The sequence below is a fragment of the Alligator mississippiensis genome, chromosome 4 (genome assembly GCF_030867095.1).
Source record: "Alligator mississippiensis isolate rAllMis1 chromosome 4, rAllMis1, whole genome shotgun sequence".
Lineage (NCBI taxonomy): Eukaryota > Metazoa > Chordata > Crocodylia > Alligatoridae > Alligator > Alligator mississippiensis.
Window position 1 is genome coordinate 71,309,535 of NC_081827.1, and position 288,358 is coordinate 71,597,892.

A 288,358-nucleotide genomic window follows, 5' to 3' on the forward strand; every position below is an offset into this window, starting at 1 on the left:
AGCACAAGAGAACCAAACAGATTTTCACTGTTGGTAGTGTGGGGCAGGGCAGATGGGTGGGCTTGGAGACTGCCCACACAGGCCACTATGCACCTTTAAGGAGGCCTCAGAAGTAGCCCCTCTCCCCAACCCAGCCCCCTCTGCAGGCTGGCAACCGTCAGCAGCAGCTGTGGGGAGAGGGAAGAGACTCTGGACCCCTTCCCCAACTGTCCCTCCTAGTCAGGCAGCCACTCTTCACAGGGAAGGGGTTTGTGTGGGGAGAGAGACACTGGGCCTCTCCCCCGCAACAACCCCTGGCTGGTCCCCTGGGCAGCCCTCCCCACCAGGGGACCAGCCAGGGGACCAGCCAGGCAGTGGCATGCTGCAGGGCCAGGACTGCTACAGGGACAAAGAGCCTAGATCCCTCTCCCTACAGCACCACCCTGCTGCCCAGGCAGCAATACACCACAGGGAGAGAAACTCCAGACCTCTTTCCCTGCAGCCAGCTGCAGTTCACAGTTGGTCAGAGAGAGAAGGCAGAACTAGGATCAGAAGCTGTCACTGACTCAGGTCAGTGAGAGCCAAGGGAGTAGGGCCAGCCTGGCACTCGGGCAGAGAAAATAATCTGTACTCAAGGCTAGAGCACAGCCCCACACAACACCAGCTGGGATGGTGTAATCACACTCCAAGTTACCTCTTGTTGGGATCTGGCACAGACATTCAATAAAGTACTCTAACAGAAAGTGCTTTAGTCTAATACCTCATCCATCAAAGCTTAACTTACAGCATGATCTGCCATTTTTAAAGTGCTCTAAAAGTAATTAACATCTATTGAATTATGACTTTAGAGCACATTCTTTGTGCTTAAAATGTGATAGGTAGATTGGAAATTTAGGCTAGGTACAAACATTATACCTTTCTGTCTGTCAATGCATTTGTATCACATACCTATTGTTCTCTGGTTTATTTTTTATTTTTGTTTTTTTATGACTGATCATATGCTATGCCTACTATTTACTAACCAGCAGCATGTACTTTTTTGTTGTTAAGGGACAAGATACAAGAACCTAATATTAAATGCTTACAACCAAAGGAAAATACCTTCCTATTTTTTTTTTAATTTTTCACAGAAGACCTACTAAAGAGATCACTGGTTGTGTGGCAGGGCACTGGTGGTGCCTGCCACTTTAAGGGCTGGAGCAGGCAGCAGTCAGGTGCTTGATTCTGGTGGCCATTTTGAGGCCACGCTATATAGGGTGAAGCAGCAGTTTGCTGCTGGCCCTGCCGGGAAAGATATCAGTCAGTTGAGCTGAGGCTCAGGAACATCTTGGAATTATGAGCTGAGGCTATGGGGATGGAGGAGGCCCCAGGTTCTGGGCATGACCTAAAACTGCACCGTGCCAGGGTAGAGAGGCCTAGTGGGACTGCTGGTGGTGTGGCAGCCCCAGGAAATGCCAAGGCCATGAAAGTCCCTGGTGAAAGGAGGGTAGGGGGCACCTAATAACCTCCAGACCCTGCTGGAGAAAGCCCAGACTGGTGAGATCCTGGAAAGGCCTGAGGCTCATTTGATCTGATGGACTTGTGAGGGTTAAAAGAAGGCATGCAGCTTAGACTGGGCCTGAGGGATCTCAACCATGCTGGGGCCAGGATCCAGAGGAGGGTCAAAGGGCCAAAGGGCCCACTGCAAGGGATGCCCAGAGAGCAAAAGGCTCAGGATCCCAACTGGCCTGAGACAGGGCCAAGGCCTAAGGGGGAACCAAAGTTCTCAGAGAGAGGACCACAGCTAATGTGGCGAAGTGTACGGCTGAGTTTAGTTGCTTGGAATGCCATCTGCAAGGCTTGGGCCACAGTTTAGGGGTGGAACAGAGCTGTGGATATTCCCCTTATCATTGGGATTAAAAATGGGCAGCCTCCTTCCTGATTAACATCTTAATACTATTACATCAAGGTGTGGCAGGAGAGTGAGGGGGATGGCTGGCCCATAGACAGGAAGCAGTCCAGTGCTTGCACTGGGCATGAAAGTTTGCCCCTGTCACAGGTTGATTCACTGTTGATTGCTTCATGCAGGGGTGCTCAATCCCCATCCAGGCTAGATCCACCTGTGGGGCTCCTCAGGGGCCCAGAAATTTGGCAGCAAGGGAGTAGTGAAAATTAATGCTGCCACCACTTCCCTGCCACCAAACTTCCAAGCCTCACATGGCTGGATCAGCCCCGGCCCCATGCAGCAGAACCAGGCCCTGGCCAAGGCATAGCACTGGGCCCTGGCTGGGCCAGCACCATGTGCTGGATGAGGCCTACAAACCAATCTGGGACTACTCATCCAGCCTGTGGGCCAAAAGGTTGGGCAACACTGGCTTAATGCTTTAAAAAAAAAATCAAGCAAGAGTTTGCATATAATACCTGACAGCTTAACTTTAGGCTTTTGGTTTTAAGATATCATTATGAGATGTATAACAATTTTTAAAAGGGAGTATAGTATTTAAGTTGCTGAATGTGTCTCAATTTTCCCCTGTTTGTATGGGTGTTGAAAAGTAATCCTATTAGATATTGAATAGTAATTGCATCACTAGTACCATGAGTTTCCACTAAAAAAAAAAAGTACCATTTGCATTATAGGGCTCTTTTTTCTTCGTGGAAAACATTCTGCAAAAGGGAGCTATCCATTTCTTTCTATTTCCCCTGCTCTTTCTCTTTGGAGCACTTTCAGTAGTCTTAAACTAATATGTGCTAAAAATCAGGTATTTGAACGTAGTGTTTCTTATTACAGATTAATTAGCTTGCAGAAAGCTAAAGATTTTTCACATATTAAAATCTATGTATTGGTTCTACCTCAACAGAGTTATAAATGACAGCATGCATACAAATAAAACAAACCAAGTTTAGCTTTGACAAAGCTAACAGTAGAGAGAGCAGGAGACAGCACATTCTTTTACATTTGTGACCTCTAGAGGCCATCCTGAGTCTGATTCACATAATTCATTCAGATGTCAAAAAAAAGTGTGTGTTCAACGTTAGACTTCAAGAATGAGATGGGCCTGGGATTGTTTTCTTTCCCCTTATTGATCCATACAGAAGCAAGCCAGAGCCCCAACACCTGCATTTCCAAAGCCTTATATCTAATGAAGACTTCTGCAGAATTGAGGAACCTAAATCCAATATTGCAAATAAGTAAGTTCTGCACAGCTGCTGCCTCCTCGAAGTTCTGTAGGCTCCATGAATTCTGTTTCTGTGCATGTCCAGTTCTGGCATAATGCCTAACTAATAATAAGCAATGGTGGGGAAGGGGGCAAGGTGCACACAGGGGAGCATGCAAGATTAAAGGAGCCACCGTGTACTCTACTTCCACCATGATTTTGGTAGTTCCCTAAACATAAGCCCAACCCTTAAGCCAGAGAAGGGCATTCTGGCTATGGAACCCACTGAGGACAAAACCTGCTCTGGGAGGCACAAGGACAGAAATACAGACTATGGCAGGGGGAACTTAGAAAGAAGCCTAAGTGCAGAGAGGCTGTTGACCTGCATGGAATGCAAGCTAAGTACCCTGCACATTTTTCTGTTTTATTTTCTTTCTACTTGGAGCTTGCCATACAGGGGTGAGGTTAACCCCTGCAGGAGATTGTGGTGCCTGGGGAAGGGCATTGGCATTTTGGTACTTTTTATTTTGTTCCCTGAAGGACCAGGTTGTAGCTGAAGGGGAGGTGGAGGCCACTGAAAGGGGTGACTGGGGACACCCCAAACTCAAAGCTCATCCTAGCAGGCAGAGTATAAGGATTGGGGTATGATCTGGGGCCACTAGTGTACGATGTAGTGGATATCACAAGTTTTGGAACCTGGGGTCACAAAGCATAACCAAAGCTGAATAAGGAGCTGGCAGCCCTGAACAGTAGGCCTCCAAGCTAGAAGGCTCAGATTGGTGGCCCTTTCCTGACTAGAGAGCTCTGGACAAGACAAGAGCCCTTTTCTTTAAAGTGTGCCTTATTCTCTGGACAGCCTCCACTACTAAATCTAAATGTGGCAGGGGAGAATACTAAAAGGGAGGAGAGGACAGAGGGTACAGACACTGGGAAGCCTCTAAAGGCAGGAACCCTGTAGTGACACCCATGGAGTGCCTAGACTCCCTCATAAACCTGACTTGAATCCAGAAACCAGCTGTTCCTCTACCTCTACCTACACCACACTCAGGGCTCAGTCAATCAAGTAGACATTTTCAGAGAACAGCTAAAATATACCCACCCACAGGATCAGGTGCCCAGCAATATGGGATCTCCACTTTCTTTAAAACCACAACTGGAAGAGGAGTGTCCCATCTTTTCTATGATAGTCTTATGTGGAACACCCACCAAGACGTGGAAGATCAAGGTCCACCCCTGATGGGAAACTGGGTTCACTTCCCTGATGAAGCTGTCTCTGCTTAAAAGAAGTCAAGATTCACTGGGTCAAAGAGAAGAAAAAAAAGGAAGCATCATTCAGTGGCTCCATGGTTGGGAACTTACCTGGTAGGTGAAGAGTCCTGGTTCTGGTCTCTTTGCAGGCTTTTTACATTCGACAGACACTGGATAAAAATGCATGAATAGTCCTGGGACCAGAGACTATAACCTAGGACTCACCCATTCTAGACGAGTATCCTAACTACTAGTCCACAGCAGAAAGTAATTCCTTTTTGGTCCAATGAATCTTGCATTCTTTTCCACAAACATGCACAGGTTCATCAGGAGGAGTAGTGTGCCTGTATAAAAGGACCGTGCCCCCGGGGGCAGCTGTTAAGTCCCTTGGTGGCTGTATGACTCCTGCCCAACTCTGACCGTTTATTCCTTTCCTGCCATGCCTTGTTCCTTTTAAGATATTTAAGGAAGCAAGGCTGCCCATGGGTCTTAAACTAAGCCCTTGTCACTTCTAGTCACCAGCAGATCCATCCTGAATCCTGTTGGTCTCAGTTTAGCTCTTAAACAAGCTGGGTCCTTTCAGCCTGTCTGCGCCCCCAAGGCACCTGCAGCCTAAGGGCTACTTGTGTGACTCCAAAACTTCCCTACACTATGTCCCATGCCTCACAGGTGGTTTAAATGTCCAGTCAAGTGGGACTCTTGTCCCTAAGTCCCCAGGCCACCTCAGGCCTTCCTTCCCATGTTGGGGTTTCCGCCTTCCTGGCTTTCTTTACTTTGGCTACTCCCTTTGGTGCCCCTTTACTTTGGCTACTCCCTTAGCCAAGACCCACTGTATTAGGTCTGACTTCTGAGCCCCAGACCTATTAGTGTTTGGCAGTAGCTCCTCTTGTTCTTTTGGCCCTTCCTGGGCCCTGGATCCTGGGCCATTTGGGATCACCAGGCTCCCTAGCCCTAGCAGTCCCTGGCTGTGGTGCTCTCTGAGCCCTGGACCCTTGAGGTCTCCCCAGGCAGCTCCCTTCTGAGATCCTGGGCTACTGATTCCCTGAAGATGCCTTGATCCTGCCCTCAGCAGGGCCCAGGGCTAAACCACCAGTGCAACTTAAATAAAAAGCATCTCTGCCCTCTGACAGGCACTCCCAACCCTCTGGATTTAACATAAAACCAAGACCACTTGCGTGCATCAACAAGCTTTCCTCTGCCAAGGCAACTTCCCCTGTTACCAGACCTGCAGAGTTTCTTACCCTGTTTTACTTTCTGCTCAGGAGCCCTACTGCTCGGCTTCCAGGAGCTCCTACCTTCATGGCTCCCAGGGCTGGACTGCCTGACCACCTCAGGCTCTGGGCTTATATGTCTCAAGCCCAGCTCCCTTTTGGTCAGATAAGCCTCTAATCAGCCCCCGCCTGTCAGGCTGCTTGCCTTCTTAAAGGGACAGGTGCCCTGTCACCGTATCCTATCAAGTTAGCTTAAACACTACTTGATTAAGGCACTACTGGAAGATGTGAGATGTGAATTTGAACCCCTCAGGCTGAGAGAGGAATTATACCTAGCTCTTTTGCAGAAGAGAAGAGTGAGGGGGGATTTTATAGCAACGTTTAACTACCTGAAGGAAAGTTACAAAGTGGATGAAGCTAGATTGCTCTTAGCGGTGGCAGATGACAGAACAAGAAACAATGGTCTCAAGTTGCAGCAAAATCGAGTGTGACAAGGGTGACTTGCAGGCCTGGTGATAGCATGGGCCCACCCCTGTCTCTGGGCAAAATGCCCACCTGGTTCGTCTGCCATGCCTTGTTGGTAGATGATTGGGATGTTAAATAACTAGGAGGCTGCCTTTAGAGTGCCCAGCTATAACCGGGCAGTGCATACACACTCTGCCCTCCCCTTATACCTGTCACATGCCTTGCAGATGTCACTCTGTGTGATGATACTCCGGCTCAAGGCCAGGCCGAACTGGGCATACGGTTGGGTCTTTATCATACGGCCCCCTTCGGGGCAACGCACACACCACCCCCCTCTCACCAGGGTCTCTTGCACTCCACTGGCTCTCACCTGGTCTCTTGCATACTGCCTATCCTGGTCACACTCACTCCGCCCTACTCATACAGATCCTTGGGCTTTCTTCTCCACCCCTCAGTCAGACCTGGCATGGTCTTTCGGGCTTTCCCATTGCCCTCACCCATTTGGGACTGAGCAATTGCTCAACTATAAGCCTACTTCACCCCTGGCCCTTCACCAGATCAGTATGCCCCTCTCTCAGGCCACAACTCCACCCCTACTTTCTGGGGCCTGGAGTCTTCCATCCCAACAGGTTCAGGTGCTTTTCTCCCTTAACCTTCACTCCACCCTCTCCCAGGGCCAGGGTCTTACACCTCTAGGGCTCAGATACTACTTGTTCAGTGTGCCTGGCCCCCTTTTAACACCCCCAGTAACCCACCTGAAGGTTGGTGCTGGGGCTTAGGCACACCGACCTGCTTTACACTGGAGAGGTAATTGGTTCTGGTATTTAAGTCTGGCTGCCACACCACCAGCAGTCCTACCAGGCCTCCCTATCCTGGCAGGGTGCATTTTTAGCTCATGCCCAGGACCAATTAGGTCTCCTTCTTCCCCATTGCCTCTTCTGCACCTCCAAGTTGTTCCTGGAGCAGGAGCTCAGCAGGGAGATGTCTCTTCCCTGCTGGCTGATCTCAAACTGCTTGCTACCCTCTTATAGCAAAACCCCCAGTTTTTTCTTTTGTTGTTGTATTTATTTTAAAATGCATTCCCTCCCCTTCCCCAACTATTTCTGACCTTTTCTCTCCCTCTCTTTTCCCTATAGGTAAGTATAAGTAAGCTAAGATGTAGGATAAGCTTTAAACATTTTTATTTTGGTAGCAAGTTTTTGGTTTTGGATATCCACTGTTTTATATTGTATAATTATTAGGTTTGTGTTGATTCTTACTGTTGTATATTGTATTATTATCATTTTCGTATTGATTTTTATTGTTTCATATGGATATTGTTTGGTTTAGGCCTGTGTTTGTAAGTGAACCAAAGTCATGTCAAGTTTCCATTTTTTTTATGTCAAACCTCCATCTTCTGTCCTTTGCCTGGCATACCATGTTGTAACCATATGAGTCACGTACCCCTCCCATGTAAATTGGTTCCCCGATGAATGAGTGTGATTGGAAATGATTGAAATACAATGATAGCAGGCCTCTACTAAATGGCCTGTAATGACTAGGCCATCACCTCGCATTGATTCACCCAGGAACCACAGACCTCACCCAGGAACAAAAATAAGACCAGCATTTGAAAGACAAAGGACCCTGCAAAACCAGCAACTCTCACCATTACAGACACCCGAAACTGCACATCCCTGCATGGAGCACACATGCTCAGTACGCCAGGGGCTGACCCTTGCCTGGGCATGCCTCCTGTCAGTAGGGTCACACAAGGTCTGCCCCTATAAAAAGAGGCAGTGAAGACAGACCCAGTGGGAACGCCATTTCCATCTGCACTAGCACCATGCCACACCACCTATCCACCCAGAGGCCCTGCCAGTGACCCCCCTCTGGACAATACCTACTGGACAAGGACGCCTTCCAGCCTGGATAGGTAGATATTACCTGCACACCTCCTCCTACAATTTGGACTCTCTGTCTCTGTCTCTCTCTCTCTCTCTCTCTCTTTCTCTCCTTCTGGACTTCAGTGGACTTCAGTCCCTGCACCAAGCCTTTCTAACCCCTGCTGCCATTGTGTGTGTGTGTGTGTGTGTGTGTGTGTGTGTGTGTGTGTGTGTGTGTGCGCGCGCATGCGCGAGCATGTGCACACGGGTGCAAGGGAACCAATTTGACATTGTGTCACCATCTCCCCTGTTCAATAAAACCACTGTCATTTGTAATCCTGGGTTGGGTCATGTTTTACTAAACCCCAGTCCCTTCCCTATCTTAAATTCCTCATTCTCTCTCTCAGCTCCAGTCCCCACCTTCTCTGCTAGTTTCCCGATCTCCTCCCAATTCCATCTCTGCTTTTCTGCCACCTCTCAACCTCCCCTGCTCCTACTGCCTTTTCCCTGTGACTTTCTGCTGTCTTTCTCTGCTTTTCTGCTGCCCTGCCACCTGCTGCTTTTCCTGTGATTTTCTGGTGTCGGTCTCTCTGTTTTCAGGCTTCCCCTGCACCTTCTATAATCCTCCTCCCCACCCCCCTGCAGCTTCCCAGCTCCTATTAGCCAGCAGCTAGAGCCTTGCTCCAGCTTCCAGCACCTACTGCTGTTCCCTGCTGTTCTTTAGATGCCCTGGAGCCATCCTCTGGCTCCCCACACCCAAAGCCCCTCTTTAACACCCATACTTTCCCTTAGTCCCATTTTCCACTCTCCCCACCTACCTTTTCAGCTCCTCCTTAACTCTGACTCCAGTCCTAGCTTCTGTGCTGGCATACTTCCCTGTTCTGCAGGCTTTGGGCATTGTCTTGTAATCAATTAAGATCAACTAACCTAAAGTTACCCCCGAGCCTCAGTTCTTCATCCCAGGCCCCTCTAGTCTACTGGTTCTAATCCCGGTCCTGGTAACTTTAACTCCTTACACTTCTACTTTCTTACCTCAACCTTTCCCCAGGTATCCCATGTACACCAAGCATATACATACATACACATCACAACACCCAACTTAGGAACTCACCTGTGTGTATGTGTAGGTGGGTGGTATGTGTGTAAATTAGTGAATACACACATAGATAGATAGATAGATAGATAGATATCAGTATGTGTGTGTGGTATATAAATTAGTAATCCACATATGTGTATTGAATGTGCAGTTGTTGATAACTTGTAACTGAGTCTGTCTAAATTTGGTGTGTGTAGCATGTATGGGCTTAAACTGGTAATAGGTGTGCATAAACCTAAACTAGTTATTTGGAACGTGTGTGTATCTGAGTTGCGTGTGTGTGTGTGTGTGTGTGTATGCATTGCGTGCATGATATGCAAATTAGTGATCTGTGTCTAACTTTTGGGGTGTATACTGTATGTGCTTGAATTGGTAATAGGTATGCATGTGCCTAGGCTGGTTTAAATGTGTATGTGCCTGAGCTGGCAGTGTGCATGTGTATGCACCTAGTTGATCTGTGTGTCTGTGTCTGTGCAATTGTGTTACACCCTCCTGTCAGCGCAATATTGAGATCCTGAGAGTTGGCTTGACCCCCCAGGCCAACACTCTCAGAGCTGAGCCCTATAATGGCCGCCTCATAAGTCACCTGACAGCTCCCTGCTCTAGGCCTTAAAGTGACAACACCCAAAAGGGTATTTTGTTACAGTTGGATATTAGGAAAAACTTTCTCACTAGGAGTGTGGTGAAGCACTGGAGCGGGTTACCTAGAGAGGTGGTGGAATCTCTATCCTTGGAGGTTTTAAGGCCCACCTTAACAAAGCCCTGGCTGGAATGATGTAGTTGGGGATGGTCTTGCTTTGACTGGGGGGGGGGGGGGGGGTTGGACTAGATGACCTCCCATGGTCCCTTCCAACTCTAATTTTCTGATTTTAATGTATACCATTAGAGCTGTGATATGCAAGGAGGGAAGGAGAGTGACTTTTACATGATGCCACACACACTTGCAACAAGCCTAGTCACAGTTCAGTTCTCTATTATTATTTGAATGTTAATCTATATTTTCATTTAATGAATGGATGCATCATTTCAATCCAATACATTTTTATTTACAAACATAAGCAATGCTTACCCACTTGAGCAGTTCATGTTCTCAGGCTTTAGGTGGAGATGGTTATTTTTCACCTATTATGTAGAAGTTCCTAATAGCTCTTCTTAATGGCAGAAGTTCCTAATGGCTCCAGAAGAACAGTAATAAACCCATTTTGTGAAGCTATGAAATATTGCTGTTTTGGTATTTGCCCTGTCTCAGAGAATACTATGTACAGTTTAAATACAGTGCATGCCAGAAAACTTTAGCAAAATTGATAATCTTTGCATAGTAGCAATGCTGAAACCAACCAGCAGAGTTGTGGCATTTAAGCATAGATTAACAGAGATATGGAAAGATGATAGCATATCTGCCTATATTCCTGCTCATAATACCAGCTACCAGCACTGTAACAAGCTGAATCCCAGATTTTAAGAAAGACAAATATTTAAGGATGAAAAAAATCGGGTGACTCTCTGACAAAAAGTTAATTTATGTTTTGTGTGTGGAGTTAGGAGACTTTTATAAAACCTCTTGTCTGGCCTTGGATGACTCTGAGATATTTTTGTGGGGCCCAAAATTCTATAAACTAGCTACCACTAACAGTTTCCTTCTGTGAAAGGCTCTGTTTCAGGCTTCAGCAAAGCTCATAGTTTAAGTCCAAAGTAAACATTCCCTATAAAAGTAAATTGATAAATAGCTACCCTGTAATCACATAATTAGTGGTACAATGTGTTAACCACTTTTGTAAAAGCAATTTAAATACTCACCATTCACATTGTCTAAAATGTCATTGAGCCAGTTGCTCAAAAACTATTGATGAAATATATGCTGTTCTACACAGAAGTTATCGACATTGGGGCAAATCTTGCCCTCTTTCTGCAGACATGGGAACCTTCATAGGAAACACGTAGCTTCATGACACTGGCTCACTCTAGTCTGAAAAGGTTTGGAGGATGGGGCCAAAAAGGGGCGTGGTGATGTGGAAAGGATCCAAGTCTGGTCTCCAAGCCTCCCTGTGTGCTGAATCCATCAATCAAACCTCCCACATACTGAGCTGTAGCAGCTTTGGGAAAGGTTGAAATAAGGGCCATAGACAAAGGCTTGGATAGGAAGAATCTTTTGCCCATGACTCCTAAATATGGTCCATTTGCTTAGACTGAGCTAGAGTATAAGATTTAGTCTATTATTAGTTGCTTATCAGACAAGTGTAATTTTACAAAGATAAGTAAAGCAGTGGAAAGACATTGCGTACTGTATTGCCATACGTAATATCCATTTAGTGAGGAGGCAATTCACAACCGCGGTGAGGTGCCCCATATCTATATACAGATGTGCTGAATATCTTTGGCCACTGTTCCAAAGGGATAAACCAGGATATTATTCACCAAGACATTATTTGCCCTGCAATTCCTATCTTTATGTCATTATGAAAAGATCAGAGTCTCCTGATGCCTCAAATACGTAATGGTTTTCATCCTAACCATTAAAAATATGACCAGAAGAGATCTCTAAAAAGTCATCCAGTTCATCTCCTGGCAATAGAAATCCTATATACAAAATGAAAACAGATAAAATGTTTAACACCTAAAGCTATAGAAGTAATCTTACTGCTTAGTACAATAAAACTACATGTACTGTAATGTGCGGTGCTGTAGAATTATCCACCTTACAAATCAGAAAGCATCTAAAGTTTTTAGGGCCACATTCCAGTCACTGTTATGTTAATAAAATACAGGATAACAAAAACTGGTTTAGTTGAGTTACTCCTCATTTAGAAGCAGGGTAACAGACAACAAAATATGTCTCATCACGATTAAATATAAATTAATGTTTCATTTCAGTCACTAGAAACAAGTGCCCCCTCTTTAATTTAGTCTGACTTCTTTTATGTGGTTTACTGGTTCTCTATTTTAAATTTCTGGATACTTGTTGCAAATCTTCAACACTGGTCTTTATTCCAACTGCAAAGTATTTGTTTCAGTATAAAAAGGAACAAAAGCAAAACTGATATAAATGTTATATGAAAAGCACTTTCTACTTCTGCCTTAGCGCAGACTGTTTCCTTTGAAGGGGATATGAAGGACAGACTTCATTATAGCATCAGAACTTTAATTAATAAACAAGTACGGCTAAGCTTGCTATGGCTACAGAGAAAGACTTCCAAACATGACACGGGTGTAACTGATGCAGAGATTTCTGTTTAAGTTCACAAAAAGCCAGAAACTATAGCTCTGAAGAATAAATTCCCTTTTTCATTTTAATGACTGTTAACCATAACACTTTAAATGGCAACACCTCTATCTGCTTCTGTTCTTGTCTATATGTATGAAACATGAAACATCTTATGAGAAAGACCTAAGGTCGGGGCAAGGACAATGATGCAGCAATAGTGGGACAAAAGTAGACAAGATGTATAAAATAAAATGTATGCCTTTAAAATAAATAAAGGAGCTGAAAGGCAGGAATGAAGGGAAGAATTGGTTTAATTTCTGAAAGAGACTCAGCTTTCAAAAGTTTGAAAAACACTGCAGATATAATGATTCTTCTTTCTATAGCCAGACCTAAACTATGGAATTTATTTCTACAGGAGATAAGAATACCACAAACATCACAACTTTCAGCATTAAATGAAAAATGTGTCTGCTCGATCTTGCTTTGCCTTCCCTATAAATGCTTCATGAAGATGCACATTTTTCCCATTCCTTCACATTATCAAATAGACTATAAACTATTTGAGCTAATTTTTAATAGTGGCTGAAAGGAAGAAAGAGAAATCTCTAGCATTATTGCCATTTTTGTTTTTAAATACTCAGGAGGCACTCAGATAGTTCAATAATAGGGTCATATATGTTCCTAAAAAGACTGTATACCCATTAGTACAAAGAATGATATTCAGGACAACAGCTGCAGGAACTGATGTGTACATAAAAAAAATTTTCTGGCTCACACAGCTCTAATGGTGGATTTGGAGTCATTCAGATCAATTTCCAAGCAAATGACAAGCCAAACCTATTTAATAATAAAGACATCTTGTTGAGGCCAGTCATTCAGTCTCCAACAGTTTAAATGTTCTTCCATCTTGAAATGAATTTAATCTACCTTGGAACCCAAATCAAATTGAATATAATTTGGCTTCAGAGATTAATATGAAAATAAAATACAGCATCTAAAAGAGCTAATGGAAATACGTGATGTAGCATAAGTGATGCCATGTGTTGTTTATTGAGAAAGATAACCAGAAGACTAACTTAGTCTATGAAATGGACATACACCCTATCCATAGAAAGACCTTGTTGAACAGGAGAGCTTTGGAGCAACCGGATTCATAAAGGAGGTTGCAATTTAAACTGGAATTCTTCTCCTAGATATTTTCTCCTGCTATCTACTTGTTAAATAAGAAAAGCCCTTTTTTTTCTACAACTGCCTACTGCTAATATGGCTAATCTCTATATGAGGTCATCAACTGGTTGCCAGTTGATAGCTCTCCCTTTGGATTTTCTTACATGGTACAATAATTCACCCAATAAAGATGCTGCTGAACACAGTTCTGAAACAAATATAAAAGGTAAAACCAATGAATGCTCCAGTCAAAATGTTTTTTCCCCATGCCAGCACACCTTGCTCTGCATACTCTTTCGCTTTTAACTGGCTTTCTTGCTAGCATAGCAATTTTGAACTCCTACCTTCTTTTACAAAAGTAGAATCAGGAGTCATTTAATGCTCCTATTTGGTACTTTTAGAATAAGATAAAAGTTAAATCCTGCCATAGCAGCTGTGGAAAAGAAAAGAAAAACCTGGAGGCTGTTGGGGAGGGATCACAAGCTTTCACTCTTTCTCTGAAGACATGCATGAAGACAGAGAAGATGGAAGGGATGCAGTTTACTTAGGTTCCAACTTTATTAACTTATTTTGGAACAACTGTCAATAACTTGTATAGTCTCCACTTTTCTTCCTTAAATATTTCCATGTGGTGGAGGGCGGCTGTCATTCTCCAAGCCTCCACAGCTGTTCACCAGACTTTGCTTTCCATTCTACCTCTTGAGTGAGGGTTAAAGTACTGAGAGAGAGGGTTGTCTCATTGCTGTACTAGATTTTTGGAATCTCCAACCCCCAATTCTCAGGTTCCTTTAGGAACAGACTTCTCCTAAGACCACTTTCAGTTCTGGTTTAGCAGCCAGCTGGAGACCCTATGGAACAAATACTTAGCATCTGCCACACGGAAGTAAAATCAATGAGCTTGGTTGCCTTCCCTGAACTTCTCATTCTGTTCTAAAAGAGTTAATAATTTATAGTGGTTGATGTTGTCATTACACATAAACTCACAAGTACCAAATTTACTATTAATTTCAGAAATATGCCATAAAATGAAATAGGTGCAAAACAAGCTTAATTTATCCAATACTCTTTTTATCAGAATGTTTCAGACTGAGGTTTATCTCTATAAAAAATGTACAAAGCCATTTCAGTAAAGCAAAAACCATTATATTGTTTTCCTCCCTGTCTCCTTTTAAGAAAAATCTGATTTGTATAACAATTAAATATTTGCTTCTTTTAAGATGGAAACTTCAAAACAACATCAGTAAAGGGAGCTAACTAGCCAGTAAATTCTTAGGCCAGGTGAGAATATGCACATCTATCTGAATATATCATCTGCTAATCTGTTCATCAAAATATTATGTATGCATGCAACAGCATGTGCACTTACATGTCCCCGCTCACAGCTTTCACTCTTGGAAAAATTGACTCCTAACATTCATATCATATTAAAATGGAAAATTCGAACCATACAGAAAGAGAAGAAAAAATCAGGAGGATTTGTTCTTCCATTAGAAATCTGTCTTTTGACAAAATAAAATCACAAAAACACAATCCTTCAAGCAGGAGGGACTATGAAATATTACTTCCCTCCTACTCATCTACCAGGTAGTAAGGCTCTCCCTGGAAAAGGAAAGCCTAAATTCATTTGGTACAGAAAAGGTAGGACCACTAAATCTTGGAAATTGCTCAATCATGTTTTTAAATTTCTTTTTCCATGTGAAGCTTTATGTGATTTTGCAATACACATTTTCTTTGAACCATGGCTGAATTTTAGAAAAGGTTTCCAGGGTCTTTAGTACAGCATATTGGACTATGAATTTTATTAAAAACATATTCCTTAAATATTAAAATGTCATATTATGAAGTCGCTATATTATCTCTGTCATGTAGTTTTGAACAGGTATCCCTCTTAAATACTAAAATTCCCCCTACTGCAGATATCTATCAGGTTTAATGATCACACACAATGGGTCTGATTCTCTTCTCTCATTAGCACTATAACTCTATTGGAGTTCCTCTACTGTACATATAGTGTAAGTGAGATCAGAAATATGTTTCTTCCTATTTACCTCAGAAGAAATGGGATAAAATTATACACAGGACTGGTGCCAGCTGGTGCCAACATCTATTCCAGAAAAATATTGTTTTCTTTGTTCATGTGTTTAATAGGTAGAAAATCAGCTGAACAAAAGAGAAAAAAAAGTATATAAAAATAGAACATATTTTATCTGGATCTTTACATTTTCTGAATGAAATATCTTAAAACAAAGTATAAAATTGAATCAGACATGTATTTATTGTTCATAAAAATCTATCATGCCCATGATTTCAATGGTGTACTACTTGGAGAAAGAGTATTTCTTCACATTTTCCACAAGAAGTCCTGCTAAGTTAAACTAATTGATCTTTTCTGGAGATAAGGACATTTGTCTCCGTTTCTGAACAAAGAGCAATGGAAACATGGCATTCTATCATTCTGCTACACTTAGTCCAGATCTAATAGATATTTTTCCCTAACATTTTAGAAATATACATATATAAAAACCAATGTCTGCATGGCCCAGCAGGAGACAGTAAAATACTTCACAAATACCATATGGAAGTTTAACAATGTTTGTAAAATATATAAAATGCTCCAAGCAATCTTTGCAAACCTAGAACTGTTTCATCTCATTATAAGCCCTTTATTTTCACCTAGTGAAATTTAATAGATTTCCTCTTATAGGATCTGTCAATGCAATAGACCTCTGATGTTTTAAAAATGCCCCAAAATACTGATATCCATATGTGGACATGATTCAACACATACATAATAACATTCATTTTGATCATATATAATTATAATGATATTTCTGCATAGTGTATACAGCATTTGGGAAATATTCGTGTTACAGCTTTATTTCACTCTGATGATAAGTAAGGTATTTAAATTTAAGGACTGACTTTGTATTTATACATTTAAACATCTATATAAACACACACACAAGCAAAGCAGAATGTTTATCCACTGTTATATTGAAGAAATAGTATTAATCTTACATAGGACATATAAATGGAGCAGATTAGCACATTTTGACAAAATAGTGCTTAGTCAGACAATGCTAAGTCACTAAAACTGAAAACAAATGTGGGAAAGGGTCAGTTTTGAGAAATTTCTCATTTATAAATTTTAGAAAATGTTTTAAATTGTTGAAATGAAATATTTGGATATTTTCTAAATGAAAAATTCCTATTTATTATCCCAGGTTGAAACAATGTTGATTTTTTTTTTTTTTTTTTTTTTACTTTGTCTTAGTTTAGGATTCAGAAAACTGTGGGGGCTGAGGGGGATCCGGGAAAGGGTCGACTGGGTTGTGGCCACAAACCCAGCACATACAGATGGGTACTTTCAACCGCTGGAGTAGAATTAGGCACAAAAGCATACTGGTTCAAACAAAGATGGCTTTACTTACATTGTCGAGATGTAGAGGGTAGGAAGAAAGTTAACTTCAAACGTCAAACTTCAGTTACTTCAAACTTCAGTTTCAGTTTAACCGAGGAGCTCTGATAAGACGAGATATCTTTCTAACGGGTCTGAACACGAGCATGCAGGACACGGGGTACGTCGGGACGGTAAGCGACGGGGAGTCGTTGGCAGTTGATCAGTCCTCCACGTTCACTCCGAGATGGGCATGGAGTTCTCCAACTTGGGCGGAAACTGCTCCAACCTTTTATACGGCTAGCGAGCCAATTGCTAGTCGCCACGTAGGAATAATTTAGAACCGGCCAATAGTAGTGTGTGAATTTGCATATGAGTGGCGGGAACCTTTCCATGCCGGGGTTCTCCACCGTGCCGAGAAATTCCCTCGTACAAAATCTCACTGTGCCTTGTGCTAGAAAGTTCCACTGTGCCGAGGCGCACAACCACTAGGCTCTGACAAAAACATTTTTTTTGAAGTGAAATTTTCCCAAGACAGAAAAAACACTTCCCAGCCCAGGCTTTAGCTATGAATTCAATTTAAGTCTAACATAATTCTTTGCAAGGAATCCTTTCCTATATAAAAATAAGATAATGTCCTTGTACCTTACTTACTACTTGAAATCTAAAATGGCATTTCATTTCATGGACATTTTAAAATATGCAAAATGCTTATGTTATTCACATTAAGGTTTCTACTGGTAGGACAGCAATTCTTTCCTGAATATTTTGTAAAAGCTACATCGCTTGCATATAATTTAATTATCATCTACCTTTGTCAACCAAAATAATAATTCCATGTGGCAAAATAAAACATTCAGGGTGAAATCCTAAGGGTTAGATACTCAGGTATTATTAACTGGAAAACACCTATTGATTTAACAGAGCTAGGAATTCAAACACTGACTTCAATAGCTTGCCTTAGTTAAACTAACCAGGAATCTGGCTCTTAGTGCTTAAATAAAGAACTGTTTATATATGCAATACGAAGTAGTTCAGAAAAAATTAATTCAGTTTATAGAAATGTGACTGTCAAGTATTGCCATCATAAGGTACATTGTGAACTGAAAAAGTCTAGATATAGATGTACTAGCTTACCAAGTTTTTTTCAGATGATATTTACATTTAGTATTTATTTTTAAAGAGGCATCAAAAGAATTGTGGCTACACATACTTATTTGGTATGTTTTTTGGATGACTAGATACGTAAAACCATAGGGTACAGTATAAAACACATAACAAATACATATTATATGTTCACCTCCTAATCATGAAGATAAAAAGGGCCTTCTAATGTCCTTAATACTATACAGTGTAGGCTAGGCTTTCAAAAGGTAAAGCCTGACATCTACACATATTTTTATTATCCTAACTTTTGCACTTTTGAATATTTAGACAATTTTGAGCCTAACCAAAGTTTACTGTAACCTTTCCACTGAGTTCAAAAGGCTTTGTATCAGATCCTTAATACCTATTTGCATACAAAATATTGAGTTTGTGTAGGTAGATTCAGAAAAAAAGGCATGAAAAGTAAATGAACAAATGTTTTGACTTCTGTTCTCTTTTTTGGTATTCCTAGATTTAAGATAAACTAAGAGGGGAGGTGTCTGTAATTGGTGCTGGTAAATTTCTTGTTATGCTTTCCGTAAAATGGCTTGTTCTATTAATTAAGTGGGAAACAGGTTCTGAAATTATATATATTATTAATTGACTAGTTTTATTCCCCTCTCCTGTGGTATTTTATTGAACTTACAGTTCTTTTTGTATGATCTGCATATTGTGCTTTTTGGTTAAATATTTTTAAAGCAGTCATACTGTCCAGATAAATAAAAGCCAAAATAAATTCTGCTCATGAAAATTTTATTTTGGTTAAGTAAAATATATATGCATCGCCTACACATTTGGCTGCATCCATTTACAGACAAAACCTGCCTTCCTAAAAATTTATGTTAAAAAACAAGGGACAAAGTTAAAAGCTGGAACACTTAAGCAGAGATCTTTTTACAAGTGTTCTATAATCTGAGTTCATCAATTCCACATGTGGCACTCCCTCCTTGAAATCATTGGGAGAACTGAGTGGAGATTGACAGCAAAATCAGGCCTTATATGTTTCTTAGTGAGAAAGAGGCTTAGGCAAGATAGAATACATGGAGTAGGACATACCTTATCATGAAACTGTATCCTAGAATGCACCACTGCACAATTTTAGCCTTTCATGTTTATTGTCTCTCAGTGACTTCATGCATTCTGTATCAAAAATGCTTATTTTACAAAGCATAATGTGTTTTTTTTCCTTTCTAAATGCCAGCCACATGAAACCAGCCTGGAACAAAAAAGTCAAGAGAGTGAATCTCAAGTTGATATTCATCATCATTACCCATAAATAAAGATCTGTAGCTGGACCTCAGTTAACAACTATGCTGTACGAGGCAGATAATAACACAGATCAATCTCTGCTAGGTATACTGGCTCTACTGAATTAAGAAAAACAGACAAAACTTATTAGCAAAGTAAGTAGCTATAACTTGGGGTTCAGTATGGGAGTAGATCTGTTCGGTGAGTAGGTACAACTTTCATTTTACATAATTATTTTTCTGACACTGACTATCCATTTAAGGCTTAGATTTTCAAGGATACCTATGGTAGTTAGGTGCCCAATGTATTCCCAATTTCAGGTGAATATAGGAAATCCTACCTCTCCTTAGGTCTTTTGAAAATTCAGACCTAGCGCTCTAAGGACCTGATATCAAACCAACTGTAGACTGAAAGTGAAATAACTTTGTTAGTGTCAGCCTTCTCTCTTTCATTGGATTATATAGTTTAAATCTTCTCCATTTAAAGTCAATAATGGTACCTTGCTATTTACATCAATATAATCAGGATTATGTCTGTATGTTCTTCACAAAACAACAGTTCATTTGACATGACTGGTATTCTTTCTCAGGAGAAAATTAAATCTCTAGTATTTTTTTAATCATATTGCACTCAAGAAGATAATTTATTTTCAGGGAAACATTAACTCAAAGTGCAATTTGGAGTCAGGGAAAGCTATGTACAAATTCAGGTTGAATTTGGTGAATAGTTTGAAATGAAAAAATTGAAAACCAAAAACAAAAGTATTAGAATGGTTCATTCTGGCATTTATGGGAAAAATGTTTCAAATTAGGGAGATAGATGCATAAGGAGCCTTAAGTGCCTCTTGCAAACTGAGACGGTGGTTCTCTACTGACTGGGGGTTGAGTTGGAAGAGGGGAGATCTAAATTTAAATTTTCATTCCAACACAAGCATCCTCCATACTAAATGAGAGCTGTAACCTATAACTGTAAGTTATAGGGGCAGGGCCACCACAACCACTTGTTCTTCCTTATTCTGAATGGCATTGAACTCCCATTGTATATCTAATTTTCCTAAATTTCTTTCACTTATTTTTTTAAAAGCAGTTAAAAATGCCAACAATCAAAAGAAGCTATTAATTTTGGATCAAACAAAACATGATATTTGGTCCATTCTTTTATCTTATCCCCCTCCCCCCTTCCTCCCCCCCTCTGCCCCCCGCACCCAATACCCAATGCTTAAAAAAGAAGTTTCAGGTGTACTCAGAACAATTTATTCACCCTTTTTTATTTTTTGGTTTTGCCACTGAACGAAAATCAGTTATTCATAAAGCTCTATGGGTCCAATTGCAATTATTTTGCTAATCATCCTGTTCACATTCTACAATATGGCTCTGTCCACACACAGTGCCGAGTCCGTGACTCTTTTTACCCTTTGTATGCACTTAAAATTCCAATTGTACAATGTTATTGTCTCATTTGAATGAGACCTACAAAGTGAGCAAGTCTTGAAGTATCTTCTCTCTAATGGGTCTAAACACAAGCTTGACATTTCTGTGTTTTGTAACATACATCTGGAAACAATAACAAAGTCACTTTGCCCGTAAGTAACTTTATCCATACTACTTACAGCTTAAAGAACATTTTTTTTTTATATTGCTATTTAAATAATTTGATCAAGAGGTCTCTCTGATGCTGGCTGGCTCTTCTTGGTCTTGGCTAAAGAGTGACGTGTACCCTTTCAGCCTCCAAATGTGATCTTTCCATCTTTTTTGCACCCCCAAAAAAGTCTCTCTTAGAAGTTACCTAACAGAGCCAATGCTGCTGGTCTGTCTGCTAGATTCCAGAAAGCTTATAATTCATAAACTGCAAAATCTATATGATGAATGTAAAGGCACAAAATACAGACTCAGATACCATCTTTAACTAAACTCTCTCCCATAGTATTGGGAGAGCTTTGCAAGCATGTTTGGCAAAATAAATAAAAACCAGAATTAATAGCTGTAAAAAAGCAGATATACTGAAAGAAAATGAAATTAGAAAAGTATAGCTTTCATAATATACCCATATTTTTAAAAAATAGAATAAAAGTCTCCCAAGATTTTCAGAAGGTATATGAAAGGCTTTATTTTTATATATTCTGATAGTATCAAATTAACTAATAGACAGCACTGAAAGCAGTGAAATCAGGCACTTATGTTTATTTTCACTTGTATAAAATGCATTCACTGACAATAAAATAATTTGCTGTACAGCAGACTGTAGCTGTGCGAAGAAATAAAACAGTGTATACCCCCAATCCTGTGTTTTTTTGCTTAGGCTCTGATTTTGCAAACCATCCTATGCATCAAGCATGTTAGTATGTGCTTAAATACTTTCCTAAATTGAGACCTCTATCAGGCAAAACTCCCATTGACTTCAATGAATCTGTTGCCTGAGAAGGTCAGAGTAAGAACTGTAAGATCAGACCCTAAAGCAAAGAAATTAAGTTTACTCTTTATGGGCACCTATACATGTGCAGGACATGTGCTCCACTGCATGCTAATTAGCATACATTGGAGCAGACTTGATTAATTGCATCTGCTGGAGCATGTTAATTAACACGCTCCAGCAGCCTCCGTGTCACATCTATTCACCATCCCTGTGCTTCAAAATGGTGGTGGGGGTGCTTTAATTACAGTTCATAAAACAAGCTTTAGTTCATGTGCCCCCACTGCATTTTTGAAGTGAGGGATGCTGAATACACATGACCCTTTGGGCACTTTAATTAGAGTGTCTCTTGGAGCCACTCTAATTAAAGTACCTTCCCCTCCTCCGACACGGAGCACGTGTATAGATGTCCAATGACAGTAAGATTTTGACCCTGCAATGCACTTCACATGAGCAGATCCCTGCACCGGTATAGAAATCCATACAAACCCAATTAAATTAAAGGAACCAGCTGGACAAAGTGGGAGCCAAATAACCCTGTTCAGTAAAAATATGATATGAGGTCAAGGTATGGATGCACCCTGCTGCCCTAGCAAGAGTCTAGTGATTTCTGAAACACAAGACAATGAGCACCACTAGATGGCTAAAAGACTGCTTAAAAGAGTACTATCCTACAGCAGAGTTAATTTACTGCACCCTAATACAGGCACACATGCAGACAGTGACAATTTACTGTGGAGCTAATTAGTCAGCTCCACAGTAAAGTTCACATGTAGATGCACCCTGTGGCATTAGTCAACTGTGGAAAGGAGAGGAGGTCTACAAGTCACTGACGCTGCATTATAAAGTAAGCATTTTCAAAGGACAGCATTGCCATGGAACATCCTGCACAACTGAACTTAAAATCATGAACTATGTAATATCACTCCTAAATGACAAGACAGAAGACCTACCTGTAACAAAATCAGTCATGGCTTCCACAGATTATTTCAAGAGTCTCTCATTAAAACTTTCCCCCAGGAAAACTGCACAGCCAAGCGTGACTTCAGTGATTTTCTCACTCTACTTCTTAAGAATGTCACATTGTTTCTTAATGTCCCTCTGTAGATTGGATTTAAACAAATCCAGATGAGATCTTAAACTATGTTGCTGTTGTTACATTTCCAGTAGCATACGCTGCTAAGGCCACTAGAAAATTCAAAGACTTATTTTGCAAGCTAACTTATTTCTGTGAACATAGCACAAGTTGCTTGCTTGCATGTTCTGGATAAAGCTTTCTACTGATCCACTTGTGGCAGGGTGATAAGGTGTTAATATGACATGACTGATACCATTTCTGTCCACAAACAATTGAAACTCTTCAGATGTAAACTGAGACCCTTTATCACCTATAATGTGATGAACTGAGAATCACACTTTGTTCTTTGTTTTACCTTTGGCATAGCTTCTCCTTTCAACCTGGCCATTTAGGTTAGTGTTCTGAGAATGGAAAGTCAAATCTCTAGCTGCTTGCTTTCTGTGTCTCAGCCATTCACTGCAGATCATATTGCATCCTAGGAAGAGTAGTGGCCCCATGCTGGCTGTTGCCCAAGATGGGGGTGGCCTTTATGTAGCCTCTCTCTCTACTACACAGGCAGGTAGGCTAGGGGCAGAAATTACACATAAGCCAATGTAAGCAATCAGAAACCAGTTCAAATCTGTAACACAACAAAAGTTCAGTGTACATAAACTGCTTTCAAAATGGCCACAACTGATTTAAGATAAACCTGGATGGATGTAGTATCACATTTAACTGATTTAATTTAAATCACTTTATTCAACTTCTGTTCCACATCCCCTCCAGATTCAAGTTAACTCACAGTCCCCCCAGCATCCCAAGATGCTTTGTACATCCCCACAACCGTCCCCATCCACACACAGGATAGGTGGGCTAGCCTTGGCCCAAGCTGTCTACTCCAGCCAAGCAGGGAGGCGTGCTTTAGTACCCCCCAGGTTCTGGGCTGGGCCACAGCTGCATGTGGCTGCATTTCTGGAATCAAAAGTGAAAGTCTGTTCACTTGTTTATTGGTTCAATCTACTGAGTTTAGACTAATGTGTGAAGATTGAATCAATTCAGCCTCAGGCTTTTTGACTGTCTGTACTTAGCAGTAAAGTACAATTGAACTTAATACTGCTACCAGGTGCAGGGAACTGGGTATCTGGCTTTTCCCTTAAAGGCCATGAGACTGGTTGCCCCACAGCCTTGTATCTGAGGTAAATTCTGTGTTGTTCTCATTGCAAAAGTCTGCAGGTAAGGAGAAGGAAGAAATAGTTATATACCCCTTCTTCCACAAACCTCAATTACAATTTACCATTGCACATTACCAGTATCTCAGGGAATAAGTGGGAGTAGATCTTGAATTAAATTAAATGTAAATGATAGAAATTTGAACTATCACATTTGATATCTTGAAAAATCTCTGGAATACTTCCCAGAGCCTTCTTCCTAAAAACTACAGGTATGGCCAGAAAAAAAAAAAAGATAGAGGGTTACTTTACCCTTGAGCTGTTAGTAGAAATTATGCATTGAGATCAGGTGTTAATATCCTACTCTATTGCTTTTTGGAAATTGCAATGGATTGAAACTTTGAGCATGAACAAGGGTTCACGACTGTCCTGCTAGAAACTGCAAGGTTAGGTACAGACATTCAAAAGCCTGAGGTGGAATCAACCCAAGTTACTGTAAGTGGAGCAATTTAGATCAGTGGTGAACAGAATACACATCTGCCCTTTGATTGGGGGCAAATCTTAGACCAGGTTCTGCCATTTTTAAACCAGTGCGTGTGCGCCAAACTTCTGTTCCGGGTATAGACCAGTTTCCAATCACTTATACCTGTACAAGTGTAATGTCTGCACCTGAACCAAGTATATAAGCATTCCCTGTACTTCCCAGGGAAGCACACCTCCTCCAGGAGAAAGATCTTCCAGGTTGATATCTGGAAGATCTCCCCTGCAAGAGAAACTCTTTTGCAAGAATAACTCCTGTACACTCCCCTCCCACGCTGGTCCAGGAAGGGAGTGGAGCAACATGGAAATTCCTCCCCCCCCCCCCCGCCCCCCACCTTTCCTGGGACCTTGGTCTGAGGAGCAGAGGGGTTACCTTGTTGCTTCAGTCCCCACTCAGACTGTGACTCCAGTCTGGAGAATGGGTGATGGGTTTGCCCTGCTGCTCCAATCTCCCTGCAACTGAGAGGAGTGGAGCTGCTGCTGCTACCCATGTCTTCACCAGACCAGGATCTGTGGAAGGCACAGAGACCAGTCTGGGGAAGGCACAGAGAACAGATGAGAGGAAACAGCTGCAGGTCAAATGCCTGTAGTGTTCCCTCTCTCATAAAAATTTCTAGTCATAGAAATAACTCACCACTAGAAATAATGTTTGTTCGAGGTCTCTGTCCTATTTGGCATCCTCTTTCCCTGTCTGCTGTTCCTCAACAACCTACTACATCCTTTCTGTATATTTCAAAAGTAAAACTATGTGTACTGACAGTAATATGTTAAAAGCTAGCGTAATCCAATTTTCAACAGCCACATTATGTTTTGTTTTGGGTTATGACTGTTAAAAGCAAACTGCAGATCCATTTTCTCAATGTCATACAGTGTGAAGTCCCTGATACTTTCATTTGACAAAGATGCAAAACAATATCAGCAGCCAGCAGAGGGAGCCAATGATTTTTTTAGCTGCTTTACCATCCTAATTAAATCAATGAGACAAAGATGAAAAAGGCAATGTAAAAAAGGAATGTTAAAAATTACAATTTTACTATGAATGTATGCAAGACATAATAGTCAAAGTATTGTTTTTTAACTACTCCCATATATTTATAACTTTATAGCTAGAACTCTCTAACTATAATCTCTTGCCTTTTTGTTTCTATAACTGCTCTAGTAGAAGTCAAAATATTGCCTTCACTTGAGTCTTTAATCTCCAGTGCAAATACTTATGCATGTGCTTAACTTTGCTTAGTCCCAGGAAAGTTATCAAAATAATATAAGGAAAAATATGTAGATTATTTTCTAGAGCAGTGATTTTTAACTAGGGTTCCATGGCACATAAGCACAGGCTCAGCCTTGTCCCTGTCTGGATGATCCTCCACCCAATTGCCTAGCCCCCCTGCAAGGATTGCAATGCATGAATTAGTTTTTTGAAATTGGGTGCAGTTCAATTCACAGAAGTTATGACGGGATGCTCTGGGCACGTCTACACATTTATTAATGAGCTGTAGTTACTGTGCATTAAGTTTAGTACTTGGTTAACCAAATACTAAATCAACTCACAATAACTTGTGTTACTGTGCAGTTTTACTGGCATACAGGTTTTTAGCAACACTTATTGTGTAGTAACCTAATACTACTGCATGTATTAGTGCAATAGCACAGTTTTGCTTGGCATACTACTGCACAGTGTTATTAGACTACTGTGCAGTTAGCATCTCATGTAGACGCGTCCTCTGAGTTCAAAAAAGGTTGACATCCACTTCTATAGTGTCACTACACTGGGTGACAAGGCTCCTGGGGATCCCAGGTGCAGGGGGATTCCCTCCTGACACTCCCAAATGATGGAGGAACAAAGCCCAGAATAGGCTGAAGGGCTGCTCACCTTCCCTGCAGCGACCTGGGCCCGAGGAATGGAGATGTATGCAGTGTCTCTCCCACGCTTTAGAAGCACGCTCTCCCTGTGTGTGGGAGAGTGTGCAGCTGATGACATCATAAAAGAGTGCCCTGGGCATCGGCAAGCCCTGGGAAGCAGCATGGGAGCAAAGGCAGCATGGGCTGAAAGGCGTGCCCTTGCAGACCCAGCAGAAGCTGGATAGGATGCTGGCATGGGGGACAGCTGGGAGCATCTCAACCCCTGAAGACTGGCAGTGGAACCCCAGAGAGTGACTGGTGGGACCCACCACAAGAGTGAACCCACCAGACAGAGCTTCCAACACACGAGTCCCATTCCCCGGGTGGCACCACACTAGATGCTGGGGTACTTCTTAAATTTTGGTTTCTTTTATTTTTGAAGCTTCGTTGCCACAGAAGCAGGGTCATCCCAGGAAAGAGTACCCTGGCAGGACCCCAGGGGGACCCAGCAGGGAGAGCCGGTGGCCACAGACTTTTCCTCTTTAGAGGGGATGGCCAAAACAGGGCAGCTTCTACCAGTTACCCCAGAATTTGAACTGAACAAGGGAAAGAGTTAACTCAAGTGCAGGAGGAGTGCAACAGATTAAGATAAGTGTGCAGCAGCTGAGTCCCTGTTGCTGTCATGACTTTATTTCAGTTGGTGAGTGGACAAGGTGTAGGGAAGGCAGAGTTCCAACCTAAGGGTGGAGGGGCACTCCATCTCCAGAGGAACCTCCCAATTTTCTTATACCATCAAGACGTGGCACGTGAGTGTGGCAAAGCATTTGCAGTGCCTGCCACTTTAAAAGCTGGGTCAGGCATCCAGCAGGTGCCTGATGGTGGCAGTCATTTTGAGAACCTAGTATAGAAAGGCTGCAGTGTGTTGCTGCCAGCTGAGGCAGAAACATTACCTAGCTGAGCTGCAGCAAGAACCAGGAGGTAAGGGCAAGAGCTTATGGGGATGGCTAGGAAGCTCTTGGTCCTGGGCATGACCTAAAACTGCACCCTGCTGGGGATGGGCAGCCTGGTGGGGCTCATGGTGGCACAAGAGTCCCCAGAAAATGTCAGGCCAGTTACCACCCCGGTGAAAGGCAGGTCTGGGTGCCTTAACCCTGAGCCTCCACAATACTGTGGGTACAAGGGGGCCAGGCATGGCTACAGCCACCTGAGCGCAAAGAGGGTATAAGACCCAGGCAGGGTTAGGCACAGCTGCAGCCACCTGAGCCTCCACAGGGGAGGGAAACCCCGGAGCTCCAAAGGAGAGAGACATCAGCGGGCAGAGCTGAGGCTCAGGAACAACTTGCAGGTTTATGGGCTGGGGCTATGGGAATGGAGGAGGCTTCTGGTCCTGGGCATGACCTAATACTGCACCCTGCCAGGGATGGGTGGCCTGGTGGGGCTCCTGGTGGTGCGGGAGTCCGCAGGAAATGACAAATCAGTTACCAACTCGGTGAAAGGCAGGTCGGGGTGCCTTAATAACCTCAGCTCCCACAACTGGGTGAGTAAGAATAAGGGTGGAGTAGGTTGCCTGATGAGAAGGGGTCTAGTTGGGGTCCAGACCAGAGTGTTATGGGGCCCAGTATGGGGCCGGAGATGTTAAGAACTTAGATCCTATCTGCGAGGCATGGGCTGCAGGGTATGGGAGATTTGGAGCTGCAGATAGCGTCTCCTGGCATCAAGGCATGTAATGGGCAGTCTCCCACATTTTTCCACCCGTTTTGAGAACAGCAAAGTTGTGGCAGACAAGACTGGGAGGACTGCTCCATAGACAGGTGGGTGGGCTGATGTGAGACCCAACCTCGAGAGCAGCCCCCTGTCACAGTGAGCAAGAGGAAGATCCACCCCAGGTAGGGAGGCTCTAAGTGCCCAGCTCTCCCTTGCCGGGCATATAAAGATGTAAGGAATATTTTGGGTGATAACTTGTACTGGATGAACTATATAGTTGGGAGAAATCTTAGACAAACTTTCAGGCATGATGTACCCTTCCTCGGGTCTAGCTACATTATTTAGATTGCTTCTAGTCATTCCCATATATAATACAATCAGTTTCAGAAATCCTTTATCCGTTTAATCTATAGCAGCTATATAATGACAGTTATTTGTTTTCAAATGGTTCAAAAGTAAATAAAATCCAACAAAACATCAAGAAAAACAACTGTTTAAGTATACTGTGTGCTTAATATTTTAAAAGTGTTATATTTAGGTTATAAACAGAATGATTTATACATAATTGTAATTTACTTGGCCCAAATTCCAAATGTGTTAGCTAGCAGACTTGCCAGATACAAGAAAAAATTATCATTAATGGTCAAGTACAATACATGTAAATGAAACCACTGCCAAAGCCTCTACTTATATGAGTAGGTCAATTTAAATACTAAAATGTGCTTCAGCAAAATCTGTTTATAACGTATCCAGTATCAAGTCCTCTGATATTGCTTCAGACAGCAATGATATTGTTGGAAAAATCCAACAGAAGGAGCAGCCGTATTTTAAAATGCCCAAAACTTTTAGGTCTAAAAGAATGTTATAAAAAATTAACATCCATAACGCTGCCTCTCAAATGCACATTCTCAATAAATAAGCATTGAGAATTTCAACTGCATAGAGTATGTCTTTCTAATGAAACTTAGTGAAAAGAAATTTGCCTTAGCTTTCTACAATATACTTATATATAGCTGTGATTTAAAGCTATAAAACCTAAGTATTAAATCTGGGGAACAAAATATACCATATCAAATCTATTAACATGGCATCCAATCACCAATGGTGATTTACCACTAAAGGCAACACTTTCAAAAGTAAATTTGGGTGCGCACTTCAAAGGTGTCTCAACTTGGAATCTCAAGAATTGAGGATTCCTGCCCTCCCCCTCCCAAAACAATGGCCACTTTTGAAAAATTGACTGCAAATGAAGTGAAATACTCTGTTGCAAGGATTTTTTTTTAAAAAAATAACTTTATTACAGAAGACACTTTAATTTTTATTTCATGGAAAGTATTCAGACCTGGGTGGTTTTTTATCACTGAAATGCTGAACCCGTCATCCGAATATACAGCCTAAGATTCATGGCCTAACAAAGGGGTGGCCAGGTCAGATATCCTGGGTGCCAACTTGAGGGGGAGGGGGCAGAAAAAAATGGCTACCACCAGGGCTACATGGTCAGGCCCACAGTGCAGTTACCCGAAACTGTCCCTTCCTTTGTGTTTGGCAGCTGCCCCAGGTGCCTTGCTGCATTGTTACACCTCTGACTGGTGTAACAACACTACTAAGAGATACAGACATTTTACTGAGTTATAAAAGTGCACTAAACTGAAGCTTGCTAAGAGGAGACAGAATCTGAAGCAAACCTGAACTACTGAATAATCTGAATTTCATACTGCAAGAATTTTAACAGCATCAGGCATGAAATCTTCCCATCCACCTAGAATTAGTCTTATTCATGTTGAATTTACTGCCCAAAGGCCAGGTGCCATTTGTAGAATATTCCCAAAAATCATTATCTAAAAGATGCAGCATATTTAACTTATTTCCACAATAGTAATGAATCATGAAGTGTTGTCATTATCACCTCCAACACTGTAAGACTATAATACAGATAAAAATAAATAGCTTACCCATAAAAAGAAGAACTTAGATTTTATCTTATGGTGAAAAGGAAAAAATAAACTGCTGCTCACTTAGGTTGGATGGTAAGCAGAGAATTTACCCCTAACTGGTTGGATTTAGCATGACTTTAGTTAATTTCTCAATAAAAATATCACTTTCCCCTTCCAGCACCTTCTAATCCCCATCTGTTTTTAGCCTAATTCACATAACTATTTCATAGAAAAATTCAGCTTGGCCAAATGCTCCTTCCAACATCACCACTGCCGACTAAATGACCTCTTAAGGTCCCTTCCAGCCTTACTTCTGTGAGATAATGAAGCTTCTGGCAGATTCCAAGTGGCCGCAGATTGGTATGATAATGTTGATTTACTGATGGCCTTCTTTTTCACCTAACTCAGGAGCTCATATAAACTTTTTAAACAAGATGAGCCAAATGCATACCAAATACGTACATAAGCAGTAAAATAGACTCATAACTTTTGTATTAGCCTTTGTTTGCCAATTTTTTTATCTCTTGAAAATAAGTTTCTGGAGCTTTTAAACAGTAGCCTTAGTCAAACATCAGTGCAAAGATACTTTGTGTTCTAACTCCCCATAAATAAATACAATGATTAATGTGGCTATACATAGTTATATATTACTGTGCTTCCAAAAGCAAAGTAGCCAGCTTTTTGAAGTAGTTTAATTCCACTGACTTCAACGAAGCTATAGAGATCTATACCAGTTGAGAATCTGGTCTTCTAAACTGTCACACCCATATTAATATACATTAACTCTATTCTGGATTTATAATGATTTAACTGACACCAGAATCTAACCTGCAATCTATGTCTAAACATCTTTCAGATTGTTTAAAACAAAAAAATATGGCTGTTACCTTTTTGAAATATTTTTATACTAATGACTATGGCCTTTTGTCATGCTACAAAGTATTATAAATTATAAAATATTTTTAAAAAGTTAGTTTAATGTGGTTAATAACTATAAAACTTCAAATAAATTGCTGGCATTGGCAGCAGATCCTCCCTACAATGGTCCTGTCTGCTTTCAAATAAGGTAGTCAAATCTCTGAAGGGAATTAGATACCTCCTTCCATTGTAATCATGCAGTGAAAGTAACTTTATTATTTTCGGAGATTAGTTTTACAGCCTGATTCTAATCTAAGACCTGGGTGCAACTTCATACATTCAAGGACCATTCAAAAACCTATCAGCATACTGGATATCAGTAGTATGCCCTAAGGGTGCACTCTCTGTGCACGGTTAGACATATAAATGAGGGGGGGTGTACACTTTATGTAAGCCAACCCCGTCGTGTACACTGGAGGTTCCTTTAGTGACTCCACTCCCAGAAACCCCTTGCAAGCCATCTCCCTGTATTTCAGGTACTCCAAGCATTCCCCTTCTTTGTATGCAAGAGTGCCACATTTTCTCCCTATCCAAGTAGCTTTGCATCCTCCCCCTAACCTAAGGGGTTCTTTGTTCAATCTCATTCTTCTCCTAACCCTTCCCCTCCATTTCCTCCTTCCCCTATATCAAAGTCCCCCAATTTCCTACATATCAGCAGCTCTGTGTGCCCCACTCTTTTTTTCTCATTCCCACCTTTCCCTCAATATCTTCTTTATTCTCTTACACTGCTCCAGTGTTCCATATTCCCCCACCCCACGTCAGAGGCTCTATATACTTCCTATCAATGCAGGAAAAGCATGCTTGCTTCTGTATCTGCTCAGAGGATGCTCCACATTCTTCCTGTGTGCCTGGTCAGCTCCAATGGTCAGTGTATGTGTAAGGTATGCAGACTGCGCTCCCCACCCATATCCATTGACTTGCAGAAGCCTGCTTGGAGTTGATTCAGGTTAAGAGGCAGTAGAAGTGGGGGGTGTTTGCTACAAGCATACAATGATTGGGACACAGGCTGTATCTACACATGCAGTTACAGTGCCTGAATAAACTTCGGAGCTTATTGCTCTGGAGTTAATTGCTCCTAGGTGTGCCATTTGAACGTGTGCCCTGGAGCAATTAATTCTGGAGCAATAAGCTCTGCAGTTGATTCAGGCACAGCATGTGGAGCCTGGGTGGAGCAGCCCCAGCTGGCATGGGGGCCCTGAGGGGGGTCAGCCTGCCAACTGAGGGCTGCTCGGTATGCTGTGGAAGGGCTGGTTGGGGCACAAGGGAGCTTCAGCACAGAGCTAGCTGACAGGAACCCCCCTGCACTGAAGCACCCTCATGCCCTAGCCAGCTAGGCAGTGTCTACATGTGTGCTACTGCACAGTTTTTTACTCCAAAGGAGGATAGTACTTGTATTTACAAATATGATCAAGCTGGAGATTTCAAATTCATTTACTCCAGCCTAATAGGGGCACATGTATAGATGCCAAGACATTTACTGCACAACTAATTAGTCAACTGCACAGTAAACATCTCATGTAGATGCACCCACAAAACAGAACCATAGGGAAGTTTAGGTTAGATATAAAAAAAAACCAAACTCTCTCACTAGGTGGGTAGAAATGCACTGAAACAGACTACCCAGAGAAGTTGTAGAATCTCCATCCTTGGAGTTTTTTAAGACCTGGGTGGATGGAGCCTTGACTGAGATGATCTAGTTGGGGAAGGTCCTGCTTTGAGCAGGGGGTTGGACTAGATGACCTCCTGAGGTCCCTTCCAACCTTAATTTTGTGTAATTCTATGATCCAAAAATAGCTAAAACTAGATCTCTGGGGAAAAGAGGCATCGCTGAAACTCCCTTATAAACCCCTTGTTTCTACAAAACTATAAAGACACAAGCAAATATATACCATAAGCTGCAGGAAAACAAATGTGTTTCTCATACAAAATAAGTAAGAGCAGCCAAGAGGAAAAAATAAGATGGAATTCCTAAATAAACTGCTAGAAGTAGAAATGAATTTATTCATACATGCAAAATCCTCTCCTCACCTGTATGAATATGAAAATCACCATGGCATGCAGAAAACCCTTACAAAGAAGTAGTATTCAAGACCTTACTGGATGTGTCTGCTTGAGATGCTGACTGTGCAGAGCCTGATACGACTGCGCAGTAGCGTCATGTGGCAAAAAGCATGATATGATGCTACTGCACAGTAGTATAAGGCTACTGAGCAGCAGCATTGCAAAAAAGGCACTCACAGGTGATACTGCACAGTAACTTGGGTTACCGAGCATTTATTTAGTACTTGTTTATTCACACCTTTCCCAAGTCTAAAGACTTGCAACTTTGTAGAATGGTGACCCCAGCAGTGGAAAGGGATGAAGGCTGTGTATGCTGTAGGTCAGGAAATAATTCCAGAACTTTCCCACTGTACAGACCTCCAAAATTCATACTGTTCATAGATCTATTTTTTCCAGTCTCATTTAATCAGAATTTGAACCCCATAGCATTTAAACACAAGTTAAATGATCAAACCCATGATGTAAGTGCACATTTAAAAGCTGGCAAAATTAGCTCAGTTAGTTCTAATTTCTGTTACCAGGGTTCTATTTGGGTACCAGAAGGAACAGTTCGATATAAACACTTAGAAAAAAAAGGACTTATAAATCAACTAGTGATGTTTCTTCCCTGTCTCATTGTTTTTCATTAACTTCTGCACACTGCTTACCCACGCGTCTGGTCCTGTGTGATGTATAGATATAATTCTAAGATGAATGACAGAAGAGTAAATGTTAGAAAACATGGAATAAATCATGTAGTCTAGCCTTCTGCTTTTCAATGCACATTACTATACAGCGCTTTGTGATATACAGTGTACATTTTACACTTACTAATACTTTGACCACAGTTGTTTTCATGTTCTAAATGATGTCATACCCAGCTCAACTCACTATTTCTGCATATAGCTAGTTTCTAAATCTTCATACTTAAATAGATAGAAATCACTCTAATTCATGGGCTATATAAACTAGACAGACCAGTTACTGTAATGACCTGCTCTCACATTCTCTCCAAATAAACAGGCAGTAAATCCACATTCTATGCATCTTGAATGTGGTAGAAGATCTAGAATCCCAAGTTCAAATCTATTTAAATATGCATCAGAAAATCTGGCCTTTTAAAGAAAATATCACTACTTCACCTGGATATTTTTTCAATGGAGTCAATGTTAGTGTCAGGACATCATTGTCTGCTGGACAAGAATTTTTGCTGTATTAATAAAAAGGAAGAATTTTCTTCATTTGGTCTTGTTTACGTATGCTAAGTAACTATCTGATTGCTGTGGAATATACCAAGTAAATCAGGCAGAACTCATCTGCTGAATATTTCAGCTGTGTCTTAACATCATGCTGATTACAAGAGACTGGGAAGATCGCAGCTAACTGATGATCCAGCAGCACTAAATGGATTAATAGAAAAGATACATAACTTATGAGAAAAGTTACTTCCTCTTCATATAGCACAAAATCCTTGGCAAAGTTATTGTAATATCATCTGACTCATAATATTATTGCAGTAGGTAGAATAGGCACACCTCCCACATTTATTCCTGTTATCAGTTACTGTAACTGAGCCACCCAACATTTTTGTACCTGTGCGTGTGGCTGGGTGGGTGGGTGGGTGCACACACATATAATGGGGACGTTGTTACTTACATAGTTCATAAGAATGTTGTATGCCTTAATAAGTTGATGTTTTTGAAGCAGTTTGAGATCTTTTGGTAAAAAATATTATTTTCATGGAGTGGATGACTGACTGAATGAAAAGGAAGAGAAACAGATAGGAGTTACATGTATATTATCCTCTGATGTATACACAGAAAACTGACTTAAATATAAACATGAAAAAGTAAACGCAGTTTGTCAGGTCATGTCAGAGTATGTGGGTAAGGTAGAGGTGTTCTGCATGTCTCAGACGGCCGGAGCCGACTTGAGGTGATTTCGAAATTACTCGGTCGTTGGGCGGGCTGGTGAATGGAGAGGTAGACAAAGCGTATTGGTTGCAAAAAACTTTACTTATGCCGCTAGTAGTCACGACGCAGGTGGTCCAGTCGCTTAAACAACTACACGAGTTGCTCCAGCTGCCAAGGCTCAGGCCAGCGAATCCATACACGAGTCAGGCCGGCAGGGAAAAGGGTACGTCGAAGGATTGCGCTCGGCGACGGGGAGAAGAATCAATAGGTGATCAGGCTATCAATCAGCTCAGCCGCAAGTCAGGAATCTTCAAAGGCACTCTGAAGCGTGCTCAAAGTTCTCCAACTTGGGCGGAAGTCGCACAGAATTTTATACGGCTAGCAAGCCAATCAGTAGCCCCCACGTAGGAATAATTTAGAACTGGCCAATAGCGGGACACAAATTTGCATGCGAATGGCGGGAACTCTTTTGCACCGGGGTTTTCTGTTGCAGTAGAAAACTTTTGCTGTGCACAGAGACTCTCATGTGGCGGGAAAATTCCATCGTGCTGAGGCACTAAAATCATTGGGTTGTGACATGCCCCCTTGCCGACGGCACAACTGGAATTTTAGACACATGAGCACGTTATAAGAAATTTTCGTTTTAGGATTCACTGGCCTTACGGAGCTTAAGCAACCAACAAATATATATATATATATATATATATATATATATACACACACACAAATAAACAATTTTTACAGACCGGTCTTTTTAACAAACTACAAAATACAATAACTTAAACATATAACAACAACTATTGGTCATCTTCTGACTGGAGAACATCTGTTTGGGACTCCCCTCGTTTATTAGTCAGTGGAATATGGTTCATAATGAAATAGTCATCGCGAGACGTCCATCTTCTCCCATAACAGACAGTGCCAATTAAAATACTTCCAAGTATTAGAAAGAGAGTTCCACCTACTGCACTACCAATGATGGTACCCCAATTGCGTCCCTGCATCATTGTTAGGGTGAATGCTGACGCCAAACCCGTAATGCTATTAGTTGAAGGATACCATGGAACCATAGGCGATCGTGTGGTAGAGAAATCTAATATGTAAATGGTCCTCTGATCGCTTCCTTGATCAAGGGAATTTGTCACCCTACAAATGTAAGTCCCACCATGATTGTGGGTTAATGGGCTATTGAAATGTAGAGTATCGTTTATAGACAGTAAGCCTTTAGGCCATTGTCCATCTAGTCTGGCCCAGGTAAACTTTATAGGCGGCGGGTTAGAATTAGCATTGCACTTAAGTTGAACATTTCTTTGTCCAACAAGCCAATTCCTATTGTAGCCAGTTATTGACACTTCAGGAACATATTGGATGTCCAGTACGTGAGAATACCTTATTTCCTTGTCCAAAGCTGGGTGTTTTACAATACAAGTTATATGCCTTCCCCTCGCAAATTTAGTGGGAATGATTTTATATTGGCTTATAACTGTTACCGTTCTATTTGGGAAGGAAATTAAACTATTCTCTATTTTACCAAAGTCTCTTTCCCAACTTATATTTGCAGCGGGTTTTCCAGTGGCTGCTGTACAGATAGCTGCCACTGTCCAATTTTTACCATCTATTAAGGGAGTTGGTTCCTCTGTAAAGCTCACAGTGGGTTCGACAATTACAGTTATAGTTGTTAATGACTCTGCATTTCCTAATGGGAATGTAACTGCTTTGCATTTATATATTCCTTCATCATAGAAACTCACATTATTTAGGTTGATTGTTATATCACTGAACGAAGAGGTTTTAAATGACACTCTTCCAGGGTACTCTCTTTGAACAGAAAACCCATATTCAGGATGATGCACAACAATAGTTTGCGCACTTTTACCATGCAGTTTTTCCCATGAAACTTGTATTATGGTTTCATCCATGTCAATCATACATTTTAATGTGACATTCTTTCCCCAAACCGCTGTTACATGTGGATCAACAACAGGTCTAACTAACACACTGTAGAAGAAATGAGAGAGGAGCAGCATCAGAGCAAGTTTTGACCCAATGGACATTTGCTGCCTCGGTGTCTCCTTCATAGCCGTCACTCCATTGACTCGAAGGAACCGTAGTTTGGTGCTCGACGGATCTCACAATCGAGCGACTGTAGATTACTGCTTTGTTGAAGTTGGGCCTGTAAAGAAAGAAAACAACAACAGAACAAAACAAAAGAGAATCGTAATTGAATTTACTATAACGATACTAGGTGAACGTCGGAACGACGAGTCATCCAGTTGTGATGAACGATAATAGGGGGACGATCGGGCTTTTCCTCTAATTGGACAGAATAGGTATTAGGATACTGTCCCGACTATTGAACTGTTTCCTTGTGAACTTGCGGATGAGACTGGTGGGGGTGCGGTATTGAGATCCACACTAACTCATCTGGCTGGAACTTAGGTTCCCAAGGTAGAGGTTTCTTGACATTAGCTTCGTCCCATAATGGTTTTGCGGTGTTCAGTGAGATGAGAACATCATGATTGAATTTAGTCCAGTTTTTAAACGTCCCTCCTCCTCTGAGACGAAGTTGTTCTTTGTACAGGCCTATATGTCTTTCTACAACACCATTGGACTGCGGGTGGTACGGCAGGTGGAGATGCCATGCTACATTGTGAAGACAAGCAAATTTGTCTAGAGCGTTAGAGTTAAAACGGGGTCCCCCATCAGACTGAATCTCATGAGGAGGTTGCCAGGTGGCAAATACAGCAGTTAAAGCGGAAATAACAGCAGTGGCATTGCTTTTCCGTAAGGGAATGACTTGTAACTGTCTCGTTCCCAAATCGACAACAACTAATCCTTTATTTGGCAGCTTAGACCCTGGGAGGGGTCCTAGCAGATCTACCTGCCAGACTTTTCCTGCCTGGAACTGTGAAGAGTTGAAAGCTCTGAGTTGATGCTTAGTTCTATGAGACTTCTCCTGAGCACATATTTCACAGACCTGAGCTACCTTTTCCCAATCACGCCGAACTCCGTATGAGGCCGGCTCTGTAATGGTTCGGCACCAACGTTGATGGCAAGCTCGTGGTCCCGGGTGACCCCAATTTTCATGAAGCCACGCGAGGAACGGATTTACTTCAGGACCGGAGGTAGATGTGATAGGCAAGACTATGTCGGTCCGGAGTGGGTCTTCTAAGAGCTTATCGATGACCTCATGTACTGGATCACTATCCGGACAGTGTGACTTAGTATGCCTAACCAACGGGAGCCGTGCAAATTTAGTTAACGTTTTCCAGATGTCTTGCCAATCATTCAAATTTTTGGTAGGAAGGGCTGTACCAGTAAGAATTTTGTAAATATACTGCGAGTCGATTGCGATGATCGGAACAGGGAGCGTATCGTCATGATGTATCAGACAATGTTCCAGTACCTTGAGGAATCCTAACAACTCACATTTTTGGGTCGAACTGTTGTCTGGGTAGGCTTGAAATATTTTTTTATCATGACAAGCCTTGCAATAGTACCCATAGCCTCCGCCATTTCGGGAGGTTCCATCTGACACCATCCATGCTAGGGCAGAGGTTCCATACAGTGTAGGGACCTTTTCCTCATCTTCTGGGCTAGGATTAGGTGTCGTATCTTCAAACTTCCAACAGTGCCAGTTGTAATGGTGAGTAAGCACCAACATATTCCACATTTTAGGCTCCCCCTGAAAATGCGGGTCGACTTTTTCCGCATCCAGCAAGGGTAACAATGTGGCACTGGGAGCGCGTAGTGTCCCATGCCCCCTTGCTAATGGCTCCACTAGTTGTCTGGCTAGGAGGATTTTCCCTATAGCTCCATATCGATGTTGTGCTGCTTGAAGCGACTTATGGGCAGCGTATACTAGCTCATTGCGAGGATTGTGCGCCATAGCCCACACGTGGTTTGTGGTGAACCAAGGGTTACGGTCAATGGCTCACTTAGATCGATGGCATGGAGCTGTGTGTTTTTAACCGTGGCTAGAAGGCGAAGCAAGTTCCGCTGATCTCCCTTCGTCCAGGGCGTGGATTTTCGAGATTTGTCACGGATCTGTCATTGTAACTTAGTGAGGAGCGCCAAATCACTGGGTTCAACATAATGCCGGTACCAGTTTAAATGACCTAAAAGCTGTTGGAAATGTCTCTTAGTAACAGGGAGGAATGTTTTTAATGGATCAATGTTAGGACCATCATGTGAGATTCCATGGTGGATGGAACCGATGTATCGGGTGCCGAGGAACGTGATGTCATCTACAGGATGTAGGCATGACTTTTCCTCGTTGATCATCCATCCCTCACTTTGAAGGTGAGCGACTAGTTGGTTGACTATACTAGTAACTATGGAACTATCACGACCCATGATGGCAATGTCGTCGACATAACTCCAGATTCTTAATTCCTCCTCTGGGGGAAGAGAGTGCAAGGCTTGAAAATTCTTCAGGGTATTGTTCATGGCACCAGTAGCCAGCGACGGAGTGTTGCGATATCCCTGTGGGCAAACTGTCCACCTGTACATAGTGCCATCAATGCACATATTTAGTATTCCTTCAGGGTCAGTTATTGGAATGGAAAAGAACATGGTTTTCAAATCCAGTGTGACCCCGACCCACTTATTTTGCTGGAATTGAGCCATCTCAAACATACATTGTGGTAGAGTAGAAGGGTTAGGTTGTTGAAGTACTTGATATCTTTTGTTGACCTCTCTATAATCGACAACTAGCCGGGCTTCGTTAGGCTTTCCAGGTTTCGCAACCCCCCATTCTGATGACAGGTAGGTGCTAGCAGTTACGGTTTTAATACAACCTCATTGCTCAAGTCGCCGTAGGAGGTCAGTAAGGGACTTTTTTAGGGGACCCTTGGTTGGGATTGGTCGATATCGCCAGGTAGAGGTGTTACAAAGCGTTGGTCGATGCCAATCCTGTTCTGGGATAATAACGGGTAATGCTTGTAGCACTTGTCCTTTAAGGTCAAGCGCCTTAATCCCCGGGATTCCTAGAATGTTGATGCCCCCTAACACGGCCTCTAGAGTGTATCGATAACCTTGGACTAAGAATTTTACCTTTGTGGTGACTGCAATAGAGTTAAGCCCTTGTACCTTGATCATTTTGGTGGTCTTTTGGTGAGGTATCGTTGAGGTAATCACATTGACTTGAGCTCCAGTATCGAGAAAGAAGAATACTTGTTGTTGGTCATCTGGATCAGTAGGGTTGTAAACAGTGAGTTCGGCATAAGGACGAGGGTCAGTTGGGTCAGGTTCGAGTTGGAGAAGGCCACCGGCAGAGCCAACGGCCATTACTCGTTTTTTGGTGGGTCTTCGAATTTGAATCCTAATGCTTCGGCTAGGCGACGTTGGGTCCTTTCTCCCAAAATACGCAACTGATACTTTGTAAGTCCGGAGTGGGCGAGAAGAAATCCGAACATATTTCTTTCCTTCAAGGTTCTTGGAGGTGACCACCCTGGCTCTCACCGGGGGGTAAATTCTTGACGTCTTGGTCTCGGTGTTTCGACTGGGTATGCCGAAGATCGGTCTTTTATATCATCAGAAGTTTCTTCACTCTGTTTCATGAGCGCCTGCAGTCGTGGGAGATGGCCTAAGAGATTTCCCACTGGCTGACCCGCCATCGGGTTCAAAAAGAGTCGGGGAGTAACAGCACTTGCTCCTCCATATACCTCTACACAGGCGTCTATAGCTTCCAGGGGCGTTGGAATTGCCACAGGGTCCGATAGGTGGTGATGAGCCTATCTTTCCTTGCGTTGGGCTGCTGTTAGCCCCATTGGATTCGCTCTTGGGCTCCATGAAAGATATAATACTCCGATTATGGCTAGGAGGAGTTGCTCCGCAGTGGCCTTCTGCGGGCGACCCTCATGCCAGGTGTGGAATTTGTGGGTTACCTGTCCCACTACAAGTGCTGGGAGTGGGATGGGCCAGTGGGCAATGTCCGTGACCACACTCAAATCAGTAGCGCGCCTTCCGCTCCACGCCGCTTGTCGGGTCAGGGCACTCGCTTCTTCCCTGTCTAAAATGTCAGATCCAAACTCTACTATTAATTGTCCCAACCACATGGCCAAAGTTTCTTCTGGTTTTATTTTAGATTCTCTGCAAAGTTCCTGAATTTCTGGTCGGGTGCGTGTGCGAGAGGTAACAGTGGTACATGTGGTACCTTCTTCATCCGCAACACGCTTCATCATGGCTATCGGATGAGCTGCGGCAGAGAGAGAGTTAAATTCTTCAGGTGGGAGCGTTGGGTACATCCCTCCTCCCACTGCCCCCTCCCTGTGACAAGGAGGTGGGGCCTTTGGGAACGACGTCACCTCAGGGGGCGGAGTCACTAGGCAGATCCCCGCTGGGTCTTCTGAAGCTCCGCCCCTCTTTTCGGGGTTCTCCGGATAGCTCGCGTTTCTTTCAGCGCCATTTTCTATCAGCGGCATCATGCGGCTGGCACTATTGATAAGCGTCATTCGGGAGCCCTTTACCGTCCGCTCCAGCGACTCCTTACCCGCCGTATGCAGCTGAACCTCCAAATTTGCATATTCCCTTAGTAGACCCGCTACTGTACGGAACAACACATTCATCATTTTTCCCTTCTTTCATTTAGTTAAACCCCATTTGGGCACGTGACGGCCCTTGGTTTCCAGGTCCTCCCAGAGCTAAACGAGAAACTCATGACCCCGCAATCCAGGCACCAAATCCGGACAGTTGAACTAGTCCGTTGGGGTGGGTTCCCCTCCTTCCCTTAGGTATCGGGTGCATTGAGCAAACTCCTGAGCGGGGGTCAGCTTTTCTGCCTTCCACGCCTTCACCCCGGCTAGGGATATGGTCGATGTTTCTTCCGGGGGTCGATAATAGACCCGATCACTCCCCATTATACACCCGAACTCCCCAAGGGATAGCTTAGTTCTCCACTCTTTTATGACCGCTTCTTCTTTCTTTACGGAGAAGTAGCCATCAATATTTCGTTCATCCCCTTCTACCTCCTGGTGGTAGGCGATATGTGCGCATAGATCGTTTGCATTCTCTACGCGGCGAATCCCGGTGCGCCAAGGGCAGCACCCAATTAGGTTCATCTCCATCACCGTGCCCTTAGATCCCATCCTCGTCACCATGTCTCAGACGGCCGGAGCCGACTTGAGGTGATTTCGAAATTACTCGGTCGTTGGGCGGGCTGGTGAATGGAGAGGCAGACGAAGCGTATTGGTTGCAAAAAACTTTACTTATGCCGCTAGTAGTCACGACGCAGGTGGTCCGGTCGCTTAAACAACTACACGAGTTGCTCCAGCTGCCAAGGCTCAGGCCAGCGAATCCATACACGAGTCAGGCCGGCAGGGAAAAGGGTATGTCGAAGGATTGCGCTCGGTGACGGGCAGAAGAATCGATAGGTGATCAGGCTATCGATCAGCTCAGCCGCAAGTCAGGAATCTTCAAAGGCACTCTGCAGCATGCTCAAAGTTCTCCGACTTGGGCAGAAGTCGCACAGAATTTTATACAGCTAGCAAGCCAATCAGTAGCCCCCACGTAGGAATAATTTAGAACTGGCCAATAGTGGGACACAAATTTGCACGCGAATGGCGGGAACTCTCTTGCACCGGGTTTTCTGTTGCAGCAGAAAACTTTTGCTGTGCACAGAGACTCTCATGTGGCAGGAAAATTCCATCGTGCCGAGGCACTAAAATCATTGGGTTGTGACACTGCAGAGATCAGAGGGACTAAGATCTTGTTTAGGTCACAAGACATGCAATAGCACTCTGCAGCCTAAGGGAGGCTGGGTCTGCACAGTCACAAATCCTCTTGCTCCATGGGGTAACTTGAACAGATTCAAGGCAGAGCTTAGCTCCACAATGGACAAAGAATTCAAACCCCTCTTTTTGTCCATTTTAACCAAAGAATTCTAATGTATTAAACAGCATCAGTATAAGGGGAGAACAGGACTTTTCTTTACATTAAACTGTACACCAAGCACTATAAAATTCTACCTCCTCTTTTGCCATCATATATTTTCAGTTTGGCATCATATTGTAAATTCCTTATTTTTAAGTATTAGCCACTAATCCTGATAGTGTAGTAGAGTCTGTTAAACATTTGTTTTAAAACCAGCTTTGGCTATGGACATTTTATTAGGCAGTAGTGTTATAATTCTGTTATAGAATTCACTTCAGGCAGAAACTTAGCACATAAATTCTCATCCCGAGGTGTGTTAGCAACACTTAAAATCAGCTTATGCATTTTAAGTTGTAGAACAGAAATAATAATAGGCAATTTGTGGTTCTTCATGTTACTTGTATTTAAAAGTAGCTTTTATATAAAAGCTAAATTTTTTGCAGGCTGTGATCCAGGTGCCTGGCAGATCATGGCTTAACAAATGACTACTCTGCACGTTAAATTGCTGCTCTTCAGAACTGCTATATGATTGGCTTGTGCTCCATAAGTACATATGTACTCTAGCATTTTGCTTAATGAATACACAAAATTCCATTTAACATGGGATATTATATCAATAAACAACAGACATGTCATATTATGTATCTCTTTTAAACCAGAACATAGTATTTTATGACTGAAGATAACATTAAAAGCTCTCTTTGGTATGAAGAGACACAACAGACAGCTCTGATTAAAACATTATCAGTTATGTTTATCATCTGTGGATCAAGGGTGAAATCTGAGCTCCAATGGAATCAATGGGGATTTTGCCATTCACTTCAATGGGGCCTGGATTTCACTCCAATTAACTAGTACAACATGCTCAGTTGTTTGAACATATCTGCTCCAACAGATCATTCCTTAAGAAACTAATCTCATCTAAGCTTATCAGTGATAGCCTTTTAGAACAATAATAGCACCCCATACATTACTGCGGTGACCTAGTTTTTCTTTTTACCTTCTGCAAAAACAAGGAGTTGTATTTATGAAAAATATTAAAATAAAAAACTGTAATAACTGATTTGCACAAAAGTCAGTAGTTACAGCATGTCCCAAACCTACCACAGACTGCTTTTAATTGGTTCTTAAAACTAGTTTTTAAAAGTTAATATTTATATTAGGTAAAATTAAATAAAGGTATGTTTAGTAGTTCAAATGAATTTACTACCTGTACAAACAAATATTTGTGAAAAATAAATAATTCCCAAACAAATACCTTTATAGCTAAATATGTCTATACCCCTCTTAATTAATTAAATTAGGTTTATCTGTTGGAAGTGAAGATATCAACCCTAACACTGATTATATCCTTAACATGGATTGAGCAGGGTAAACAATGTACTCTATACCTTTTAGAACAAATTTGATATGTCTATAATAGTCACCTCATTGTGTAAATACTATTTCATCCTACTTATGAAAAATATTTACTTGCCTGTTAACTAAAAATTATTCTGATATCTTCTGGCAAAGTGTAGAAATGATTCTAGTATTGTGAAATGCTTATTTCTATAAATAAACTGTTAACATAGAGGAAAATAGTGTTCAAATAACTTAGATTTGACAAGCCCATAGACCAGTACATATTCAATTGCACTCAGTGAGAGAACTCTCAGAAACCACGTAATTCAGCAACAGCCATACATAGGGTGGATGAATAGGGAAATTACTCTTCAGTACAAGTACCAAGATACACAAAATAAACTCTACATCTTGCAGCTTTTCTCCCTATCCATTTGTGCCTCCGTCTCCTGTGCTTTCAGACAATTGTATCCTAAACCAGGGGTTTTCAAACTTTTTTGGTCAGGGTACCCCCGGTGGCTGGTTGAGAAGCAGGGAGTTCCCCCCTCCCCCCCCCCGTGGCCAGTTGATAGGTGGGTGGGTGGGGTCCCCCAGTGGCCAGTCAATGAGCGAGGGGAGGGGAGGGGGACCCCCGTACAGAGCATGACAGCAAAATCAGAAGTGCTGCCGGTGAAACCAAACTGGAAGTGCCACCGGCTTCTCTGAACCTCCATGGTGTATTCCCTGAGGCCTTCCAAAGTACCCCCAGTTGAAACCCCTATCCTAAGCAAATAATGAAATGGTGGGGGGGGGTCTTGGACTTACCCAATTTTGTGGCCTGCACAACCAGAAAAGCAGAAGTCGGGAACCAGCAGCGGGAAGGAGAGGAGGCAGCACACGTGTGTCCCGCACGCACGTGTGCCCTTCTTACCAACCAACTGACCGGAGGCGGCGGCGGCAGCAGCAACAACAGAGGAATCAGCAGCGGGGGCAGCAGCAGCTGATCCCCCGAAGGTAAGTGGGGCGGAGGGACCCGGCGCAGCTGAGCCGGATCTGGAGGGGAAGCCCCCTGGGTCCCATATAGCTGAGCCGGTAGGGAGCCGCGCTCCCGAGCCGCGCAGCGCGAACAGAGTGCGCAAACAGGCGCACTCTGTAAGAGCACGCCGGCGTTTGCGCGGGCGTTCGCGCCGGAGGGCGGGCCAGGAGGGCCAGGAGTGGGACTCCTGTAGGGGTAGGGCGTAGACACCGCGCAGGTCTACAAACAGCAGCTTGTAGAATGGTGTCTACGAGGAGTACTGCTAGGGCCTCTGCCCAGGGGGACAAGGCTACCCGGGGCAGGTCTGAGGCCTCCACCCAGACCGAGCCCATGGGGGAGCCGGTGTCCCCCTACCTCCTGGCCTGTGGGGGATCCCCAGCAGGGCCGGGGGGAGCAGAGATTGGGGGCCCCCACACCTGTCCAGCAGGTGCCCGTCTTAGGGCCCTGGAGGCGCAGGTGAGGGAGCTCCGGGAGGAGGTTAGCAGGCTGAGGGGGATCAGGGAGGCGGAGGATGAAATTGACAGTTATTTCCTTTCCCTGCAGGCCCAGGCACCCAAGGAAGAAGCACCCCGGGGAATACCCTCCACAGCAGAGTGGCAGACGGTCACAGCCAGGACCGGAGCGGCACGCAGAGAACCGGTACCAGCTTCTCCAGTCCGACTGGTGAACAGGTACGAGGCCCTGGCGACCCTGCAGGAGATGGAAGGGGAGGAGGACACCCTTGGGCAAGAAGAAACACCACGTTCTTCACACCCCAAACAGATCAAGAGATCCACGATGACCCAGAGGAAGAGGCGACGAGTGCTCGTCATAGGAGACTCCATCCTGAGAGGTACGGAAGGACCCATCTGTCGCCAGGACCCCTCGGCACGAGAGGTATGCTGCCTCCCTGGAGCAAAGATTCGGGATGTGACGGAGGTAATCCAGGCCAGGATCAAGCCCACCGATTATTACCCCATGGTCCTAGTCCATGTGGGTACTAATGATGCAGCCAGGAGAACCCCCGATCACTTGATGGCGGACTACTGTGCTCTGGGCGGCGTGCTGAAGGAGTTCGGTGCCCAGGTGGTTTTCTCTTCCATCCTACCAGTGACCGGACGAGGAAGACGGCAGGAGAACTGCATCAGAGAGACCAACTGGCGGCTTCAGCAGTGGTGTCTCGAGGCAGGCTTCGGCTTCCTGGACCATGACCTGCACATCACGACGAGGGACATGCTCAGCTGGGATGGGCTTCACCTGTCCCCCAAAGGTAAGCGTGTGTTTTCTTCTAGGTTGGCGGATCTCCTCCGGCGGGCTTTAAACTAGGCTCGTCGGGGGGAGGGGAGTACGAGGGCAGGGGAAGCTGTGGACCACCAAACCATGTGGCACCCACAAGGACAGCCCAGCCTGAAGAAGGAGAACATTGGGAACCTGAAAGCCATGGGGAGGCCAGCACAACAGAACAGGTAAGGAACAAGAAGGTAAGAAACAATGGGCCCCATGGGACTGGGAGCAGGGGGGCAGCAAAGGCGCCAGTCGCAGGGCTCAAGTGCCTATATACTAATGCTAGGAGCATGGGGAACAAGCAGGATGAACTAGTGCTCCTGCTTGCACTAAACACCTATGACTTAGTGGGGCTAACAGAGACCTGGTGGGATTCATCCCATGACTGGGTGGTACATATTGAGGGCTATAGATTGTACAGAAAGGACAGGTCGGGGAAGAAAGGGGGGGGGGGTTGCACTTTATGTCAGTGAGCAATATACATCAACCCTCATCAAGACAGAATCCGAGGCTGAGGAAGTAGAAGGATTGTGGGTTAGGCTACATGGGGGGCAAGGAGAAAGGGATTTGGTGGTAGGGGTCTGTTACAGACCCCCACACCAAGGGGAAGAAATAGATGCGGGGCTCCTGAGGCAACTCTCGGAGACCATAAAAGCTAAAGAGGCGGAAGTCATGGGGGACCTAAACTACCCGGACATCTGCTGGGAGACACAGACAGCAAGGTCCCATCGCTCACGCAGGTTTCTAACTTGTGTACAGGACCTCCACCTGACACAGGAGGTGCATGGTCCCACTAGAGGGAATGCCATACTGGATCTGGTATTGGCAACGGGAGATGACATGATAGGGGACCTCCAAATCGGTAGCTATCTGGGAGACAGTGATCACCTTATGATAGAATTCAACATAAGACGGCGAGTGGGAAAGGTAACTAGTAGGGTGAAAGTGCTAGACTTTAGGAAAGCTGATCTCATTGCACTCAGGCGATTAGTCAAGGAAGCACTGCAGAGTAGGAGTTTTGATGGGATGGGTGCCCAAGAAGGGTGGCTGTGCCTAAAGGAAACGATCCTTTGGGCACAAAGCAAGACGATCCCCGAGCGAGGCAAAAGAGGGAAAGGGGCCAGGAGGCTTCCATGGCTGACCAGAGAAATCCAGGGCAGCCTAAGGGCCAAAAGGGGAGCACATAAAAAGTGGAAACAGGGTGAGATCACTAAAGATGAATATACCTCCTCTGCTCGTGCTTGTAGGGAGGCAGTTAGGCGGGCCAAAGCTACCATGGAGCTGAGGATGGCAACCCAAGTAAAGGACAACAAGAAATTGTTTTTTAGATACATAGGGAGTAAAAGGAAGGCCCAGGGAGGAATAGGACCCCTGCTAAATGGGCAGAAGCAATTGGTGACAGATAGGGGGGACAAGGCTGAACTCCTCAACAAGTTCTTTGCCTCAGTGTTCCTAAGCGAGGGGCACGACAAGTCTCTCACTGGGGTTGTAGAGAGGCAGCAGCAAGGCGCCAGACTTCCATGCGTAGATCCTGAGGTGGTGCAGAGTCACTTGGAAGAACTGGATGCCTTTAAGTCGGCAGGCCCGGATGGGCTCCATCCCAGGGTGCTGAAGGCACTGGCCGACGTCATTGCAGAGCCACTGGCGGGAATATTCGAATGCTCGTGGCGCACAGGCCAAGTCCTGGAGGACTGGAAAAGGGCTAACGTGGTCCCCATTTTCAAAAAGGGGAGGAAGGAGGACCCGGGCAACTATAGGCCGGTCAGTCTCACCTCCATCCTTGGTAAAGTCTTTGAAAAAATTATCAAGGCTCACATTTGTGAGAGCCCGGCAGGCCAAATTATGCTGAGGGGAAACCAGCATGGGTTTGTGGTGGGCAGATCGTGCCTGACCAACCTAGTCTCCTTCTATGACCAGGTTACGAAACGCCTGGACACAGGAGGAGGGGTGGATGTCGTATACCTGGACTTCAGGAAGGCCTTCGATACAGTATCCCACCCCATACTGGTGAACAAATTAAGAGGCTGTGATATGGATGACTGCACAGTCCGGTGGGTGGCGAATTGGCTAGAGGGTCGCACCCAAAGAGTCGTGGTAGATGGGTCGGTCTTGACCTGGAAGGGTGTGGGCAGTGGGGTCCCGCAGGGTTCGGTCCTTGGACCGATACTCTTTAATGTCTTCATCAGCGACTTGGACGTGGGAGTGAAATGTACTCTGTCCAAGTTTGCAGATGACACAAAGCTATGGGGAGAAGTGGACACGCCGGAGGGCAGGGAACAGCTGCAGGCAGACCTGGATAGGCTGGACAAGTGGGCAGAAAACAACAGGATGCAGTTCAACAAGGAGAAATGCAAAGTGCTGCACCTAGGGAGGAAAAATGTCCAGCACACCTACAGCCTAGGGAATGACCTGCTGGGTGGCACGGAGGTGGAAAGGGATCTTGGAGTCCTAGTGGACTCCAAGTTGAACATGAGCCGGCAGTGTGACGAAGCCATCAGAAAAGCCAATGGCACTTTATCGTGCATCAGCAGATGCATGACAAATAGGTCCAGGGAGGTGATACTTCCCCTCCATAGGGCGTTGGTCAGACCGCAGTTGGAGTACTGCGTGCAATTCTGGGCGCCACACTTCAAGAAGGATGCGGATAACCTGGAGAGGGTACAGCGAAGGGCAACTCGTATGGTCAAGGGCCTGCAGACCAAGCCCTACGAGGAGAGACTAGAGAAACTGGACCTTTTCAGCCTCCGCAAGAGAAGGTTGAGAGGCGACCTTGTGGCTGCCTATAAGTTCATCACGGGGGCGCAGAAGGGAAATGGTGAGGATTTATTCACCAAGGCGCCCCCGGGGGTTACAAGAAACAATGGCCACAAGCTAGCAGAGAGCAGATTTAGACTGGACCTTAGGAAGAACTTCTTCACAGTTCGAGTGGCCAAGGTCTGGAACGGGCTCCCAAGGGAGGTGGTGCTCTCCCCTACCCTGGGGGTCTTCAAGAGGAGGTTAGACGAGTATCTAGCTGGGGTCATTTAGACCCAGCACTCTTTCCTGCTTATGCAGGGGGTCGGACTTGATGATCTATTGAGGTCCCTTCCGACCCTAACATCTAACATCTATGAAGTCACTTTTATTACTGTTAAGTAAAGCATTTATGCTCTAGCGTAAGCCCTTTTGCAGCTCACATTACATCAAATGATGGCTCAAAGGTGAGGGATGAGGATTACAAATGATAGTATATGTTAATAGATATATCTTGCTGGTTTTTTCATTGGTCCCTCATTTTGGACTTTATGGGCGTGTCCAGACAAGCTCGCACGTGCCTCTTGCCATGTCTCAAAACAGTTCGAGACATGGCAAGAGGCATGCTAGGAATAAAAACCCATTCCCCATGCTGGATATTTGCCGCGCAGGCTCAAAATTTGATACCTGCATCCAGGTATCAAATTTTGAGCCTGCGCGGCAAATATCCAGCACGGAGAATTGTTTTTGTTTCCAGCATGACTCTTGCTGCGTCTCAAACTGGGGATATGCAGGTATCAAAAAAAAAAACCTCAGAAAAATAGCAGGGCAGGGCACAGTCCAGGACCATGCCCTGAGGCAACTGGAGGCTCAGGTCCTCAAAAGAGATGCTCTGGTAGCCAGCCACAGTGTCTCTATGGCTGCCCGTTGCTCTGGTGCTGCAGCATGCTGCAGCACATTCGAAGCAGGGTACAGTGCAGGCTGCAGTGACCTGGACCCGGGCTCCATCCCCGGGTAAGTAAGGACTGAGGGTAGGGGGACTGAAGCCAGGGCTGTGTGGGTGTAGGGGACTGGCGGGAGGGGACTGTGAGGGGGTGCTGCTTGGGAGGGGTGGGTCCCCTGCCTGCTGCCCACAAGGCCCACAGCCCCCCGCAGCAGCAGCAGCAGTAGCCATTGGGGCACTCAGGGACCTCCTGGCACCGTGCCCCATCCCCGTGGTGTGGGGCAGCGTAGTGCAGCCCCAGCCTCCTGGCACCCGGTGCTGCCTGTGCCACAATGCGTGGACCTGGCCTGGCTCGGGGCGGGGCCATGCACCTCCAGGCAGCTCCGGACTGCTCAGGCTATCACCCAGGGGCCGGTGCCACTCGCAGGGACTATGTGTTATGCCAGGTCAGGTTCTGTCACACAGGCAGTGCCAGGGGCTAGGTGGCCAGGGCTGCGCCACACTGCTCCTCACCACAGGGGGCTGTGTCAGGAGGGAACTGAGCACCCCAATGGCCACTGCTGCTGCGGAGGTGAGCTATGGGCCCAGCAGGGGGGCTTTGGTCCCTGTGGGGCGTGTGTAGGCCCTGTTGGGGGGCTGTGGCCCTGTGGGGAGGAGCTGTGGCCCCTGTGAGGGGGAGCTGTGGCCCTGTGGGGCAGAGCTGTGGTCCCTTTTGGGGGGGCTGTGGCCCTGTGGGCAGGAGCTGTGGCCCCTGTTGGGGGGCTGTGGCCCTGTGGGGGGGGGCAATCCGTGAGCTGTCCAGGGGGGCTGCGCCCTATGGGGTGCAGGGTACCCACACCTCCTGAGAAGCGCCCCCCTCACACCCACAGTCCCCCCACAATCCACCCACAAACCCCACACCCCCAAGCTACCCCCACAAACCCCTTCACCCACATACCTGGCCCTGTGAGTGAGGAGTTAGGGGACTGGGGTGGAGGGCAGGCTGTAAGTTGAAAGTGAAGAGCAAGGGCAGGGCATTGGCATATCAGTGCTGCTCATCCTAATGAGCAAAAGCAGATAAGGGCAGCTCTGATTTTTCTATGACAAAAATGCCAAAACGAAATGCCAAAGTGTATAGATATTTAGAATGGTATAGATATTTAGAATGTATTATGATGATAGAGGCACTGGTAGGCTTTCAAATTGCTTTAAACTTGTAAATATATCAATAAAACATTGCTCAACTGATCTTTCTATATACAGGAAACCCTCAGTATTTGCGGGTTCACCATTCATGGTCTCAAATATTCACAAATGCTGAACCTGCATTTTAAATACACTTTAAACACTTATCGGAGCTCCACAGGAGCTCTGAGCTTGCTGCTGCCAGGCTCCCATGCCACCATCAGGTTCCCACTGTTGATGCCACACTCCCGCCATCCACACCATGCTCCCACTGTCAACACTGGAACCATGTCCCCCCCTCAGCTGCCGGGGGCACTGCATTAATGAACGCAGACTACATTCATGAACGCAGCGCCCTATTCATGGATTTTGCCATTCACAGGGATCACAGGAACATATCCCCCACTAATGGCAAGGATCTCCTGTATAGTGGCATTTCATTTTAATAGTGAAAGAACACTATTTGGGGTATTTTAATGAGAGAATTTAGGTTTCTTATTACAGAATTTGCATTTTTTAAACAAGGAACACCTGGATCTCTGCTGGTGAGACAAGTGGTGAGACCTGGGCAAAGGAGCCTGTCCAGGGCCAGCACTGGGGACCCAGCTGGAGGGCAGATGAGGTGGCTGACCTCTTGGCCATTTGGGGCCAAGAGAACACACTTGAACAATTGAAAGCAGGCCACGGCAAAGAGTGCATCTTCTGGGCGACAGTTGCCCAGATCATGGGCGACTGGTGCCTCTTGAGTCAGTGACTGGGAGAGGGGGGCGGGGGTCCGCCGCAGTCGATCTCACTGACCAAAAGCTTGTCTACCATCCCTCCTAAGTACACAGTTGGTCTATTAAAGACATCACCAAAAACTCCCTTCCTTTGCACATATTTCCTGGACCATCATGGCTACAGCATTCCAACATTAGTACAAGAATAAAGGGACAGATTCAAAGGTGATGCAAACTGGTGTTGTTTCAGTTAAATCAAGGGAACTATGCCAATTTACAATACCTGGGAACCTAGCCATTACTGACTGAGGGAAAGGTTTTTTAGAGAGAAAATGAGAAGTTAGGCCCCCAACCCTTGAAAGAAATTGATGGGAGCTCATGCTTAAACCCCTAGGCTTCTGAAGTATATTTTAAAAGGTAATTAAAATGATCTTTCTTAATAAAATGACACAGAATAGCTGAAAGATCAGTACAGCTTCTTGATGCAAATGAAGTTAGATCTTGTTTTGCATAATGTAAAAGTAACACATATTCCAGGATTTTTCTACAGTTGCAGAGAAGCAGCTTTGCTGTTGCATTTTACTGAACCACAGGTAATCCTGATTTTTACGTTGATGCCACAAGTTTCCTGTCCCCATAACAGCTAGAAAATGTATGTCCCTTACAGCCTGGAGCCACTCACACAATAACCGGCTACTAAAGTGGAGCAGACAACTGTCTAGTCTGCAAGTAATTATAGTGTTATTTTAACTGGTCTGATCAGATCAAACATGCCACTAAACAGTCCCTCAGAAAAGAAATATATTCATTTTGAAAACAAAATGTATCTTTTCTTTTTCTCCACAAACCAGTCACTATTTCATTTTTATATTCAGAGCTTATTTAGCTCAGAAGTGCTATATCATAGAAGAGAACTGTAATGATGATAATTCAAGGAACATGCTATTAAAGCTACCTGTCCCATATTCGGTAAGATTGTCTGCTTTCTTTAGCCAGGCATTTTACTTACTTGGAATAATTCCATCACACCAAAGGCCACAACTGAACTCCTTCTGTGATCTGAGCAAACTAAATGCATTATAGGAATTAAGGTAAAACCTTCAAAGGGGACTGAGCCAGTGGTTCTCTCTCTGCTTTGTTAAACTCAGGACATCCCTCCTTAGATTCAAGGCACCCACAGATAGATCTAGAATTTTGAAAAGGGGGGTGCAGATGGTGAGGTGCATTGTCACATATTTTTCTCCAGTTAAAAATAACCCAGAAGCTTTACTAATATGCTAGGGGCCCCAGGCTGTATTCTTCAGGTTTAGATTGAAGCAAAAAACAAATATCCCTTCCTTGGAATGAATGAAAAAACAATCTGCAGGGGTGCAAACCAGTAGCTTCATGACCAGGAGCAACTAAAGGACAGCAGAATGGCAGAACAAAGGCTGGCTTCATTGGTGGGACATCAAGACCATCAAAAAGAAGAGAAGGTGGTTCTCATACCCAAGGAATGAAGAGCGGACTGTTTTGCTACTATTTAGTTGGCTTAAAAAAGATATCGCTTCTACCCCAAGAGTTTTGTCTGTTCACGAAGTCAATGCACTCCTTCAGCACTGCCTGAGGAGAAAACACTCCTGCCACCGCCACCCACCTGGTCTGAAATGTTGGGCGGAGCAGGCATGAAAGGGAGGGGTGCAAGCACACCAGTGCAACCCCCTCCTCCCCACCAGGCACCTGTCAGTCAAGGCCAGCTCTAAGCTTTCCTTTCTTCTTCTTTTTACTGTGGACACTTCTAGAGCAATTCTGCTGCCAAAAGCTGAGGGGGACCAGGGCGGGCCAGCTTGCTTGTGACACTGCGGATCCTACAAAGTGATAACTAAAGCCAACTGTACTCTTTCATGCATTAGAAGGTGCATCGCGAAAAGGTCCAAGGAGGTGATACTTCCCCTCTATGCGCCTTTGGTGAATGCGCAGATTTAGATTAGACATCAGGAAAAATTTCTTTACCTGAGGGTTGCCAAAATCTGGAAGAGGTTTCCAAGGGAGATGGTGCTTTCCCCTACCCTGGGGGTCTTCAAGAGGAGACTGGGCAAGCACCTAGAAGACCCCAGCGCTCTTTTCTACCCAGGGCAGGGGGTCGGACTTGATGATCTACCAAAGTCCCTTCCAACCCTAAAAATCGGTGACAAACGAGGGGTTGCGATTTGGGGCAGGTGCCTCCGGCCCTCACAGCACTGCCAGGGGCTTTCCATGTGAGGTGCCCTGCTCCGCCACTAGCGCAGGAAGCGCCAGCCCTGGGCTGCCCCGGGAGCTGCAGGGCATTGGCACTGGGGTGCCTCAGGCTTCCCTCTGAGGGAAGGGAAGGGAAAGGAAGGGGAGCGGGAGGGCGGGGGAATAAAGCAGGTCCCGGCCACCGCTGCTCCTCAGCTGGGTGTGACCCGAGCGGAGCCCCCCTGAGCGGCGCGGGGCCGGCCCGCGCGAGGCGCCAGCGCCCCTCCCTGCTCCCCGCCTCCGCCTCCCTCCCCCGGCCGGCGGCGCTGGCAGGGCCCCGGCAGCGGGCAAGGCTGAGGGCGGCGTCAGCGGGCGCGCGGGTCGGGGCAGCGGCGGCGCCTTAAAGCGGCGCGAGCTGGGATGCGGCGGCAGAGAGCGGCGCGCGGGCGGGCGGGCGCTGCACCACTCGCCCCGGCAGCCCCCGAGCCCGAGCCCGAGCCCGGCCCGCGCGTAGCCGGGGGATGCGAAGGGCGCCCGGCGCTTGCAGCACCGCACCCGCCCGGCACCATGGACACCTCCCCGGCGGCCGGCGGCGCGCGGCTCCCGCTGCTGCTGCTGCTGCTGCTGCTGCTGGCGCTGGCGGGGGGCCGGCGGCCGCGGGGCTGCCCCGCGCCGTGTCGCTGCGAGGCGGACGGGGCGCTGCTGCGGGCGGACTGCTCGGACCGCGGCCTCACGGCGGTGCCCGCCAACCTCAGCGCCTTCACCTCCTACCTGTGAGTGAGCCTCGGCCCCCTCCCCGCCCCTCCCGTCCGAGGAGCATCCGAGCTGCCCCGGGCCGGCTCCGTCCTGCCCGCGGGGGATAACGCGGGCTGGAGGCAGGAGGAGCCCGTCCCGCCGCAGGTGCTTGGGAGACCGCCCGCGCCAGGTCCCCTCGCCTGGGCTTGCTTTGGCCTGATTTGACCCGCTCCGTCTTCCTTTTCCAGCGTGCCCTTGGCTGCGGCTGGGGCTTTTGCTTTCCAGTTCTCGAGTTGGGCTGGGTGTGGAGAAGGGCGAAATCAGAGTGAGAAGCCTTTCCCCTTTTTTGATTTTTTTTTTAAGCATTAATTTGTTGTGTGCGTGGTTTTTTTCAATGATTGCTGCAGTAGAGTAGATGTTGCTGAGGGTGTTGTCAGGGGTGTTGTCAGGGGTCTTTTCTGCTCAGCTTTTGACAGTTGTATGCAGCAGAATTCTTCTCCACTTCTTGTTCATTCTCAGCATCTAGCCTGTCATCGCTGGTTCTCAACGTGAGCTTTTCACTCTAGCCCCCCCGCTTGACATGCATGCTGCAACGGTTGCAGGAGAGGCGCTCTCACTGGATTACAAAAACAGAATTCAAAGTAATTCAGAGGCTTATTTTTCCTAGCTTCCCCCCCTCCCCCCTCCTCGCCCCCGCACGCACACACCTTGACATGCTTGCTGCAGCGTTTGCAGGTAAGGCGGTCTTACTGGGGTACAAAACAAAATTCAAAGTGATAAACTATTCTGAGGTTTATTTTCCCCTAGCTTCCTCCTCTCCACCTTGACATGCTTGCTGCAATGGTTGCAGGTGAGGCGGTTTTACTGGATTACAAAACTGAATTCAAAGTGATAAACTATTCTGAGGTTTCTGTTCCCCTGCATAAAGTACATACTGTCTTAAAAGAAGAAGAGAAGGGGATACATTCTGTTGTGTGTCCACACATTTAGCACCTAAGCAAAATAGACATGGCTTTCTTTTTTTGACAGATCAAAAAAAAAAACAAAGCAAAACTTGGAAGCACAAATAAGGTAGAACACCTAAGTAGTCACGCTGCAGGGTTACGTCTGAGTACTAAAGGTGTATTGACAGAACTTAAGTTAGTGAGAATAGTTCTGGCAAAAGAAACAATAGGTAACGAGTACACGTGAAATGCATGTCTGAGTATTGTTACATAATGTCCTTATTAAGAGGAAGAATTTTGTTTTAGGCTATTTTACTATTTAGAGTCAAGTTAGATATTTTTTGTAGTTAGATGTATTTTGAGAGGCACAAATATGCGTGTGTGCGAGTGTACGTATGTGTGTGTGATATCTATATATCCATCTCTCTCTCACACACACTTATGTAACTGACAGTTTATGATAGAACAGAATTTTTCACGTTTAATGCTGAATAAAGATACAGGCTGGAAGCCATGTAGGAATTTTGCCATAGATTTTTAAAAGCAGCCCGCTACGGCTTCTAATACAAGAGAAACTTTTTTTTTTTTAATGCCAACCCTGTGCTTTAAAGCATCTTAGCTGAACTAAGTATTATGAATGAAAACCAGAAATAAAATAGATGGATAACTTACAATTGTAAAGCATTTAATTTTTTAAGGACCTACTGTTTCTTATTAACTAAAAAGGAGAGACTAACCGAGCCTGATGATACTTAGGCTGGTGCTGTGGACTGCTGCTGTCTTAAAAAAATATTCTTCCAGTAAGCTCTACCTCTAAATTATGAAGAACAATGCTACCCCAGTGCAGCTTTGGCACTTTAAAATTCCTCTTGTCCTGAAGGAAGGGCGTGTCCCTTCTTTTCAAGAATTCACTGTTATTCAATGGAAGACAGCCTGAAGGGTGGGAAATCCTTTGCAAGACCAGATGAATTTTAAAGGACCAGGATTACATGTATGTATTAGTTAAGCTTTCTTGTAGAAGTCACTGATGAGAGAGGTTTAAGAACTGCTTAAAAGATTGATACGTGCTCTTAGTTACACTGTCCTTTACCATTTGCACTAGGCTCTTGTAATTTGCTTACTAAAAAAATATGTAACTATGCAGTGGAGCAGCTTCTACCTTCCCTAAATAAATGTCACATCTCATTTTCTTTAGCTGGATAAGCAATTGCAAATTTTAAAACAGGCACATTAGCTATAAAGGTGTTTTCTATCCTGCATTTTGTAATCACCAGTTAAATGTTTGGTGTCTCTTTTGCAGAACTTTCACTAATTACAACAACAAAAAATAATTTAAAAAGGCCAAAGAGTCCAGATCCTCACACTGACTCCTTCTCTAGTGAAACTTGTGTCACTATTGCATCCTCTTTCAGAGCTGACATTAAGCATAATAAGCATTACTGTCTTCTGTAAGGTACAGGGTTTGTTTTGCGGGGTGTTTTTGGTCACATTTATCTCTTCAAATCTTATCAGAACAGATCATTTAATGGGAGGAGGACAGTAGATTCTTGATTTGAATCAGAAATTGTGTCAAAATTGAAATGACAAAGGTATCAAGGTTTTTCAAGCTTTGTTGATATTTGATATGCAAGAGTCACGTTAATTTATAATGACATATTTTAGTGAGGGAAAACCCATGCACACTATGCCACGGTGCTATTGTAGCATAGAGAAATAACATCTTCTAATGGACCAGCCCCAAAATTCAACATTCCTGTTAACATTCCAAAACAAGGCAATTTCCCTCCCTTAAAAAAAGAAGTACGTTTTGTTCATAATTATGTGTTGGTTACTGTGAGCTCTCTGATTTTTAACAAAATGCACAATATTTTTCTCGTTTACTTCAGGCAAAATAATGTACTAAACGTATGTACACAATTCCTGTTGACGCTAATGTGAATTCCATGTGTTGATGGAGGGCAGCACAGGGCCTCTGTTTCAAGTTAAGAACATGTAACTTCACTATCAGTGGACTGCAGCATAAACTAAGAGTAGGATCTGAAAGTCCTTCACACATGGAACTCCCATTAAGTCTCATACCAATCCTGTGAGCTAGTGAAGCGTGATTCCCATTTTATAATGAAATGGAAAACTGAGGCAGAAAGGCCTTGCCCAAGGTTACTGTGAAGATTTTGACTGAGCCAATAATTAACACCACAACTCCTGATTCCTAATCCTATATCTTTAACTGCATGGCCACCCCTCTGTCTCCTAAATTATGGACAATTTAAACAAAACCTGTCCAACTTCAAAAGTTTTACAATATTTAATGTTTTTTAATGTAACAAAAGAGCATGCTTTAATAACTTATATGATAATTTTAAAGATAACTACCATACAGAGTTATAGGAGCACTGCATTACCCATCTCTTTGATAAGAAAAGTAACATTATTAGAAGAGCAATCCTACCTAAGAGTCCAAATCTTGCATTGCTTGCAAACCAAAACTGGCAGTGGATTCAACAATGACATCAAAGCACATCAGGGATGCAGATACAGGCTTCTTGTTTTCATAAATGTTACTATTATTAGACAAAATAGATATACCCATAAATATTGGTAATATCAGTATCTTTCTTGTCACCTTCTCATTTGATTCACACAACTCTGTTAAAACCTATTTTAAATTTTACCTTGTATTCTGAGTAAATTCTAAGTATGCATAAGCCTGTATACTCTAGGATTTTGATCCTTGTATTTCTTCTCTGAAATGTCTGTTCATGTGAAAATCATTTTGAAATAAGAGAAAAAAATGAAAACGTGTTGCAGGTTCTTTTTGACATATTTTAGCAGAAAAAAATAATATCAATGTTTACAGCATCTTTGAGTTTTATTTTGGGGTTGTTTTTTTTTTTTTTTTTGGGTGGGGGGGGAGGGTTATAAATTCTAATCTTCTGGTGCTTCTTTCCTTGTGATATGGTACTATAGTCCACTGCATTTCTGCGAAACACAGCAAACTTCTTTAGGAGTACCATAAAAAAATAAGAATGTAATGATTAAAGTTTGTGAGGTGTTTTTTTTACTATTCCCAGAACCAATTTGAACTGCAAGATTTATATTAAATATTGGTTAGTTGCGTGTTCCTGTAATAACATGTAACAAAAAAAAATACTAAAAAGAAATACTTTCCCAAAATTTGGTCAGTATTTGCAAATGCAATCTTGTATGCCTCAGAGTTTGAAAGACCCTGTAAGCAATTTCAGTTTATCAAACAGAGCAAATAGTGAAGTAGCCTCTTAGGAGGCTTCTTGTCACTTCCAGATCCATTGGTAGTGTGCAGTGGCCTGTGGCTATTAAAATACTTCTTAGAAAATATTTGTTTCCAAATGTACAAACTTTCTAAATCATTCTTGCTCCACATTATTCAAGATTAAATCACATAGCATCTGTGTAATTCAATTTATAATTGAATAGTTGACCCTCTCCTCAGTGACGGTGGCCTTTATAACAGAGGACCAGATTTTAGATTTAAATTAAGTAAACCAAGATTAGCCTAACTACCTTTTCTGAAAAGAATATGATTCACATTCTTTTCCTTCACGTAACATTTGCTCACAACATTGAGATATACAAGTGTAAACTAAAAAGGCATATAAATTTAGCATTTTAAAGTACAAATAATGTATCCCTAAAAGACATTTTTAGTTTTAAAATATCTATCACATCAAAATTGATCTCATCATTCTTCAAAATGAGGACAAAAATTGATAGAATTGATAGCATTCAAATTACTGCTACGTTTTAAAAGTGACTGACTGTCACTCTTCCTTATTGAGTACAAAGTGCTAAAGAATAAATCTTTACACTGCTTTCTAAAGAACCTTGTGCTATTCAAGAAAAAGGCACTCACTTCTTTGTAGTGTTTGCTGTGTGGAAATGATACATAAGTTGACAGGAAAAAGGAAACTCTTTAAGCTGACAGAATATAAATTGCTGGCAGGGTGAAGGCACCTTCAATTTGGTCTGGTATCTGAAGTGCAGAGGACAATTGACCTGGCAGAGGGAGCCCAACTCCAGCTGAGAACGCGTGCACTAGGCTGACCTTCCCAGTCAGCATGCCAGCTGAGATTAGACTTTCCTCAAGTGCTCCCTTGTTAATGCAGTCTTTTCTCCAATGTCATTTGTCTTTCAAATGTTTAAAACTGCTACCAATTTTGCAGCCAAAAGATTTATACTTTCTTTTTTTTATCTGCTGGCCAAATCATTCTTTATTTGCATGCACTGTTTTCTAAATCCTTTACAGGTCATTTATGTGCTGCTGTTAATACAATTTAAGGGTTTGGGGTTTTTTTTCCTTTTCTTTGTTTTTTCAGTCCAGCAGCATTTCATTCTAATCTACAGCAGATCAAATTTTTGCAGTAACATTATTGTAAATAAGGAGTAGCTCTTTGGATCTAAGTACTACGAAGTAGAATTTGGTGTGATATCTTTTACACTGTTGAAAATTTAATAAATCATTTTCTGCCATAGAAAAAGTACTACAGCCCTTTCAAACAGAATGACAGCCTCACAACATGCTTACTTCTGTGAGAATTAACACCTCTCTTGCCAAATCCTTAAATTAAGTTTTATATGCTGTTTACAGATAATGCAGGGCTAAACTCAGAGCAGGTCTCCTGGGCAGGTGGAAGGAGTTCTGAGCCTTTAGGATTAGAAGAGAATTAAATAGGACCTTTTCATTGGAAAGGGACTAACATTATTAATAAAAGACTTACAAACAGACAGAAAGTTGTTTTCCACCCGCTAGTTTCTCTTCACAATATAAGCTGTATAAGCCAATACATGCACAAGCAAAGACAGAATATTCAGCAACTTCCACGTGTAGTTTGGAGAACTAATTAACTATAACCGCACTTTTTCCTTTAGCAACAACTGAGAAATGATCCTGAGCCATGAAATCAACTGACTGTCTTGCATCTGCCTGAATAGAGATGTCGTTGCCCCTCCCAGGCATTTGGTTTTAAAGTTTGGATGGAACAGGAATAAAAGGGGGATGCCCCTAAAACGACATTACCCCCCCCCCCAGATTCACACCCTGAATGGATATAACTCTCTCTATTGTTCAGTTGCTTCCCCCCAAATACCTCCGTCTCACCTTCATCTCATGTTAGGTGGGAAGCCAACTCCTGGGATTCAGGCAAACAACAGTAAATATGACAATTACATAATAAAAATGAAGTAAATAAAAACTACTTTATTAGAAAAGCAGAGCAGACACGTGACACGAACAATTCTACTAACTACATAATAATTCAAATTCTGGGTAAAGTTACTCCTTGAAAAGCACGTAATAATTTTACTGCATTGGAAAATTTCTATCTGGAAAGGGTTGTATGTCTACTCACCTAATCAGCTTCATCCTTAGTAGCTATTTGCTCAAGGTAAAACTGATCGTCTTGCCACCTGCTGGTTGGGTGCCACAAAAGCATCTACTAAAGGGGCTAGTTTAGGGGAACTAGTTGTGTCGGCTCATTCTCGGGAAGTAAATTTACTATTAGTAAAATCCAGGGCAAACTCCTACGTGGGTACACCCTAAGTTCTGCTTTGGAGGAGTTAAAACCAAGATATCCTTCTTGTCCTGTGCAACATTAATGTCTGTTGGAGAAAGAGTGGCACACACTGACAGGGAAATGGAGGAGAAGGTTGTAAGGGAAAGCCATCTCCTGATGTCACTCCAGGGCCCTGGATTGCTCCATTTATATTCACTAGAAAACCACCACAAAAAGGAAACCTTCTTCATCAGGATTTTTGGTAGCAGAGAACAAAGGAGCCATGAAACTCTTGATGATTCTGTTTTATTTAGGAATCTAGATTTAAACATTTGTCCCTAATATTTTGACTGTTCCTATGTCATTGCACTGTCCAGAAACCCACACTTAAATCAGACGTATTTGAAAGTGCTGAGCTTTCAAGGAGTCTTTGCTTTACATCTGCTATTATGGCAGTGCGAAATCACTCGCTAGCCTCCAGTGAATCTAGATAGGGACCTACTTAAATCACAGTTTCACAATTTTTGCACAAAACATGAAAAATGGCAGTTGCTGCAATCACTGCAAAAAAAAGGTGTTTCCCATGATTTTGTGCAAATCATCCCAAAAAATACAATTTTACCAGAATACAAAGAAAGAGTAGCAATCCCTGCAGCCATAGAGCACATGATTCGAGAGAGAGCAACTAAGGGGCTGAGCTAGTGATATAGATTCAGTGAAGATGTCAGTTAAGAAAGCGAAAGGTTTTCAGTGCCATCTTCTAAGACGGCGTTTCCCAACCAGTGTGCTGTGGCACAAAAGTGTGCCATCAGAAATGAATAGATGTGCCACGGAATTTTGCCGTGGCAATGAGCTACGAACTACGATAGATATGAGGATGGGGAATGCCTTAACAGGTGTGCCGCAGAAAATGTTTATTAATGTAAGTGTAACCTTGGGCTTCGAAAGTTTGGGAAACACTGTTCTAAGAAGCCTGGTGCATGCTGCAGTCTGAAGATGGGTGAATGCTGCAGTCAATCAGTGGTAGGTTAAGGGGGGGGGGGGGGTGCTTGCCATGTAAAAACCGTGAAATCAGCTCTGTGTGCTGCAAGAGATCTGCGAAAATCCCTTTGTCTTGCTGTGATTTATGTATGATCCCTAGATATAAAATAAGTATAGTTACCTCCTGTACCTCCTTGTCTGCAGTTTTGGTAAAGGAAGTGTATCAGAGGTTGGAAGGACCATAAAGGGGGAAGAGAACAGAGTGTACTGCATTCCTATTCTGAGTTGCTCAACTCTGTTTTGATGATGATGACCAGCTGCTGCTAATTAAATCAGTCCCCAGGCAGAGAATATGGCCCAGAAGGTTCAGAATATGGCATGATTTTTTTCTCAAGAACCCGTCTCTTTAGAATACTCTTCGTGGCATCTTTCTGGGCAAGACTATATATTTCAGTTAGTTTGAGCTGTTCTACACCCTTCCTTGTATATGCTTATTTAGTTTTTTTGCTTTAATATTTGTACATTTAGCTCTTAGAGTATGTCCACACTGCAGTCACTACAGGGGCTACAGCTCCCATAGATACACCTAAGCTAGATCAGGTACTGATAGAGAGCATAGAGCTCAACACAGGCTAATCAGATGAGTGTTTACTCAGCTTTTTGGGCGGCTACACCGCTAATGGTACCTGGTATGTACCACTGGCTGTTTATACACCTGTATTACATCTAGATCAGGTATGCCTATACAAGCTGGAGTGGCTACAGTTACAGCAGTGTAGACATATCCTTTAATATACTGTACTAAGCAATGCGGAGTGTAAGTTCCTGCAAAATTTTAAATACACGAATGTAGTTACTTGACCCTCTTTAAGTAAGACAAGAGTATTGGTCTGTATGAAAAATGAGATAACAAAACATATGTACTGTTTACAGCGTCACCCATAAAAGCATAGTACTGCCATGCGATAAGGTAATTATTTTAACGGCTTTTTCTTTACTGTATCTTTTGATTTTCCATTCTGGCTGTTAAATGATTGCATAATTTGATCCCAGCACTGCAAACATTTATACACATGCTTAAATTTACTACCAGGGGTTGTTCCATCAAAATCACATATGTAAGTGTTTGTAGATCAGGGTTGTGTACTATTTTTAAAACTTAAATGATGAACTACGATCCTATGACCCCAGCTGACTTCCTGCCCTTTGGGCGGGGGGCTGGACTCGATGATCTTCCGAGGTCCCTTCCAGCCCTAATGTCTATGAAATCTATGAAACTCAGCTGGGTGACTGGAATGGTTTCATTTAAATTATCCTGGACCCATTGTATCATTACCCAGTTTGACGAAATACTGCACGTCATAAATCTTTTCAAAACATTTAAAAAAATACACTGAAATCTGATGTACCATTTGTATTTAGTTTAAACTGAAGGCTTTTTAAAAAATGGAAAATGCAAATCAACAATTTTGTGGACTAATTGGTTTAAAAGGATTTGACAGCATCTGCTGAACGTTTATAACTGAAAAAAAAATGTACATATGTTGGATTCTTATATCTTAAGACAAAATATCATATTATAATTATCCTTTATTTCAAAATAACTCAAAGTATGCTGGCTGCTTTGCAGTACAAGGTGAAATATAGATGGCAAATGACACCATTCTTGTATTTTTGGCATGATATTGGGTTACTGTTTTCTTTACCAAATAACTGAGTCCCTCCTACTTTGTTTACTGGAGAAAAGGTTATCTCTTGATGTCACTTTAGTTGCTTTTTAAGTATTATTGATGTCTTCACCTAAGCCTTGCACTTACAGGGACACTCGGCTAAGTGGTGGCATAAGTGAATCCAAAAACAAATCATAAGACATAAAGGGCTGTACATGAGGAAGCATAACTTGCACTGATTTAGTATTCAGTGGGCTAGCAGAATAAGCGCATCTATACAATGAGCAGAAGAATAAGACTTCATAGAAAAAAGCAGTAGTAAGATAAGAGTCTTCTCTTGCCTAATCATTAATAAGCTTTTCTGAACCTATATACCTTTGGTTAGCTGGATGAGTCTTACATCATTAATAAATATGGCTGACATGCTATCATGGGAGCTGCAGCCTTTTTACTGGAGGTCTTAGTATGGCCCAGTGAGGTTCTACAAATTGAGCTCAGAATAATGTCCCCTGTTCACATAAACAGAATTCATTTTCATATAATCTTAGGAGGCCAAAGCCTATTTCCCTCCCTCACAAATGTAAGCCTGTTGAAAGTACAGGGCAGGATTTGGTTCCATATCTCCACAAGTTTGTAAATAAACTACAGAATACAATGCATTCTGTCTTTGAAAGACAGAAAAAGGGAGTGTGATCTGGTGGTTACAGGGCAGAGCTTAGAATTGGGACCTCGGTCCTGGAACTGATAGCAACAGGCTTTATAGACAGGGAAAGTCACTTAATCATGCTTTGTTCTGACTTCACGTATCTTTAAACAGGTCATAATGGTTCTCTGTTCCACAAGTGTGTGGTGAATAAGGATATGGCAGTCATAATATCAAAAATATTTGTTCAAGTGCAGGTAGTAGTATTATATAATACAGGAACAAAGCTTGAATCCAAGGGAGTTTCTCTCATTTCCAAGGTACAGAACTTTTCATTATATTAACAAGAGGTGCCTGCAAGGATTAAGTAGGATTCTGTCTTCAGATGTGCTATGTTCTCATGGAAACAAGAAATTCATATATGTCTCTGAAATTAATGTTTGGGCTGTTGAGAGGAAAACATAGGAGGGGTTCCATGCTCCTGGTACATCCAAGAGGTATTTACTGCACTGGCACTGAAACAGTTTCTCCAGAAAGGGAATTTGGGAATGGGCCAAGGGAGGGGTGTAGATTCCTCTATGACCTGCCAAGGGGCTTCCAGAGTGAATTTCAATCCCTTATGGTCCCCACATAAAGCCCAAGTCATATGGGCTATTCAACAGAAGGGAAAAAAGTGCACTATGGGAAGAGAAAAATGTGACTTGGGAATTGATCTGCTTCATACTAAACTGGAATAAACTGGGATTGTTCCATGGTAGTTTCATCTGGATTCTGATCTTTAGAAGAAGTGGTGCTAATGCTAATCATGGTATACATTGACACCTTTAGTCTACAAGAGGTTGGCTTATGGGACCAGTTATATTAGTATACATCAAAACTCTCAGTGTAGGTTCTGTGGGCAGATGTAAGATTTTGAATTAGGGGGTGCAGGTGTTAAAATATACCATTGCATATAACACAATGTGTATTTTTCTCTGGTAAAAAGTAACTTGAGGCTTGACAAATATACTAGGGGCCTAAGACTATAGTTTTCAGTTTAAGATCAAACTAAAAACAAATATATCATACATTTTCTATTGAAAAACAGAATAAACTAGGCAAAAATGTTTCTTTAGTCTTGTAGTCATTAAAATTAAATATACATCTCTGTCAGATTAATAAAACAAAATCAAGCCTTTTGAGCATCTTGACAGTGCATCCAGCACTTACTTAATTGAAAGTTATTTCCACACCTGAGTTAATGTTTCCACACTTAAGTTCTTACCTAGGGGTAAAAATAGTCTGCAGGGCTGTGAAATAGAAGCTATATTACCTGGAAGAACTAAGAGACAGCAGAATTGTAGAAGAAAGAACAGCTTGATTAGTGGAATGTTAATACCATTTAAAAGGTAAGAGGGTCATTAACACTTGTTGTGGAAAGAAGAGTTTAGAAGGAATTGGGTAGATTATAGTGAACCATAAAGCCAAATGACTCCTTCACTGCTACCTGAATAGAAATGCTACCACCACTGCCAGGCAGCTGGTTTTAAACTTTGGATGGACCAGAAATCAAATGGTGGGGGATTCCTGGTCCATCCTGGATCTGCACCTAGTAGTTACTATGATGACTGGTAAATAGGGGTGTGCAAAACAGGCCATATTGGATTTGAGTTCTGATTCGGCCCCAATCGGGGACAGTGATTCAATTCGTTGATTCAGATCACTGTCCCAATTCGATTCGACCAAATATGAAGATTCGATGCTGGTTCAGAGAATCAGTGACTCAGCCATAGACACAGCTTTAAATGTTTTTTCTACATACCTCAAGGTACCAGGTGTGGCTCCTGAATGCTGTGATGGTGGGGCAGATGGAGTATCCTACAGGAGTGGAAGGGGGCCCCCCCACATGCTTGGCAGCGAACCCAGAAGTGGACCAGAAGTACTTCTGGTCCACTTCCAGTTCTGCTGCTGAGCCTGTGGGGGATCGCCCCCACCCCCCCAGCTCGGCGATTGGCCATGGGGGGATCCCGGGTGCCCCCTAGACCCAGAAGGCACTAGTCACCGTGCCGGGGGGCAGGGGGGCCCTCCTGCACTCCCCGGTGGACCTAGATGTGGATCAGAAGTGCTCAACACTGATAAGTGCAAGGCGCTACACCTGGGGAGGAAGAACCAGTAGCATACCTACAGGCTGGGGAACTCCCTTCTCATCAGTGCAGAGGCAGAAAAGGATCTTGGAATCATTATTGATCCCAAAATGAACATGGGCTGGCAGTGTGGGGACGTGGTTAGGAAGGCCAACCACACCTTGTCATGCATCAACAGATGCATCTCAAGCAGATCCAAGGAGGTGATCTTCCCCCTCTATGCAGCACTGGTCAGGCCATAGTTGGAGTACTGCATCCAGTTCTGGGCGCCACACTTCAGGAGGGATGTGGACAACATCAAGAGGGTCCGGAGGAGGGCCACTCGCGTGATCAGGGGTCAGCAGGGCAGGCCCTATGAAGAGAGGCTACGAGACCTGAACCTGTTCAGCCTCCACAAGAGAAAGCTGAGAGGGGATCTAGTGGCCTGTTACAAACTAGTCAGAGGGGACCAGCAGGCATTGGGAGAGTCCCTGTTCCCCTGAGCACTGCCAGGAGTGACAAGAAATAATGGTCACAAGCTGGCAAAGGGTAGATTCAGACTAGACATCAGGAAGCGCTACTTCACAGTCAGGGCAGCTAGGATCTGGAACCAACTTCCAAGCGAAGTGGTACTGGCTCCTACCCTGGGGGTCTTTAAGAGGAGGTTAGACGAACACCTTGCTGGGGTCATTTGACCCCAGTACTTTTTCCTGCCATGGCAGGGGGTCAGACTTGATGATGTGCTCAGGTCCCTTCCGACCCTACCAACTATGAAACACTGACTAGTACGCTGGGGACCACCTCTGCACTCCCATGGGACACTCCAGCCATCCTACCATCTCACCGTTCACGAGCCACCTGGTACCTTGAGGAATGGAAGGCTCCTAGTACCTTCCAATCCATTTGAGGGCCAGAAATGGTTATAAAGCACAACAGATTAACTTCTTCAAGAAGTATAAACTATTTTTGGTAGGCAAGATCAGGGGAATGTTTTTAGATGAGAAAATAAATTTACGTCTTAGGTAGAGAATGCTAGGTAAGGAATATGTGTATGTTGGAGGCTTATAACTGGAAATATTTATTAGATTATCTGGGTGGAATATTTAAAATAAATCTTTAGAGGAGTGGTAAGAAAGACCTGAAGCAGTGGTTCTCAATGTTTTTTGTAAACATGGATGGCCAGTCACTGGCTCCTCACTCCTGACCCTCTGACCCCCCAGTGTGTGGGGTAGGAAGGGCCCAAGCAGCCCCTTGTAGGCTGGAACTCTGACAGCCTGCAAGAAAAAGCCATGGTTTCCCATGTTTTTCTCTTTTAAAGGAGAATCCATTTTTAAAGTTTTTTTGTGACCCTTACATGCCACCCACTTTTGGGTCACAACCCATGGGTTGAGAAACGCTGACCTAGAGCCAGATTAATTTCTATGTATAACTCCATGGAATTCAGTGGAGAAATGCCAGGACAGACTTTGTTCTTTTTGTGGCTTTCTTTATCCTAAAGGAACTAACTTTGTTCCGTGGAACTAGCATTGCTAAAAATACAGTAACTCAGGGATAGGCAACCTCTGGCATGCGTGCCAATTAACGGCACATGGAGACATTTTCCTCAGCATGCCAGGAGGTGTGCCAAAATGTTTTAAAAAAATTTTTTTAAGTTGCTGCTCCAGGCTCTCCAGAGCACCGACAGTTCCCAGCACCATGGCAGGCACCGTGGGCAGGGTCAGGAGAACACGGCATGGATTCAGAGACACTCCCTGTGTTCTGCTGCTCCTGCCCCCCAATATCTATGGTGACACTCAAGGGAACCTGCAAAATCAAAGAAGCTGGTGTGCACCCCACTTATGCCAATTTTGCAGGTTTCCCTGTGCACTCCCACCACTGCTCGCTGCTCCCTCCTGATCAGCAAGGAGACAAAAATTGTGGTTTTAAATGTGGTGCGGTCTTTGCCTCCTGGCCAATCAGCAATACACAGTGGGGCTGCCAGGGCCCCTTGGGCAATCAGCAGGGAGCAGCAAAAATGGTGCCATATTTAAAACTGCAGTTTTTGCCTCCTGGCTCATCAGGAGCGAGCGGCAAGCAGCAGGGCTCCTCCACCCATCAGTGGTGGACCTTCAGAAGCACAAGGGAACCTTCCAGATTAAAGGAGCAGCTGCACAGCCCACTTCCACTGTTAATTTGGTATGTCCCTAATCAGAGGCAGTGCTAGGGGGAGATTTGGGGGGGGGGGGGGGGTGCTACAGCCCTCTCAAGCCAAAATTTGCCTTAGCTCCCCTGTAGCTACCTCTCCCAGGGCCACCCCTCTCCACTGGGCTGCCACCACCTGCCCCACTCCTGCCCACAGTGCAGCCCCACTGGGAAAAGTTACACTTACCTAACCATCCCTGGAATATTTAAAGGAAAGAAAGAATACCTAACCACAACATAAAAACTAGTTAGTAATACATGTTCTCTCATAGAGCCAAATGTACCAGTTTTGAAGAAGTTAAGTTACTTATCTGCTGTCGCTGTTTGCTTGCCATAGACCATTCCGCCATTGGATTCTTTTAAGGGTGCTACAGGGTGCTGTGCAATATTAGCAGTGTTAGGTTTGCAAGCACCTACACATGATTCACAACATAAACCTGGGCCTTCCAAATAGGAATTCATATTGTCATGAACATTCTGACCCATTGTGGTCTTTCTGAGTTCTTCGCAACAGAAGAATTGCTCTATTTTTTTCTGTAGTGGAAAAATGTGTCAGGTGAAAACTAATATCTGACACTTTCCAAGGGGTGCCTTGAGTCTAAAAAGAGTGAGAACCACTGCCCTAGACAATCCACAGGCCACTCATTTAAAGAGATCTTAAACATACAGCCAAATAATCAGTATTCTATTATTTATGTCTGCTTGTAAGCTTCTGCCTTAAGGTGGATCCACACAAAGTTTGTGCCCATCTGTGCAAATCACTGGGTTCCTCTACACATAACTATAATTGCACAGCAATAAACTCCAGAGCTTTATTGCTCTGGAGTTTATTGCTGCTGGGCACGTGTCTGCATGTACACCTGGGATCGCAGCATGTTGAGCCAGGGCAGAGCAGCCTGGGCTGGCAGGGGGCTCTCTGGGGGTCGGCCTGCCAGAGCAGGGTTGCTCCCCCTGGCTCGCTGTGCTGCAGAGGGGCTGACTGGGGCACGAGGGTGCTTCACTGCAGGGCTAGCCAGTAGGCAGCCCTCACACTGAAGCACCCTTGTGCCCCAGCCAGCTGGGGCAGTGTCTGCACATTGTGCTGCTGCAGAGGTTTTTTTTACTCCACAGTAGGATAATACTTGTACATACAAGTCATCACAAGCACTATCCTGCTGCAGAGTAAATTAGTTTGCTCCAGCCTCATAAGGGCAGATGTGTAGATGCTGAGACATTTACTGTAAAGCCAACTAGTCAACTGCACAGTAAACATTTTGTGTAGATGCACCCACTGAGGAGGTGGTGGTTTTTATTAAAGTGACTTTTTGTTGGTACTAACTGAAAACGGCAGTAGATTTTTTTTAATGACATGTAAATACCATGGAATGGGTGTCTTACACAGAGGGATCCATCAAGCCAAAAAACAAAATTAAATCACATTTCTCTACATGTTACTGGCTTGGCTTGGCTGTCTTGCTTCCATGTCTAACTACAGTCAATCTGTGCAGACATGAAGCCAGATGTGGTCTGTTTTCTACATTTATTGTTGATCATAGATATATCTTAGTCTTTCTGTTTTTATTTTCTTGCATGTTTGGCTCTAGGGTACTGTTATAAAGACAAGGTGTTTGTAATATACAGATGCACTGAAGGTACTGTGCGCTGTCATAACTCTGCAAGGTATAGCAGCTAGTAAAACGTTCTCAACATGCAGGTAATTTAATATATTCTGATACGGGACTGTAGAAACTAAACGTGGGTCTGTTTACCTTCTGCTAACGTGAAGAGTAAAGTATCTCTACTCCACTGAGGGGAGGATTGAGCTCCTGATGTGTTGTAATTTTATCACAAAGGTTTTAGTTGGGACATCATTTGTTTGTCATGGGGGAAATTAGTCACTGTTTATTCAAAATCATTCTGACTTGTTTTTCATATTTGGTGAATGAATAATTGCCTAATCCATGATAAAAGTAATTTTAAATATTCAATAAAAATTTGAATGATCTCAAAATAGACAGCTCATGCATTCACATATTGTGTGTGCACTTTGGCATTTTGGACAAAACATGTTACACTAATGTAAATTAAAACCATTAAGAATAAATGTTATGTTGATGACCATGTGATGGTTACAGGGTACATAGAAACCATGAGAGAAATAACAAGTATGAGTTCAGGAACAACAAATCTTTTCAAAGCATTGTAGCTCTGCCTCCAACCTGTAAGATCACCATTTACAATACAAATATGTGGGACATCTGGGCTATAACACGAGGAAATCAAGTTATGTATGGAATATAGCTAATCCATACACCTCTTTTTAGAGTAGCAGGTTGCTCTTTATTCTGAAGGATTTCAGAAGCAATAGAAGCTTTTGACAAACTAACATTTATTTCTGAGCCTAAATGCTACTCTATGCTAGCAAGCTCAACACAATAGATAATGGCTTTAAATGTTTATGGGTCTTGAACTGACACTCTTTAACATAAAATCCTTAGAACAGAACAGTCCAACAAAGTAACTGACATGCTGGTGTACAATCTAACTCCATGCAGCTGTGTATCTGTTAGTCAAACTAAGATCTTCAAACAGCATGACAGCCACTGAATCAGTCCACTTCTGTCCAGTTAGAGCAAGCACACTGCTACTATGCACTGACTAAAAATAGTCCTACATGCACTGTAGGAATGCATGGCTCAAGACCATGTATGCTGAGCTGAAAGAAAGAACCCAAGGCAGCACCAGGTGTGGAGAATGACATAGAGCTAAGATACCTGGACATTTTTCTTTATGTTCCATGACTCCCTTATTAATGAAGACGAAATGTGCAGTGAAATTTTTCAGCACTTAGAGAAGGAGACAGACATTAGGGCTGTGCGAAACAGCTGTGTTTCAATTCAGTTTCAGATTTGGCCATTTTGGAGGATAGCAGTTCGTTTTGGTGTTTCGGATCACTGCCCTGTTTCCGCCAAATCTCTTCCAAATCTGTTTCAAAGCCCATCCAGGAGGAGCTTGGAGCCGGGGTCTGCAGGGCCCCAGTGTGGAGCAGGACAAGGCTGTGGGTGGCTCATCTGGGGGAGGGGAGAGACACTGCCCTCCGTGCAAGACCCCTGCTCAGATCTCTGATCCCTGTCACGCCAGGACAGGGAAGCAGTGCAGAGTGGTGAGCAAACCTGCTGGTCCCTGCCATGCAACTCGGCCTATGCACACGCTCGTTGGTGTTTTAATTAGGATGCATTGAAGCAGACTCAATTCTAATTAGATCACTACAGCATCATGTGTATTAAGTCCCTGTGCATTTAAGAATGGCTGTGGGGTACTTTATGTAAACCTCATTTGATGAGGTTTAGTTAAAGTGTCCTGTGGCCATTTTTAAACACATGGGAGCTCAATACATGTGATGCTGCAGCATTTTAATTAGAGTAGCTGCCTGGGAACCACTGTAATTAATCCCCTTCTCCTCCCCTTCACCACCTCCAAGCACACGTATAGGCAGCCTGGAATTTCACAAAGCTCAAATGATTATTTTGCTGTGGAATATATATGAATTGAATAAACATTTTATCAGTATAACACATTATTACATATCTGTTTTTCTTTCTTAGTTAAAAAACCTGCCTAGAAACATACAAACTTTGATAGCATAGCCATTCATCTATCCGCAAATGTTCTGACAAATTAAACTGGTCATGGAGGTATCAACATGAAACAGGTACTACAGTCATGAAATACCTTTCTCAATCACTTGGGATTAACCGAAATGTATCAGAATAAATAATGTAACAGCATAGATAAAAATCAGGAATTTTATTTTAAATGTTAATTAAAAAAATTATGTTAGTCTCATTTCAGACTGTACTTGATGCAATAAAGTTATATAACTTTGATTTCTTGTAAGATTTGAAATCTAAAACATTTAGCAACCAAGGTAAATAGGAAGGACCATGCTCTGTTGGTTCAAAAGCAAATGATAGTTTTAATATTGGTCAATATTCTGAAATTGCTAAGAAGTTGGTAAATATAAGAAAAAAAAACATTCTAGAAGTAAGGAATGGGGGGGGGGGGTCCCCAGAAGTGTGGGGGTTCCCCAGAATGCTTGGCAGCAGACCCGGAAGTGGACCAGAAGCACTTCTGGTCTGCTTCCAGATCCACTGGGGAGTGCACAGGGGAGCCCCCCACGCTTCTGTGGGATACTCCATGCGCCCCAGCATCGCAGCATTCACAAGCCACGCTAGTACCTTGAGGTATGTAGAAAAAAATATTTAAAGCTGTGTCTATGTCCAAATCACTGATTCTCCAAATTGGCATCAAATCTTCAGCCTTGGATTCAGCTGAATCAAATCAGGGACAACGATCTGAATCAATGAATCAAATCACTGTCCCCGATTCGGGCCAAATCTGAATCAAATAGGGCCCGCTTTGCACACCCCTACTAGACAACCCAAAGCAGCTGAATTTAGCCATGCTCACACATGCCAATCTTGGAAATATGCTAGTTAGGCTGCTTTGGTATCATTTCCAGCACCCACTCACAAGCACCCCACAAACCAAGATCTCAAGCGTGGCTGTAGAGAAATGCCCTAGAGCAGGGGTGCCAAAGATACAGCCTGTGGGCCAGAACCAAACCATGGATCAACCTGCATGCCGCATGTGGTACTCACTGCCTCCGGCTCTGGACCAATTCCAGCACAGGCTGCATGCAGCACGCAGGGCTGTTCTGGGGCATACGCCGCATGAGCTGCTCAAATTGAAGCTGTGCTGCATCCTGGCTTCGGTCTGTAGGGCTGGCCTGTGGGTCCAGTCCAGCCCACGGACTAACCCCATGCCCCTCACCCAACCTGCAGGGCCAGGTGAGTTTGTCACCCCTGCCCTGCATTTTCACCGGTGTGTTCCCAGATTTAGAATCTGTGAATGGCGTACAGGTGCCACCACTGTAAATGCCCAGTCAGAAGATACCATGTGTTTTGAACTTGAAGACTGTTGATTCAAGAGTATCTGCTGGTTCAGACTGTCAGGATAGAACCATGGGGTAGTGGTAGTTTCATAGAGAGCTAGGGCAGGTAGCCAGATTGCTTGATCAGAAATGAATCTGGATCTGAGCTATTTGCCTAACAAACCTTGTATCTTTGAGCACAAGTTATGAAGCCTCAGATACCTTTGAAAAGTAGGAGTGGAATATTCAAAAACCACTCATCTTTGACTTTGTTGTGCTCCTGTTGAAACCAATGACAAGACTCCCACTGCCTTTACTGCAATACAGTTAGACTGAACATTTTTTAGGAAAATCCCACCATACGTGTTTACAATAGGAGCACAGTCAATGCCAATGGAGTTTAGAATTTCTGCAAAACCTACAGAATTAAACTAAAAAATACTCTGTGTACTTGACTTGGGTCTTAAGGGCTCAAATTCTCTTCAGGTAAATGCAAATTTTCTACCTATCACTATAAAAATAATCCTATTATATAATCATGAATCAAACTGTTGCACACATGAATCAAAAAAATGTGGAGTTTATATACTAAAACATTTTGAATTACAATTAAGTTGTTTTTTTTTAACTGAAAAAACACTGTTCTTCCTCCTTATAGTACCACATTAAAAACATTTTGTCCATTTAATGGCAAGCTTCCCACCAAAATTATTCGCTGTCCACAGACCACACAAGAATATTTTTTAAAAGGCGTGGTTATGCTTGCCATCTTAAGTATCAGATTTTAATTTCTTTTTTACATTAAAATACTGTTATGATGCAACAACAGAAATAAAAGTTATGGCAAGTATGTGCAGCAGCCAATTTAAAACATATTTACTCTTTAAAGCTTATTTCATGTACGGAAAGACCTAGTCCATACAGAAAACCTCACAGTAAAATTGGTTGTGTGTTTGTTTTGGGTTGTTTTGTTTTAATGAAGCTTAATTCTGGCACTCAACATGCCTACCTGATGTACTCTAAAGTCAAAGGGAACCAAAAGTGCATTGAAAAGCAGAATCTGGAGCTAAGATTTTCTGTAGCACTTAAATACATATTTATGTTTGAAATTGACCAAAATAAGTTTTTAGTAGATTCAATAATACCTTAAACATTCACTAAGGAAAAAGTTGCATAGAATGTTTTGTGTGATTTTTAAACATTCTTCCATTATTCTTACTTCCATTTTAAAATTTATACTAACTACTAAGCTTGAGGCATTGAGTAGGAATTATGTTGATTAAATACATTATATTATTAGAACCACATCCCCTGAACTATTTTGTTGTTCCCTCATCTGCTCTAGGTGAATGATAGATTTCAATGATAGATGCCATTCTTTATGTGCTGTGCTATGGTGGTCTGCATGATATGAATGCCTGTTACAGGGAACAATGTTTTAATATCCTTTTGACTAGCAAATATACTGGGACTTCTCTCTTAAAACCTAAATACAGTATAAGTTCCTATTTTAGTAATATGTTTTTATAACATACAATGCTTTATATATATATATATATATATATATATATATATATATATCCTAATAACTATAAGTAGTTTTATAAGTCTTTACCAGTATCTCATAACTTTATATCCCATATTTAGTTTTTAAGGTGAACAGTTTTTACTTTCTGTACTAAGTGATACTTAAATGACCATTTGTTTTACAGTTTAGAAAACTCTGCAGGTAGCCTTAGAAACCCATTCAGTTCATTAACATTAAATCAACAACCAGATCTTCTTTCTGCCTTTCTCTGGCAGGATTAATGGATTTTGGCATGATTTGTGCATCTAGCAGTAAAAGCTCTTGCTGGGAAAGCTAGCAAGCTTGACTAATTCCCAACAGTGCTAACTTCATAAACTTATTTTAAGCTTTTAACTTCAACTGAAGATTAAAAGTAATGACTTCATGCTGTTACCTTTGAATGTATGATACTCTAATACGATTATACTTAGGTATAAATAAAATAGCAAATATACATTATATAGCATATGTGCATAACTATGCATGTGCAAACTAATATTTTATTCTAGGTGGTTATTTTTACTTTCATTTAAACTAAGATTCCACAAAAGTGTAGTTTAAGCAACATTTTATACTCAAATGCCTACTAATGCCTGTTCACATATTTGACAGATTATGTAGATAGGTGCAGATTATTTCAGGATAATTTAAACTTTAATGGACACTGTGAACTACTGCTTTTTTGGGGGAGGAGGGAGGGGAGGAAACTGGGCTGTTCAGGAAGGACAATTTTCACCTGTAAAGCATTCCATTTCTTAAGGGGGTTTTCACCTTTTCAGGCAATCTTAAAATCAGTATTTAGAAAAGCCCACAGAAAGGAGAAAAGGGAGGAAAAAATATTTTCAGCCTGTCTGACAAGACTACATAAAAAGCTCATGATCAAAGGGTCTTAAGTACACGTTACTGGTGTGACAAACAACATTTTTGTCCCTTTATTAGATTTATTTTTCTTCTGAAAACTGCAGTAGCCAGTGTATGGCATGTGAAAGAAAGCTGGCAGGGTTGTATTCTTTGATTCCTAATTAACACCTTCAGACTCAAAAGAGAACTAACAGAAATACCATAAAATGTTGCAGCTGCATTGTTATTCCGCTTGGTTGGTTTGTTAAAAGTCGGCTGGGCATTGGCAGCTGCAATAAAAGAAAAGCTCAATGGATGTTTTGTATTGTGCCCACTGAAGTGAAAGAAGGCAACCATTTTATTTTCAAATGGCCAGCTGCATAGTGATGTTTAAATGGAGCTAAATGTAAGATTTACTGTTAATTTATAGTAATTGATTATAAATAAAGTGATAGTATAGCTTATCTTTCATCTTTTGTAGCCATTAGAGAAATGAATTATGAGGCACAAGTAAATAATTTTGAAGTGCTCTGGTGATAGAAAATGTTGCTCATAGAACTATGTAACCAGGAACAGTATTCAATATTAAAAATCAAAAGAATACCTTGGAAGCAGTTAACCAAGTTATTCTTTAGAATGCACTGTTTATACTAGGAGAGGTGAAGGTGTAGGTTTCCTTACTGGATGATCAAACCAAAACCCAGAATTTTTATACTGGGATCAGAACCAAATAAAATTTTGCGTGGAGAGCATGGAGTTGTATTTTGCTTAGAGTTGTAGAATAAAGAAGGCATTTAACTTTAGTAAGATAAATCTCACTGTCATTCAAAAAATGCAATTAAGGAAATATGTAAATCTAGATGTTTCATCAAATGCTAGCTAAAGGGTTACCAGTTCTTTTCCTGCACAATGACTGAACTAAAGAACTTTAGTGTCTGTGTAAGAACCATTGTCCCAGCCCCAGAGCCTGTTGGAAACAGAGTCCAGACTGGCCGTGGGAAATACCTACATATTTGACACAGGCCCTGTTTCTGAGAGAAAAGGGGGTGGAATAGAAAGTATGGAGATTTTACTGTTGCATTCTAATCAGCCATGATCTGCCTAATTTGCTTTGATCAGGAAGATAAACTAATTTTCCTATAGGCTGGATAAAAGTAATTAGCAATCCAATGCTTTCAAGTTTTTGAAAAGGGTAAAGAAAAGGAGAGCAGAAATTGTAATGGTGGGAGCAAAGTACATCTTTTCGGCTCATCTGAGAGCATTGTTAGTTGAAAATAGGATGGTGACATAGAAGAGAGCCTTGACTAAAGGTAGTTTCATAGGCTGGACTGCCACTGTAGAGCATGATCTACAATGCTCTGCAACTAAGGCAAAATTCCTGAAGAGTAATTTATCATCTGTGTTACTGTTTTTTTTTAGATTACGGTCTGTTTTACTTTAAAAATACCTCCAAAATGACATGGAAACATTGAATACAATTAGGAAAATTAAACATGTCATCTTTCATTACAACTTCCTTTGGATAATCAGTTTGTTTATTGAAGTCTGGATCCACCACTATCAACGCTTCATAAAGTTCTGCTTCTGGGTATAGCCTGTCACTATTAGAGATCACTAACTTGTGGTTCTATAACTTAATAGCTGTACAATGAACTGAGCAGGAGTCTGACTTCGAACATCTTGTGAAGTGAAGCCTCATGTATACCTGGTGGGAACCATTATTTCCCTTTGGTCTCACCCATCCCTACATTTCACTAACAGGGTTTGTCTGACAGCTTCTAAAGCACAAAAAAATTCATGATAAATTCATTAAATTGTAGACATGCAATAAACTTAGGACACAATATTGCAACCCTTTCTCATACAAATAAATCTCACATAAATCATCCCATTTCAGTTACTGACTAGGACCATATAAAGACTAACACAAGTCAGTGTTGCAGGATCAAGCCCCTATTTTTTTAAAGCTCCTCATTAAAAATAGAAATATGTCTGAAATAATATACCTACAATCCTAATCAGTTTAAGCAGCTTTAGAATTTGCCTTTTAAGGATATTTGTTCCTGTTGGTTTTGATGTTTGGTCACAGCTGACCATTAGCTATCCACAGCTGTCACCAAGTATATGCTCATCATCAAAGCAATCAGGTCCCAAAATATTTAGTGCACCACAGAGGAAATTACCATTATCACTATAGAGATGGTATGTTATGGGCAAGGCACTGGAGTTAATTAGCTGTAGCACTAGCCTGAAACCCAGGAGACCTTGCTTTTAATCCCATAAATCTGTGGTTCTCAACCTTTTTAGGCTCAGGACACCTCTCAGCAGGCCATGAAAAAAAAGAATGGAGCAATTCTTCTGTTAGAAAGAACTCAGAAAGACCACAACAGATCAGAATATTTTTTCACATTATGAATTCCTGTTTGAAATCTCTCGGTTTAGCTTGTGAATCATGTTTGCACACCTAACAGTTCTAACATTGTATGGCAGCCTTGAAAGGATCTCAAAGCACAGATCTAGAAACTACCCTCTCCTCAGTTGTATTTCATCTCCTACCCTTTGTCTATTTAGACTGTAAGGTTTTTGGAAGTGGGAGTCTTTTTATTGTATTGTTAAAATGTTTAACAAGCATAGAACCCCTACTCCCAATATATTTATTCTCACTATACAATGATTGAAAAGCATTTTACAAACCGATTTACCAATAATAAGTAAAATAAGTAAAATCAAAGATCTTATAGCAGCCATGTTGAACAGAAACTCTAAAAGATCTCCATAGCCAAACACAGAAAATTGCAGGCAGGCAGGCAGACTATAAGCAGTATCCTTATTGGATTTTCTCTGGGACGCAGGTTTAACATTGCTATTCTTTTGAAAAAGGTAATGAGAACTTTGAATAGAAATTTATGCTCCCTGAAAAACAGCCAACCTCATTGCACTCTACCCTCTGAGATAGTACAGTGAGGGGAAAGATCAACATGAGCTGAACCAGTATCATGTCTTACATCACCATAGGTTCTCTTTGAAGTCACCTGGAATTGTTATAAATGTTATTAGGAGTTTTGTAAAGTTAGATCTTTTTCCTCATTTATTTGAGGAAGGCAGGGAGGGGAGGAGAGGAGAGGGGAGGAGGAGTCACCATTGCTTTTAAAGAGTCTATTTTACTCCCTTTGAAATCAATGGAAGTCTGGTAGATGCCTTCAACAGGAGTATGGCTGTAGCCATAACGGTCCAGGAAATGTATGAGAAGCAAGGATTTTTTTGTGATATCTTTTATTGGACTGTTACAGGACTGGCACTGAGGGTAGCCATGACAATCCCTGGTGGCCACCTTAACCCTGCTTTGCTTGCCCACACTGGCCACTTGGGGTCTCAGCCTGCCATCTCACCTGCCACACCTTGATGTACAATACAACTGAGGAGGCTGTCCTCAGAGGTTGATGAGCTCATCTAGTCCTGCTCTTCCTCAGGCTCTGCCCTAAACAGGACTCCTCCAAATTGGTCCACTGGACTTGGGGCTCCAACTCCACTGCACAGTCTCTCTTCCCAGGGCTCCATCCCCACTGCACACAGTCTCTTTCCAGGCCTTATCAGCCCCAATGGTCTTAATTGCCTTTATGGCTACAGTCATGGTCTCCATCTGCCCCCATAGCTAGCCACACCCATGCCTCATACATATTAGTTTGTTTTCTTGTATATTGCGCCATCAGGCCTTGTCCTCATGTGCACCAGGCCCCCTAGCCCAATGCCCTGGCCCACCAGTTCCCTGACTGCACCATTCTCTCCCCCTCAGACTGGGTGCCTCTCCTGTCTCTTTAGGGCTACTATATCCAGCCTCTAACTGCTTGGCTTTAGCTCTACACAGCCCACTGTGTCCCAGACCCTTGTAGGGCTTTCTGTGTGGGCTTTAGCTTCCTTTACTGCAGAATGCCTTCCAGCACCCCATGCCTATACACCCAACCCCATAGCCACCACCCAAACCTCCAGTCACTTTATGAGCTAATAAGTGCAAACCCCTCTGGGTCTCTGCAAACTCCTACCTTGCATCTGCTGGCTCCTTGCTGCTTCCCTGGGTGTCTTTGTTGCCTGGTTCCCCACTCTAGCAGCCCAGGATAGCAGTAGTTCTGCCTTCAGCGGAGGTCAGGATCAGATTAAGCCCTCTGACTCAGGAACCAGGCTTCCAGGATGCTGGGCTCCACTTCTTCTGGTTACATGGCCTCCACCTTGTCCAGGGGGTTCTAATCATCCCAGTAGTCAGCTTGCTGTCATCTTCTTCACTCTGCTGTCAGGTGGTGCAGCTTAAGCCACGAAGCAGCAGTTTCTGTCCTCTTACCCTTCCTGGAGCCCTATCTGCCTGTGTCCGTGTAGCTAGCTCTCAAGCCATCCCCAACTGCACTTCAACTCCTGTCCCTCAGCTGCTTATTTTTTTGCAGCTGACCCTTTCTCAGCTGCCTTCCTGATTACAGCCCTCTGATGAAGATTTCCTGTTCTCCAAGTTGTAGGGGTTAGGGGACCCTGGTACATGGTTCTACTATATCTCTCCCAACTATACAGTTGGTCTAGTAAATGTTATCACAAAAAATAATAGATAAACCCTTCAACAGTAGTAGCATCTGTCCCAAAGAAAGAGGGAGATTGTGTTCAGAAAATAATTACACTGGGAAAAGGGGCAGATCTGGGGGGATGGACTGGGGAGATGGTCACAGTGGAGCTGATGCACTCTCCCTTTGATTCTTCAGTGTACTGTCAATATCAATAAGTAGGGACCTATTGAAATTGAGGGAGCTGCCCCCTGATTTCGTGGTCTGAGTGTGGCACCGGTCACCATTTTCCCATTGGAGTACAGGAGCCCCCACCCCACACCCCCGTCACTGATTGGCCAAGAGGTCCTGGAAGTTCTGTTCCTCTCCAGAGATGGCCATCTGTCAATCTCCAGGGAGAGGTGAGACTTCTGGGGCCCCTCGGCCAATCAGAGGCATGGGTGGGTTGTCATGCTCCACTATGAAAATTGTCCCCCCTTCTGTGCGTTGTTTTTTTGTGACTTTGTCTTAAGCCTAAGTTGATGGTGCGTATTGCATAAGTTGGTGATTTAATGAAATGTTGTCAAACTCATCTGGCCTTGTGGGCTGGATGAAGACTGCATGGTTGGTCTGTGGTTTGGATCAGGCCCACAGACTGGCCTATGTGCCAGATCCAGCACACATGAGCCAGTCTGGAGCACATACATCATGCAGGGCTAGTCTTGGGTGTGAGCTGCATGTAGCACTCATGCCTGACCAGCCCTGCACACTGGATCTAGCATGCAGGGCCAGTCCATGGGCCCCAGATCCATCATGTAGAGCTGGTCTGATGCAGGCATCATGTATAGCACATGCCCCAGACTGGCCCTGCCCACTGCACACAGTGCATGCCAGCCTCAGCACAGGGCTCATGAGACACCCACACCAGGCCAGCCCTGTGTGCTGGATCTGGAATAGGTAGCCAGTCTATGAGCCCAGTATGACCAGCCTCATATCCAGCATTCAGGACCAGTGCAGCATGTGTGTTGCATGAAGTAGATAGCCCAGCCCAGCCTGGGCCCACACTGTGTGCAACCTATGCCAGACAGACACCGTATACAGTGCATAGGGCCGAGGCCAGCTCATGCTGCATGCAGCATGCCAATCAGAGACCCACAGGCAACATTCTGAACCAGACAATAGGGCTTTGGCCTGTGGACCATGTCACTGACCCCACTGATTTATGTTTGCTTATAGATTCATAGATGTTAGGGTCGGAAGGGACCTCAATAGATCATCGAGTCTGACCCCCTGCATAGGCAGGAAAGAGTGCTGGGTCTAGATGACCCCTGCTAGATGTCTATCTAACCTCCTCTTGAAGACCCCCAGGGTAGGGGAGAGCACCACCTCCCTTGGGAGCCCGTTCCAGACCTTGGCCACTCTGACTGTGAAGAAGTTCTTCCTAATGTCCAATCTAAATCTGCTCTCGGCTAGCTTGTGGCCATTATTTCTTGTAACCCCTGGGGGCGCCTTGGTGAATAAATCCTCACCAATTCCCTTCTGTGCCCCCGTGATGAACTTATAGGCAGCCACAAGGTCGCCTCTCAACCTTCTCTTGCGGAGGCTGAAAAGGTCCAGGTTCTCTAGTCTCTCCTCGTAGGGCTTGGTCTGCAAGCCCTTAACCATACAAGTGGCCCTTCTCTGGACTCTCTCCAGGTTATCCGCATCCCTCTTGAAGTGCGGTACCCAGAATTGCACGCAGTACTCCAACTGCGGTCTGACCAACGCCCTATAGAGGGGAAGTATCACCTCCCTGGACCTATTCGTCATGCATCTGCTGATGCACTATAAAGTGCCATTAGCTTTTCTGATGGCTTCGTCACACTGCCGACTCATGTTCATCTTGGAGTCCGCTAGGACTCCAAGGTCCCTTTCCACTTCCGTGCCACCCAGCAGGTCATTCCCTAGGCTGTAGGTGTGCCGGACATTTTTCCTCCCTAGGTGCAGCACTTTGCATTTCTTCTTGTTGAACTGCATTCTGTTGTTTTCTGCCCACTTGTCCAACCTGTCCAGGTCTGCTTGCAGCTGTTCCCTGTTCTCCAGCGTGTCCACTTCTCCCCATAGCTTTGTGTCATCTGCAAACTTGGACAGAGTACATTTCACTCCCTCGTCCAAGTCACTGATGAGGACATTAAAGAGTATCAGTCCCAGGACCGAGCCCTGCGGGATCCCACTGGCCACACTCTTCCAGGTTGAAACCGACCCATCCACCACGACTCTCTGGGTGCAACCCTCTAGCCAATTCGCCACCCACCGGACTGTGTAGTCATCCAAGTCACAGCCTCTTAACTTGTTCACCAGTATGAGGTGGGATACTGTATCGAAGGCCTTCCTGAAGTCTAAGTATACGACATCCACCCCTCCTCCTGTGTCCAGGCATTTCGTAACCTGGACATAAAAAGAGACTAGATTAGTCAGGCATGATCTGCCTGCTACGAACCCGTGCTGGTTTCCCCTCAGCATAATTTGTCCTGCCGGGCTCTCGCAAATGTGAGCCTTGATAATTTTTTCAAAGATTTTGCCATGGACTCAAGTACATTGGAATAGAATCAGACATAGACATCTTGGGTACATACAAATGTTCACTGCACCCAGTCTACTTTTAAGTGGCTGTAAGATGCCTAGACTAGACCAGGAGTAGCATGTGCAGGCATTCGCCACTGTTTGGAGTGGCGCAGGCAGCCCAAGATAAGTTATTCAGGGTGAGGGGCTGCTGGCAGGTTTGCAGAGGCGAGAGGTAGTGGGTCCAGGGGGTGTTTGGTGGGTCTTGGGGGAGGAGACAGGACTGGCAGGTCTGCAGGAGGGGCCTGTCTTTGCCCAGTTAGGGAGGGATCAGAGGGCTGAGAATAGCCTGGTCAGAGTCAGGGGAATAGAAACATCACAGCTGTGGGGCTGAGGCTAGTGGCTAGGCTTTCCCGCCTTGGTGCTGTACTGTGAATGCATGCAGGTGTTCACTAGATCAGGTTAAGCCCTTTGTAGATCAGGTTAACCCTTTCTCAATCTAAGTTTGTTTCCTGAGATGAACTAACTTATATGAGGTGCACCATTTTTTGGCCAACTTAAACCCTGAGGACACTTGCACGAGTGGGCATTTAAATCGCTCTAACCCTGGTTAGGTCAATCAAAATGTAATGTTTGTACCTACTCCTAACAGTGTAATAGGACCTGGCTTTCTGTGTTTGTGTTGTAAATAGCAGATAGGAATAAAACAGATTTGTAAGGAACAGATTTCATTTCAAAGTCAAATAAGAATAAGGATAGTATTCATTATTTGTATTGTGGTTATATTGCAACTTAAAAGCCTTAATCAGGACTGGGATGCCATTGTGCTAGGAACTATTAAAACACAGAAATAGACTGTACACAGAGAAGCTTTCCCAGCAATGATAGATAAATGGGAAAATCATTTGATAATATGAATAGAGAGAAAAGGAGCATATATTCTCTCTTATAGATACCCTATTCAAAAAGAGCATCTTTAAAGTACTGCTAAAATTTGCTAAATTAATTTCCCCACTTAGCAAGACATTTTGAATAGCATTTACACTAGAGAATTAGTTGCAATGCAATTTCACCAACAAACAGGAGGAGATAGCTTCTCTAGCTGTGTTTTCCATCTCCTAAAATACAGTTTATGACACACCATATTTTACATACATTTACACCCATATTAAGTAAGCTCTTTGTATTAGTTTGTAAGTAATAGCAAAGTCAAAGGGAATGAAAGTTGGCAGAAGGAAAAAATGAAGGAAAAGAAAGTAAGGAAAAGATTAACTAATTGCTGAGGTGCCACAGATGTGTTAAACCTGGGTTTATCATTTGTATAAATAAAGGAGGCAATATGACCTATTGGATAGAGCATTGGACTAGAGATCTGGGTTCTTTATCTACCTTTATCACTCATTTTGCTGCATGTCCATCAACAAATCACTTCACTCCCTATTTCTCAGTCTCTATCTGTTAAAATGAAGATAATAATACTTATCTCTTTTGTAAAGTGTTTTGAGATCTATGGAAGAAATGTACTCTACAGAGCTAAGTATTATCAAAGAAGAAGATTTGACTAGTACATAATTACTTTGTGCCAGATAGCACACTCCTGAGCCTCTGAGAAGGGAAGGAAATCCCCTCTCAAATTTTTTTTTCCAACGGATTCCATTATGAAGATTAAGCTCCTCCCGCCCCCAAGCACTTCCTGGGTGCGTCTACATGAGATTCTTTACTGCACAGCAGACTAATTTGCTGCACAGTAAAGTTTCACTATCTACACATGCACAGCAATTAGGGCTCAGTAGACTAATTTACTGTGCTACCAGATAGTCCCAGAAGATACAAGTGGTATCCAGCAATGCAGTAAATTACTGTGCTTAAATGTATATATAGATGGTGATGTCGGGATTACTTTACTGTGGCTCAAATTGAGCCAGAGTATATTTAGTCATATAAATTGAACATTTAAAGGAGGAAACAATTATTCTATCCCACAACTTTGAGCAAAATCTGTTTTTTACTATATTCCCATAGGACTTGGGGTAAAAACAGATGCAACCTGTTGGTATCCAGAACCTGCATCTCTAGACCTGAGAGAAGTACTAAGAGACCTTTCATATTAGCTTTCCAAACCTGTATATTTTCTTCCAAAGAAACAAAGAACTAAAAGGATTTGTGTCTTTCCTTCAATAACAAACCATCAGCTCTAATAATGAAAGTTTCCATTTAGTCTTAACCTTCTTCCAGTCGAGCCTAATTTTAATGAAGAAGCTCTAAGGTTTCATATTGAACTTAACTCATCTACCACTACCACATCTAGCTTCCCACAAAAAAATCTACAGTGTTAAGTCTCACAACCCCACTGTGACGGTTTTAATGCTAGAGCCCATGGCAATGCCAGGAAAAAAATGTAAGGGTATGTCTACAATATGCTGTGTTACATAAAGATAAATGAGGTACTTGGGTACTGGGAGCAAGTATAGCTACTTTAAGGTGGTGTTCCTACTGAGGGATTACTCTTCTGAGGGTCACTCAGCTATACTCAGTATAAGAGCTCATATGTCTCTTCATAGCACTGTAGTGTCCTAAGAATCAGGACTTTTTGCTTAGGAGCCCTAGGCTGCTTGTAAACACCATGGGGGTTTACTTCAGTTTAATTCTCCCTAAATTGAAGCAGTGGGTTTTTAAAGACACCGTTTCCATTTAGGGTGAAGTAAACCCCCATGTGTGAACACAACAGTTGGGCCTGATCCTTACCTGCCTCTCTGGCAGCCGGGGGTGGGGCAGGGTGGGGAGTTGCCGGTGGGCCAAGCGGTCCTTGAGCTGCGGGGGGAGGAGGGAGGTGTTTCCCTCTGCAGCAGTGGCAGACCCCCAGACGGCATCCTCCCACAGGCATCTGGCACGGGTGGTCCCAGGGGGTACCATAACCATGGAGGGAAGCACCGCACCCCACCCCCAACCGACAGCCATGAAGAGAAGCACTTGGCCCCTGAGCAGTTCAGGCAGGCAGGTTCCAGGGAGAAAAAAAAAAGAACAGGCTTACCACTTTTTTTTTTTCCTTCAGTGGAGTCTTCTTGCACAGGTTGCCGCCAAGCTGCCTACCCAGGCTGCCTGTACAGCCCCAGAGCTGCACAGGGCTTGGTGCATTCCTCCGCAGCTGTAAGGTAGCAAACTAAAACACCTCAGACATATTTTATTCTGCTGCCTCCCAAAGTCATTTAACGTGCAACCTCCTGCTGACAGTGTAAACAGCCATGCCATTAAATCACATTACACCGCCAACAGTGTAAACAGTCGCAGCATAAAAGTGGTGCAAAAGGGCATTTAAGCCACTTTAAAAGCCAATTTTGTGGCGTGTACAAAGGCCCCTAATCACTAACCTACATCTCTGATAATTAAATGAGATTAAATCATAGTCAATGAAGGTTATATGGAAGAAAATAGTCTGCAACAAAGAAAGTATTTTTTGTTTTCCCGATTTATAGAGGGGGAACATTTTCAGATGTACCTCAGTGATTTTGGAACCTAAGGCCTCTTCATTTCCCGTAGTGTTTCAAGAGCCTTTTAAAATATTGCCATTGGTACATATTTCATGTTTCTGGGAAGACTTACAGAAAGAAAAAGAAAGAAAAACTTTAACACATCACAAATCATTTAGACTGACAACTTGACAATGTGAAAGCAAGCTCCTCACTCTCCCACATAAAAGAAAATATCTCCCTTCATCCACAGAAAAGCCTGAGTAAATAACTAGGCCTTAGGATGTGCCCCAGAATATCATCAAACTCAAGTTCTATCAGACCAGGGTGGTGAGAGAGAGGAAGGAAGCAAGTTTTTTCCTGTAGTGTCCCACACCAAAACCACCCTGCCCCCAGCTGTATGTAGTGCCCTATCTTACAGACATGTCACCTCCCCTCTCCCACCATTGGCACTGCAGTCAGCCAGAGTATGTATTAACTGAAGGGGTTTTCATTGCCCCCAGCCCCCTCTTTCCATCCACATGCAAACCCCTTTAATCCATGCCTAGTGATACTTTCAATCCAGCTAGCTGGGGGAATTTCAACCCAACTAGCTGGGGGAGTTAGAGCCTAGCTTCTGCTTTCACTTGGGTAACTTGTTTTGCAGTGAGGATGCAAGTCTCTCAACTGTTGATTGATTGTTTCCCAGTGCTTTCCCACAGTTCTTCTCCTGGTCTTAGGAAAAATGAGTTTTCCCACAATTCACTAGAAAAGGAGCCAGTGAGTGGCCTCACTGCAGTACAAAGAACCATGGAATGGGCCTCCAGAAGTTCTAGGGGCACCTAGGAGGCAGTATAGCACCGATGAAGACACAGTATCTCAGGTATGGCTTTTCAGTGACTGTTTACACATGGGCTGCGTGCATCTGGGTGGCAGCCATCCAGGGGAGCTCTACAGTGAAGATATGATGATCACTTGTCAAGTCAGGTAATGATAAAAAGAGTTTTCTCATAATTAGGCTTACCCAAAACATGGGAATTTTCTCCTTAAAAAGCAGTAACACAGTCCTCCAGTAGTGGAAGCAACTAAATTTGATGCACGTTCATAATGAGATAGGTGAAAAGACCAAATGCAATTATGAATTGCTTGAATGTCATCCTCCAAAGATTCTGGACTAGAGTAAAAAACTGGAAATGATTGTATAGTAGTATTTAAATGATCCTAGGGGCAAACATAAATCTACAACCAGATATTTCTCTTTTTGCATGATATTATAGGAACAAATAAGATCTGTGTAGTATAAAAGAGGAAGAGAATCTCACTCCGCCTCCAGGTTGAATATTTCCATGTCCATCACCATGAGCTGACCAGCATGGAGATAACAGCCTTCTGACAGCAGACTCAGTGAATAGGCTTGAAGATACTTGAATTTAGAATTTTTTAATTGATAGGTTGTTACAATTTATCTTCATGTAAAAAACATTTTGTAGTGATCTCCACAGGCAGCCATTTAAAGTTTTCTGAGTCACATTTCATTCTTTTCCTCTTTCTCTACTCTTTTTCTCTCCTATGCATAAATATTTCTAATTAAGCATTTAAACAACAATGACAAAATGCTAGGTTCCCGGTGAGATATCTCAGATCTCTGGCTTCACAATTCCTGGGGAAAGGGAGTGGACTTGTTTACCCTCCCATGCAGCTAAAGGCAGACGCTGTACCTGATGCTGTCTATATAGAAGAGCAGGTTCATGAAGGAAGAGGAGGAAAGGAGTTCCCAAGAATATGCTGATGAATAATCTTTAGAGTTAAACCATTCCCAGACAGTATTTTGGTAGTGGTCAGATACAGTGAATGAGAAGCCAAGCCTGAATGTCTGAAAGTAAGAAGGGAAAGAATATAAATATTAGACAGGTAAGAGTGACCCAAACAATGCAAGCTTGCATGTATGGGGCAGGAAGGTGTTTGTGTGTGTGTTTGGTTTGGAGCAGAGGTGGGCAATTATTTAGGCTGGTGGGCCACTTAATAAGTTTTGGTGACCTGTCGAAGGCCACACATCTCTCTCCTGTCTCCCTCCCTCCTTCCCTGAGCTGTGCAGAAGCCTGAACTCAGCTGCAGCTTCAGTACTCCCCTTGTCCTCCCTGCTCCCTCCCCCACAACCTGCAGCTTTAGTGTTCCCTGCTCCACCCTCCATGCCCAATCCAGATCCAGCAGCTGTCAGATGTGTCCACAGCTGCCCAAATGCAGCCAGCAGCTTCTGGGTTGGGGCTCCAGGTGCAGGGGAGAGGTGGGGCATACTACATCTGTGGGCAGATTATAATTCCACTTCTATGATGGCCACAGCCTTGGCTCAGAGAGAGAGAGAGAGAGAGAGAGAGAGAGAGCGCACATCATGCCAGAAGAAGCCCTGGTGGCCTGGCACCATGTGGCTGCCAGACCCGCTCTCTGCCTGTGGACTGGATCCTTCATTTGGCCAACTCCTGTCCATCGAATCAGTTAGTGGGCCAGATCCAGCCCATGGGCCATATTTTGCCCACCCCTGGGTTTGAGGATAACCAAATTACGGAAAAAATCCCTAAAATATAAATTGAATAATTGTGAAAACTATGAGAAAAAAATTAACCTAGTACATGTGTAAAAGGGTCTTTGTCTTTAAAAAGAAGTCACAAGAGAAAACACAGTTAAATGATGATTATTGTAAGTTTCTTTTAATTATTTTAAAATAAAATTAACAGAACAGTTTACAGGCCTTTCAGTAGGAGAAATGTAAGAGTGCTTTGTTACATTAAGCAATCAAGTTGTGCTTTAATCAGCTTCATTGTTGAATTAGAAGAAACATACCTTTCTCTTTTAAAATAGTAACATAATTGTAAAGCTGTCAATCTAGGGTTCCTATTTGAACTGATTACACTTGATAAAAATAACAAGCCATGACAAATAGAGGGGCTAGGTTTCAGTAATTCACTGAAGAATGTCTCTACCAAGCCTTTGTGGCAAAATGTCTTGTTTGCGAGACAAATGCAGAGTTGAAATAACAACCCATGAATACCACTGGTGAAATGGCTATGTACACAAGGTGAATGCTAAAGCTTTCCTTTCTGAATGGATCTTTTAATCCAGGCATTATCTAGGCTCTGAAAAAGTCTTCACCAGCCTTACGTACAGATTAATGGGAAAAGCTGAGACTCAGAGTTGGGCTATTTGCAGAAACAGTTTTAAAGATTTACTGATGGTTGACAAATGCCATTTACGCTTTCAAAACCATCAATATGCTATTGAAAAGGATTTAAAGGGAAATCCTTCCACTATAGAAGAAGACGACTTTGAAGGATCTCCGTGGTAGCCCGTGGTCCTCCCACCCCCTTCAATCTTTCACTGGCTTCCTTCAGCATACAGGACCCCGAAACGCGTGGCTATGGAAAAGGGGATGGAAAGGCCCCTTTCAAAGACATTTGTCTATAACTGAATGTGCCAATCTGCTTTTGTTTGGCCATGAGAACTGAATGGAACTGTTTCCAGAAAAAGTCTGTTTGCTCTTGGTCAGCCCATCAATAGCCTTTCTGCTAATAGATTTTTAATATGAGAGTTGGAAATAGCAAAAGAGAAGCTTGATTTTTTTTTTTAATTTGAAAAATGGTTAGAAAATATTCCCCACCTTTTCTGCATGTGTTTGTACTGCTGGCATTTATCTTTTACTTTGACTTAAAAAGTACCCCACTATATTCCATGTGGCAGGTCACATACTTGAGCATTTTTTAATTAAAAATAACTCTTGTCTCAGCCAATTTTAAATATTTCCCTTTGCCCTCTTTGTGACTCATTGAATGGTTGCCTTAATGCATCCATTCTTTCAAAAATAGTTATGTTATCAGATTAAATTAGAAAAAGTTGCAGACAAAGGTTCGCTGGCCTAGATATTCCTTTATATTTTGTTTAACTTGGGCACAGGATTGCAGCAGTCCTTCATTTTTCCCTTTGCCTTCCTGAATATTCTCTCATTTAAGCACCAAGGAGAAAATTCTTTAGAGCTAATACAAAACAATAAGTGGCAGAACCCCTCCCGCCAAATCTAGACAGAGAATTCTGCTGGGATTTTGGCCTGAATGTATCAACAGGCACAGAATATATCAGAGCCTTATTCAGACAGTATCTGCAGAATTTATGCTTTTAATTTTAAAAAGTATCTAGCCCTTCTATCCTTTGTTGGTGATGATAGGATTTCCCCAGTGTGAAATGTATAAAAAGTAGTATATCTGTGTCTACTGGAATCTGTACAAACAATCTAAAGACAGAGAGGTGGCCTGTTTAACATTCAAAAGCTGATGCCAGCACATGGCCCAGGCTGAGAGGATGAATCCTTTTCCTACAAGTGTGTACACCTTGCACCACTTAATACCAAAGCCTCTGCACAATGTCACCAGTCCAGCCTTTTGAATTTGTGTCCCCAATACATGGGTGCTAAAGACATGTAACATTAAGTTCCACTACCCTGAAGTCTTCTCTTATGAAGAAAGGCAAAGTTGGACTCTATAGCATGTGGAAAATAAGATGAAGTTCCCAGCTAGTGACTTACTGCTGATTTGGCTATATTTCTCTCTTTCCCCTTTGCTTGAAGGTGGAATAAGTTTTGCCTCAGTTTGATGAAGAATTTTAACAACAGCCATGTGTGAAAGATATCTTCTCATTCCTACCACTCATCTAAGGGCAGGGTAGAGCTGGTAAACTATAGAAATGGCAGTTCTGTCAGGACTTAGAGGACACCCATTCATGTCATCTACCCTTCTACAAGCAAGTTTTTTGGTGGCTCACCAAAGTGGCATATGCCAGAATTTAAGCCTTTAATTTCAAATTGTTAATTTCAGTTCCATCTGGAAAGTGCTACTACCATACTGATGTAATGCTAAGTAATCATTTTCCTTTCCTGATGAAACTGATCAGGAAGCTGATCAAACTAGGGTTGGCAAGCCAGTCAATTGACCAATCAAATACTGTAAATTGACCAGTCAATTGACTGCATATTTTTTTAACCGGTCAATGATTACAGCAGTTGGAGGGGAGGAACTACATTTGTATGTATTTTTCTTGACAGAAGTATAATTTTTATTGTTTTTGGACACATTTGAATGGGATATTTTTACTTTTTCTGTGTATTATTTGAACCTATTGGCATTTTTTTACAATTTCTGACCGATATTTGATCAGTCAGTTTGACCAACCCTAGATCAAAACTGAAACAAAAAGTAGGGAGAGACCATGGAAAAGATGGGGCTATAGGAGTAAAGCAAGCAAGACTGAAGAAATGTAAGGAATTAAAGGAGAAATACACAAATAAGGGGGAAATGCAAGAAACCAAAGGCAGAGAGGACTAATCCAAAATAATGAAAGAAAAAGAATAGGGAGAGAAAAAGAAGTGTTAACATTACATGAAGAAGAAGCTATGAAACATCTTTCACATTTTCTTTTTCCAAGTGAGAACATTCCAAAAAATATAATGAAGTTATATTTGATTGTCTGTAAATATTATATCTTTATCCCCTAGTGACCAAACCAAAACTGAATTCTCTTTTTAACTACTACTCCTGCTCTGACCTCACTATCCTCATGTTTAAGGGAAATTTATTCAACACCTTTAGAGGGCAAACTTTGGAACAAAAAAATCATAACCTGGCTGGACACTAAGAACTAAGGACTGTCTGCAGCAGCAAACACTGATATCAGGTTTATGATACATTATAATTTATCTAACTCCTGAATTCTTTCCACACAAGGAAGGTGATATCGACCCTCTTCCCTTTTGATAGGCCTTCATTTCCCAGCAATCAACTTCTTTTCTTCTGTTAATTGTGTCTGCTACCACTGAAAATTTCTCAGTCCCTCCCCTCTGCTGTGTTTCACTATGCTGTACCTGGCTTCCTGTCATCTCAGAGACCTGATAAAGAATTTATTATATTAGAAGGCTTGTCTAACTTTATCCCAACTACATAGTTGGTCCAGTAAAAATATCACCCTAAGAAATTTGTGCCTCTCCCATAACTTCTGGACCATCGCAGCTACAACATCCGTCTTACACTACTCTAACTCTATCAGGAGGCACTACTTCACTGTCAGAGTGGCTAGGAGCTAGAACCAACTTCCAAGGGAAGTGGTGCTCACCCCTACCATGGGGGTCTTCAAAAGGAGGCTAGACAGCCACCTACCTGGGGTCATTTTACCCCAGCATCCTTTCCTGCCTGTGGCAGGGGGTCAGACTAGATGATCTGCTTAGGTCTCTTCCAACCCTACCAACTATGAAACTATGAAACTTTTTAATTTACACACACACACTATGAATTCCTGTTTGAAATCTCTGGATCTATCTTGTGAATCATGTGTGGTGTTTATACACCTAGTAGCGCTGATATTGTTTAGCAACACACAATACCTTTAAAAGGATCTTATAACACCCTGGTTGAGAATCACTTGTCTAGCAGGTACAGCATGGGACAGAAAGTCAAAAGAACTGGGGTGAAATCTTGGCATCACTGAAGTCAATGGGTATTTTATCATTGATTTCAGTGGGCCAGGCAGTCCTGAGTTCTCCTTCCTAGCTTTTTCATTGATCTACTACATAAAAAGTGGCAAACCACTTGCTCCTTTAGTCCCTCAGTTTCCGCTGGGAATATTGATGATTATCTGAATTTTTAAAGCACTTCAAGCCGTTAAACAGAAGAGTGTCCTTGGAAAATTCACTTCATGTTCAAGAGGCAAGGATTTTGGGGGGTTGACATCTTTTATTGAACCAACTACATGGTTAGACAAGCTTACAAGTGTAAGGCATTTTTCATTGTATCCAATCAGGTTCAAAGATGTGGAGCAGATGGGTACAGTTTCATAGATACATACAGGGTCATGTAGTTAACATGTAAAGAAAATTTGGCAGTGCCTGCTTTTATTTGCAAAATATTGGTGTTTTGAATATCACAGCACACTTTCTCCATCAAGATATGACACTAATATTTAAGATCTGAAACCAAGATGTAGCAGAGGATTTGGCAGGACAGCAGCATTTAATTATCTGTCATTGAAAGATTTTCCTTTCAGTCATTTTAAGATCTACACAGAAAATGGCAGCTCACCATCCAGAGATATGAGGTTGACAAAAAATGAATTATATAAATATACATTTAGTAAATAAAACAGCTAACACCAACTATATATTTAAGATCTAGCCACCACCCTCACTCAAAGTAGTAGCTTACTCCACTAGTAGTCCTGTTACTGTCAGTGGAAATATACATGGAGTGTTAAAAAAAAGAAAGGTATACTGCTTTACCTATATAGGTATAGATGTTCCCATGACAGCTTTATACAAGGATAACTGCATTTACACCAGAGACTACACCAGAATAACTATATTGGATTTTTAAAAAACCCTAAACAGTAGAGTTATCCTGGTGCAAAAGCTGTAGAGCTCAGGCTGAAATGCTTTCAGTGTAAAATTAAAGAGCCTGATTTTCATGAATTTCAAAACCACTTGATACTATTCCATCAGCATTATGGGGCCGTAAAGCAAAAGTATATTTACTCCTACTTTAAGGCTCCTTCACATAGTTCAGAAGGGTAACATTTTTAATATTGTGCTCCTTTTTTCCAGTGTAAATGGAACAAGCCATAAGTAGCTCCTGGAACTTAGAGATAGATTTCTTATCTATTCTAAATGTTAAAATAGATTATAAATCTATTTTTATTAAAATAGTTCATATCAGGAAATAAAACAGGAGACCTTTTCCCTAATCAGTCCGTGCCAAATGTTTTGATCTTTTAGTTCCTCTGACCTGTACATAAGGTGCTAAAAAGGCTATTGGCCAGTCTGAAACCAGCAGACTTCAGAGCCTACCATATTTCAGCAGAACAGACTCCCACTGACATCAGTGGACACTGTGCATGAAGGAAAGTGGCAAAACTGAAGCTCCATAAGTTTCAAGACAGGTTTAAAATGTTCAGTTTGGTTACTACAGAACAGAAGAATGTGTAAATATATATTTTATGGGTACACTGATAGAGATTTTTGGGGCCAATACTAATAGCCAATTTTTAAGGAGGTATATCAGCCAATACTGATCTCATTTCCAATACAGCTGTGTGCAGCTGGTAAGTCTGTTGTGGTGGAATGGGAAGCGGGGAGGAAAGGGGTGTGGGGAGGCAGATCAAGGCCCCTGTGGTGAGGGAGGGAGTGGGGCTGGGGCAGGGCAGGGCATGGGACAGAGCCACGGCTCATTCAGGGGGTGCAGGGGGGTGGCTCTCCCTGCTGCATGTACCCCAGAAGGGCAGGGGAGGGAGGGGGTCCATGTGCCTCAGATCTACATGGGGTGTGGGTGGAACTGGCACTGGGGTGGCACCAGGTAGGTGGCGGTGGCAGTGCTGGGAGGGGGCTATAGATGTGGGCTACAGCCACCCCCAAAATTGCCATAGCCACCCCATAGCCCCTGTCCGCCTCCTGCCCTGCGCAGATCTGGGGGCACACGCCCCCCCCCCCCATGCCCTCCCACACAAGTGCTGGGAGCAATGGCAGGAGCCGCTGGATGAGCAGACAAGCCGCCGAATAGCTGTGTGCAGCAGCAAGAGCTGCCCCCTGTGCCCCCTATATGAGCCCTGGCTGGGCAGCACCTGCCCCTGCCCCAGTCCCACCCCCACACCCTCCTCACCATGGGGGGTCTTGATCTGCACCCCCACGCCCCTTCCCTTCCACCACAACAGACTTACCAGCTGCACACAGCTCTCCATGCTTCCAGCTGTGCTCCTCAATGCCTACATGCTGCGCTGTGGCTGTGTACATGCACAGGCCATTTATCAGCCAAATTATTGGCCACATCAGGCCGATTTCCAATATAGACAATTTTCTTCATACTGGTGCCGATCCAATATCGGACTGATGTATTGGTGCACCTGTAATATATATTTCAGCAAAGCCTTTCCACAAAGATTACCAATTGCATAAATTGGAGTATAAAGTTAATATATGTAATATAAAGCATCAGATCCCTTGCTGAAGTTCTGAGAACTGTAGAACAGAATAAAATATGTTAAATATAATGAAAGCTGGTGTTACTAAAAATCAAACATGAAATTCCAATACAAGAAAAAGGGATAACTGTAGAGAAGGAAAAAAGTATAAATATGAAGCTAAACATAATCCATTAATCCATCTGAAAACACCTCTGAAATACAAAACTTGAAATTATGTATGTAGGTAATGAAGTGCAGTCTAGAGGGAATTTAATGGAGCACTGCCATAGTCTTCAAAAGGACCAGGATTTTACCCAGGGTTTCTAGGCTTATAATTTCATTTTTTCAGTTTTTTCTTCTATTGAATGCCATAAAAATTAGTTACCTTTTTATCCTTCCAAATTGTGCTGCAATAGCAAAATGAAACAAATACACATATGTAAAATAAGGTGTAGACCTTACATTTTGGTGCAATTTAAAGAACAGTGGAACAAACTCTACCTACAGTTACACCCTCACAAGCCAAGTGAAGTCATCACAGTTATATCGGTATGCCTAAGGAGAACTTCTAGATCATAATAGTCTAGATCAGTTAAGATGTTTGTGCTGTGCAGAGTTTATAATTGGGGATTATTTAGTAACACAGAATGAATTGGACCTCAAATGTACAACTTAGGAAATAAGCCCTGTGAAACTTCTGTCCCTCTGTTTTGAGTCTTCTTCAGATACTTCCAGGCAAATCTTGTATTTTCTTCTGTACATCTCAAGGTGCTTGTGCTCAATATTCTGTCCTTACTGGTCTCAGCTTTCCTCCTGTTATACAGGAAAAGCAAAATCAAGTTGTTGTAAACTTGGAGTAAGAAGAAAATTGGCTTGCAAATTCTGAAATGGAAAAGATATTCAAGATATTTCCACAAGACATTTCTCATCCTAAAGCTTTGGCAAAAGTTTGAGTCAAATGGGTAACAAAAACAAAAAAGTTTGAAACACTGTGAAACTGAGAAGGAATTAACTTTTTAGTTAGCCTTATAACTCATAAGTCTCACTTTTCTCAGCTTGACCCCACATTCCTTCATCAAAAACAAGATATATCTGAATTTTCTAAAGGCAGATAAACTAATTTTCAAAAGCCTTGATATTTTATACCATGTGTAAAGATGCCACTCTGTGTGTGTATCACAATAAGTATTTGAATAAAAAAGTAGAGAGCTTGTGCTACCTAATTTATAGAAATATATATTTTTTAAATCTATCACTGGATAATGTCATTAGAAATGGGTGGCGGGGAAATCTCATTCTTTTCTCATTCAATTAGCTCTTCTTACTACAGTTGTTTAAATTACTGAATTAAGCCTAATAAAATATTAGATAAATGCAATAAATGATGGCATCTCTGGGTGATTTCTGTAATGTATCCCGGTAACTGTCATTTATATTATCAACCACAAGTGAACATCTTGTACCAGGTTTGAAGGGAAATGACTTTACAGCAATAAGCATCATTCAGTCAGTATTTAGGAAAAGCAGAGGCTCAGAATCTTTGCACCTAAATAAAATGTCAGGTACTTGTCAAATTAATTCAGCACTCAGTATGCTTCATCTGATCTTTGATCTTTACTTTCTTCCTGACCCTAATTGTTTGCTCTAGTCTGCTCACTCTGCTGGAGTCTTGGATAAACTGAATGGCAAAATTGTTTCCTGAAAAGATTAATGATGCATGTAGTATTTGCTTAACAAATGTTCCATAGTCCAGATTTAAGTCAGTCTTTGACATCTATGAGAGAAATGCCCAGAATATGTAAGAATAATAGGTACTATTTTAAATTACTGTAATACAGTTTCTTCACTAAAGGGCCCAATTTTGCCCTCAGTTACACCTGAGGAACTGTATTCTAACTTTAGGAGAGTGAAATAGGACTGGGCCTGTGCAGGTGAAACTGCTGAACACCTCTGGAGTGAATAAAGTAGGAAAAGAGAACGCATTCTTCATCCAGAGGCTGCATTTGTACTCAGTGCTTAGCCAGGAACAGAGGAGAACATCCCTTCCCTATGAGATCTGTCCTTAAGCCAGTTGAGACTTATTTACTTTTTTAGTGGACATTGTATTGCAAAGGTGTTCAACATCCTGTAGAAACAATATTTAAAAATAATTAATAGCAGTCTTTTTTCGGGGGGGGGGGTAGAAGGGTGGAAAGCAAGTTCCTTGATTTTTTATACACCTTTTATGCTGATATTAAACAAGCCTACATAATGGACTCATGTGTCAATGTCTTGCTATTATTATAAAGGCTACTGAGAGCATAGCTGATTTTTTTAAAAAGTATTTCCGTGTTTTGTCTTGTAGGCTCAGATCTAGTTGCCATGTACCAATATACCAATGAAGCAATCACGCTAGTTTGTTATTCTAAGCATCTCTTTAGAAAAGTTATGCATATTATGTAATGTCTCTCTCTCAAATCTTTCTTCCTGCAAAATTATAGATATTCCCACATACATGATTCAGTTCTTGAAATGTGAGTCCTTGCAGAAAAACACCTTAATCATTGTTTCTTGTGAACTTCCCAGAAGAATTATAGATGCAGTTGGAAGTCAATTGCGTGAATAAATACTATAATTTTATTGTCAGGAAGTCCCTACAGTGATTATTTATACAACCATACTTGTCTCTGTACTTCTGGAAGGGTATGTACTTATGTACCTACTAATACAGTAACATTGCTTATTTGCATATTCATTCTGAAAGAATCCATTACAATGAAATATATGATTCTATAACTTTATGTAGGTGTTCTGTGAAACTATTGCCAAGTTACCTATCCTTTATGGAAACTGTATCCTAAAGGGTCTTGAGAATAATATAATTGGGAGGCAATGTGATCTATGAATAAGGCGCTGGAAAGGGCTTCAGAAGACTTGTACTCTATGGCTATCCTGCTGAATGATCTTGACCAAGTCTCTTCCAGTCTTTTTTCAGTGAAATGGTGATACTTCTACTTACTTTGCCATTTAGAATATTTGGAGATCTGATGATGAAACCGGCTGCATGGAAATTAAGTCATAAGAATTATTACTTTAGTATTTGCAAACTTAACTTTGGACAGCAGTAAATGGTCACTATTTTTATATCTTTGGTAAAGAATTTGCATTTAAGGAATAGCAGATTTTGATTAGAAAAACTAGTCCATTGTGGTCTTAGGTTTTTGGCTAAGATCAAGTGAGTAGATCATAAAACCAGTACTCTTCTTTCACAAGTGTAAATATCTTGGGAATATTATTACTAACCTCTCTTCCAAACATCAGACTATGTCAAATTCTATAGAGAATGGCATAGGCAAATGTTCTTAGTTAGGTAGCTGTTCCTAGCTAATGAAAATTGAGTATTTGCATTCAGGCTGTTGTTGTTAGTATTACAACCTAAAACAGATTAAACTTTCAAAGACTGTAATAAAAATAATCATTCATACGTCTTAGGCAAATAGAAACCCAGATAAGACATAACTAACAATAGAAATTAACAATATAAGCAATATTTTCAGGACATAAATTTATAAGTTGCAAAATTATTTTTATCTAATATTAAATTGCTAGAATAGTTCCATGATGTTTAAAAGCAGCAAGCTAGACTTCTCAAGTAGATGTTAAAAACTAGTTCACTTAACTTGGTTTGCTGGATTTGGGGAGTTTATTGTGTCATACATGCTTTCAAGTAGGTAATTGGAGATTTTTGATTATGTTTGCAAAAGAACAACAACATTGAGAAATCTGAATTAAAAAAATGTCTTATTTTTTCTGTGCATTTGGATCATGTATGTTCTTGTAACATTTGCAGGTTTCTTGAACTCACTTGAAGTGCTGGGTACTGTGAAAAATTGTGTGCATGTGTGAGTGAGATGTCATTTGAAATATTTATTATTTTTTAAAAACAACCCACCACAACAATATTCTCTGCTTTTCTCAAATGTGAAATTCTTCTCCCTCTACTATAAATTACTGGTCAGAAGCCCAGGATGGTGGGCCACTGGACCAAATATAGAGATTTTTACAGATGCAATAGTGCAACCTGTTACAATAATTCAAGTAATTTTTTGCATCTTCTTCAAAGATAAAACTTTTGTTCCCTGACACATCACTACTGCCGGCCAACTCTTGGAGACCAGGTTTTAGAATTTTTACTGGAGACCAGGTGATTTTTGTCTGTCTGTCTGAAACAACCTCTGGCAAAGTACAATACTGGAGCCTAGTAGTGTATATTAAATTTTATAATGTTTACATCTGATGTTATGTTATTCACATCATTCTATATTACCTTTGGAATTCAGTCTCATGGCAAACTCTCATTAAAGTCAGTTGGATTTGCACATAAGTTTTAATGGAAGTGCATGGCAATATGTTTGCTTGTTATAAAAATATGTTTAAAAGATTTCAGGGTTCTAATAATTGCATGTTTAACTATAGTTTTTACATATCTTATTTATCATTGTAGCATGTAAATGTATATCAGGTTTGAATAGAAAAGTCTAGGGCTTAGTTATTTTGATTTTTAGGGCGAACATGTGCAAAAAAAAAAATGGTAGTTTGGGGGCTGGATCCAAAACTAGTATAAAATCAGTTCTATTGAAATCAGCTGAAGATCTTTATTGTTTATATGAAGCTCTTTATTGTAAAGTTCTTATTGTTATAAGAATTGGTATTGTTATTTTTATGTGAAGCTCTTATTTATTATTACACTGAAATTACTTATAACACATTCTCCATTCCCTCCTCTTTTCTAGCAAGAGCCAAGTACTACACTAGTTCTGACAGGCTAGTATAAAGCAGGGAAACAGAAAAATTGGTAAATACACCTTCTGAAAATATAATTTAGCTGGTTGGGGTATAAGGCCAATCCTAGGCACTCCTTAGTACTGTTTTCAGTGTAAGTGGTGTGTAGAACCAGTCTACTAAGTAGCTGTTGCTTGCTGTATTGGCTGCTTGTCTAAACTGACAGATATGCTCTTTATCCTGGAGTCTGTGCCTCCTTTGGAACAAGCAGCTGCATATACCAATATAGGCTCTCATACATGTGCATCAGGCCTCAGTGAATTTAAAAACTGGCCATTTTATTAGGCATATAAGAATATAGGAACATAAGAATAGAAGGATCTTGGCCTAGTCCACTCTCCTGCATTTGCAGGCCATAGTTACAGCAAGGAATCCCCCAAATCACCATTTTAATATTCACATTCAACTACAGGGCACAATCCCTGAAACAACAAGAACACCCTATAACATTCTGTAGGTAAAAACAGAGGAAGTGAGGGCATTGCAAAGCCATACCACTAAACTGAGAAGCAGTTAGTTGGTTAATATATGCTCAGAGAATCCTAGAACTGTGCCCCAAGCTACATGAAAAGACCAAAACCCACACAGTTCATGCCAATCTGACCTATAGAAAAAAAATCCTTCCTGAAGCCAGATTTGGAAGTTAGTGGGTGCATCTACATATGCAATTTAACATGCATAAATAAACTCCAGAGCTTATTGCTCCAGAGTTTTTTCATGAACAGCACATGGAGCCCAGCTGGACCAGCCTAGGATGACAGAGGAACCAGGAGGTCAGCCTGCCACTGCTCCCCCTAGCTCCACAGGCTGCAGAGAGGCTGGCTGAAGTATGAGGGTGCTTCAATGTGGGGCTAGTTGGCAGGCAGCCCTCACACTGAATCACCCTTATGCCCCAGCCCCCCACCCCACAAAAACATGTGGAGCCCCACCTAAGCAACTAGCCCAGGGCTGCTCCAATAGGGCTGCATTTGCAGCAGAGGGCTGGCTGAGGCACAACAGAGCTTTAACGCGGGGCCAGCCCATGGGCTGAAGCACCCTCATGCTTCAGCTAGTCCCCGCTGCTGCATGTGGAGCCAGGGGGAGCAGCCAGCCCAGGGCTGCTCCCCCTGGCTCCACATGCTACTGAGCAGCTGGCTGGGTCACAAGGGTGCTTCAGCGAGGCACCCTTGTCTAAATGTGCACTACTGTGCATGGAAAACTTCACAGCAGTATAGTACTCTTGTTTTACAAGACTATTCTGCTGTAGGGTTTATTCATTTTGCGCACCCTAATAGGGGCGCACACAGGGTTCGAATTACGGGGGAGCTTGGGGGCCTTAGCCCCCCTATAAGAGACAAGAGCCCCCCATAAGAGATGAGAGCTCCCCCCACCCATGGGCTGGTCAGCACCCCTTCTCCCCCCTGCAACAGCCCGGAGCCCATGTGCCACTGCACACAGCCCCTGGCCTGCCCCGTGCCTTTCTAAGCAGCCTTGGTGGCAGCACCTTGCAGCTGCCACCGCCGCTGGCCCTAACGCTGCGGTACTGGCTGGGACCCGTGCACATAGCCCCGACCTGGCCAATTTTTTGCAGAATGCCCCTGCCACCTAGAGCTGAAGTGTAATTTGAACCCTGGGTACACATGTAGACATAGAGACATTTACCATGCAGTTTATTGGTCAACTGTGTAGTAAATGTCCCATGTAAAGGTGCTCAATACGAGTGAACAGTAGAATAAGCCTTAGTTGTGGCCAGTGTCACAATGCTTCAGAGAAAACATTCTTTTTGGGCCCCCTGAAGCCAAGAGAAATCATAAGGGGGTAAAAAAATTCCATCTTTCTCCCACTAGTAACCATAAACTTATCCAATTCAGTCTTAAAGTGTTTCAGTTTCTTTGCCACCTTCACTTTGCTTGAAGGACCATTCTGAAACTTCACTCATCTGACAGCTGGAAACTTATAACTTCTAGCCTAAATTAGAATTGGATCATTTCCAAATCTAAATTTTCTGTAGCCAGTCTGTAGCCATTTGTTCTTGTGCCAGTGTTGTTTCAATATTCAGCTTAAAAAGCTCTTTTTCTTTTCTAATATTCACTCCATGAACATGCTTGCAAAGGATGGCCATACATCTTCTCAATCTCTGTTTCAGTAAGTGAAACAAGCCAAACTCTTTTAATCTTTCATAACAAGATTTCCATTCCCTTAACAGCTTTAATGTCCCTTCTTGGAACCTGCTTAAGTTAATATTTTTTGGATCATTGGCAATCCCAGAACTGCACATAGTATCTTACATAGGGTCTTACAATACTGCTAGTAGTTCCTTGGCTTTACTGCATATGTCCCATCTAATGCACCTTGGGATTGTTGGCATTTTTTCACAGTGGTATCACATTGGCAGCTCATGGTCATATTAGGAGCAGCCAATGCAATAGCTCCCCCTTTTGCTCAGCTGTCTCCTCACTATGCCCCTCTTATAAACAAAGTCCTTGTTATTGGTCCCTAAGTGCATGAGCTTGCATTTCATATGGGTAAACATCATTCCATTTCTAATATGCCACGTGTGTATGTGGTGTTCATTTCTGTTCTTTAAATTTTTAACTTTTTTTTTTTTTTTTGGTGGGAGGTTAATTTTGCAGGCTTCTTACAGACAGATATCTTCCTGTTTTGTCTGATGCTGTAAAAAAAATGTACATATATAAGATAATACATTATGTATGCTTAACTAGTTTTTTAAAGACATTTTTAGAATTTTGTATGCATTGAGCAACTAGCACATGGAAGCATATAATAGGGCAGCTGGGTTCTCAGGGCAACAACCACTTCCAGTGTTGCTCGTGCAGTTGTGGTATACTAATGCATGGCCACAGTGCACAGCAAAAGCAAGGGTTAAAAGCTGCCTGTTCCTATCCTTGTATTCCAAGCTTTTGCAGAAAGGCTCATTAGGAGGCTTTGGATGACAGGTGTTACTGGCATACCACAGGTATTTGGTGAGGTGAGAATCCTCAGTTATACATCATATACTGTCTCTCTCTCCTATACAGATTACTCCTACTATAACAGAAAGCATTAATGAAAAGTTCAGAGTTGGTCTATCTTGTTCAGAGGACAGAGAAATGCTGTTTATGTGTTGCACCCATACATGTGGCAATTTGAAATTTAATGCCTTCTACTTTCAGGTGGCAGAATTTGATTTTTTTTTTATTTAAAAACTGGAAAAGTATATTCATTTACAAAAACCCATTGAGATGCATTTAGAAAATGCAAATCAAACTGATTTTGCTTTACATACCATATTGTCTCTCACTGGGCGGGTCTACATGATTAGTCAACTGTGCTGTAAACGTATTTACTGTACAGTACATGTCTCGGCATCTATATGTGCACCACTATTAGGGCGCACAAAACTCATAAACTCTGCAGCAGGGTTGTACTTGTAAATACTACAGTACTTGTAAATACATGTACTGCCCTGCTGCAGAGGGGTTTTTTTCATGTACAGCAGCACATGTGTAGACACTGCCTGGGCTGGCTGTAGCACAGGCTGCTTCAGTGCAGAGCTCTGGAGTTTTTTGCTACTGAGTGTACATTCAGATGGTGCACCCAGGAGCAAAAAACTCCAGAGCATATTGTTCTGGAGTTTATTTGTGAGCATTAATCACGTGTGTAAATGCACCCACTATTTACTAAGATGTTATCTATTTAAAGGATGGGATTTCCTTCTGTCCAAATAAATAAAGATATATGAATACATTTATTCCTTTAGCAAAATGAAAGGATAATCATAAAGTGGCAATGTATTTGATGCATTGATCTCACAGTAAGAGAGCAAATGTTATCACTACACAGTTTTACGATTAATAACGTTGATTCCAAAATGAATGCAAAAAAGTAATTCTATTAGTCATTTAAAAACTGTTGTGAAATAATACATTTTCCTTTCATTTCAGTATCCTGATTTAGCTGTGCTTTGTAGTTCTTATATCTCAATAAAAGTAGTGATTCAAACATACATAAATATATAGAGAGAACTGAAAACTTTTATTTTCTGATGTGAAATAAATAAATAGTGTGATTAATAGAAATTTTACCAACATAAATAAATTCAGATAATTTACTTAGAATATTTTATCAACTAGAAAAAAAATCAGTCATTGAATACCATCCACTATCCAAGCATTAAATGACTTAAAAACAGGGTGCTTTTAATAGGTAACAAAACATTTATATTTAATATGTAGGTAAAAAACATTCTTGATGTTAAGAACACTGTTAATACTTTTCTGACATAGTTTCATACATCATATATTATGTACAGTATTTTATTATGTAAATTTAATTGCTCTTAGTCTTATATTAGGTGAAATTGATAATGATTCTACAGAAGCATAGGAAAGACTGTGAAAAAATTATTTTTAAAAGATAAAAACCAATTAGATGAAATTTAGCCTAAAACAGAAATTGATTGAGTTCCGACCAGAGCTTAGATGGCTAGTGGTTTCCTGTGCCAGGAACTACTGTGGAATCCCACCAGGAAGTGTGCTACATGGCAGGATCACATTACACCCTTGTTTTATGGTTCATTTCACTTCTTTAATGCAATTTGAGAACCTGCAAAAAGAAGCAAGTTAAAAAGGAGAAGGCGTTGTTATTTTTAAATTTGTATTGCTTTGAATCAGACTATTTGTTTTTACAAAGTACCTAAAGTAATTTAGGAAAAAATCAGTAGCTCTATACATTAGATTATACGGCCAAAGCAATATTTTCCATGTCTATATGAAAAGTAAAACGTAGAGTTCTTACTTCTTGACAGTTTGGTTTGTCTGCTTTATCAACCCAATAATATGCCACAATGCTAAAGCAACAAATGATAGTAATTTTCTTTTATTACTAAATAATTTTAATGTGTTATAGTGGTTTATTAAAATTATGTAGACTAAAAGTATTGCAGGACTTTTTAGTTTGCCAGCTGATTTACAGAGCATGAGAAAACATTCCAGAATCTTTGGAAAGTGTGTATGTTACAGCTTGTATTTTGCTTTGATAAAGCTGCTTTATTAAGAAAGAAAATGTTTATAATGCTAACTAGATAATGATTCATCAGTCCTGGCAGAGGAACTAATTTTTGTTAACATAGTACTTAAAAATGTGTGGAATGAACAGCTGGATACCACAGTTGTGGCATGCCATATTAAGGCTCTGTCTGTTTTCCCCTACAGTGATCTCAGTATGAACAACATCTCTAAGCTGCCCTCAAACCCCCTGCACAATCTCCGCTTCCTGGAAGAGCTGTAAGTATCATTGTATCTTTGATGGGCATAGTCAGCACTAGACACATTCCTGTGTTTGTCTCTGATACTTACTGTGGGAACCAGATAAAACAGTTCAGGAAAGCTGTCAGCCCTGACACTTTTGGCACATGCGGAAACACTTAGTTGAAAAAACCAATTGCTTGTGATTCTGGAAATGAACTTATAAAAGAGTTACCATGAGGCTACAACTTCTCTAAGCCAAGACAGAGCCAAACAAATTAAAATTTTTAAACAAGGGCTGTTTAAAAAAGCTGGATTGCTTTTTGGAAATAGTTAAGCAGCAGGATATTAAAAGTTTGAATACTGGCTCATGTTTATTAAAATAGCAAGTAAAGCTATAATCAAAACCAAAACCTGCTGCTTGGTTCTGCCTGTGTCAAGGACAACTAAGTCTACATTTCATAGCGTGAAGTCTCCTTGTCCTCATCACTTTTAATTACTTTTCCCTTACACTTAAATTTATCCTCCCTCAAGGCTGAGTGTAAAACACAGAATCCTACAAAAAGCTTAGAGGTGTGCCATCCAATACTCTCTGTAAAAGAAAGAAAATGTATACAGCACAAACTAGCTCATCAGACATAGAATTGGACAGATTATGCCAGGCAGAAGTGATAATGACCTAACCAGAAATGGAAGGTACTATGTTCAGGTCACAGGTGTGCATTGTAGCATTCCTAGTGAACATGTCTTAAGCTTAAAAGTAAACTCCAAATTCTCCCTTAGAGTGATCGATACTCAGTAGCTGATGTGCCATAGAACCTGGGGAAAAAATGCTGCACTTGGATTAAAAAATCAAGAAGTGGATTAAAGGAACTGTTTAGCATCAACCTCTAAAAAAACATGTTCTTTTATAAGCCCCTAAACTGTAGGCCTCCTTTATTTCAGGCATTTTAGCAGCCAGCACATCATAAAACCCACAAGGGACATGCAAAATTATGGTGGTGCCTCCACACAAAAACATATTATAACCAGGGGTCGGCAATGTTTTTGGGCAGAGTGCCAAAAACACCTACAACCTCTACTTGTTAGATGTTGGCATGGCAGGGGAGCCACGAGGGACCCAATCCTTGTTGTGGCAGTGTAGCCCCCCACCCCCACCCGAAGGCATATGCACCAAGCAAAATGCCTTTGCGTGCCTTGCTCTGGCACGCATGCCAGCTACTGTCTACCCCTGTTATAACCTAATTCATCTCGTCCCTCCCAACTCTGTTAACTGCATTTCAGTTTTGTTAACTACATAACCCATTGTCCTAAATAATTCTACTCCTTTCTTTCTGAAAATACTGTTCACATATTAATTCTGCTATCACATTCCGATTCTTGTATCCAAGCTACATCCAAGTTAACGCTCTTATTCTGTGCATATATACCAGTCCTGATAGCCCTTCGTTTTGGTGTTACCCTTTTCTGCCTTTCTGTCCCCCTCTCCCTTGCCTATGTTCTGCTATGGGTATTTCCCATGCTTCTTGGCTTTGCTGGTTGCCACCTGGGACTGGGAGGGGATTTTTCCCTTCCTACTGCTACATGTGTCAGGGGTTTGTTATAAGCCTTCCTCATAAGCTTTGTGTTTTGGGCTGCAGCCAAGGCTAAAGATTTTGACTATGGTATACTGATGCTCCTACTGGGACTTAAACGTGGAGGTGCCTGTGCCTGTGTAGAAGGTCCTTCCTCTGCACTGACAGTCAAACCAATTGCCGTATTTGGGGTCAGGAAGGAATTTTACCCCACGGTCAGATTGGTACAGGCCATGAGAGGTTTTGCCTATCTCTGTAGCACAGGGTTGCAACAGTCTGTCAATTTGAGGTCAGCCTCGTCAGCCATATTTGGACCTGCAGATAGGACAATCATGGAAGACAATCATCCTTGACTGCCAGGGATTGCCAAAGATGTAGCACAGAGAGTGGCCCTCTTTCTTGGATCTCTCAAGCATATTTTAACAACCTTTGAAGCAGCAGGACATTGGCCTCTACAGCCCCCCCTGCTTTACCTGTGGCAGATTAGGATGTTATGTTAAAGAGAAAAGGTGTTTTCCTTCTTCTATATGGCAGTCCTTCAGTACTTGAAGACTGCTATCATGTCCCGTCTTCAATGCCTTTTTCGTATACCTGAACATGTCCTTCAACCTCTCTGCGTATGGCTTGCTTTTTAATCTCTTTATTATTTTGGTTGACTGCCTATGGACCCTCTCTAGGTTTTCCATGTCTTTTTTTAAAATGTGGAGCCCCAAACTATATGCAGTACTCTAAGTGGAAGCCTAACCAATTCCAAGTGGAGGCACTATTACCTGCCATGCCTTGTACCTAATTCCTCTATTGATGCAGCATAAAACTGCATTTGTCTTTTGTGTAGCTGAACTCCTTCTCTTCAGCCTGAAAAAGCATAGGCTCAGGGGTGATCTGATGGCCACCTATAAGTTTATCAGAGGTGTTCACCAGGATCTGGGGGGAACAATTGTTCACCAGAGCCCCCCAAGGGACAACAAGGTTGAACAGTTATAAACTCCTGCAAGCCCATTTCAGGCTGGACATAAGGAAGAGTTTCTTTACTGTCCGAGCCCCCAAGGTCTGGAATAGCCTGCCATCAAAGGTGGTTCAAGCACCTACTCTGAACACCTTCAAGAAAAAATTGGATGTTTGTCTTACTGGGATCCTGTAACCCCACCTGACTTCCTGCCCCTGGGGCAGGGGGGCTGGACTCTATGATCTTCCAAGGTCCCTTTCAGCCCTAATGTCTGTGAAATCTGTAGCTGCATCACACTGCAGACTCATTAAATTTGTGATCCACCAGGACTACAAGATCTTTTTCCATAGAGCTGCCATCCAGCCAGATTTCACACATCTTGTATTTGTATTTTTGCTTATTTTTTCTGAGGTGTAGCACCTACCATTTGTCAGCACTGAACTTTATCCTGTTGGCTCCAGCCCAATTTTCTAATCTGTCAAGATCCTTATGAATTGTACTTTTGTCCCACAATGTGTTCACAATCCTTCCCAGTTTAATGTTGTCTGCATATTTGTTCAAGAAACTCTCTTTGCAAGCATCCAAATCATTAGTAAACACATTGAACAGCACTGGGGCAAGACAGATCCCTGCGGGACTCCACTCGAAACCTGCTGCCATTCTGACATGCATCCATTTATAATTACCCTTTGCTTGTGGCTATTGAGCTAGCTGTCTCACTATACTACCTTATGGTAGTTTTGACTGTCCCTCATTTCTCCAACAGCATTCCCTTCATCCATCCAACTAGTTATCCTGTTGAAGAAGGAGATCAAGTTTTTTGTAGGGTTGCCGACTGTCCATAAATTTATGGAAGGTCAGTAAAAAGTCTAAGCAGTCAATGCTGACTGAAGCTGTGTGGTAGGAAAGAAGCTGGATACAGTGTTGAAGCACAGACAGAGCACAGTAGTGCCACCTGGTGTCCAAGTTGAAGCACACAACTCTGCAGTGAGATCTTATCAGGCCTTTATAGACCTTCTTGCTCCTTGGCCATGTGCTGCTGCTGCTGTTGAATCCTGTCAGCTGCCTATAGTACTGTTGGGGCATCTGTGCCCCTTTTTGGGGATCTGTGCCAAGACTGGGGGAGTGGGACTGGAAGGGGTAAGTGTAGGATGTAGCTTGGTGGAGTAGGGCAATATGGTAGAGGGTGTGGTTGGGGGCATCAGGGTGGGGGGATGAGTAGGGGACCCCAGGGAGGGGGCAGCATGGTATAAAACCATTGCTTCAGTCAGTCAGGATTGTCAATCCAAGAGAATTTTTTCTACTGCAAACTTTGTATTGACAACCAAACTTAAATCCCCCCCCCCCAAATGTTTAACAGCAACCCTGTTAAAATAATATTTAAACTCCTTACATTTGAAGCTAACCCTTCGAACGGGGACCTAGCAGAAGGGCAAGAGAGTTATATTTATATAATGTAAAAAATATATCAGTAAAAATATATGTCATTAAAATGTTTGGTTGTCAGTAAAAAGTTTGCAGATTATCAGGAAAAAAAATTCTTGGGTTGGCAATCTTGTTTGTTGGGCATGATTTGTTCATAGTAAATCTATGCTGTCTGCTTGTGATCAGGCTTTCCTTCTCCAGATACTTGCAAATGGACTTCTTTATGATATGCTCCTGTAATTTCCCAGGTATCAAAGTGAGACTAACTGGTCTGTAGTTTCCAAGTTTCTTCTTTTAGCCTTTTTTTTAAAGAGGGGCACTAGGCCCGTTTCCAGTCCTCTGGTACCTTGCCTGTCTCCCATGACTCTGTAAATATTATTGCCGAAGGCTCAGAGATCTCCTCTGTCTGTTCCTTCAGGACCTGGTATGAAGTTCATCAGGGGCTACTGACTTGAATTTGTTCAGACCCATCAAAAGCTCTCCGATACTTTCTTTTGTTATGCCATCCCTCACCTTATCCCCTTCCTTGCCAAAATAATGCTTTTGCGATATCTGGTTGCAGCCTAATTTTTATGAACACTGAGGCGAAGTCATTGTTGACCAAATCTGCTCCTTTTGCATTTTTTGTTAAGAGTTTGTCCTATTAAAAGTTTTTTGGTGAACCAACAGCTTCCTTGGTTTTTCTTTTCTGGCCAACATATTTTTGTTGTCCTTGACTTGCCTTGCAAGGTGAAGTTCATTTTTTTTTTTACTTTTGCCCACCTTATTCATAGATGTTAGGGTCAGAAGAGACCTCAATAGATCTAGTCCAACCCCCTGCATAGGCAGGAAAGAGTGCTGGGTTCAGATGACCCCAGCCAGATGCCTATCTAACCTCCTCTTGAAGACCCCCAGGATAGGGGAGAGAACTACCTCCCTTGGGAGCCTATTCCAGATTTTGGCCACTCTAACTGTGAATAAGTTCTTCCTAATGTTCAGTCTTTGCTAGCTTATGGACATTATTTCTTGTAACCCCCAGGGGTGCCTTGGTGAGTAAAGCCTCACCAATTCCCTTCTGCACCCCCATGATGAATTTATAGGCAGCCACAAGGTCGCCTCTCAACCTTCTCTTGCGGAGGCTGAAGAGGCCCAGGTGCCCCAGTCTCTCCTCGTAGGGCTTGGCCTGCAAGCCCTTAACCATATGAGTGTCCCTTCTCTGGACCCTCTCCAGGTTATCCACATCCCTCTTGAAGTGTGGCGCCCAAAACTGCACGTAGTATTCCAACTGCGGTCTGACCAGCGCCTGATAGAGGGGAAGTATCACCTCCTTGGTTCTGTTTGTCATGCATCTGCTGATGACTAGGACTCCGAGATCCCTTTCCACTTCTGTGCTGCCAAGCAGGTCTTTTCCTAGGCAGTAGATGTGCTGGATATTTTTCCTTCCCAGGTACAGCACTTCGCATTTCTCCTTGTTAAATTGCATTCTATTGTTTTCTACCCATTTGTCCAACCTGTCCAGGTCTGCCTGTAGTTATTCCCTGCCCTCCAGTGTGTCCACTTCTCCCCACAGTTTTGTATCATCTGCAAACTTGGACAGAGTACACTTCATTCCCTCATCCAAGTCACTGATGAAGACATTGAAGAGTATCAGTCCAAGGACTGAGCCCTGCAGGACCCCACTGCCCACGTTGATACCAACCCATCCACCACCACTCTCTGGGTATGACCCTCTAGCCAATTTGCCACTCACCAGACTGTGTAATCATCCTCTTAATTTGTTCACTAGTATGGGGTGGGATACCGTATCGAAGGCCTTCCTGAAGTCTAAGTAAACGATGTTTACACCTACTCCTGCATCCAGGTGTTTTGTAACCTGGTCATAAAAAGAGACTAGATTAGTCAGGCATGATCTACCTGCTATGAACCCATGCTGGCTTCCCCTCAGCATAATTTTTCCTGCTGGGCTCTCACATATATGAGCCTTAATAATCTTTTCAAGGACTTTACCAAAGATGGAGGTGAGACTGACTGGCCTATAGTTGCTTGGATCCTCCTTCCTCCCCTTCTTGAAAATAAGGACCACATTGGCCCTTTTCCAGTCCTCTGAGACCTGGCCTGCAAGTTCTTGTTGTTTCCTAGTATGCTTCCTTGGTGACCTGCCCATCTTTCCTGTATTGCTTTCCTTTTTTGTTTGAGGCATCCTAGGAGCTCTTTGTGCTTCCATCCTGCCAAAACAGCTTCTTGTTGGGCTTCCAGTACTGTGCCCTTTAGAAGCTTCTAGCCCTACTAGGCTCCCTTTTCCTCCAGTCTCTTCTCCCATGCAACCTTGCCAACTGTCTCCTTAAGTCAACTGAAACCTGATTTTTTCAAATCCAGTTTCTTAGTTCTGCTGACCTCAAGTTTTCCCTAACTCAAGATCATAAATTCTATCCTGTCATGATCACTTCCAAATTTCCCATCACCTTCACATCCTACACCAGTTCTTCGCTGTTGTTTAGTATAAGATCCAGGACAGATGATCCCCTAGTTCACTGGTCACCAACCAGTCATTCTTGATTGACTGGTCACTCATGGAGCCTCTGACAGTCTCTCTCAGTCTGACAGAGGCTCCACAATTGGGAGTGGCAGGACGCATGTGGCTGGGCTTAGTTATGCCCCCTGCCACCTGGGCCGGGCTGGGTGAGTGGGGTCAGAGCCCAGGCAGCTTGTCCAGGGGGAGAGAGGGCAGTAGATCCTGGGGTGACCTTTACTTACAAAAAGTGATCTTCACCATAAAAAGGTTGGAGAACACTGCCCTAGTTGTATCCTCAAATTTCTTGAACAGAAAGTTGTCCTCCACATAAGTTAGGAGCTTGCTCAACAATTTATTTTTGGCTTTATCATTCTTCCAGCAGATATATAGAAAATTAAAGTCTCCTATCAGTACTATTTCATAATTTTGGATAATTTTGTCACCTTTTTGAGGAGTGCTTTCCCCATTGCTTCTTCCTGACTTGATGGCCCATAATAAATCACGAGCATTGTATAGTTACTGTATCTGTCACTTTTTATCTTTTATCATATACATTCTGATCTGCTACCTTCTTCCTCCTAAACCAGAGAAGAAGCATTTGTAGTTGTAATATACATGGCATCATCATTGTCTTTTTCCCAACCCTGTCCTTCTCAAACAAAGTGTAGCCCTCGGTGTTGATGCTGTAGTTATAAGAGATATCCCACCAGGTCTCTGTGACACCAGTTAGATTATAGTTTCATGGGCTGTAATGTTCCCTGTACTCATCCAGTTTGTTCTCTGTACTTCTCATATTTGTATACATATATGGGACATATTTTTCATTCTCTCTTACTCTTTTGCATCACTTGTTGCCTTGTGGCTGTCTGATTGTTTTCTCTGAGCTTCTTCGGATCCTTTCCCCTCTGGACTGTTCTCTCTTTTGCTGTTTAGGGAAGAGGCGGGGGGGTGGGGGCATTGTCTAACTTTGCTCCACTCCCTGGGACCGTGGACCTTCAAAATCAGTCCCCATGGCCCCATTAGGTTCCTTGGTTTGGGGTGTGCGCAAAGAGGCTTTTCTGTGCTACTCCAGTCCTCTTCAGGGTTACAATTGGTCTTACATTAACCCAACGTTTAGAGTAACTTAACTACCAAACTTGGAATTACTCTCTGTTCAAAATGGAAAATGTCCTCCAAAATGTTTGAAAGCATTGTTTCACTCTGAAAACTGAGGCTGTACTAGGTTCCAGGACATTTATTTTTGTAGAGGTTCATTTCTTACCATTCACTATGGGTCTTTTGGGACCTAATTTTCCCCTTGTACACTTTCCCACTTCAGTGGGCCAGGCACATGAATATAAACTCTGTGGATTCATACTGGTTCAGAAAGCAGATTCTGACCCGCTCGCTTCCAGGAGGTTGAATAGGTTATAAAATCAAAGCCAAATTTCTTTTAAAATGTCAGTTACTATTAATATAGCAATCCGTTAACTTAAAATGTTAAAAAAGTTATGAGCACCAAGATTCTAGACAAAAAAGTAAAATTGTGGATGCATAGCCACCTACATCAGGGCTGTCTGAAGAGACGGAGAGTGAAACAACCGTGTTTACCTGAATCCAAGACAACTCTGAATTTAAGACAATGCCGCCAATTTTGTATGTGGAAACATTATAAACGTTATATTTTTGCATGATTGGAATCTGATTATTAAAGGGTCATCTTAAATTCATTCTCAACCACTGCAGCAGGGAAAGCAGTGGCACAGGGGCAGTTGGTGGGGGCAGGCAGGAGAGGGACAGGCGGCAAGGGAATCAAGCAGCTTGACTCCAGCCTCTTGCCCCCCATACCTTTTTGCCCTGCTACCTTTCCCCCCACTTCCACTTGTCACCACCCCCCACTGCTGCCTGCGTTGCCATGCCTTCCCTGCTGCTATTTGTTCTCCCGTGCCTGCCCCCCAGCCCGACTTCCCTGCTGTCTGCCCTGTCCCTCCTCTATCCCTGGCTCCCCTGTTTGCCCCTTCCCACCACTTACCCTTGCTCTGGCTCCAGCAGGGCTCTGGCCCTGCTCCAGGCTGGGGTACAGAGCATGTGTTTGCTCTGGCCCCGGCTTAGCCCAATAGCAATGGTATTAGTGGCAGTAGTTCCAGCCCAGGCTCTGGGGCCCACCAGAGCAGTCACCACATCAGCTGTTCCAAGGCTCAGCCAGGTGGGGACTGGAGCAAACTCACCTCCCAGGCTGGAATGAGACCTGAGCTGTGCCAGAGCCACAAGGAGGGTAAGCTGCGGGGGGGGAGGACGAGGAAGGGGGGCACAGAGGCTGAAGGAGGGGCAGAGACAGCAAAGGGGTGGGCAGCAGCTGCATCTCTGACCCTAACCCCAATTGGGACCCAAGCTGGAATTGGAGCCGAAGCCACAGCAGCTGCTGCCCTCCCACCATCTTGTTAAATGGGGGGAAGAACCTTGTCTTGGATTCAAGTAAATATGGTATATGTGAATGTAGTTACTTCAGCTCATTGCTAACAAATGTTCAAAACCATACCTGAAACTGTTTTATTTACTGAGTGAATGACTCTATAAAGACTGAGGAAGCAAGCCAATTGCGATCCGGAATTAATTAAAGAGTTGTTGAAGAGTACAGATCTAGTTTCTTTTCATATACACAAAAAATAGTCATTTTAAAGGGGATAGGATATAGATGGGCAAAATTCCAAGTGATTTTTAATACATTGCTATTGTTCAACAACTTAAGACAGGTGCTTTGGTAAAACAACAGGGAAAAAAACCCAGCAGCTGTTCTTTTTACAATTTTTTTTCTAAAAAAAATATTTTAGAGTAAGACAGCTTCAAATGACATCCAGTTTGCAAAATTGAGCAACAAAGCCACCTTAAATCAAACTCTAAACCTCCGTGCAGGTGCAAAACTATTTTTTGAGATCTCTGTTGTTTAAAAAAAAAAAAAAGACTTAAAAAGCATATAGTCTGCCCAGTGTATTATTATAATTGTTGTTGAAAGTATTTCAATGTCGCTGTCTTTTTTGTGAAGTGTACAGTGGAAAGTATGAGATTTGGGAAACAGATATCTTAAAAAAAATGTATTTTGTTACCAAATGAAAACACAACATAAATGCAATGCAGAATAAAGGAATCAGAACTCATCATAGCAGTGATATCTTTTATTAGACCAACTAGATGTTTACAAAAACAATTCTTTATTTGCAAGCTTTCAGGTACAGGCATAAATAAAGGACCTGCAAACCTTATGGTCATCATGATATTAAAGCATGAAGGGGGACCTTCAAGTAAATAGAAAATAAAGTATCTGGACAGAAATAATTGACCTAATTTTATTCATTGTTCCCCTCTATATTTTTATGTTCATTTCCTCTGTTTTAGGAAAAGATTTAGGATTTCAAAATCATAACTGGGAGTGAAGACTGAATGCTCTTCCATCTATTAGGTGCCTAAATCCAATCCCATTCTACCTTTCTTCAGTCCCTGAAAAGCCATTAATGCAGAAGGTGGGTGGGCCCCCCTCCTCCCTCACTGTTTTTTGTGGCATAGTCTTAAAGCTGAAATGACAAATACAACAGTAAATGACAATACTTACAACAGTAGGTGCATTAATGAATTTTCAGGGACTCAAGGAAAGTATAACAGGATCTAGCTTTAGGTGTCCAATTGCCATAGACTTTGAATGGTATTTGAGCACTTACCTGGTCATTCATGCCTTTGAAGAGCTAGATTATTAGGTTTTTGGGGAGCAGGTTATGGTATTTTTTGTTGACATAGCACCTTACTCATTATGGACAGCATTGAAAACTATAAGAATACATTTTTCACTGTTTGTGTAAGTAACTAGGAACCATGAAAATGTTATGGGCATGATCCAAAGCCCATTGAAATGAATGAGAGAATATTTTTATTTTGAGCATATCGCAAAAGGTGAAACTACAAATTTAGACACCCTAAGATCATATATGTAAAATGCCTGCAGCTGATATTCACAGCAAAAAGAAAAACATGAACAAATATCGTTTGCAGGCTTCAGACAATATAGAAGCTTAGGAGCCTGTTTCTGATTTCATATACTGCAGTTTTACAGATTTTGCAGCACTGATTTCAGTGGAGTTACCCCTGATTTACATCAGCATTACTTATTTTATCATCAACTAATATATTTTATCAAAAATTTTCACTGTAATCAACTTAGTGTCTTATATACCATTCAAACTCTATATATATTGTAATGCACAGTATAAGTGACATTTTATTAATTATACATAGAATTCAGATTATACTGTTGTGTTTAATTTGTAGTATTCATTGATGAGACCTATCTGTCAGCAGGCAGGCAGCCAGCCAATGACACATTGTAAATTTTGTTACCATAAGACAGACTTCGTTGATAACATGGGGCAATGGCTCCACAGCCTTGTTTTAATACAGACAAAGAGGCACTAAAAGACCTTGCCCAGAACGCAGCAGTGATTTTGAAATTAAGTGTACTTCAATAAAAAGTAGCAGGGAGGCATCTACTCAAACAACAAAGATTAATTGACAGAAACGTGGGTGCATTTTCTTCCACAGTCTCGTATGTTCAATAACTGCCTAGAAAATTCATGTTGTTATAAAACTTATAAAACAAATATTAACTTTCTCATCCATTTATGCCCTCATAATTCTAGTTCTATCCAACTATTGTTATTTTCCACTGTTTACCATGTCTTTTCCTGTGACACCACAAAAATTGACAATAAGAGAGAATTCTTCCATATGGAAATGCCAGACTGGCACCCACCAGAACTGCTTTTTCTCCTGTATGTTAACACTGACAAGATGGGGAACACAGAAAGAAACAATGGAGCAAATGCCTTACTAAAGTAATGTGGCTTATTGGTGAGGTGACACTGACAGGCTAATATTTTTGGAAAGTTAAGGAACAAAGCAGTGAACATCTTTAACTCTTGGCGCTCCTGTGCCAAGTAAAGAACAGGAGGCAAGAAAATAGGAAGAATGAAGAGAAAATAATGAGACATGAATATAAATGAGATGTTAAAGGCCCATGTTACACATTACATATATTACACAATTAGCTGGTTAATTGCATGATAAATTTAGACCAGCCACAAGTGCAAAGTAATTATCACACCTTAAAAATGACTGTCGAGCTACTAAAAGAGCAAACCAGCAACAAAGTTAGTGCTTGAAAATGTGTAACAACTCTATAGTTGGTTTCTATCCAGCTTTACTTTGAATGTGTAGCAAGGTCCCAGGGTGTAATATCCAAGGAAAACAATCTTTCTGCTGTTTTTAATGCTGTATCATTATTCACACTGTCACCGTGCTAAAGCGTACATTTAAATATTATCTTGTAAACTATTTCTAGAATGTATGCAATGTATTTAATAGCATCAGTTCCTTAAAGGTGCTCATTAAGAAAAGGATTGCAAGAGTAAGTGGCTGTAGTCAGTCACATGAAAACCTTTCTAGCTGTTGCAAAGAAGAAAAAATATAATTTTAGATATTGATCTATTGATCTTGAGACATAAGTTAACTGAAAAAGTCTTGCGCATTTTGGACCTGATGCTGCAGCATGGACAAGAACCAAACTTCTTTTTAAGTCTGTGGGAGGGCAGCTTGGAGATGGACAGCAGGACTGCTGTCTGATTTGAATGACAGGTGCATATTTAAACTGAGTAATGTTTGAACCTTCCTGGTTGTTAAAAATCCAGGTATCTATAAGAATTTCTCTCTGAATTCAGCCAAAGGAGTTATAGAAAATAAGCATGCAAATCTGGAAATTGCCAAAAGCATTTTAAAAAAGTCTTACTTTCACACTGCTTGAGAACTCACAACTATTTTCAAATGTCAGGATACTACTAGTGGTAACAGCTCTAGTAAAACCTCACTGTTGTTTCATTTTGCCACTCAGCAGGCAGTAGGCAAACACGGGGGCTCCAGAAACTCACACCCACCTACTCAGTTTCCACGTTCAGCATATCACACATGAATAAGAAAACAGTGCCATATTATTTTGCCCAACCTAGCTTCATAATTTTATCATATTTCAATTTATTTAGGCTCCCTGTTAACATTATTCATTTTCCCTTATATATAATACAGGCCTTAGGGATGAGAATAGCATGTGACTAGAAATCTGAATCACTCTTTATTAAACCCTACCTAACAAATTAAAATAAAAAATCTGATCCAACTTAAGCATATGATTTACATTTAGAATAAGAAGTTTGAAATTATTATTTTAACAACCAATTCAGAAGGAAAATTGAATATTTTGATACCTATACCTGTGGTATCCTATCAGACATAAGCTTACAACAGAAAGCATTTAATGCTTCTATTAGGAATATTCAGGCACATCTTCATTAGTGACCTTGTTTCAGCTTTGGAAGAAGATACATGGTGGCCATTCTAGCAGAATGCCATTTGAGGAGAGCAAGGCTTTATAGTATTTAAAAGGAAAACATAGTTTGCCCTCAGGATTAGCCTTAGTCAGTTTAGCAAAATTAAAGCCATTTTTCCTTAGGGATCTTTAAATTGGGCTGTTCTTATGGCAGGTACAGAGAAATTCTCTCCCCTTTATAAAAAGATAGGTGTAAAAGTACAATTTGAACCAGATCCTTAACTAACACAAGTCAGTGATCTGATATATCAAAACTAGATTGGGATGAAATGATCACTGCTCCTTTTCAACCCTGCTGCCCAAGGTCATTTGGAGCTATTCCAGGTTTCACTTCCAAAAATTTAGCAAATTAATTTTAAAAGTCAGTTGTACACTATCACCACAGCAAAATATACTTTTGTGAAATTTAACTACAAAGTAGGCAGAATTAAGTATTTGTACAAGACAAATACCACATGCTTCTTTTTGTACAAAAATAAGCAGATTTTAATGTATTGTTTCATTCTAAAAGAGCAGCAAGTAAAAGAACAGGCTGCTTAGGGAAGTTATATAGAATCTCCTTTATTGGAGGTTCTCTGGAAGAGACTGGACATGTTTGTCTGAGATATTTTAGTAACAGCAAATCCTGTATTTGTGCAGGGTGGTAGGACTAGATGAACCTGACATAAGAACATAAATAATGCCATGTACTGGGTCAGACCATAGGTCCATCTAGTCAGTATCCTTTTGCACACAAGAGAAAGTATTACATGCTGCATAAAAAAGAATGTCCTTTTCTTAGTTTTAAACCTCCTACCTAATAGTTTCATTTTATGTCCCCTAGTTCAAATATTTTTAGGGCTCATAGATAATAAATCTTTAGTTACTTTCTCTGTTTTGTAACATCAATGCTTTGTAAACCCTCCCAAACATCTCTTTTTCCTAAGCTGAAAAGTCCTAGCTTCAGTAGTCTCTTCCCATGTGGAAGTGCCTCTGTCATTCTTGTGGCCCTTCTCCATACCTTTTCTAGCTCTTCTATCACCTTTTTGATGTGTGGCAATCAAACTGCTCAAAACCTTCAGGCTCCTGCTGACCCTACAATTCTATAACCTCCCCCAGAATCCTTGTTTTTAGGACATATATTCTTCTTCCCCCTTTCTTATCCAATTATCCTTCATAATAATGAAGGTATTAACTCATATAACAAATTAAATAAAAGGTAATAAAATTGCTATCCACAGTTCACACTTTTTGTTTGGAGAGGTAAGTCCTCCAAACCATCTTTAAAATACATTTTAATCTCACATTTTAAATATTATTACTGAAATTAAATTAAGAATAAGAATTAGCTGGATATTAAATTTTGTAAGCTTCCTAGCAATCTAATAAACTGTTGGATCTGTATTCGATCCCTTATCCATATTTTCAGAACCAACTTTCTGATTTTAGTATGAGAAACAAAGAAAGTATTTTGTATTCTCATAGTTAAAAATATATAATGTCTTTGATCATTAATTAATTTAAGGTGGGCAGGAAATGAGAGAAGCAGAAAACATAGCATTAGGCAATTCTCTCGTAATCAGAAACAATTTGTTACATCTAGGATAAGTCATTTTAGAAAAGAATTGGAAATATATATTTAAATATTTACAAATATCTAGTACATTTTGTAGATCTAAATCTAATATTTTCATTTTTCCCAGATGCACTATAAAATCTGTTTTCTATTACAAGAAGATATAAATGTTTTTATGTTGATACTAACAGAAGAAGGATATTTATCAAATGATTATAAAATGCTGTGTGAAAATCCTGGTACCTCTGAAGTTAAAGGGAGTTTTTTTGTTGACTTCAAGTGGACCAGCATGTCACTATGAACGTTTGCTAACTGTCCTGACCAATGTTGATATCTGGTGGAACAGATCAGATCACTGCAGAGAATTTTAAAATTACAATACAGTTAAACTAAAATGCTCTCTCATATCCCTGTCCCTAAGTACTGAAGGCAATGGTCAGCAATGCAAATTAGTAACAGTTTAATAGTATGTAATGGTTTTCTCTGCCCGTGGACAGACATTGATTTGTACCAGTAAGAATTTCTCTGAATTTCTTTTTGATAGAAAAATATCCTTGGAGTAGGACCATATGAACAGGTGAGCTCTTCAGCCAAGAGGCAGTTGAGGTCATCCTCACCTTTAGGAATCCCAGTACTTGAGAGCCTGTCCTCTTCCCTGCCTGGAAAGGGGACAAACTGTCAAGAGGTAGCCCCCAGGGCTTTTAAATCATTTTTTTTTGCTCAGCCAGGCAGCACACACGAAATTATAATCCCTGGGACTGGAAACAGGGGTGTGGAGAGCTTTCCCTGCCTCAGTTCCTAGCCCTAGGGGCTTTCAGTGCCGCCCATGGTGCCCAGCCAGGTGGAACTTGCAAAGAATTCAGAGTTAGCAGCCGCAGGGAAGACAACTCTCCCTGTCCTGGTTCCCAGATCAGGGGGCTTTAAATGCCACCTACACTGCCCAGCTGGGCAGAATAGGAGTTTTCAAAGCCCATAGAGCTTTAAAACCTCAAGAACACCTGAAAGTTCTTTCTCTGGGAAGGGGCACATTTGCCCCAGGAGAAATTTAATGAACCCATGTACACTTGTCACTTCTACTGGAAGAGCAGTGATTCTCCCAGTAGAAATGTAACCTCTGTTGATGTAGCAAGGAGTTCCTGCTAGTTAGAAACCCAGATAATGTTTTATATCCAAATACAGCAACATGTTTAAGTATGTCATTCTCTATTATTCCCTCTTAATTTCCAATCTAGGATTTTTTATTATTAGCCCATAGTGTGACATATAGCATTAGAAGAAGTAAACAGTCCCTCTGAGAAAGTATGAATTACTGCTAATACTGATATTGTTTGGCATTCACTATGGCAACCTATTCATCTTCCTCATTTTTAAAAGAAAAATATGGCTTGTTCCGTGAGAGCCCTGGCCTTGGCACATGCTGTTGCTACTCTCTTATGCTTTGGATTAAGTCAGTAAATCAATTAGGGGATGAGATTTAAAATTCAGGGACAAAGAAAACCAAAAGCACTGCTAGTAGGTCAAGGAACACATTTTGTTGTCATCCCCTGCAGTCTTTAGACAGCTGAGGGAGGGTTGCAAGTTACAGTCATACTTGCATGCCACAGTATGTTGCACTACTATATATGCAAGGAGAATGTGAAGTGACTAAATGTAATACAAAGTGAATACTGGAAATCTTCCCTGAAACAACCTGTAATATAGTCTGTACAGAAGATCATGCATGGCACTTTAGAAACAGATATGTACAATCTGATATTGTTGTTATAGTTTAACAGCCAAATTAGAATACAATAAAATCTGCTATATACTGGCTTTGTTGAAGTGAAATTCAAGACATAGAGCACCCTCAAATCCTATTGATTTCAGCAGCTTGCAAGATTAAACATATAGTTTAATAATAATAATAATATAGTTTGCTTAAACACAAGGGAACTCTGCTGTCTTGACCCCATTAGAATACAGCAGCTCACATTCATTAGATTAAATTTAAATAAATGTTCTTTTCAAAGGAGATTGTCACGTTTCCCCTCCTCTTCTACTTCATCAGTTTGAACTTGCATGTTGCTGAAATTGGAGTTGTAAGCATTCAGCACCTCTTGAAACTACACAGCACTTTACAGAAATGGGCTTTATGTGTACATAGAAGAAGAAAATCCATTACAATCCATGTCTTGCTATTGTTAGTTTCAACAGGAAATTATGAGTGTCTGGTCCGGTTTTGTTTCCAGTGAATAGTGAAGATAATGTACAAGATACAGTCTGCTAGAAGTAGAGATAAGACTTTTCAGAATGTTGTAAGGTTATCTGAAAACCTAGGAGCTAAAGCAAAGGGGATATTTTGTTACATAGACTCTTCCATCATAGCAGAGTTCTCAGTAGACTAAGTAGGAATCAGCCGTGGATGCCAATTTTGAGGGGCCACAAGTATGGCCCCTCCCACTGCCTCTGCCAAGGGCACAGAAGCTGCTTGTTATAACTCAGAGAACTCCACATACAGTGAAGTTTCAAGGTAAGTGGGGAAAATAGGCTCCACCTTGTACAAAACAATACAAGTAGGAGGCTGTGCCCTTTAAAACAGTGTTTGCCCAGAATAAAATTTTATCAGCAGGTGAACCAGAAAGGACAAAAGTATAGAAGTTTATAGCTGTCTTCTGAAGTTTCCATGAATTACCTATCACACCAAAGCACAAATACCCATCCTTTGGAACCAGGCATGCCCTCACTTCTCCCTGGATTACTGTTTTCTCCCATGACTATGTCTCTGTAGAAAAGTAAAAATATACAAACAGTATAAACATATAGGCTAGGGATAGACATTACACAAACTGGTTTAAGTGATCAGAAACTGGTTTAAACCTGTGACAGAACAGATGTTCAGTGCACATAAACTGGTTTGAGATAAACCTGAATGCAGTAACAGACTTAACTGATTTGGCTCAAACCAGCTTATGCAATGCCTGTCCCAAACCCCTTGTTGGTTTAAGGTAAACCAGACTCCCCAGCATCCCGGCATACCGTCTGGGCTGGGCGGGGCTCTCAGCTCCATGGCAGGGCTGGCCCCTCCCCTCTGCTCCCTGGTTGCAGCTCTGGCAGAGACTGCAGGCTGCTGCCATCCACCTTCCCAACACACGCCTTGCTAAGCAGAAATTCCCCCCTCCCCTCTGCTCCATCACTGGAGCTCCAATAGAGACTGCAGGCATCTGCCTGGCTTCTCCTTCCTAAGCAGCCTGGCTTCTCCTTCCCCCCACCCCTCTGCCTTGCACCTCTCAGCATTAGCTAACAAACAACAAAAGCAGAAAGGTTTTTTGGAGCTAATCAACAGGTAGCTGGTAATGTTCTTCCTTGGAAAAGCTGTTTAAGAAGAGCTTGAACTAATGGAGAGAGGCTTTGTTTTCTTAATGGGTTGATAAACACTGAGTAAAGGGTGATAAACATTTCCTGCTGGGCTGCTGGGGTGGGTGAGGGAATATCCTGCCCAGGCCTGGCCACACCCCGCCTCAGCTCAGCACTGGAAGGGAAGGGAAGGGAAGGATGTTCTAGCACCCCCCATCTTCTAGCCTGAGCCACCACAGGAATGTTTTCAGTCCAGAGGGAATGTCTGTACAGTTACAAACTGGTTCAGCCTGGCCAGGTTAAACTAACTTGCAAAGATTGACTCAATTCAGGCTCAGGCTTTTTGAATATCTGTCCCTAGCCATAAAGAATATTTCAGGCATATACCAAACCAAGCCCTTCCACAGATCTCTGACAACAGACCATGAACCTGGCCTGCAGTATCCTAAACTAATTATATATAAACAGAGTTCTTTAGTTGAATTGAACTGTGTTGAAATAAATTCAGCAAAAATATACACATATAACAGCTTAGTGTTTATGACTGAATTTTATTTTTACCAAAAAAAAAAAAATTAGTGTGAAATGTAATATTCTGCAAAATCTTAAAAACTCTTTAAAAAAATCTTAAAATCTTAAATGCTCAAGATTACTTACCTGAGGGAGATGACATATTTGAGACTATTCATAAAAGCAAGGTTATGCCAGCCATATACTGGCAGGCAATGGAGCTGAATATATAAAAGTAACAGCACAACATACATAACATATAATTTTTAACTAAAACATTACAAAGGTAAATCCATGTAGTAATACTGTTTCCTTTAATTGCCTTCACACTAAAGAAAACTCATTTCCACATGCATTTTGTTTAATATAATCTTTCTGAAATACTAAATACTGAAACTGTAGAAAACAAAAAGAATATTTCAACTTTCTGAAACTGATATTTAAAACATATGCAAACAGTGGCCATACATTTGGTTATGTTTGCAATATAAACAAACTAGTTCATTCACACACACAGAAATTATTAACTAAATGCCCCACTGGAGAGGTAGGCAATCCATCCTTCCTCATCTCTTTAGGGGAGGGAAGTATTTACTCATACAGATCCAGATGATTAATCAAAGTCCATCCAAAGTCCAATAGAAGTCCAGGGCAGCTTTCCTCAAATGGGGAACAAAACCCCAGAAACAAATGTCCTCAATGGATTCTTTCCTGAAGCACATGAAAATTTATAACTACACATGATAACTATTTCAAACTGCCTGGGAAAATATTTGCTATATTTGTATACTTGTATCCCATGCTATTTATAAGGTAATTATTGCAGAGCAATGGCACTGTTAAAAAAACAGTACAAATCTAAACACTGAAAACATTAATCAGGTCTGAAATAAAAGTAAATCTAATATCCTAGAGGATAGGTGTTTCTATTACCAACAAAAAGAACTGATTTCATGCTAAGATTGGGGAGGATGGGAATAGCAGGTTAAAAAAATAATTTAAAAAGTGTTAAGAATAAATCAATCAAAAGTAACAGGGTTTGCCCTACTAAAGAACTAACATAATAACTTGCAACAGAGAATATATTAAAAAAGGAGGTCACTGAATCATTAATTGTTTAACAAAGATTGAAACACTGGAGAAGTTCCAAAGGCCTAGAACAATGTTAGCATGGTGCCAATATTTTAAAAGGGCATGTGGGATGACCCAGTCAACTATAGGTTGGTTAGCTTGACATTGAACCCAAACAAAGTTATGGAAAGGCTGATATGGGTTAAAAAAAAAAAAGATGGTAATATAATTAATGCCAATTGGCTTAATTCTATGACAGCATATTTATAACAGCATATTGTCAAAGAATCTATCAGTTTTTTAAGAAGATGCAAGCTTGATCGATAAAAAAAAATTGGATTTGTTCTGTAAGCCTTTAAATAAGTTTCGTTTTCCAGATATACATTCTTCATAGGAAATATTCCACTTCAAACAGAAAGGTTGAATTCCTGGGGAGTGTGTTTGGATATGCACCTCTATATGAATATACTCCAAAATCACTTTTACTTGGTTCTCTTTTACTTACTACTAATTCAGTCACCCAGAGAGAGAAGAATAGTGATCTGGTACTTGTGGCACTAGTCTGACTCTCTGGAGATCTAGGGGCACATCAGAGATTCATTTTCTCTCAGGAGAATGCTGCTGTCTCAGGAGAAACCAAAAATGTACAGATGTTCAGGGTGGGCTTTTCTCTCAGAGAAAAAATGCCCACTCTGGGAGAAAAATAACTTGGGAACAATGACAATTAAATCACCCTTCAAAGAGTTTCTTGAGGGAGGGAGAATGTCTGTACATGTTCTCTTCTGAGAAAAGCCATGGTCATCCAGCATCCCAGGGTGCTTTGCTCCCACTCCTCACTCTCCCACTGAAGACATTGTGTTGCTTGGGCTGGACTATACTACTCCAGCCAAGTAAGGAGCAGAACATTCCCACTTCACAACCCCACGTTGTGTTGCAGGAAAATACAGGTCGACTTTGAGCAGCCTGGGTCAGCCAATCAGGGCTACCCCATACACTGCTACCATCTGTCACCAGGCAGACTAAGGGAGCCTGCAGAGCAGCTGAGATATGTGCACAGGCCACCCTGGCTGCATAGCATCAGCACTGCAAGTTCTTCAGCATTTGAATGTCTGTTCAGATGTCTCTGGGTAAGTTTTTCTACCAGGAGAAAAAACCCAGGAGAATTCTCCTAGGTCATTTAAATGCAAGTATGCAACTTAGTTTCAGTTCCCTGCTCTACCACAAACTGTCTGACATTGGGCAAGTCACATAGACCCAAGCACACAAAAGAAATTACATGGAACGTAGGTACCTAAATCCAAATGTATATCAAAACCTGGGTTTAAGTTTTACGCTGGTAAAGTTCTGCAAGCATCTCAGGTTCTGCTTCTGAACACCTCAAGCACCTCAATCTTCTAAACAGGAATATAGGACTGGATGAAATTTGTGTCATCAAGTCCAGTCATGTTGCTATTGCAGGGACCCAAATCATAACATTCTTTCAATCCTGGGGTCAGTGCTAAGCAGCTTGGTTATTATCTAACATCTAAGACCCATTGGGAGCCACAAACAAGGTATTTCACTTGCAGGGTTGGATTCAATAGGCATGCAGAGAACATGCTTAACACACACCTATAGATCAGGCTCCACAGAAAACACAGGAATGGCTGCTGCTTTTGTTAAAAATCATGACTGTGGCAGGACACAGTTTGTGCCTGCCACTTCAAGGGCCTGGAACTGGCAGCTGCCAGGTGTCTGATGAGGGCAGCCATTTTGAATCTGGGGCTGCCCATATAAACAGGGCAGTCTGGCTGCCAGGCAACAACATTGCCTGGCTGGATGGCTGCTGGTATCATCTGGAGGTAAGGGCAGGAACTGTAGGGGATGGCTAGGAGGCTCCTGGTCCTGGGCATGACCTAAAACTGCACCCTGCCAGGAGTGGGTGGCCTGGTGGGGCTCCCAGTGGTGCAGGAGCCCCCAGGAAATGCCAGGCCAGTTACCACCCCAGTGAAAGGTGGGTAAGGGTGCCTTAACCCGTATCCCCCACAACCCGGTGGGTTACCCCTTCATAGGGTCTAGAGGGTGGACCCCTGGAGAGAGAGAAAAGGCCATAGACTCACTCCTGTCTGGACTTCCCCTAACTGGTCAATGCCTGGGCCAGGACTGGAAGGGTCAAAGGGCCAGGGGCCCACCACGAGGAACGCCCAAGAGCTGTGTGCCTGGGGTTCTGACTGGCCTGGAGATGGGCCAGGGCTAGTGAGCTGAAGGTCCCAGGGGACCACACCCAAAGGGGAAGTGGTTCAGGGAACTATGCTGCCTAGTATGAAGGCGGATGAGACCACCTGTGGAGGGGAATCCAGGCCGGGTTCAATTAGTAGGATTCTGGGGCCCAGTGTGGGACCAGTGATGATGATAACATCTAGATGCCATCAGTGAGTCTTGGGCTGCGGTGTAGGGGAAGAATGGAGCTGCAGATAGTGCCCCCGGGCATCGGGGCAGGAAGTGGGCAGCCTCCCACTTAATTACATCATTAAACTAATTAACAACAAGTCGTGGTGGGCGAGAAGGTGGGCGGTTAGCCCAGAAACTGGCGGGTGAGCCACAGTTAAATCGGCCCCCAGAAGACCCCGTGTTACAATGACCAAAGGTGAAGGAGCTTTTTACTCAGTAGCATAATGGTCATAGCAATGAACTGAGATGTGGAAGACCCAGTTTCAGTTTTCTCCTCTGCCTGAGGGATTTAAAACCCAAATTTCCCACAACCCCCAGGATTGTGCCTTACTAGCTATTAGGTTAATGGCTCTTTTACAGTGGAAATGGAGAGGAAACATCTAATGAAGCTGTTCCACTATCTGGAAAGAGGATCATGAGGCCAAAAAGGAGAAAGCATGAACATGACCTTCTAGACTAGTGGTTAAGTCAGTCACCTGGGGGAATAAGGGACCAAGGGTCTGCTGCTTGCTTTAAGGCCTTTTTACATAATGTATGTTAAATAGTCATATTCATAAGAATACTTGGAAGGGAACCATAATCACGTAGATTCTCTCTCTTTCTCTATCTGTCTGTGTCCAAATTAATCTTTGTTCTTTTCTGTGCTGTAAAACTGCTTTAGCAGGAGGGTAAAGAGTGCTCCCACCCCAGAATAGCCCAAATAGCTATTTTAGGCTGATTGCTGTAGGGGACCACAACCAAAATTGTAAATGAAAAGAGTAAACCCTGCTCTTTAGTTTGAAAGAAATAACTTAGATGCTTAACTCATGTAGAGATTCAAAACTGCAAATCCCTACTACATATAGGCACCCAGGATTCAGAGGAGTACAGGTTTAAAATACACCCCTTTCTTCTGAAGTTCCTATTGGCTACCATAAGAGGATCCCCACTCAGTGCACTGGGTCTCTTGGATTGCATTTGTGTGGTGCCCATGCACTGTACAGGAAGCTAAGGAACCTAATGCAGTGCCATGGATTCTTTTCTTGGACCATGCACCCAAAATCTTTTGTGGATCTAGCCTTTGGTTATGTCTGTATGGCTTCCCTCCTGACCCTGGGTCCACTGCCAACAAAGCAAACCTTGCCCACTTCCTTCTGTGGTTCACCAGCAACCAGGAATGAAGCAGAGTAGAAACATTAGAAGCAGCTCCAGGTGGGCCTCACCACCCTTCCTTACTATTGCCATCAGACTCTCTTGAGACAGAGGGGTACACACTGCGGGCTGCTCTCTGCCATTGGCTCTGCCTAAGTACCAGAATCTCATGTGCTAGAGTTGAAGTGTGGGTGGAGTGGACAGGGTCAGGAGAAAGGCTATAGGCTAAGAGAAAAATACTTTTAGTCACTATATGACTTAGTTCCCAGCTTGTCCATACCTTAGAGGAGTGTGGACAGAAATGCATTCACACTGTGAGGTGTTAAGTTAAGCAGTGGGGACAGTCATTTCAGTACCATTATTTCATACCAATAATGGAATCTTTCTTACACCCACTTTCTGAGGAATGCCTTTTCTTTTGAAAAAAATAACATAGCTCAAAAAGCAATTTACAAACTTAAATGAATACTCTTCATACAATGCTTTGAGACCCATGAGGGAAATGCACGATATAAATTTTAAAAATATTTTAAGATATTTTATCAGTGACAACAACCACTTGTTAAAGAAATAACCATGCACCATACTGCAACTGCATGTATAATTATGGTAAACAAGCTATGGTCATTAACATGCACATATACAGTGTCCGTGTACACAACTATATAACATATATGCAGAAATTATGCATACACAATTCCAAAAATATATTCCTGAAAGTCTGATAACGCTACTGGTAGTCAGTGTATTTATATTTTATTATTAGGCATTGTTTATCCTTTAAAAAGAACAGTATTAACAATTAGATGTACGTTATGAACCATAAACCTGATTTATAGTGAAACTGCAGTTGTCTCTACAACCCAGCGGCCAGTGAATCAACTATATAGTTACAGGATTTTTTTTAACAGTATATTAATGACAAAACTAGGGACTTAAACAACTGCCTCTGGCATCAGTGATTCGAACACAGTTGTGTTTCACTTTTTAACGGCCAAATTAATTCCACATGAAGAGAAATGTATTGACTCCTTTTTTTTTTTTTTTTAAACCCTGCAGACGTCTTGCAGGAAATGGTTTGACATACATTCCCAAGGGAGCATTTGCTGGCCTTTTCAGTCTTAAAGTGCTGTAAGTAAACTGTGTGTTGTTTGATATGTTTCTGATTTCCTAAAGCTCCAGGGAGCTAATTAATAAGTAAAATTGCTCAAGTTAAGTAAGCTATAGCTATATTCTTGTTCAGTTACATTTGGGGATGAAGTTACTTATTAACATTTTCATTTCTTCGCTTTATTAGATGAAAAATGTCCTAAAAAACAAAAGTTAAAAACAAAAATGCTAGTCTAAAAAAATTTACTCCTCAGCTAGCTGTCAGCCATACAACATCAAAGACAAAAATTGAGTTAGTTAGCAGGTTCTTTACCTATCCACAAAAGTTCTGAATTCAAGTCTAAAAACTTTAATGACTTTTAATAGTGACATAAAATGGAAGATAATTTTTTTGCCTTTTAGAGTAATAGGTTGGGTTGTTTCATTTCTGTAAACAAGGCATAATTTAAGTACAGTTCTCATTTCAGAAATAAAGCTTGTTTCTATATTAAAGTAATCACCACAGGATAAGCTTTAAGTCTATCAAGAAAACAGCTAAAGGATATTTTCAGCCATTTTTGTGCTTCCTTATGACTTGAAATATGTTCATTTAAGAATATTCCTATTTCTAGCTAATAATGCTGCATCTATAGTCATAGTTGCAAATATTACAAAGTTTGTTTAAATTACTGGGAGTCTGCTCACACAAAAAAGAAGTTGCATTACTTTGGTTTTATAAAAGTCTTGTCTTTCTCCATTCCAAAGTGATGCATCAAAGGCAAAACAATCACATGATGAATATAAACAGGAGTTTTCTTCAGGTGATCACTATTGCTGGTGCAGATGGAGATGCTTCCTCTGCAGCCTAGAGAAATCTATAGTATTTACTGAAGCAAAACTCCATTTCAGCAAAATCTTAAAGTACTTCTAGAGCAGGGGAAAATCCAATTGGCTATAGAAGCAGTTTCTTGAAGAAAGATGACAAATTACCCCACTGATTTTTATATTTTTACCTAAATGATAGGTGGGAAGCGACTTGTAGTAGCAGGGAGCAGTTTCCAAAGCACTTAAGGAAGTTAGCAGCACAAGTCTCATTGAAAGCTAATGGGATATATACTCTAACTACCTCAAGGGCTTGTGAAAAATTTCACCCTTTTCTAATGTGCTGCCATTTATATAGTGATAATTGTTTGCCTTGGAAGCACTAATCCACTAATGAAAATCACAAAGAATGCAGATTTTAAAGGTAATAATAATGTAGTAATTTTTTTAGATAATCTCTGTAGATGTTTGATATGCTCAGAATCTTTCAGAAAGGCCCGTGCAGTTTTATGCCTGGGATTTCGTAAGTGTCAGAAAACCTAATTTGCCAACAATCTGTAATATAAAATAATTTTCTATACTCATATTGTTTCTGTTTTTTTGTTACTCTGAACATAGAATGCTTCAGAACAATCAGTTAAGTCAGGTTCCCACTGAAGCACTCCAGAATTTGCGCAGTCTGCAGTCTCTGTAAGTATACTTGATACACCAGATTATACCATAGTGTTTACATAACACCAATTTATAGGCTAATGTTATAATCAAATAATGTACTTGACCAGCTTTTTCTTCCCAATTCTCTTTGGATTCATTTTTAAATTATAGCATTATGTTAACTGGTTATGTAAGACAAAGGATTCTTCATTGGAAACTGGCATCTGCCTTGCTGTGCTATAAAATTGGTTCAAGGTCTGAGCAAACAGTCACTGCATGGTAACACTCACTGTCTGCTGGAGTATTATTTGTTTTCATGATCAATGCTGATCTTTCCCATTGTTCATATTTCCTGAAAAGCACAGAATAGATTTTGTAAAATAATCCTAAATTATGTCATTGTCTTAGAATACTGAAACTAATCTATTCATAAAGCAAGACACCATTGGAAAAAAATTAATTCTGTTTTTTGTAATATGCCTAAGTTATCCAAAGTAGATAGGTCCCCTCATTATATGACTTTAACTTTGTCTACAAGCTTCAGTTTTATCAGAATTGCTGCCAAGGTTCAACAATCAAAGGTTACCTCTGGCTGGCTTCTTTGTGGCATTTATGAAATTATTGATAGTTTTAATTCAGTTCCTAACAGACAAAAAAGAAAGGATAGTTTTGTGATTACTTGTCTTACATTTGAGTAAGTACAGAACAGGGGCAGCAGTGTCTGTATCTCATACTCTAATTTGATCTCAAGTCAGCATCTGAGTTGAAGCCACAGCCTCTATTCCCTGCCAATACCCTTAAGCCTCTATTCTTCCCCGCCCCCCCAACACACCCCTTTTCTTCCTACTGCTGCTTGCCTTGGAGCATATGCTACCTTCAGCTCCCTCCAGCCACATAGCAGTGGCAACAGCTATTTCTGTTCCAGCTCCAGGGCCAGGGCCAGGGCCAAAGCTGCCACAACAGCTGCTGTGTGGCTGGGTGGGGGCCAGAAGCAGCACATGTTCTATGTCCCTGCCCAGAGAGGGGTCCCCAGCAGGAGTTGGAGCTTCAAAGGGAAAGCAAGTGGTGGGGTGGGAGCAGGGGGAGGCCAGGGGAAACACAGAGGCAGGTGGGAGGGGAGAAGTGATGGGGGTGGGGACAGGTGCCCAAAGGTGCAGGTACTACAGGGAGAAGCAGGCATTAGGAGGTGCATGCACAGGAGGGCCAGAAAGCAGGCGGCACAGGCACCACAGGGTCAGGTGTGGGGTATGCAGGCACAGGGGGGCAGGCAGCCAGCGGGGCAAGTGTTGTTGGGGACAGGTGACAAGGGGCAAGAGTCAAGCCACTTGATTCTCCTGCTGCCTTCCCTACCAGTACCTGCCCCCCTGCTGCTGTTTACCCCACTGCAGCAGTGGGGGAAGAATGAATTTTAGGCAGCCTTCCAAAAATTAGATTTTAGACATGGAAAATTATAACAAAATTATAAATTTTCCAAGTCTAGAATCTAATTATTGAGGGGGAGGTCATCTTAAATTCCAAGTCTAGATTTGGGTAAACATGGTAATACATGAGTAAAATTAAATGGGAAGAGAAGCAATTTATAAATTAGAATATGGGGAAGAAACAGGGATTAAATGTTCAGAAGTATCCTCTCATTTTGGGTGACTAGATTATATGGGAAACCCAACATTAGTGAGCATGGGAAAATTTTGCCTGGCACTTTTCTGTGCTTCAGTTTGCCAGCCTACAGAATGGGAGCACGTGCACCCCCTGAGAGTGCTGGTGCACCCTGTGTCAGGCCACATTTCCTGTTTAGGTGACAGGCAGGGCAGAAGGGGGGCAGGCGGCCGCTTTGTGGTTAATGAGATCGCCCATGGGGGGACTGCCTCCCTGGCCAGCATGATCAGCCACCAGGGGATTCCCCCCCAGTCAGTGAGATTGGCCACCGGGGACTCCCCTCCCCCGTCAGCACAGTTGCCCGCCAGGGGACCCCTCCCCCTGGTCACTGACTCAAGAGGCACCAGTCACCCATGGTTTCACCCATGCAAGTGAAAGAGCACTGAGGAAGTGGTATAGACAGCCAATACAGTGAGTATGATGGAGATGTGTATGCTGCACCTCACCATGTAGTACCTATTCTTTGTATAAATGGAGGGCACGAGGTTGGTTAATTTAACATCTCTTGCATACACTAAATTTAAAGAAAACAATCTACTGAAATTTATTGCAGTGATATCAAACGTAACAGGACATCTATTTGTAACTCCCATCTATATATACACACACTCAGGCTAACCAGATTCTTGTGTCTGTCTGATGCAATATTTACTTTCTGTGTTGACAAAAGTTAATTAAAAGACTGTGGGTAAAACAGTCTTAAGATTAGTTATCTAATAATTGGTACTACATTCAGTGTCCTTTCTCTTTATTGACCAGGCGCAGACTAAAATATCTCAGGCATATGCTTTTGAGGTTACAGTTCTTTCCTTTGATCTCTGTAAAAGTCATGAGAAAATTCTGGTATAGTAACCAGAATTGGTTTCCTCCCTCCACTAAACACACAAAAACAATCTTGCTAAGATCTCATTATTCTATATGTATTCTGGACCAAAACATGATAAGTTGATGAAACAAGGGTTTCTTTGTTGCTCTGAGAGAGACTGTTGCATTTTCAGCAGTTTCTAAATAAAATGACAGTATCTCTCATTCTTTCTTGCAAATTTCTTTTCCTAAAGTAGGGAAGAAGAAGCTGAAGAAGAAAACCCTAGGGTTATGTTGTCTGTGTAAAAGCCTGGTATCTGGTGACAGAATTAAAATAGAGAAAGAAAGGCAGTGGCCAGTAAGAACTTTAAACAGCTGCATAGCAGACAGAAGATGGAATGATAAGGACTTATACAGAAAAGCTACTATCTTCTGAAAGAGGATCATTGGCAATAGTGAACTCTTTGAGGAAAAGAAAACCATGATTCTTTTGTTTGCTGAAACGGGGTTGTGCCTGTCAGATAAAGGTGTGCAGAGATTCAGTTTCTTGTTTCATACAGTCTAGTAATTTTCTGCTCACAAGGTGACTCTTGCTTTGATTTCTAATTTACAATAAGAATTTCTGTTTGAAAGCCTTGAAATAACAGGAGTCTTTCAAAGGAGTACTTAAAAAGGTTAAAAGCTCTTAGAAATCTTTTACCAAAGCAAAGTTTTCTTTAAGATAGCAAGGCTCAGTATTTATTTATGGTTAACTTTATAGTCTGGCTCAATTTGTGAGAGCCTTATTAACTCTTTGCTTAAGCTAAAACATTTACAAATCACTGAAGGTTACTTCTAAGTCCCTCTTTTTATCCTTATAGGGTGCATCCAGACGTGTGTGAACATTTAGTTCCCCAGGGACAACTAGCAGCAGCACACCTTGTGCTGCAGCTATTTGTCCCTGGGAGTTGCCCCAGGTAGAGTAGGGGAGGTTGGGCCCAGCACTGTCCTGGCCCCAGCAGCCTTACCTGGGGTCCTGGGGCTGCAGCTGGAGTGATTCTGCTGCGCAGAGTGCAGCTCTGGGCGGCCTGGCTCCAGTTTTCAGCAGCAAGCTCTGCCTGAGCGTGTGTTGTTCCTGGGTTTTTTCCGTGTCTTTTTTTTTTTTACCCCTGGATATCCAGGAGTCAAAAAAACCAAAAACCCTGTGAAAAAAACCCCTAGTGCAGCACATGCTCCGGCAGCATGCCTTTGCAGTGCAGAGAACACCAGACTGTGCAGTATGTGGCACTGCAACCATGCTTGCAGCGCCACGTACTGCATGACCACGCTTGTCTGGAAGCACCCATAGGTATTACCACGTTCAGAAATGCCAGTCCAAGCTAGTTCTATTGCTATCTAAAAGGGATCTGTAAAAGATAATGCTATTCTACTGAATTAATTTTATTTTTTAAAATTACAGCTTTTTCCTGCTTGGTTGCATCATAGATTCATTCAGGTGCACTTATTTTATTTCTACATCCTATTTCTACATGCTGCATTCTATTTTCCCTCCCCATCCTCTAGTACAGAGGTTGTCCATGGGTTGTCAACTGGGGGTACTTGGAAAGCTCCCAGGGGATACGCAGCAGCAGCGCAAAGAAGCAGGGGGCACTCCGGGTTCTACTGCCAGCACTTCTGGTTTTGCCACTGTGCATGCAGGAGCCCCCACCCCGACTTGTCCATCACCCACTGAGGACTCCTTGCTTCTCCACCAGCCACCAGGGGTACACAAGCCAAAAGTTGAAAACCCCTGCTCTAGCAGCATAAGGGTATGTTTTAAACAGAAATAATGTACTGGACAGACAAAATTTTATTTCTTCTACCTTCTGATAATATTGGTCTTCCCTTGCTGTTCTTTCTATTCTGAACCACCTAGGTTGTCTTCCACAAATCCTCCATATTGTTCATGGCACATTATCTTTCACTAATCTCCCTCCTGAATAAAAGTCTTTGATTAAAAATAAGCAGATCATACTACATGCATGTTATAGTATGCTAAACTGATTTCAGTGTATTTTCAGTGGAGGACTACTGGATTCTGCCAAGCGGATTCCCGTGCCTAGGTAAAGTCAGTGATGCTCTCTACAAGCCTAGTAGTCAGACTGGACTTCTGACAGCTTTCAGGATCAGAGCCTAAACTGTGAATAACCCAAGCTAGCATTAAGGTTTTCCTATAATTCTGTGTAGGGCTATGCTTTTAGATTTGGCTCTAAATTAGCATTAGTTATTTTGAAATTTGAGACAAAAACTCACAAGACATACTGAAGGTCACCTTCTAATTGCTATGTTTTTAAATCAATCTTCTCCCGATCATAAATTATTTATTAAACCTGGAAAATAAGATTTTGTCATAAAGTGCACAAAAAGTTTCCACTTACCAAATGCTAAAATTTTCTCTATTTCTTTTTTCATCTTTAAAAACAAAATAATGGGGGGGGGGCTGAAAAATTCCCCAGACTCATTTGAAACAAATGGAGAAGGCTCATTATTTCTATAATTAAAGCTAAAAAAAAGAATGCTCTCCCTAAAACCCAGGATATTAAAATCCTCTCCAGTTTTACAAGACACTGTCTAGCTCTGCTATCAAATATGATGATATGCTAGTTCAGTTTAAGAAGCTCATAGAATTGAGTTAAATGATTATGAAGTTCTCATTGGGGGCATCTAGACAAGATACTTAATGCACATTGGACTAATTCTACTGCACATTAGTGCAGCTGGCCAAAACCATGTTAATGCGCAGTAGCTTTAATCCAGTGTACATTAAGCATCACACACAAAGCATTCATCTGAGCTAATGTGCAGTTGCGCTGATTACAGTGCATTAAGTTAGTACAGGTACTAAACTTAATGCGCTACAGTTACGGTGCATTAATGAACATGTAGACACACCATTGATATTGATACTGTTTCTGTATCATATGAGGAGTTTAAGGGAGCAGAGTGCTTTTATTCTGGAAATACTCAAGTGCTAAGGGAGTTACTTCCAAGTTCTACAGAACTGTGTCTTACAGCATCCCATAACTTTCCCTTGAAATCTAAAGTGAACAAAAAACAAGAACAATATGGAGTACTAAACCCAACAAAGTTTGGCATTTATACTGTTAAAGAAAATCTTCTCTCATCTGCCATGGTTACATTTGAAAAATGCATTATCATGGGACTGTCAAGACTACAGTATTGGTAGTAGAGTTTTCAGGTCACTTGAATGTTCTCTTCCTTACCTTATTCACCTTGTAGAAGTAAAAGATCTTAGTGTTTTGCATATTGCCCAGATCTCTGACTGCCATTTTTCCCCATCTGTCTTGATGTCAAGAAGGTATTTAAACAAGAGTTCAATGGACACGTATGTTCTACTATACCCAAGGCCTTTAGGTTTGTGTGTGTGAATGCTTTTCACCAATACAGTTACTATATAACAGCATGCTTTCTGCCTAGCCTTGTCTGACGGGCATTATTTCTCCAGATTAATAGTTGTTTCTCAATCAATTCTAAGTTTCCTGTAATTTTTCTTGATAACTTGATGCTCAACTTAATATAAAGTCTTTTGCTTCCCAGGAACAAGAATTTGTCAAAGTACATATGACATACCTGCAGCTAAAGTTAAAAAAAAATTGCACAATAAATAATATGATTTTTACCATACAACTGAGTTTGCAGCTCTCGTAATGCTAACTCTATCATAATAAAAAGAAAACTCTAACATTCCTAATGAAGCAACTTTTTTGCTATGCTTAAACTGGAAGTGTTTTAACGCGGAATACTGTGCTGGAAATGAAACTTTATGCTCTGTTTATCTTCATGTTTAGACACTGTGGTTAATAAGTAATATTAGCATTGTTCAGTCACATGGAAATTTCCAAGATCAATCGCATACCAAGCATGGCTTTCTTGCCTGTACCTCGCTGTTCATAATGGACATTAAAAAGCAAAGAATTGTATTTACAGAAATGTAGGCCACCTATCTCCTGCTTCTGTAAAAGGTAACTAAAGTTGTTTTCAATGGAAAAAGAGAAATATAAAAAGAATGCCTTACCCAGAGAGTTTGAGGTAAGAGGTACAGGAAAACAGAACAAACCTCTCTGTCTCTCTCTCTCTCTCTCTCTCTCTCTCTGTAGTTGGAATCAGGTTAGTAAGTGAACCAGACATGACAGGTGGTAGGTTATGAATTCCATAAAGGTTCATGTTGAATTTTGAAATAGAAAATGTCTCAGATAACTTTATTAAAATTATTTTTTGGAAACAATCTCTTTGGAAATGTCAGCTTCAAGCAGTTTTTTTGTGGTTTGATTGCTCCATTCTGAAAAGTCAAAATATTTTGTATATGAACATTACCTTGTAAAACGGTTGATTTTTGATGAAACCACATAAAAAAAAAAAAAAAAAAATCACACAAGGGAAAATGGTTCATGTAATAAAGTTTGGAGGTGATACAGTGATCCTAATTGTATGACAGTTAAACCTTTATTCTATATCATATCATCATGCATTCTGTCCCTACAATAACAAGTGAAACCTGCATAAGGAAATCTGCTTTCTTAAAAGCTGTATGGAAACACATTGTACAATTCCAGAGTGCAGGCCAAGTTGTATGTGCATGTATACAAAGTTGCCCTAGAGATTATCTTTGCCTTTTCCTCATCTTGCTGCACATCTATGCGGAACTGGCTCTCTTGCTATATTGGGACAGCCTGAAGTAAACTAACTTACACTGGACTACAGACAGCTATAGAGGATTGACACATCAAGATCACCAGAGTGCAGGACCATCCCAGCCAGCTCCCCTTCCTTTGCCACACTAGAAGCAGGGAGGAAGATAAGTTTAAGAATCCTTAAGATAAGTGTACGCCACCCATAAACTTGAATGATGTTCCCTAGACTTTAAGTAGTGGAAGGGTCAGGTTATTCTAGCAGTGCAATGCAGATAGGTTGCACTACATCAGGGATGCAGGCTCATGGATTGCAGTTTTGCTTCTCTGTATCAGAAGGCCAGCTCCATTAAGCAACTGGCTTTGGTTGATCTCTTGAGCAACCACATAAGACAGTTTTTGTTATGCATATATATCAAAATGTATACACTCTGTCTGCGACCCAATTTTATATCTGCAGGTGCCTCAAGAAATCATCCGAATTTCGCCTTTGGATAAGAGACATTACTGGGAAGAAACTCCCAAGAGATGCTAAGTGCTCTCTACCACACTAAGATGTTTAGTGGGGTAGGAAAAGTTTTGAGTCAAAGGCAAGACATGAAAAAGTGAGCTGAAGGGCTATATAATCATACATGTTCAGTGGCCCCAGCATCTAGCTACAGAGCACAGAAGGGGTATCCTGTTTAAGGAGGCATGATGAAAACTAGGATGCTAATTTATCTTTACTATATTCTCCCTGTTTGGGAGAGTATACACATACATTTTCTAGATTAGTCCAGATGTCCCTATTGCTTTAAACAGGCCTCATCCCAGTTCCTATAAACCCTTGCAAATAGTCATAAAAAAGACCCTTTGGCTAATTAATGTGGTAGAACTGATGAGGGTCACGTGTTACTTATTCCTTCACACACCAATCAGGCCTATTACAGGGCAAAAGGCTGTATTCACCACCTCAGATCTTCCAGTAAGTTTGCCCCAATTTGAGTTCTCAAGCCAGTTGCCCCACACAAGTAGAATCAAAATTACAAGGAGGGGGCAGAGAGTGTGGAAGGACAAAAGAAGGCTGTTTGGTTGAAATGACAAGAAGCGGGCGCTCTTTCTACCGGATACCTTTTGAAACTGACCATGCCACCATGCTCTTAACTTCTTTCCCTCTGCTACAAATATTCCATTATTTATTTGTTTTATCTGCCTCTTTCCAAGGGAGGAAATAAAGACCATTTTCTTTTCTGACACAGAGTCTATGTATTTTCCAACAAATACTGCCTTCTTGATCTTTAGGGGATTATAATTACTATCTTGTCTCAGACCCTGCATTTCCCAGTTGTGGGCCAAAAAACAGTAAAAGTTATTGATGGATTTAGTGTTTTACTCCTAAAGTATCATAGTCGGCCTTTTTACTTCATCCACTTTTAGAATTCAGTGAGATTGTTCTTCCTTATATAACTTGTAATGCATATGGTCCAAGCATTCATAGTATGTTACAAGCAACTATAGTAAATTACGTTCTGCATAGTTTACTACATGCATTTACTTTGAAAGGTTTGGACATTTTAAATGAGCTCATGATAAATTTCATGCTGGATGTCATTGTATATGCTGCCTATCAGGGGAGATCAAATAATTCTGTTTCCCTAAACTGGCTTTCTTTGGAATATAATAGAAGCTTTCAAAATGCCCAAATGTTGTTTGTATATTTTAAATTATAAATAAGGTAATGTTTCTGAGTTAATGGACTTATTTTAAAAGTGCCGAAACTTTGATCAACACTAGTGAAGCAATTGACTGAAAATTGTAATTTTGTTCAAGGCTTTCTACATCACTATAAAATATTTACATGCTGACAGGAAACATAACTACAACTGAAACACTTTATCATCTGCAGGTAGGAAATGGTACTCAGGAATTAAAGGAAAAAAAGATTAGATAACAAAGGAACATTTGTGGTAGTACTTTTTAAAAGCACTTGTAAGATGTGCAACTGGTAACATTCTCTACTGTACAAACCAGAGCGGCTTTTTGCTTTGCCATAAAGTTATCTAGCTATGAATCACAAGTAAATATGACTGTTCCTATATAAATATGTGCACTGTATGTTTTTAGATATGAGTGTGTGTGCGCACGCATGCGCGGACATGCGCATACTTATATATGCATATGCACAAAGCAAGGGAACAACTCTTAAATTAGGAAATTTATACTTGAAAGTAATCAAATCCTAAATTTGCTGTAAAATGCTGGAATAGTAAAATTGTGATTTTACTGAAATAAACCGAAGTATTGCCATTTCATCCATCGCTTCTCCAAATAAGCAATTGTGTTAAATCCAAAGCAAGTATTGCAGGTTAGGACCAGGGGCTGCAGATTCAGATCAAATATGGGAAACAATGTTAACTCAGAAACAGTAACACATTTAAATTTAATGAAGCCGTCATACTTTAATCAATGTAACTGTCAAACTAGCACAACTGCAAGTCCTTAGTTTACATACATACATCATGCAGATGAGAAATTTACTTCCAGACAAACAAAAAGAAACCTCATCTATTTGCTCAAATTATGCCTTATTTGAAATTTCTGTTGTTGCTGGGGAAATGCAGCATGAATATTTCTAAACATTTCCAGCCTCGCTGATTTGTTGACAGACCCTTGAGTTATTTTGGAAGCTATGTCTCTGCTGCCTCCCATGTCAGTTATTATATAGAAAATTTAATTGTACAAGGGCTTTGACACTGAACTTCATAAATTTGTTCCAACTGACCTTGTCTCAGTTATTTGCCAGTTTGGCACAGAGCCTTCAGATTCATTATTTGTTCTCATGCAATAGGTAGAAGTAGTGTGGCATAATAAGATGGAATGGACCTTTCATTTTACATGACTATAAATGAGGAAGCAGCTTTAAATAAAAAGATTAGTATGCCTGTCTTAAATAGTATTCCATTTCTCTTAAACAGACTAAATTGGGATTGTGCAGAAATACTTCATTACACTCTGGCTGCATGTTTTTTTCTGTAACAATTTCAAATGTTCTATTTTTAATTTCTCCTGTATGTCTGAGACCTAACCAAATGTTGAGCAATTACTTTTATGCTGTAAATAAGCGTGAAAGTTCCAAAACCAGTTTAAATGCAGGCAGAAACCATAGGAGTTATAAGCAATATATTGATCATATATGGTCCTAAAGTTTTGGTTAATTGAAGTATATTTTCACTTATTTCTCTACCAGGAACTAAATTATATAATTAAAATCCATTGATTATATGGGGCCCAACTCTTATTTCATAGCAATGGACACCTGTATAACTGCAATGAAATAAGTAAAATTTCTCATTATTTCCAACGATGTGAGAGCAGAAGATGGCCTACAGAGCTCAGAGAAAAAGCAGGAAATTATGTGAAAGCTTTCTAAGAGCTTTTAAATAGTCCTCTGAGCGATTGTACTCCCTCTGTTGGCTCTGCAGCAACCCACATGTATTTCTTAACTTTTTCTAGAGATGAACACACCTTATCAGCAACACTGGAATTTCTCTGTGCCCTTGAACACCACATTAATTTTACCTTTTGTTAGAAATATAGGCATACGTAATATTTAACAAAATGTAAATACATCTTATTTTCAGATGGTAAAGAAATCCATGAGGTCTGCAAAAAATTTTAAATTACTTGGACTCAATCTCATGACTTGGATTCTTAGAAATAATGAAAGTGTTTCTGGTTTTAATCCCTCAGGATGATGGAGAATGCTTAAAGGAAACAAATTTATGTTCAGCCCATTGGGAAAAGGGTACTTGGCTCTGTTCAAAAGTGACTGATCCCTTTTGATAAAAGAAAGGCACTGATGACTCCAAAGGAAGTCTGTTTTATTGACTAGAAAAGTGCTAGGAAAAAAGCTCTCCCTTTAGGTACTGCACTTGACAATGTTCTTTAAGCTCATGGTGTCAATCCACTTCATTTTTCTCAGGGAGTCATTTTCTTACATTTCTATTTCTCTTAGTCGTCTGGATGCCAACCACATAAACTATGTGCCACCCAACTGTTTCAGTGGCTTGGTCTCTCTTAGACACCTATGGCTGGATGACAACTCTTTGACAGAAATTCCTGTGCAAGCTTTTAGGAGTTTGCCAGCACTTCAGGCAATGACGCTGGCATTGAACAAAATCCATCATATTCCAGACTATGCTTTTGGAAACCTCTCCAGTTTAGTAGTTCTGTAAGTTATATTGCTGTTTTGTTTTGTTTTGTGTTTTGTTTTTAAACTATAAGGTCTTTTAAAGGAGTCCAGAATTGATTTTCTTTTTGTAATAAAGTACTTTAATATGGAATAGCTAAAGTAAGTTTGGCTAGAGAGACAAACTTTAATAACTCAACTGCCCCCCAGAAACTGAACAATTTATAAAACACTCAGGTTACTTAATATAGGGCACTATTTTATGGTACAGTGTTCACATTACATTGTGTGTTTGGGCTATAAATCTGAAGGTTGCCCTTCATTCTTGCACTGTGGGTAGAGCTACAACTTCTACTAGTGCACCCAACAACCCTGCTACCCCTTTAAATATGTAGTTTACAAAGGTAAATTCAGTTTCCTGCATCATTACTTTTGCAAAAGGAAAAAAGCCTTTCATTTAAAATTCAAGTGAAAGATAAATTTAAAAAATTATAAATTATAAAATTATAAATAAACCAAAACTTGTTTTCATCTTCTTATAGCTAAGATACTACATTTATAAAATCACATTGATTGAAAGCTGTTTAAAATTATGTAAGAAAATTAAAAATGCCAGTAAATCTTTACCAAAATAATCCCACCAGACTATATGACAAGTTTTTCCCTTAGGACTATTGTGCAGTATTGATATCATGAGGCTAGGCTGGCAAACAGAAATAAAGTAAAATTCTTTAAAGGACTATGATGGCAAGCTAACAAAATTCCTCTCATAGGCTAGGGACAGCTATTCAAAAAGCCTGAGCCTGAGCCTGAATTGATTCAATCTTTGCAGGTTAGTCTAGGCTGAACTGGTTTGAAACCAGACAAACATTCTCTCTGGACTAAAGAAATGCAGGCACATGCCTACAGTGACTCAGGGTAGAAGCTGGGGGGTGCTAGAGCAGCCCTCCTTTCCCTTCCACAGTGCTGAGCTGAGGGGGACATGGCCAGGCCCCAGCAGAAAGCTCTGATTGGATGGGGGGAGGGGGTCTGCATCCCCTCGCTGCACCTGACCAGCACAGCAGGGAGTTGATAACAGCATTTAGCACCCCATTCAGAAAACAAAAGTCTCTCTCATTAGTTCAAGATCTTCTTAAACAGCTTTTTCCAAGGAAGGAATGGAGGGACCAGCTGACCTGTTCATTAGCTCCAAAAAGCCCCATGCACACACTGGCCTGTCTGCCTTTGTCCTGTCTGTCTTACACAGACACCTCTCAGCATTAGCTAGCATACCACATGCTGGCTATGGTCCATGCTGTGGTGGGGAATTCCTACTTGAGCAGGGAGTGTGTGTGGGGGGGGGGGTCCAGCCAGGGAGCAGAGGGGAGGGGCCAGCCCAGCTCTCTGGACTTGAGAGTCCTGCCCAGGGTTGCAAAGCATCTGGGATGCTGGGGGGCTCTGGTTTAAGTTAAACCAGGAAGGGGGCAGACATTGCATAAACCGGTTTGACCCAAATCATTTAAGCCTGATACTATATTCAACCAGGTTTATCTCAGACTCATTTCAGCCATTTTTAAACTGGTTTATGTGTACTGAATATATGTTCTGTTACAGGTTTAAACCAGTTTCTGATCACTTAAACCAGTTTGTCTAATGTCTGTCCCTAGCTATAGATTGCATAGATAGAGCTACATTTATAGATGTTTATATACCAATACTGCTAAATGAAATGAATCAAACACTTGCAGCAAAAACTGAGAGAGAATGCCATGATATGAAAAATGTACTTTATGTCTTTTGGGAACATCCCAAGTGCAAAAATTACTGCAGCAGGTTAGAGAATTGATGTAGGCAATATTTAAGGCAGGAGTGTCAAACTCACAACCCTGGGCTGGATCTGGTCCGTAGAGCTCCTTGTAGGTCAGATCTGGTCCAGGGCATTGGGCAGCTGCTACAGCAGCAGTGGCCACTGGGGTCATCATAGCAACAGTGGAGCAAGCAATAGTGGGGCAACCAGCCAGGCAGCCACTTGCCAGGGCAAAGGCATGCAAGTGGCAGTAGGCTAGGCAGCCACAGGGTGACCAAGGGCTATTGTTGCACAGCCCTTAGTCCCTTGCCTACCTCCAATGGCCTTCCCCATAGAGGCAACAAGGCCCTGGACTTGACAGTAGGCCATGTCCACCATTGACCACATCCCCAGCTTTCATGTAGCCTGCCAGTAGCACAGCCAGCTGCATGGAACAGTTCTATGCACCAGGTCTATGCACCATGAGCTCTATATTTGACACCCCTAATTTAAGGCCTAAACCGATATGTTTAAAAAAGGGAGCATCCTGAAGTTTTGTGAATTATACTGAACTATTACCTATAAGATGATAAATATATTGTAGTATATTTTGATACATCATCTGACAGCCATGATGTCAACCTTTGTCATTCTCAGATTTGATTATTTCAGTGTACCCTAGCAAAAGCTAGCAAAAAAGCCCATCCACCACCTCATACTTGTGCAAAATGAATATGAAGTGACTTTGGAAAGGTACCATTACCACAGGGTTCACACAGTACAGTGTAAACGCCACTACCACATACTAGAAAATCTATACATGACTAGGCATAGAGAAATTGAATTTCAGCATTATATTTAAAAACATTTGTAGATCATAGTTTTTAAAGGAATGGGTCCTATCATTTGGTAGAACTTCTAGATCTCTGAATTGTTTTTATCCTGTTACATATTAGCTCACATCTCCACTTCATTTTCCCATCTCACCCTCTATAACCTCTGAAACATTAGGTAGGGCACTTACGAAGATAAAAAAAAGTTTCCTTTGATGCAGTGTTTACTACTGCATGGTGAAGTTCCCCCTATGCTCTTAATTTCCTGTCTGGATCCTGGATGTCAATGTGAACAGGGTTTAGCTTATGGCTGTTAAAGATAAAAAGAAACTGAAGTTTGGGGATTAACTCTTCTAGTCAATATATTTGGGATTAAATTTGCTTTCTAGGGAGGGAAAAACACCTTCATTCCAATGTCATAATCAATAACTTTTAGGCATAGTTTAAAAATACATGAGTTTAGTCTCTCATTGACTAGACCGTCTCTTCCTTCAACATGCTACTCCCACAGTTTCTCTCAAGACCATGGGGGTGGATAGACAAAAGTAAAATGAAAGACAAGTCAGCTGAAAATAAGAAAAATTTTCTCGTAAGAAAAATACATTAAGTTACATTCATTCAGGTTAATGACCTGCACACAGAGCTTTTTAAAAAAACTATATCTGAAAATTTGGAAATAAACTCAAGCAGCAGCATCACAGTTCAGAATTTGAATGCCTCAAAAACCAGATTTCTGCACTACTTTGTGTTCAAATTTTGCCCAAAATAGTAAACTAAAAATTCCTCAAATTATCTGACAGACTATTGGAAAGTAAGTGATTATTATTCTAGTTGAACAAAGAGTCAGGTTATATCCACCAGGGAAGTCAGTTATATTTATTAACACACACTGAATTTCTAATAATTGTTTAGGTGGATATATCTATTTCCTTCTTTAGGCCTCATGTATGTATTGGCCTCTCCCCCAAAGAAAAGGCCATAGTTTTTAAGGCATGATCTTATTTAAATATATTTTTAAATAAAATCACTAGTAAAGCTATTTCTGAATGTACCTAGCATATAATAGGCAATCACTAAATGTCTAAAACTAGAACTTTATGAAAGGCATCTTTTCAAACAAAAATGAAGAAAGGAAACACATACACAATCCATGCAGTTTAAAAAACAAAATGCTTCTATGGAACTAAATCAAAGCCTGAAAGGATAGGTGAATATAGGGGGTGAGTGCAGAAGAGACAGGAAAATTCCTTCCTATGCATGCTCTTGCAAAAGCATGACTTGCATATAATCAGTGCATGCCTGAAAATAAGTTTCTTTTGATTTAACCATCAAAATGTTTTGCTTAAGTCCACTGTGTGCAATGTGCTTTCCTGACTGTGCTCTTAATGTTCCCCTGCAGACATCTCCATAACAATAGAATCTACTCCCTGGGAAAGAAATGCTTTGATGGGCTCCACAGCCTAGAGACTTTGTGAGTTGACCTCTTATTTGTTTCCCTTTTTTCAGTGTTTTCATTTATATTCTGAAAGAATAAAAATGGCCTAAAAGCCAATCATCGTTTTTTACTTCCTTGTTCATTATAGGCTCTAAAAGGTTGTTTCCAATAAGTGTACATAACTTATCATAGGCCCAACTATAAATTAAGTTTGCCTTTTAGCAGGCATTGTAAATTAATAAATTATTTAATCATATTTTAAATATATATCAGACCCTGAATGAGAAATAGCTATTTAGGGACAGTTGTGTTTGCCTAGATAGTCCTATTTGTCTATCTTTAGTCAGGACCGCTAAAGTTTAGATTAGAAAAAAGAGCATTCTAGCAAAAGTTTTTTAATTTTACAGACTACATCTTGCCATATAGCTTGCATGCAGAAACAGTCAGAACCTTTGACTTCTTGAACAAAAGAAAAGCACTGTCAATACTGTATTTACTCAAATATAAGACAACCCTAAATATAAAATGACCCTCCAATAATTAGAATCTATATATGGAAAAATTATAAATTTGTTATAATTTTCCAGGCATAGAATCTAATTATTGGAGGTTTGCCTTGAATTTGCTCCCTTCTCAATCCTACAGCAGGGAAAATAACTCTGAGAGTCAGGGAGCCTTCCCCCAATTTCTTCCCCCTGTAGCACCTCATCCCCTCCTTACTGTCCGACCCTGCTTTCCCTATGCATATGGAAGTGAGGAGAAAATTTGAAAACACTGACCTTGAAATATACATAGCTGTAATAATTTTCATATAGTACCCATAGATGGAGTTCATCCAGAATTGATGCATTTTACCTTTTTTGAAACTGCTGCAAGTTTTAGCACAGGTACCCCATAGACACACTTTCAAGCAGCACTTTTGTATCTACTTTATATATCATACAAACTACACTGGGTCTTAGCATTAAAGAAAGGCTGAGATTATGCATGATATTAGTCCAAAGCCAAAAGGCTTGATTTAGTATGTAGCTCACTAGGCTAGCCCCAGCAAAGTCAACAATATGTTAAAGCCATGGTGAACCTAGAGCTCAGCACTGCTCATTATGTGTGTGTACTCCAGATACCCCTTACATAGGATCCATGTGCTATTTAGCCCCCCTCTCATGACTGGAACCAGGTGTTCTTGTCATGAGTTGTGAGATCCAAAAATTTATATGCAGATGAGGTGCAGGGCAACCTGGTGCAGTTCCACCTCATGGAGTGTGGGGCCACACTAATCATATGTTGTGGTAGGCCACTAGGGGGTGCTCCTATGCTGAGCCACCCACCTCACTGTGCCCAACCACCTTCCAGGCTCTGAGTGCCTCCCTGGGGGTGCCTCATATCTGGCTGACCCCCTTCCTGAAGCACACCCACTAGCCTGGGGGTAACACCACCACCACCCAGGGTCTGGACTCATCCTGGCTTTGTACCCCCTGGGAAACACAGGCCTAGTAGCCCTTGAGGGTACCTGACCCACTTCAAGAACCTGGAGACCTCAAGGCATAATCTAGACATCCCCCCCTGCATAAGTCTCCCACGCTAGGTACAAAGGAGAACTTTATTATCAGAGAAATCCCATAGAGCAAACTGGCATGGTTGGGTAACCTTTGATCGTGCATCTGAGTTACTGCAAGCTATATATCTAGTTAGATCTCAGGTAGCTTACTCACAAGTATCATCCAGAAGCAGGTGGAGAGTCCCTCTGGAGGCAGGCAGTAAATTGATCATGAGTTTCAAGAGAGAGAGCAAGTTTCAGATGGTCCAGCTTCTCTCTCTGAGTTTTTTTCATTATGGCTACTGCCCCTCCTCAACTTATATAGACCTTATGACCTCATTTACCTGGTCCAATGGAGGTCAGCACCTGTTGGCTGCCAGCCAACCAATTTGAAATGCATCACTGGTTGCAGGGTAGACTGGCAGGGTCTCTAGCCCCCTCCCAGTCAGGTTGGCATTTGCTTAAAACAATAGGGAGCATAAGCCCCTCATCCAGGTATGTGATGTCAGTCACATAGGCAAAAGGACCAGGTTTGCCTCCTCCCTCAGGAATGTATCCAACTCAGGTTACAACTCGGTGTCACCTGAGAGAAGAATGTCTGCCCTCTACAGGGACTATGTCAACCAAATTGTCACATAGCAGAGTTTTGGGGGAGAGACAAAGGTGGCATTCTGCCACATCTGCAACAGACTAAGAAAGGGGGTGGCAGAGGGATTCTGGGTGAACTCTATAGGGCCCCATTTGATTATGTTTGCCAGACATTTAAGGCTGGTGAAGAAACAGGAATCATTGGGAATGGGAAAGAAAAGTGTAGCTCAGCTGTGGGAGTGAGGAGAAAGTAAAAATGTATTCAGTGTTGTGGCTCACCATGACTTGAAAGAGAGTCAGCTCTGAGGGGAACTGTGCTCAACAAGCACTACCGTATATCTTACTCAGATGGGTTGTATTAACCTATTCTTCCTATTAGCATGCTTGCCCAAGATATGGGATAATATGCTGATGTGATATGTGTTTTATAGTCATGCTCAGTGTTGGCTGCACTTAATCAATTTCATAGTTGGTTTCTATTTCTAAGCACATACTGCATTTGGCAGCAGTTTAATGATAAGCAATGTATTAAATGAGATTTCCTTGTATTCAAATGTAAGATGAGGTGGGGGCTCCCCCCTGCTTACTAGGGGAAAAAACCCTGTCTTGTATTTGAGCAAATATGGTCATTACAAATACATGCATTATATTCCTATTTCAACTGTCAATCTTTAGAGGATTCACTTGAAAATTGTCTCTGGCAGAGAGTTTCAATCACCTCAGTTCTTGTTATAGTTCTATTCATTGCAGGTGATAGCAGTACAGTTGAAGTTTTCCTCAATTGTTTTCAAAACATGCTTCTGAAAAAAGATGAAAGAAAAACTAAAAGCCATTCCTGAAATTTAAAGCAATGTAATTTGTTGCATGTAGAAATCAAAATATCGCCACCTTTATTTACTATTGGACTGCAGATTCCTTACCCTTTTGTGCTATTAAGGACAGAAATAATCAGATATCCATTCCCCTCCCTCTTCCATACCAGAACCAACTGAATCCTCTCCACTAGTGTGCTGTTGACAGGTTTCACCCAACCAGAGCACACAAGAGGCCCAAAGGCATTTGGGTTCATGCTCATGGCAATACTAAATCTCAAACATAAATCCTCATCTGAATCTAATGGCTGGTTTTCTTTTTAATCAACAGGAGCATGCAGCATTCACTTTGCTTTCTGATCCTAGTGCAACTGTAAAGTCAACACTCCATGTTTCTCCTTAACCTTAATCACATAAATTAACCCTTCTTTACTAAACCTTTTGTCACTGGGAACCATCAGTACAACTTTGACTTCTAGTCCACAAAGAGTTCAGAGAAAGTCTCTCAGTATAATAAGTGAACAGAAGGGAGGAAATTTGATACTTTAAGTAGACTTCTGTTCTGAAATAGCAAAAAAGGCTAAGATAACTGCCTAACCCCACCCACCTGGTATGAAAGGAGAAAATGTTGATGACAACCTTGAACTTAGGAAGAAGGATAAGAGCAGCTGTGAAAGAATACAGTACTTTCCCAACAACATTTATGATTGCACTACCTGGCAGGGCCATCAATGGAGAGGTTGTTTTGAGATTCATCACTGGGATAGCTGATTGTTACACAAAGGCTAACATGTGCACCGGCGCCTTATGGGTCTCAGTGAGTGTCATGGAACAAGTGTTGGCAAGGATAGCCAAGGCAGGTTATAAATGTCCATAAAATAGTTAATCAAACCACAGAGTCTGGAATAAAGTATGGCTTATTCCTATCTGTATAATTCAGTACTGTCTTGTTCCAGTCCACTGTCATATGTAACAGTAAATATATAATACCTCTATTATCTGGACAAATAAGCTTTTATTTACAGTTTTTAAAGCTATATTCTCTGCAAAGCAGAAGTTTCTGAAGTGCTCTGGAGAGCTGCAAAGTTTAACAAAACAAGCCTATCTTAATTTTGGTTTCAACTATTTCTTTATTTAATGCCTGGAAGATGACTCTTTCTTATGAACACTAACACTTTCTAATGTAACTACTGCAATCTATTTTTGTGCAGAGATTTAAATTATAACAGTCTGGATGAGTTCCCCACCGCTATCAGGACACTCACAAACCTCAAAGAACTGTAAGTATTGAACTTAGCTCTAGAAAGAAAATGTTTCATTTGATTTATTGTTTGATTTATTTTAAAAATGCTGATGATTTTATCAGTGTGCTTTATAAGTAGTCTCCTGGAAATATTACTAAACATGCTAATATGTAAAAGAGGTAATTTTCAATATTTAGTTTTGAACATTTACATGATGATAATTTTTATATTTTATATTGAATCATAGTATTTCAACAGGGTTTCGTTTTCTGGAACACTATGCTTGAAATACAATATACGAAAAGAGTAAAAGGGACACTTAATTCAGCTTCAGCCCCAAATTGGAACTGTGTTTGAAAAGGGCATTAAAAAACAAAACAACTACCATGATCTGCCGGGCAAAGAAACAGAAGTAGGGATTCATGTTAGCCCATAGGAATAATATTTTTTTTCCATTTTTAACTTTAATTTAAAACAGTTTCTTTTCAATGTAAACATTCCTCTGTAATGCTGTAAACCCCAAAACTTCTGAAAGTACAGGCATAGTATGTAAAGCAGGTCAAAATTGATCGGCATAGGTTATAGTGCAAACCAAATGAACTACCAAAAAGAAACAAACAGCATTAAAAGTTACCAGTGATCTAGATTTTTAAAATTATTTCTATGTGATTTATCTACAGTGTTAGTGGTAGCACTTTATACATTTTAAAAAAATATGAATGATCTCAGATCCACTGGACTATTAACAGTGGTGTATGTTGCTATTGCACAATAGAAATGGAGGCATAGGGAAATTCAGCGTGAGAAATTTGCAGGCAATGTAATGCCATAAAGGAACATCTGTACCAGTATTACAGATTTGGCATAGGGAGCATATCAGGATGAATTTTATGTGACCGTGAGATACTAAATTCACCTTATTCCAAGATGTCATAAGAGCCCCTTGGGACAATAAGCAGTTAGCTTACCATATTGCAAGCTGGAAGTGGCTTCTGCTGACTTCAGGATTGGGTTCTCATAGGCTAGGGACATAAATGATATGCTGAACACAGATCATAAAACATAGAAGTTGGAATGGGTGCAATCCTCAGTGCTTTGAATGAAACAATATGTTGCTTGACAATATTTCAGGTAGTTGTCTCCCTAATAAGGTCTCCTAATGTCAGACTACATAGCTTCAGCCAGTATGTCGAAATGCCTTTAATTCAGTCTCTCTTTAATAGGAAAACTGCTTTGAAGCATGAAATTGCAATAGTTTAAAATGCCATTTTAGCAAGGTACTTTACGAATTTGCTTAAGAGCTTTGCTCAATTAAGGTTTAAAAGTCAATTTGTAAAGCATCTTCTGAGTACTGACTGCCTTGAGCTTCCGTTGATTTAAATGGGACTTGAGGGCATTCAGTATCACCTAACAGGTGTGTGGCACTTTGAAAGATCAACACTTAGACCTGCATCTTTCAAACACTTACGCACCTTCTTTTAAGTGCAAGTGCTCCTCATATGCTTAAGGCTGAGTACATGAAGAAGTGGTTGCATGACAAGGAATTGAAGTCACCTTATATATAACTGCTTTACGTGGTATAGCTGTCACTACAAATTTCCTTTTGAATAAAAGGAATGTTATTCCCCTTAAACCAACAAGGAAAGCTCTCGTTTGTGGAGGGACTAGTTTTCTCCCTGCAAGTTAACCAGGACATTTCCTTAGCTACTTCTGCCATGCAGAGAGCAGAAGACTAATCTGGAGAGTCCAGCTCAGTGATATCTGGGCCATCGAATCATTATGTTGGTTTTAGATAGAATAAATGGGGCTTTTCATTTTTGTGGGTTTTTTGTTTTTGTTTTGTCTAACTGCATGGTAGGCACATTTGTTGTTATTGTTGCGGTTATATTTGATATATAAGAAGTGATACATATTGTAGAGCCTTGCTTTTTTAACCCAGTAACAGAGGCAGGACAAGTACTTCAGTGAAACTGATAATCAGGACTTGGTACAAGTAATGACTGGGGATGCTTGCATCAGTGAACAATTCAAGGCTTTCTAAATGTGCAAATTAAATCTGGAAAGCCTTTTTCATACCCGACTGAGCTAATGAAAGTTTCCCACACAAATCATCATTGCTCCTTTTCAAACCTTAGTTGTTTCTTTTGTTTTTAACAATGGTGAATTACTCATATGAATAAAATTCAGTAATTAATTACATAACAAAGACTTGGTCTCCTTCCTAGAAGGCAGTAAGCACATTATATAGCTTGTTCATTTGGATAATGATTCAAGAAAGAAAGAACCCAAAGAGGTTCAACATATGGTATGTCATGACATTACATGTTGCATAAACTGAAGTAATCCCAGCAACCAGAATGAAGCAAGACAAATTTTGAAAACAATACTTTTGATTTTCCCTTGATTAGTATTATAGTCTCTGTCTTGACTAGATAGAGCGAGACACTGTTGCCTACAGCTACAGAGGTTTTCAGTGTATTGCATTATACACAGAAAAGCTATTGTGAAATAAACTAGAGTATGAATTCAGAACACAATAGCTCTCCCGCACTGACTCACTTTGTGGACATTCTTCTTATACAATGGAACTACATCAGGGGTTGGCAACCATGGGCCAGATCTGGTCTGTGACTGTAGAATCATGGTGGCACTTGGCAATGGTGGGGAGCTTCAGCTCTGGGCCCTCTCCCCATGCCACTGTGAGGATGATTGCCAGAGGGGGCAAGGTCCTAGTACTTGCCCACCTCTGGCCTTGGGGAGGGGGGTCATTTCAGCCCTCAGCCAGAAAAGGTTGCCTGCCCCTAATCTACATTTCAGGGGGATGCTGCTGTTTTAGCTATGGCAGCAGCATTAAGGCAGCTGGGACCTCTGGAGTTGATGCTATTCTGCCAGAAGCTTCTCTGTCACTGGAGTTAAACCAGCTCCTACAAATAACAAACTGCACCAGCAGAAGCCAACTATGGAGGGTCGCTAGCAGAATTGTTTCAGCTACAGGGTGGTGATATAGGACCTCTACCCCATGTAGCTTTGCCAGCAGAAGTTGATAATATAGGAAAAGCCTAGGAATGCTTTTTGAGCTTAATCTACTCCCAAAGTGGACTCAGCTAAACTGCAAAAAATGGGATTTTCAATGCAGAATGGGCACATCCACATGGAGAGAGAGAGAGTGCACAATAGCTATTCCAGGTATGAGCAAGTCGTAGTTCTGTGGTACTCTGGAAAATGAGGAATTACTCTTAAAAATAGCAACACACTGGTTTTTTTAAACATACCACAGGTCTTGTATTTGTGCTTTCTATTGTTATGCACAGTATTGTTTCACTTCTAGGGGATTTCATAGTAATAACATCAAATCAATACCTGAGCAAGCATTTGTGGGGAATCCATCACTTATAACAATGTAAGTAGCCTCTTTTTGTTTGGTTTGAGCATTTTTGTTCGGTTGGTTTTTGGTAGAAAACATGAAGTTGAATATAACATTTTTCTTCAGCGTTTTATTTTTTCTATAGTTCTCATTCTATATATATGTTGTATAGTAGCATAATGTGAGTGGACTGAGTCTAATGCCTTTCAAGCCATTCAGCTTCCCCAATCCCACATGCTACTCTTGTAGGGGAATAAACAATCCCTCAGTGACCTTTGACCTTTTACTCAAGCTCTTACTTCTGGATCAACGTTTTTGACACCACAGTGCAGGAGCTAGCAAAAGATTATTCTCATTTGTTTATGCCAGTCTCAGTTTGAATAATGATGAATTGTTAAATAAAAGCCTAAATAAAATATCCATTTACCTTGATGGATTCTACAGAAAGCTGTGCTACCTGGGATGAGAAGAATAGAGACCTTTTATAGCACGTCAGAAATAGTCTTCTCCTCTCAGAATCTGACAGATCAGTGTACCAGAGAAGTTTTGTACATCCTCATAGTCTGTGCATGTAAAGACCCAGGGCTCTGACCTTATTAACAAAAATGTTTCATCGTTTATAGGAAATCCAGTCCTATGCTTGCCCAGACTGTTATATTACTTCCAAACCCAATACAGAGTGGTAAAAACCTGAGTTTGCCCCTTGCTACCTCTAACCACATATAGGCCATCATTACTCAATGATTGCCTGCTTTTGACATTAGTTTTGTTCCACATCTTTGAGAAAGTCCTTTTGTTAGCATTGCAGAGCCTTCTGAATCATTGGCAAAATTTAAAAGAAAAAGAAAGTATTTCCTCTCCTCATCTTTCATAGCAAAACAGATATTTGAAAACAAATTGTGAAGATTAAATATCTTTGAAACATTGTGTCATAGTTTATCTGTCTAAGTACACCTATCGGCTCCAGAGCAAATAAAGGAGATTGAACATTATTCCTTTAGTTCATAATACTGAAGTGGAAAGACATATGGAATATATACATTGTTATATTAAAGCAGACCAGCCATTGAGCCATCATATCTCTTCTGGTAAAGCATGGCTCCCTCAAGCTCATGGGTTCAACTATGCAGGCCTGAAGGAGAGATGAAAGCTATCATTAATACAGTTTTAAGGCTTGTAATTGCTGCCTACAAAAACACTGGTGTGCACAGTATGACTTAAAAGTGCAATAAAAGGTTTTCCAGTGAAATTCCTGTTTCTAGACAGGCAGATACCTTAAACATCACTGATCCATATTTGATATTTTACCTCGGGTATCCTACCATTGCCAGTTTGGGAGGCAGATTTCACAAATGGAAGAAAAAAAGGAAAATCTTGTTGTAGCAGGGTAATATGAAAACATAAGAAAAGGATAGCCTGTTGAAACTGCTAAAACATTCAAAATGTGGCTGCTACAGATGGATAAAGAGTCAGAAAGAGAGAAGGTCAAAGGTGCATGAAATTTCCAGATCATCATCCTCATATAGTCTTACCTCTATTTCTGAAGTATACTCTCACATCTAAAATTATCATTAAAATGTCTACTTTCTTTTTTTTTTTGCAGTCATTTCTATGACAATCCTATCCAGCTTGTTGGAAAATCTGCATTTCAACACTTACCAGAACTCAGAACCCTGTACGTTTTCTTCAAAAACTCTTTGACATTAAATATCCATTTCATCATGAACATTGTCCTGTACTTTTCTCCCAGTAACGATATTTTGTTTTCAACTCTAGGACTTTAAATGGTGCTTCACAGATAACTGAGTTTCCTGACCTGACTGGGACAACAAGCCTAGAGAGTTTGTAAGTGGTAGACAAATGCTTCTATGTTATGTAAAACAAAACATTAATTTTCTCACTTTAGAGTGAGAGAAAGAGAAAATAATCTAATTTTTATTTTATTTTAACAGGACACTCACAGGAGCACAGATCACCTCTCTTCCCAAAACCGCGTGTGATCAGTTACCTAATCTCCAAGTGCTGTATGTTTCAGTAAGGCTAATAATGCCTGTTAATGCAGAAGTATAATGGCTGGATTAAGTGACATATGTTTGTGGAATACTGTAATCTACTTATTATCAGTTTGTTGGTTATTTGCATTAAATACTACCTAGAATTCAAATCAAAGATTAGAGCCCCATTGTGCTAGGTTGTGTTCCAACATGTAACAAATAAAACAGTCCCTGTCCTGGAGAACGGGAATGTCACTCAGGATTTTCCTGATAGGACCAGTGCAAAAAACAATTTTTATATATAAATTATATTGTACATTTTTAGGAAAAGGTAACACAAGATACAACTTAATAGCATCAGGAGAGAAGCCATCAAGGCCAGTTATAAGACTTTATTTTTGTTTATAATATCTTCTATGGTAATTTTGTTTAAAATGATCCAATTTCGGATTTCTTACTAAGGCAGATATTCCACTGAAGTAAATAGAAGATATACCCAAGTAAGGACTGCAGCTCTGGGTCCTTGTTATAGCCCTCTCTTTAGTTTACATCTTAACCAGGCATTTCTATTTGACTGAAATTTAAAGCAGTCTGTTTCTTGGACATGCGGAGGCATACTTTTTATACTAGTGAAACCAATATATTATTTTATCTTGCAAGTGTACCACAGAGTTAGCTTAATCGCTAATAAAAGTAATCATTCTGTCCACTTCTTTGTGAATGAGCCAACAGCACTTCACGTTATGTATTACATCAGCATAAATGTATTTGGTATTAATTCTCTTGGCCAACATTGAAAGAGCAATAATTATAACACATTATTTGAGCACCAACATAGATGTCATGAACATTTTTAGAAAAAAATGAATTCTAGTTAATGAGCTAAATAAATTCATTTCCAGAACATTAAAAACCACATTGTATTGATAATAATGGGAATTTTACATGTAGACTAAGTTCTACAGAACTGTACTATCTTGTGAAGTATAAGTACTCTCCAGAGCAGAAGACAAATAAAGCCTTTGCCATAAGAAATAAAGTATATAACATGCTGAAATGGCAACAGTAACTTGAAATGCATATTTCTGTCTTGAAATTGTGTACCTTTCATATTTACAATTCAGTTGGCTTTTATGTAGCTTTTAATATTCTGGAAATGATTATTTTAAAACCATTAGCTAGAACTTAATTTTTCTGGAAATGACTTTGACATCTGCACTGGTATTCAGTGCACTGTATTACATAATTGAATTCAAGGCTTTGTAACATATCATTTGTTTATAATGGCAGAAGGCACTGGCTTAATTTGCATTGTTTTGGACAGCATCCATTCTTTGCAGGATAGTGTGGGTCTGTAGACCTCAATCTGGTACGTCTGACTAGCACAAAAAAAAAAATCTGAAAACAGGCCGAAAACATATTAAGGTAACCTACCCTGCAAGAGCAGGAGTACTTACGATTGAGGCAGCTCCTGGACAGTGTGTACAATCAAATCAAACATATTGCTGTCATATATTTCATTTGTTTTCACAAGCAAGCATAGGGTAAATAGTTGGAATGCTTTCTTCAAAACAACAGATGAGTATAAACAGAATTAAAATGTTTCCAGGAAAGCAAAACATAAATTTGTAATTCCATAAAGGTGTGCCAGTTCTAAATATTAGATTCAGACAGAAAAATATGTTACTTCGTTAACTGATAAATTAGAAAACAGAGACATAGGACATGTTTTGTATTTATATGTAAAATCCTATAATTTTATACAGGCAAAACTCCCATTGAGTTTGATGGGATTTTTCCCTGCACAAAGGAGTACAGGATGGGGCTCTATTACACTGTTTCTTTCTTCTTTTTACAATTTCTGCAAATTACCATGGCTTGTTTTTGATTAGTTATATTATACTATAAATCAGTCCAGATGTTTCAGTTATTTTGTAATTTGTTGAGTTTTGGCTCAAGTCTGTTCAGGTTTTCTCCTTGCAGTGATTGATTTCAAAGTTTGTTCTATTTTTTTCTTAACCACTTCCCTCAGCTAAAAGATATAGCAGTTCTAAGGGTCAGAGGCATGATTATTTAATTTAAAGTATAGTCTGGAAAGCTGATTAAATTTCAGCATGATTATAGCTAGAAAGTTTAGGATCTTCTCTTACAAAATATAAATAGACTTATATAGTAGATTATTTTAAGTAATTAAATTAACTGCGAGTTAAATTTTGAAAAATACTTAAATTGTGATGTAAATTGAGTAATACAGACAGATATACTTTCAATATCACTATCCAGAGAGTCAAAAGAAATCTGCATTTGGGGTGGGTTATCCTCAGATGTAGTCAAGAGAAAGGTATTCACTTTTTGTTATAGCATCACAGGGCTTCACTCCTTTCATACCCTATGTGTTGCAGGGATCTGTCTTACAATCTTTTAGAAGATTTACCCAGCTTTACAGCTTGCAAAAAACTTCAGAAAATGTAAGTCTGCAGATATCCACAAAATGTCTTAAGAAGGTAAAATGTGTGCACACACACCTAGTGTGTGTACACCCCATTAATTTTGTTACTGAATCAAATTTGGTGATGTTTGATTTGTCCCCTAGCATGTGTGGCTTTTGATTTCAAACCTGAAGCTATATATGCAGTCTAAAATACTCCTCAAAGTTTATGTTCTATGAAACCAGTAAGACTCTCATTGTTTTTTCAGTGACTTGCATCATAATGAAATCTATGAAATCAAAGCAGACACATTTCAGCAGCTGGTTGCCCTGCGTTCTCTGTGAGTATAGCCGTAATAGCCCTTTACCTTGGTTCTCAGAGAACATGCACTCATTTCCAGTGAGTGCCTCAACAGTTCCACTACCCCTCAACAGTTGTGTTAGTATTTTCTCACTTTGATCATTCAGACCACTAGGTTATATTTACCAAAGCAAAATAAACATTTTGAAATTGAGCATTTCCAGCAATGAATTCACAGATGTAAATGTGCAGCTATAATAGCTGCAACTCTTAAATGTTACTAAAGAACTAGGAAGGCATTGAGACAGATCTAGTATGTTTTGACAGGTAAACTCATCAGTCACATGGAGAAGGCTATGTGACTTATGTCAAAAACACATAAAAACATATATAAGCTCTGATCATGCAAATTCTCATGTACTGAAGTCGCTCTTACTAATATTAGCACTTCCAGTGAAATCACTAGGATTATTCTTTTGAGCAAGGAGTACTCATACAAGTATGTGTTTGCAGACTCCATAAACTGTTTAGAACAGGGGTACTAAATCTCCAGCTCATGGGCCAAATGTGGCCCATGGAGCCATCCCAACTGGCCTACGGGACTTCCCATGGGTCCAGAAATTTAGTGGCAGGGGAGCAATGACCATCAATATGGTTACCCTCCCTCCTGCCAAATTCCCAAATCCCGAGCCTGGCCATGCTCCCTTCCCCCACAGGGCTGGGCCAGGCCCCTTCTCCCTGCTTCTGGATTGGAGCTGGGCCATCCCTTTTCCACCCCACAGGACCAAGCTGGGGCTGGGCTATGCCTCCTCCCACTAGCTGGGGCCATGCCATGCCCCTTTCCCCTATTGGGGTGAGGTTGGGGCTGGGTCATGCCCCCTTTGCCCATGGGGCCAGATCATGCTCCTTTCCCCTGCAGAGCTGCTCCCTGCCCCCCTCCAAGGATCTAGATGGTGTGCAACATGCCCAGGCACCAGATGAGAACGACCAGCTAGATCTGACCCACAGACCGACCAGGCAGTGCCCATCTGGCCCATGGGGGAAAAAGGTTGAGCGCATTTATTTAGAAGATAAATGGCATGATAGCCATTTACAAATTGGTGTTATTTTTGTATCTGTCTGATGCCAATGCATTTGAAACAGAATACATCCTTGTCACTGTATGATATACATGACTCCATTAAGCATAGAAGCCAACTAAAGGTATTTGTAGTATCACTAATACCTTTTTTATATTTAGCATTGCAACTATTTCTGTGAAAGCTTCCAGATATATTCAAAGAGTATGTAATTTTCCACTACTTTTCTTGCAGGGATTTAGCTTGGAACCAAATTGCAATTATTCAGCCCAGTGCATTCTCTTCTTTACCATCTCTGATCAAATTGTAAGTATTTACTTATTTTTCATATTTCTTTTTTCTAAAAAGCTTACCATTTAATAGTTTTGGGCTCTGGTCAGCAGAATTTCTGGCTCAAAATCTATAACTAATCTTCTGGGCTGCTGAAGCCCCTTTTTAGATTTTGCTCTTTCACCCTATCTCCTCATTCTCATGGGTATTATAAAAAAGCCTTCCATTCATAGCAGTATATGAAAATTATCTATCACAGGACACAGACAGATCTGACAGTTGAAATGTTTCCAAGACCCCCTCTACATGTTACATTTATGTAACAATTAACCTATTAATGACAGCATAAATAGGAAGGTTTCTACACGTGCACCCAATTTAAGGTGCCAAAAACAGGCACCTTATTGTCATTCTTGGGGCCCAAACTGCACTGGGATCTAAAAGGGTTCTGGGACTGACAATCAACTGATTGTTGGCTGGGGTCAGAAGGGGGCAGTTTCGAAAGGTTTCTCCCACTGGGGACTTTATACTCCATGCTGGGCAGCTATGGCTAGGCTGTCTGGCACAGATGACCAGAGCCTCTGCTGGCCAAGTAACACTAAGGCGGGCTGCTACAACCCGCACTCTACAAGGGAAAGCATAAAGGAGAGGAAAGAAGGGATGGAGTGGCTCTGGGGACTCCCCAGTCCCCCAAACTTCTCTTCCACTTAGAGGGGAGGATAGAGGGGATTGGGTCTGGAGGGTCTAGCTACAGCCTCAGCAGGGAGGGGGAGTGATTCTAGCTTTAGCCCCTCCTGGCTGTCCCTGTGGTGTCCCCATGCAGACCTAAACAAAAGTGAAACAGTCCAAAACAGTACTTTGTTTAAAGAGGCATTATTTTTGAGTTTCAGCCACTTTGGGAATGTTTCAAAGGACAAGTATGTCTAGATATCTGGCATTTCAGATGTTTCAAAGGCCTTTGAAGTGTTTTACTTATTATATCTGTCCACACCTACAAGAAGCATGTGTGTGTGTCCCATTTTTTTTCCAGCTGGCTAGTGGCTCAATCCCTTGTTGCCAAATTCAGCAGTAATGCCAATCATTACTACAGTATTTTCTGCATCAAAAGTAAGGGATTAGATCCACAGTGGAAACAAAACAATACACTTTCTTAAGAAGCATTCTGGATTCTTTCAGTGGTGTCACTAATATGATACCAATTTTTTTCTTTCCTAATGCCTTTTTTCAGAGTTAATAGCTTATTGGTCAAAGTATGAGGCCCAGTTTTGCAGCCCTTACTCACAAGTACTTCTAAGTCTTTGCTGGCTTTCTCCTACCTGCTGTTGCCACTCTTCATTGTGATTCCTTAGGTAGTGGATGGCTAGGGAAGCCTTCTCTAAAGCCACACTGTTTAGGGGTAGGTGTGTTGGCACCTCTTTACAAATGACCCTTTGCCTCTCACAATTTTCCCAGGATCTCTTAGGCTTGTTAATTTCCACACTTTTTCTGTTGATAGCAAAACCTCCCTTCCCAACTTAACAACTGGGTGACAAAGCTATATAGGAAGAAAATATCCTCTTGTTTATCCTCTCCTGTGTGTTTCCCTGCAAGAAAGAGCAGGTAAGCCTGAAAAAATGAAGCAGGGAACCTAGCAATACAAGTAACTTGGTAAAAAACCATTTAAGTTGGTATTGCCAAACAGAGGCTGATGGAAATAAAGCATTTAACAACCAAGTGGAGGGACAATAGTGGCCAAAGAATCAGAATTAAATCCTGGCTCCATTGAAGTCAATGGAAGTTTTGCCATGGACTACAGCGTGACCAGGATTTCACTCTTGGTATTTAATTATGTTGTTGCAGGCATAAGCATTTCATTCCCAGAAAAGGCAACCATAATCGCACATCTGTATACCAAGTACTGTCTGATGAGTTACTGATTTTCATTAACATTCCAGCAAACAGCCACAGGGATAGTAACATTTCTTTCCACCTTCAGTAGCAACAGGATTTTTAATAGTTTCCGGTTCCTCCCAACATTCCCCCCTGCCTACTGACCAGATTTTTCAAATGAAAAGCAAATATCAAAGTGAAGACCATGGTGAAGAAAATGAATGAAGCTCATGGAGAAATTGAAAGAAAAAGGAAAGCTCATGGCAGCACAGTAAATGTATCCCCCTTTGCCAGTTGCACTCATTTCTCTCTTACTTGGTTAAGCTCTTATTTCCATTGCTCTCACTGTTTGCTTTGCCCAAGCCACATACTTTTGCTCAGTCATGCATCCATCCCTCATTTATCCACGCTCAGGTCTGCCAACCTAAACCATCCCTCAGAAGCAGCCACTCCAACCCCCTCAGCTCCTTCTCTCTAACCCAGACCCTTCCTTCTCACCCATCACTAGTCCTCATGAGGGTAAGAGTCCACACACTGACACCCTTTCCTAACCACAGCTCTGAAACCAATTCCTCTCTCACCCAACTCTTAGCCCTTTGCTTTACCCCAGGGCTCCCCTATTTTCATGCTCAGAGCACTCTCCATCCCACCTGGCTCAGAATTTCACCTATTCTTACAACTCTGTGTCTCTGCTCAAACTCAGCCTACCCATTGCTATATATCGAGAAGTAGGAGTAGAGGCAGCAGGGGTTGATTATACTTGTAGCAGCTATTTAACTTATCTCTCAGAGCTAATCTAAATTAGCCAGTAGAATGTCTGCTCTGACACACTCCTTTCCACTACCTGAACCGTTGTTATTTGATAACAATATCCTCTCTGGTAAGTGGGTATATTACAACCCACTTAAGGACTGCAGGAATTCCATCCACACCAAGAGGTCACCACTGGTACTATTTGGTATTGTATTTGGCAGTACTACATTCACATAGCTATACTACATAATGTCTGTAGTATAGCTGCCAGAATAGGCATTAGTGATGAGACTTAGGATCACACATTCAAGAGTCTCTATTTATGACTGCAATATTTGCAAAGATCCACTTCCTAATGTGGAACAAGGTACTTTATTTCAAGAAGAAAAATATTAGCGATAACAGCTATCATTCCTCAGGCTCTTTTGCTACTTTCTTGTAAAGCTTCTGGCTAGAATCCCCCGTCATTCCCACCCTCCAGCCTATCGCCCCACTTCAGCTTTAAAAATGTGTTTTCACAACCTTTAATAAGCCACTTCTGCCTGGTTGGTATCAAAGGGCTTAAAAAGGTCTTCTATTTCCAGTTGGGATTGGCCCTCACCTGCAGAACACAATCAATTCATTACCAGATTTTAAAAAACTAGTGCTGTGGTAGCAGGAATTACCACTGAAAATGAAGATGCCAGAGTAAAACCATGTTTTCTTTGGGATAAGGAAGTCTGTGCTTCTGAATAATGCTGCCGACTGTCACTGCTGACCAGGGCCCACTGTTTAATTTAGTAAACTTGGTCCAGTTAAATAACTATTTTTAAAATATAATATTTCTAGTGCTGAAGGAAAAAAACCCTGTAAGCTGATTTTTATTTGCTATTATACAGGGATCTGTCATCCAACCTTTTGTCCTCTTTCCCTGTGACTGGGCTACATGGTTTAACTCACTTAAAATTAACAGGAAACCGTGCCTTACAAAGTTTGATATCATCTGAAAATTTTCCAGAACTCAAGTGAGTATCTCATTAAAACTAATACACCACATTTGTGTTCATGTGCAATAGAAGGTGTGTCACTGTGTAATGTGTACAGGTCTTTGATCTGCTCTCTTAAAACTAAAACAAATATGATAAAAAAATGATAGACTTCTTTTATTATACTCGCTTTCAACTGAAGAAACTACGAAGGGTTTTGAAATATTAACCTCAGTAGTTGCTTAACCTAATCCACATCTGCTTCCTGGTAATACATTTCAAAAGCTGTTAAAATGATATTGCTTGCAGTTTATTGATCTGTCCTCCTTCTTCCATTGATTCTGGTTACATAGCTCTTATTAAATTTAATGGGAATTAAGTAGATACAAAGGGGAAAATATGTTCTTCGGTGTACTGAAGTACTTGGTAATATTTCTTTAAGCAGAAGCAAATATTTTTTCCTCAGAACTTTTGATCAAAGCTTAAGATTCAAATAAGCACTTTGTTGTTATTATTATTAATTTTTTTAATTGATAGAAAGCATTTAAGTGAATAATGGATGACAGGAAGGAAATGATTGCAGTTCTGTCAGTCACTGGATAAGGCACATCCTGCCCCTTTGAAGTTAATGGTATTTTTGCTTTTTATTCCTGTGATTAGGAGCAGGCTCTGAATCTCAGTTTACCCACCTGAGACATGGGGCCATATAAATCATAGGGCCACACACAACTTTTCTAGCACAGATTATCACATTTGGGTCTACTCACAGTAATAAAGTTAAGCAGATTCATGAGAAGTGTTTGCAGGACTGAAATCTCAAATGTTTCATATTCTTAAAGACATTTCATTTTTTTTATTTCCCTGGATAAAGAGTGCTAAGGCAAATGTATATTTTTCCCCGTGTGTAGGTATTTGCTATAAAAGGAGGAATATCTCTTTATTTGAGAACCAGTAAATAGTGTACACATAGTTATATCATTACTGTATTCATCCTGAAAAGCTTTCAACATTCTGAATTAGCAACATCATCCTCAGAAACAGCAACCCTGAAAAGGGTTGATTGGTTATAGTAGACAAGCATCTATTCCCATGAGCTGTCAAGATGATACTGTGGCAAAAAAGTGAAATTTATAAACAGGGGAGTGGTGAGTAGGTATAGAAAGGTGATTTTTATCTCAATAGATCTGATAATAATAAGGGAAAAGATCTTGCCACAGAAGTCATAAATACAACAAAACCTGAGGCCTACAAACAGGTCATCAGGCAGGTAGGAATTCAGCAACATTTGAAGATTTGTCCTTGCCATGCATATGAAGTCAGTGGGCACAGCCACACATGCACTTGCACTTGCAGCAGCGCAAATAGCAGTGGCACAAATTTGTTCCAGAGGTTTGTGCCTCAGCACACGTGCCTGAACATACACTTTGGTGTGGGGCAAATTGTGCCACTTGGAGCAAACTGAGTCTACCCAGCTCCTCCTGATCTTCAGCCAAGGGGAACTAGAAGCTGGGACCAGCACCTGTGCTGGCCCCAACAGTATAAAAAGATGCCCTGCCAAGCAACTCAGAGCTACTTGCCCTCAGGACCTTCTGAGGCCTGGCCAGTTGGTATCTGGGGACACTAGCCCTTTGTGTCCGCTGGACTGCTGAAGCACCCCTAACCTAGAGGGGCTCCTTCATCCTCTACCCACTGCAGCAGTCTGGCAGTGGGGGCTGCTGCCTGGCTGTGACCTGCTGCCACCTGTGACAGCATCTGCCCCCTTGGACCTGCAGCACCAGTGTGGACATGGGGCAGGGCTGCAGTGTGTCAATTGACCCTGCAGCCACAGCTCCCACCAACAGGTCCCATCCCCTCTGGTGGCTGGGCATGAAGGGTATCATATTTGTGGGGGATGTGGGGTTTGTGGGTGGATTGTGGAGGAGTTTTAGGGACAGTATAGGAGGGGTGGAGACCTGCCCCTCCACTCCCCTCCCACTGCAGCAGCAGCCAGCAGCAGGCCATTGTGGCACTCATGGCCCGTTACTGGCAGAGACCCCCGACCACACAGCACTGCCTGAGACCCGGGGGCTCCATGTGGTGCATAGCACTAGCCAAGCCCACTGGCACTTACCTTCAGGCAGGACCAGGCCAGTTCTTGCTGCCACACAGGCCTCCCACCACCACAGGCAGGAGCTGTGTGACACTGGGCTTGGCTAGCTCCTGTCTCCATGTACCCTGTATGGAGCCAGGCCAGCTCCATTGAGGCAGAAGCCAGCGTGCCCAATGGTGCGCGGCTCCTGCCTGCACTGCGAGGAGTCCCAGATGGCAGCAAGAGCTGGCCTGGTCCTGCCTGAAGGTGCGTGCCAGCGGGCCAAGCCAGGCCGGTACCATGAACCAATGGAGCCCTTGGGTCTCAGGCAGCACTTCACGCCGCCAGGGGTCTCTGCCAACAGTGGACTACCAGTGCCCTAATGGCTTGCAGTTGGCTGCTGCATCCGGGGATGAGGGGGGTGGCTGTGCACTGTGCGGGGTTGGGGAGGGCGGGCAGGGGAGCCACCCTGCCTAGACAGTTCCCCACCCCACAGTCCCTACCCCACCCCACCTCCATCCCTGCTTATTAGGGACAGAGCCTGGTTCTGAGACACTATTGCCAGCCTTGTCCCACTTCCATTTGCTCCAGCACACTGAGGCAGCATGCTGGAGCAGTGGGGGCATGTGGCAGGCATACAGATGCTCTGGCCAGTGCTAGAGCGTCTCTTGGGAAGACCCAGTCTTTGGTTGCTGTGCTGCTTTTTTTACAGCGTGTTTTTTTTATACCGGGATTTCCCGATATGAAGCTTAGAGTCTGCCCTGCAAATAAGCAGCACAGGGAACATTTTTTCATTCCCAGCATCTCAAATTGCTTTGAGATGCTGTAACAGGCACATGCTAACTCACCTGGACATGGCCAGTAATTCTATTAATAAGCTAATCTTTTCCACAACATTGTCAGCTTCTTCTGAAGCTGCATGAAGCCATTAGAGTCACAACAGCCACGTTGCAGAACTGCCTTCCTCTTATACTCAATTTTTTTTTCATCAAGAGGACACCTCTAGGCTTAATCAGTATTATTACACTTTTAATCCCACTAATTGGGGGATTGTGTAGGTGGATGTGTATGCATGTGCACCAAAGTGTATGGATTAATACCCACTGAGTTTATTTGAGAACTGCACCTAAGGAAATTGGGTCACAGGTATTTAAGGCACTTGGTTAGGTCACTATTTTAAAGATTGCATACATGAAACTCTCATGTTTTAGGGATTGTAGGTTTAAGTCTTAAGGCATTGTTTACCTAACATATAGTTGTTTATTAGTTATGCTTTGTTATCCTGATTTGTACTGAAGTAGTTTAGGTTATCTTATTCAAATATTTATATTGGGAAAGGAGTAATAGTTACTACCACTATTGCCTAACAGAAGCTACATACAGAAGTTGCACATAAACCAGTATAAGTGATCAGAAACTGGTTTAAATCTGTAACAGAACAGAAGCTCAGTGCACATAAACCAGTTTCAAAATGCTCAAAAATAGTTTAATGTAAACTTGGTTGAATGTAGTATCAGACTTAACTGATTGAGGTCAAATCAGTTTATGGAACTTCTGCCCCAGACCCCTTCCTGGTTTAAGTTGAATCAGAATCCCCCAGCATCCCAGTATGCTTTTCAGCCCTGAGCTAGCCTGGGCTGTGCTGTCTGCTACAGAGAGCAGGGTTGGCCCCGCCCCTCTGTTCTCTAGTCAGAGCAGTGAGGGCTGGCTGACAAAGGCGGGGTAAAGGTTTTTGGTTGGTCTGTCATGTGTAAGGTTACCATATTTCCAGTATCAAAAAGAGAGGACATGGGGGGGGAGGGGAAGAGAGGGGAAAGGAGTATATGATTGTGGGGGGGGGGGCAGTGATATGTCCATGCCCTGCCTTTACCCCGCACCCTCAAGTCACAGGATCCCCCCAGACCTGCTTTGCCTCTCACTCCTGACCCACTGTACCCCACCACCCAGCCCTCCCAGTGCCCCTCGCTTCTGACCCACAGCCCCCTGCCCCATCCAGCCCTGCTGCCCATGTAATACACATGCTCTCTCTCTCACCTACCAGCAGCTGCTAGGGCCCACACACAGCACATGATCCCCCAACAACCAATCACCTTCCCCCGCTGACCCCAGGTCCAAACAGCCAAGCCTCAAGTCCCAGAGAAAAGCAGAGGCAGAGCAAAACCCCGGACATTTGCTTGCATTTTAAAACCCTGTCTGGACTGAGGTCAGGGGACCAAAAAAGAAGACATGTCCAGGACAACTCGGACATATGGTAACCTTAGTTGTGTTCTTGAGGTTGCAAAGTGAGGTGTTCAATACATGCTTACTTCACAGAAAGGACTATTCTTATTCAAGCTTTTATGAATTCAATTCCACTGACTTCCCCCCACTCCCTTCTCAGTCTGGCAGTGGCTGCCCCCACTCCCATGAGTGGGGGAGGGGTAGAAGCCTGGCAGGCACTGCGCTCCCCTCCCCTCCCCCTCACAGACCCAGGCTGGAGTCCCGTGTGGGCCAAGGAGGGGATTTAAACTCCCACTCTCCAGCAAGCTAGCCCTGGGATGTTGCCTGGCCACACCCCCCTCCACTCAAGCAGGGAGGGGTAAGAGCCTTGAAGGGCTTCTGTCTTCCCTTCCCCTTGACAGTGGCTGGGAGGCATGCTCTAGCACCCCTTGGCTTCTGGCTTGAGCCACTGCAGGCATGTGGTTGCATTTTCTGAATCAAAAGTGAATGTCTGTCCATTTGCTAATCTGTTCTATCTGTGCAGTTTAGGCTAACCTGCAAAGACTGAATCAATTCAGCCTCAGGCGTTTTGACTGTCTGTACCTAGCTCCAGTGGTTTTCAACTTTCTGAGGGTCCCAGCACCCCTCTAACTCCTGTGAGTTGAATTGAGCAGCACCCCAATTCAGTGGCTAATGTATTTATTACAGCACTTAACTCCTGGCAGGAGGAGCAGGGGAAAGGAGCAGGAGTGAACACTTAGTTCCCCACAGAACAGAAGGGTAGGGATAAGCTTACCTCCTTGCATTGTAGCCTGCATGGTCAAACCTGCATTTAGCTGCTCCCACAGGGGCAAAGGGGAGGATCAAGCGCTTAACTCCCTCAGACAGGGTCCAGCAAGGACAAGTTGAGCTTGCCACTGCAGTACTTTATATAGGGGCTGAGTGGGGAAGAGCAAGTGATTATCACCTTGCACCCCATGGCACGCTCAAAACAAGCCTGAGATACCCCTGTTGACAATTACTGGTACATATCTGAGCAAGTAGCAGTTTTATTTTTCTTTTCTGATTATTAAAATTATAATTTAAATGTTAGCTTTAAAGCCTGTGGGTTAGCTCTTTCCTCTCTCTACTATGCCTTTCACTACAAAGCATTAAACCCTAACTGGCAGTTCAAAGGCCCCGTTTATTTGGGTTGATTGCTTTGTTGACTGCTACCTTGCCAGATGATTACAATTTATATAGAACTCATTTACTGTTTGCTTACCCTGATGAAAATAACCTGATAAGCTGATAGTATTCCATTTTAGTTTATTTCCATTTACCTGAAATTACTGATCTGTTTTTATTTATTGTTAAGTGTTAGCTTTTAATTAAGACATACAGTTGAAAAACTGTGTAGACTGAATGTTTCTTTACCAACCATCAGGGAACAGATAGCAGAGTCCACCGAGAGGTGATCTATAGAGCTTAACAAACTTAGCATGCAGACAGAAGGAGACATTTCAAAAGTTACAAGTGTAACAGGGCTAGAAATGTTTCAAAAAGGGGAAAAGAGCCACTGTGGTGTCCTCAGCTGAAAACCTTCAGAATTCAACAAGGGGATAATATAGGGGGCTGCATCAACCTACATCTCCACCCCCAGCTTTCTCCCCCTCTCTCCCCAACAAGGAGGGGAAGTAGAGGGAAGAACAGAGAACACCACAGTGGAGAGCAGGGATCTTTTTTTGGGAGGGGGGGGTGGAAGGAGGGTGGTTGGGGGGAAGGGGTGGCAGGGGCTGCCAGGATTCTAACACTTCAGCCCAAAACTTCTTCTCTCCCTCTCTTGGTGAAATGAAGAGGTAAAAGAAGGGATTAGGGGCTGGAGAACAAGGTTCTGGCAGGGACCCCAACAGGGTACACAGAGCAGGATGCAGTAGCAGGAGAGCTGGAAAGCTGGCAGTCAGATTGCCAGGTTGTCCACCCAGCTCTCCCTCCCTCCCTTGTGGAGAAAAACTTATGGGTCCCTCTGACCCTATGCACATGTAACAAAAAGTGAAACACTTCAAAGCAGTACCCTTTTAAAGAGGAATTTGGGCATTCTTCAACTGCTTTGGGAATATTTCAGAGTGCATGCACATTTCTGCAGCTGATCTTTTGAAGCATTCTAACACAGGGGCAGACAATTATTTTGGCTGGAGGGCCACTTATTGAGTTTTGGCAAGCTGTTGAGGGCTGCATGGGTAGCCTGGCCCCTTGACAGGTGCCCTGCCCCCTGGTTGCCATCTTGTGAGTGGAAGTCCTGCCCCCTAACCCTTGACCTTTGCGATCAGAAGTCCCTCCCCTTGCCCCCAGAAGTACTCCTTTCAGCAAGGGGTTTTGCCATCTCAAAACCAGAAAAGTACCAAATTATATTCTAAAAAGCAAACATCTAGACCATTCATTAATCTGATTTCAATAAATATTTTTGTCCTGGTTTGTATGTGTTTGTATAGTGTACGTAGAGGTGACTGGCATACAATAGTTTAAAATGAAGTCTTACTCTTGCATATTGTGAGGGGGAAGGGTGGCTATAGGTTTGTGGGAGCTGTGGGTGTGTGGGTAGGGGGAATGTGGGGGAGAGTGCGAGTGTCTGTGGGGGGTGGATAGGTGTGGGGGTGGGTGAGGAAGCATGTGTGTGTGGATATGTGGAGTGTGGGTAGGCACAGGGTTTATAGGGGGCTGTGTGGGGGGAAGGTAGTTGGCGTGTGTGAGGGGATGTGGGGGTCTGTGTGTATGGCAGTGATGTGGGAGGGAAACACATGTGTATGGTAGGGTGTGCATGTGGGATTCACCCTACAAACAAACGCACCCCCCCCCGGGGGACTGTACTCCCACTGTCCGGCGATGCAGCCAGGAGCCACATGGTGCTGGAGTAGTGCCAGGGTAAGAAGGCAGGGAAATGGCTGGGGGTGGGGTGGGATTGGGCTGCGTCCTGCTGGCGGCTCCCCCTGGGTCCTACTGCCCATGGCTCCTGTCATCTTTGACAGGCAGCCAGGAGCAGGTAAATATTAATTTTCTAAATTTTTTAGGGGCTCCATGGGCCAGATAGAATGGCCTGGCAGGCTGGATCCAGCCCATGGGCCATATTTTGCCCACCCTGTTCTAAAGGCATTTGAAATGTTTCAATTGTTACTTCTGTCTGCACTTTTATATTTCTCCCATAGTCACCTGTATTTTTCCACCGTATGCATAGGCATTTCTTTGTACCCACCCCATTTTGAAATATCTACAGAGCAACAGACTTCAAAATGTATGAGACCTGCAACTTTCCTAGGAGTATAATAAACTGAAATCTAGTAGTCAATGTGAAATCCTAAATCAGCATAGGAAATACACACATTCTAAAAGGGGTTAGTTTATGAATGTCAACACCTCATAACAGAAATCACCCATGCTAACAAAGATCATAAAACAATTTCCTTTGTAACATCCTTTTTTCACACATTTCAAAATGTTCAAATCATTCACATTTCAGTTTATAAGTCCCCACTCTTGATCTTTGTCCAAGGGATAAAACTCCCTTCTGCTATTTTAAAATACAGATGGACAAAGTTTAAATCTAGTCTCAAATTAATCTTGATGGCCTCAAAATGTGAGGGCTTGTGGACTGAGGTTTTGGTCGTACTCATAATCCAGGTAGGATGATCTTGAATCTCTCTTTTTAAAAGAAAAATAAACCTAAGGAAATGACATGGATAAATTAGTGAGTTAAAACAGTTAAAATCACTAGATGTCAGGAAAGGCAAATATTATGGTTTTGGAAGCAACATTCACTCAACTGCACTGCAGATATATATTTAATATAGCAGGACTAGACAATTTAACGTATCAGTAAATATGTTATAAATTATCTGTTATGAAATAAATAAGATGCAAAGCACACCGTATTTTTAAAATATGCCTTGGAACTCTTTGCGTTTTCTGACTTGTAATTTTATCTGTGCAACCCTAACACTGCGTTAATAAGATTTTTTAAACATGGAAATTTTTACTTTCAACCATTATGTAACTTAGTTCATCTCTCCCCATGTTAACCATAATGAGCCAGTATAAAAGGCAGTCAGCCTGTGGCATGTGTGGCCAAGAGGCACATGCACCCTCTGTGTGCAACATCTGGCAGACTGGAAAGAGAACAGGCAACACAGTGCCAGATAGGGCAGGAAACAGAAAGAGCAGCAAATCAGTCAGGGAACACAGGGCCAGGAGCAGAAAGTAGAGTAGCAAACTGGGCAGGGACACGGGGCAGGGAGCAGGAAGCAGAGCAGCCAATCAGGTAGGGGAAGGGGATGAGAGTGGCACTCAGGGAAGGTGTGGGGCTAATTTGTGGCACACCTGCCAAGAAAGTTAGCCCCTACTGAAGTACACCTTTCTAACAAATGTAATGTCATAGTTCTCTGTTAATATACAGGGTCATGGAAATGCCATATGCTTACCAGTGCTGTGCGTTTGGAGCTTGTGAGAGCCATTACAAAATCCCCAGCCAGTGGAACAAAGATGAGAATAGCAGCACTGATGATTTTCACAGGAGAGAGACCAGCATGTTACAAATTCAAGGTAAAATTCTAATATAATAAAGAGCTTAGTTTATCTGTCTGTCCATAATGCTTTTGGTCAGCTTCAAGAGGACAGGTGGCAATTGGCTGCATGGGCCCAGGTGGGGAGGAGGCAGAGGTGGGCACCCAAGAGCCAGCAGGGAGGCGGGGGAAAGCCCTGCTGCTCAGTGGAGGAGGTAGAAGCAGGCGGAGGCGGGCGCAGACACATCCAACAGTCGGCAGGGGGAGGGAGGCGGCAGGGACAGAAGGGAGGTGAGGGGAAGAAGCCCCGTTGCTCAGGGGAGGAGATGGAGGTGGGTGGGGGAAGGGAGCCCCTGCACCAGTGGCTGGAGGAAGCGGCAGTGGTGGCAGCGCAGGGAGTGTTTACATTGCCAGCCCTGAACAGTGAGCAGGGGGTGGCCAGGTAAACACTCCTTAGTTATTTTAAATCTGTCATTCATAACAGGCAATTGGCTAGTGTATAATATTGCCCTTTGCCTTTATAACATTCTTAAATGCTCCTGATTGCTTCAGTAAAATCAATGGGAATTTTACTATTGAATTTAATGGGAGTAGGATGCAACTCTCAGACTGTGAGAATTGTTTCCTAATACCCTTTCAAGGGGTGCCATCACTTTGAATGGACCATACCAATCACCACCGCAGAGTGTGATTTCTAATGTTTTGCCTATGAAAAACAAATCAGTTAGCTTGCTAATACCAAGGGCTGCTCTATGTGACCCAACAGCAAATAACATAATGCTGATGACCAACTCTTCCCAAAATTGAGAGGAAGTGAAATGGCTCTAGCTAGGCTTCCCACTCAATAGGAGGATGGTTCAGGGCTTCACTGTCAGAGATTGCTGCTGGCTTGGAAATATATGTTCTGGGATTACATGTTGTAATCAGTGGAGGTGTTTGGGTATGAAACAAACATAACAGAGCAGAAATTTTGAGAGAGAGCATAGCAGTATCTTTACCTAGTATTCCTCAGATGTCAGGAAAAGCCTCCTCTCTTCAGTGGCTAGAGTATTTGAAGGACACCTTTCTGAAACAAATTATCTTTAGGGGACTGGGAATGCCATTGTTTACATCAGTCCTCCCTAGCTAATCCAAAACCAAATAGCCAAAGTCTGTTTAGGTTTTGTTAAGAGACAGCAAGGCCAAGCATTAAACTTGCACAGCCACTTCCCAAAAGTTACACTAGTAAAGTTTCTATACAACCAGAGTCAAAAAGATCTGGGTTTTTCCCCTGCCCCCACAGATGAACGTGACTTGGAAGATTTTCTGCTGGACTTTGAGGAAGACTTGAAAGCTCATCATTCAGTGCAATGCTCACCCCCTCCAGGTATGCCAAACAGATAGGAGACTTAACAGTTTCCCTGGATAGCTGATCCAGCAATATGAAATAGTGCAATGAGTTGCAATAATTTGGAGGCATAACTTTTCATTAAACTTATGAAACTCTTCAGCAGTGGCATTTCCCATATGCCACTTCTGTACCTTGGTTCCTGGAACTACTTGTACCAAAAAATCGCCCCTCCAGTCCTAAAGCAATTCTCTCTCTCTCATTTTGGTACTACCAATATGTTCCTGTAAGTCATTGTATTTTGTGCTCATGGAAAAAAAGATAAGTCCAGTCACTTCAGCATAAGCCTGAAATTAATCTTTTGTAGCCAGATGAATCATACCAGATTTATTCTACTATAATAGCACTTATTCTACTATAATAGTTTGCCCCAATTTATAGAAGACAAGAAAATCCTAATTCTGTTGCCATGAAAAGACCTTCTTAACTAAATTACTTTCCATTATTGGCATTGTCTTTATTGGACAGCGTTTCCTGATAAGCCTGACAGTATGGATAAGATAAAATAGGATCAGAACAGAGGAAGCAAAAAAGCTCTTACACCAGTCCTACTAAATACTTGCAACTTTCCTTACAACAAAGTCATCTCTTGGAAGACTTTCCCTGCACCTGTGCTATCCTGTATACCACTGGCCGTGGACACAGAGGGTAGGAGGTTCATGCAGCAGCCAAAACCTGTTGTCAGAGCTTTCTGCTTATCCAAAACAGCACATGGTTCTAGACAACAGTAAAGATGACAGCTCCCACCCTCCATATGCACACCAATATTGGTGTGTAGGTATCTCCATTTGCCTGTGCTCTGGAAGTTTTGGCCAGCAGTATATGTACAGTGTACATACATCCTGGGATTTCATATGCCTCAAACCAAGGAAGAGTAGAGCAGGTTGACCACCCTCTCAATTCTTTTCAGCTGCCTTTGGCTCAAGATGGAGCTTCTCACCATCCAAGTTCCAATTTCCAGACTACCTCAAAGTTAATTCTAGTTTACCTTAGTTTTAGTAGAACTTAGCTTTACTGCTTATTGACATCATGTAATTTTCCCTAAACTTTGTAATCCAAAATGACCTCAGAGATTGCCTGGATTCAGATCATGGTCTTCTTATGCCATGTCAATACCAGCAGATGGACACTTGAAATAGCTCTGGTACTTGAGAGAATCCCTCATCTTGAAAAGTAAATCCTTCACCTCCCAGATCCACAAGGACAGATGTACCCCCTAGGCAAATCTGTGATGCTGGCATCAGACTCAAGACTCCAAGATGCCTATGGGCATGACTACTGGGAAACAGAAAGCATACATACATGGGCTCCTTGCTATTCAAAATAGTATTCTCCAGCCAAGAGGACCAAATAACTTCTTTAGATAAGGTAAAGGGCAAAGGGAGTTCCAAGGGCAGAACCCCCATGAAGAACTTCTCCCAAAGATCTCCTTCCTAACATCAGCCTGCCACCAAGTCTTCACAATCACAAGTGGCAACCAGTGCAGTTCACATGCCTTATAGTGCCAATGGCTCAGCACCCAAGCGGCATACTGAGAACCTGATGCTTTTGGCACTGAAGTTTCCATCTTCTTCACTTCATTATTCTATCAACCTTCTACTCTAAAGCACTAGCCTTGCGCTCGATGATGCTGATATGCTTTGTACCATCTACTATAGCAACTTATAAACTTGTGTAAATCCAGGGGGGAGTGAAAGTGCTGCCTTGCCCAAGCACCACACACCACCACAGGCCCAGTGAGGGTCATGGAGCCATCAGACCAGCTCTATGACAGGAAACAGGGCTGCATGAAATTCTGATGGCAGTTTAATTTCAACGCTGTTTCGACTTGTTTCGAGCTTGAAACAACAAAATTGAAATGGAAGAGAGAGCTTCGAAACAGCCTTGAAACGAAACGAGGTAAGTTGAAACGTTTTGAAATATTCAAAACATTTCGAGTTTCGAAGCTCAAGCTGGGCTTGCCTGCAGGGAAACAGAAACTAAACTAAGGAGAGGCAGGGAGAAAGTGGGGGAAGGACTACTCTGATATTGACTGTGTGTAGCTGGCCAGTGACTGTCATCCTTCCCTGAGGTCCCTTCCAATCCCAGTGCTCTGGGGGAGGGATGGAAAAACTGCAAAGAAGGCAGCTTTGTTTGAAGTGCCCTGCTTTCTGCCTTGGTGTCAGTTGAGTGAGGGCGCACCTTAACACAGACACACACACTGTCACCCACCCATGTCACGAGTTTTGCCTGTCAGCAGCCAGAGGTGCAGGGGCCCAGAACCCATACCCCCCTGCACCTATCTCCTTGACAGCTGTCAGGCTTCATGGCTTCAGCAGGAGCTAGCATGCCTGCAGCGTTCACCCTGCTGCGCCTTAACCCACACAGTGTCACCTATGTCACGAGTTTTGCTTGTCCATAGCTTGAGGTGCAGTTTCCCCCAAGCCCCTGCACTTATCTCCTTGAAACTTGACAGGCTTTGTGACCTCAACAGTGGCTAGCATGCCTGCAGTTTTGATCCTGCTGTGGCTTAACATATACACATGATGAGTTTTTTGCTTTCAAGACTTTGAGGTGCAGTTTCCCTGAACCCCTGCACCTATCTCCTTGAAACTTGGCAGGCTTCATGCCCTCAGAAGGGGCCACCATTCCTGCAAGTTTCATCTAAATCAGGCCAGAAATGACAAAGTTACAGGCTGTTTGGAGCATCCCCATTATAGACTATGGGTGAAATGTCAGAACAGCGTTGAAACAGCAAAACCATTTCAACGAAACGAAGCAGAACAGCAGTTTTGAATCAAAATGAAATTTGAAACGCAATGCTGTTCCATCGAATAGAATGGTGCCATTTCACACAGCCCAAACAGGAAACCCAAATTACCATCTTTGTTCATCCACTGATTGTGGCATTCCCCCAACTAGTATGTAGTGTACCAGGTTCTTTATTAGCTCCTCCCTTGACTGCAAAGTCAGCAGCACCACCCTTGCATGCTCTCTTTCAGTAGAATCAGGTGATAGCCAAACCTTAAAATGCTCTCTCAAGAGTTGCTCCTCCACTTCCCTACTGAGGCCTATGGAAACTCTCAAAGGGAAGATAAGTTTTCTAACAAACCATACTGTCCCTAGGTACCTTGATCAATGAACTTGTTACCTATCCATCTATTCTTTGAAGACATGGCTGTAATTGTGCTCTAAGAGACATGGTATATCTACCCTAATGTCCTCCTCCAGACAAGAGAGGGGCTTCCTCAGGTACCTACAGGTGTTTCTCTTGAAAAGAATGGTTACATTCCTATAGGTCCTAATGGAAGTCAAGAAACTGGAAGATCATTTTCCACACTTCCTTTTGTAAAAATGGTACTGCTCATTGACAAGGTGATGAAGACTTGGCTAGATTCATTTGGCAAGCATCTGCCACAGCAGCCACCACCTCCTGAAAGACTGACAATACCAGCTTGGTGTCATTCACAAACTTCCTAAGTGAGCAGTCAAACCCTCCTTCAAATTGTTAATGAAGATATATGACAGGTCCAGGATGCACATGGGTAAACCCACTCAGTACCTCTTATAGTCAAAGTAATGTGCAAGTTGGCTGTAGGGTTCTGGTTTTCCCTAGGAGAAACACCAGTGGGCACATCTACATGAGATGCCATGTTACCACAGTGATGAACTACGGTGACACAGCTCATTGCTATGGTGACAGTGTTGGCAGGAATAAACCATGAAACCACCACTACTGCACAGTAGCAATGAGCTCGTTGCTACTGCGCAGTAGGGTTGGAAACGACCCATGCAGCACCAGTGGTTACTGCACAGTCATTTAGTACTTGTTAAAGCAACTACTAAATGATCGCACAGTAACAACTGCTCAGTTGGGTACATGTGTAGACATGCTCATTATGGAGGACTTGCTATTTAAGGAATCAGAATTATTTAGTTCCAAGACAAAAAATATCAGATTTACACAAAGAACCTTGTCTGCCTACGTCCTTAGACCAACACGGCTACAACCTATATCCCTTTTTCACTTTGAAGTACTTCAGGACAGTTCTCCATGCCCTCAGTATATATGTCAAAAAACCTACAAGCAACAGCTCACAACCACTGAAAAGAGGCAAATGCTTCATTGGTTTAAGACTGCTAGCTTCAACATCCCAACCTACTTCATGACACAAATCAGTTGTTCTGACAGGACTGTCAAAAAACTAGAATCAAATCAACCTTATAGATAAAGTAGTAGTAACACATCCTTTGGGAACCATATGGCCCACTGCAGAGACACATTCTCTTATTTCATCATGGACCAGTAAGTCAGTCATAGACACCATCACAGCTAGGTATTTTAACCTGATTCACTCACAGCCTACCTTTATTCTTCTACTTTTCTCCCCACCCTGCTCCTCTTCAAAGACCCTTCTCATAATGGCCTTCTACAACAAAAGATTATATCACTAGGAGAAACAGAAGAAGCTCCCCTTCAATACTAAGAAAGAGGGATCTCTACAGCAATTACTTTTTTGATCCCTAAGAGGAAAGGAGAATGGTGACCTATCTTGGATCTTTCAAGGAAATCTGAAGTTTATCCTCCCCTTGATAATCCCTTTCTAGGATTCAGGGAGCATCTGTTCACCTCCAGGCTGCATATATCCACATATACTCTGTGCTATGTCATAGGATTTGTGGTATGTCAAAATCATAACCATTACATGTCTTAACTTTTGGTGTCTCAGCTGTTCTGGGGTGTTCAAAGTACTTTAAATTTTAGGCAGCATACCCAAGGGTAAATGAAATTTACGCACACACATACCTGGACAACTGCAGGCGAAGTGGAAATCCCTTCAACCAGGTCAAGGTGCCATTTACTATTACACATTTGACCTGCCGCAGAACCTGAAGCTAAGAATGAATTCATAAAAATCACACAAAATTCATCCCAGTTCAGAGACACTTCTACACTTCACAAAATCTGTGGCCTACCCCCTCAAAACAGAACCCAATTAGTCTGATCCTATAGATAGCATGCAGTCCTATTTTTCTAGTCCTGCCAGGTCATACAGTCTTGTTTACCTTCATAATGTCACATGCCAAACCACCTCCAATATTTGCAAGGGTGGCTAAAATCTGAGTTCTCCCCAAGCAAACATCCCTTGGACAAGCCCTTGATTGTGCTGCCATTATTGGTGTTGCCCCTGAAAGGATTAAGTAACCCTAAAAACACTTGCAGGGTAGCCCCCATCACTCCTGTCTAGAAATATAGTGATAGATGCCTCATTACAAAGGTTCATATGTAGGGACTCAAAAGGCCCAGCAGAGAGCACAGATATATATCAACAGCTTCAAATTTAGAGCAGTCTGCAAGGCTTGGAAATCCTTCCAGCAGCAAATTTTGGGCCAGTCAGTACAGATGATGATGGACAATACAGTAGCCACAGTTGAGCCAGATCTTCCTCCCTTGTCAGGAAATGATCAAGCAGGAACTGGTGAATTAGATATCTGATATCTCTTTCGCTGGTCACTTAGATACCAGCAGAACAGCTTACCTTTCTCAGAATCACACTCCAAAGGTCCATTCTTCAGGATGGTTTTCTTGGACATGGTGATCTCTGATTGACCTGTTCATGACAAACCAACAAGAAGTCTTGAACCTTTGGTTTGACAGGAGCCCTGAGTGCCCAATCCCTGTCAAATGACATTCTGATCCTGTGGACAGGAAAGTATTGGTGTCCATGTCAAGTGATCCTTCCAATTTCCAGGGTGTTCCCAAGACCAAAGAAGATTCAGACAAATTGATCTTGAAAGTGCTTGTGTAGTGAGGGTTCTGGCTCCTAAACATTCTGTGCCTCACCCACTCAACACAAAACCGTATCTCTTCTTCTAGATCAGTGGTTCACAACCTTTTTTTGCTGCAACCTGCTGCTGGGAGTGAAGTGCAGCAGTGGTGGTGCCCAGGGGTGTGGGAGCTCCCGACACATGGTATGCCTTTTGTGTGTGGTGCCGCTGGCATCGCCCCCACAACCTTCATTTGGGTTGCAACCAAAGGTTGGGAACCACTCTTCTAGATCCATTGTCACAGAACGCAGAAATGATCAACTCCTGGACCTGCTTTTCACTTGTCTGTGACATCTTGATCAATGATAAAATGTAGTAAAGTGGCAAAGATTACTGGACAAGATCTGTTCTAAAAGATCCTGGATTATATATGCAAGATCAGAACCAAGATCCTACTGCTTTTTGGAGTTGTAGCAATTGGTCAGCTTATGCCTGTCAACAGTCTCAGCTGTCCATCAGTTGGATGACCAGTATCATTTCCCCACCATAAAATGGTAAAGTGCCTAAGATGATTCCACCTGGAAAAGATCTCATTTTGCTTTGAAACCTTAACATGTTCTTCTCCATTGGTCTCCTTTTAAACCAATAATATCATGTTCTTTCCTGCACATATTGGTTAAGTTATAAGCAAGAAAGGTACAAGGGATCCAGGTCCTGATCACAGTTTTCCATCCTAAGGTATTTTTGAGGATTCATCCCAAATCCTTTACTGAAAGACCTGATTCAGCGGATTGACAGTCTCATATCCTTCCAAAAGCCACGTGCGTCTGGAACTGAAGAATCTCTCTACGCTCTGAATACAGGCAGGGCCCAACTTTTACATGCAAAAGACAAGGTCATCTCCTTGGCTCTTTGCGACTATAGCAAATAAAATAAAGTACAAATAGATCTTTACTGAAAGTCTGTCCAAATGGATCTTTGACAGTGTAAAGACCTCTGAGGAGATGGCCCTGGTGTATTTGCTGACATCCATCAGATAAGAACATGTTCCTCAGAGCTTCAACTACACTAGTATCCTCATTGGGAAATGTATCCATTTCACACAGCTGCAAAGCAGCCACCTGGAGCTTTGGTTACATGTTTACTTAGCATTACACAACATCTGTACCATCTTTTGTGAACATTACATTCAGCAAAGCAGTTTTTCAGTCCCTGTTCTCTTGAGACTCAGATTCTGTTTCCACTTGAATTAGTCCACTGCTTTGGAATCACTGGTAGTGAAATGTGCATGTAGACAATCCTTCAAGCAGGAAGTCTTTTGAGACGTGTGGTCCACATGCAACCCACCTTCCAACCCTTCTTCTTAGGAGTCTAATATACTCAGAATCACATTTTTGAGAGGAAACAGTATAGTCATTGCACTCTGCGCTTTGTCAGCCTGGTTGAAAATACAAGGAATACAAGGGTACATGCATGCTACATAAGTACTGCTGGCCAAAGTCTCCAAGCTAGGAAGCAGAGAGGCATGTTGCACATCAATAATGAAGCGTGCATGTGGAGAGCTCATCTCAAAAAACTCCAATTACTGTAAGTAAAGTAATTTCACATTCTGGAGCATAACCGAGGGATAGGGAATCATACTGAAGTCCTTCCCATATGAGGTACCAATTAGAATTTGATACTTAGCCACATGTGCTGGTAGGGATAAATATTTTCTACAGTAAAAAACAAGAGACATGCCAGTTAGAAATGTTGCTGTTGCAGATTGATTCTTCATTTATATGCATTTCCTCTGCCCATCTTTCTTTTTTTTTTTCATTGCAGGCCCTTTCAAACCATGTGATCATCTGTTTGGTAGCTGGCTGATCAGAATTGGCGTTTGGACCATAGTGGTTTTGGCCTTTATTTGTAATGCAGTGGTGACTGCAACAGTCTTCAGGTCTCCATTGTATATTTCCTCTATAAAACTTTTGATTGGACTCATAGCCATTGTAAACACACTAATGGGTCTGTCCAGTGGAATACTGGCTAGTGTGGATGCATTAACTTTTGGCAGTTTTGCTCAATACGGTCCTTGGTGGGAAAATGGAGTTTGTTGCAAAATCACTGGCCTCCTCTTCATTTTTGCTTCAGAAACTTCCATTTTCCTCCTTACTTTGGCAGCTTTGGAACGTGGCTTCTCCATAAAGCAAGCTACAAAGTTTGAAACAAAATCCTCTGTTGCTAGTGTAAAAATAGCCATTTTCTTTTGCTTTATTTTGGCATTGGTAATTGCAGTGGTGCCACTGCTTAGTGGGGGTGAGTATGGGGTTTCTCCACTTTGTTTACCCTTGCCATTTGGAGAACCCACAGCTATGGGCTACATGGTAGCTTTGGTCTTGTTGAACTCCCTTTGTTTTCTGGTGATGACTGTTGCCTATACAAAACTGTACTGTAGTTTGGAAAAGGGAGAACTAGACAATATTTGGGACTGTTCTATGGTCAAGCACATAGCCTTGCTACTCTTTACTAACTGCATTCTTTATTGCCCTGTGGCTTTTTTATCTTTTTCTTCTTTACTAAACCTTACTTTTATTAGCCCAGAAGTGATTAAATCAATACTGCTAGTCATTGTCCCATTGCCAGCATGCCTAAACCCTCTTCTTTATATACTTTTCAATCCCCATTTTAAGGAAGATCTAGGAAGTCTCCGTAAGCAAACTTTATTATGGAGAAGATCAAAACACACAAGTCTGATCTCTGTTAATTCAGAAGATGTAGAGAAACAGTCCTGCGATTCAACACAAGCTTTGGTAACCTTTGCAAGTGTTGGTATATCATACGACCTGCCTGCCAGCAGCTCACTAACGCCATCTTATCAAATGACAGAAAGCTGTAACCTTTCATCAGTAGCATTTGTTCCATGTCGCTAGTTTCAGTGGCAAAACAAAAGTTATCTATATGTTTACAAAATTTCCAGTCCCAAAATTAAGGATGGGTGTGTGTACATATACTAGAAAGCGGGGTCAAAGGTGCGCTTGATTCCTGTCACACACAGCTCCAAGTTCCTGGCAAAACTGGCAACAGGCTGAAATTCCCGCTTATAAACTCTCTCAGCCCAATGAAGTTTGATATAAAGAGGGAGCCTGAAAACTGCCAGTATTTACACAGTTGGCTCAGTTCTTTTAGAGAGAATGTTAAAAATGCATCTCTTGGTCAACAGCAAAACAACACATTGAAGCAATAGACTTCTTGGAGGCATGACCAATATTTTAATTAAGCTATTAACTAAGCATATTGAGTTACAGAATTTAAAAAGTTAAAATGACAAAGTTCTCCGGCTAACAGAGTGAATTTGAGATCTAGATTCCCTGAATATTGTTAAACGCTCTAGATAGGTGGTGGCATGTGGTTCTTAAAGTGTGTTTCAGGGGAGAGATGGAAGCTGCCTATGTTCATGATTCAGCAAAGTACTGAAGCAAAGTATCGAAACTTAAGCATGCAGATAATCATGCTGAAATCCCAGGGGCTTATGAAAAACAGATCTCGTCAAAGTAATTTGATACTGTTTTTAAAAGCAGTTACAAATGAAGTTGATAAAAGTAACATTTATTTAATAATTCAAATGGGACCATAGGACATCTTCATAAACTAGAATAAAACAAAAACAAAATGGTACATAAAAAAATTATTGAAAAGCAGCTGACTAGTTTCAATGCAGTCATAAATGGCAAATCAACAATCAGTGGGAAAATACATGTTTTTCTTGTAAGGCTCCTTATGGATCTTGACTCAATATTATTTGTATTTTTAATCAATAAGGAAGACAAAGATCAGTACTGATAAGGTCTTTAGATGAAACACACCAGGAGAGGAGAAAATGATGGGGAAGACAGGTTGCTGATACACAATGAGCTGAATCAGTTGGTAAGCTGAATGCAAGCAAATAATTTGTCTTGCAAAGACACAATTGTAAGGTCAAGTCATCTTGGAAAAAGGGATGTAAACTTTGGCATGGGAGAAACCCTCTCCTGGGGAACAGCAATTTTTTTGGAAAAGATGCCTGTCATGTGGATAGATAGCCAAACAATCTCGCTATGCAATGAGACCAAAAAGGTGTACAGATCTTTTCATGTGTAGGCAGGAGAATATGAAGTAGAAATAGAAAGAACATATCTATTTGGCATTTGTTATGACTGATAATGAAATAGTGCATCAAATGTGTGTGTCCACACATCAAGGACAGATAAAAATTGGGGACGCTTCAGAGAAGAACCAAAAAGAATGATTACAAGTTTAGAAAATCTGGCTTATAGCAAGAAATCCAGGAGCTCAATATTTTTATCTTATTAAAGAGAAGGTTAATAGATTATTTGATCACAGTTTGTAAGTATCTGCATGAGGAACAGAAATATGTTCATAGATGTTTCTTTAATCTAACAGACAAAGGATGGCATGATCCACTAACTGGAAATTGAAGGTAGATAGAAGTTCAGACTAGAAATAAAGTGTAGATTTTTAACAGCAAGAGTAATTAACCACCCAAATAATTTCCAAAGGCTGCAGTGGATTTGCTATCATTGGGAGTCTTTAAATCAAAATTAGACATGTGTTCTTAAAAAAAAAAAGTTCTCTAGTTTAGCTATAGCTATTGGACTTGAAGGAAGAATTAATTTAAGGGAGGTCTTTAGCCTGTGGCTCATAAAAGCTAAGAGTAAATGGCCACATAAAAATCAGTGAATTCCTTGCTGAATCACAACCATCATGATTAGAGAGAAGACCCCCAGCACCTTGCCTACTTTATTTTTCAAATCTTCTAAGCAACATAGCTCCCACTGCTTTGTTTGGAGACTAGCATATACCTTGATCTAACTTCAATCCCATTTTCCCAGAGATGGCCCCTTTTCTTCAATGAGCAGATCAAACAAAATGCTGTTATGCACATATTCAGAAAGGGGGGGGGGAGAGAGGGGGGGACTTCCATAAGCAAAAATTTTGAATGGGCCAGTACCTACTACTTAGTTTAAAGGTCACTCCAAGCTCCAGGTGGGCAAAAGTATATTCTGAATAACATTAAATAACATCTGAATAACATAACAAGGTGAGATGAGCCAAATAATTTAAGGTAACCAATTACAGATGATTGATCTTTATATGTTACCACATATGTAACTTCCTGTCACCCAAGGATGAGTTTCACAAAGAAAAGTCTGTCACCAGCTTCAGACACATCTAGAAATACCAGCGTGAATGAAGAAAACACATTTTTTAGCTTTGTAGTTACAGATGGCATCAGGTTGACTTTGGCTGACGTGCATCCTTGGGAAAAAAATGAACAAATGGAGAAATTATGTATGATAAAGCTGGCTGCGTGGTTATCTTAATCCTTTTCTCCTGTGGCTTTTGAAGCAGTGCAGCCTGCAGCTGGAAAATGATTCCTGAAACCACTTTGGATTAAACAGAGGATCAATCGACCATTGCACAATGCTTATTACCATGTTTATTTAGCTTTATTTTAACGTGAGTCCATCTGTGCTGCACTGCTTGATGTCAGTGAAATTCCTTTCAGCTCGCTATATTTAAGAAGTTTGTAAAATGATTTGAGAAACAAAATAATGTTATAAATCTAAAGACTAGTTTAAAAAGCTACTTCTATTAGAACTTTTTTACCTTGCAGAAAGTCCTAAATGAAAGACTATACGTCTTATTTTTATAAGCATGTTTGAATTATTTTGATCAGATATTTTAACTTGGAATTGTTAAAATTCATTTAAGAGATTTTTTAAATAAGATTTGTAAATATAGAGCTGTATTTATTACTACAGTAAAATACAACCATGCTAAAGGACGTGAGAATAAGCCATGTACAGTTTCATACTTATATTTGCTATATTTTCTATTTTCTGCTCATATTTTACTAAATTCATTATCTGTATATATTATATGTAAATGTGTAGTGACTGTAAATAGATTACATACTTTCTTTTCTATCAGTGTTCCAAATATATATGTAATTTGTAATAAAAATTCTGACTAAACATTGGAAAGCATTTCACCAGGGTCTGAATCATGTACAGCCAAAATTAGTCGTTACCAAATTTTTCAAGCATATGTTCTAATTTACCAGAGTAAGATTTCTGAAATTCTAGCCAGAATTTAAAATCAGAGGTAATTTGTTCCTATTGGGGTTCTGTGAGAACAGAAGAAATCTAGAATAGGGTTGTAGTTCAACATAAAAGTAAGTCTGTTTACCAAAGATCCTCCTCATCTCCCTTATTGATCATCCTGCAGCATTTTACAAAGCTAAGAAGCAGGAGACTAAAAGGAATGGAAAGATGTAAAATAACTAGAAAAAAGCAATATTGCAAAAGAGAATTAGAGCTTCTGAGTACATTCAGGCAGGATGTCAATATACATGGGAGTCTGCTGCAAAATTCTCAGGTATGAACAGAAGTTAGAAGCGCCTTATACAGGTTTTAAGTATAAATGATAGAAGAATAGAAAGCAAATTGACAGTTGATTGAAACCAGCTAGGAAGGTAACTGAAGAAAATTAATCTTGCAAAGGGATTTCAGGGCAGAAAGGTTACAAGGGACACAGAATCAGAAAAGAGTAGGGCATGAGGAAGTCTTCTGTGAGAAAGTGAATTCCTGGAGAATGACACAGCAGAGCAGGTGACAGATCCCAGCACATAAGCCAAGGAGGAGATGCCTTCTACAGATAAGACAGGCAGAAAGCATTGTGTAAAACACAAAAGTGAACACATGAAACTTAAATTTGATGTGAAAAGAAGTTAGAAACCAGTGTAGGCAGGGGGGTGAGACAGGCCAGAAAGGTGGTTTCAATTGAATTACCCTAGCTGCTCTTGCAGGAGGAATGTGAGAACAAGTTAGGCTGTAACAGAGGAAGGGGACATTACAGTTTCTGAAACAAGAACTACTAGAGGGATGAATAGGGTTTTTAGCCATTGAGATGTAAAAATGGGATGGATATGAGGGGAAATGAACATGATTTAATGATAGGCTGAGCATGGAAGGAAGATGAGAAGGGAGCAAAAAAATGGCATCAAGCTTGTGGGCCCAGATAACTAGAAGGATAACTATGTTGCTCCTCTTTTTTAAATTTTGTTGCAGTAGTGCCTAAGGGAATCAGCTTTTGATTTGGTACTCATTGCACTGTACAAACATAACAAAAAGGTGGTGCCTTCCCTGAAGAGCTCACAGTCCAGCCATGATGGTATTATCAGTGATATTACCAGCAAAGGAAGGATTTAATTGGAAGAAATTACAGGTACACTATATTATGAAGATTATTCATTTATACAGCTCCTAGACAAACTCAACCATGTTAGGGCCCCAATGTGATAGATGGTTCACTAGGTGCAAACCAGTTTCTCATGAATTGCAGATACGAGACTAAACAACACGAGAGGGCTAAAACAGCAGAGACAGAAATGAAAGCCATCTGGGCTAATACAGGAACACAGGCCTAGAACTCATCAAGTCAAGTTGCTTGCATTCACAGGCAAGCAACTGTCCTAATGCAGGGATTGGCAATGCTTCCCGAGGGCAGTCCAGAATGACCTGGCTTGGTTGAAGGCAGGCTGGTGCTAGGACCTGGCCATGGATGCTTCCAGTTCTCCCTGCCACCACCTGTTTCTGCTACTTAGCTACAGAATGGCATGGATAAAGCAGCCAGCTGCAACATGGCACAGAAAGGCATGGGCAAAGCCCCCACTGCCAAAAGCTGCTAAAGCTCCTGCTCTCTGGGCCAGAACCAGTGGCTTCCCAGACCAGATCCAGCCCACAGGTCATAGACCACCTAAAAGGTCCAGAACATCATATCTGGCCTCTATCACATAATGTAGCCACAAAGCACCTTATTAAAACATTCCATATCACATGCCATAGATAAAGAATAGAAGAAATAATGGCACACTTCAAGAAAAATGGAAAGGACCAACATAAGCTTTAAACTAATGGGGATTATCCCAGGTTCCCCTTATCTGTGCCAAGTAAAAAAAAAAAAGTTGCAATTGCATAAAATAACTTTTAAAATCTAGATGCATCTGCCTTAACTGTAGGGCTAGGGATAGACTTTCAAAAAGCTGGAGCCTGAATTGATTCAATATTTGCAGGTTAATCTAATCTGCAAAGCGTGAACTGATTTGGAGGTGGATAGACATTCCCTTTTCATTCCAGAAATGCAGGCATATGCCTGCAGTGGCTCAAGCTAGAAGCCAGGGAGGTGCTAGAGCAGCCCTCCCTTCCCTTCCATAGTGCTGAGCTGAGGTGGGGCATGGCCAGGCCTGGGCAGGATGTTCTGATTGGGGAGGAGTCTCCCAAAGCAGCCCAGCAGAGAGTTGATAGCAGTGTTTATCACCCCTAAGTCAGTGTTTATCAGCCCATTAAGAAAACAAAAGCTCCTCTCATTAGTTCAAGCTCTTCTTAAACAACTGTTTCCAAGGAAGGAATGGAGGGACATTACCAGCTACCTAGTTGATTAACTCCAAAATGCCCTAAGCTGACACTATCCTGTCTACCTTTGTCTCGTTCCCCACAGCATGTACTGTAGTCAGCATGTAGTCTGCTAGCTAATGCTGAGAGGTATCTGTGTAAGGCAGAGAGGAGGGGGGAATCACTGCTTCAGCAGGGAATGGTGAGGGGGAGGCAGGAAGCAGGAGGAAACCAGGCAGATGCCCTGTACCTGCAGTCTCTCCTGGAGCTGCAGCCAGGGAGCAGAGGGGAGGGACCAGCCCAGCTCTCTGAAGCAAAGAACCCCACCCAGCCCAGAATGTATGCCAAGATGCTGGGGACTCTGATTGAACTTAAACCAGCAAGGGGTCTGGGATAGACATTGCATAAACTAGTTTGAGTCAAATCAGTTAAGTTTGATACTACATTCAAACAGGTTTATCTCAAACTGGTTTCAGCCATTTTCAAACTGGTTTATGTACATTGAATATCTGTTCTGTTACAGGTTTAAACCAGTTTCTGATCACTTAAACCGGTTTATGTGTAACATCTGTCCCTAGCCTAGGAGCTTTATCCCAGCTCCATTCTAAGGTTACTTCTTCTTGGTTTGAGACAGCTACATGCCAAAGAATAGCTGTCCTGGTATAGAACTGTGGTGGGTACCTCCAAGGCTTTTGCTGTGATCTTTGTTTTTAGGGCAACTCCATTTATGGAATCGTCATCAAATAAACATTGGCAGCAGAAAAATAGTGGAGGACAGTCCCAAAAGAGATGTTCTATGAGAAGTTACAGGAGACTAAATATTTAAACAAGCATAAAACCCACAAGCTGAGTCATAACTCTTACCAAAGTCACCCTCTAGTGAATCAAGTGTTAGAATCTGCTTTGCTCTGCAGGGCTGCCTCCAACCACTAATTACATTCATTTCTTTTTCTGCTAACACATCAAAACACTTCCGGTCTTGAGCTCTGCAGCCAAGGAGCCTGTATAGCCCAGCAAAATGGGTTAACCAGCCTGTCAGAAAAGTCAAGGATAAAGGTCTACCTGAGCATAGCAGCTGATTGGGCTATTGTAGAGTTAAGAAACTAGCTTTTGTACCAAATGGCATGCCAGAAGCAGCATCACATCTGGCAATATTGTATTTCCCAGCCCAAGAGACCAGGTACACAGATGCAGCTGGATCAAATGGGGGCAGTTTTTGATGGGAGTCCAGTGAAGCTCAAACCCATGCCTCGAGCTGTCTGAAGATACTTCCACCCCTCTGTCACTGTGCTCCTCATCCACATAAAAGTGCTATTTAATTATAAATGCTGCTGTATTTTCTAGCATACAACATGCACCTTTCCCTACAAATCAGCCTCCCAAAATTGAGGATTATGTATTAAGCGAAGAAGCCTACTTTCTGCCCAAGGTTGGAAGCATCATGCTCTATGGTACAGCAGCTGTGGTATTATTTTTCGGGCAGTTAAGGGGGATCAAGTGATTTAATGAGGGGGGGATATTGTTCTTTACTCAATAATGAGTTGATCTTTTTTTCTTTTTAATGGGTCTTGATAATATTCCATTAACCAAGCTAACTTTTCTTAGGCAATTTTGATGTCTGCCACCTGCTTCTGGTCTCTCTATTGCACAGACACTTTAGCTGTTTTCAAAATCATGGTTCCAACCATGGAGATGAGTCCTCAGCAGCAACTAGGGATTCTGTTTTAGCTATGAAAGAAAGGGAGAGTGAGTCAGCTGAAGATTAGGCTCTGTCCCTGCTCTATGCAGTCAGAACTCCAGAAAATCTTTTTTCTTCATTCTTGCCTTTCAAAAACAAGGTGCATATTATCTTTGGGGAAATACCGTATGCAAGAAAATATGGCATTTCAGGGCCACTTCTTTTCTATTTGGATGCGAGTCCTGGATACCTCAAAGTCTTGTTCAGGTATACTAAATGCATATTTGTCATCTGGACTATTTTAACAAAAATATCTAATTCCAACATTTCTTAATCATAACTTTGAACTCTTTATATTTCAGTTATAAGAGTTATAAAACTCTTTATATTTCAGGTGTTGTAAAAAAATCATTACTCAATAATTACCAAAAAAACATGCAAGCTTTGATAAGCCTTTGATAAACCTTGATACGTTGCATGTATCAAACATGTTTCCCTTTGCTTTCTTGAATTGAGGGTATTTCCAAAAAATGGGGAGAAGGAAAAGTATCAATGAAAAATCAAAACAGGAAAACAAACTAAAAGCATCCTTAACACATTAAAACATTCCCAGACTCACTGGGGCCAGATCCGCAGCTGGCATAAATGAATGTAACTTATTAAATTCAATAAGCTATGCTGTTCAGCTGAGCATCAGGGCCAACATCTGCCAATATTTTTTTTAGATACATATATATCATCAATCATTTTTAAGTAGCAATTATACTATTCTTTAATGATACTGAAATAAGAAAGTATAGCTAATTTAACTACAGTTCCATGTGTTCTAAACTAAGCTCAGGAATTTTGTTTAAATCTGCTGTAGTAATTATTGCTGTAGCCTCAACTTTTTAAAAAGGAGAATGCCAACTTACTCATGTTAATAAAATCAATAAAATTGAAGTATTCTATGTAGCTATACTAAACACTTGCAAGCATACAAGGAAGAAAATAGCAATAACAAGAACAAGAATCAGCCTTCTGCTTTGGTGACTCTGGAGACATAGGAAACATGAGTACATCTCCCCCATAAAAAAATTGTTGTGGCATTGTTGAAATAATCTAAAGATCTAATCTCGGTCATAGGAAAAAACAAACATTAAGAGTAGTCCTCTTGAGGGCTGGCCTGCAGCCAGAATTTCTAAAATACTCAGTCCTAGACAAAGGCTCCACTTAGCATCCCCACTTAATCTTTTCACAGGTGGCAACCTTTCTATTTGTCAAACAAAAACTATGTCTTCACTAGCAAAGGAAAAATGTGCATCTGTGAATCTTAAGTCTTCCACTAAGTACGCATGCTCTGAGAATTGTCTTCAACCAACTTTGGAAGTCTCAAGACTCTTAGATAATGGGTACTTGAAGGAAGTTTCAGACTTCTCATTTTTCTTATGGAGTCATAATTTAGCTGTAATTATTGTTTTGACAGCTGTCTGCAGGGTTATTAGTTTGGTCTCATGGATCTCAACAGCCTTACTAAGATCCTCTATAGATTTCCCTGCACCTACCATCGGAACTTCCATTTTATTAAATTAATTTTTTATGCACAAGGAGCTCTCCTATCTACCTAAAAAGATGCAGGAAAACAACTGGGAAAGTTTGCCTAGCAAAAGCAGAAAGTTCACTAACTTCAGCTATGATTTCTGAGTACCACAGTGTTCTGTGAAATGCCATAGACCTCCTACTGACTGTTTTCCACCCATCCTTGTAAAAAAGATGCAGAAAAATTGGCAATCCTAAAATAAAAATAAGTATCAATCTGGTCAACATGGAGGTCTGCAAGCAAATGAGGCCTCTTACCACTCTTTTGAAACCTAACCAGTCTAGGCAGACAGAAGGAAGGGATAGGTGCAATCAGAAACTCATTCCATGTCTTAGAATGGAAAGGAAATGGTGAAAACCTCGTCAGACCGTGAGAAATCAACTGAGATGCAGGACCTTGGCTCCACCGCTACTTCGTTTGCCATCTCACCATTCAATCACTGTCAAATGACTTCAAAACAAGAATTTTCCCAGTAGCAGATTCTCTCTAGATGCCATTAGGTCTCATTAGTTGACATGACAGCACAGAATTCATCAGCCCAAATAGCATGCCATAAAAGCATGAAAAAATCCTGCATTTGACATGCAACAGTAGTGAGATCCCTTCTACCCCTACTTTCCTATGGCTATGGTCTGTTTCACAAACTATCTAAACTGCTTTTCATATATGTACTGAGGGAATACCTTAATACCTTCTATTCACCAGCTTCAACAAAATCATGCCCAATGACCAGAATAGTAATATAGAACATAGAACTAAAAGGCCCACCTTGCTCATCAAACCCAAAGCTTTGAGAATGCAAGCAATAACACAATAATCTGCCCAAAAGGGTCCACAAGAACCATTCCAGCTCCACCCACATACCTAATGGCCTATAACATACTTACGATCTTTATAACATAAACAACAAATCCAGAGCCTCAAAGATTCCCATGTGCTACAGAAAGAAAGCAGAAGAGGCAAAAGCACCATGAACACCAGAGCCCCTACAACTGTTATTACAACTGTTATTGATGGTATAGGATATTTGGTCCTGATCTTGCAAATGATTCCACAAGGCCAGTTTGCTGTTTCAGAACAATGACCACTGTAGTTGTGCTCATGCACAGGCAATTGTGCAGCATTAATTGCCACAGGTCATTGTGATTCAATTAATCTAATACCACACAGCACTGTAATTGTAAACGATTTCTTATGGAATTATTCTCCCATTTCTTCAAGACACACATTGTTCACCTAACCAACTGGAGATTATTAGGGGTGGGAACCCAACCAATCAGCACAGAGGAATAAAAGACCTGTTGTTCCACAATTATTTTAAGAACAACTCAAATCCCACAGGTTCCACTCTTAGCTTGATGGAAGTTGACTATCTCTATGTTCTTTTATTCTTGTAAAAATACATAGAGGTGAGGTTTCAGCAAAAGAAGCCTGCTCAGAGTTACAGCAGAATCAAAACTCATTTCTCTATCCAGTGTATTCTATACTAAAGATAACATCTACTAACCAATTATGCAACATCATAAGGTATTTATCAAAATAGAAGAAAAATAGTCACATTTGTGAAACTAAAACTAAAACCAGGAATTTGCTTTCAGTTGTGAATTGTTTGACAATTAGAACTGGTCAGAAATTTTTCAATTAAACTGAAAATGCATATTAGTCAAAAACAAAACATGGGAAAGGATCACTTTCAATGAGTCTCCCAGTGAAAGCATCAAATCCTAGCAAAGAAAACTTTTTTCTTCATTTCAAAGTGACTTTTGTTTAAAAATTTATTTTAAAACTTTTTTATTTTAAATGTTATGAAGAATTCAATATCAAAATGAAATTAAAATTGATCCAATCCAAAATATGCTTTATTGGTTCACAAAAATCAGAACTATCTATTCATTTTATTCAAAGCATAGACTGAGACCTTGGCCAGGCTGTCTCTAGTTTGCCAACCATTTTGGTGTAGGCAAGTCCACAGTGGGAGAGGCACTACTGACTTTCCAGTTGATGCTGCCACCTTGACTCACCCAACTCATCAACCCACAGGAGGTGAGAGTTGTGGAGGTGGGCTCCAACACTGGCTCTCCTTCACAAGTGAGGGCTTTAGGGACTCCCCTTTGTCCCAGCCATAACCTTTATGAATTACAGCTGCCAGTCACTGCAAACACACATGGACCACCAGGCATATTTTTAAAACTTGGTATGTATTGCCAATGATATGCTGGCCTAACCACATATAAAGCTGAACAGTCCTGCACTGACATGATTTAGTTGGCTCCCATAATTTCAGTAGGTTTTTTCTAAACAGATGGTTCTCCAAAAGAAAAGATAAAATACATGTTGCAACTGGAGCTGAGAGAACTTGCAATGAAAAATGCAACTCTTTCCTGTTCACATGCAAGCAGTCTGATCTTTTCAGATGGACAAAGCCAGCCTTAGGAGTGGGTAATGTGGGCAGCCACCCAAGGTGCCATGGTCAGGGGGATACCAAACATGCACACACGAGCAGCCCATGCTCACAGCAGTGCTCTCTTTCCACCCTGTCCCAGGCAGGAGAAGCAGTGTACAGTAGGGCTGTGTGAAACAGCACCAGTCCGTTTCGACTTGCATTTCAATGGAACAGACTTTCATTTCGAATTTTGTGTTGATTTGAAACTGCTGTTCCATTTCATCAAAACAGTTTCGATGTTGTTTCGACGTTTCACCCATAGGCTATAATGGGGAAGCTCCAAACAGCCTAAAACTTTGTCACTTCTGGCCTGATTTGGATGAAACTTGCAGGAATGGTGGCCCCTTCTCGCAGCATGAAGCCTGCCAAGTTTCAAGGAGATAGGTATAGGGGGTTTAGGGAAACTGCACCTCAAAGTCTTGAAAGCAAAAAACTCATGTCATGTGTATGTGTTAAGCCACAGCAGGGTCAAAACTGCAGGCTTGCTACCTCTGCTGAGGCCTTGAAGCCTGCCAGCTTTCAAGGAGACAGGTGCAGGGGTTTCGGGGAAACTGCACCTCAAGCTGCTGACAAGCAAAACTCGGGACATGGGTGACACTGTGCATGTGTTAAGGCACAGCGGGGTAAAAGCTGCAGCCATGCTAGCCACTGTTGAAGACATGAAGCCTGCCAACTTTCAAGAAGATAGGTGCAGGGGGAGTCTGGGTTCTTCAGCCCTGTACCTCTGGCTGCTAACAGGCAAAACTCGTGACATGGGTGGGTGACAGTGTGTGTGTCTGTGTTAAGGTGCTCCCTCACTCAACTGACACCAAGGCAGAAAGCAGGGCACTTCAAACAAAGCTGCCTTCTTTGCAGTTTTTCCATCCCTCCCCCAGAGCACTGGGATTGGAAGGGACCTCAGGGAAGGATGACAGTCACTGACCAACTACACAGTCAATAATGAGAGTGCTCTTCCCCCCCCTTCCTGCTCCCTCTCCTTACTTTAGTTTGTTTCTCTGCAGGCAAGCCCAGCTTGAGCTTCAAAACTTGTTTCGTTTCAAAGCTGTCTTGAAACTCTCTGCTTCATTTCGATTTTGCTGTTTTGAGCTCGAAACGAGTCAAAACAGAGTCAAAATGAAACTGCTGGTGAAATTTTGCACAACCCTAGTGTCCAGCCCAGCCAGCCCATCCCCCACCTCCAGCCACTGATCAGGAGCCAGGCTGGGCACATGCAGATAGGGTAGCGAGTGCTTCACTCTGCCCATCTTGCTCCCAAGCACAGCAACAGTGGTGCCTGCCTGCCCACGTGCCTGGCATACCGTGCCACTCTGCCTCTCTGCCGGACTGCACCCTGCGCCCCTACTCGCCCACCTGCCTTTGCCTCCAGCAGCACCGGTGACTGGGGGGGGCGTGGAAAGGGGGGCACCAAAATACAAGTTCACCCAAGGTGCCATTTTCCCTAAAGTTGACTCTACAAACGAATCTGTCATTCATAAAAGTTCAAATATTTTACCTAAGTTTGTTACAGCTTTCTGATCATTCAAAACCATTTGTTTTGACTACATATTTGATTATTCTCTAGTCATTATAAGTGACTGGACACAAAGTCACGTTACTGTTTCTTCTCACTGATTAGATGGCAAGCTGTATGAAAAGACATACACTTCTACCAAACATATAGACCTTGTGTGAATATCCAATATTTTTCATGGGAGTACAGGTATTCCCATGAAAAATTCTTGGCAAAAAATCCCTCTCTCACAAAGGTAACAAGTGAATCCACTGAAACAGTGAACAGAAAAGAAAAAACATGAATAAACTGAAAAATAATACAGAATTCAGGAATAATTTGCATCCTCTCTTCTCCAAGCTTAAGCATGAACCAGTGTTTTCTCTATAATATCATATCTGGGGGCACAAAACAGATTTCCTGCATGGGAAATCCTGCATGCTCTACTCCCATGCCTGAGTGGTGCCTTTCCCTCTCTAAGCATTGACTAATGCTAGATTGAGAGAAGCCTAACTTCGCAAAGTACTGGTGCAAAAACTGCTGGTATGTACAGATCTTTGCGGGCATGTAAAATTCCTAGCTCCTGGCCCTAAAGTTCTAATAAACAGTAGCAACACCATTTTGTAGATTGTAAATAGAACTTTCTCTGAAATCAGTTCAATCTCCATCTCGGATTTATTTATAGAATCGTAGCACTCAGTAGCTTTGGTCAAGGACTAGGACACTATTGTGCTAGTCTCTGTACAAAAAAGCAAAAAGACTGTTTCGGTCCCAAAGACCTTGCAGTTTAAGTACGAAACAAGAGACTGTAAATACAAAAGAAAAAACAAGAAGAGTCCATAGTGTTCACACTGGGTAAAATCCACGACAATGCAAAGAACACATTCCTTAACTTCAGTATAAAGTGGCACAGAGGGCTTTACTCTGTTTTGGTGAACCCACTGTTTGCTTATATTTCAATATTCCTTTCTGCACGCGAGAATCTCTGGTAGTTGAGAGTAGGATTCAACAGTAAAGCTTTAAAATCTGTTGGTTTGTGATAGACTGAAACATGTCAGGTTAAAACCCAGGCCCTCATAAAAAATATGCAAGATCTGTTTTGTTTTGTGCTGTTTTGTGTTTTTTAAAAAAAGGTAAGTAAATAAGTAACAATAGGCTCATTGTCCACAAAGTCCTATTCTTACACCAACAGACTTTCATAATGAGAGCAGCGTCATAAAGTGCTTTGATCTACAGAAGATCAAATATCATTGTTTTCTATTAACATAACTTTCTTTCCCAATGGAACACTGAGAATGCCTGATAATGCAGCTTTATTAGGATAATTAGAAAAAGATTGTTCAGCTCTTTCCCTCCCCACTTTCACTCCCTGGCAAAGTTCTGCTTTCATGTCATTCAGGTTTTCCATCCCAAATACCTTTGTCATAAGGAAGAAATTTAAATGTTTCACATATATGACTCAAAAGTTTAGTCCAGCCAATGGTGATCTTAACCAGCTATCAGTGGAATTTGAGAGAAGGACCCTTTCTAAAAAATTAAGCCTTCATCGCTTCAAAAATTAATAAATATCATTTGTCCATGGAACAGGATGCTTAGAAAGCTAGGTTACAGTTGCAGAAATATGTTTTGGGTTTATTTTAAGTGGGGTTTAAGAGAGCAAGGAGGTGTTATGGGAAAATTTGCCCATTGGGGATTTTTGGGGTGTAATATGACCAGAAACAGAATTTGCATGACAGATGACAGACAGAAAAGGCCAGCTGTGAAGGAGTATTCCCAGACATCCAATTAGAAACTTAGAATTCTTACCATGCCTTAAACCTCAGTGGTCATGCTTTTTGACTCTTGATCCAGTAATAGACTTATAAGGTCAAGGCCAATTTGGCTGGATGGAAGAATTCATTATTTGACTAGCTATAAGCTGCCACCAACTGCCCCTGCATACTTTAGGGCTCTTATAAATTATTTTAGGCCCCAGTTGAGCAATTTCCCTGTTCAGCAAAGTTTGTAAGTCCTTTTGTGGCTTTTGACAATTTGGGGAATCTGTGTATGCAAACTTTATGAATTCTGTCTGATACAAGGAGCTTTGTATCTACATCAGCCTGCAAACTTCACTGTGAGCACTGAGCTAAGAGCACAGTCACTTTCCTCCATCCTGATCTAGAACCCACAAGACATGACAGGAAATTTCTTTTCATCTGACTGGAGGCTAAGAATGGAGACTTAAATGCTGGTGAACTTCCATTCAAATACAGCATCCTTAAATTAAGAGATTATTACCAAACCACGGCCATAAAATGTTTCAAGTATGAACTCCATGGGGGAGGTAACTAACAAAGTTGATCAGTGTCACCTGACCCCCCCTCCTCCCCCCACAAAAAAAAAGAAGCTGAAAGTTACAAAAGAAAGGGTCTTATCAGCCATTTTAAATGAAAGTCAGTCAGAAAAAACAGGAGGATACACTTAAGGGAAAGCTACAGGCAGAGCCAACCAGGCATTCCAACTGTCTGTAATTGTATAGACAATCTGTAAAAAAAATATATAAAGAGACAGCGAGCGAATGAGGGAGAGAGAGCTCTTTAAAAAACTTAGATGACCATGAGCCTGATTGAAGATAGATGGAAGTTGTCAATAGGACAGAACAGAGTAATGCCACCTTAGATGTGCAGCTCAGCACCCTGCAGAGAGCATTCTGCCAGGGTTTTGTGGTCCACTGAAGCCTCCACCCCCCCCCATCCCAGCCACATGCTGCCATTTCAGGACATCACCTGCCTCAAAGGTAGACAGGGATGTGCAGTCCTGGGCAGGACAGGGAGCAGGAGGGATGCAGCATGGGCAAAGCTGTGGAGCTAGAAAGTGAAAGAGGTAGCAGGTGGGGATCTATACCAGGACAGTGAAGGCAGAGCCATCAGAGGAGGTGAGGTCGGGAGGTGGGCTGTGAAAGGGACAGCAGAGTGTAGAAATGTAAGGATGAGTAGGGAACATCTGGAGTGGGAGCAGCATGGTGCAAAACCCTTGCTGCAGTCAAGTAAGACTCTATTCTGGGTAAGAGCTTGAGCCAGATTTCAAAAGATGGTGTTAAGCCCGTAAATCAAACCCAGCCCTTGTTATTGCAGGAGGATTACATTTTTACTACGAAAACTATACATTATTGAAAACATATGTCAGTAAAAGTTTGATTGTCAGTAAAAAGTTTGCTGATTGTCAATATAAAAAGTTTTCTTGGGTTGGCCCGGTGCAGGAAACTCCTTGGCTGCACAGGAAGAAAGAGATACATTCATTAAGAGGGTAAGCCAAGTACAGGAACGGGAAACCTAGACTCCTTAAGGGACTCTGACTTAAGACTAAAGAACAGTCAAAAGTGGTGAAGAAGCTCAGATAAGGAAGTATATAGGCATTTGTCATTTTTTCTACACGTTTTTCTATAAGCATGAAACACTCCCTCACCCCACAAAAATCATTATTCGTGTTCTTTGACCAACACAGTTCTGAAAAGGCTGGACTTGCATTTGGTACCCAAAATGTTTTCAGGGCACTTGTAGCAAAAGAGGTGACAGCTGCCTCAGGAAAGAAATAGCTGCAGGGTGCTTGCAGATAGCCCTGCCCCCCACGCTCCCCGAGAGCCACAGATCGTAGGAGGCCATGCCAAGACCTTAGATGCTCTGAGACAAGTGATTCCTGTGGGGGTTCACAGGGCTACCAGGCTCCCTACCATGAAGTCAAGAGCCAAGTCCCTGCTAGAGCTTGGACAACCAGGGCTTGCAGATTATTGTTTCCATAGTAGATGAGCTTCAGGGTCCACAGTGGAACTCCAGTCCATTTTCACTGCCATCAGTGGCTATTCAACAATGGCATTAGAGCAGAATCTGGCACTCTATCACCATATACTCCACCTCTCTCTCCAATTGGTCAGAATAGACAAATCTGAGATGAATTCTTTCATGAGCTTATTTCAACAGTCAATAACCTTGCCTAAACTTTGATCTCGGCTGATCTGATAAGTCTTGGCACAAGACCGTCAAAACTACACAATGTAGTGCCCTTAGAGGATTCGCTGGAATGAGGGATGTAAATATAGGATTTGTGTTCATTTGAGCTTTATAATCATTGACTCACGCATGGGATGACTACAAACAAATATATTGACTGTTTACATGTTGGATGAATTCCACTGGTTGCTTTGCTATCCCCTGCAACACAGTTATAAATCCAAAGTTACGCTATTTGCAATGCAATGTCCCCATCTTCTTACAGTGTTCCATGGCCCTTCAACCAGAATAACTGGCATTTTATAATAAACATACTGAAACAGATTTTTCTAACATCTCTGCCAGGGTCACTCTACTTCTAGGGCTGGTGTGAGTACACATTGCAGAAGTACTGAGATTTGTACCTTCTCCCTATGATCCTTGATACCCTTGGATTTCCACCAAGTGGGAGAAGTAATCAGACCTTACAGTAACATTTTCTACTGGCCTATAGAAAAGGGAAAATGGCCTATATAAAAGAGTTTCATACCCATATTCAGAATTTGGCTGTATACCTAATTCAAGTTTGCCACAAGGCCTTTGGCATTTGGCAGAGATTTTATAGTTTCATTGGATCTGAAAGCAGTTTGCATGCCTGAAAAATACTTTAATGACTGTGAATGTGCATGTGCCTCTGTCAAGCAGCAAGATTTACATATGAAAGAAATAAATTGCAACTTTCTTTTAAGAAACATCTAGTCTGTCATGAGCTCATATTTTAGTCTATATACTGGGTATTTAGCTATAGCATGTCCTTATTGTAAGAGTGGTTCTCAAACAGAATGTGAGTTGGCAGTCTCTACCACAGCTATTCAATCAGGGTGTCCAAGATCTTTTTATGAGTATTGTGCAATATTAGCACTGTTAGGGGTGCAAATACCTACACAAGTTTCATAAGGTAAATGCAGAGATTTCAAATAGGACTCTACAGTGTAAAAAACATTCTGACCTGTTGTAGTTGCTCTATTATTTTTCCATAGCCAAGAAATGAGTGAAGCTAAGAAATACTATTTTCCAAGGGGTGTCTTCAGTCTAAGAAGAATGGAACTACTACTCTACAGGCTGAGTGGCACCATCAGTCCCTACCCCAGAGCCTCAGTTTGTAAATAAGATACTTAAGCCTGCTGATCAACCAGGCCACCATGGCCTGGTCCTATTTCTACAGTAATATAGACAGATATAAATGTCCCTTTCATCATAGGAATATGATGGACCTGAATGGAGTCATCAAGTCTAGTCCCTTATAATCATTGGTAACAATCACTTCACAACTATCACAAGAACATTCACTTATCCTGAACACCACACCCACAAAACATCCCTCAACAACTATGAGCAATTTAAAAGCCTTACTACAAAAAAAGAGGTTAAAAAAGCAACATGCCACTGGAAAAAAAGAGCACAGGAGAGACCAAAGACACTGCATTGAGACTTTGGGCACCTAAAAGAGAAGGATTTTTTTTAAGGTAAAATGTGCAGATGATCGAAGAAGGTAGTTCATGCCCCACCTTAAGGAGAAAGCAAATAAACACCAGCAGTGGTGCTTGCCAATCTGACCTAAAAGCCAATTCCTTCCTAACCCTTCAAGCAATCAGTTTAACCCTGACTTCATAAGGAAGACCTGCCACTCAATGCATCTCTGAAAGCAAGAGAAAAAGCAAAAAAAATCAAAGAAAACCTTTGGAAGGAAGATTTGTTTCATGGGAAAAAAAAGAGCTGCCTTGGCTCCATCAACAAAAGCCTTGAACCATGGGATTAAAACAGCATAAGACAGCAATTATAAGCATTTCATAATACAAGTATATATTCAGCAATACCTAACACTTTCTGCCTCCTCTGCCCAGCCTTGCTGACTAGAGCCAACACCTTCCAGGGTTAGGCCTACAAACGTGCAGGCAGTACAGAAGCAGGTCTTGAGACTTGGCTTGTGCAACTTTTTCAGTAACCAAAATACTGCTGGCAAAAGAATTTGCATTAACATTTTTATTCATTGATCTGGAAAGGGAAGCTCATTGAGACGGGGACAAGGCTAAGAGGAGCCTCAGTAGAGTGAGAATTTACAGGAAGAGCAAGTGGTGCCACACAAAACATCTGATGGGTTGAGGAGCATAAAGGATTGAGGAAAAAATAGGGTCCATCCTGTTCTGCATCATAACAAACAGCCTTCCTCTAAAACAGGTAAAAATAGCTCTGCTGCTTTCAGACTCCTTCTGCACAAGTTTATGGACCATTTCAGTGTAAAAAGAGCTGCTCCCATAGGATTTCTTGAAGGTTCCCCTTCTGCCTTCCTCTGTCAGTTAAGCTTTCTCATTGGTCAAATCATGTCAAACCAGCTGGAAGGTCGATAGGAAAAATATGCCCTACCTTCCCCACCCCAACAGAAACAAATGACCCACAAACTCATATTTTTCAAGGAAATAAGAAGCCACCTAAAGATTATAGAAATTAGAAATATCATCCCAGGGAATAGAGGTTTGCCAGAGACTATTTCCTCACCTATGTGAAGGCCATAGCCAACACATTCACCAGCATTGTCTTGCTTTGAAAGATGTGACAACTTATTCAAGCTCAGGCCTATTGTACCTACATCTCTTGAACAAGAAGCAGGATTATGTCATTTGCTACTCTTATCTGCCTCAGCCAGGTACCCATATTTACTGCCTTTGCAATAAGCCAACTTTAGATTGTACTGAGTCACAATGAAGTGACTTCAGCCAGAACTCCAGGTGCAGTTCTGCAAACTGTATGATTGTTTTATGATCCCTTTAACTGAATGCAAACTGTCTCACAGATAATTCACTGCCAGCAATTTTACAAGATTCAATTTCAGTTGCAAGACACATACTTCTTTATTACCTGGTACTCAGGTACAGCAGTTAAAAAAAACAAAACAACAAAAATAGTATAATTTGATACAAGGAAAAAATAACAGTTGAAGTCTACAATCACTAAGAGCCAAATTTTGAACTCAGTTTTCTTGGAATCATTAATCAAGTAATTTTAAAAGATAGTGTAAGATAGCTGGTATTCTTGCTGGCACCTGAGGCAAAAGAAATCTTTGGGGCACAAAATACATAGACTGTACTATTTTCACAAGAGTTGACCATTTTCTAGAATTTATAGGTTTGGCTACACTGCAGTCAAAGGGGAAATTACAACACAGGTGCTTCCTTATACCTCTGCTAGTTGAAGGGTGGGCACTGATTCTTATTGCCTGAAACATCTGTTCTTGTCACTGATGGGGTGGTTTAGGCCTCCCATCTCAGCCAAGCTGTCCTCTATGCTCCAGGCTTGGAAAAATGCCCCCTTGTATTCATCATGTGAGGAACTGCTGAACTGCCCTGATTCATTTCATATGTTTATGAATAATAAGTATGCCTGCACTGATACTCAATATTGGCATCATCACTTGACACTTTCTTTTACCCATTTTAAAGTATTTCTATTTGTTGCAGAAATCTGGTTTATTTCTGTCAATTATTTTGTGAAAGTCATTATTTATTTATTTTGTTTTTCAGAAGACAGGCAGCCCCAAAATCTTTCCGCTTAGATCCAAGAAGTGTTCAATTTAGCCAATAGTATATACGAGCCAAGTGCAGTTTATTCATGAATTTTCACAAATTAACACAAAGCAGCGCGCTGCCTACCCCTCAGCCATCCAGAGCCTCAGTAATCAATTTTGCATCCAGCTGCTAAAAATCAGCATTTTTTCCACATCCCCTTTCACCTTGCCAGAAACATTTTCCCCATTCCTTCATAAACATAATGTGAAACACAACCGGAAGAAATAACAGTAAAGATTATTTGGTTCACTGGTATTCAGCCTGGACATGAAACATCTCCAGTCTCCTTACCACATGAACATTCAACAGTTAGTTTTTAGCTGGACAGACAACAGTAAAATCTCACAGTCCAGGTAGCTGGAGAATGGCTTTATGAGCCAGAGAAGCAAAATGTATGCTGAGTTCCCAAGAATCATAGCTTTTGTAAATGTGTCAGTCCAGGAAAAATGCTTCTACTCATAGCTTTGAGGCTTGTATTCCTAAATAAATGAACATACATGCACCTCCCCTGACCAGCCAGTGTAAATATCCATGAAATATTTGCAAGACAATGAAAAAAGAAGTGAAACTTCTCTGTTGTTTACAGACTCAGACAGAACATGAGGGTCAGGATAAGTACGCATAGACAACTCATCTATTCCTTTAGCATAGTCCAGAAAGCCAATTGCATCAAATTCCATCACATTACGCTCTGGTTAATTCACCAGTTCAAATGGACTACAAATCATTGTCTAATAGTGATGCTCAACCTTTTGGTCAGACCAGGGAGGCGGGGCAAGTCCACAGCCCAGGTCATGCCCCACATGCCAGGATTGGACCCTGGGGTCTGGCACCACTCCATCCCACCAGAATTGGCCCCCAGAGGCTGGACACCACTGCCTTGTGCCCCAGTATGCCAAGATTGGGTTCTGGGAGCCTAGGACAGCCCCCTCCCAGCCCTCCACACTGGGATTGGGTCCTGGGGCCTGGAGCTGCCCCACTGCCAGCCCTATATGTCCTGGGATTGGGCCCTGCACACTGGGATCAGGTCCCTAACCCAGTGCATAGGGCCCAGGGTTCCCCAGAGGTCTGGAAATTTGGCAGTGGGGGTATGATACCACTACTCTCCTGCTGCAAAATTTTTGGACCAATGGGGAGCCCATGGGCCAGATGACATGGTGCCTTGGGCTGAGCATCCTTGGTCTAATAGAAACCCAATAGTGTCAGGAGTTGGCAACTAGGAAGGAAGGGAAGGGAAGTGCACCTGCAGAAATCAGAACATTGATTAATTAAACCATAAGCACAAATAATCCTATAGGCAAATTAGCCAGTTTACCATATTTCTTGTATATTGGTTACACAGTCACTGTGGCCTGTATGCCTGGATAATGACAGTCTCCCACTGTCAGTTTCCCAACATGCAAGTTATGGTGCACTGACAACTGCAATACAGGGCTCAAGCTTCGGCAGTGTGCTCACCACTACTTTTCTCCGCTGTCACGTTGACATCTCTGGAGATCTGCAGTATGCTTGGTATACAAATGCAATGATGACTATTGACTGTGAACCATCTCATCCAACCACTTGATGGTTGTTCTACAGGCCAAAAACTGCTGACCTATTATGTGCATCTAATCAGTGAAACATACAACTTTTGGCAATTTCAGCAATTGTCTGCAACATCCATGCTACCTCACTTTTCTCACTTTCACTGCAGAAGGTTTGGATGGTGTGGCAGCACAAAAACATTGAAAAGAATCTAATATCCAGTCTCTAAAACAGACATAAAAATCTTTGCTGGTTTGCCCACCTTGCATGGTTCCAACAGGGGGATGGCAGAGAGACTGAAAAATAGAAGGCAAGGTACATGTGCATTTTACAGACTAACTTAATCAGATGCATAAGATTTCATATGCAGCTTGCTTCATCAGATGCTGAGAAGGAGCCACAGGAAGCAGTTTCTAATTAGAAAGCAGAGATTAGAATACAAAGGAAAAGGGAAGGTAGAAGGAGGGGGCACTGCTGGAAGAGGCAAGGTGTGTAGAAGAGAGATAAACAAAGCCATTAATCTCATTAACCTGAGGGATTTAAGGGGTTATAAAAATTAATCCATGTAATGGCATAAAAATTCTTAATCTTGATTTAAATGATCTATGAATGATTTCTTGTTCTTCAATTTTCCATTCAAGTTGTTTTTTAACGCTTTGTTTTCCAAGAACAGCTGCTCTGAGGTCAGCACTAGAATGTCCCAGGGAGGCTGAAGTGCCCTACCATAGGCTGGTGTGTGTCAGGGCCTCTGATCATCAAGCATGCCTGGCAAGGGCAAGTACCTGAGGTATTGGGGGTGGATCTACCAACAGAGCCAGAGGAAGGGGATACCTTTCATTTTTCCTGGACCTGCCAGAGGAAGGGCATACCCACCCCTTCTCTGGGGAAACTACTCGGCCTGGGCCTGCTGCTAACAGTTCAACTAGACCCTCTGATGCACAGTAGGCTCTCAAGCAACACCAAGGTCCAAGACTTGCCCCTGCTAAATCATGCCCCCCCCCCCCCCCCCCCCCCCAGTCCCCACAGCACCAGTTGAGGGTAGATGTCTCTGTTCTGGCTTTTTTAGGCCGTGTGTAGACGAAATGGGGGGCATGTGTGCACAACACTTTAAAACGGGTTAAATGCTTTTGCACCGCTTTAATGGTGTCGGTGTTTGCACACGTCCGCAGCGTATTGCACAGTAATTCCAGACGCTGTAGCAAATTCACTGGCATAACGCACCTTAAATGACTTGGGATGCAGCAAACTAAAACTCCTCCTAGGAGTTTTAGTTTGCTGCCCTACAGCCATGGAGTGAAGCACCAGGTTCCATGCAGCTCAGGGCCTCTGCAAGAAGCCCATGCAGGCAGCCTGGCAGCAGCCTGGGAAGGCAGGCTCCACCCAAGGAAACAAAGTGGTGAGCCTGATTTTGTTTTTCCCCTGGAGCCTGCCTGCCTGAGCTGCATGGGGCCCCATGGCTTCCCTCGGCAGCTGCAATGCCCCCTGGGACCACCCAAGTCAGGTGCCACCTGAGGGGGGGCTGCCACAGAGGGAAGCACCAGCAACCCTGCAGCCCAGGGACCGCTCTGCCCACCAACAGCTCATCCTCCCCTCCCCGCTGCTATAGAGGCAGGTAAGTGCACAGGTGTGTACACGACAGGGATTTACTTGGCCCTAAATTGAAACAATGTTTTAAAAAGCCCACCACTTCAATTTAGGGCCCCCATTTTGTCTACACATGCCCTTTGACACCAGAGCCTCTGGTAATTTCATGGACTTGATTTTTTCAGAAAAACCATCAGATACTGGTCAGGCCAAAACAGGACCCTAAAATAGTGGAAGCTGCAGATGGATCCTCTCCCTCCTCAGGCCCCATTGCCAGCAAAATGGTTCCACTAGGAGTGTTGACCACCATGAGTGCCTTTATTTTGACCTTATCCATTCACCTCACTTTTCAATTATTCTAGGAACCCCTTAGCTATTCTGCCATAATCCAGACATCTTGTGGAGAGTTAAGAGAGCTCCATTTTGTCTTGTTTTACTGCCTTAACTGTCGTTTCACAAGGACTCCTCAGACTGGTACCCAGGCCAGAGACAGGGCCAAAGTTACTGGACTTGTGGCTCCAACTGTAGAAGATTCATGGTCTCCCTTACTGGGAAATACACATCCAACAAACTCTGACCTATCTATCCCTGTCAAATATCAAGACTTGGTGGATATTTGACAAGAAAGGATCAGACCAACTTCCTCCACATCATCCATATTATTACCCCGTATGATTTGCTAGGGGCACAGATTCCTTTTGGGTGCATGTATTCACTTTTTAGACTGGAGCGCAAGGTTCCCAAACAGTACATTGCAGAGAACCTCCATAAGGGGTTCATCAGGCCCTCTATATAGCCAGCCAGGTCCACAATATTCTTTATACTTAAGAAGGATGACTCTCTCTGCCCTTGTGTTAATGACAGCAGCTCAAAAAGGGTAATGGTTCATAACTGTTACCCACTGCCTCTAGTGAACAAACTATTTGAGAGACTTAGGACAAGATTTTTTTCAAAATTAGATCTATGAGGGGTCTGCAATTTAGTACATGTATGCAAGGGGAACAAGTGGAAGACCACGTTTCAGTCCCACTATAGATACTTCGAGTACTATGCACTTTGGACTCTGCAATGCCCTGGCTACCTTCCGGTACTTCCTCGATTTCATGTTTCAAGAGATGCTGGATCAATTTGTTATAATTACTCTCAAAAACATTTAAATTTTTTAATGATGATCCAACCCAGTATTCAGAACATGTGCGTCAGACCTGCCTGTGTTAACTTAGAAAAAGGTGAGTCTGATCTCAATTGAATTCTTAGGTTATATAATTTCCCCCCGGGACCTAACCATGGACCCACGTAAGGTGACTGTCATCAGTGAATGGACCACTCCATGGGACATAAAGGGCGTTCAATGGTTTCTGAGCCCCCCACTGACTGCCTATATTAAGAAATATGTACTATTTAAATGGTCTCAAGAAGCCCAAACTGCTTTTGAGACACTAAAAAGGGCTTTTACCTCTGCCCATTTTAGTGCACTCTGACCCCACAAGATCTTTTAGTGTGAAAGCTGATGCCTCAAGTCGTGATACAGGAACCATGGTGTCCCAGACTTCAGATACCCTAACAAGTTGCAGCCTTGTGCATTTTATTCCCAGGCTGTGACTCCCCCTGAAAGGAATTATAACAATTGGGCCTCTTCATCCTGGAAAAGCGTAGGCTCAGGGCTGATCTGGTGGCCACCCATAAGTTTATCAGGGATGCTTACTGGGATCTGGGGGAATGTTTGTTCACCAGAGTGCCCCAAGGGATGACAAGGTTGAATGGTCACAAACTCCTCCAGGACCGTTTCAGGCTGAACGTAAGGAAGAACTTCTTTACTGTCCGAGCCACCAAGGTTTGGAATAGACTGCCGCCGGAGGTGGTTCAAGCACCTACTCTGAACGCCTTCAAAAGACACCTTGATGTTTATCTTGCTGGTATCCTATGATCCCTGCTGACTTCCTGCCCCTGGGGCAGGGGGCTGGACTCGATCTTCCGAGGTCCCTTCCAGCCCTAATGTCTATGAAATCTATGAGATCTATGAAACATCTTACGATCAAGGTAGCTTTTGAGGACTTCCTAGAAGGGGCTTGCCACCCCATCCAAATGATCATAGACCATAAGATCCTGAAATATCTCGGGTGATTTTTAAACTTTGATCAAGATAACTGTGTCTTTGCTTCCACTAGCAGAGTTTGCATATAACAATGTGGTCCATATGTCCACAGTCCAGACCCCCTTTTTCTCCAACTATGGATTCGATGCCCAGGTCCATCCAGCACCACCTACCTTCCCACAGATTCCTGAAGTTAACTACTTTGCATCACAACTCCAGCAGATGCAGCTAGAACTAAAAAGCCTATCTTGATGCCACCAAGACAATGTTTAAAGACCAGGCTGACTGAAATTGACAATCTGGCCCCACCATTTTGGTTGGTGACAAGATCTGGCTCTCTTCAAAACATATCAAGACCCTGAGACCCTCAGTCAAGCTGGACCACCAGTATCTGAGCCCCTTTAAGGTAGTAGAAAAAATAAGCCCTGTTGCCTTCCAAGCATGTCTGAGGCAAGCTCTACCATGTGATCGACTGTGAGGGCTATTGCCTTGAAGAACAATCTGGGCTCTGAAACTCGGTAATTTCTGGAATCCTATGGTCCAAAGCAATTTCTCCCCAGACGTGGAGGAAATAATGGAATTCCAAAATAGGTAGGAAAGGCAAGAAGTGAGAAGCGAGTCCCTGGAGGCCTCAACTACATTGCCAAGACAGTTGCTGAGTACAATGGGCATTTCCAGGGGTGGAGTCAGTGAGATTGAAGTGTTACAGCACTCCTTTCAGACCACACTTAGCACCCCTCCTCTTCCATCCCTTCCATGCTACGTGTCACATCCCCTTTTATCTCTTTCTATTCCTTCCCTCTCCCACCTACTGCTGCTGCTATTCCCAGCTGACAAAGAAGTTCCAGAGCCACTTCTGTTCCATTCCGGGGAGCTGCATAGAGCTGGGCTCATCCCAGGACAGTGGCAGCAGCAGCAGGGGGTGAGTTCCTCCTCCCTGCCTGGTCCTCCTAGGTGTTCCCTGCCTGTCCAAGAGCAGGCACAGGTTGGAACCTCCTACTACCACTGTTGCTAGTACTAACTGAACCTGGATCCCTGTGAACCCCAGCTGGAGCAGGACATAAGTAGCTCTGGAGCTCCCCCAGTCCCCACTACAGCTAAAGGCAGGGGCAGCAGCAGTGGCAAGTAGGGGAAGGAGGCAAATGGGAAGTATAGGAAGGGAAAGTGCCACTAATCACAGAGGAGAGGGTCTGCTGAGAGCAGGGGGGAATGGAGATTCTTACCTGATTTGGGGACTTCAAGAAGTGTGCAGCTGCTGCTTCTGCAGCATTGTCTGCCCATCCTCCCGGTGGGGGAGGGATTGGCGTGCAGTCACCCTTCCAGCACTGATCGCCCCTTCCACAACCCCCCTCCAAAAAATCCTTGACCCACCCATTAGGTATTACTGATTATTACTTCTCTGATGGCACAGTTTCGTGGAGCATTATCAAAGAAACAGAAATGTGTTTATGGTGTGCCTGAGCCTAGCTTGCCTCCTTCTAAAATGCAGTGCATAAATACTAAGAAAGCAAAATTTGGCTAAGGGATCCTTGGCTCATTTTCCATTTGGAATGGGAGCCCTTCTGTAATAGCTTACACCTTCCTGAGGATCACTGAAGAATGTTACATGATATTGTCACCACTGCTGCCATGAATGATGAGGCTTACAGCAAGTGAACAGTGGCACTGCAAGTTGACCTACTTTTCAAGGATTGCAAGCTCATCTCTGGATTCCTGAAGGAAAATTGGCAAAGAAGTCACTTACTTTTCCACAGCTAAGGAGACCAAACCTTCAAACAACAATTCCTGAACAGTTTGGAAAACCAAATTGTTTGGAAAAAAAGGTTTGAAAATCTAGCTGTTTACAGTCCTTTTGTTGACACATGGTTCTGGATATCTGCTGTCTAGACCTTTCTTGTTAACTACCAAAGATGTTGGGGGCTGGATACATGAACATATTCAAAGCCTGATGAGACTGCCTGGTAATGGTTATCAGCCACATTGGACATGGATAGAATTGAGGCTGGTGTTCACAGCAGGCATTATGCAGGCCCAAGCAAGCCCTAACTGACCAATGCACAGCTAGCATTTCCAGCATGAAAGATGGGAGAATAACCAAAAATGTATGGCATTTCTTAGCGTTGTTAGTTGTAGCTGTGTTGGTTTAAGGACATAGGCAAGCAAGGTTCTCTCAAAGGGCATTTACAAAACACCTTTTGTTAGACGAGCCTATGAACTGCACTTCATAAATCTACTGGATACAAAAAATCATGGACTAAATATAGACATTGGATTTATGGTACATTATAACTGGCCTGCCATCTGATAACCCCAGGTAGCCTGTCTGCATTTTACCAGCTACATCTATCACCAGTTCTATATTCTCACCCCTCCCCACCCCCCGACCTACCTGTCTCACACCTATTGTTTCCCATTCCCTCCAATCCTCCCTGCCACACATTTGGATTTTCACAGACCTGCATTTTACACATTGGTTTCTATTCTACCCAGGAGAGCACACAAAACACCACCAGACTCTTCCTATGCCTGAAGAAGGGCGTTTGTGCCCAAAAGCTTGCAAAGAACAAAGTTTTCCAACTATTTAGCTGGTCTAATAAAAGATATCACATCTACCCAAAGAACCTTGTCTGCCTATGGCATTTCTTATGAACTCCTAATTTTTTCCTTGCCTTTCTGCCCTCCTACATAGACAATTAGAAATCTTTTAAGGAGGCAATGAATACCAGGAACTGTAGCTTTATTTGGTAATCAAGTAAAGATGCCAGCTTGAATGAGCTCTGCTCTATGTGTTCCTCATCAGATTGAGGCAGTCACTCTGAAGTCAGGCAGAAGGCAGGGTAGAGGTCCACCTTTTAGCCTCTAGGAATTGTAGATGCATAAAATTTCATGAGCAACAGCTTACTTCATCAGATATCACCCACTTGCAATAGTGGCTGTTTTTCAGGCCTAATGGACTTATGATAATGACAGATACCTGAGGGTTCAGCACTCAGTGTAGAAGCAATCAGTGAGGAACATTAAGAGCAAAATCCTAATGCTGGCCAAAACGAAGCCAGAACCATGCCAGTGAGAACAAAGTGCACTCTCTTTAGAGGAAGTCTGTTCTACCCCAGGAAACTGCCTACAGGCAGGTCTCATCTATTTTCCAAGCTCCAAGTGAACTTCTCTTGTTTTTTACATTCATTCTGAAAACAAACAAAATTTGACATGCCCATCACCAAATAAAAACAACATAAGCCCTTACTTAATGGGCATAGCTCCCTCCCAGAAGGAACAATGTATAAAACCAAAGTGTTTGGATTTCATCAGGGAGTACAGCTATTATAAAACAAAACAAAAAAAGTGAGGAAATACCTAAACAAAAGCCCATGGAAAAAAACCCTAAATTATCTTATTAATGCTAAAACTACTATGGGCTCAAAGATAAGAGTTATTTGCAGAGTTAGCCAAGTGCAAGAGATAAAAACTCTGCTTACAGTTCTCCCAGCCACAGGTGGTAAGAAAGAACCGAAAGGCGCATGTACTGGCCTCGTTCCATGCTTCTTGCCCTTGAGGGAAAGCATGTGAGGACATTCAGGGTGCAGATGCTGCCCGACATTCACTGCAGGCCCAAAGATTTTGATCCCAAGTCCATGTACTGAAGTAGAACATAGATGGACAATTGCTCATGGAAGAATGCCATTTCCTCTCCTGCAAAAAAAAGCCTTTGCTCCCACTTTTGACAACATTCCAGTTATAGATAGAAACACTTGCAATTCCCTCTGCACATCCGAACAGTGAAAACTTGTCCTGCCTAGCAGTTATTGCTAGGCAAGACATCATCTTCCAGCACCAAAAGATGAGTCAATTATGAAAACTTTAATACAATGCCCTTAGGTTTATCATCCATGAAATCATGAAAAAAATCCATGAGAAAACCAAACTTACTGAAAATAAAATGCTGGCTCCCCAGAGGGAGATAGCAGTCCTCATGGCTGCTGCGGCCTGGCTGCACAGCCTGCCGGGGGCAAATGGGGATGGAGGCTGCCAGCACAAAGGAGAGCCCAAGATTGCTGCTGCTGCTACCCCTCACCACTGATTGGCTGAGAGGGCTGCCTGTTGCAAAGCCCTGCCCCCTCCACCAATCAGCAGCAAGGGGTGAGGCCACAAGATGGACAGCCTTCTCAGCCAACCAATAGTGAGGAGGCAGGGCCATATGAAGGACACCCCTCCCAACCAATCATTGGGGCCCCTTGACCCAGAGGGGAGCACCGCAATAAGCCTGCAAAAATGATGACCAGCCCCATGTTGTGCCTACAAAATCGGCTACCTGCCTCCTTGCTTTGGGTAGACCCATACCAATAAGCCTCCCAATGCCCTCTAAAAAAACCTGAAACTAAGGTCCTTTGCCTGAAACAGAATTTAGAGGCCTCCAAGAGGTGGCCAATGTCCATCCACTGGAAATCTCTGTTTTCACCCAGTACCACCTACTTACAAATCTGCTGAGATGCACAGAATGAAAAATTTCTTACCAGATAGTTTCTCTTGTGTGATATACAGGCTATTCCTCTGCTTTTATGAGTGCCTAGAACAGTTCAGAGCAGCATGACCATGATGGGCCACAACCACTTATCTAGCTTGCTGCCAAGCAATTAATTCCAAAAATTCCTAGATGTTATCTGTACACATATTCCATAATCTGCCTACCTTCCTCTCTGCTTCAGGTGTCCTATGCCCTGTAGTGGAGAAGGAAATAGAGATTGCCCTTTCAGTGCAGGGCAAGAGGCCCATCAAGGTGCACACAGATTCTACTAGTTAAAATACTCCTCCTATCTTCAGCATAAAAAGATGCCCAAGAGCACTCAAGTGGCATGTCTGTACAGACAATATGTCACATGTTTCTGTCCCAGTTATGGTGACTCCTGGAGCATAAAAACATAAAAATTGAAATATAGCTTTGCCAAAAGCACTATCTTACCTAACAGATTCAGTGACTGAACATGAGAGCTTTGTGAGTATGTGAATAGATCCTGCTTAAAACATCATAAGAGGAAACATTCATCACAGATACTGTGGAGGCTGCGTAGGCTCCAGTGGTATGAACCGAAGAAATGCAAGAGGATCTAGCCACCATAGCAGATTCTTACATATTCAGATATCCATCTTGATAGTCCAGTCAAGATTACGTTATTTTATCCTTTCTGCAACAGCCACAAACAATCTTAGGATGTCCCTAAATGGGTTTAATTTTACTTTTTTTTTTTTAACGTTAAAGCCCTTTTGACATCTCAAGTATTGTCTGTCTTCCTCATTTTTAAGTAAATGGATCTGCTGATGTACAAGATTTGTGGATATTTTAAGGAGAAATTGAGTATACTCTCAGAGAGAAATATTCTAGACAAAAATGCCTGTGGTTGGTTTGACATAAACACACACCTTATTTTTTGCAACAAAAATGCTTTTTTTCAGGTATGCTGCCATAGACTCAAAAAGTGGGGCAAGTAAAACCAAAGTTAAGGCCTGAAAGAGAGCATGGTTCTTTGACTAGTGAAAAACTTCAAATCAGAGTGTTTAGAAATGACGTAACAGCAAGAAAAAACAAACAAACCACATGTCCCTCCATGGGAGAATAATGTGCTGAGATGGCAAGCAGATGAATCCTGACCAAGTTAATTGAGAAATATTGTTCAGAAGAAGTGAGCATTGTAGAATAATGCCGAGCCAAATGTCCTGTGCAATTCTAGAACTCTGCTGACACCAAGAGGAGAAAAGCTGGTTTATCTGGCCAAGTAAGTTTGTCTTATGGACTCTATTGCTTTTAGTGCTATATTTTGTCCATTAAGGGCATGTCTGCATGTCACTGTGCTTTAGTGCTTCTTTTTGGAAGCACTAAAGCACAGCACACGGTCAGATTTCTCTGCTACATCACCGTAGCAGTGCACTATACCAGGAGAGTGCACCACTACGGTGACATAGCTGGTGACCACATGTAGACCCGCATGATCACTACGTCGCCATAGGGTGACATGTAGATGTGCCCTAAAAGAACATGATTTCTTTAGGTTTGACATCTGTTCAAAGCAAGGTATTCTGATGACAGATAGGGCAGTTGCATAGCTTCCCTGACTTTTAACATGAGGAAGATCTTATGCCTCCTTGGCTGTTCGTGTTAAGTATAACACCATAATTTGGATCGATTAATCTTGAACATGCAGTAGAATGTCTTCTAAATTTAGCTTCAGTTCTTATATAGTAGATAGGTTTTTATATAGTGGATGCACACAAGAAAGAATATAATATCTGCATCTAGGTGATTGGCTGGACTAGGCTGTAACTCCCATGGCAATCAAAAGTCTTCTGTGCATATTTGTTTCCTATTAGAAGTGAAGCATCTGCTACTCTTTTCTTGAACAGAAGAGGAGGCCTGAAGAGCATTACTATACATATATCTGGGTTCCCTTCACCAGAGACCACTGAAGTCATATGAAGAGGCACATCCAATTGATACCTCATGGGAACATAAATGGATTTTCACCAGCTCTACATACATTGAAAGTGTATGTCTGACCAGCTGCATTATGAATGCTCAGAAAACCATGTATCCAAGAAAATGGAGGTATTTTTGCTGCAGTGTTAGTCTTTTGGGGATATTAAAATAATATTCTCAAACCTGCCCTGAGATGTATACTATGACTGATGGATTCCAGAATCACTTCTGTGAACTTCTCTCTTTGAGCTTAGATTTTTCTACATTTTAGGTCAAAAAACCCATAAATTACAGTGGTAACAAGCCACTACCCATCCTTGTTGAGAAGCTTTTCCTCAGGCTAGCTTAGGGTTAGCAAGCCAGTCGATTGACCAGTCAAATATTGTCAACCAATCAGTCAAATAACTGCATATTTTTGACCAAATTTTATGGGGAGTGCATTTTTTTTTTCAGTTTTCTAAGAGGTTATTTTCTTAAGTCTAGCATTGGAGGAGATGCTCTTTTCTTTTTCAGAAAGAGGAAAAGATCCTTTCCCTCAGCATTGAGCTGAACTCAACTAAAAGAGGCAGAAGGAAGAGGATTTCATCATGCAACAGTCTCTTATGGGATGTCTCTCCAGAAAGAATAAAGAAGGGGTGGGTGGTATAGGCATAGTATGAAACAACAGAATAACCCATTGAATCTAAGTGATTGAAGCCCACATATGCCTGGACAAACAAATCATTAGAAAAAACGGGAGAGAGGAAAAAGAGGATAGAACTTTCTAAATCCTTGGAGTAGTTTTATAGTCTTAACTAACCCATCAAAATGAGCTTTTGGTGACTAACGCATGCTGCCAAGGTAGCTGCCTTTTTGTGGGTGCTTCTGAAAACCTAGTGAAAAAGAAAATTGATAGTATTTCTCTGTCAGAGGATAAATTCTGTTTTCTCATGTGCTTAGTGTTTGGGGATAGACTATATTACCAAAGGGATCTAACCACGGCTTAAAAATCCTTCAAGGGGGGGAACTGAATTGATCTGGCTCTTTGACAACAGTGTACTGAAATTCCTGTGGGAAGCTGGATCCCTGGAATTACCAGTATATTACCAATGCTATAGCCATGGGTCCTAAAGTGGTACTAGCTGCATCAAATGTAGATGACAGAGTAGTCATGGCCACACTTTTCTGCTCTATAAGGAGGCACAGTTCCCAAAATCACACTGGACAACCCAAGTGTGGTAGCAAATTTGCCTAAATGAGAATAGTTTATGAACGGGTAAATGCAAATATTGTGGCACTTACTTCAGTTCAATTTTTCATTTCCAGCTGCAATTATGAGAAACCCAAGTACAGGATGAGAATATTCAGCCTTCATGGAAGGGCCTTTTTATTCACCCTCAGGAGATGGGAGATGCTTTAATCAGGAGTCAGCTAAAAGCACCTTACCAAGACTATTATAGCATTATCATCAGGGTTGCAAACCCAAGACTTTTACTGACAATCTGCAACGTTTTACTGATGACCAAACTATTTTTTTTTTTTTACTGATACATTTTTACTGGTGTATGTTTTACATAATGTCAGTTGAACCCTTCTGCCAGACTTTGGCCAAACAATAATAAAAAGTTTGAAGACTGGTTAAAATAAATAAATAAATAAATAAATTCTTGGGTTGGTAAGCCTACTTGAATACAATTGTTTTACAACATGCTGCCCCACAACAGGTCCTGTCCCCTACTCACACCCCCAACACCCTGTTATCCCCAACTAGGCCCCACATCATGCTACCCCAACCCTGTATATTCTAGCCCTAAACACCCCAGGAGTCCCCTACTTACCTTCCACACCAGGATCCCCTCCCAGCCCTCCTTTCACAAGCCCCACTCCCCGATCCCAGCACAGACTGCCGAGGGAAGATCACTGTCTGCCACCCTGCCACCTAGCAGTGTTATAGGCCAGTGGCACTCAACCCTTTGGCTACACAGGCCAGATGAGTAATGCAGGGCCAGTTCATGGGCCAGATCGGGCCCTGCATATCAGGATTGGACCCTGTACCATCCCTACCTGCCAGGATTAGGCCTTGGGGCCCTGTGCACTGGGATCAGACCCTCTGCTACCCTGCATGCCTGATCTAGCACAAAGGGGAGGGTATCCAAGCACATAGCTGCTCATATATATCCTTGTCAGATATTCCCATGCATCCTTCAAAGGAAGGATGCAGCAGATTGGTGTATCCCTGGCTCAGTTAGTTGGCAGATTTTTGTCCTTTGGCTTATCCCTCAGTACCTCATCTGCCTGAATCCGTGTAGAATCTGAACTTGCCATTTTCCTTTGCACAGATTTCTGGTATTTTCTCCAGGAGATATGGCAACCCTGGTCAGATTTGCCGGGGGGGGGGGGGGGGGGGGAAGCATTTGCTATTTTTAATCCTTAGGGTGCTCAAAGAGCCTGAATCCAAGAGCTCTTTCACCTCAAAAGACCAGATGAAGTCCAAGGATTTTCTGTTCCCCTCCTCTTTTCTCTTTATTATTCTTAAAGGGTTTGGCCCCTTTTTCCTCCTCTGCTGCAGTATTTAAAAAGCAAGAGCAAGTTCTCTCGCAGTCCTTTTTATTGAGGGTCTTCAGCTATGCCCTCTACCTCTACACGTCTCCTCTGTCTCTTCCTCCTCTTTTATGATATCTTCATTCAGGGGATATCCCAACTCATATTGAGAAGGGAAGCTATGTAGGATCTATCATGCACAGACCTATACTATAAGCTGTAAACTTCAAGCTGTTGCAGTTGTTTGGGGGTGGGAGGGGCAGGAGGTGAAGAGGGTTAATCGATAAAAGTTGGATATAAAGACTGAAATAGTCCAAACATATGTACTGACACTGCCCAGGGATTATATCACCTCTAAGAGACATGTATGGGACTGGAAATCAATGGACCAAAATTGGCATGTTGGATATTATACCAATTATTCAATTTCCCCCACTACCCCCCCCCCCCAAAAAGTTATTACTACCTTTACTATGTAAAATACCACTAGTAGTGTTTCTTTATAAAAATCTCTCTACTGGTAAAGGGGAAGTAAACAAATAGATATTAAATTTAAAAACTTAAAATGTACAGTATTTGAAGAAGTTATAATGGCTTCTTTCTCTGTATCAATGGTGATAAATTTCCCATGAAACAAAGCAGGCAAAAGTCTCTATTCAAAATGGTTAAATCTGGTTTATTTCATGCTGAACAATGCCAAAGTCATATTAACATCTTTGACTGTCCAGGCCTCGTAATTTCATCTAACTGGTTTCAAAGAGTCTAGGAAGCTGAGGACCCACCCCAGTGTTTGCAACGGGGGACTTGGGATCCCTAAAAGGGTTTTCTTGGTCCATGTCTGTTGCGGAGCTTACCTCTTGAGCAGGCTGGTGTTCTCCACAGCTTTAGTTTTTTGTCTGAAAGTGTTTTGAAGTGTCCAGACAGACTTTTCTGAATAGGGGTGGAAACTCTTTGGATGAGGGAATTGTTCTGACTTGTTGGTTCAGCTCTGGGCTTCACAATGAGATGCTTCATATGATCCAACAGTCACATGGCTACGAGCAGGCAAGCATAATTCAGGCAAGTCTTTAAATGCTGCCTTTTTTATACAGAAGCATAGGACTGGAAGAGGACTCCTGGACCAACAAATGTAGTCCCCACCACAGAACAAAGCTTTTGTTTAGATTGGTTGTTACCAAATAGCATTATCTGAGGAAGAGCAAAGGAATCTGGCAAGGGGAAGCCAAGCTACAGATCCAGATAGCAAAGCCCATTACACTTCCAACTATCCACTGCAGGAAACAAAGAGAGAAACACTAAGTTGCTTTACAGAACAGTTAATGTCTCACTACTGATCCACATGTTCAAGCCTTAGTCTGGACTTGCACCAAAGGCTTCCCGATATAAACGTGAACCTGGTCATTTAGGCTGGGGAATCAAATGCGGCCAGAAATGATGGTTATCACATCACCTCCTTGTGTGCTGTAGGCTACAAAACTGGAGTGCCTTAACCATGCCACCCCAAATGGGTCATCTGATTTTGGACAGACCTGTTAGCAAATAATTAGCAATGGAAGTGGTTAGGAAGCAGAACTATTACTGCCAGCTGCTGCTATAGAGACTAAAGTTCTGGCAGAAATCTGGCAAAGAGGGCATGGCCAGCATAGACAACACTGCCAAACAGTTATACTAGTTTAGAGTAACTGTGATGCCTAGTGATATATGTGCACAGATTCCACTCCAGGGGCTCACGCACCTTATGGACCTGAAAACAGGTTCTTTTTGAACAGCAGTGTCTACTGAAGATGCACTTGCACTCTAATCATCTCTGTGGCTGAGCACATGAACGATGGGGCAGCTTCAACCACCTCACTTGCTTCACAAAATGAAGCATCTCAATTGTCAGAATTCTGAATCTACAGAAAGAGTTGTAAAATTTGTGGAGGACATTTCTCAAAGAATCAGTTACTGTTATGCAGGTCATATCTCTTCAAGTGGTGGTCACCTAAAATGGAACCTGTGTGAACAACCAACCAACATCCTGCCCTTGGAGGTGAAGAAAGACTTACTACAACATGAACAAAAGGAACAGCTGTATCAAAGCAGGCACTTGATGTAGAGGCCTGCTCCAAGCCATATAAAGCAATGAACGTAGGGACTGAATTCCATTTCAACACTTTGTAAATTTGAAAGGAACATTATTTGAAGGGGTAGTGAAAGTTACCATGACTCAAATAAGTCTGATATTCCAAGGTGGTTCAGCTTTTACTAGCATGCAATGAGTTCTACACAGTCCAAAATCCAGATGGATGGTCTCTGCAAGGACAATTGGTTGTCCTCTCATTTGTTCTACGAACACCACAAAACCCTTGATCCTATTCTAATCAATCTGGACTTATTCAGCTTAAAAGAACAAGCTCTTTAACCATCTCCATGATGTGAAGTTTGCTTCAGGCAGTGAAGAAAGAGGTTGAAGAAAGACTAGGAGATAAACAGATTAATATTCAAGTCTGAAACAACTCATAGGTTTGAAGAACAAGGTCTCAAAAAGACCTAGTCTCTATGGAACAGCAATGGAGTCTCTTACGGTTGACTTAATTAGGAAAATGGGAAATCTAGTCATGATAAAACGCCATATTTATTGAAGTGGTAGAAGGGGCAGATGACCATGGGCTCAGAGGTGGGTTTCATTCACACTACAAGCACTACACTGAGATTGCAAAAGGGAGTTCTGACTTACAGAATGGGGCCTTACTACAATAAGATGGGAAAATATTGTATGGTCCTGTATGGGAAGATGGTGTGTTGAGGTGGCGGCAAGATGAACTTAAAAGTGGTTCTGCTTGTTTCAGCAAGAGCATATAGTCCAAAATATTTAAAATAAATATTTTAACAAGCAGAAAATGATATGAGGGACCATTCATGGGTTTGAGAGCAGTCTCTGCTGAGAAGACCAACCAGAGTTTTTGGAAGTTGATGGTGATGGAAACCTAGTATAGCAGGATGCTATTGTACTGTATGAGTATTGTTTCTTGGTAAAGATTTAAATAACCTCCATAAAAAACCCCCAAAAAACCCAAAACAAAGCCAGTATATGCTTTGCATGGTTTGGTTTCTCTCATGATTCCATGCGACATACCCAGAATTTTGAAGTAGCTGAGTACCTTGCTGCAATAGGTTTTCCAGAGTGGAGATCTCCTTTTTAAACAATGTACAAAAGTACAGTACTAATTGATTTTATTTCTCTACTTTAATGATGTATCATTTTATATTTGCAAGGAAAAGACATACTAAGTGACTAGTTTTGCCAAGAATATCTTCTTTGCAACAATTTATTTAGGTTAGTTTAGGAATAAGTCATTAAAACAGATGTATTTAAAAAAAACACTGAACCCTTCATGTCTGAAGTTCTGTAATTTTATACTAACAACATTGTTACAAGATGGGAAGGAAGTCTTTTGAGCTTTTGCTACATGAAAACATGCATTTTCCTTTTCCCACTCCTACATCTGTAAACCTCATTAAGATTAACCAAGTGCATGTGGATCCTATGATAGACAAAGAATGGCGAGAGAGAAAGGCAAAGCACTAACCATAATTATCAATCATATCTATAACATGAATGTGTAGACATCACGACAGAAAGGCAAGAAACCACAACTTTCAGTAGTAAAAACTGACAATTTTGGTAAGTCCAGACTAAATAGAACAATACTACAAAGGAACGTGTATTGGAAAATTGCATACATGTAGATCCTGTTTCTTAATTTTCCTAAACCAGGTTCTACCACACTCCGTAGTTTTAAATACATTTTGGAATCTTAAGTTCTGACATGTACTACATAAAATTGTTTGAGGATTTTTTAATTTTTATACTAAAATGCTAAATTATCACCAGGGAATTTCTTATTCTATGGTCTGCATCTGATTAATTCAAAACTGCAGTGACATCAAGTAGCCAAGAGCAAAAAAAATTCAAGATTTTTCTAATACTAAATTGGACAGTTGGAAGAGTAATAACTAGGTCTTTTAGACAAGAAAACTTTTGGAAGTTTTACTTGTTTCTTCAATTCAGGCTTACAAATATGATTCTGAATCTAAAATGATTAATGAAAGAAAATAATCTCTTCCTTTTCCTGTTCTGGAATACTTTTCTATTTAGCAAAGTTACCTTGAAGCACTGAAGTCACAAACTTCAAGGAGTTTTTGGAAAAAGTGTTAAATCTCCTCTCCAATTCATAAATGTGAGAGGACAGATAGTCTTCATTTGAGGCCTGCAGAAATTATTTGGAAAATATAATGTTGATATCATCTGGCATGTGGAAACAAAGGAGAGATCCCAACACTATTAATCAGTTCCAGTCAGTCCTTGCTGATTACAGGGTTGGCATAGGCACCAGAGGTAACTGTGTGTCAGGTGATTTGGGAAAAGGCCTTTGCATGATTTGAGGTAAAACTACTGTTTCACAGAAAAATTTTTAACATACTTTCCAGTGCTGTAATGATGCTGCCAGTGGTAACTAAGAATGACATGTGTTTAAAAGTCTGGACAGGAGTGGGAGAAACTTTTGGTGGGGATAAGATGGTTGAAGTGATTATGAACTCTCAAGGCAGGGTTGTCAACAATCCACACATTTGCAGACGGTCAGTAACAATTCAGGCTAAAAACACCTGTCCAGAAAGAAGTTTAAGCTCTCCATATAATAGCACTGGCTGCTTTGTGAATCTCGGGCTCAGAAAGAAGTCAGATAGCTTTAACTTCCTTGAAGGACAGAGCACAGCCGTGCCACCTGGTGTATGAGCAGGAGCACAGCACCCTGCAAGAAGCCTCCTAGTGCTTTGTACCAGCGTTTCCCAACCTTTTCCTGCCCAAGGGACATTTACATCAATAAAAATTTTCTGTGGCACACCTGTTAAGGCACTCCCCATCATCATACCTATTATAGCTCATTGCCATGGCAAAATTCTGCGGCACACCTGTTCATTTTCGACGGCGCACTTTTGTGCCACGGCACACTGGTTGAGAAACGCTGCTTTGTACAACACTCCCACTTTAGCCATGTGCTGCTGCTGCTTTCTGTCCTGTAACACTGCTGAGTAGCTGGCTGGCTTCTTTGGGTATCCATGCTAGGACAGGAGGAGCAGGGCTTGTGGGGTTGAGGCCAAGGGGTGGACTGAACAGGGCAGCATGTTGTAGGGCACGATCAGGGGGCATCAGGGTATGAGGATGAGTGGAGGAGCCCTGGAGTGAGGGCAGCATGATGCAAAATCATTGCTGTAGTGAAGCAGGTTTCCCAACACAAGATGCATTTTTTAATGCAAAACTTACTGACAACCAAACTTTTTTTGTTGTTTTTGTGTTTGTTTTTTTTAACTTTTCCTCTAAAACTATGCTTTTGTGTTAAACCCCTAAATTTGAAGCCAGCCCTTTTAACTGGGGCCTGGCAGAGAAGTTACATATACATTTTTTATAGATCTATATAAACCTACGTCAATATAAAGCTACATCTATATAGATTTTAGTAAAACTGTCCATCAATAAAACAATAAAAAAAGTTTTGTTGTCAATAAATTTGCAGATTGTTATTAAAAAAACCCAAAACTTTCTTGGGTTGCCAACCTGCCTCAAGGCTTACTTTAACTGAAAGAACAAAATAGACAACAGGTTTTTTGTTTTTTTTAAAGTTAACTTATATTGAAAATAGCTTTGTATAAACAACTGTAATACTACAGAGTAGTATCTTAATACAAAACAGTTCAATATTAACTGTTCTTTAAACTGTTAAACTTTATTATAAATTAAAACTTCTTTACAAAAAAATTGCACATAATAATTGACCACTCTTGGGTTCTGATGCACTGGCATTTGCAATAGTTTCTTTAATCTTCAAGTTAAATAGTCTCTGCCATGAGTCCAGAATGCAGAAAGGGCAGTAAACAACCCTCTTAGAGCCTTCAAGTGCAAGAAGCATACTTGTGGCCATGGCAGTTACGCTTTCCTTAAGAGCGGCTGCTTTTGTTTTAAATCCTGTAATGGAAAAAATCTCAAAAAGGTTTTAAAAAGGAAAAAACAAAATGGACTTGCTTTTTACTGTAAACACAGCCCAGTAATTTATCCCAAACAGATCTCTCAGGCATCAGTGAGAGTGTCAAGTGAATCAGGAACAACACAACATAACAAAAAGGGAAACTAAAAGGAAAACTTAAAAAAAAAAATAAAAGAAGTCTGTCATTTTGATTAACTATACTTACGTACATGATGTTATGAGAATCTGGCAGGGCCCAGAGCAGGCCAAACAGGGAGTTCATTTATCCAGACAGAGGAGGATCTTGTTAATTGTTTCCAGGTTCAAGGAAAGAAGATTGGAGACTTGATATGCTCAGCAATACTCATCTGCCTTACACAGACATTAGGCATGGATCAGCCTGAAGAATCATTCAAATGATTTTGGCATTTAATAGGACTTAAGGACTGGCTGCACCCAGTGTTCAGTGATTCTTGCTTTCTGTTCTGTAAGTGTTTAAATTTAAAAGCTCATCTAGGCTGACTCCAACCTCTTGGCACTTGGAAACTAGTTTTCTCAGGTTATCAGTTTTACCTCCTCCTGAGGCTTCAAACAAGAGTTGCTGCAAGAGATGGGGAAGCAGATATAAGATTTAGCCAGAGCTTGAGCATCACCACATCTATGGATATGGGATATGCAGAAAATATATAAAACCTCAAACTGAACCATAAGTAGAAAACATTACATCTTTCCACAGTGTTGCACACAGAGGTAACTTCTGAAGGGCTCTCTGATATAGATGATGGACCTGTAAAATGAAAATACACGTCAATTCAGAGCTACCCTCCCCAGTGTTTTAGAACAAACACACACACACACACACACACTTTCACACACATACACCTGCTGCAATAAAAGATAAAATACAAAATCCCCGCCTCCCACCCCACTCGTTTAAACAAGTGCCCCAGAGTTAGGAAATCCCAGACAAACTTTCTTTTGCCTTAATTCTGATCCTTCGGTGCAAGTGTTAGTATGATTAATATCAGAATCCTATACTACTTTGGCCATGAGACTCCTGCCTCATTCACTGCAGTTAAGGACAATGGCAAAGGAATGAAGCAGGCATTCAGCAGGAATCTTTTTCTCATTATTTAATGCCCCTTCCACGCTCCCCCACCCCATGCACTCCAAACCATATACTAAATATGAAACTGCTGAATAGGCTTTTATAGAATTTACTGTTATAGTATTTCTAATTCACAAACATTAATACATACATCTTCAAAGGTCTTTTCCTGAGATATAGTAAAATTATTCTTACTTATGGGAAATAGAAGATCAGGGATGTCCAGAAAAAAAATTGCTTCAATCGCTACAACAGTACTTCCCAAGCTTTTCCTTATACTCCTCCCCCTGCAGCCTCCTTCCCCCTGAGCAACACCCAATCCCTGGCTGCCACCCATGGGAGGCAGTGGCTGCTGTGGCTGTAGCCACCCTCGTGTCCTCTCCCTCACGGGCAGCATGGCCAGAGCGGAGCCTGTGGGGTACAGGGGAGTGGAGGGATGTGGGCTCCCCGCTGCGGGCTTGGGGCTGCCCCTGCCCCAGGACACAGGTCCAACTGTGGCTTTTCTCCCCGCTGCTTTTTGGTGCTGAGCAGCCCTAATATGCCAGGGCCCTGCCCTTGCACATGCTATTGCCCTTAACTTCCAACCCACAGCCATCCTTGCCCTGGCAGTGTCACCCACCCCTCCGCAGGTAGGGATGTAAATAGTGTTTAAAATACTATGTGTTTAACCTCTTCCAATTATATCAGTTAGACAGTTAACCTATAAGCAATACATAGCTTAATGACCTCTGGCAGGAATGGCCCCGGCCCCTTACCTGTTCATTATACTCCCTGCATTGCATGGGTCCCAGGCTGCTGGCAGGGAACAAGCTGTGGGCAGGGGGAGGCAGGCCCAGCTGAGCTTCTAGGTAGCAGTGCCAAGTGCCAAGCCACAGCTGCTCCTTGCCACCATGGGCAGGGTCGTCGGGGCCCTCTCCTGTGACTGAATCCCAATTCCACCACCACAGGGGGTGGGGGAAAGTGCCAGGCTCCCCAAAGGGGTCAGGCAGGGACTTCCTCCCACAGCATTGCGACTCCCAGCCGTGCCATAGGTTTGCCCAGCCCCCCTGCAGTGGCAGGACCCGGGCAGGGCGATGGGCTCCCTGCACCTCCTGCCATGCTTGTGCTCCTGCAGTCCAGACCTGGAAGGCTCCTCCGCACTGCCAGGCTGGGCCAGGCCCTCCCCAGCTTACTTCACGGGAGGGTGTGGTCCTAGCAGGCAGCCTGCACAAAAGTGTGCTGCATCTTCCCCCTCCTGCCCATGGCTTTGGGCAGGATCCCTGGTGCGCCACTACCTTGAGGAATGCCTTGGGACTGCACTAAATGTGTGAGGGGCTACCAACGACCCCTGAGACATAGCACTGCCTGCTCCAGCTGTTGTGGCATCTCCTCAGGTTCAGCCAGTCACACATTCAGCCCTGCCTCAGGGCTGGGCCAGGCCTTAAATGGCCCGAACACCACAGGCAGGAGGAGGAAGGGTGCAGTGCACCTGATGGATGCCACCCTACTGGGACCAGACCCCTCCTTTCTCCAGGGTGAGCTGGGGAGGGTCCTGACCTACCAGTGCAAAGGAGCCTGCCAGGTCTGGGCTGCAGCAGCACAAGCATGGCAAGAGGCACAGGAAACCCATCATCCTGCCCAAGCCCTGACACTGCAGGGGGGGGGAGCAAGTAGACCCTTCGCATAGCTGGGGGTGCTTTGGGTGCTCTGGCAGGAAGGACCCCCTTGGCCCTATGCGGGGCCCTGGACCTCCCTCCCCATGAAGGAGGGGTTGGGATCTGAGCACAAGAGAGGTCCACAGACCCAGCCCATGGGGACAAGAGGAAGCCACAGCTGGGCAGCACCCCCTAGTAGTTTGGCCATGCCTATCCACCATCCCCTGAAAAACAGCTCACTCCCTACCAGTCATTTCCAACTTCAAAGGGGGAAATCCGGATTTTTCTCCTTTAAAAGGGAAAATACTTGATTTTCCACACAAAGCAGAAAACCTGGATCCCTGCCGATTACTTGCCTTTTATAACCATTTTACATTAAAAAAATAACATCACCTGGGAGGCAAATGGGTACTGTTTTCATTTTACAGGTAGGGACACTTTATTCTTTAAACAGAAAGAAAAGAAATCCAAGTCAGATGCACTGAATCAGAACACAGAACTTACCAATTCAAAGCCATATAACAAAATCTTTCAAGCTGCCCTGTTCTACTGTTATGCTGCTGAGCATCCACAGCTTTCACTGATTTCAGTAGCTGCTGTTAAGTACAGGTAGTCCTCACTTACCGACCGAGTTCCATTCCATTCCGTTCCCACGACTAGGTCGTTAAGTGAATTGGTCGGTAAGCAAGGAGCCCCGGCGAGGAAAGCCTGCTCCATGCGCCCCGCCCCGCCCCGCGAGCACAGGAGCTGTCCGCCCCGCGGTGCTGAACCCGCGGCTTTTCCCTTGTAGCCTGTCAGTTTCAGCCTGCAAGGGACTGCTTCTGCTTCCTCCCCCCCACCCCATTTCCCACCCCCTGCTGCACACACTGGTAGGCTGGGGCCTGAGGGCTGCCCCGCACGAACAGGGGCTCCTCTCATTGAAGGAGCACAGCTGGCTTTTCCCTTGTAGGCTGTCAGTTTCCCGGCGAGGAAAGCCCACTCCAGGCCAGGAGCACGGGAGCTGTCCGCCCCACCGTGCTGAACCTGCGGCGCGCTGTTTCCACTTAACGACCTACCTGCTCGGAGTAACGACTGCTCGGAGAGCTGGTCGTAAGTCCGAGCAGTCGTTAAACAGGTAGGTCATTAAGTGAGGACTACCTGTACTCAGCCTTTCTAAAAGCAAGGTCTCAGAGATCTCAAACTGGTCACCCAAAAATTAAACATTAATAGCTACTTTGCTTTGTACGATGCAAATCCCTCAGAAAGACTCTAGTAGATATCAGGATACAACAGCTCTCCCAGTGGTATACAGTTGGCTTATCCTTGCCTACCATCTTAATCCCAACCCAAGAATACTCTCCCCCTCTTCTCTGCAGTTCTATTATCATTTATTACATGCCTTCCAATTTCTACTGTGAAAGAGGCTGGGGAATTTATGGATTAAGAGCTTTATTTCACTAGGCAACCCAGCTTCAACCCCTCAGCGTGGCCCATCTAGTAGGGCTGTGCATAACGGCTGTGTCATTTCAATCTCAAGATTCGGCCCCTTCCGAGGAGAGTGATTCGTTTTGGTGTTTCAGATCAGTACTCCGTTTCAATTCAGCCAAATCAGTTTTGGAGTTTCAACAGTTTTAGAGATTTGGATCAGCCAGGGAGAGGCAGGCACAACTGGGTGGCTGCAGGTTCTCCTGCAGCTCCTCCCGCTGTGCCTGCCTCTGCCCAGGTGAGGGGGACCCAAGGGAGAAGCCCCCATGGCTGCCCTGCCCATCCCCATCCCCTGCACAGCTGGCCCTAGCCTAGTCCAGGCATTTAAAAAAGAAGAAAAAAAAGCCCTGTACTCACTGGTTCTGGCAGCTGCGACTGGGGCCTCTAGGCGACCGTGGCAGAGCACCCCCACGCAGTGGGGATTGCCCCCACCCCACCTAGCACCCATGTGGCAGCTGCCCCCCACACACCTACACAGCAGGGCGCCATGCGCTGTCTGGGAGCTGGGGCAGACCAGGCAGTCATCCAGAGCCCGGCACCGCTCAGCCCTAGTGGATCCAGCTCCCAGACAGTGCACAGCACCCTGGGGCAGCTGCCATGCGAGTGCCAGGTGGGGTGGAGGCAATCCCCGCTGCCCCCCACAGCACAGGGGGGCTCTGCCATGAGCACTCAAAGGCCCTGATCACCACTGCCAGAGCTGATGAGTGCATGGCTTTTTTTTTTTTTTTTTTTTTTAATGCCAGGAGGCTGAGCTGGGCAGTGGATGGGGCCGGCCTGGGCAGCCATAGGGGCTTCTCTCGCGACTCCCCTGGCTGTGCTTGGCACAAGCTGCACCAAGCAGACTCAGGTGCTGGCACTGGCCCCAGCCAGCAGTGGCAGCCTGCCGTCATCCCTCATGCAGGTCCAGGGGCCCACACCCCCCAGGAGGGCTGCGGGGCTGTGCCGCCCCCCCGGACCTGCGCATGGGATGACAGCAGGCTGCTGTTCCTTCCCCAGAGCACTGGGATTGGAAGGGACCTCAGGGACAGATTGCAGATATTGTCATCTGTAGCTGGCCAGTATCAGAGCAGTCCTTCCACTCCTCTTCCCCCTCCCTCTTCTTAGTTTCTGTTTCCCTGCAAGCCTGGTTCCAAAACATCCAAAACATTTTAGATAGTTTCATTTCAGCAATGTTTCAGAGCCTTCCATTTAGAATTGGATTTGGTGTTTCAGGCAATGAAACAGGCCAAAACACCTCCAAAACAAAATGGCTGCCAAAATTTCACACAGCCGTACCATCTAGTACACTAAAACAGACAAGAGTCTTGTGAAAAACAGCCTGCAATCATGTAATTAGAGATTTCAATGAAATGCATGTGATTGGGCAGATTAAAGTTACTCATAGTATCATATCATAGTGCTTAGGGTCGGAAGGGACCTAAACAGATCATCAGGTCCAACCCCCTACCCCAGGCAGGAACTGGTGCCAGGGTCATATTACCCCAGCCAAATATCTGTCCAGCCTCCTCTTGAATACCCCCAAGGTAGGAGAGAGCACCACCTCACTTGGGAGCCCATTTCAGAGCTTGGCAGCCCTAGCTGTAAAGTAATGTCTCCTGATGTCCAGCGTGAACCTTCTCTCTAACAATTAGTGGACGTTATTCCTAGTAACCCTGGGTGGTGCCCAGGGAAATGGAGCCTCCCCCAATTCCCACTGGTCCCCCCGGTCAGTTTGTAAACGGCCACCAGATCCCCTCTCAGCCTTCTCTTGTGGAGGTTGAATAGGTTCAGGCCCTTTAGCCTCTCTTCATAGGGCTTGCCCTGCTGCCCCTTGACCATGTGAGTGACCCTCCTCTGGACCCTCTCAATGCTGGTCACATCCCTCCTGAAGTGCAGTGCCCAGAATTGGACGCAGTATCTTACTACTTATATTTTTTACCCTTACAGTACTTCACTTCAGATTGAGAGAGATAAGAAGCTTTAATATTATAGTTATAACTCCAGTGTTATCCATTATAAATCTGCTAAAATTTGGCCCTGCTGCACAGATCTCTAGTTTCAGTAAGAGAAATAAAAACATTAACTAGCAGGAAAAGGAGACTCTTTTGAGGATTAGCTAAGACATAATTAAACATTCTGTTATATGTGCAACGCATATATAACATTTATGGAAAGCATAGTCAAGGAAAAATATTTGTCAGGCTGAGATAGACTTGTTAAATGACCTGTCATTTGAGACTGAATATATGAAAATGCTTAACCTACAATATATCTTTGCTCATTAAAAGGTTCTGTAATGCACAGAAAAGGCATCAGTTAGAAGCCCAGTAAGTCCAGGACTTCGGCTGCAATATATACATCCTGTCTTCCTGGTCTCCCAACATAGTACATTTTCCCCATAAGCAATAAGCATAAGTTACTGCTGCTATCAACACCCATGTGGAGATTCCACTGATAACTGCTGTAGTATTAAAATTTTGACCTAGCAAAGAAACATTCAGTTGGATGGATTTTGTTTGTCTGTGCGCAAATGTGTTGACTTCAAGATTTCAGGGAAAGTTTAAGACTGTTGCACAGAATTCTCTCACCAGAACTATTAGGAACATCTGAGAGAACTGGTTGTGGAAGGGGGGTGGGGGGAAGCCCACACAGACTCCTGCATCTACTTAACCTACCCAAGTAGCTTCAAGCAGGTGTGTAACTACTGATTACAAGAATCAAAGTTGGGCAACCATTAACATCTTCCAGCGTAACAATTCTACTTCCTTCCATCTTGGTTCTAGCTATCTTCCCAATAGAGTTAACAATCAAGCAGAAACAAAAGCAAGGGGAGTCACACATATCAGGTTCAATCATGAGTAAACAAGAGTACTGCTGACATGTTTACAGACTCAGTTGCCAGGTACACTGTATATGTGGTATATACATTTTACTAGAACTCTGCAAACAAAATGTTTTAACAATCAGTACTGACTTACTTCTCTCTGTCCCTTTACAAAGCACTCGGCAGCAATGGCTCTGAGGAAAAGAAATATATAAAAATGATTTATTCTTGCACGATATTACATGCCATTATTGGCAGAATACGATGGTGGGATGGAACTACAAAGTCCTTGAAAGTAACAGACTAACTTCCAATGATGTTAATCTATAGTGAAAAGAAAAAGTAGCCATTTTTAAACAACCTTACATGAGCAAGACATTTCAGTGGTTTTCCCTTATGAACACACACTGAAGAAAATGATCAGTTCAGCATCACTGGATAATGAAGATTATTGCTATTGTGATATATAAAGGGGAGGGTAGAGAGGAGGAGACAGAAGTCAATTAAAAAGGCAATTGTAAATACATTTTCCATATTTATCCACACAATATTTGCTTAAATAGTTTTTTTCTACAAGAAAATTCATTTTAAAAATAAGAGCAACATTACCTTTTTTGATGCAACGAACTGTTAATGCTGAAAGACTAAATTAATGAAAGGACTTCCAAAATAAACCCAGTTTGAAAGGCACTTCAGATTACCTTTGTGATGCAAATCTTATAAACAAAAGTAATATCTATGAAAACAGATGTATGACTGTTGCATTACATTTTCCAGATGGCCAGGCATGTTGGGATATTATACGTAAACATCTTGGCTTGAAGTTTCAGAATCTGAATGTTGCTCTCTTCCCAATACTGTTGAAGCAGCCTGTAAAAAACATTTAAAGCAAGCAAGCATATTTCTAATCTTAAGGAACAGGAATAAAAAAAAACAAAAAACAAACCACGGTTTAAAAGTATAAATCATGTTGAAATAATCAAGACATACCAAGTGAAACCACTGTAGACATTATTTTTACATAAACTGAAAAGTTACTCAGAAGCAAACATTTAGGAAGTCAAACTGTAGGGTCAGAAATACATAAAGCATGTTTTTGATGTACTTGTGTATTATGTGATAGGGGTCAAAAATCTAATAATCTTCAGCCTGCCTGATGTGGTATGCACTTCCAGGAAGGGTTGTAAACTAAATGCTTCCAAACTAAAAATCTTGTACAGCCACATGGTTAGGAACTAACAGCAGATCTCTCTCCTTCCATTCTGTAAATACTGGCAGTACTGGGAGAGAATACAAATTCCATCTCGATGCAAATATTTCTAAACAACTGCATTTTAGTAGTACCATTAGGGGGGAAAAAAAAATCTTAGTTAGCAAAAAATTATTGGTTGGACAACTCAGCCATTTTACTTTGTGATACTTAAAATATTTTGATATTTCAAGCCATAATGAAGAAAAAGTTAGGGCCTTAAAATTTTTCCAGTTTTTTTTTTTTTAAGTAAAAAGTGATTATTTCAATAACAGTTATTACCTGCCATCACTGAATAAATGTGCATTTTTTAAATGTTTCCCAAGTATCAATCACTCCAGCTGTGGCATAAACAGCAAAATCTTATGAATGGGAATGCATAAAAAGTTCAAAATAAGTTTATCAAATAAAGGCTAAACACATTTAAAGCTAAATCTCAAAGTTGTATACTAGTGTACTCATGTTTTCTTTGTCCTGTGCTGAAACTAGGTATTGACAAAGTTCAGTCTAAAAACAATCACCATTGGCACTGGTTTTTTGATGTTTCTCTGCCTAACCCAAAGCTCAACCAGTTTGTGCTGATCATACTCCACTGTGTCATGTAACCCAGGCAGCAATAACCTGTCTACATACAGAACAAAAAAATCTATTCACCATCAGGAAGGGAGTGACAGGCCAAAATGCAAGATATAGCCAGGAAACACTTGTTCAAATTATTAATTGGTCCCTTCTTCAAACTCTTACATTCCCTGATCACTCCAACAGATAGTGTTATAGTGCTCCATTACTAAAATTTAAAGATGTTGGTATCAAGCCCTCTTATGGAGAAGCCCTGCTAGTATTCTGGCAGACAAACAGCCTGAATCTCCGTTAAAAAAAAAAAAAAAAAAATCTGATCAGGTTAGACTCTTACAGAATTTTATATAAACACCATGTATCAAAAAAGCTATGATAAGATAAAAAAAATGACGTTCCTTAAGTTATAAGCAAGGTGACATGTAATTAACTTAACGCATTTTTTAAATTTTTCTCCTACCTCAGCGCAAGTCCAGGATTAGTAGGCATGTTAGAGCAAAATCGTTCCAAAGTTTTGGAATGTTGAGACTTTGGGACACAGCTCAAGTAGAAGAGAATTACCTGTAAATTTGATTTGTAAAAAGAAAACAGAAAAAGAATCCATTTTAACACTGACTATATATTCTAATTGCCTGTAAATTTTTATGACACCAGGACAATGGCCGGAACAAATATTTCTAAACACAAACTGCGTTACTACCTTGTTCAACCTGTCAAAAGCATACAGCACACCAAACCTGAAGTCAATGACAGCGAAGTTTCTTTGGGACAAAGTATTTAGAAGAATTCGCTGATTTCTCCAAATCTGACATGGCACTTCCACTATGGCCTTGAACTTGCGACCTCTGGGCTACCAACTGTGTGCCTTAATGCACACATCACCCCAGCCCCAATTAAGACTACTAAAATTTGTAATACACTAGCAAATTGCCTGTCAAGAATGATGGGAGGGTGGGAAGGCATGGAGCCCTGTGTCTACCCCCTCCTCCCCCATCTGGGGCCACTCCCCTCTTCCTCCCTCAGCTTTGGGGTCCAGACCTGCTCCCGCCCCCCTTTGCCACCCACCGGTGTTGGGCCTGCTTCTCCTCTCCCACCAGACAGACCACCAATCAGAGTGCGAATGAAGTGTTATGGACAGACAAACTAAGGCTTTTATACATATAAAATTGAGAAGGTGAAGCTCAAATACCTGGTGCTCAAGATGAAAGATGTTCCAGCTAACACTTCATGGGGTTTAAGTTTTAAGCAACAAGGCAACTGGAGAGTCTAAATCACATATTTACTAAACAACTATGAAAGTAAAAATTTTAGAACTGCTTAACACTCACTACAATTAGAAAAAATTAGAGATACTCAGAAGAATTTTATCCAGATTTGACATCAGTCATTGAGCAGTTTGTTTTAATGTTTGTTTATATGCTGTTCTAAAACTAAACACCAAAAATCAGATATTCTGCTGCTGTCATTTGAAACGGCTCTGTTGGAAGTCAATCAACTCTGCTGGTTTACACCAGCTCCAGATTTGATCCAATAAAACTGATAGCATTTAGATATAGTTAAAACTGATCAACGTAACTGTTACTGAGTGGAAGAAAATGGCATGGAAATATTATAATTACTAGATGGCATTAGGTAATAATACAAGGAGTACTTTGCTATGTATTTGTGCTGTCACAAAAAGAATTGACCCCAATAAAGTATATCATGTGTTCTGTCACAAAAGTACCGCAGACAGTTTAGTGAAATTACACTAGAAGTCACTGGTACAACTGTTTTTTGATCACTCGTATAGCAATCTCCAGAGGGTCCTCCCTTACCCCACTTCTTTTATTGGGATCCCCTAAGCACTTTACCAACTCTTCTTTTTACATTTAGCCCTTATGCACTCCTGAAAGTTTTAACTAGCATCTCCAAACAGTAAAATCCTGAAGTTTTCTTTTTAAACTTACATCTCCAACTAACTCTCCAGCATCACTTTTAGATGTTTTATCAACTTAAAAACTTTCTCTAAAACGAACTTTCATTCTTAATCCATTTTTGCTGATTTTAAGACTGTAACCGGTAACTCAAATATCCTTTTTATCTCCCCACTATTCCACCTTCACATTATTGTAAACCCTTCATCTTCTTTGACCACCTATATACTCTTTCTTTCCTTCCGCACTACCAACTGACATAGTAAGTTAAGAATGCACATCCAAGTAGTACTTTAACATAAAAATAGGCTACTGAAAAATTCTTACCTTATTATGGAACTCATAGTTGGTCCAATAATCAGCAGTGCTAAAAGGAATTGGGTATCGTGTAGGGACTGTAACTAGACACCTGTTCACCAGATCGGTAAAAATTTTAAATTCTTGAACTTTATTGTTGGATCCAACAACTTTGCTATTGATAAAAACAAGGTAACTGCACAGAAACAAAAACAAAATGAAAAAAAGCATAATGAAAATTCTGAGGTTCTTAATTTTAAAATCGTAAGTTATGGGAGGAAACTTACTCCATCCAAATGTTCTGCACTGTTTCTGGCTGCATCACTGCTCCTAGCGCTGCTTCATAAGCATCCAATGCTTCACCAACACTTGCAAGAAGAGACTGGCATAAACTGTTTTAAAAGTTGAGGGACATGGTTAGAGGAGGGAAGGAAGGATTTATCTTAGGTTGCATATTAAGAAATTGAGAGGCACCATCAAGAGTTTCACATAGGTAGAAAAAAGATTTAAAAAGTAACGTGAGATCAATTTCAAACGTTATCATGTAGTATTAAAACAGGTAGTCCTTACACTGCAGATAATGAAGAATATGAAGCCTAATTAGTTACAAGGTTACATTCAATTTAAATAAAAATTAAAACTCTTACCTTCTCATTTCTACTCTTGAAAATTACCTTTTTACCAATCCTTATGTAAGAATACTCTTTGACTGCTGCAGAATTGACACAGGTATCAAGAGCTTCCCTCTGGAAAGCTCCAGAACAATAAATTCTGAAGTTAAATTAAACAAAGCACTTGAGAAACAAGCATCGGACTGTGGCTAAGAAATAAATGCTAATAGTTCCAAAACACTGCTAAATTGTCAATAGCTAATATATTGACCACCTAGAAAAAAATCATGACAAAAATGGTCAAATATTTAATCTTGTTCTCTGACAAAAGATTAGGCTAATACAGGACACTTCCAAGGACAGAAGTGACCAGATGAAAAATGTCTGTCCAAGACCCAACCAACCATCCTTACTCTACAGTATAACTAAGAGCAAACAGAAGTGAACACAGGAAAGCAAGTTTAGTTGAAAAAAGTGTATGCAGGAACAAAAAAAAAGTGGTGAGTGGAAGGTGTCTAGAAATACAATACAGTAAGGTAGCTGAAGGAATCATTATGACCTAAGGCTGCACAGTGGATAACCAGAGGTCTTTCTTGTAATACTTAGAGAAAGTATGAACAAAGGATCAAGTCACTAGCTTGCCTATCTCCTTGCTAAAGAACACATGCTGTTTCCAAACACAACGTTGTTCCTTGATCCTTTCAGGCTCTGTTATTTCCACTTTTGAGATTCTATAATATAGCAATCCACTTGGCAAAAGTGAATTTTGATGCTTTTTGTCCTCTGCACCTGAAAAAAGGAAAGAGACATCTAATGACTTAAATCCATCTATCTTTTTTAAAATATATCTTCAATGACCTGTGCAAGTTCTCTTTCTAGGTAGCATAGGGTTGTGCAGGTAATTTCCCATAAGCGAGGGAAAATAGCATATTTAATCCACGATTTACATTTTATAATGATGAAAATGGACCATTACAATTATCTAGCCTGATCTTAGAATAATAGAAAATTAGGGTTGGGAAGGACCTTCGAAGGTCATGCAGTCCAAGCTCCAAGCAGGACCATGCCCAACTAGATCATCCCAGTCAAGGCTTCGTCTATCCAGGTCGTAAAAACCCCCGAGGATGGGGATTCCACAACCTCTCTGGGTAACCTCTTCCAATGCTTTACTATCCTCCAAGTGAGAAAGTTTTTCCTAACAGCTAACCTAAAATTTCTTTGTTGCAACCTGAGACCATTTCTCCTTGTTCTGTCATCTGTCACCACTGAAAACAGTCTAGCTTCATCCTCTTTGGAACCACCCGTCAGGTAGTTGAAGGCTGCTGTTAAATCCCCCCTCAGTCTTCTCTTCTCCAAACCAAATATACCCAGTTCCCTCAGCCTCTCCTCGGAAGTCACATACCCCAGCCTCCTAACCACTGTTGCCCTCCGCTGGACTCTCCAATTTGTCTACCTCCTTTCTGTAGTGGGGTGGAAGGCCCAAAACTGGACACAGTACTCTAGATGTGGCCTCAGCAGTGGCAAACAGAGGTGAAGAATCACCTCCCTCGATCTGCTGGCAACACTCCTACCAATGCATCCCAGTATGCCATCAACCTTCTTTGCAACAAGGGCACACTGTTGGCTCATAGTCAGCTTCTTGTCCACTGTAATACCCTCTTGTCAATTGTAACCCCCTGCTGTACAAGAGATAAAACTTCTCTGAAATAACTTTTGGTTCAACAAGACTCAAAAAAAACTATACAAATATCATTTAACTCCATTACTAGCAATTCTTCAGGTAGCTTGAGAGCCAATTCTCTAGCAATATTTGGAGAGTTAGCCTTGTCTTATTTGAAAAACCACATAGCTAATGACAGAGGCGATGAACCCAAATCCATGAGACAGGCTTCTTAAATGGCAGTGTAAAGTGGGTATTAAACTATAATGACTATGCTACAGTGTCATCTTTAGCCACCATGGTGACAACTACTACTTTCTTCTGGAAAATCTTCAAGATCCTTGCCATCAGGTGAAACAGTGAAGAAAAAAGTCCAAGTGGCTGAATATGACTGAGTTCTGGTATCTATCTTATTTAGGCATGACTTGTTAAAAAAAGAGAAGTCACCTTGGCATTTTCCTTTGAAGTTTATTAAAAAAAACATTTGTGGATAGTCCCAACTTTAGGGCATGTCATTAAAGGTTCCACAAACAAAAAGAAAAAACTGGGACAGTGAGTACAGTGAGAACAATGCTGAAAGCAAAGGCAAAAAATGAAATGGGAAAAGCCTAGAATAAAAACATGGAGACAACTGAAAGACTGAAAAGAAAGTCTGCAAGAAACTTCATAAAGGAAAAAATAAAGGTCACTGGTCCTCAGGGACACATCAACTCACAGGCCATTGCTCTGCCTAGAAGCAGAATTTGTGAAAGCTTTCCCAAGTGTGGGGGGTCGGGGGTCTGTGATGATATCCTTCTCACAGCTCCATAAATCTGTGTCTGTTCTGCAGCAGTCAGGAAGCATCCATAAGAACTGTCAGACTGGACCTTCAAGGAACTCAAAGTAGTACACTCTTAAGTAAATAAGATGCATCAAAAAATAAGTACATAAACAATTTACTCGGAGATCCAGTATTTCTCAGAGAAATTCTCACCAGTAGATCTGCCATAGATAAGGAACATGCTGGTTTAAAACATCATCTGTAAGATGTTCTTTATACAAAGGTGGCGTAAATTCAATTGGAATTGGAAAATTCAAGAGATACCTGAAAGAAAAATGATGTAAAAACCTGAACATATAATATACTTCTACACAGAAATTATCCCGTTGTACGCAATATTTACTGATTTATAGTTAGAAATTCAACTAACAATCTTGAATTCAAAATAAAGTAAAAGACTGCCAACATCATTTTCTATTAATTCTATTTAAAACTAAATAAAAGTATCTATTCTTTATTGATTTATTTACTTTTAAAGAAAAATTAACTTGTTTTCAAAAAATATTTCTTCCTTTTCAATTTTTTTTCTGGTTAAGCCAATACCCTAATTAATTATGCATATCCTTAAGAGCTTTGCTGGGACTGGGAGCCTTATGCAGATACCTAAATATATAAATTCAGTAATGTAAATATTAGGCACTAAAATTTACACTACTGAATCTATACTTAGGTCCTCAGTCCTGCAAAATCTGGCATTAAGTCATCATTTTTACCTCCTCCACTAAAGTATCAAGGAAATAAAGTCACTACAAAATATTAAAATAAGTGCAACTACAAAATGCCTTAACTTTGTTCAGTTTAAATCTGAAGGGAGAACATGAGTACAAGCAAATTAAAGGATGATCCTCAAAATATTATATAATAAACTTTAAATATTAGGCAGTATGTAACAAATTCTTTAAAAATGATGGTATTAACTTTAATACTTTAAAATTGCCTGCCTTTGGTGGAAAAAGGTACTGCACCAAGGTCCTGCAGTTTAAGAAAATGAAGTAAATTGTGAAAGTCTCTCATTATCATATCAGACAAATGTCTTTGGTCAAAGAACATTCCTTACATGCCACTGTGAAAAAAAATTTCCTCAAAACATACCGTAATAAATCCATGGGACTGTACTCTTGACATGAGTTCTCAAAGAAAGCTGCCACAAATTCTTGCAACAGTGAAGGAATATTGTCTGATCTTTTCTGTTTTAAAAAAGTTAGGTCAAGAATTATGTGATGTCTAAGTCACAAGAGTAAGCTAAACACACAATACTTAATTACTTCCTTAATACAGTAAAGTTCTACTTTCCATGTTATATCAAGAGGGAATATAAATTTAATTAGGCCAAACAGCAGGTATGTGTTCATTTACGTTTTGACACCCTCTACTCTCCTTGCATGAGGCTGTGGTTTGAGCACAGGACTAGAATCCAGCAACTCATGAATTATGAACCCAAATCTAATACCAAGTCTTCCTATTGCTGTAGGTGACCCACTCTGCTTCAATGCTGTAGGCAACCCATTCTGCTTCCATGCTCTTGTTTTCTATTTATAGAAGGAGGATGACACCATAAGGGTGTTGCAAGTCTTAGTTATTAGCTAGAAATTTTGAAGATTAGAAGAACTACACTACTACCAAATACTACTTACTATACATAGCAAGACACAAACACACTCATTTTGCAAAATAGAAAACAGGTCTGCTTGCAGACATTAAAAAAAACAAAACAAAAACATGCTTTATGGGAAGCAGCAGTACATTACTTCAACCTGGCTCTGCAGCATCTGTAAAGATCAGGCGCTTCAGTGTGGCTTTTCAGCACTTTTAGCTAAAGTTGATTGAATCAGCTATTAGCTAAAAGCACCAAAAAAGCCATTCAGCACTCGATCTTTGCAGACATCGGGTAGGCTGGGTTCAAGTAACATGCTGCCTCTTCTAAGCATGTGTGGGGCTCAGCACAAGAGTGCACTGAGTTTAAAGTAAAGCACCAGGGACTTGGGGGTTTGTCTAAAGAGGATTTTGTTTGTTTTTTACCTGTGAAATGAGGAATTTGCACATATGATAAAAAATCTGTGCATTTTGAGGTTTTTTCTCAAAAGCTGTAAGCCACACAGCACAGGCTTTGTCGTTCTGTTCCATCCGCATGTACAACGTGACTAGGGATTCCAGCAGCTGATAGTTGAGAGGACAAAACTCCAACAATGATCTACAAAGCTCAACAGCTGACTCCCACCTTAAACATAAGTAAAAGTAAAAAATGCTGATTTGAACTTTTATAGAAAAAAAAGTATCTTTTTTAACAAAGTCTTACCTTTCCAGAAGCTGCAGCAAAGAAATCATGTTTCTGTAGAGTGGAAGACAGATAGCTATTCTTTCATCAGCTGTAATATTTTCATCAGTACATGTTTGGACTGCATCTGAAAAAAAAAAAAAGAGCTTAAAAGTAAATCTGTCATTGAGATAATATATTTCAATGACAAATTTAAAAAAATCTCCTGTCATGAATTTGGAAAAGGAAAAAAGTGGCATTTGGAATTAAAAACATCTTATGATAATTTCCATCACAGCCTCACTTCTCCTTCCTAACAACTGGTAATTGTGCCTAAACTGTTCAATTCAGGTTAATCCTATGCTGCAGGCTGAAGCATACATATATTCCAAGATAGCTTTAAATATTCTAACTGGGTATCAGGAGAGCACAGCTTTCCAGATGCCAGAAGATAAGCTATGTCCTGCTGTCACAGGCCATCAGTCCTTGCTCTGACAGAACAAGAGGGTAAGTCTTACTGTTCAAGTCTTACAGGTTCTAGACAACTGAAGTACCAAAGGCAAACCATAAGTATCCCCTTTAAAAAGGTGCAAGAACAGGATTTAAACATTTTGCCTTTCTACCTTACAGGACTGTTTGCTAGGGTCAGGGGAGGGGCTCACTGCTTTCAGCACCCAAAGATGAACCCTGATTTGCACAGATAACATTACTCGCTTGTTTTGAATGAGAAGAAAAAGCTATTCAGAAGAATTATGTACATCATCATTTACTTTTCTAAGCTCACCTTCAAACACAGCTAACAACATATCAGGATTGGTCTTGATATCTTGCACGGTTTGCCATGGTATCAAAAATGGCTCTTTGTTCATTATCCTTGATGGGTTGGCATTACCAGGATCATAGAACTTGACAGGGAGAATGTTGAATTCTATTAGATGTATATAAGCTAGCCAAGCTAAACAGCGGTCACTTAATGTAAGGCATTGTGCTATTATTGTTTCATTAGCCGATTTCAAAGCATTCTGTAGAAGGTAAAAACAAGACTACATTTTAGTAATAAAACCTTCAATATGAGAAGATAAGAGAATCAAACTGAGAGAAAATTAAATATCTGTCATACTCCCTTAAAGTTTATAACCTTTCTGCCAAAAACTGCTGTGGGAGCAATACTGATCTCCTTACTCATGAGAAAAGGCTGGACTCTATTTGCTCCTGAGCAACTTTAAAGTTCCATTAACGAACCAGTAAGTTCTATGCAAACCTACTGAAAGCACTGGGACTGCACAGCCATCATTGATAGCATTACTTAAAAAAAAAAAAACCACCTTTGGTAACATTTCTGTACCTTCTGGTTAAAGAATACCTTCAGGCTCTGGGGCAAGACTAAACCAGCCCAGTAAGACTAGCAGATGCAAAATAACATTTGTTGAACAGGAGTTAAACCAAAAAACGTGGACAAAACACATCTGCTATACACTCAGAAAAAACAGGAAATTCCTATTAGTAGATCTGGGAAACTATTATCTTCCAATACATTTAATTGCCAAAGCGTGCAGTTTCACAGGGATCCAAATAATTTGAAAATTCAGGCTGAACTGACAATAAAGGGGCAAAAGTTAAAATCATTAAGATATTTCAGACAAGGTTCTTTGGGTGAATCTGATATCTTTTATTAAGCCAACTTAAAATGGTTGGAAACAAATTTTTTTAAGCAAGCTTTCAAGTTTAAAAACCCTTCAACAGGCTGAGGAAGTTTCTGCAGTTGGTATGTGCTCTTCCTGAATGGAATGAAAAGTAAAGAAGCCAGAGGCTGGGCTGGTATGCATACGAGACAGGTAGTCAGTGAAGATGTAAACTGAGGAGTCAGTGGGTGAGAGAGAGGTGTGGGGGGATGAATATTGGAGAGGTACCTGGGGAGTAAGATATTTCAATGTTTTCAAAGCTTAAAAATGTAGACTTTGTTTTCAAACAGAATTTTTGTTCAAATACAAACCAAATCATCAAAAAAAATTAAATAGGCTTAAGATCAAACCGTGTTTCAAGCTAAACATTTCAGGTGGACCTGAAACCAGATTTGTTTTTCTTCTTATCACTGAAGATAAACAGATTTCCAAAAGATGATAACCAAAAGATTTCCAGTTAAAATTAATATGCATTAAATGCAGGTCAAGCAAAAACTACACTACCCTGCCAGTTCTCACAAACATATTTATAATCATCTTATATTAGACCAATGCCAAGATGGAGGATGATTTTCTAACTAAAATGGCAGATTAAGAGAATTATATGCTGCTTGTTTTTTTTAAAGCTACATAGCTAAGAAAAATGTTTTGATTTATTTTAAGGTATTCAGACAGTGGGCTCCACCTGCTGGTAAGCATGAAAACCTTAAAAGCTGCATCTGTCAGACCTCCCTTTTGCAAGCAGCAAACGTCATCTTATTTCTCACCTCTGACTATTAGGAGATTATATCTTATATTGACCTTAACTAGTTTTATAACATCTTCTCTACATAGCAGAGGCAAACAGTGAAAGCAGGGTGATCACTGAGATTGCTACAATCAAAGAAACCAGCAAATTGTCTACTGCTTACAAAAAAAGAGAGAAAAAAAAGTCAGTCACATGAATGCCTGTTTAAGTAGTACAAGGAGGAAAATAAACAAGATAAACCTAACACTTTAAAAATAGCATCAAATAATACAATATTTCCAAAGGACATTCTTATAAAATGGGTTACATGGATGGACACAGGAAGAGCACACACCAACTGCTGAAACTTCCTTAGCCTGACGAAGGGTTTTTGAACCCGAAAGCTTGCTTAATAACTATTCTCCAACTATTTGGGTTGGTCTAATAAAAGATATCAGATTCACCCAGTCTGCCTATGTCCTTAGACCAACATGGCTACAACCTACACCCCTGCAGCTTGGTCAATAATGCATTACTATACTTTTCTTTTATTTTAATAATTGCCTTTTATGAACAGTTTCTTGCACAGTCAAAAGCAGATTCTTCTTGGTGGCATTCAAAATATTTTAAGAATTCATGCAAGATGAAGTGATAAACCCAAATCTGTTTTAGCATAACAAGAATAAGGAATCCCTTCTAATTTATCTCCTGGCACCTAAATAGAGCAGCTTTTCCAGAGATGGAGCCATAAAGAAACAAAGACAACATCTGAACAGTTCAGTAAAGATATACCATTTAATATATTCCATGTAAGAGTTTAAAATGCATGCAACTAGGACATCACCTGAAGCAGAGCAAGAGCATTTTGATGCCTTCCTGTAAACAGACTTAAGTGAACTCTATAGAGTAGGGTCTCCAGGAGCTGAAAGGACAGAACATCAGAGTTTTCTTCAGCCTCTCCCATTTCCATTAGGAACTGCAGCATTCTTCCACAGACATAATCCTTCCCATCAAAGGAGGTTTCCAAGCTCAGAAACTAGACAAAAAATTTTTTAAATATCATCTTTTAGGGAAGATTCTGATAGGTGTAAAACTATTTAAATAATTTCCAACATATTCAAATAAGCCGTTTGTATGCAGTAATAATCAATTTTTTAATACAGGTTCAGAAATGTTCTAAGGAAAATGTTCCATTCCACTACTACTGAGGATCAAGCATTTCACACATACCTCTACCGTGTTATCCTTATTTAAGCCATCACCCCATTAAATATGGTATTTTGTCCACCCCCTTAGTTCTCAAACACAAAATGCACCTCTCCCTCTGAGTCTAAACATACACTGTTTAATACAGTATTGGTATACCGTGCACTATAAAACAGAATAGCTTGAAATTTTACAGTAATATTTTATTGCTTACTGTCCACCAGATTTGGTAAGTAGGGGCATATTCAACTGCTGTTTCACACATCTCCTGTACTTCCTCCTTGGTTCCTCTTTTTGAAAACAGTTTGAGGTAATGACACCAAATTTCAGGGTTCTCCTTGTTGTTTTCTAGTGCTCGAGCCAGAACATTTAAAGCAGAATCCAAGCACTCCGAGGATGAACTATGAAGAAAGTCAGACCATTTTATTAAGTGTCAACATTTTTATTCATATATTTAAAGACAGTGGCACTAGGACTTAAAATCTAGAATACTGAAATCCACTCCCAGAAGTAAGTAACACTCAGAAGAATGTGGCCAATTAGCATTTTCAAATTCTGTGTCAACTTTTTGTTGTTGCTGCTGTTTTGGGGTTGTTTTTTTCTAATGAAGTGGACAACTGCAGACAGACTTTCCATATTTATACACTTTGCATAGTGACAGTACACACTCTATGAAAACGCAAGGTAAACCAACTCTCTGGATCAAAAGGCCAGTTGAAATATTGCTAAATTGACCACAGGTGAATTACTCATAGCTAGAGATCCTCACTATAAAAACAGCTGAGGGATTGAAACAGCTCCACCTTTCTGGTTCATAGATAAAAGTAGGAAGTTGGATGTCTGTCTTAGGAGAGACTTCTTTTAATTTTCTATTATCAGCATACTCTCACATTTACTCTTCACTGAGTGTCAAAAGGCTTGCAATGTTAATTTACATGATCATTTACAGGTAACCAGTTTGATCTGCAAATACAATGTCCCCCTTTTGTAGGTTATTGTTAAGCCTTGACTACAGCAACATAATAGAAAAATAGTTTCAACCATAAAATAGACTGCAAACAAAAAATTTCAGTTTGTAAGCATCAAATAACCACCATATACCCAGAGAAGGCTGCTCAGGCCACATTTAGTCTGGCAATCAATTCCTTTTGAAGATGCTTTACAGACAACATATAATTTGAATAACACAATCATGTAAATACAAATTTTAAATACCAAAACAGCTTGTGTGCATTTCTTTTTATGTATACAATTAATTCTGAAAGTCTGTTAAAAGATTTTATAGTGTATCTCAATAAATAAAAAAGACATTTTAACTTCTGATGGATTTTAATCTGCAGATCAATGTACCTGTTCATTACAAAGCAACAGCTAAGTGACTTCCCATGAAAAGAACTTCCACCTTTCTCACTGTTTTTCTAGCAACTCCCAAAATCTCTTTAGCCCACACAAAAGCAGCTAGATAGTTCATGGGATTAGGTTCCACATCCCCCACTAGGATGAAGGTTTGTAAGCCACAGCAAACAGCTACACAGAACTGCTGAGCTGCTCTAGGTGACTGCAGCTGCTTTTATTTTCCAATCAGCTGTGCAGGACCTGCAGCTGTGATCCAGCCAACTGGAGAAGCACCACCCTTTAAAATAAAAACCACAGCAAATACTTGTGAAGCTCATCCTTTATTAGATAACTTCCTCCAAGCTAAGCAGACTGCAAGCTACCCAGATAAGAAAAATCTGGTTCTAGTATATTTCATAGACTGAATGATACCACTGACCAACTCTGCAAATAAACTAATCAGACCTGAGTAGAATTTTGGACATATCTATATGAAAGTTTAGGACAGCTCTCTAGCTCCAAAGTTATTAATCTGATCCCAATGCAAAAGGATGCTGATCACTGTACCTCTTCCCAGGAGCTGCACTCAGGTCAGCAGGGTGGAGCAAGGTAGTCAGCAGTGCTGGGTGGCTATGGGGGAGCTACAGCCATACCAAAATTCACAAAAGCAAATTTGCTGCCACTGCCCAGTCCAAGCACAGCTTGGAAGAGGCTGGTGCAGCCCTGGCCCACAGCAGGCAGCTTGCCCTTGGCCCGTGCACACATCTGGGGGGCACATGCCCCCTATGCTTCCCCCGGGATGCACGCAGCAGCGGAAGCATGTGCAGCTGCGTACACGCTCACGGCATTTATTGGTGACATTATCAGCCACATCAGCCAAAAAACGCCAATTGCCAATAACGTCAGCTTTCCTTTTATCGGTGCCGATAGGATATCATTAGAGATGCATCGGTCCATAAGACACAATGTAATTGAATTACAACTTAGGTTTCAGAGATAAAAACCCAGAGCCATAGCAGTTCTAACTCCCATGAGACACTTTTAAGGTGACCCTAAGCTAGGCTAAAACTACACAAGTTTAGGCATTGTATTCTAAAAGGCAGATTTAAATCAGTGTCTCCTTTATAACACCCAACATGGTACAGAACAGGACAAATTGAAATGGTATTCCATTGTTAGCTTATAACATTAGAAAGTGCACGGGTGTCTGTGTGCTCATGCATGCACAACAAATACTCTGCCTCTGCCACCCTCTTTTACAATTACTCTTTATAACTTTTTTCATTTCAGGTACTCCCATCCCAAAATGAGACTAGTCTGGAGTTAAAGCAGCAATATGTTTTATTACTCATAACACTGGACTGTGTACATAAGGAATCTAATCTGATGGCTCTTTTCCTAACTGCTTTTAGACAATAAACAATTTGTGGCTTTGTCTAGGAAACAAAAGGGTTCTTTGACAGAATGAAGAAGCTTGATTACTGCAGCATAGGTGAAAAACCCTAAATAAAAGGATAAAAGTGCAACAGAATTGTTTGAATGGAGATAAGGACATACCCTTCACTTTGATTCAAGTACTTGTATGCAAGTTTAACCCAAAGCTGTACATCACGAGGGTTTTCAAGCACACTCGCCTCCAGGTTAGAAATGTCATCTGTCTCATTTGTAAAATATCTGACATCATCTGGAGTCACAACTGCATCCAGAGCTGGAACATTAGTTTTATGTTCTATAGGGTGGGCTGCAAGATTAGAGAGATATTTTCTTTAAAATGGAGATTAAAGATCATATTAGAACTTGACTAATCAGGTTTTAAGAAAAGACTAAGCAGAGAAATTAATAGCCACCAATGTTTGAGAAAGATATAGCTAGAAAAAAAAATTGAACAGAAAAAAAAATACTACAAGTGAAATACGCTTAATATTAGGTTGGACAGAAATTGATTACATCATCCAGCAACAAAAAAAATACAAATCAATAGAGAAACAGAGGCAGTAAGCAAGCAAAGTCATGGGGGTCTTTTTTAGAAAAAAAAAAAGACACAAAAAGATAAAAAAAAAAAAATGACTTTTGCAACTCTTACACTCCTCACTCAATTCTACAGCACGCTGCGTTTTTGTATTACCATATTTAATAGGTCCAAGAGACTGCTCCTCCTCACTGCTGCTATACAAAACCGGTTTTCTCCAGTATTTTGGCCTCCATTTCCGTTTGTCTTTCCAGGTTGTAAAAGGAGGTGCTGAAAGCAACCGAACTAGGCATTATTTGCTTTGTAATCCTCAAAATCATTTTTGTTCAGTTTTAGATCAAGTTGTTAATAAATTTAAGTGACCTGCATAGAAACTCGTGTTCTTCAGCATAAAAGTAATTTTGGAAAAATGAAACCTGCTGGGTTAAATTTTTCACAAATACTTAATAAATTCTGCTGCCCTTAAGCTTACCACAACCCATGTTTCTCACTACAATAAAAAACCATGCTTCTTCCACATAACACCACTTTTGTAAGACCCTGTGTTAAAGTCCTCCCAAAAAAGTTACTTAATCCTCCCAAAAAGGTTACTTACTGTGACCTCTACTTTCATTGATATTGCTAACAAGAAGAACAGCCATTTGATCCACTGACATTCGATCTCTGTTTACACCAAAAAGTTTTTCAACATATTTTTCTGAAACGAGAGCAAGATTATAATTTAAATATGTGCGGGCATAAGGAGATGCACAACTTTGTGAAAATGCTCAAAGGGATACTGCCAAAAAAAGAACAATAACAATTTAAAGTACCTTAACTAGTTATGTCAGTTCTGACTACTTCAAATCAATATGCTTATCAAATATGGTTGTACAGATAAATCAGAAGCTGTAAAACTTATTTGATCATTTTTTCCATGCCAATTTTGTCATTATACTATTTTTTCTTGTGCTCTGGGCTAGTCTAGGAGTCAGCAACCTATGGCTTGAAATCGCACCATATCTGAGCAGTGGGTAACTGCCTGAGCTGCACTGTGACTAGGTACAATGCAGCAGCAGAGAAAGGCTTCTGGGGCCACCATGCTTCAGTCCAGAACTAAACTATTCCTGTCTGCTGCCAGAAAATGTAGACTTGTTAGTCCAATCTATACCTCTACAAGAAATGGTATTGCCATTATCTGCTAAGTCAGTGCTATAACTAATTAGCCCTCAGATGTGATTTATTTGATCTAATTAGAGCTTCCTTACTTTCATTCCATTACTCCTCAAAGAAACGGTTGCCTTTAGAAGCAAGGAAATAAAGATCTTTACCAGTATTCCTACATTAAATCATAATTTAACCTCTTCCGCTTCCCTTGTTCAGAAGGGCATGTAAATGAAGATAAGCAATCATGAACCAGAGCCAAATAATTAGCCTAAACAACAAAACTGATAATATCTTCGTTAAAGAAGTTTTAATAATACAGAATAGTGTTAGCGAAAATAATTTTTTTATAAAAAGAACAGTCTTTAAATAACTAGCAGCATCAAGAGAGCCCACCCCTTGAATTTCTCTAACTTGAAGACAAGGTTCTTTACGTAAATCTTTTATTAGACCAACTCAAATAGTTTGAAAAAATTCTTCTTTGCAAGCTTTCGGGCACAAACACTGTCAGGCTGAGGACTATTTAAGTTGGTCTAATAAAAGATATCAGATTTACCCAAACAACCTTGTCTGCCTACATCCTTAGACCACACGGCTACAACCTATACCCCTGTAATTTGAAGAGAAAGTCAACCTTCCAGAACTGTGTCTGGATAAAACAAAATGGTATTTGGTCTTTCTAAATTATATTAATACTCAATCTCTTTTTAAGACACCGAATTCTGAAGCCAACTGTTTTCCTAGGCTTATTTTCATAAAAAAAAATCGCATGGAAAAGCAGTATCAATTAGTTCAATTTCCCAAATACATAACAATTCTTGCTTAAACAAAGATTACACTAGTATTCCAATTCTAAATACAAAATGAATAATCAACACTAAAACAGATGAAAGTTGGAGGAATGAGTAGCAAGGTCACTTTATCAGAATAATCTGACAATCTGCATTCCAACTGAATGGAATTTTCTAGTTAAGTTTAGTTGACTCACTTGAAATGCTAGGTCAGCTATTTACTCTTTGATATAGTCACTGCTTAATTTCACACTCCAAACAGATCAAAACACTTCATCCTATGATTATGGAGAAAGCATTCACAGACCCTATAGAAATTATTGCCCTAGTTGGTTCCACTAAGAAAACAGCACTCCGTTAAATTATCTTCACTTCTCTTTTCCTTAGCTTCTTACTGGAGTAAAACACCCAAATAAAATTCATGAGATTTTTTCAGGTTGGCAGAAGTAAAGTTATTGTCTACTTCAAGGAAGTTATCTATGGATTGGCACGCTAAGTATATTTTCCCCTTCTGTGTAGAGCACTGTCTTACTCCAAATAAAATGATCACAGAAAGACTTGCTTTAATCCTAGAACTTCCACTGAAAATGGAAGTCACCGCTTGAAAACAACTGCTTGTTTTTATATTCAGTAGGAAAAAAAGAAACAAAACAAAAACAGACAACTTTAACCTGTAGCAGTGCTTATCTCCTCATCTGTGCTTTTCTCTGAACAACCAATCAAATCTAAATTGTAAGAGAGAATGTCTTGAAATAGCTGTTTTCGGCTAAGAGTGCAATCTTTCATATGCTGCCTAAAATAAAAAAGGGAAATTGGTATAATTATAATTAATATATATTAACATATAAAGATTTCATATAACAGCTGCTTAAGCATAAACCCAACAAAGCAGCAAGTGTTAAGAGTATCAAATGTAAACAAACAAATCAAAGGAGCACAATTTGTAAGCTGCCCTGAAATTTGTTTAAGAGGCCTAAAAACACAAAATGTAATTATGACAATGTGCAAATTAAAACTTCCACGTGTTATTTTAGTGCAATCCTGGATTCTGAAATAAGCAACTTAATAGAAACATATAAATGATTCTATCTTAGTATTCTGGCAAACTACCACCTGAATAGAACAGTTGGGTTTACAGGACATTCCTGGGCATCTGATGGAGAGGTTTATTTTACTAGGAACATCCTTCTCAGAAATAACAGCCCTAATGTTCTCCAATACACATTACATACCCAAACCCACCGCACAAATCCTCTACTCCAGCATAAGTAGTCAAATCCATATCAATCTCATTGTTTGACAGATTGCATGGTAAGCAATAAGATGACAATTTAAGCAGACTGATAAGCAGACCACTGGTACATAGTGATACCAAATTAGACTCAATCTCTGAGCTCAGTGGTTTTCAAAATGGGGTACACACATCCCTAGGGGTTCATGATGCTTTAACAAAGGATATGAGCCTAAATTTTAATAATGGCAGTAGAGTTTCCAAATTGACAATGTGAGGTGGGTAGCAGCATTTAAATTTATTTAAATTTTCCCTGCTGTAGCAGTGGAAGGGGGATAAATTCTAAGACAAAACCTCCAATAATTAGATGCTATACCTGTAAAATTAAAACAAAGGTATAAGTTTTCCATATATAGACACTAAATATTGGGAGGGGGTCATCTTATGTTCAGGGTCATTTTATATTTAAGCAAATGTGATAATAGTGTAACAGTCTTCAAATTCAACTAATACTCTTTTTCCAAGTTTAAGTGAAGATTCCCTAACAATATAACAGATGCCTGGCACATCAGTTATATTCCCATCACGTTATATTTCACAGATAAGTATTTAAGATAACTTTCTGCTCTAAACCTTGTCTATAACGTCAAGCATACAACCTTTAAGAATAATCTCTACAGAGATGTACTTTAAATTAATAAAAGATGAAAAGTACTCACCACTGACAATCATCATCATTACACGTGCCTGTTAAATCAAAACGGCAGAAACACTGTTTTGGCTCAATCATATTGCTGTAGGTTACTGAACTGAGGTAAAGTTTTTCCTTGGTTCGAAAATAGGGACTAAACCTAAAAAAAAGGAAGAAATATCATACAAATGATAAAGCCCTGAATGGACAAGTTGAAAAATAAGTTTGGGAAGGGGGGACACGACACTTTGGATGGTGGGGTTAGGGGGAGGTTGCCTCCTGCAATAACCTTGTGCATCTCTAATTATTATTAGCGTAGAAGTACTGCTGATCTGAGGGAAACATAGAAGTACAATTTTTTACAGTCTGTGGGTGTCTGCTCTACCATACTCCCCCCCCCCCCCGCTTACATGAAGAAGCTCAGTCGTGAAAATGGGGAATGAAATGCACATTATCAGAAGAGCAAACTCAACATGAGTATAGCAGAATATGAGCACAAATCAAACAATATCAGCATCAAGCCAAACAGTGGCAATTTACTGGGAATTAACTAACCAAAAAAAAAAAATAATCAAGGTGAAATAGCTTAATGTTAGGAGATTTCAAAAGCAATGTACAGAAACCAAAACCACTTTAAACTGTTTTAAATAAAAAAAGAAAATCCCTGCATTTGGCAAGACAGCATTTCAAGTTTGAGATTTCTAATTTCATTCCAGTACACGTTTGTTTTTTGTTTTTAAATATGAAGAAAGCAAGAAAAGCTGTTCTTAAAGGAATACTATCTTCCACCTTTCTGCTATAATACAGCACAGAAATTAAATTTGCTGTACCATGTAAATCTTTAGGGCACCATCATTTATAGGCTAACATACACTCCTATTGTTGAGAATTTTTTTTCATGTTTCAGTGCAATCTTTGAATTTGCTCTAATACCAATGCAAAAAATCAGTTTGCAACAATAGATTGTCACACTATTTGGATCCATTTTTTTGCACAATGATTAAGTAACTGAAAGAGAAAAAGCAACTAACAATCAAATTAGGTGCTGCTCTAAAGCACAGAGAAATTAAACAGAAAAAAGCTAAGCATACGTGCAGTAATAAGCTGTATTTGGGATGGCAAACCATTTTTAAGCAAATACAGAAATCTCATGATAACATGACAAACTATTCTTAGAAATGTGTTATAACTTATATGAGGAAACAAGAAACACCCACCCAACCACCCACCCCAGAAAGCAAGTAAAATATTCCACATGCTAAAAAGCCACACATAATAACAGTCTTCATACCTGTAGGATTTAAAAACTAGAAGGGGACTATGATATGGTCCAAATGGAAATGGTTTCACTTCTGTTTGTTTGCTCTGTGCTGTAACAATATCCACATCTATTGAAATTTCCTAGGAAACGAATGTAATTTAAGTAAATAAATGCAATTTAAGTAACCACAATAGTACATAAGCTTAGTCTTTTAATAAGGCAAAAACAGCTTTAACAGTACACAACTTTAGTATGAAGAAGGAATTGAAGAATGCATTCACCTGACCACATAAAGACTCTTCCTTAGAAGTCATGAAGGCAGTATTTTTCATTAGCAGCTCTTTCAAGCTATCGGCTCTAGCATAAAGTTTTTTCAGTTCGTCAATATTCAACCCAAGGAAAAGCTCAGGCTCATCCATCGTCTTTTTAGAAAGTTTATTTATAGTCTCCTGCTTAGGGGTGTCCAGGTGTTTAAGATTTGGTTTAGTAAAAGAATTGGATTCTCTGAAAGATCTCCGGCGTTCTCTATTTGAGTTAGATAAAACCTCATCATCAAAATAGTTTTCTTCACTATCCAAGGTCAGTTTGTCTTGTGTCAGATCATGAAGTGATGGTTGAGGCAATACAAATTCAGATTCCTCTTCTACATTAGGGATAACATTTGGTTGTTCCCTGGTTTGAAGTGCACGAGCTTCTTTTAATTTCTGAATCTTTAGGGCATATTCATACTCCAATTGCTGGAGTCTCTTCTTTTCCAATGCAATCAATTCCGCTGAATGTTTCTTTGGACTTGATGCAGGGGAATTATCCAGTTTCAACATTTTGCTTGGCTATAAAGAAAACAAATTCCTTTAATTTAATCTTTTCAGTTATTAAAATATTGATAGAAAGGAAAAATGGGTAAAACACTCTTGCCAGAAAATGTATACAAATCGCAGGAAAACCACAACATAATTTGCCACAATTCCACTGACATACTTCATTTTTTTCAATTAAATTAGCCTACATCATTGCAAGGGTCAAACATAAAAGCATTAAGTTAAAAAGGTGAACTATTAAGCAGATGCACATGCACACAAACTTAAGAAAATGCACAAGCGCCATTTTCCCTGCCTTCTTCAGCTTGTTTTTCCAAAATATTATTATTAGCTCCTCCTTCAAGTATATTTATTGGAGTGCCTAAACAAGATCTTCAAAAGCTCTCAATAATATTCAAAAGTTGCAAGGAACACTTCCCCCCTGAAGCAGATATAAACTTTGCTCAGGAGCTCTCCAACAAAGAGAGAAGAGTAAAGATCTAACACCTCTAATGTTCCAAAAATATCTTTTTTCTGTTGGGTTTTAAAGAAAGTGCAAGACTCTTAAAATATTATAACAAAGGACATGTACTTGGAAAAAACAAAACAAAACCAAAAAAACCCACAACTTTCCTTCCTTCCTAATTCATCTTTTAAAAATAATATTTTTCCACTTGCTTTGGTTCTTACTTGAAAATTCTGGAATGCAGTTGACCAAATATATGTTATGCTTTTTTTTTTTTTTTTTTTTTTTTTTTTTTTTTAACACACCAGAGACTGATGCAAGTTTGTACAAGTGACTTACTCCAAGGTGATCATGTTCCAGTTTTCGTTTTCCAATTTCTTTACTAGCCACTGCTTTTGCTCGAGCAAGCTCTTCTCCGTATTTTAACGCCAGAGCTTTTTTCACTGCAACTCGTTGTTGAACTTTGTGAATCTGAAAATACAACATAAAATGACCCTCTCCTCTACAGTCTGATTAGACAAAAAACTTAGGCACAATTAACTAATTTATACATTATGTATAACATGTAAAATCACATACCTGTAAAAATGGAATTCCCCTACAAATACATAAGTTTATTAGCTCTAGCAAATTACTTGAACAAGAGATTTACTAAATAAAAAACCCCAAATAACTTACTTGTTCCTGAAGCTTTTTCAAAAATATCTTATTAACATTCAGGATCTTCTCAGTTGCTTGCAGTTGCTCAGCAAGTTTATTAATCTTATTTTCAGCAATTCGAACATTTTCTCTTTTCTTTACCTCTTGCTGCAGCAAATGCTTTAAAACAGATTCATCCTTCATCAAGAGAAGTCTAAAAATAAAAAATAAATATACATTAAGGAACACACATTTTTGAACATCAAAACTTCATAAACCCAGCAATGCCATGTTGAATCCCAAGTTAAAACATCTAAAGCTTTTTTGTAAAAATTAAAACTTTCAATGAGATTGCCCAAAATATGCATTACACAGTTAAGTAATTGAAAACACCGAAATACAGATTTAGTCTATGCTGTCATTTGAAATTCAGGAGTGAAGTAAGCAAGAAGCATATCTTCAATGTCTTGCTGGAAGTTTTAGATGTTCTAAAAATACCATTCCATGGTCATATTTTGTCAAGCAGCAACTCAGGCCTCCTCTAAGCCAGGCCGAGGAGCTAAGCCATCATTTGGACTTGCAGAAGGACAGGCATCAGTTGCTTCCAAAGGAAGCTGCACTAGGAGCAGAAAAAGACAAACTTGGCTGCGCCCCGGGGGGGGGGCCAGGGGCAGTGGAGAGAAGCATTTCTGCTAATACTTGACTCCAAATTAAGAACAATTTGGTTGGGAGCCCAGTAAATAAGTCTTGAGCCATGATGGTCAGAGCCAGGAAAGAGGGCTGTTGAACACCTACCTTCTGCATAGTAAATTTATGGTCAGGTGACATACAGAAGCAAGTTTAAAGAAAGGACACACAGGAAAACATTCAGCAATCTAATTACAAACAAAATAGTACTAATCTATTTTTATTCTGATAGTGCCAGAAGACAACAGGCCTATCAAACATGCCTCAGGGAGGAAAGACATGGCCTGAGTGCCACACCACAGAGGAAGCACTTGGCTCAGAAGTTTTAATTAGAAATTTTAATTAGAAATATTTTTTTTAAGTTTCACAGATACAAGCATTTTTTTTTTACGTGTCAGCTTACAGACTACTGAGCTACATAGAGTGGAAGCAGTCTCCTTTTTACTGGAATGACAGTTGATAAATGTAATTTATCAAAAGCAAAGTAATTTGAAACGGTATCATCAGTACAAGAATATAGTCATTTACACAAATCAATTAGATATAAAACACTGTCAGATGGTATTATAACTCTATACTTTAGTGGACTGAAAAATGACTATGTAAGGTACAAAACTATGGATAATGAAGGCCCTTATTATAATGAAAAAATTAATATTGAAAATAAAATTTGAATTTTTCACCCCCTTAAAATTCAGCATACTGCTTACATCATAGTGAAGGACTTACTTGTGTTTCTTAAGTTTTGCTTCTGCTTCTGTCACTTGTTTTGTAACTATTGCTATTCTACTGATCCCATCAACTTCACCATCAGAATTTGCAGGAGATGAATTGTTCTTCATTGAATCAGACTTAATTAAGCGCTGCTTCTCACGACTAGAACAGACATATTAAGAATTAAATCTCCAACAATTTTCAGTTAGTTAGATTTCATAGATTTCTAGGGTCATAAGGGACCTTGTAGATAATCAATTCTGACCCACTGCTGCAGGCAGGAAAGAGCACTGGGGTTAAATAACCCCAGCTAGGTGCCCGTCTAATCTCTTCTTGAACACCTCCAGGGTAGGGGGAAAGCACCACCTCCCTTGGAAGCCCAACGTATATTTTGGCAACCCTCACTATAAAGAATTTCTTCCAGATAGCCAATCTAAATCTACTCTCCTTTAGTTTGTGGCTGTTATTTCTAGTAACCCCGAGGGCCACCTGGTAAACAGAGTATCCCTTATTCCCTGCTGACCCTCCCCCGATGAGTTTGCAGACGGTCACAAGGTCACCTCTCAGCCTTCTCTTGCGGAGGCTGAGGAGATTCAGGTCCCTCAGTCTGTCTTCATAGGATCTTACCCGCAGGCCCTCAACCATACAAGCAGCCCTTCTCTGAACCCTCTCAAGGTCATCCACACCCCTCTTGAAGTGCGGTGCCCAAAACTGGACACAGTACTCCAACTGCAGCCTACCCAATGCCGCATACAGGGGAAGTATCACCTCCCTAGACATGCTCATGATGCACCTACTAGTGCAAGGAAGTACAGTTAGCCTTACTTATTACCTCATCACATTGGCGACGCATGTTCATTTTTGCATCGACTAAGGCTCTGAGATCCCTTTCTACTGCCTTGGTACTCAGAATGGTACTTCCCAGTCTATAGGTGTATTGGAGATTCTCTCCCCCAGGTGCAGCACCTTGCACTTATCCTTGTTAAGCTGCATCCTATTTTGATGTGCCCACTTCCTCAATCTATCCAAATCCGCCTGGATTCGCTTGGGAGTCATGTTTTCTGAACACACATACTCATGTAACACAGGTATGCAGCTGTATTGTCTAGTCTAGAAAGTAATAAGGCTATATTTCAAACTAAGAAGCACTATAGATCAATTCTAAAGATCTCTAAATATGATAGCTTTTTGTCTCAATTAAAGAGACTGATTATTGAATAGCATAAAGTAAAAGTTATTTTGATGGCAGACTAACATACTTGGCAATCTCTTCTTTTAAAAGTCTATATTCTATCTTCTTATCTTCTGGTAAAGCTTCTGGGGTTCTCATAGGATCATTTTCTTTTTCTGACTTTGGAGGAGCTTTGGTTTTTGAGGCCTATTAAAAAGAGGAATCAAAATATGCAAATTATACACACAAATCTAAACGAAAATTCAAATGCTTACTACAAGCTATAATTTTCCTTAAGGAACACTTAAATGTAAAATTTAAAGGCTTTAAGCAGTTTTAGATTTAAAAAAAATGAATGTTAAAAAGGCTTTTGAAGGAAAAATATTTGAATATTAGCTCTTTATCTTATCTGCAAAAAGTTAAGGGGTCTGCATTAATTTCATTTTTCAATTACATATTTTCACTCAATTTAGGTTGCGGGTTTCTATTTTTAACTAAAACAGAGTTGCATTAGAATTGTAATGCAATGAAAATATGATTGCCCAGGCAGAGTACCAGAAAAATGTATTCAAATCCTTTTTAAACAACCCCATATCTGTAGATCCAAAAGATACGGTTTAACTTCAGTATTTACAGAAATATTAAAATTAATTAGATATTTTATTTACCTCAACATTCCTCCTTGCTTCCTTGATCATAGATTCTAGTCCACCAAATACACTGTTAGTTGAGTTAGATGGTTCTCCATCAGATTCACTATCATCTGAATCATTTAGCGTCACAACCACTGACTTATGCTTTGGAAGCTATAAAATACATAACAATGGTAATTACAGAATTATATCTGACTTTATTTTGAGAATCTTCAATCCATTTGCTATATCTGAGTACCTCTACTAGAGTACCTACTACTAGAACTCTTAAGTGTCTGGCAAAAGTCACATAAGATAGGAAAGCATTTTCTGCAATTTATGTTTTGAGAAGTGACAGTTCTCAAAAGATAGTTCATGAGAATGAGTGGGAGAAATAATTGTACATATAGAACCTACACTTGTAGGCAACCACACTCTCCCCAAATCTTCTTTCTACTTCCTAAATGTAGGCTTGGCAAATGTCAATCAACCGGGATAACTGTGGAATAATTCCAGGGTGGATAAAAATCAACGCTTTAAAATAAATAAATAAATAAATAAATAAATAACATTGGATTTTTTCATTCAAATCAGATGTTTTTATTTAATTGCATTTTTTAAGATGCTTTAAAAAAAAAAAACAGTTTTCATTTAAGATATATTAAAGCTCAAAAATATCATCATGAAATAGGGATTATAACTTCTAATTACATACTATTTGAGACAATATATTCATGTAACCTTTTTAGAAGTTTTATAAATAGGCAACAACAGGCCATGGACTATATTAGGAGCCCAATCTTAATGGGGTTCCTAGAGGCTTTTCTATAGATTAGTAAAGATTAAAGAAAACCACTCTACCCAATGGGACTCAATGCTCAATCTAGAAGATCCCATTAAGCATCTCTGTGATGCTTAGTTTCAGTTCTCAAACTGGATTTGTCTCTCCAGAGATCACAGGCAGAAAAGGTTCTTTGGGTAGATGTGATGTCTTTTATCAGACCAACTAAATAGTTGGAAAAAAATGTTCTTTGCAAGCTTTTGGGCGCACACACCCTTTTTCAGTATAGAGAGAGTTTGTCGCCTCCAGAAATAACATCCTTGTTAACAACAGTATATGGAGATGAGAGATAACAAACCTGATTACCCAACCATCAGCCCCACTGTCTCTAAGTTTGCGTGCAGTCAAGCCTTTACCTTTCTTTAAAAGTGCAGTTTCAAGAAGTTAAATGAATAAAGGATATCATACAAAAAGAACGCACTTTTTGAAGAAAACAATGACTAAATCGAGGCTTCCTGGCCAGTGATTTAAATCAAATCCACCCAGAATAATTCTCACCCTTATCTCAGAATACCATCCTCTGTCATTGTAGAGATTTAAAACAAAAATTCCAATATCTCATGTCTGGTAGAAAAAAAAAAATGCTCTGCATCTTCCTGGATCCTTAATATTCCTCATCTAGAAAATCCTGGGATTACTGTCTATATTTCCTGCAGTTATGCCTCTGCAATAACAGTCATTTGGAACAGCAGAGCTAAACAGCAGTCCTGATCACTTACACTGTACTGTTCCTCTCAAACAAACTGGGAACATACAACAGATATGTTCCTACAAAGGGTGGAATAAATCTGCAAATTTTGTCTGTTCCTTTACTATCACTTTTGGTCAAAATGTAGAATCTTTATTATTGCAGTACTGCAAACACTAAGCATTGAAATTTCTACGAGTCAAACCCAAAACACCACAAGTTCCTGACTGGTTAAATAGAACGCTGGATTTAAAAAAAAAAAAGAAGGCCAATAAGCATTCAGGGTATATTTTTTTACCATATTTTCAAGACTTTTCCCTCCACAGTCATAAGGACTAGAAACTCATGTTTAGAAAGTTGAATGGACATTCCCATACAATCACTTGATTTTCAGAAAAAGGACTTTAATTAAAATGGCACAAGTTACAAAATTTTTCATCAGTACATGAAAACAATGTTTTCAAAGTTCAGACTGATGGGAATTAATGATACATTTGTTGCAGTGTTAGTGGGGGAAGAAACTGTACAAGTGATCTGCTGATTCCTTTAAAATACAAAATCAAAAGCATTTCTGTTCTACACATTAAATAGAACATTTGCAATGAATAATTAATTTAGCAAGCACAAAAACTGTGCAATTTTTTCATCGCTGTTGGTAAAAAAAAAAACAAACTTTCTTATTAGAACAGCTCTTCAAGATGAAAAGTTGCAAATAAGAAACTATAGCTGAAAAAAGATGAGCAAACATGCAAAGATCCACCCATCAACTTTTAACAGATGTTAAAATTAACTGAGCTATGAATCATTAACAACTAGACTGTATATGACAGGGGTGGCCAACCTGCAACGTGAGTACCACAAGTGGCTCATACATACCACGCTTCCCTGCAGCGAGGGGCACAACTCTACACTGCTGCCCGTGCTGCTCCCATGCACACAGGGGAAGCGTGGCAGGGCAGTGGGGAGCTTGGAGCAGGCAGCTTTCTGTGCCCCCCCTGCAGTGCCAGGTTCCAAGCGGTAAGGGCAGCACAGCGGGGAGCATCACTAGTATGTGCTGCCTCCCAGGCTGGAAGGCAACTGGGGCCGGGATAGAGAGGCAGCAAATGTTTGCAGCTGGCCTGGGTTCTGGGAAGCTGCTGACACAGAGCACGGGATGGGGAGCAGGGCTGAGGGGCAAGGGGCACAAACAGGCCATCCTGCCATGTACCCCCTGCCCTCATTTTGTTTTTCTGGCATGCCGGCACTCCAGCACCTTCCAAGGTAGGTATTGTGGGGGTTTTCGGCACTCCAGCCAACAAACGTTGCCTACCCCTGCTCTACAATCTGCACAGGATAAATCTAGAGTTATCCATCTCCTATTTAATTACCCTCCCTGGCATCTGCCATTACCGGCAGACGAAACTTCTCTAGCCATTCTATTCAAACTTATGACTGTGAGACTGCTTCCTTCCCCTCAAAATCATAAGAGGATCATGAGCCATTTCCAAGGCTCAAGGAAGATGAGGAATATCACAAATCATGCTGACTTGAACTGAACTCATTTTCCCCCCCCAACATCTATTAAAATCAAATTCAAGTCTTTCAGTGTCCAGACTAAATATGATTAAATATCCGACACATGGACTACTAGATTAGCACTCCCATGTCAAATATCTACCTTCCTTAAAAATGAGGCCTGAAGGAAAAAAAAAAAAAAAAAAATCAAAGAACTAAACCATGTCCTGCCAGCAAAATCTTCTTTGAAATCTTCAGTTTAGTAAAATAACACCAAAGCAAACTGAAGTATATTTAAAACATTCTTTAAGAGACTCAATGGACTTTGGATTAGGCTTCTAAATGCTCACAGTGCTTTGAAGATATAAAAGGTCCTAAATGTTAATAATTCTTGAGTGTCACCTTGTTTCTTTAAGATTAAAAGATGCTGATTACCAAAGTAATCAGCTACTCGAATAATGTTTAACTGAAATATCTATACCATTTTGTGCTCAACTGCCAAAATAGCTGAAATCTGTTTGCTGTTTTGGTCCAAGACAACTTTGCTAGGTGGTCTTATAAAATGAAGACTTCAACTAATTACTTACCGTGATCACTGCTCGTGGAGGTCTAGGTACTCTAACAAACTTTGTGCTCTGAACCCGAGGCTGGGATACAGTATTAATACTGACTGCTGATAAATTGCTTCTTGGCACAGATTGAGAATTGTCTGGAACAGGAGGTGAAGGTGGACCACTATTACTTGAAGTTTCCTAAGAAAATAAGATTTTAAAAATCCAAATCAGAAAGCAGCACAATGCACTAGGTCAAAGTGTTTTTAAGAAGTACAGAACTATAGACTACACTTAATTAAAAGCAGTAGCATGTTAGTGCCCCTGCCATTTCCACAAACTCTTGAAAGCAGACGCTATACCACCCAGAAAACCACCCAACTTTTTTCTGAAAGGTATACCATTACTACTATATATATAGTTGCATAGCAATGCCAAAAATGTATTGGGTAAGAATGGCTGTGCTCCAGTTTAAAAGTGATATACAAAGGAAAAATAGCTGCAACCTTTTTATGATGCCAGAAGGGCAGACAATTTTATTTTCACTAAAGTAGGGGAAGAATTAGGATGGTTTTTACTTTAAATACCGTGTCACGTTCTAGTTTTCTAGCAACACGTGCTGCTAGAAAACTAAAACAAAGTAAAAGCCCTTTCAATTTTAAATGAGCAAGGTAAGTGATGCTGAATTATTCCAAGAGTTTAGGAGAAGCAACTTTTTTTAATACCTTTTGTTAAACTAGCTGTAAGAGATAGTCTAACAAATGTTAAGAGAAAGGTTTGACAAACCCTTTCACAGGTCTTGAGAAGCAGGCAGCTTGAGTTAAAACAGCAGACAGGAAGGCATTGAAAGCTTATCAAACCTCCCTCCCAACTATACAGTTGGTCCACTAAAAGATATAACCCAAATCCTTGCCTATCATACTTTTCCTGGACCATCACAGCTACAAAACTCCAATTTCACTCCAAGAGTTTATTCACTTTTCATTTATTCAACTAACAAACAAGCAATTATAAATCCTCCTCCCTCCAAACTGATTTTCAGTCCCTTGAAGTGTCATAATCCAGTCATACCATATCAGATGAAACTGGCAAATTTAAAACAGATATTTATTCTTTTAATTCACTCAGGGTCATATTATATATCAATAAAATAGCATAAAATGAGCCTATTCCCCATATGTTGCAGGTCACACTTATAATTAAGATCAAAACTGCCATCTAGAGGCTATATTCATAGATTACAGAATGGAATACCTCAGATCTGAAAGCTCGTTTATTAGCTAGAGACTTGAGAAGCTCTTCTCGTAGCAGCATTTCCTCTTCTTCCTCCTCATCTGCAAACGGAGGTTTTGGTGGCTGTTCAGGTTCCTCAGGTGGAAGGGGTGGGAGAGGTGGAGGAAGTTCAAGAGAAACACAAGAAATGCTATCCATATAAAGTTGGCTTAAAGGCTGTATTCCCTAAAAAGTAATAAACAAAAAAAATTGAAAAATCTAACTATTGTTTATTCTGGATAATTTAGCAAAGGTCAAATTAAAACAGATTACATCAGGGTTTGGAACTGTAACTCAAATGTGATTCAGACATGAAAAGGCTGAAGCTAAAAAAAGTTGCTCCTATTTACAAAGGAAGGCAAGCAGCCAGGCATTGACAATAAGGGCATAACTACACTGTACAGTAGCTGGGTACAAACAAGTTAATTTGGGAATAGAACTAGACTAGCCACGGCAGCCCAAAGCTAGACACAAGTTAATTTACTGCTAAGAAACTGTGACCTTATAATAAAGCTTTAAGAGCTGCCCCAGGCAGTGTTCTTACAAAGTCCTTTGACGGTATTTAAGTTTTATAAAATGAGGACCAACACCTAAACAAAAAAAAAAAAAAAAAAAGGGAGACAAAAAAAGTGCCTGTATGCACCTGGAAGAGGAAGCCAAACAAATAGGTATATAAATTGCTACTGGAATCACAGGAGAGAAGGCAACCAGAGTCTAGTTGAAAGTGGCACTGCATCCCTGACAGAGGGAGTGGAAAAGGCATGCAATAGAACACAGCAGGACGTTGTCTCTTTGTGATTAATATGGGCAAAAGGACATTCACTCATAATGAGAGCCTAGATATAAAGCCGAGGATGGAAGAAGGAATTGAGCTCCCTTCTTCTTCAGTTATGCAATCTGGAAGTGATGAATATAACTCTCTAAAGCAGGCGTGTCAAAGAGGTGGCCCATGGCCCCCTTATCCAGCCCCTGGTGCTTGCTCTAGGTCTGACAGTTCACTCAAGCAGCATGTGCAGCAAGCACCAGCCACACGCACAGGGCCTGGCTGGTCTGCGATGCATGCCACACACAGGACCAGCCTTCACTCTGGATTCAATCTGGGCTGTAGACTGGCCCCACACCACTCATCCAGGCCACAGGGCCAGATGAGTTTGACATCCCTACTCTAAAGCAAAAAGTAAAGCAAGAGACTGACTAGAACCCAAGCAGAAACAGAGACAGAAACCAGAGAAACTATAAGAGGTTGAAAGAACTGCTTGATTTGGCTGGTCCTAGAAAAAGACTAAATCACTCCAAATTACTTTCCTAAAGCAGGGCAACGGGTCAGCATTAAAAGAGGTCCAGTGGCACCAGAAAGTGCCAAAAGTCTACAAGAGGTCACAAAAATTTTCAAATACTCTGAAGAAACAAACACAGGATCCAATATGTACTTTAAAGAAACATCAATTTAAATAATTAGAGCCAACATAATTTTTTTTAAGTTTCATTGCTTACCGGAACTGGAAGTGGCAATGACAAGGCAATTGGTGGTGCAGGAGGAGGAGGAAAATATCCCATTGGACACTCAAAGAAGGGAGGCTGTACTGGAGAAGATGCTACAACAAAAATATATTGGTAATTACCAACCACCAGCCTAGGTTACACAGATCAATTTACTGATAATCTCATTTCAAATCATCACAATAAAACAAAGTGCAGAAGCACCTGATTTACAAACAACTAAATTTTTGGTAAGTGAAACCAAAACAGGAGACAGTATTTATTTTTTTCATACCTCCAAAACATACGTAGATCTGTTTCATGTCTTATTGCTACTTTTTAAAATATTTTATATTATGTGGAGATAGGCCTGTTGAAACTCTCTGGGTTGAAGTCAGAGGGGGACACATCTGCTACAGACCAGCGCTTCTCAAACTATATGGTGTGGCAGACCAGCAATTTTTTTTGCAGTGGTCCAGGGACCAGTGCCCGGTTCAGCCGGTGGCAGCAACAAGATGATGAACAGGGAAAGTGCGAGTCCCTTAATGAATGAGGGAGGCAATCTAGTGACCAGGGACCTTGGTTTTCCCTGATATAAAAATTCTGATAAAACCCCCCAACTCCATAATTAAAATGAAAGGCCACTATATATACAGGTATTAGTTGAACACAATGTTTTATTGATATATTTACAATTTTAAAGCAATTTGGAAGCATACCAGTGCCTGAATCACTATAATAAAATAAATTCTAAATACTGATAAATTTTGACATTTGATTTTGGGTTTATCATCAAGGAAACATCAGAGCTCCCCCTGCCCTGTTAGCTTACAGAATGCAGGTCTAGGCCCCTCACTCACAAGCCACAGACCCCCAGCCCTGCTGGCGCCCCCTCACAGTCACCTGAGCCCTGCTGGCAGCTCTTGCTCCACATCTACAGCACCCTGCCCACCCCCAGCCCTGCTGGAGGGAGCCCACAGCTGCCAGAGCTATGGGGCCAAGGACCCAGGTCCACAGCTCCCTGCCCTCCATTACAGCACCCAAGCCCTGGCTGTCACAGTGGAGTGGAGCACAAAGCCCGGGTCCCCCACCCCTGCTGCCTGCAGGCTCAAGCAGAAGGTGGGGCTGGCACCTCAATATTGCACAGACTCCCAGGGGGGCAAGGAAGACCCATGCCCACCAGATCTGTGCATGGGGTGGGGATGGGCATGGGTTGCCTGCTGCAGGCTCTGGCTCCTAGCCCTGCTGGCTTCCCCTGGGGCCTCTGCAGCCTAGTCAGAGCAGGGATGCACTGGGAAACTCCTTACTGCTGCAAACGCCTCACTGCCCTGGCAAGGTGTCCCTGCACAGCAGCAAAGGGCACAACCCCATGCCGCTGCTGCCACATGGGTAGGGGGCACCTTGCCAGGGCAGCATGGAACTCACGGCAGTAAGGAACTTTCCTGCACAGCCCCGCTCTGCCCTGCAGCACTGGGTCACACCTGCTGGGCTGCAGAGACCCTGGGAGAGGGCAGCAGGGAGAGGAGCCTGCACCTGCACCCGAAATGGTCTCCCCTGGATGCCTGTCCTCCCCTCTCCTCAGACAAACTGCCCGCAGCCCAGTCCCACTCTCTGCCGGGGCCCTGCAGCCACACATTCTAGCCCTCAACCCCAAGCACCACCCAGCTGGGCAGCAGCTCCAGCCCCAATCCTGCCCAACTCACTCCCTATCTGCCTATGGAGGCCTCAATTCTGCCCCCACAGACTTACCGAGAGCTACTCTACAACCTGCCTGGCAGCCATATACACGTGCCATACATACATGCCTGACCGTCCTCCTCCCACTTCCCTCCAGCCCTGTGCAGGGTGGAACTCTGCTAGCCTGCAGACAGCTCTTTGCAAAAGTGTAAAATGTGCAGGTTTCCCTCTTAAAATGAGAAATTTACATTTCCCTTGGGTAAAGGGGGAAATCCATGTATTTCCTCTGTTTTCCTATGGGAAACAGAAAACCCAGATCCCTGGTTATGATAGATGATGCAGAAAGGATTCAACGCCTTTTTTACCTTAGTCTTCACAGGCAAGGTCAGCACAGCACATGGCAGCACAGTTTGGGGAGAAGATGAGCAGCCAACAGGGGAAAAATAACGGATTAGGGAATCAATGAGAAAAGCCAGACATGTACAAGTCCAAGGGGCCAGACATGATGCACCCAAGGGTGCTAAGGAATTTGGCTGATGCAATTGCAGAGCCGCTGGGCATTATCTTTGAAAACTTGTGGCAATCAGGGGAAGTCCTGGATGACTGGAAAAGGGCAAATATAATGCCCATCTTTAAGGAATGAATGGAGGAGGATCCAAGGTACTACAGACTACCTGAGGTCAGCCTCACCCAAGTCCCTGAAAAAATCATGAAGCAGGTCCTCAAGGAATTAATTTCTAAGCACTTGGAGAAGAAGGTGATTAGGAACAGTCAGCATGGATTTACCAAGGGCAAGTCATGCCTGACCAACCTGAATGCCTTCTACGATGAGATAACTGGTTCTATGGATGAGGAGAGCGCAGTGGATATGACTTGACTTTAGCATGGCTTTTGATAGGGTCTTTGCAGAATTCTTGCGAACAAGCAAAAAAAGTACAGGTTTGATGAATGGACTGTAAGGTGGATAGAAAACTGGCTGGAGTGTTGGGCTCAAAGGCTAGTAAATCAATGGCTCGATGTCTAGTTGGAAACTGGTATCAAGCATGGAGTGCCCCAGGAGTCGGTCCTGGGGTCAGTTTTGTTCAATATCTTCATCAACGACCTGGAAGATGGGATGGAGTACATCCCTCAGCAAGTTTGCAGATGACACCAAGTTGGGGGGAGGACACGACACGGATGGACGGACACACACACACGGATGGACGGATGGGAGGAGGGGAGTAGAAGATATGCTGGAGGGTAGGGTTAGGATTCAGAGAGACCTAGACAAATTGGAGGTTTGGACCAAAAGAAATCTTGTGAGTGCTGGCTACATTTTTGGGTTTAGATCTGTTATTTATTCTTTAGTACACATATATGCAGTTAACATGTTATAGTTTAGTGAGTTATTATAATATATACATATATAGTTAACATAAATTACTATTGTTTGACATAAGGATAGCTAAGTGCTTGCTTGTTATAGGAAGACCCAGAAACCACCAGCAGTGGAAAGGATTCCCACAGAAAACCTGACACCAGTGATTCACACCCACAGATAAGGAAGGTAAGATGGGGGGAGGGAGTCTCGCCCAGGCCATAACAGGTCTCATTGGAGATAAAAAGTGCAACTGGAAGCACAAAAACAAGGCCAACTCTGGGGTAGAAAAACTCCAGTTATAGTGTTATGGGAACTGCATCTAGGAAACCTCTTACTGGCTGAACAAGATGCAGCAGACTTAATGCACCAGTAATTGAGCACCAGCGCAAGACAGATGGCATGAAGTAAAGGTATAAACCTGAAGTGGAAAACACTCTTCCAGCATCAGCCTGCAACTGAGGTCACTGAAGCAGCAGACCCACAGATCAGCGTACTGGCCAGACATCTGCATTCCTTCACCATCCCTAGAAACCCGGTGTGTGGCGAGATCTTTGCTTGCCTGCTAATCATATGCTGCTTCTGTGCATCAGCACAAGTCTCCCAGTATCAAATGGACATGTCGTGATTGCTCTTTGATGGTTGCACCTAGTCCTGAACAGAGTATTGGCTGCTGATTCAGGAAGTTAGGCCAACAGTGAGGTTCTATAAGGACAAGTGCAAGGTCCTGCATTTAGGATGGAACAATCCCATGCACCAGTACAGGTTGGGGACCGAATGGCTAAGCAACAGGTGTGCAGAAAAGGACCTGGGGGTTCTAGTGGACAATAAACTGAATATGAGCCAACAATGTGTGTCCTTGTTGTCAAGAAGGCTAATGGCATCCTGGGTTGCATTAGTGTTGCCAGCAAATCAAGAGAATTACTCTCCTCTATTCAGCACTGGTGAGGCCACCTCTGGAGCACTGTGTCCAGTTTTGCTCCCCCTCGCCACCCTCACAAATAGGATGTGGACAAATTGGAGAGACACCCATGGAAGGCAAGAAAAATGGTGAGGGGACTGGGGCACATGACTTCTGTGGAGAAGCTGAGGGAATTGGGCTTATTTAGTCTGGAGAAGAAAAGACTAAGAGGAAATTTAATAGCAGCCTTCAACTACCTGAATAGTGGTTCCAAAGAGGATGAAGTTGGACTGTTCACAGTAGTAGCAGCAAGTGAACGAACAAAAGCATCCACACCTGAGGACAGGGGGTTATCCAGGCTGACCTTGACAGGCTCAGTAAATGGGCGGACGAGAACCTAATGGTGTTCAACACCGAAAAATGCAAGGTTCTCCACCTTGGGAGGAAAAACCTGCAGCATGTCTATAGGCTTGGCAGTGCTACGCTGACTAGCACTACGGACAAGGGCAACTTGGGGGTCAGGATTGACCACAAGATGAATATGAGCCTTCAATATGATGCTGCAGCCAGTAAAGCAAGCAAAACACTGGCTTGCATCCATGGATGCTTCTCAAGCAAATCCCAGGATGTCATTCTCACATTGTACTCAGCCTTGGTGAGGCCACAGCTGGAGTACTGTGTCCAGTTTTGGGCTCCACAATTCAAAAAGGATGTGGAGAAGCTCGAGAGTCGAGAGGAGAGCCACGCGCATGATCAGAGGTCAGGAAAACAGACCTTATGACGAGAGGCTGAGAGCCAAGAGACTTTTCAGCCTGGAAAAGCGCAGGCTCAGGGGTGACCTGATGGCCACCGATAAGTTTATAAGGGTTGTTCACCAGGACCTGGGGAAATGTTTGTTCACCAGAGTGCCCCAAGGGATTACAAGGTCGAACGGTTATAAACTTCCTGCAAGACCGTTTCAGGCTGGACGTAAGGAAGAATTTCTTTACTGTCCGAGCCCCCAAGGTCTGGAATGGCCTGCCCCTGGAGGTGGTTCAAGCACCTACTTTGAACGCCTTCAAGAGAAACCTGGATGTTTTTCTTGCTGGGATACTTTGACCCTAGCTGACTTTCTGCTCCTGGGGCAGGGGGCTGGACTCTATGATCTTCTGAGGTCCCTTCCAGCCCTAATGTCTATGAAATCTATTAAAGAAGGAGCAATGGTCTCAAATTGCAGCAAGGAAAGTTTACAAGAGATATTAGGAAAAATTCTCACTGGGAGGGTAGTAAGCACTGGAATAGATTACCCAGAAAGGTTGTGGTATCTCCATCCTGGTGGTTTTTAAGACCTGGCTAGACAAAGCCTTGGCTGAGATTATCTAGTTGGGGATGGTCCTGCTTGGAGCAGGGGGTTGGACTAGATGACCTCATGAGGTCCCTTCCAACCCTAATTATCTATGATTTAATGATACTGTGAATGCAAGTATTCTCCAAAAGGGTTCTTAGTAAAAATTTACCCCTACCCTCACGCAGTTTGATTTAACACACAAGTACATGCTTGTGAGTCAGTTCTAAATCCCTACGCACAGTATTACTCACTCAGCCTCTTTGCTCGAATGATCATTTCCTTTCCGAGATAAGACTGCTCATATTATACATTAATATACAAAATAAACAACAGAACATATATAATATATTTAACCCTTTTTAACATTCTTCCTTTTCAACTAGGTCAGAAATTGAGTGTCAGTCTTACCTGGTGAGTTTGTTTCACTGTCTGTATCCATGGCAACTTCTTCATAGTTGTCATACTGATAAATCCCTCCTGCACTATCAGTAGACTGCTTATCTAAGGACCGCCTCAAGTCTGTATCTGAAGACTAAGCATACAGAAAGTGCAAGTCAGATTATTTAAATCATTTTTATTTGCTTTGAAGTCATCCTAATATTGCTAAGTGCCTTTTTATTCAAGTTCCACTTGGGAAAAAAGAAGAGAAATCTAACAGGTGAAGTCGTAACCTTCTCCCCGTAACTACAAGTAGAGACTGAACGGGTTTTGAACAACGTTTTTTTTAGAAAGGGGGCCTCAAAACCCCCTCCCCCCCCGTCTCTACTGGTCTAGTCAAGAAAGATTATTAGAAGTACATTATTTGATCTGACTGGACCATAAGTGGCGTACAGCACACAACTCCACATCAGGAAAATATAATCTGTTTACCAAAACTTCAAACTCAACAATACAATCCAGAGGCTGCATGACACCATGTGAACATCAATGTAAATGCAGGCATGAACAATGCACACTGAAACAAAACCAAAACCAAGCTATGTCTACTGCCACTTCCAGGGTGACAGAGATAAGGCTAGATATAGATGTGATGCACTCAATATTGACAATTCTATATTCCTAGTTTTCAGAGGTTTGTATTTAGGTATCCTCTACATTCTGGAAAGACAGAGTTAGGCAGCATTAAATTCTAATGTAACAGCTGTTTTTCTGATCACTCACTTGACTGTTCACCGATAAATGTACTTCTGCAGTTCAGCTCTCCTTTGGAAAATGCTGATTACCAAGTCTGGCTTCCAAAATAGCCATTTTAAAATTCAGCTACAACATGGTATTCTCAGGGCTATAAAGCCAGAACTACATTAAGTACTTCTGAAACAACACTTACCTATCACTAACTTACAGATATATAAATTTATGCAGAAGTTGTGACATAACCAAACCCACAGAGGAGTATCTGTCAGATCAAGAATTAAAATGAATTCCTAGATCCAAATTCTATACTTCACTAATCCATTGTTTACCAAAATCATGGATCTCAGATATGAACACGTTTATACAATGCAGTACCACAAATCCATTCCGTATCACCTTGCTTCTTGACCTCCTTTTTCCTCCAACAAGTTTCATGAACCGATTATACTGTTCTTCTTGATTTGAAAGGTCTCGAATTTTTCGGATTTCTTCTTCTCTTTTTCTTCTCTCCTCCTCCTCCTCCTGTTTTCTCAGATCCTCTTCCTTCTGACGTCTGTCTTGTTCTTTTTGCTGCTGCACCTTTTTCCATGCCTTTGTTTGTTGTTTCTTCAAAGTTTGCTTAGCTTTAAATAAAAATAAATGTATTAAACAACTTCCAGGAATGAGCACGCAAGTCCCCAAAGGCTACTCTTAACAAGTCTTCAGAGATGAGGATGAAAGGTGCTGTACAGGTGCAATGTAGTGTTAAAGACCAAGAGGGCCTTCAAAAGGAGGCTAGATAGATACCTTGTTGGGGTCGTTTGACCCCAGAGCTCTTTCCTGCCCATGGCAGGGGGTCGAACTTGATGATCTGCTCAGGTCCCTTCTGATCCTACCAACTATGAAACTATCATCAGCCACCTGACATAAGAGATCATGTTTTGGGCATCAGAATACCTAATACTGCCAGCCACTTCAATAATACTAAGCACATTACCTGGAGTGCTAGTTTTTCTGGTTGAATGCGTTTTTGTACTGGCTTTGACTTTCTGTACAGTTTTAGTCTTTGTTAATTTCTCTTTGCTTTCCTTCATCACTTGTTGTTCTTTCTGCTGCCATTTCTTACTGGCAGACTGAAGTGCAAGAAGTCGAAGCTGCAATTCAGACATCTCTTCCTCCTCATCAAGCAACTTCTTGCAAAAAGAAAAGAAGAGGACAATTTAAAAGTCATTAAATGTGTCATTTTTCAAGTTCACAAAGGGCTTTAAAATATATACAAACACACATCTTTAAGTGTTTAATTTCAATGAAGAGACAAGATTAAAATCCTGCTATGCATTTCATCACTAGTTTTTGAAGAGTAATACCATCAAAGTCTAACCTGACTCCACAATTTAGAAGGAGGAATTAGAGGGACGTCACAGTACAATATTCCAGACACAGAGCACTTTACCTTCTCAGTTGTTACATCTGAAGTGCTGAGCTTTCGTGCTAACATTTGTTCTTTGTCTTCTTCACCTTAAAACAAAAATACACCTTTTCAGACAAAAGACAAAACTGCAGTTTGCACAGAACTACATGAAAATGATGTGCAAATCTGAAGCCACATTATATCATCCACATTACCAATGCATTAGTGTTAAGATATTAGAAATCAAGTATAAGGACGATTGTTACAGACACTAGCAAGTTTTCAAATATAGAAGAGTAGAATTAGCATAATTGATCTCACTTTGAGAAGTGATAGTATGACAGCATATATTAGTCCATTTTGTTCTAGTAAGTTTCCATCTTAATATGCTTTTGCCCTCCTTTTTTTTTTTTTTTTAAAGTTAACCAGCCTGTTTCATATTATAAATGGAATAAAAGCACCACTTGCCAGAAGACTGACACTTTTACTGAAGCAGGAACAATCAATCAGCCTTCTTATGCACACAGCTGAGCCTGGTTGGCTCCACCTGGAATTGAGGAAGTCCAGGCCATCGCAATATGTCATTCTCAGCATCTTAAAGAATCAAGACTAAGATCCAAATCTAGTGAACCACCAAAAGAAAACACTTACCACACAGTTGCCCAAGAAGGGGAAGAGAGGTGTAAGTGGGGGAGAGGGAGCAAAAACACCAAAAAACACCCCCCGCCCCCAAAACCCAATAAACAGCCTAATATCTCCTAAGACTCTCCAGAAACTCCTGTTGCTATACTTTTCTGCCCACCGGTTGTATAGACACCAAATAGGAGGGAAAAAAAAATATACTGAACAACAAATCTCCAAGATTACTCTCTCATATTAAATGCTTTGGGAATGTAGATTTTACAATTAAGGCCACTCACACTCCAAACTGGAAAGAGAGAAACTGACATTCAACCTACTTCTTTCTGCGCCAAGTATTAGCACCTCTTCCTTAGCACCTCACCCCTCCCCTTCCAAAAAGGGAGAAATACTAAGGCAAAGAGTCACAAAAATTTTTTTTCTAGACAGAACAAGAGAATAAGACTATTCATCTCACACTGTACATTCAGGCACTGTTGGAAAGACACACATGAAACACTGAGAAATGGAATGCTGCCAGCTATGCTTTACTTAGACTTTCAAAGTGAGTATTTCATATTACACAAACCACAGGCTAATACAATAAAATTGTTTTAAAAAGCACATGAAAGGGGTTGTAAAACTATCTGAAACCACTTTAGAGATGAAAAATAGGCTAAACAGATTTCTTCTGTCATGGCCAGCGACAAAGCAAAGAAATTAAAATACTGATTCTGGTGCTAAAACCTTGCACAAGTTTCACTTAGCCTGAAGAAAGTTAACAGTGGAGCCCCGCTGTAAACTTGTTAACACTACCAAGCTTCAAAGCAGAACGTCAATCATAAACACCAGTGAAACATAACTTGTGTAATCTGAGAACAGCATTGAATTAATGATGCTTCCATCCCCTATACTGTATAGCTTTGTTTTTGTGTAGCAAAATAAATTAATCGCATTTCTTCACATAATGTGCTTCAACTATGATCTTTAAGGGTCTTCTTCATGCCAATTCAACCTAAAATAGGAACAGGTGTCCAACACCAAAAATGAGTCAAACTCAGATGAGAAGATAAAGGGAAAACAGACTAAGACCACAAAGCAGTCGAGAATATCCTGCAGAAAGCTGTAGAATCTTTGCCCAAAGTGACCCAGGAGTGGTTAGAAATACCAAACATTTTTTTCTGGAATTTAGAATAGTTTTTTCCAACTAAAATGAACACACAGGAGTCCTCAGAATACTCTTGTTTATATTCCTCCATCTCTCTAACCCAAACTACACACGATTCTTTTAAGAGATACTCATTAATTTTCTGTAACAAGCCACAATGGATGGTTCTGCTCTCAGACCTTTGGGTAACAGCCATGCCACAGGCAGCTCCTAGCTAAACACTTTTGTTTCAGAATGTGTTCCCCTGAGAATGCACCAGAACCCACGGTTTTAATACATATTAGCATAAAGGGTAAAATCCATTTCTGTTTGGTATGCAGTTAATTACCATGCATTATAATTGTTTTGGGGTTTTGTTTTGGTTTGTTTTTTTTAGTGTAAGAGATAGGCTACTGGTCATTAAAAGGTCATTGACAACAGTTTATGTAATCTATTACTTTTAAATTTTTTATGCAATGTGTTTACGTCATCAAATTCAGTGCTATGCATAAATTAAAAATAAGAGTTACACAGCTGAAGAATAGGATATTTTTTTCCACCAGTAGCACACATTCAACAGGGTTGTCCAACTGGCAGCTTACAGCCTGCATACGATCCTGGAGGGGTTTACCCAAGACTTCCAAGAGCTCACACTGGGCATTGTGCTCCCCCTCATTGAGTTCCTACTTCTGTTGCTGGGGTCTCCCAGCTCCCCATCCCTCTCTCCAGCTTCCCACTTCCTACCCCCAACTCTGGAGGGTGGGAAGGGAAGCTCACAGAATTGAGGGAGCCTGCAGCCAGGGGTACCAAGGGGAGCCTGAAGGGGTGCTAGCTCAGTGAAGCAGTGGGGACAGGGGGAATATGACATGGCACAGGGCACTGAAGCAGCACATTGTCCCCAGCTACCTTAAAGTTGGACAGCCCCCATTGTACAAAACAGAGTTCTTAATTCTTGTTTCTAACCTTCAGAGCCTGTACAACCTATATTTACATACTACAATGAGCCTTTACACAAACATAAAAAGCACACATGACAGAGACCCAACTAATGTAATTTACTCAAATCCAGTTTAGAATAACTTTAGGAATAACTATAGTAAAACCAGGTGTTTTGTGTTCACAGTTTATCCTGGTGTAGCTATTTGCTTAAAACAGACAGGTTATTTTACCCATTCTTCCATCAACTGGAGAAAAAGCACTGCACACAATGCTTACCGCATGCAGCAACCTCCAGAGCTGCACGCCTTGCTTCTCTGGATCCCAATGTAATTTACATCAACCTGCACAACCAACATAAGTTTCACCTGTGTAAGCCTGTTGTATGTCCAGGCCCAGCTTTGTTTTTCTAGTTTAAAAACCTGTTTTGTTTTTAAATAGCTCTATTTTTCTTCTTTGCATTTTCTTCTTTATATTCTTTTTACATTTATTTCTTCCTAGATTCTACAGCTTTTTCCACTACTACCAAGATCTGACCATTTTTTGGTAATCTTTATTTATCATTCCAGTTAATTTAGTGGGATAATCTTTTGAATCTTCCCACTTCTCCTCTTTCATTCCCCTATCTAATACCAAAGGGTAAACTCATTTTCCATACTCCTACTTCAATTCAAGTCCCTTCTTTCAATCTCGATTGGTTCCCTGCCTCCTATCAAATCATTATTCAAGAACATATTCATCTTAGACTTTTAATTCTTAAGTCTTTATTTTCTCCTACTCCTAATGAATCACTCCTTTATACTCTTCCTAGTTTCCCTTATTACTTTGTCTCCCAGATCCATTTTTTATGCTCTACTACAATTAAAAACAGCCTTCCACTTTTCCATCCACCCTTTGATTCCATGTGTTCCCTGAATCTTTCTTACCACTTTCTCCTAATTTCTCCATTGCCCATCCTACATAAACTCAATATTGCACCAAAGGGAAATTCTTAATGTAGATATCAAATCCCTAAACTGAATGAGTAAGATCACCACCAAATTTCAATCCTTCACTTTCAGCTTCAAAAAGGAAAAACAGTGCCTCTGTACACTACAGCTTCATAAGAAGGAAGCTAGAAAGACCAGTAGAAAAACAGTGTTACACAAAAGTCCATGATTTCAGTCATCAGCATCATGCTCAAAACTCAACCATTCTTTACTATGCTGTACCGAAGTTTGTTCTGATCAGACCTGATGAAGAACGTCTTGCATTCAAAAGGTCCATCCCGACTATACAGTTGGTCCAATAAAAGATATCACCCTAAGAAATCCTTGCCTTTAGCATCATTTCTGGACCAACATAGCTACTCTTACACTACCATAACTATCAATACAGTTAAAAAATAATAATAAATCAAGTGGCCTTGCTTTAAGGAGTGTTCTCTCTTGAAGAGCAAGTAACATATGGTATAACAGTGATTTAAAACAACAAATACAATTTGGGGTTTGTCAAAATTAAAACTACTATCCAGCCAATAGAGGAGCAGAATTAAATAGTTTAATAGGAACACCAGCAAAAGTAGCATTCACAGGCCAAGCATCATTCTTAAAACCCATAACTGACCTTTATCTAAACCAGCATAAAAAGGATATTGTTAAAAAAAAATTCTGCATTACTTTACAATATTAAAATTGAAAACATCTGGAGTACTATCATCTTCGTTTAAACTTTCAACATTAAAAAGCAATCATCTCATCTTTCTTGTTCTCTTTGTCAACCCTCTGCACAGACACCTCGCCCTCAAAAACTTCTAAATGGAATGAAGACATTTATCACAATTTTTATATTTTGGATCCAACTCCCAAAATCATTATGGTTTAAAATACACTGAAAAATTCAAGATTTAAAATGTCTAGATGTTCCAGTTCTTACTAGGTCCAATATTCTGAAATACCTAGTAAAATGTGAAAGATCTTTTGGCAGGCTAAAGGGAAATATACCATAGTTACCTTGACTAGATTCTCCAAGTTCAGATTTTTGTGACAGTTGTTTTGTTCCATCTTTAAGTTTTTTCAATCTGCTCCTCTCAGCTGGTGTAGTCAGTTTTTGTCTGAGAGGTTTCAGTTCAAATGCCTGAAAGGTTATAACTTGATTTTTCTCCTCAGGAGATACTTCTTTTATAGCATCCTTTATAATACTGACATCTTCTTCTACAGCTACTTGGTCCTCAGTGTCTGCTGTTTCAGCACCATCTTGATGCTCAGTTTCTTCTTTGTTATTCTGAGCAAGTTTTTCATCTTTATTAATGCATTCAAGCTCAAGTTGAATCTGCTTGTATTTCAAAAGCAGGTCCTCAAAACTTTCATCCACAGAGTTTTCATTTTTAGATGAGTAGCTCTGTTTTCTAGATGGGGATCTTCCAAAAGTTTTGGCTGAATTATTTGTTAAGAAAAATTAAGATTAATACAATTTCTTCCCTTACTATGGCAGAGGTTAAGATGCAATTAACAATAATTAACATTATGAACAGATTAAAATGTGATCTCACATTTCAATTTCACAATGAATGGCACCTAGATACCTGTTACTTTATACACTGTTACAATATATAAAACCAGTACATTGGCCAGATTAACAAATGGGTCAGTTTCATACTGTCAAGTGACTTCTGCCACCCTGCTCAGAAACTCCCTTCATTTATATTTCTTTCATGAAACGTTCTAGATCAAGGGTTGGCAGCCTATAGCCATGGGCCGGATCTGACCTGCAGATGTGGGGCTTCAGCAGCAGGGAAAAGTCCTAGCTGTGGTAGGAGCACGCCACCACCAGGAGAAGCGACAGTCAGGGCAGGTCCTGGTGCCCACATACCCCTATCTAATGCAACATGCGTCATTCTAGCCTACAGTCAGTAAAAGACTGCTGAATACTATTCTAGATTTGTTTCTGTAGCTACAAGGAAAATTTGCCTTTTTATTTATTAGATTTCTGTTTATTATTACAGCTTCTTGAATTGCTGAACAAGTATTTCTCCCTCTCCAGGTACAATCTCTATCTTGCTAGAATCACACTGCAGAGATGGATACTGAAGAGGCGCAACACGACAGCTAAATTTGCTCAAACCAAAGTAGTAAAAATCAGACTTCTGGGATTCTCCACAACAGACTCCCTCTATAATTTTGAATAATTAACAACTTCATTCTGACTCAGCTTACCCTCCCATAAAAGACTGAGCTCTAGCCACAGCACAGTTAAGATAATAGCCATTGAGTCAACAAATTGACTAAAGACAGGAATAATTAACAATTAAGGGAACACATGAAGCCATGGCTTCAAGATTTGACAACACACAAGGCAGGAATGACACTGGGAGAACTGAAGTCACTGCCCACTTAGGAAAACAATGTTCTAATTTGCAGTGGGTTGTACACATATGGTAAGGTTTTTCTAGGCAGTGGGCAGCAACCTACAACCCATGGGGCTTCTGCTGCCTTTTGGCAGCTGGGATGGATAGAAAGAAGCCACAGTGGCAACAATGCAGGTGGGGGAAGCAGCAACTGTGGCTGCAGTGGCATGAGCCAAGGTGGAAGTGACCACTACTCAGAACAAAGCTTCCTTAAAGCTTCCTCCACTCCAAAATATAGTTGACCCTTGTTCTAGAGCAGTGGTTTTCAAACTGTGGTCTGCGGACCCCAAGGTTTCACAGACTACATCTAAAGGGTCTGTGACAGATAACTACGATCAATCAACAGTATATGAATACCCACATTTACAAAAGTATCCAATTACCTGCAGGTGCACACTTCTCACAAGACAATCACGCCCTCTCTGACCTCTCAGTTCTAATCCTCAAATGGAATTTACAAAACACCTTTTGTAGACAAGCCTATGAACTGCACTTCATAAATCTACTGGATACAAAAAAAATCATGGCCTCAATATAGACACTGGATTTATGACACATAACAACCTGACTGACATCTGACTCACCAGGTACTTGTCTGAACTTAACATTTACATTTCCTGCCACCCCCCACCCCTTCCTTCCTCCATCTCTACCCTTTGTTTTCCTAATTTCCAGCTATTTACTTTTTCAGGTTGCCTCTTTTCTACCTTGGAGAACTCATTCGTACAGCAGAATCTTCCTTGCTTACCTTTTGCATTCCTTCACCCATTATTTCTCCCTCATTGCCCTCCATCCCTCCCTTCTCTACTCTTTGTTTTCCTAATTTCCACTTACATACATTCTCACTGACCTCCTGTCACACTTCTAACTTCTTTCATTCCTTGGAGATCTCAGAACAACAGTCTCCCTATGTCTGAAGAAGGGTGCTTGTGTTCAAAAACTTGCAAATAACTTTGTTCCAATTTAGTTGGTCTAATAAAAGATATCACATCTACCCAAAGAACCTTGCCTGCCCTGGTAAGCATGAGATTTTTCCATTAGAATTTCTTTTACTCTAGCCTGAACTAGTTAAGTAAACCTTCTGTTGGACTCAGTTTTAATAAATTATATTTAAAGAGAAAAAAAAACCCTGTTTCTACCATCTTTACATGTGACAACTGACTTGAGATGCCCCTCCAATGAGGCTGACCACTGCTAAATCCAAGCTACAATTAAAGTGCAACCAATTTTATTTTTGTAATTATTCTGAGTTGAAATATGGGGTCTATTCAAAATCATAATTATCTTCACAGCATTTCAAAGTCAGGCCAGCCCATTTGATCAAAATAGGCACAAGCGACTTGGTCATATCAGCATGTTCTTAATAAAGAAGATGTAAAGAATCTTTGATAAATATTCTCCAAGAACAGTTTACCTTAGTCCAGAGAATGTTTCTTATTACTATAACTTCTCAACCCTCAGCACAGTATTTAATCTGGATAATCTCTGTCAAAAAAGCTTAATCACAGAAGGCACACTTATTGTTACTTGAAGTTCTGTACACATTTAAACAGAAATCAAACTTCTTTATAACTGCTGCAGAGAACCTTAAACCACAAGAAGGTGAGTAGTCAGCAAATTCATACTTTTAACTTTTGCCATCTTTACAATTAAGAGAATCAAGCAAGCACCTGCTCTGTTCACCCTACTGATTTGGGGGCATTATCAGACAATTCTTAAGACTGATTTTCTAAAAGTCATCTTGTATGCCCCTTTATAGAAATCTGTTAAATTTAACTAATGTTAACTATTTTGCATCCATTAGGAAACACTAAATCAGAATGAGCAAGTTGTTTTTAACAGATAAACCAAAGCAGGAAAAATATCAAAGGATTCCTATGCAATTCAAAAGGAGTGAAGCTGAATTCTTAAAAAATACAACTTAGATTGTTTCTACAAGTATTACCTAAGATTATGTTAAGGATGGCAGCAGCAGCCAGGAATGCACAGAGATTTAAAAAAAAAAAAAAAGCATGCTGCAGATGTTTGTCTTCAAAGCGATTTCGTTTTAAGTGCAAAAGGCATATGGGTTGAAGAAACTTTTAACAATTTAGAAAATAAATTGCTGACACACCAAAAAAAACTCAGTCATAAGGTCACAATTTATCTGCAGATAGACTACTACTCAAGATTAATTTATTTTCCTGATTTAAAGTCTCAGAAAGTGTTAGTAGAGGGCACATCTACATTTCTGATACCGGCAAGTAACATGCACACCCAGGCACATGCACACTTTGAAAATCGGCTGTAATTGAAACTAAAAATCAAGCTGTAACCAACCTAGATTTTCTCATGTTCTTTTAAAAATGAGCGATCATTTCCTTCATCATACCCTAGTAGGAGACGCAAGTAAACTGGGTTCTATTCCAGGTAAATTTTGCTAAGCTGATCTAGAGTCTCTGCAGTACTTACTATACAAAACATTAAATCGCAAGAAAAAAATCGCCACTTTCTAGTCTTTACTGATGTAAATGTCAGGAATTAGGAAGCTTGTTTCATTTCCAGGTCTACCTGCATCTTACTACACAACCTCTGGAAAACAGACAAATGTGACTTGCTTATTTTAAAATAAGCATCCTTGAATAAAAAGCACTACAGCAAAAGCTTTGTTATCCGGCACCCATGGGGAATTGGGGGTGCCAGATAACAAAATATGCCCGTTACCTGAAAGGTCACCTCTCGTGCCGTGTCTGGTACGTCACCACCCCTGCTGCCGCATCACCGCCCCTCCCACCATGAGGGACAGGGAGGGGGGAAGAAGAGAAAGGGGAAAAGAACCGTTATTGTGGGGCCTTGGTAACACAGGCTGCTTTGCCCCAGTCCGTGGGGTCTCGGCGAAATCCAAAGTGCCATGGTGGGCACTTCTGGTTTCGCTTTTACCTTACAAGCCGGCATGCCAGTTAATAGAGCATGCCAGCTTGTAAAGTGACAGATAACACGGCTTTTACTGTATATAAATATTGACAAGATTAAGACATACTCACAAACAAGCTAAACAGTTAACTAAAACCTGCTTTTTGTCAGTAAACATTCTCTCTCTCCAAAAAGTCTTCAATTAACTACTATATTTACTCAAATCCAAGAAGAGGATATTCCCCCAACCAGCATGAAGAAAAAAAAGCTTCCTCTTAGATTCAAGTAACATCCAAAGCTGAAGCACCACCTGCCCCAGGCTGGAACAGCATGTTTGGAGGGGAAGGGACATACAGCTGGGGAGAGCTTGAGAGGTACTGGAAACTGCCCCTCCATGCCTGTGCCTGTTCCCCACTTCCTGCTCCTCTTCCTCCAGCTGTTCTCTAACCCCTTTACCTTCTGCTCCCACTCTGGTACCTGCAGCCCTGATCCTGTCCAGCCAGAGAGCTGCTGCTACTTTTTCCCTGACTGGGCCAGGCTGGGGCCAAGTGTCCCAGAGCTGCAGCAGAAGGTAAGGCGGGAAGGGGCCAGGGAGTGGAGTGGTAGGCACAGACACAGGCATGGGGTGGAAAAGAGGTTGGGCACAAGCTGCAGTGGGAAGCAGGGGCAAGGGACAGGCAACTGGGGCAGACATAGGCACACAGGGGCAGGTGGCAAGGGGCAGGCACTGGAAGGGATCAAAGGGCAGAAGTATGGTCCTTCACCCACCACTGCTGCTTTCCCCATCATAGAAGATGGTGGGGGGGAAGGGGGGCAGAATTTAAGGCAACCTTCTAATTAGATTCTATACATGGAAGATTATAACAAATTTATAATTTCCCATATACAAAATCTAATTACAGGGGAAGGATTATATTAACTTCAAAGTCATCTTGGACTTGAGTAAATACAGTATCTTTGGACTTGAAATAACATAAGAGATATCACTTTCTAAGCAGTTGCTCATACATATTTATGGAACACAACCACTTGGGCTTCATTAGAAAAGCATGCCTATTGCTGGTCACCTGTTTCAGCTAGTGCAGCCTAGCAAGAAATGAACTGGAAATATGGATCAGGGGTGTCAAACTTAAGTCCCACTGAGTGTATTACTGGTAACTGGGGGCATGACTCAGGAGGGTCAACAGGCCCCACTGGGCATGACCACTGGTAACAGAAAGACAAGCAAGGGCTGTGCTGTCCTGCAGCTGCCACTGGACTCTTCCCACTTCCCTCAACCAAAACCACATGGCAGCTAGACCACTGCAACAATTGGCCCTGCAAATCTAACTCAGGGCCTGGTGAATGTGACACCCTGATACAAATCAGGACAAACTGTAACCTATAGTATATCAGAAGCCTTGGAAAAGAGTTTTTAACCACCATTTCCAAAATTTGACTATATGCTATTTCTCTTTATGCTTCTACTTAAGCTATGGTGCAGCTATATTGGGTGCTAGTTCAGTGGCATCGATTGCTGACACTCATTGCCAGCCATGGGCGATTTTCCAATTTTAGGCCAGGACACAGAATGAACCAACCCAGAATAAGACAAACTCTCTCTCTGGCCCTACCATTAGTGCTGTGATAGGAAGAACAATTATGTTGATATCTAAAATGCCTAACCTATGCCCCATGTGCAACGTGGCCCACTACAGTGAGGGTTTGTGTGGCTTCACATACAAAAAAGGACTTTGCTACCTGTAATATTAGGTAAAACTGTGCATGAAACAAGCTCTACGTACAAAACTCCCAAGGAAAGGTGGGTTATGCAACAGCTACGACCAAGTTGGTAACACAACCTCGACATTACTAAAAAATGGACACCTTAGTACTTCCTCCATAGTCCAATAAAGGCTATAATGAGCTTACAGACAGGACAATTGGCTTAATTGTATGTATTACCATTTCCTCACCAAGACCTAACAGACTTCATAGCCTCCTTTCAGGCTGGGAACGCAGCCACACTGGAGCCAGCCCATTAGACCTTGCATGTGCAAGCAAGCTTTGTTGGCTAGATGGAACAGTTCCATGGGCTTTTATGTTTGATCAACATTACAGTTCATTTCTTGCTACGCTTGCTACACTAGCTCAAACAGGTGACCAACAGCAGGCATACGTTCATACATGCTGTCCGTTTTCCCCTACACATTCTTACCCCGTTGCTACAAGGACTATTATCCCATTACTACAGCAACTATGGTCTTATCCTGTTACTTGGATTACAGGTTGTGACACCTTTGTCCCTCTGGTTTCTTTTGCTGACCTGCCTCTCCTGGTACTCCCCCCTCCCTTTCCCACCTATTGTATCACCCCCTCCACTCTGTTCTCTCCTCCAAGCTGCCCTTTTGCAGCACCTGGTGAAATGAACTCAGGTTCACAAAAGCTTGTTCTAAGCCTGTTTTGTTGGTTTCTCTAAGCTTGTTCTCTCTCTCATTTAATCTGTAAGATGCTTATCTACCCTGCCTTCTGCCTGGCTCCAGGCTAACAGGACTGACTACCGCCTTCCCTGAACTGAGCCCATCCAGACCAGCACCTCCCTCCCCCACACCTGGGGAAAGCACAGACTGGGGTGAGGGGAAGGATGAAGAGAGGGAGTAGAGGAGCAAGGCAATGCCCCAGCTGAGTCCAGACAGGCAAGGCCTTCATACTATGTGCAAAAGCCAGATGGGGTGGGGGAAAAAAAAAACAAGACCTTTAGCAATTTAGCAATTAAACTGCTGACACATCCAAAAAAACCAACCCCAACAGTCATAAGGTCACAATTTATTTGTAGATAGACCACCACTCAAGATGCATTTCTTTTGCTGATCTAAAGTCTCAGAACACATACCTAGAAGGCACATCGACACTGCTGTGACTGGCAAATAACATGGCCACACACAGAGAGCCAGGCAAGGCCCGAGCCAGGCGGCTTCCCCGCCCCCACCCCAACACAGGAGAAGGATACACTTCCGCGGGGAGGGCTCCCTCCAACCCTGGCCGCAGCCGAAGCTAGGGCCCCCCCCTGCGCCGGGCGGCCGCCCTGGGGGGTTGCCCCCGCCCCGGCCGCGGCCCCAGCGGCCCCAGGGGCGGTAGGGCCGGCCCCGAAAGCGGAAGCGGTCCAGCGCGTCGTGGCTGCGCTCCCAGAAGGAGGGCCGCGGGCTGGGCTCGGCGTGGCCCCCCGGCGGCAAGCGCGGGGCAGGCGGCGGCGGGTGCGGGCGGAAGGGCTCCTTGGGCCGGTAGCCGCCGTGTCCGTGTCCATGTCCGTGTCCGTGCAGGCGGCCCAGCTCCGGCGGCGGCTGGTGCCGCGAGCGCAGGAAGCGGCGCGTAGACGAGGCGCCGCCGCTGCCGCCGCCGCGGAGGCCGGGCGGGGGCGGCCTGCGCCGCGAGCAGGGCCTGGCGCTGGCGGCGCCGCCGCCCTCCGCGCCCTGGGCGTCGTCGTCGCTGATCTCGCCGTCCTCCAGCTCGCCCTCCTCCTTGGGCGACAGGCGGCTCGGCTCCTCCGGCTCCGTGCCCGCCGCCGCCATGGGTCCGAGGCAGGGTGCCGCCCGCAGCCCCAGGAAACCCGGCCCCAAACTTCCCCTCAGCGCTTCGCGGCCGCCTCAGCCACCCCCCTCCCCCACCCCAGCGCCGCTCTCGCGAGAACGGGCCCCACCCAATAGCAGGGCTGCGTCATGGCTAAAGACGGAGGAAGGGGAGAGAGCCCGGCGGCGCGGGGTGCATTGTGGGGGTTGTAGTGCCCGCCGCAGCAGTGACAGTTACTGAGAGGCGGCGGCGGCCTGTAACGGGCCGGGTGCGGGTAACAGGGTGAGGGCGGCCGCCATCTTTTTAAAGGGACCGCGCGCTGCGAGACTAGTATCCCGAGGTGTGAAAGCTCGGGCTCTTCCTTGCCTGAACGTTCCCCGCCCGCGCTGGAAGAAGGTGGGGGTTGCAACGAAGTCGTACGACAGGGCCCCTCCACCGCCTATGTCAAAAGGTGGGAACTACTGAAATAGACGTGCTGTCTCACACACAGACATGCACACCCGTGCACACACACACCTACACATATGCGCGTGCACGTATGCATACACATGTGCACACACATGCACGCACACGTGTGCATACAGACACATGTACACACATGTATGCACACATACGTGCACATGGCCAAAAAACACCACCGAGGCTTTCAAACCCTCTACTCTGTCCATATATCAGTGGACATCGTGTTTCCATTTTTTGAAGCTGTCAGGGTAAAGCGTTGTGCTTGTACGTTACACTCAAGTGTGGGCAAACCTTAGGCCCATCTATATATTACAGATATCAGGCAATTACAGTTATCTTGAGACCAGCTGCATGTCCAAAGTCACTATGATAACATAAAAAGCTCACACCTCAAATGAGGTAGCTCCCAGGCATGGAAGCTTGCTTCTTGCTGGTGCAGTGGGAGTCTGGGATCTAAGGTGGCACCAGTGGTGTACCGACGGGGGTCGGTGGGAGAGGGAGTGGGGCTACCAGCAGTACTTCTGGTTTCGCCACTGGCATTTCCAGACTTGCCAATCAGCCACTGGGGGGACCCCCTGTCCCGCCGTGCAGCAATCAGCCACGGACAGGAGAAGGCGCAAATGAAAGCATTGGCCCCCGGGTGCTGGAGACTTATGGTACACCACTGGGTACAACAGGCTCTAATATGCAATCCCACCACTGTGCCTCCTGCCATGCACGTGTGGCATGGCAGGAGGTGCAATTGTGTGGAACATGCATTAGATCCTATAGCACCTTTTCCCGCATGTGTAGAGGGGGGTCTTAGGAGAGGGGTTGCCACGCTATATTCCTTCTACAGGTCAATTGCAAAGCATTTTAATTAAATTTAGCTGGTTCTGTTTTCACTTGATTATTTTACTTTTAAAATAAAAGTTTTCACTGCAACTCTGCCACTGTGCCCTGCACTACCATCCCATGGACACCTGAATGGCTTTGTGGGCAAGTGGAACAGAGCACACAGCAGCAGTGCGGTGGCAACCAGCGTGTGCAGGCCACATAACCTACTCTCAGTCAACTTATGGCCTTTCTTCCTTGTTACCCCCGGTAGTGCTCGAGGGAACAGGGACTCTCCCACTGCCTGCTGGTCCCCCTTGGCAAGTTTATAGGTGGCCACCAGATCCCCTCTCAGCCTTCTTTTGTGGAGGCTGAACAGGTTCAGGTCCTGTAGCCTGTCCTCATAGGGCCTGCCCTGCTGCCCCCTGATCATACGAGTGGCCCTCCTCTGGACCCTCTCAATGCTGGCTACGTCCCTCCTGAAGTGCAGTGCCCAGAACTGGACGCAGTATTCCAACTGTGGCCTGACCAATGTCGCATAGAGGGGGAGGATCACCTCCTTGGACCTGCTCGTGATGCATCTATGGATGCATAACAAAGTGCAGTTAGCCTTCCTGACCACATCCCCACATTGGCGGCCCATGTTCATCTTGGAATCAGTAGTGATTCCAAGATCCTTTTCTGCCTCTGTGCTGATGAGAAGGGAATTCTCCAGCCTGTAGGTATGCTGCTGGTTCTTCTTCCCCAGGTGCAACACCTTGCACTTGTCCATATTGAAACCATCCTATTCTCATCCACCCACCCCTGTAACCTGTCGAGATTGAGTTGTAGCCTGTTCCACTCTTCTAGCGTGCTCACTTCTCCCCACATCTTAGTGTCATCTGAGAACTTGAACAAGGTGTTTTTCATCCCCTCGTCCAAATCACTGATGAAGATATTGAACAGTGCAGGCCCAAGGACCAAGCCCTGCGGAACCCCACTGCCTACATCTCTCCAGGTCAAAAATGACATGTTCACCACCACTCTCTGGGTGTGGCCCTCCAGCCAATTTGCAACCCATCTGACTGTGAAGGCGTCGACACCACAGGTGCCTAATTTTTTAATGAGGATGGGGTGAGAAACAGTGTCAAAGGCCTTCCTGAAGTCCAGAAAGACTACGTCCACTGCGACACCTGGGTCCAAGGATTTTGTGACCTGGTCGTAGAAGGCAACCACGTTGGTTTGACAGGACCTGCCTCTAGTGAACCCATGTTGATTGCCCCTAAGCATAATTTCCCCTGCTGGCCCCTCGCAGATGTGCTCCTGGATAATTTTCTCAAAGAGCTTCCCCAATACTAAGGTAAGACTAATGGGTCTATAGTTTCCTGGGTCCTCTTTCCTCCTTTTTTTGAAAATGGGTACCACATTGGCCCTTTTCCATTCATCAGACACCTCACCAGAGCACCATGAGTGCTCGTAAACCTGTGCCAGGGGTCCTGCTGTAACAGAAAGCCCCCTTTTCCTCTTGCCTGCATTTGCTTTCCCCTCTTTGGATATGTTTCTTCTCTTCTACCTTTTCTTCCTTCCTCTTTCTTTCACTATAAGGAATTGTGTTTTAAAGTTTGTATGTTTGCATTTTGTATCTCCCCTTGTATTTTGGTATTTTTATCTATTTGTGTGCCATGGCATTACTCTTGTAGCTTATATTTTATACTCCTCACCTTTAACTAAATGTGTTTTAGTTTTTACAAGTAAATTATACACTGTAACAATGTTAACAAAGGCAGGAATCAAACCACTGCTTCCCTGTATCAGGCGGGCCCCTGAAAGAGCTAGTGAATCAGTGATTGAAGCATAACACAGTAGCAGGCTTCAGTAACAAGCGGCAATTAACACCTAGGGAAACCCCAGATCAACCGGAAGAAATCAATAGGAGACAATGTAGCAACCAGGAATTCTCTCAACTTTACTGTTCAAGGGCTAGAAGCCCTGGTCTGAGTTAATCAATGCCGGGGACTAACTTTTGGGGCTCAATCTCCAGATCGACCGCTCCCAGAGCCCTATTCAAAATTCATCAACAGACTCACAAACCTGCACGTACATGTGGACGACCCCTGGGGCTGACAGATGCCATCCAGTAGCCACCAAGGGGGAAGTACCACGAGGGTCAACGACCCCTGGATTAGGCAAACCTGAAAACCGGGGAGTCACCAAAGTCTGCAAAGGCTAGATAAAAAGCAGTGAAAAGTGACCCTCAGCGGCGCCCTCTTGATTTCCAACTTGACCAGCACCCGACCTGTCCAGCCAGAAGAACCAGCCGGCAACCCCCTTCTGGAGGTTAACAACATGCTGGAAGAAGCCTTGACTGGCCATTGACGGCAGACTGCAGCGCTTATAGGATAGCTATACCCGACTCTTGTAGCTTCCTACTGTGTGTGTGTGTGTGTGTGTGTGTGTGTGTGTGTGTGTGTGTGTGTGTGTGTGTGTGCGTGTGAGGGGACCAGCCCCAAGGTTTATGATTTGACTTCATTACAGTGTTTCAATCTGCCTAATAAATCAGAATTTTAAGGATCCCAAGTTGGACATTTGTAGCCAACACTGCAATGACCTCTGCCAGTTCCCTAAGCACTCTGGGGTGGAGATCATCAGGACCTGCTGATTTGAACACATCTAGTCCCTCCAGAAGTTCCCTGACTAGGTCCTCACTGACCCTGGACCTAGCTGCGCCTCCCCTGGGTCCATCCAGAATCCCATGGGGGGGCAGGGGGGGGTGTCCCTGTCCCCGTCCCTTCTTCTTGTTTATTCAGGCCTTAGTGGTATATAGGCCTGGCCGGCTTTTTGCCACCCAGTCCAGGCCCAGTGAAACAGGCCTGGGCCTTCTTTTGTCCCTTTTCCAGTTTATGTCCCAACCAAACAGTGTGGTTGGGTGCTAGTTGTAGTTCAGGTGCAAGCCAAGATAGTTCTGGGCCCCTTTTTGTTGTTTTCTAGCTGTTAAGTCTCAGCATGGCAGTGTAGCATGCCCAGGCCACAGACAAATAAGACAGAAGAGCACCAGGCCTCTGTTTAGGCCTGGGTGCAGGACAGGCCTGAGTCCCCCTTTTATTATTTTACAGCTGTTGTGTCTCAGCAAAGCTGTATTGCTGAGCCCTGTTGTATGTTTGCTACATGTCTGGGCCTGGCATGTTTTGGGCCTGGTATATGTTGCTTTTGTAGCTCTGTGACCTGACCAAGCAGTGCAGTTGGTGCTTGTTGCAGTTCAGGCTCTTTTGCTGTTTGGCTGGCTTTTCTTTGAGTTCCCGTGCAGTTTCCTGCCCCAGCAGAACTGTAATTAGGACTAGAAACTTCAGGGTGCACTATGCTGATGAAAACTGCAGCTAGTTTTGTCCCCTCAAAGCCATCATGTGGAAGTGGAGATCAGCACTACAGCTTCACAGGGAACAATGAGGTGCTCTTTGAAACACAAAAGGACCTATGCTCCCTGCAGCACAGTGGACCCCTGGAGCAGCTCACAGGACTCTCCAATGTGGGCCCCCTTCTCCAACCCATTGCTGAAGAGCAGGTATAGGGGTGCAGGCCCCCAGAAGTACCTTTTAGGAAGTCCCAAGTCCTAGACTGCCTGCGTATGGGTAAAGCCTCCCCAAAAGGGTGCCACCTATAGACTTTGTTTTGTAGTTTATAGTATTTTAAAATTATGGTTAGTGTTTATTTTTGTTTTTTCTTTATTCTTTGTAATACATTTGGATTTTGTGTTTACACTGCTTGCAACGAAAGGGTTGTTGGTTTTATTGGACATTCTAGTGATTTGTTTAGGTAGACTGGGTGGGGGCTTAAGTCAAGGAAAAGTATATTTAGTACCCCCAAAATTGAACACAACCCTTGTTGCTGCTGCCAGGTGCTGAGCAGAATGGTTACATATAGCACTAAAAATGCCTAACAAGTTTTTGTTTGATTTGTTTCCCCTCCCCCCACTACCACATTCTCCTCACCCTTTTTCCATTTTCTTTCTTATGTCAATAATAAAGGTTCATTATCTTACCTGTTTCTATTCTATTTTCTTT

General features: G+C 41.8%; 2 protein-coding genes across 6 annotated transcripts; one reads left to right on the forward strand and one right to left on the reverse strand.

Moving 5' to 3' along the window:
* Window positions 1-54,315: 54,315 nt before the first annotated feature.
* Window positions 54,316-185,494, forward strand: LGR5 (leucine rich repeat containing G protein-coupled receptor 5). Of its 3 annotated transcripts, none has more exons than XM_006273808.4 (18): window positions 54,316-54,703; window positions 105,536-105,607; window positions 129,497-129,568; window positions 130,967-131,038; window positions 142,124-142,339; window positions 146,295-146,366; window positions 150,479-150,547; window positions 153,840-153,911; window positions 155,479-155,550; window positions 155,652-155,720; window positions 155,828-155,899; window positions 158,272-158,337; window positions 158,567-158,638; window positions 159,912-159,983; window positions 163,448-163,573; window positions 172,228-172,373; window positions 173,616-173,699; window positions 181,293-185,494. In XM_006273808.4, the coding sequence occupies exons 1-18, from the start codon at window positions 54,351-54,353 to the stop codon at window positions 182,378-182,380; spliced, it is 2,865 nt and encodes a 954-aa protein (XP_006273870.4). In that variant the 5' UTR covers window positions 54,316-54,350; the 3' UTR covers window positions 182,381-185,494. The 3 variants fall into 3 exon arrangements, with proteins under 3 accessions (XP_006273870.4, XP_059582070.1, XP_059582071.1); XM_059726088.1 differs by lacking the exon at window positions 54,316-54,703 and adding an exon at window positions 100,175-100,356; XM_059726087.1 differs by lacking the exons at window positions 129,497-129,568; window positions 130,967-131,038.
* Window positions 185,495-222,619: 37,125 nt separating this feature from the next.
* On the reverse strand, window positions 222,620-283,126 carry ZFC3H1 (zinc finger C3H1-type containing). Of its 3 annotated transcripts, none has more exons than XM_059726090.1 (35): window positions 282,490-283,123; window positions 275,215-275,637; window positions 270,565-270,629; window positions 270,109-270,301; window positions 269,529-269,755; window positions 268,407-268,530; window positions 262,752-262,852; window positions 261,240-261,443; window positions 260,022-260,186; window positions 256,448-256,585; window positions 255,868-255,986; window positions 254,624-254,770; window positions 253,247-253,421; window positions 252,908-253,039; window positions 251,587-252,135; window positions 251,336-251,445; window positions 250,073-250,204; window positions 248,794-248,915; window positions 246,784-246,885; window positions 246,345-246,458; window positions 245,777-245,960; window positions 243,099-243,285; window positions 242,523-242,714; window positions 240,054-240,291; window positions 239,312-239,417; window positions 239,035-239,233; window positions 238,108-238,202; window positions 237,169-237,279; window positions 234,212-234,316; window positions 233,955-234,120; window positions 232,172-232,272; window positions 230,655-230,756; window positions 230,041-230,080; window positions 223,602-223,664; window positions 222,620-223,478 (listed from the first exon to the last, which is right to left on the reverse strand). In XM_059726090.1, the coding sequence occupies exons 1-35, from the start codon at window positions 283,046-283,048 to the stop codon at window positions 223,341-223,343; spliced, it is 5,928 nt and encodes a 1,975-aa protein (XP_059582073.1). In that variant the 5' UTR covers window positions 283,049-283,123; the 3' UTR covers window positions 222,620-223,340. The 3 variants fall into 3 exon arrangements, with proteins under 3 accessions (XP_059582073.1, XP_059582072.1, XP_059582074.1); XM_059726089.1 differs by having other exon boundaries at window positions 270,109-270,304; XM_059726091.1 differs by lacking the exons at window positions 222,620-223,478; window positions 223,602-223,664; window positions 230,041-230,080; ... (2 more) ...; window positions 233,955-234,120; window positions 234,212-234,316 and adding exons at window positions 234,836-235,324; window positions 236,911-237,071 and having other exon boundaries at window positions 270,109-270,304; window positions 282,490-283,126.
* Window positions 283,127-288,358: the final 5,232 nt, after the last annotated feature.

What these genes read in the sequence shown, in the direction of transcription:
- LGR5 (XM_006273808.4), top strand. Translation starts at nt 54,351, where the DNA reads ATGCGGCGGCAGAGAGCGGCGCGCGGGCGGGCGGGCGCTGCACCACTC. An exon ending in ACAACAAGCCTAGAGAGTTT is followed by an intron (nt 155,721 to 155,827) that starts GTAAGTGGTAGA and finishes TTATTTTAACAG; the next exon opens with GACACTCACAGGAGCACAGA. An exon ending in TTACCTAATCTCCAAGTGCT is followed by an intron (nt 155,900 to 158,271) that starts GTATGTTTCAGT and finishes TATGTGTTGCAG; the next exon opens with GGATCTGTCTTACAATCTTT.
- ZFC3H1 (XM_059726089.1), bottom strand. Translation starts at nt 283,048, where the DNA reads ATGGCGGCGGCGGGCACGGAGCCGGAGGAGCCGAGCCGCCTGTCGCCC. An exon ending in TCTTGGACCTATTAAATATG is followed by an intron (nt 245,961 to 246,344) that starts GTAATACAAAAA and finishes CTAATCTTGCAG; the next exon opens with CCCACCCTATAGAACATAAA. An exon ending in TTGTAAAGGGACAGAGAGAA is followed by an intron (nt 223,665 to 230,040) that starts GTAAGTCAGTAC and finishes TTCATTTTACAG; the next exon opens with GTCCATCATCTATATCAGAG.